Below are 286397 nucleotides of genomic sequence, written 5' to 3' on the forward strand. Positions count from 1 at the left end.
TTTTTTAAAAGAGCAGATGTATTTTGATATCCTGACCATTTTTTCTTCAGTTGACTGTGCTAATAATTAATTAATTAATTGGCCAAACTTTGTTTTGCTGGACCTTGGTGTATGAAAATTGGCTGCTGCATTCGCCAAGTGCAATCACCTTAATTTATTTTTAAACGAGTACCCCTTTGAGCAGTTGGAATTAAAAGGGTTGCTTATTAATGGTATGGCGACACTTTCCTGAGAATTCTGCAAACACGTGCCAAAGTGGAGTGTGGTCCTACCTGCATAAGCAACTCTGGTAAAGTTAAACACCAGCACCATCCTTGTTGCCTTGGATCTGACAATTTTGTTTTTAAGCTTTCAAGATTTGGTAAGTGGTATATGTCCCTATGTGTATTCAGGGAAAACAAACCCTGCAGGTGGATGTGATTTCTCTGTAACTTATTTGGAAAGGTTTGAATGTATCAGTGCAGGCCAGACACCAAAAATAATTTAAGGTATTGTTAACTGCCATTATTTACAAATCTCTGTTTTTCTAGACGATCCTCATGTGAAGTACTCTGCTGTAAGCAGCTTTGTTTTCCTTCGATTCTTCGCAGTCGCAATGGTTTCGCCTCATAGTTTCCACCTCCGGCCCCACCATCCAGTAAGTTGTGCGACATAGTTCAGAATTTTTAAATAAAGAAATTGATCACCGAGGACGACTCACAATCTGAAATACACTGGTTTGCTTTAACTCTTTATCTGGCACAGTGAATATGGATGTGACCAACTTGTAATGAGGTAACGGTACACACAGACAATAATTGTGGTGACTTCATTCTGCATTGTATAAACAGCAAATGCCCTGATAGAAATGAGACTGAGTTAATAGTGTCTTTCATGGCAAATTCTGCCTGAGCTGACTGTTCAGCATTTTCTGTTTTTCTTCCAAAGTTTGAGCATTCGCAATATTTTGCTATTTTAGTACATGGACCAAGTTAGGTGTACTTGTGTCTTGACCAGGTACTTGCAAATCATTTAAGGCAGTGGACCCTTCAGAACAATGCAATCCTACAGTATCTGAAAATCACCACTAGGAAATAAAAAAAGAAACTGAGGCAGTGGCAGAGTGGTATTGCCATTGGACGGGTAATCCAGCGACCCAGGGCAATGCTCTGTGGACCTAGGTTTGAATCCCACGTGGCAGATGGTGAAATAAGAGTTAAATAAAAATCTGGAATTAAAAGTCTAATGATGACCATGAAACATCTAATGATGACCATGAAACCATTGTCGAATATTGTAAACCAACCTGGTTCACTAATGTAATTTAGAGAAGAAACTTCCATACTTAGCTGGTCTGGCTTGCAAGTGACTCCAGATCCACAGCAATCTGGTTGACTCTTAATTGCCCTCAGGGATGCGCAATAAATGCTGGCCCAGCCAAAGACACCCGCATCTCATGAATGAATATTTTAAAAAACAAAGTAGTGAGAGAGGCAGTAAATAAGTGAACTAGGAAGTTGTGCTGAATGATGAGCAATTTGATGAAAATTTAAGCAATTTTCAAAGCATATACAATCTTGAAAATCCATGAGAAGCATGTGCCTAAGAGAAAATTATAAGATTACATAGGCCTTTGTCTCAATGGCAATCAGGCTTAAAGCCTAAACTAAAAGTGTTGCGGTGCTGCTCGAGAGATTAGTCTCTGGGTTAATAGCTTTTCGTCATCCTTTTATGTTCTGGCCTGAGAAACTGGTAGATGCTGTTAACTTTTCAGTTTAATTTTTCCATTTCTTCCCATTTCCTTGTAGGATGTTCAGACATCTCGAGTCTTGACCCTAATTTCTAAAACAATCCAAACCTTGGGAAGCTGGGGCGGTTTATCGAAAAACAAACTGGTCAGCACCAATTTTTTTCTTTTTGCGAAAAATTTACATTTTATTGCTTCATTTTGTGCACTAATTTGCAATTTCTTATGAATTACAGTCCAGCTTCAAGGAGTCCTATATGTGTGACTTTTTTAAACTGTTTGCAGAAGAAAAATGCATTGAGTCAGTTAAAAAGGTGAGCTTAAGAATGAAACTAAAGAATTCTGCAGTCATTTCAACTTCATAAAGATGTTACTATTGCTGGTGTACTGAATGACGTATACTACAAATAGAGAATTTTGGTAGTTAAAATTTATTCTATGGTTGATCATAATCTGATATTGTGTTGTCAGTATTGTCAGCATCCTATTTGATTATGATGGAATGGGAGAAGAAAAGAATTAGAATGTACCCTACTTGGATATCATTTTAGAAATGCGCATCTTGCATTTCTGGGGAAATTGAACTTAAAAGGATATATACCTATCATCTGAAAAGTCCAAAATCACTTGTTTCTCCTCATTCATAAGGTGTCCTGGCTGCAGTTAAACCCTGATCTTTGTTTCTTATGTGATACTTTCTAGATAGAGTGGACTGGTTGAGTATTAGTGATCAACACAGTTCACAGGAAGTGCAATTTATTTTAATGCAAATGCCTCCTCTCATCTTGCACAATTTGTTTTATCCATTCATGGGATGTGAATCTCCTTCACAAGACCAGCATTGATTGGTTCTTAAATATAGCTGCGGTGGCATGCTAAGCATTTCAGGGGGAAGTTAAGAGTTGGCCATATTGCCTGGGTTTGTAGTTAATATATAGGCCAGGCGAAGACTTTCTCCCCCAAAGTGTATTCATGGACTAGATGGATTTTTCATGACAATCTGATAATTTTGCATTCCCTGTTTCTGATATTTAGCTATTTTCCCCCAAGGTTTTTTAATAATGACGTTTTAATTCCCCAACCACCACAATGTAATTTGAACTCTTATCACCAACAGGACTGTTAATGCAGGCCTCACCAGTTAGTAACATAACTACGATGCTACCCTATGTATCCTAAAACTGTGCAGTGAGTCTCTGATTTCGCTAACTGTATTTTGAAAATTGTCATTTATATTTTTGCCTTTAGTTTATAGATGAAATATCTTCTGCGCAGAGTAAGGAGCCCACTGGTGTGGATGAACCAATTATTCTCAAAGAAGGGTAAGAGTAAAAATGAGCAATCATGATGTTAAATGACACATTATATAAGATATGTCATAATGTGGAACTGGTGAGGATACCCAACGGTTATGAACACGCCTGTGAGAACAACCATTTTGCCAAAACAATGAGCAACATAGCATTAAGGCCAAATATCAGAGACTGTTCAATAGAAGGAGGTAAACTTAAGTCCCTCATACTGAATACCCTGACAAATTTTGACATTGTTGAGATAGCTGAACTAGAATAATTTGGCTAGGGCTTGACTTGTTGCAATAGAAAACAAATGAAGCAAGAGTTTTTACCAAATCCTTGGACAATAGCTAATTGACGCCTTGAACACTAAAAACAAAACAAAACATTTTTTCTCCTTTGCAGTGAAGTTATTAAAAGAGCTCAGGGAAGAAATCGAATCCGTAAGGTTCATAATTTTAAGAAGCGATGGCTCCGTTTGACCAACAGAGAGATCTCTTATCACAAACAGTCAGGTATGCCTATTAGACCTGTTTCTATCATTAACCGTGTGGTTGAAGTCATGGGATAGCATGGGAGCAGTTGAGCCAATGTGGGGTTCAGTGGGCACGGGGCTGGGGTGGGACAGTGGTGCCCAGGTCCGCATGGGATTTGGCAAAGGCAATAGGGTCTGCTGAGTAGGTGGTGGAATAAGTTGGGGAGAGGGGCTGCTGAGTGAGTGAAAAGATGTGGGGTAGGAAGGGGTTTGGGAAAAGAATCCTATATTTGGATTGGGGGAGAGGGGCTTCACTGCATCTTCTGTCACCGTGGAATATGGACAGCTTGGCTGGAAACTACATGAGTGTATAATAAAAAGTTCAAAACACAGATTTTCATATTTGTATTATGCGATAAAGGAGATTTAATAATTGCTGCATGTTACTATATTGCTTTATTGCTTTCCATTTTCATTGACATCTGGAGTCATATAAATTTTTCATTAGTTTTAAAAAATATATATATTCATAGAGGACATTGTTGCCTATCCCTAATTGCCTTCTAAAATGGGGTCATATTGGAAAATAGTTTACACAGCACTTCTGTAGTCCTTTGCTTCGTGTGTACATAATCCAGCACCATCATGTTCTGTTAGTGCATGTAATGAAGGATGAAGTCTATGCAAATTGCAATGAATACTGAAAAGCTGAAGTCATTTTGGTGATTTGAAATAAGTACATTGGATTATGATGTTGATTGTAGAAAAGGTAAACAAAGGGAAATCTAATGTTTGCACCCACTTGAAGTTTAAGCATTCCGCCTGTTTGAAGTGGCCGAGAAGCTTTTGCATTTCACTGCAGATCATAAAAAGTGCTAAAATTACGCGATTTCTTGTCGCAAAAATCTTTCATACCTTTTTACCTTCTGCCACTCATCCCTGGGATCTGCACTGATCAGTAACTTTACCAATTCTTTGTACAACGGAAATGATTTCAATTGCACACTTTGAAGGAACAGATTTGAAGCAGGGTGAATTATTATTACTTGTATTGATAGATGTTGCGGTTTGCCTTTGTTGCCATGGTCAATTCTTTGGAACTCTCTCCACCCCTCATCACCCTTCCCACTTTTGAAAAAAAAAGCCCTCTCAAAAAAAAAATTCCTGGGCCAAGTTTTTTCATCACCCTCACACCAAAGCCAAGTAAGTGCCTGCTCCTTTTTGTCATGTGAGAGTACCTTTAAGAAATGGGTGTTTATAAATGGATGTGTATGTAAATATCTGTAGTGAGAGTACCTTTAAGAAATGGGTATTTACTACTGCAGTGATGTCAGAGAGTGGATGGAGCTGCGCTGTCTGTCAGCGTTTTAGTGTTGTTTTTGAGCAGGCTGCAGAGTGTGTTTTAGTTTCGTTTTCAGAGCTGGATAGCTGCAGTCACAGCCAGAAGATGTATGAATCTAACTCTGTAATATAAATATAAATATTCCCGTACCAGCCTCCCCGAACAGGCGCCGGAATGTGGCGACTAGGGGCTTTTCACAGTAACTTCATTTGAAGCCTACTTGTGACAATAAGCGATTTTCATTTCATTCATTTCATTTTCATTAAAGACTGTAAATTGATCCTGGTGATTTGAAACTAATAACAGTAGTGACCTTAACCTGATGTGCTTCTAGTAAAGGGTGTTTAAGTCGTATGGATGTTAAAAGGAAAGCTTAAAGGCTTTGGGGGTTGTATTGGAATTAATGGTTGCTAAGATGTTCACTATGTTTTAAAAAGGTTAACTTGAGTTCATAGAAAAAACATTGTTTTGTTTTAAAGAATACTTTCCCATTTCTGCTGTACCACCTGTAGAGTGGACCGTGTGCTCCCCGTACCACGATCTACTAAAAGTTGTGGGTCAGGAGAACTCCATGATACACTTTGGGGTTCTCTAAACCCTGGCCTATAACAAATTGGGGGCTCGAGGGGGATAAAAGTCTATCTATTGGATTGGCTCAGTGAACTTAAAGCCAGTGAGGGGTGAGCATATTGTGGTTGCTTTTCAGGTGTGGTATTTCAGTTAGGGAGTGTGTTGTGGACAATGGCTCTTTCAGAGACTCTGAAGATTTTGGGGGTGGAGACGGTCACACGCAGTACCTTACGGACAGAGACTAAAAGCAGACTGTTAGATTTGGCAAAAACATTGCAGTTAACATTACCTGACAAAATGCGAAAAGATGAGGTAATTATGGCAGTGGCTAAGCATTTAAAGTTGCCTGAGATACAGTCTGACTCATTAGAAATGGCAAGGATCCAGTTGCAGATTAACTTGAACATGAAAAAGAATTAAAGCAGCTTGAATATGCAATGAGAGAAAGGGAAAGGGAGATACAGATCAGTGAAAAAGAAAAGGAGAGAGAAGAAAGAAACAAAGAAAGAGATAGAGGAAAAGGAAAGAGATAGAGAGGAAAGGGAAAAGGAGAGCAAGGTGAAATTCAGAAAATGGCTATGAAACGTAGTCAGTTAAAATTGGCAGACGTAAAGGGAAACATACAGTTGGTTGATAGAGATCAGGATAGTGAGAAAGAGCGTCATAGTCGAAGGCTTGGTGGGGATCTATTTATATATGTCCAAAGTTTGACGAGAAGGAGGTGGAAGCTTTCTTCATTTCATTTGAGACAGTAGTTAAACAAATGAAATGGCCACAGGACATGTGGGTATTACTGATTCAAACAAAGCTGGTAGGTAGGGCTAGTGAAGTGTTTGCATCACTACCGGAGGAGGTATCTGGGACATATGGGGAGGTGAAAAAATCCATCTTGGGTGCATATGAACTAGTGCCTGAAGCCTACAGACAAAGGTTTAGAAATTTAAGGAAAGAATTTGGTCAAAAATATATGGAGTTTGAAAAGATCAAAAGAGTAATTTTGATAGGTGGATAAGGGCTTTGAAAATAGACCAAACGTATGAAGCTCTGAGAAATTATACTTTTGCAGGAGTTTAAAAATTCAATTCCTGATGTAGCGAGAATTCATGTAGAAGAGCAGAGGTTGAAAACAGCGAGTTTAGCAGCAGAAATGGCAGATGATTATGAATTAGTTCACAAATCAAAGCTTGGTTTCCGACATCAGTTTCAGCCTGTGAGGGATAGAAACTGGGAACATGAGAAATACTCAAGTGGTAAAAGTAAAGGTGATCTGATGGGAGATAATAAGGAGAATATACCTCAGATTAAAAAAGAAATCCAGGAGGGTGGAAGAGACATGAAAAGTTTCAAATGTTTTCACTGTAATAAACTAGGCCATGTAAAGTCGCAGTGTTGGTGGTTGAAGAAAAGCACTGGGAAGGCTGATGTGGTAAAACAGGATAAGACAGTGGGGTTTGTGAAAGTGGTAAAGGAAAGCTCAAGTGAAGCGAAGGAAGTGCACAAGATTGTACAGCCTGATCAAGAGGTGATTGATAAGAAGGTGCCAGATTTTTAAAAAGAATTTACTTGTGTGGGTAAAGTTTACTCGTGTATCAGGAGGAGCAGGTAAGGAAGTCACAATTTTACGAGATACGGGAGCTAGTCAATCTTTAATGGTAAGAGATGAGGAGTTATGAAGCTTGGGAAGAATGTTGCCAGAGAGGTGGTAATATGTGGAATTCAGGGTGAGAGGAGTAGTGTTCAATTATATAAGGTAAGGCTGGAAAGTCCAGTGAAGAGTGGAGAAGTGGCAGTAAGATTAATAGAGAAACTATCTTGTCCAGGAATACAGTTTATCTTGGGTAATGATATAGCTGGATCGCAGGTGGGAGTGATTCCTACTGTGGAGGATAAGCCAGTGGAAAATCAGACAACTGAAGTGTTGAAGGACGAATATCCTGGGATTTTTCCAGATTGTGTAGTAACAAGGTCGCAAAGTCGCAGGTCAAGACAAGAGGAGAAATCAAAGAGTGAAGTTGAAGTGCAATTATCAGAAACGATTTTTGATCAGATGGTTGAAAAAGAACAGGAACTGGTGGAGGATGAGGCGGATATTTCTGTTCAGGAAAATTGGCGGAGTTACAACAGAAAGATATAGAAATAAAACGGATGTATCAGAAAGCATACACGGAAGAAGAATCTGAGTGTATACCAGAGTGTTATTAGCGTAAAAGTAATGTCTTGATGAGAAAATGGAGACCTTTACTTATGCAGGTGGATGAAAAGTGGGCAGAAGTAGGGTTTAGAAAGGAGGTGTTGCGAGTTGCACATGAGGTACTAGTGGGAGCTCATTTGGCAATAAGGAAAACTCCAGCTAAAATCCAGAAACATTTTTATTGGCCTGGACTACATAAAGATGTAGTTAAATTTTGTCAATCATGTCACACATGTCAAGTGATAGGGAAACCTCAAGCAGTGATAAAACCAGCACCCTTAATACCCATTCCAGCATTTGAGGAACCTTTTACAAGGGTCCTAATTGATTGCGTAGGACCGCTTCCTAAAACGAAAAGTGGGAATCAATATCTTTTGACTATAATGGATGTGTCTACTAGGTTTCAAGAGGCCATTCCAGTATGTAATATTACAGCTAAAAAGATTGTGGAGGAGTTACTTAAATTCTTTACTAGATATGGACTACCACAGAAATACAATCGGATCAAGGATCAAATTTTACTTCAAGGTTATTCAAAGAAGTTATGGATAGCTTAGGAATAAAACAATTTAAATCAACTGCGTACCATCCAGAATTGCAGGGTGCGTTAGAAAGGTGGCAGCAGAAGTTAAAGACAATGTTGAGGGCTTATTGTCAAGATTATCCAGAGGTTTGGAATAAAGGAATTCCATTCGTACTGTTTGCAATTAGGGATGCACCGAATGAGTCAACCAAATTCCGTCCTTTTGAACTAATGTTTGGTCATGAGGTAAGAGGATCACTTAAATTGATGAAGGAAAAATTGGTGAGTGAGAAATTGGAAATTACATTATTGGATTATGTGTCAAATTTTAGGGAACGATTAAATAGAGCAGGTGAATTGGCTAGACAACATTTAAAAGTTGCACAAAATGTGATGAAACGGGTAGCGGACAAGAAATCCAAAGTTCCTAGTTTTGCCAATGGAGATAAAGTTTTAGTGTTGTTACCAGGGGTAGGTGAGCCTTTAAAAGCTAGGTTTTGTGGACCTTATCAGACTGAAAGGAAATTAAGTGAGGTGAATTATGTGGTAAAAACACCAGATAGAAGGAAAACTCACCGAGTGTGTCATGTGAATATGCTTAAAAGGTACTTTGAAAGGGAAGGAGAGAAAAAGGAGGAGATTTTAATGATTCTAACTCAGTGACGAACCAAATCCAAATGACTGTGAATTTGACATACCTCAAATTAAATTGGAAAATGAGGATGTTCTTAAAAATTGGGATAAATTGTTGAGTTACCTTCCAGAGGAAAAACGGACTGACCTGAAAGAGTTATTGATAACACAAGGGCAAGTTTGTGGAGATAAATTGGGAAGTATTAAAATGGCTATGTGTGTTGTAGATGTGGGAAATGCTGTTCCAATCAAACAACATCCATACAGACTTAACCCTTTAAAATTGGCACAGGTTAACAAAGAGATTGAGAGTATGCTTAAAAATGGCATAATTGAAATGGGTTGCAGCCAATGGAGCTCATCCATAGTGATGGTACCAAAACCAGACGGTACCCAACGGTTGTGTGTGGTCTATAGAAAGGTTAATGAAGTTACAAGAACGGACTCTTATCCTATCCCACGCTTGGAGGATTGCATTGAGAAAGTGAGACGGGTTCCGGGTGCGGCGATGACCAGCTGAGTCGCACGTTTCGGCAGCTCCCTGTGAAACGGACTTTTGGGCTCTTGATAGGAGCCCCAACGGCAATTTTGACGGCTAAAAACACTGTGCGGTAAACCAGAAGGGAATCCCCCCTGGATACGGATGGAAAAAGGAGAGGGAAGTGGCCAGATTGCAGTGGATCCTTCAGAACAGCGGCAAGGAAGGCAAGCAAAAATCAAGATGGCGTCGGAAGGTGGCAGTTTAACATGGGGCCCTGAACAACAAGAGTTCTTGAAATGCTGTGTGGAAGAGCTCAAAAAGGAAATGAAGAAAGAGCTGTTGGCCCCGATACTACAGGCGATCGAAGGGCTAAAGGAGGAACAAAAGACCCAGGAGCGGGAGCTTCGGGTCGTGAAGGCAAAGGCAGCCGAGAATGAGGACGATATACAGGGCCTGGTGGTGAAGACGGAGACGCAGGAGGCACATCAGAAACGATGTGTGGAAAGGTTGGAGGCACTGGAAAACAACGCAAGGAGGAACAACCTGAGGATTCTTGGTCTTCCTGAAGGTGTGGAGGGAGCGGACGTCGGGGCATATGTGAGCACGATGCTGCACTCGTTAATGGGAGCGGAGGCCCCGGCAGGTCCGTTGGAGGTGGAGGGAGCATACCGAGTGATGGCGCAAGGACCGAGAGCAGGAGAAATTCCCAGAGCCATAGTGGTGAGATTCCTCCGTTTTAAGGATAGAGAAATGGTCCTTAGATGGGCGAAGAAATCTCGGAGTAGTAAATGGGAGAACGCGGTGATCCGCGTTTATCAAGACTGGAGTGCGGAGGTGGCGAGAAGGAGGGCGACCTTTAATCGGGCCAAGGCGGTGCTTCATAAAAAGAAGATAAAATTTGGAATGCTGCAACCGGCAAGACTGTGGGTCACATATCGAGAGAGGCACCACTACTTTGAGACGGCGGATGAAGCGTGGACTTTTATTGTGGAAGAAAAACTGGAATGAGCGGGTTATTAAAAAGAACGTTCGAACAAAGTGGTGGGGCGAATGTGGGGGGCAAAGAGGGGTTTTATGTACTAATCCTGCGATGTGATAACTTTTCTCTCTCCCACCGGTGGTGATGGGGGGAGGAGGGGAGGTGGAGGAGATGGGGCGTTGGCCATTGGGGGCGGGGCCAAGGGAGAAGCGCGGGCTTGGTTCCCGCGCTATGATAATCATGGCGGGAATAGAGAAGCAGGAAGGAGGGGGCGTCGCACGGTGCGAGCCGAGGTCACGGGGGGAAGCCGAGGTCAGCCAGAGTTTGCTGACTTCTGGGAGCAACATGGGGGAGTAATTACGCTAGCGGGGGATCTAGCGGGGGGGGGTGGGAGGGGGTAATTACTGGGTTGCTGCTGCTGGGGAGAGGGGGGAGCTGGTATGGGAGAGGATGGGCGGGGGGGCACCGCCTGGGGGAGATACAGCTGCGTGGGAACCGGGTGAGGAGCTGGAAAAAGGTGATGGCTAATCGACAAGGGGGTGGGGTAGGAAGCCCCCCAACTCGGCTGATCACGTGGAACGTGAGAGGGCTGAACGGGCCGATAAAGAGGGCACGGGTACTCGCACGCCTTAAGAAACTTAAGGCAGATGTGGTTATGTTACAGGAAACGCACCTGAAACTGATAGACCAGGTTAGGCTACGCAAAGGATGGGTGGGGCAGGTGTTCCATTCGGGGCTAGATGCGAAAAACAGGGGGGTGGCTATATTAGTGGGGAAGCGGGTAATGTTCGAGGCAAAGACTATAGTGGCGGATAACGGGGGCAGATACGTGATGGTGAGTGGCAAACTACAGGGGGAGACGGTGGTTTTGGTAAACGTATATGCCCCGAACTGGGATGATGCCAATTTTATGAGACGGATGCTAGGACGCATTCCGGACCTAGAGATGGGAAAGCTGATAATGGGGGGAGATTTTAATACGGTGTTGGAACCAGGGCTGGATAGGTCGAAGTCCAGGACTGGAAGGAGGCCGGCAGCAGCCAAGGTACTTAAAGATTTTATGGAGCAGATGGGAGGTGTAGACCCGTGGAGATTTAGCAGACCTAGGAGTAAGGAGTTCTCGTTTTTCTCCTATGTCCATAAAGTCTACTCGCGAATAGACTTTTTTGTGCTGGGTAGGGCATTGATCCCGAAGATGAGGGGAACGGAGTATACGGCTATAGCCATTTCGGATCACGCTCCACACTGGGTAGACTTGGAGATAGGGGAGGAAACAGGAGGGCGCCCACCCTGGAGAATGGACATGGGACTAATGGCAGATGAGGGGGGGTGTCTAAGGGTGAGGGGGTGCATTGAAAAGTACTTGGAACTCAATGATAATGGGGAGGTCCAGGTGGGAGTGGTCTGGGAGGCGTTGAAGGCGGTGGTTAGAGGGGAGCTGATATCAATAAGGGCACATAAAGGGAAGCAGGAGAGTAAGGAACGGGAGCGGTTGCTGCAAGAACTTTTGAGGGTGGACAGACAATATGCGGAAGCACCGGAGGAGGGACTGTACAGGGAAAGGCAAAGGCTACATGTAGAATTTGACTTGCTGACTACAGGCACTGCAGAGGCACAATGGAGGAAGGCACAGGGTGTACAGTACGAATATGGGGAGAAGGCGAGCAGGTTGCTGGCACACCAATTGAGGAAAAGGGGAGCAGCGAGGGAAATAGGGGGAGTGAGGGATGAGGAAGGAGAGATGGAGCGGGGAGCGGAGAGAGTGAATGGAGTGTTCAAGACATTTTATAAAAAATTATATGAAGCTCAACCCCCGGATGGGAGGGAGAGAATGATGGGCTTCTTGGATCGGCTGGAATTTCCCAAGGTGGAAGAGCAGGAAAGGGTGGGACTGGGAGCACAAATCAAGGTAGAAGAAGTGGTGAAAGGAATTAGGAGCATGCAGGCGGGAAAGGCCCCGGGACCGGATGGATTCCCAGTCGAATTCTATAGAAAATATGTGGACTTGCTCGCCCCGGTACTGACGAGGACCTTTAATGAGGCAAAGGAAAGGGGACAACTGCCCCCGACTATGTCTGAAGCAACGATATCGCTTCTCTTAAAGAAGGAAAAGGACCCGCTACAATGCGGGTCCTATAGACCTATTTCCCTCCTAAATGTAGATGCCAAGGTCCTGGCCAAGGTAATGGCAATGAGAATAGAGGAATGTGTCCCGGGGGTAGTCCACGAGGACCAAACTGGGTTTGTGAAGGGGAGACAGCTGAACACGAATATACGGAGGTTGTTAGGGGTAATGATGATGGCCCCACCAGAGGGAGAAACAGAGATAGTAGTGGCGATGGATGCCGAGAAAGCATTTGATAGAGTGGATTGGGATTATTTGTGGGAGGTGTTGAGGAGATTTGGTTTTGGAGAGGGGTATGTTAGATGGGTGCAGCTGTTGTATAGGGCCCCAGTGGCGAGCGTGGTCACGAATGGACGGGGATCTGCATATTTTCGGCTCCATAGAGGGACAAGGCAGGGATGCCCTCTGTCCCCATTATTGTTTGCACTGCCGATTGAGCCCCTGCCGATAGCGTTGAGGGGTTCCAAGAAGTGGAGGGGAGTACTTAGGGGAGGAGAAGAGCACCGGGTATCTTTGTATGCGGACGATTTGCTACTATACGTGGCGGACCCGGCGGAGGGGATGCCAGAAATAATGCGGATACTTGGGGAGTTTGGGGATTTTTCAGGGTATAAATTGAACGTGGGGAAAAGCGAGTTGTTTGTGATGCATCCAGGGGAGCAGAGTAGAGAAATAGAGGACCTACCGTTGAGGAAGGTAACAAGGGACTTTCGTTACCTGGGGATCCAGATAGCTAAGAATTGGGGCACATTGCATAGGTTAAATTTAACGCGGTTGGTGGAACAGATGGAGGAGGATTTCAAGAGATGGGATATGGTATCCCTGTCAATGGCAGGGAGGGTGCAGGCGGTTAAGATGGTGGTCCTCCCGAGATTCCTCTTTGTGTTTCAGTGCCTCCCGGTGGTGATTACGAAGGCTTTTTTTAAAAGGATTGAAAAGAGCATCATGGGTTTTGTGTGGGCCGGGAAGACCCCGATAGTGAGGAAGGGATTCTTACAGCGTAGCAGGGATAGGGGGGGGCTGGCACTACCGAGCCTAAGTGAGTATTATTGGGCCGCTAATATTTCAATGGTGAGTAAGTGGATGGGAGAGGAGGAGGGAGCGGCGTGGAAGAGATTAGAGAGGGCGTCCTGTAGGGGGACTAGCCTACAGGCTATGGTGACAGCCCCATTGCCGTTCTCACCGAGGAACTACACCACAAGCCCGGTGGTGGTGGCTACACTGAAGATTTGGGGACAGTGGAGACGGCATAGGGGAAAGACTGGAGCCTTGGGGGGGTCCCCGATAAGAAACAACCATAGGTTTGCCCCGGGGGGAATGGATGGGGGATATGGAATGTGGCAAAGAGCAGGAATAACGCAACTGAAAGATCTGTTTGTGGATGGGAAGTTCGCGAGTCTGGGAGCGCTGACCGAGAAATATGGGTTGCCCCAAGGGAATGCATTCAGGTATATGCAACTGAGGGCTTTTGCGAGGCAACAGGTGAGGGAATTCCCGCAGCTCCCGACACAAGAGGTGCAGGACAGAGTGATCTCAAAGACATGGGTGGGGGATGGTAAGGTGTCAGATATATATAGGGAAATGAGGGACGAAGGGGAGACTATGGTAGATGAACTAAAAGGGAAATGGGAAGAAGAGCTGGGGGAGGAGATCGAGGAGGGGCTGTGGGCAGATGCCCTAAGCAGGGTAAACTCGTCGTCCTCGTGTGCCAGGCTAAGCCTGATTCAGTTTAAGGTATTACACAGGGCACATATGACTGGAGCACGGCTCAGTAAATTTTTTGGGGTGGCGGATAGGTGTGCGAGGTGCTCGAGAAGCCCAGCGAATCATACCCATATGTTTTGGTCATGCCCGGCACAGGGGTTTTGGATGGGGGTGACAAAGGTGCTTTCAAAAGTAGTAGGAGTCCGGGTCGAACCAAGCTGGGGGTTGGCTATATTTGGGGTTGCACAAGAGCCAGGAGTGCAGGAGGCAAGAGAGGCCGATGTTTTGGCCTTTGCGTCCCTAGTAGCCCGGCGCAGGATATTGCTAATGTGGAAAGAAGCCAAGCCCCCGGGGGTGGAGACCTGGATAAATGACATGGCGGGGTTTATAAAGCTAGAGCGGATTAAGTTCGCCCTAAGGGGGTCGGCTCAAGGGTTCACCAGGCGGTGGCAACCGTTCGTCGAATACCTCGCAGAAAGATAGACGGAATGGGAAAAAGAAGGCAGCAGCAGCAGCCCAGGATCGGGGGGGGGAGGGGGGGGGGGAGGAGGAACCAGAAGGACACTCAGGGTTGTTAATATATACTGTATAGTATGTATAGGTCGTTGCTACAGATAATTATATATTGGACTGTTAAATTATATTTTTGGAGAGTGTTACTTGTGACAAGGCAGTTGCCAATTAGGGCTAGTTTTCATTTTTGTTATTTATTATTTATTCATTTTTTGTTTATAAAATAGGTCATCGTTATTTGTGTTGTTATAATATTGTGTCAAGGATGCACAATGTACTGTGTTGGTTGACCAAAAATTTTCAATAAAATATTTAATAAAAAAAAAGAAGATACAGAAGTCTGAAGAACGGCACATCCAGGCATAGGGATAGCTTCTTCCCTCCAGCTACTAGACTCCTCAATGACTCTCCCTCAGACTAATCTGTTCCCTGTAAGAACACTATTCATGACGTCCTATGCTGCTCTTGAATTTGCTTTGTTTGGCCCCTTGTTCCACACTGTAACCAATCACTGTTTATCATGTACCATTTGTCAATGTACTTTGTCGATTATTCTTTTTTTGTCTACTATGTACATAATGTGTATGTTCCCTTGGTCGCAGAAAAACACTGTTCACTGTACTTCGGTACATGTGACAATAAATCAAATCAAATTTGAAAAAAAAAAAGAGAAAGTGAGACAATCAGCTTTTATTTCTAAACAGGATTTACTTAAAGGTTACTGCCAGGTACCTTTATCCGAAAGGGTGAATGAGATTTCAGCTTTTGTGACTCCAGATGGTATATACCAATTCAAAGTTATGCCATTTGGCATGAAAAATGCACCAGCCACATTTCAACAGTTAACTAACAAAGTTGTTTCAAGATTATCCAATTGAGCGGTATACATCGACGACCTGGTAATTTTCAGCCAGACATGGACAGAAGATTTAAAACATCTGATGGAGTTATTCGATCGACTTCAGGAGGCGTGTTTGGTGATAAATCTAGCCAAAAGTGAATTTGGAAAAGCCCAGGTCACTTTCCTTGAGGAGTTTCCGATACCGTCAAGACAAAGGGAAATAATACGATTTCTTGGCATGAGTGGTTTTGATCGAATATTTGTGCAAAAGTTTTGCAGCGTGGTTGCTCCACTGATGGACTTGCTGAAGAAACATCAAAAATTTCAATGGACTGCTGAGTTTCAACAGGCATTTGACTGCCTGAAAGCTGTGATAACCAATGCTCAAATGTTGGAGAATTGCAAGGGACTCTATGATCAGATTGAACTAAAGTATCTGACTTTAAAGAGAAATGCCGAGGCATAGAGAAATGGACAGATCGTGCAGAGACCTTCTTGTTCAAAGAGACTGTCAATCTGGAAGGATTTCAGTTGGAGGAAGAAGAACAAAAATGGACTATATTATTGTCCATGTTTGCGTGTGTTGTTTTTTTTGGAACAAGAAGTATATTTACTGTGTGCATTTCTTGAAGGATAGTGAAAAGGTGAAAAATGAAACTATCTTGAAGTTGATGGTTTATTTTTTTTCTTGGGGGGAGGTGTCATGTGAGAGTACCTTTAAGAAATGGTTGTTTATAAATGGGTGTGTATGTAAATATCTGTAGTGAGAGTATGTTTAAGAAATGGGTGTTTACTACTGCAATGATGCCAGAGTGGGTGGGGCTGGGCTGTCTGTCAGCTTTTTACTTTCGTTTTTGAGCAGGCTGCAGGGTGTTTTAGTTTTGTTTTCAGAGCTGGATAGCTGCAGTCACAGCCAGAAGCTGTATGACTCTCTCTCTGTAATCTAACGACTGTAAATCGATCCTGGTGATTTAAAACTACTAACAGTGGTGACTTTAACCCGATGTGCTTCTGATAAAAGGTGTTTTAAGTCGTATGGATGTTGAAAGGAAAGCTTAAAGCATTACTTAGTGTTGTATTATTTGGGGATTGTATTGGAATTAACGGTTGCTAAGATGTTCACTCTATGTTTTAAAAGGGTTAACTTGAGTTCATAGAATAAACATTGTTTTGTTTTAAAGAATACTTTTCGGACTTCCGGTGGCAGCTATGAGGAGTAAGTCGCACATTTGGTGGCTATCGCTCCGGTCGGACTTTTGGACCTTTTCCCCTGACTTTTTTGTGCTTTTGAGCGCTGGATCTGAAGGCATAGGCACTCGGGCACTGACTCCAGATATAGGTGTATGGAATTAAGAAGCAGAAAGAATCGCAAACAGCTGAAGAAGTGGGCAAACAAGGGCAGTGTGGAAGCTGCTGCTGAGGACAATATGGCCGTTGTCCGGACCCCGGTGCAGACAGCTCAGCCAACAACGGAGCATCTATTGAAGGTCATCCAAGAAGGCTTCACCGCGCTGAAACACAAAGTTTAGACCCGATCCAGAAATCAATCGAGCGCCTGGAGCATAGGCTGGATGCCCAGGATCGGACGATCCAGAAGCTGGAGAAGGCGCTGGAGGAGCAGGAGGATCACCAAACGGTGGTGGAGATGGGGAGGCTGAAAGACCAACAAAAAAAGGCTTCTGGAGAAGGTGGAGGACCTGGAAAATAGGTCCCGTCGGCAAGATTTAAGAATCGTTGGTCTCAAGGAGGGGGCTGAGGGAGTGGTTGCTGTCGCGTATGTGGCAGACATGTTTCAGAAGCTGTTTGTGGAATTACGTCTTCCCTCGTCCGTTGGAGGTGGACAGGGCGCACAGAGTGTTGGCGAGGCAGCCGTGAGCCCCCCCCCCCGAGCGATTGTGGTCAGGTTCCACAGGTTCCTGGACAAGGAGCGGGTGCTACAGTGGGCCAAGCGCACGCGGAGCTGCAATTGGAACAATAGTGTCTTGCTCATCTACCAGGACCTGAGCGTGGAGGTGGCCAGAAGGAGGACAGGCTACAGGCAAGTCAAAGAGATTTTGTTAAAGAAACAGGTGAAGTTTGGGCTGCTGTACCCGGCGCGCCTTTGTGTCACGCATGAGGGACAGCACCATTATTTTGAGGAGCCCGAGGACGTAATGGACTTTGCCAAGGGAGAAGGGCTGGTGCTGAACTGAGGACTTTTGGACTTCAGTTTAAAAAGTTATTGAGTGATGTTTATATGTTTTTTTTGTTTCTTGTTTTTCTCTTCTGTATTCGGGTTTTTGTTGGAGAAGAGGGGAGTTAAGGTATTTGGTTCTGGGGGCTTTGTGTTCTGATGGAGGTGGTTGGAAGTGCCTATTACTTACTATGTATTACTTGAATTGCACTATGTCGGGGTTTTCTTTGTTCCTTGTTTTTTTTTTCTTTCAGAGCAATTGCTTGAAGATGGCTGGTTTGGGGAGGTGGTGTCGATTGATGGGGGGATGGGTCAGAGGGAACAATAGGTGGGAGACTTGTTGGCGCCGGTGTCGAGAGTCACCAGGCTAGCTGGGTGAGCTGGTCTACGGAAGCCAGGTTGGGGGGGCGGGTGTATTGAGTTAGTTTATGGCAGGGGTTGGGTTACAGGGTGTTATTACTAGGATGGGGAAGGGGGGTAGTTGATCTGCTGATGAGGGAGGGACTTGGGTTTAGTAACATGGAGGAGGTCGGAGGTGGGGGCTGCCAGGAGGTGGGCCAGGGGAGGTGCGGCACAGGCTAGGGACGGGCCCAAGAAAGGAGATGGCTGATCGGCGAAGAGGGGGTGCACGGTGCCCCTCAACCAGGCTGATCGCCTGGAACATCAGAGGGTTAAACGGGCTGGTAAAGAGGGCACGTGTGTTCGTGCATTTGAGGGCACTGAAGGCGGATGTAATTATGCTACAGGAGACTCATCTGAAAGTAGCTGACCAGGTCAGATTGAGGAAGGGCTGGATTAGCCAGGTCTTCCACTCAGGGATGAATACTAAAACCAGCAGGGTCGTGATTTTGGTTAACAAACGGATGCAATTCGAGGCGGGTAGCACAATTTCCGATGGGGGAGGTAGGTTTGTCATAGTGGCAAGCTCGAGGGGGTGAGGGTAATTTTGGTCAATGTATATGCCCCAAATTGGGATGATGTGGATTTTATTAAGAGACTGCCGGGGAAGATACCGGACCTGGACTCGCACAGGCTGATTATGGGTGGTGATTTTAACACAGTCCTTGACCCCGGCCTGGACCGGGCGTGTTCAAAAACGGGTAGGGTGCAGGCAAGGTCAAAGGAACTGAGGAAGTTCATGGAGCAAATTGGGGGGGGGGGGGGGGGGGGGGCTGACCCATGGAGGGCTAGTTGGCCGACGGGGAAGGAGTTTTCGTTCTATTCACGTTCATAAGGTGTATTGCCGAATTGATTTTTTCATGATGAGCAGGGATTTGCTGATGGGGGTGACGGACGTAGAATATTCGGCAATCGCTATTTCAGACCATGCTCCACATTGGGTTGACCTGCAGGTCTGTAAGGAAAGCTTTCAGCTCCCTCAATCGAGGTTAGAGGTTGGGCTGTTGGCGGAAGAGGCGGTGTGTGAGAGGGTGAGGAAATGTATGCAAAACTACCTGCAGGTCAATGACACAGGAGACCTCTCAGCTGCGGTGCTCTGGGAGGCACTGAAGGCAGTGGTGAGACGGGAGCTGATCTCGATTCGAGCACACGGACAGGATGGACAGGGCAGAAACGGTCCGACTGGTAAAGGAGATCTTACAGACAGACAGGAGATATGCGAAGACCCCGAGGGCAGAGCTATTAAGGGAACGACGAAGGCTACAGGCGGAGTTTGGGGTGTTGTCCACAAGTAAGGCTGTGGAGCAACTTAGGAAGGCAAGGGGCGCGATCTAAGAGCATGGGGAGAAAGCCAGTAGAATGCTGGCACAGCAACTCTGGAAGAGGGGGACGACTAGGGAAGGTAGTCGACGGGGGGTTGGGGGGGGGGAGAAACTTGGTAGGAGATCCGGCAGTGCTGAACAAGTTGTTCAGGGACTTCTACAGTAAGCTTTATACCTCGGAACCCCCCCCCCCGCCCCGCGGGGCCGGAGAGGATGAGGTGCTTTTTGGACGGACTGACCTTCCCAAAAGTGGGTAGGAGGTTGGTAGATAGGCTGGGGGCCCCGATTAGCACCAAAGAAATATTGGAGGGCTTGAGGGCCATGCAATCGGGTAGAGCCCCGGGGCCGGATGGGTATCCGGTGAAGTTCTATAAAAAGCTCTCCGAGATAGTGGGGCCGGTGCTGGTTAGGGTTTTCAATGAGGCAAGAGACAGAGGTTTTTTACCCCCGACAATGTCACAGGCCACCATCTCCCTGATACTGAAACGGGACAAGGACCCGGTGGCGTGTGGGTCCTATAGGCCGATCTCTCTGCTCGGATTGAGGACGGTGTGCCAGACGTTATTATGGAAGACCAAACCGGGTTCGTCAAGGGCAGGTAGCTGGTGCCAACCTAAGAAGGCTGCTAAATGTGATCATGATGCCCCCGGAGAGTCGGGAGGTAGAGGTAGTCGTTGCAATGGATGCCGAGAAGGCTTTTGACCGGGTTGAGTGGGAGTATTTATGGGAGGTGTTGGGACTATTTGGGTTCGGAGAGGGCTTTATCGACAGGGTACCAGGCTGCTGTACCAGGCCCCAGAGGCTAGTGTAAGGACGAATAGGACGACGTCTGACTATTTTAGACTGTACCGAGGGACAAGGCGTGGGTGCCTCCTCTCCCTTTGCTGTTTGCGCCAGCAATAGAGCCGCTGGCAATTGCCCTGAGAGCTTCTAGGGGGTGGAAGGGGCTGGTACGGAGGGGGGGGGGATGAACACAGAGTCTCGTTATATGCCAACGACTTGCTCCTATACGTCACAAATCCAGTGGCTGAGATGGATGAAATCATGGGAATCTTGAGGGAATTCGGCCGGTTCTCGGGGTATAAACTGAACAGGGCAAAGAGTGAGTTGTTTGTAGTCCAGGCGAGGGGCCAGGAGGGTCGGCTGAGGGGGCTGCAGCTTAGGTTAGTAGGGGACAGTTTCAGATACTTAGGGATACATGTGGCGCGAGACTGGGGTCGGTTGCACAAGTTGAACTTATCCCGGTTGGTGGAGCAAATGAGGGTCGAGCTCCAGAGGTGGGATGCGCTCCCACTGACACTAGTGGGGAGAGTGCAGACGGTTAAAATGACGATCCTCCCGAGATTCCTGTTTGTATCCAGTGTCTCCCCATTTTCATTCCGCGGTCCTTTTTTAAAAAGGTCAATAAAATGATTATGGGATTTGTGTGGGTGGGAAAGTCCAGAAGAGGGTGATGCTCGAGAGGAACCGAGGGGAAGGGGGGCTGGAGCTGCCAAACTTTAGTAATTACTACTGGGCGGCCAACATAGCTAAGATAAGGAAGTGGATGGTGGGTGCGGGGTCGGTTTGGGGCGGATGGAGGCCGCTTCGTGCAGGGGCATCAGTTTGGCAGCCCTGGTTACAGCGCTCCTGCCGACACGGTACTCCACCAGCCCTATAGTGGTGGCGACTTTGCGGATCTGGAGCCAATGGAGAAGGCACGTGGGGGAATTCGGTTTGGTCCCCAATTTGCGACAATCGCAAGTTTGCTCCGGGGAATATGGACGGTGGGTTCCGAATATGGCGGAGGGCTGTGATTTAGAGGATGGGGGATCTGTTCTTAGAAGGGAGCTTCCCGAGAAGCTTCCCTGGAGGAGAAATTTGGGCTGGCGAGAGGGAATGATTTCAGGTACTTGCAGGTGTGTGACTTTCTATGCAGACAGATTCCATCCTTCCCACGCCTGCCACTTAGGGGGATCCAGGACAGGGTAGTGTCCAGTGGATGGGTGGGGAAGGGAGGGTCTCGGATATATGTAAAGAACTTATGGGGGCAGAGATGACGCTGACCGAGGAGCTGAAGCTTAAGTGGGAAGAGGAGCTCGGCGGTGAGATAGAAGAGGGCTTATGGGCGGAGGCGTTGAGTAGAGTTAACGCGACCGCAACATGTGCTCGGCTCAGCCTGATCCAATTCAAGGTGGTCCACCGGGTCCACATGACAGTGGCTCGGATGAGTAAATTCTTTGAACTGGAGGACAGGTGTGCCAGATGTGCGGAAGGACCAGCGAACCATGTCCACATGTTCTGGGCATGTCCAAAACTCAGGGGGTACTGGCAGGGATTCGCGGACGTTATGTCCCGGGTACTGAAAACAAAGGTGGTGATGAGTCCGGAGGTGACAACTTTTGGGGTTTCGGAGGACCCGGGAGTCCAGGAGGGGAGAGTGGCCGACATTCTTGCCTTTGCTTCCCTGGTAGCCCGGCGACGAATACTGCTGGCATGGAGGGACTCAAAGCCCCCGAAGCCGGAGGCCTGGCTATCGGACATGGCGAGCTTCCTCGGTCTGGAGAAAAATAAGTTCGCTCTGAGAGGGTCACTGTCAGGGTTTGCCCGGAGGTGGCAACCATTTATCGACTTCTTCGCGGAAAATTAATCGTCAGCAGGGGGGGGTTAGGGCAACGTAGATTAGGGAGTTAGTTAGGTGGGTTCTTGTGGGAGGTGGAGGAATCTTAATTGAAAGATCTTATCCTGCCGACTACGCCAAGTTGAAAGATCGAATAATATTTTTGGACTGCGCCAAGTTGTTAGATTCCTACTATGATTTGACTGTGTAAAGTTGAAGGAATCTGCAATTAGTATTCCTACTATTCGGTTACCAGCAGCATTTTGCGATTACTGGGACTCAGCAGAAATTTGCAGTTAAAACTTCTCAGGTGCCAAAAGGAATTCTTTTATTTTTCTTCTATTGATTACAATTTGAAAGTCATTTAAAAAGCAATTCGTAGACAATTTGAAGCTTTCAGAGAATCACAGACATTATCTTTTTGCTGAGGCAGACAGCTCGAAAGTAACTTTTAAAAGGATCAAAGTCTGAAAATGAAATATGAAGAGAGAGAGAGAGCTAATCTTCAGCTAAACTCAAACTCAAAGTCAAAAAACACTACATCACTACAAAGACAGACTGACAGACTCAGAGAATTAAAGACAGACTGACTGACAGACAGACTAACAGACCAACAGACTCAGAGAATTAAGGACAGACTGAAATGGCGGGCGGAAACTTTTCAGTTATACACTTTCATATCTGCCTTAAGTCATCTAATCACACCCCAATATAATCCTAATAGGTTTGGGTTAGATTCAAACACATTTGATTTGACCGCAAGCCGTCCATCTTCAATGTGCAACATTAGTTTTAAATGTTGCGTATCTGCATACTTGTCTATGTTAAGAAATGAGATATTCTGCTTAATCTTTACCAACAAAAACTGGTTTTAAGCTAGCTTGGCTAATTGTAACAATGGAGACTTCATATCGAGAAAGCTGGAATCAAATATATATTTGATTCAATGCTCTACAAACTGCACTGGACTCCTGCCACCTCGTTGCCATGGAATTCAGCACTTGTCCTTGACAGTAGCACAAGCATAGTGTCAAATTGTTTTGCAACTTGCTGTTTTAATCTATGATGGAATTATGCTGTTTCCTATTGTTTTGTGTCTCTGCATGTCCAGAGATGACCTGAGGTTATGAGTGCTGAAATCCTCATTTTAAAATGGGTATTTAAAACTGGGGCTTAAACAACTATCTTTTACCTATACTAGTTGTATCAGAAATCATAGAATTTACAATGCAGAAGGAGGCCATTTGGCCCATCGAGTCTGCACCGGCTCTTGGAAAGAGCACCCTACCCAAGCCCACATCTCCACCCTATCCCCATAACCCAGTAACCCCTCCCAACACTCAGGGAAATTTTGAACACTAAGGGCAATTTAGCATGGCCAATCCACCTAACCTGCACATCTTTGGACTGTGGGAGGAAACCGGAGCACCCGGAGGAAACCCACGCTGACACGGGGAGAAGGTGCAGACCCCGCGCACACAGTGACCCAAGCCGTGAATTGAACCTGGGACCCTGGAGCTGTGAAGCAATTGTGCTATCCACTATACTACCGTGCTGCCTACAGGAGGGGAGCTGGTTTTTGCACTATGTTGATTGTTCTTTGCACACTTATGTATTGTTGCTGTTTACTATGCCAAAATTCCTCAATAAAATTGTTTATTATAAAAGAATACTTTTCCATTTCTGCTGTGCCACACCTGTAGAGTGGGCCGTGTGCTCCCCTTACCACAATCTATTAAAAGTTGTGGGTCAGGTGAACTCCATGATACACTTTGGGGTTGTCTAAACCCTGGCCCATAATAAATTCTACCCTCATTAGTCCTGTTGCAAATTGTTTTGAAGCACAATTTATGATCATGAAGTTCAATATCATTTAATATGTTAATGAAAAAAACTGGATTTGTCAATTTACCACTTTGCACAAAGAAACCATAGAGAATCTTTGGACAATGGAGTAGTGCTTTCAGTACATATTATGTGGAGGACTTGGAGCTTTGCCAGAATCTATAGTGTATATACATTAGTGGTTCCTGACTCTTGTGGCAGAAAGTTCTATTATCTTCCACTGACGTTCCTCACGTTCAGCATAAAATTCATCCACTCAGAGTTTTGAAGTTTGTAGGTGACGTTAAATTAGGAAACCGATAATGTTTTGTGGATGGGGGCAAGAGATTTTGCCGCGTCATTGACTAAGTGATGGGCAAAGCTTTGACAGATGGAGTTCAATGCGGAAAAGTGTGAGGTCATCCACCTTGAATCTGACAAAGACAGTTTGACATGGTTAGAAACTGGAGCAGCAAAGGGATTTGGGTGTTACGTACATAAATCACGTACAGGTACAAAGAGTGATCAGGAAGGCTAATAGAATGTTGGCCCTAGCTCAAGGCGACTGGAACTCAAAAGTGGGAGCAAGTTATGCTTCAGTTGTACAGGACATTGATAAAACCCACATGGAGTATTGTGATCAATGAACCCGAGGTAAATATGTTGAAAGTTCTTGTTGGAAGAAGCCCGGCATAGATTTACCAAAGTTATACCATATCTTGAAGTGTTAAATCATCAGAATATATTTCATGAATCTGAGTTGTATTCTTGGCATAAGAAGATTGAGGGCGATCTAATGAGGTATTAAAAATAATCAGGAAATCCACTAGGCTACCTATGATTTTTTTCCTCTTGGAGGGGAATCGTGGATAAGAGGGCATAATTGTGAAATTAGTGATTTCAGAGTGAAATCAGAAAACGCTTTTTCAAAAAAGGCAATCTGGTGCCCAAAAAGGCTCTGATGCTGGGCTAATTGAAATTTTCGCAACTGAAATTTAGATTTTTGTTGGTTGAGAGATAAGGGACAAATTGAGTTGAGGTACAGAGGAACAATTATCTAAAGGGATGGCTGAATACTTGCATAAGTCCAGCACCACAACCTATAATACCCACGAGTGTCGGAAAATGTTTGACAGATCAGAAATGACCACTGTAGTAGTGGAAAAGTAAAGGAGATGACCAAAAACATGCTTGACGGTTGAAGCATTACTGAGGCAGAAAGAGTGAAGCACAGATGGTAATGTCAAGGAATCAACGGGCATGGAGCTGGAATATAAGAAAGTTACTGATGGGGATATTGTAAAAGTAGTGTCGGGAAATAATGAAAACATGGCTAAGAATTTTTTAATGCGTGTGGGAGCCATGATAAGATAAGGGAATAAATAACTAATCTTGGTGATAGATACAGTAATAATTGTAACTTAATTCAGAATTGAATAATTTTAACATGGAGTGTTTCTAATTTTAAAATAAATCCCTACCTGGACCTGAATAGCACCTATCTGATTGTGTTACTGATGAACAACAAGGAATTGTTTCTTAATTCAGAAGCCATCTACCAAGAGTTTAGTTTGCTTTAACATCAAGTAAATTCTCAGGGTTAATTTGGGGAGTTTTTTCATTTCAATATGTGCTAAATTAGCACCATATTTGTTTTGACTGGCCAAAATGTAACACAAACCCAAATTGTGATCGCACGCAGCGAAAGGATATGGATGCTCACATATGGTTCTTGAAAGCAAGAGAAATATTTTCCAAATAATTTGTAATGTTAGCTCAGTTTAATAAAAATTTGACCTTAGTCTGTTTAATGAGCGAGTAGAAGTGCCATCCCATTTTACAGTGCAGAACAAAGATATCATATCATGGGAATGGCATGGTGGCACAGTGGTTAGCACTGGTGCCACACGCCCCAGGGACCCAGGTTCAATTCTGGTCCAGGGTAACAGTGTGGACTTTGCATTTTCTCCCTGTGTCTGCGTGGGTTTCCTCCAGGTGCTCCGGTTTCCTCCCCCAGTCCAAAGATTTGCAGGTTAGGTGGATTGCCCATGCTATATTGCCCCTTAGTGTCCAAAAGTGGAGTTACGGGGGTAGGGTGGGGGCCTGACCCTAGGGAAGATGCTCTTTCAGAGGGTCGGTGGACCCGATGGGCCAAGTGGCCTCCTTCTGCAATGTCGGGATTCTATTATCTGCCAGCTTTGTGCTAGATAAATGTAACAGTAAATAGAAGTTTACAGCAGAATTTGGAGGAATTTGCAACAGAGTGCCTTCTTCTTACCTTCCTGTTCTCAGAAATTCTGACTTAATTTCACTGTTCTCCTTTTGTTTACTTTTCACTTTTGGGGCAAGCCTTTCATTCTGTTGTCACTGACATAAAAAATATCACACGGTAACTTGACCTATTTACATGTAGATTCTGCAGAAGCACAAATGTCAGTAAATTGAATAGGTGCTATAGTTACAATGGTTATCTTGCAATTGCCAGAAATTTGTCTTCCTGTCCAAATCCTATTAGGTGAAGAATTCTGCATGGGAATTTTCTAATGGCTGGACTTCAAGATTAAATCATCAGTAACCACATTTTTGGCAAATGTAGTCACTGAGCAGCTGCAGAGTACTTTGAGAGCTGAGGGTGAACAGCCAGCAGTCATGGTTCATATAAGTACTAACATGGATAGAAAGAGGGATGAGGTAGAATTTATGGAGCTGGTAAAGAAACTAGCAAGCAGGACCACAATGGTAGTAGTAATCTCCAGATTACTCTCTATGTCATGTGCTAGTGATTACAGAAATGGAAGAGAGAAGATGAATGCATGGCTGAAGAGATGGTGGAGAAGGGAGGGCTCTAGATTTCTTGGGTATCGGAACCATTTCTGAGGCAGATGTGCAGGACAGTCAACCGAAGAGTTGCACCTGAACAGAACCTAGACCAATGTCCATGCAGAGCGATTTGCTGGTGTTGTTGATGAAGGTTTAAACTGCATTAAGGTCTAAATTGGGTATAATGTGCTTGTATGTGAATACATGGAGTATGGTAAATTAAGCTGATCTGTAAGTGCAGATAACCACATGGGAATACGATGACATCTGATGAGAGAGACCAAGCTCAAAACAGAACAGGACTGGATAACAAATATTCATGGATGCAAGGTGTTCAGGAAAGAAGGGAGTGGGGGTGGCAATATTGACTAAGTGGAGTATTAGTGATGCAGAGAGAGGATGTCCTTGAGGGAGTTGATAACATTGATCTAGTTACAGTTAAGAAACATTACACTATTGTATGCATTCTATAGTCCACTATAAAGTGAGAAAGATACATAGTAGCAAATTTGCAAGGATATGAGGAATATAAACTAATAGGTAAAATGGGGGATTTTGCACTATTCTCCCAGTTTGTATTAGGATAATTAAAGTGCAGGGAGGGGGATAGAGTTTCTAAAGTGTAGTCAGGAGAATTTTCTGCATCAGTGTTTCCAGTCCAATTAGGAAGAAAACATTACTAGATCTGGTCCTGGGCAATGAGCTGCATCAAGTGTTGGGAGCATTTGCGGCGCAGTGATCATTGTATAAGGTTTAGGTTAGCAATGGAAAAGAGCGAACAGTCCAGTGAAAAACAGATTCATTGAAGATAAAGGGGATGTATTAGATAGGCTGGGTGTATTTAAAGTCAATTAGTCACCAGGAACGGATCAGATGGATTCAAGGACAGAGGGAAGTAATGGTGTGGGTTGCAGAGGCACTGCCATATGCATCTAATCCTCCTCAGACTGGTGGTACTAAAGAAGCACTAGAAAAGTGCAAATCTCACACCCTCGTTCAAAAGAAGGGTGTGTGGTTAAATCCAGAAACTACAGGTTGGTCGGTTTAACCTCGTCAGTGTGAAAGCTTTCAGAAATGATGTGGAAGATTTGTGAAGAGTAATGGAAAGGGTTGATGAAGGTAATGCTATTGATTTTGTTAACATGGGCTTCCAAAAGGCATTTGATGCAATGCTGCACAACAGACAAGTTCGAGCTCGTGAAATAAAAGAAACAGCAGCAACGTAACCAGCTTGGCTGAATGACAGGAACTCGAGTGTATTGATTAATGGATGTTTTTCAGACTGGTGGAAGGCTTATAGTGGAGTTCCACAGCGGTTGGTGTTGGGATCCTTGCTCTTCCTGATCTTTTTTTTTTTAATGTTTTATTGAAATTTTTTTCCCAAACAACAATTTTTCCCCTCTTACAAAGCAAATGCAACAATAACAATACAGAAATTTTTAACAATACACAAGTAACATAACCCCTTTATCTTTGACCTAAACTAAACTAAACCCCCCCCCCCCCCCCCCTTCCCCCTGGGTTGCTGCTGCTGGTCATCTGTCTTCCCTCTAACGTTCCCCTAGGTAGTCGAGAAATGGCTGCCACCGCCTGGTGAACCCTTGAGCCGATCCTCTCAGGGCAAACTTTATCTGCTCCAGTTTAATGAACCCCGCCATATCATTTACCCAGCCTCCAGTCCGGGGGGTTTCGCCTCCTTCCACATGAGTAGGATCCTGCGCCGGGCTACTAGGGACGCAAAGGCCACAACGTCGGCCTCTTTCGCCTCCTGCACTCCCGGCTCTTCCGCAACTCCAAATAGAGCTAACCCCCAGCCTGGTTTGACCCGGGCCTTCACCACCCGCGAAATCATTCCCGTCACTCCCTTCCAATACCCTTCCAGTGCCGGGCACGCCCAAAACATATGTGCGTGGTTTGCCGGGCTCCCGCCACACCTCCCACATTTGTCCTCCACTCCAAAGAACCTGCTCAATCTTGCTCCCGTTATGTGTGCTCTATGTAGCACCTTAAATTGAATCAGGCTAAGCCTGGCGCATGAGGAAGAGGAATTTACCCTGCTTAGGGCATCAGCCCACATAACCTCCTCTATCTCCTCCCCTAGTTCTTCTTCCCACTTTCCTTTTAGTTCGCCCACCGACTCCTCCCCCTCTTCCCTCATCTCTCGGTAAATTTCTGATACCTTGCCCTCTCCGACCCACACCCCTGAAAGCACCCTGTCCTGTATCCCCTGTGTCGGGAGCAACGGAAATTCCCTCACCTGTTGTCTAGTAAATGCCCTCACCTGCATATATCTCAAGAAATTTCCCCGGGGCAACTTATACTTTTCCTCCAATGCTCCCAAGCTCGCAAAAGTCCCATCTATAAATAAATCTCCCACCCTCCTAATTCCCAACTGGTACCAGCTCTGAAATCCTCCATCCATTCTTCCTGGGGCGAACCTATGGTTGTTCCTGATTGGGGACCCCACCAGGGCTCCCCGCACCCCTCTCTGTCGCCTCCACTGTCCCCAGATATTCAATGTTGCTGCCACCACCGAGTTTGTGGTAAACGTTTTAGGTGAGATCAGTAGCGGCGCCGTCACCAGCGCCTCTAAACTCGTCCCTTTACAGGACTTTCTCTCCAGTCTTTTCCAGGCCGCTCCCTCACCCTCCATCATCCATTTACGTATCATTGCCACATTGGCGGCCCAATAGTAATCGCCCAAGTTCGGTAGTGCCAATCCTGCTCTGTCCCTACTACGCTGAAGGAACCCCCTCCTTACTCTCGGAACTTTCCCTGCCCACACGAAGCTCGTGATGCTCCTGTCTATTTTATTAAAAAAGGTCTTGGTGATTAGTATAGGGAGACATTGAAATACAAATAAGAACCTCGGGAGGACCATCATCTTAATTGCTTGCACCCTGCCCGCCAGCGATAGAGGCTGCATGTCCCACCTCTTGAAGTCCTCCTCCATTTGTTCTACCAACCGTGTCAGATTAAGTCTGTGCAAGGTTCCCCAGCTCCTAGCGATCTGAATCCCCAGGTATCGGAAGTTTCTTTCCACTTTCCTTAGAGGCAAGCCTTCTGTCTCTCTACTCTGGTCCCCTGGATGTATCACAAATAATTCACTCTTCCCCATGTTTAACCTATACCCCGAGAAATCCCCGAACCCCCTCAAAATTCGCATAACCTCTATCATCCCCCCCCCCCGCTGGGTCCGACACGTATAACAATAGGTCATCCGCGTATAACGAGATTCGGTGTTCTTCTCCCCCTCTAATCACCCCTCTCCATTTCCTGGAGTCTCTCAACGCCATGGCCAGAGGTTCAATTGCCAACGCGAACAACAATGGAGACAGCGGGCATCCCTGTCTTGTTCCCCTATATAGTCGGAAATACTCCGATCTATGTCGACCTGTAACTACGCTTGCCGTTGGAGCCCCATAAAGAAGTCTAACCCAGCTAATAAACCCGTTCCCAAACCCAAACCTCCTTAACACTTCCCATAAATACTCCCACTCCACCCTATCAAATGCCTTCTCTGCGTCCATTGCAGCCACTATCTCTGCCTCCCCCTCCACTGGGGGCATCATTATCACCCCTAATAGTCGTCGCACGTTAACATTCAGTTGTCTCCCTTTTACGAACCCTGTCTGGTCTTCGTGCACCACCCCCGGGACACAGTCCTCTATCCTCGATGCCAGTACCTTTGCCAACAATTTGGCGTCCACGTTCAATAATGAAATGGGTCTATAGGACCCGCACTGCAACGGATCTTTATCCCTCTTCAAAATTAACGATATCGTCGCCTCCGACATCGTCGGGGGTAGAGTCCCCCCTTTCCTGGCCTCATTGAACGTCCTCACCATCAACGGGGCCAACAAGTCCACATATTTTCTGTGATACTCCACCGGGAACCCGTCTGGTCCTGGGGCCTTCCCTGCTTGCATGCTTCCCAGTCCCTTAATAATCTCGTCCACCCCAATCGCTGCCCCCAGGCCTACCACCCCCCGCTCCTCCACTTTCGGGAACCTCAATTGGTCCAGGAACTGCCGCATCCCCTCCTCTCCCTCTGGGGGTTGAGACCTATACAGTTCCTCATAGAAGGTCTTGAACACCTCATTTATCTTTCCTGCCCTTCGCACCGTGTCTCCCCTTTCGTCTCTAATTCCTCCTATCTCCCTCGCTGCTGCCCTCTTTCGCAATTGATGAGCCAACAGGCGACTAGCCTTTTCCCCATATTCATACCTCCTCCCCTGTGCCTTCCTCCACAGTACCTCCTCCTTTCTGGTGGTCAGAAGGTCAAATTCCGTCTGGAGTTGTCTCCTCTCCCTGTACAATTCCTCCTCCGGGGTCTCTGCAAATTCCCTATCCACCCTTAAAATCTCCCCCAGTAATCTTTCCCTTTCCTTGGCCTCTGTTTTCCTTTTGTGGGCCCCAATGGAAATCCGCTCTCCTCTGACCACCGCTTTTAGTGCTTCCCATACCACTCCCACAGGGACCTCGCCGTCGTCATTGACCTCCAGGTATCTCTCAATACACCCCCGCACTCTTGTGTACACTCCCTCATCCGCCATCGGTCCCACATCTAATCGCCAGAGTGTTCTCTGCTCCCTTTCCTCTCCTAATTCCAGGTCCACCCAATGTGGGGCATGATCCGAAACCGCTATGGCTGAGTACTCAGCTTCTTCCACCCTAGAGATCAACGACCTTCCCAAAACAAAAAAATCTATCCGGGAGTACACTTTATGGACATGGGAGAAGAAGGAAAACTCCCTAGCCCTAGGTCTAAGAAATCGCCACGGATCCACTCCCCCCATTTGGTCCATAAACCCCTTAAGTACCTTGGCCGCTGCCGGCCTTCTTCCGGTCCTTGAGCTGGATCTATCTAGCCCCGGGTCCAGCACCGTATTAAAGTCCCCTCCTAAAATCAAGTTTCCTACCTCCAGATCCGGTATACGCCCCAGCATCCGTCTCATAAATCCCGCATCGTCCCAGTTTGGGGCATACACATTAACCAACATGACCTCCATTCCCTCCAGCCTGCCACTCACCATTACATATCTACCTCCGCTATCTGCTACGATGTTCTTTGCTTCAAATGCTACCCGTTTCCCCACCAAAATGGCCACCCCTCTATTCTTTGTGTCCAGTCCTGAGTGGAACACCTGTCCCACCCATCCTTTCCTTAGCCTAACTTGGTCCGCCACCTTTAGGTGCGTCTCTTGGAGCATAACCACGTCTGCCCTTAGTCCTTTCAAATGCGCGAGCACTCGGGCCCTTTTTATCGGTCCGTTCAGGCCTCTCGCGTTCCACGTGATCAGCCTCACTAGGGGGCTACCTGCCCCCCTCCCGTGTCGACTAGCCATTACCTTCTCTAGGCCAGTCCCATATCCCGCCTCCGCGCTCCCGCTCGCTCCCCCAGCGTCGCACACCATCCCCGCCCACCCACTCTTTAGCCATTTCCTTTTGGATTTCCGCAGCAGCAACCCAGTTGTCCCCTCCCTCCCCCCCCCCCCCTCCCCGCTAGATCTCTTTCTAGCATGATTGCTCCCCCCATATTACTTCCGTAAGTCAGCTGACTTCAACTGACCCCGGCTACTCCTGCTCACTCCTCGACCCCCCCGTATGGGGAACTCCCATCCGCCTTGCGCCTGTCTTCCCGCCTTATTCTTTCTGGCGCGGGAACATCCCTTTACCTGACCCGCCTCTTATGGCACAGCTCCCTTTCCCCTCCCCCTCCCCTTCCCCATTCTCCAACTATGTCCCGTCTTTCCCCCCCTCACCGGCGCCCACATTTCCCCAATGTCTCCCCCCTTCCCAATTTACTTCTCAATTAACTTCAACCATAACATTAACAATAACATTTCCTGCAGCATCAGTCCCTCAGTTCCGATCCAATTTCTCTTCTTTGATGAAGGTCCATGCTTCCTCCACCGTCTCGAAATAATGGTGTCTCTCCTGATACGTGACCCATAGTCTTGCCGGCTGCAGCATCCCGAACTTCACCTTCCTTTTATGCAACACCTCTTTGGCTCGGTTGAAGCTCGCCCTCCTTCTCGCCACCTCCGCACTCCAATCCTGGTATACCCGTACCACTGCATTCTGCTCTTCCTGGTCTATATTCATGACCTAGACTTTGGCGTACAAGGCACAATTTCAAAATTTGCGGTTGACACAAAACTTGGAGTTGTTGAGAGCTGTGACGACAGTGTAGAACTTCAAAAGAAATTAGACAAGTTGGTAGAAAAGCCAGATAAGTTGGTGGAATGGGCAGGCAAGAGGCAGATGAAATTGGTGAGAGAAGTGTGAAGTGATTCACTGACCATATAAAATAAAGGGTACAATTCTGAAAGGGGTATAGGAATAGAGGGACTTGGATATACATGTGAATGAGTCATTGAAAGTGACAGGACAGTTTGAGAGACCGGTTGATAAAGCACACAGTATCGTAGTCTCTAATAATAGGGTCATCAAGTACAGTAGCAAGGAGGTTGTGTTAAAGTTGAATAAAACACTTTTTTGGCCTCAATTGGAATAGTACATCCAGTTCTGGGTGTCACAGTTTAGGAAAGGTGTGATGTGCGAGTGCAGAAAAATTCACAAGAATGGCCTCAGGAATGAGGAACTTCAGTCACATAGATTGGAGAAGTTTGGACTGTTTTCTTTGGGGAAGAGAAGGTTGCGAGGAGTTTTGATAGAGATATTTAAAATCATGCAGCGACTGAACATGGTAGATGGGGACAAACTGTTCCACTGGTGGAAAGATCGAGAACAGGGGCACAGATTTAAGATAACTTTTAGAAATTTGTTCATGGGATGTGGGCATCATTGGCTAGACCAACATTTGTTGCTCATCCCTAATTGGCAAAAGAAGCAATGAAGTCATGAGGGACAGCAATTGCACACAGTGAGTGGTTCAGACCTGGAATACGCTGCAGTGTGTGGTGGAGGCAGGTTCAATTGAGGCATTCAAAAAAGAATCAGAGAGAAGGTGGGCATGAATGGCACTAGGTGCATTACTTATTTGGAGAGCTAGCACAGACACACGAGCTGAATGGCTTCCTGTGCTGTGACAATTCCATGGTTCTGTGGGTCCAAATTAGCAGTCACTTGGACAAATGTGGACTAATTTTTAAAAAGCCAGCATGGATATGTCACGGGAAAATAGTGATGTTTACGTTTTTTGAAGAGGTAGCAAAGAGGGTCGATGAGGGTAAAGCAGTTAATGTGGTTTTAATTGGGCTTCCAAAAGGCATTTGGTAAAGTGTCACATAACAAGCTTGAAAGCAAAGTGGAAGCTCATGGAGTCAAAGGGATGGTGGCAGCATGGATATGAAGTTGGCTAAGTGACAGCAAACTGAGTACGAACATTTGAAATGGAAGCAGATATAAGCCATTCGGCCCCTCAATCCTACTCTGCCATCCAATAAGATCATGACTGATCTGTTTGTGTTTCGAGTTCAATATTGCCATCTACCCCTGATGACTTTTCACCCCCTTGTTTACATAGAACATACAGTGCAGAAGGAGGCCATTCAGCCCATCGAGTCTGCACCGACCCACTTAAGCCCTCACTTCCACCCTATCCCCGTAACCCAATAACCCTTTTAACCTTTTTGGTCACTACGGGCAATTTATCATGGCCAATCCACCTAACATGCACGTCTTTGGACTGTGGGAGGAAACCGGAGCACCCGGAGGGGAAACACGCAGACACGGGGAGAACTTGCAGACTCCGCACAGACATTGACCCAGCGTGGAATTGAACCTGGGACCCTGGCGCTGTGAAGCCACAGTGCTAGCCACTTCTGCTACCGTGCTGCCCACGGCCTTAAATGGGGTGCTCTTTCCAGGAGCAGGTGCAGACTCGATGGGCCAAATGGCCTCCTTCTGCACTGTAAATTCTATGATTCTACAATGATAGTGTTATATTTCTCCTACCAATGGTTTAGAGTTCCACATGGGTGCCTAATTTTGAGTTGCTGGAACTTAATTTATTCCAGAGTGTGGTACCAGCAGGAGTATTCATTTATTTGGCTTAGGGTGGACAGTAGGTGGCAATCAGAAAAACGTTTCTGTGGCCAAATTTGACTTAAAACTGAGACTTCATGGGGACTGAGTGTTGAGTATTCCCAAGCTCACTCACTCCAACCTGAGGACTGAAAAACGATAGCTTCAGCCTTCCCAATATTTAATTGATAGCTTCATAGGCATTTTATTTAACTAATACCAGATTTTCATTTCCAAGTTCTCTTTTTAAACTAAATTAAAATGTGCAAAGTGCCGTGGTGAAATGTGAGCATCTTTTCTCTGAATTATGAGAACTCTGGGTTGCTAGTCCAGCTCCACAACATGTACGCCATTGTCTCTGATTTTGAAGGTTTGAATTCGATCAGCATGTTGCCTCAAATGTAATATGAATATTTTTGTTCCTGACGATTGGATTGAAACATTCATTGACAAGCTTGGTTTCGTGTTTGTTGTGAATGAAAAAGGGATATCTGACGCCTTTCAATGGAATTTTCTTTGTGCTGGTCTGTCAGCTGGCTGTAGGATCAAGTGCAAAAATGTTTCTGGAATACAAAAATGAATCGACGTCCTTTTATCACTTCAAAACATGCAGCTAATCTTTAAAGGGAGGGGAAAACAATTAGCAAGTGACATATGTTAAAATTGCCATTTCTCCAGCTAGTTGTTGGCTGTTGATGTAACCTGGTTCCTTTAATCCATTTGCCTTTTGGAATTGTGTCCTAGCTTAAATATTAAGCTTTCTTGAAAGACAAGAAAAGTATAATCGTATTTAACCTAAATCATCATATGTTTTTTAGAAATATCACGATTGGGGCAGTGGGGAAATGTACAAACTCTGAATCTTTTACTTGACATCAGATTATTTAAAAAATAGAAACAGTCCAGTACTGTGTGCAACATTGCTTTAATTGTTCCTGTTAGCAAATACGATAGACAGACTGGGTATTCAATTCTCATTGAAATGTTATTTTATTAATTCCTGTTATACTACTGTCCAAAATGATGAGGTAAAACTTAACTATGTGTTGAATCTGTTTGTACAGGTAAAGAGTCCTTATGCAGTATCCTGATTAAGAACATTGTTGCAGTTGAGAAACTTGAAGAAAGATGCTTCAACAAAAAAAATGTACGTGTCAACTCCATTCAAAAGTAGCTTGTGGAAATGCATACAACTAAACAAAAGCTGTTTTTCCTCCAATCTAAGCCAAAAACACTAGGAATGTAAACCAGTAAAACAGAATTAACATTCCGGTTTGAAGACCATTGTTCAGAACTAGAAGTGGCACTACCCTTTCAAGAATAAAGCTGGTACATGTAATGAATAATTGACCTTTTTTGTGCGAGAGCTAAGTTTAACATTTCATCGAGGAAGACAGCACTTGCTTCAATATGTCACCGTTTTGGCATGGCTAATGTTCCAATGGTCAATTTATGTTGAAATTGGTTACTGGCATGTCAAAATATTGCTGCTCCAATGAGCTATACTCCTCTAAATTCACCCCATCTGCTTAAGACTCTCAGCTTGTCTCTCACCATCCAAAACTCTTGCTTGTTTAGTATATTGTTGTTACCCTCTTCATTAGTATTGAGAGCTAGAATTAAGAGCTATGCAATGATTAATGTGAGACTGGGAATCAGGACTTCAGTGACCTATCATTGTAACTGGTTTAGAATATTAGAATTTGGCAAAGTAGTCACCTACTATCTCTGATGCTCCCACATGAACCATGCTGCTGGCCTGCCTTGGTCTGCTTTCAAAGCCAGCAATTTAGCCCTGTGCTAAACCAGCCCAAGGAGTGTTACAAAGGTTGAAAGAGTGGGTGAGAAAGGCAAAGATGTTTAGGGAGGGAATTCCAGAGCTTATTGTCACCAGCAGTGGAATGATTAAAATCAGCAACCCGCAAACATCCGATGACATGAAATTGTTCATTTAAAGTGCTCTGTTCAGCCACAAGGCTTGTGAGGAAGCACTAAGAACACTATGAATGCACAATGTTCTCTCGCTCTCGCTCTCTCGCTCTCTCTCTCTCTCTCTCTCTCTCTCTCTCTCTCTCTCTCTCTCTCTCTTTCCCCCCCCCCCCCCCCCCCCCGGCATTAAATCAAAGGTCCCTGACACAATAAACAGTATAACATGAACAATCAATCAACAACAGTTAATACGTCATTCTGGAGGTTGTAGTTCTGTGTGCTTGTCAGTGTGAACCTCGGGTGTCTGCTTTTCAGTACTTGCAGCAACCTCTAGTGTCTTTAGCTTGGTGTGAGCATCGTCAGTGGTTATCTTAACCCAAGTCGACGTGATTGATTCTGTTTTCTCCAATTGGCTTGATTAGTGTCAGGTTCTCGGGGAAAGTCCAGGTCTCTTTGGACTCTGTCGGTTCTGCCTCTGGCAGATTGGCTCTTGTCACCAAACGTTGATCGATGTGCCTTCTCCATATTACATCGTCAATGGTGGCAGGTTCTTCACTTTTGCACAAGACTAACACATTTCCGCCTTCTCCATGATTTCAGTTTCTTGTCCCGGCCACCAAAAATAGCTCCTGGCTATCTCCTTCATCCTTACAAAACCACAGTGGCCTTCATATAATTGGTTTAATACCTGTTTACTTAATAATGGTCAAATTATAGATCTCATTCCCCAAAGGAGACAACCTGCCTGTATGGATAACTCCTTTGGATGGAACATGGCTTTAACTCCGGGTTAGCTGCTGACGTCTTGCCTCGAAGCACCATGTCCATAACCTCTGGTATGTTTCTTCAGCTGTCCTGCAGTTACAGGAGAGTTATCTACTTGCTTGAAGTAGAAAGTATTTCCACACAAACTGCTCATTGATGAACTATTTGGCAAGGGTTGTCGGGAGTGTCCATCTGTGTTCCCATGAAGGTTTGATACTTGATCGTGTATGTGCTGACAAGAGCAATGTCCAGCTCTGCATTCTGCTCGCTGCCAGTGATGAAATCCCAGCGTGAGGTCCAAAAAGTGTTGTTACTGGACAATGGTCCGCCATTAAAATGAATTTTCTCCCATACAGCAATTGGTAGAACTCTTTATTCAAAAAATGATTCCTAGATTCTCTATCCGCGCATAATTGTTTTCGGCTTTATTCAAGGTGGTTAGATTCTCCTTTGCTGGATATAGTCATTATCTGACACTCTTGTGACATGAAGGTTATTAGCCACTTCTCAACTTATGCCTGTATGTTATCCAGATCTTGCTGTATCTGGGAAAAGACTGCTTCATTACTGAGGAATTGAATTCCACGATCATATGTGAGCAAGCCCTACTTCTGACCTTATGAACGCAAGGCATTAATATGCTATGTCCTTTTACAATCTCAATGTTCCCTGTTTTTTTGGTCTACAAATATTCATATTCTGCCCTCATAATCCAGTCCAAATTACTGAGAAGAGCAGTGCTCCTGAACTGATCCCTGGTGTTCCAAACTTTGATCTATCCACAGACTGCTCAGCTCTTAGTTCTTATTGTTGCTTTATTAAAAATTGTACCAGAATTGAGTTTTGCTTATGGACAGAGATAGATAGGTTCTTGATTAATATGGGGATCAGGGGTTATGGGGAGAAGGCAGGAGAATGGGGATGAGAAAATATCAGCCATGATTGAATGGCGGAGCAGACCCGATGGGCTGAGTGGCCTAATTCCGCTCCTATGTCTTATGGTCTTAATTAGATGCTGGTTTTACTAACCATTGCTTACTTCTAATGGTAATTCTGGTTAACACAGGGCATTAGCTTATTGTGTTGATGAGCCTGAAGAAGCAATACAAATGCCACGTTTAACTCCTCCAACCCTGATTATTGTCCATCAAGGACTCCTAAGAAGTTGAGAGTATAATTATATTTTTGTTTCAGATGTTTCAAGTTATATGTATTGAAAGACCCGAAAGGCCACTTTATGTTCAAGCCAATAACTGTGTGGAGGCCAATGAATGGATTGAAATGATCACCAGAGTGAGTCGTTGCAATCCCAAGAGGCTGCGTGTTTACCACCCTTGTGCTTTTTTATCTGGATGCTGGATCTGCTGCAAAAAGACAGATGAGAAAGCTGCTGGCTGTATAAGTTGTACTGGGTGAGTCATTCTCAGAGTGAAAAATGTTTTCTAGGCCATGATCCTTTAAACATGCAGGCTGATTCCAAACAAAAGCAGTAAATAAAGATCAGATAGTGAAATACAACTGTCTGTAAAGATACCACCGCAAACTGCAGGCAGTAGTATAATCTAACAAACGGCGCTTTGTCAACCTGGTGTCACTTGCTGTCTGGTGTCCAGTTTGTCTGCCTCAAATCTCCAAAATAACTCTTAATGCTTGACGTCTTATTAAGTAATATACTGATTTTTGTTTTGCCATGGCTTAGCATTATTCAATTCTGATTTTTAATTGCTTTTACATAAAAGTGTATGTTTATGGATTTTTATCCAATTTATCTGAAAAAAAAGATCCTAGTAACTAATGCCAGATAGTTAGAAAACTCAAATACTAGCTCGGACGACACGTGGCAAAGGGCCCATTCCTAGCAGCTTTGATCTCTATTTACTCAGGAACTCACAGTAATGAGGTCTGGGTAGCTTTGTTCTACTTCATAAATATGATGTGATCTGTTAAACGTAGGGGATTCATAAAATTTACAGTGCAGAAGAAGGCCATTCACCCCATCGAATCTGCACCGGCTCTTGGAAAGAACACCCTACTTAAGGCCACACTTGCAACCTATCCCGTAACCCAGCAACCCCACCCAACCTTTTTGGACACCAACAGCAATTTGGCATGGCCAATCCACCTAACTTGCACATCTTTGAACTGTGGGAGGAAACCGGAGCACCCGGGAACATGGGGAAAACGTGCAGACTCCGCACAGACAGTGACCCAAGCCGAGAATCGAACCTAGGACCTGGAGCTGTGAAGCACCTGTGCTAACTACTGTGCTACCATGCTGTACATCTTTCTGCACTGTCTAATTCTAATACCATCAGCCCCATAGTGTGCTTGAGCATGTGGTTCAAACCAAATTTGGTTTTCATTTTGACAAAGCTTTGACAAAGAGTCATCGGACTCGAAACGTTAGCTCTTTTTTCTCCCTACAGATGCTGCCAGACCTGCTGAGATTTTCCAGCATTTTCTCTTTCGTTTGGTTTTCATTTGCAGTAGGGTTAGGATAGAGTATAGTTGATCCAAATCAGTAACTCAAATTGCAAGTACTCTTTTAGGTATTTTTAACACATGTAACAGTCTATTCCCTGTGTTAGTATCATTAGTACACCAATGTTTTTGTCTTTGCCTCCAGTGGTTCTCCAGCAAATATCCAACTAGCCATTGACTGTGACCGGGAAGCTGAAAGGATATTCTCGCTGTTCCATGCCAACTTGTCCAGACTGCAGAAAATGGAAGGTTAGTTTCCAAAATTCCCCAATGTTTAACGTGAGTTTCTTCTTTTCATCTCTTCAATCTTGCATTTAAATTCAAATGGTAAAACTATTTGCTGGATGTGATCTGACACATCATAGTGGACTCCGAAGTCAATAAACGAAGAATGATACCGTGCTATCTTGATGTTTAGAGAAAGTGGTGAACTAACTTACTGAGAGAGAATGTGAAGATTGCTGATCCCTTTAGCACTTCAAATATTTCACCATTATGTTTGAATTTCTCTGTAGATGCTTGTGGGAGTATAGATGTTTATCAAGGTCCTCAGCTGGAGCAAGATGAATATGCCCACTTCACTATACAAGATTCAAGAGTCACCTTCAAAACTCTTCAGCAAATAATCGTAGTTGTGGATAAGTTGGCTGAATATCACGAACAGTACCGAATTAAAAGATCAACACGTGCGATATATGGCAGCGCGTAAGTATCTGTTTAAATTCCAGTTGTTTCAGGGTTTTTTTAATCAGTTCTTGGAAAGGCCAGTATTTATTTCCTATTCCTAATTAATCTTGAGATTGAGGTGGTGAGCTGCCTTCCTAAAGCTCTGTGGTCTGTGGTTTTGTTACATACACAGTGCTTTTAGAGAGGATTTTGACCCACCATCTATGAAGGAAGGATAGAGGTCTCCAGTCAGGATGGTCTGTGATTTAGAGTGGAACGTGCAGGTTATAGCATTCCCATGCACCTGCTGCCTTTGTCATTCTAGATGTTAACAGCAGTGGGTTTGGAATGAACTGTCAGGGGAGTCTTGGCAAGTTGCTGGAATGCATCTTGTAAATGGTAGACACTACTGCCGTTGTATGCCGGCGATGGTAGGAGTGCATGTTTTAAGATGGTGGCTACGGTGGGCTGCTTTTTCTTGGATGCTGTCAAGCCCCTTAATTATTGTTTTAGAGAAACTGGTGAACCAGGCAAATGGAGAGTATTCCATCGCACTCCTAATTTGTACCATGTATATGGTGGGTAGTCTATGGGGAATCAAAACACCAACTGCTCACCACAACATTCTGGCTTATGATCTGCCCTTGTGTTCACAGTATTTATATCACTGGCTTATTTTAGTTTCTGGTCACTGGTAACCCCAGAATGTTGATGTTGAGGGATTCAGCATTGGTGAAAGTCAAGAAGAGATGATCAGATTGTTGAAGATGGTGATTAACCAGCACTGTGTGGTGTGAAATTTACTTGCAATTTCCCAAACCAAGCCTGAATGTTGTTCAGCTTTGCTGTAAGTTGTACCAATGCACCATACCATTATTGAGAATGTTGTACCAATGCACCATGCCATTATTGAGAATGTTGTACCAATGCACCATAACATTATTGAGAATGTTGTACCAATGCACCATGCCATATTTTAGAATGTTGTACCAATGCACCATGTCATTATTGAGAATGTTGTACCAATGCTCCATGCCATTATTGAGAATGTTGTACCAATGCACCATGCTATTATTGAGAACATTACTAAGAATTCAGTTGGTGATGGTCCTAAAACCAATTTCCGGAGATTAAAAGAAAAAATGTATTCTTATTAACATTGGTTCTTGGAATTCCTCAAAGTAATGAAGAATCTCAGAAAGTTTGTCATCTCAATACTTAATATTTTATTTTTTGTTACAGAGAAAATCCTATTGGAGCAAAATAATCCCAATCAAAGCGAAGCCTTGAAGCTGCTGGAGCTCCACAGGAAAAGTCTCTGGAATTGCTTGGGTTTTTTGTCAACCCTATACTGGTGTTACAAGGATGAGAGACTGGAGAGCCTGGCCTTTAGTAGATGTACAGAATGTTTTCGTGATGGTGACCATTTGTGTGAAGTCCACAAAAGATTTCAATGCACTTTAATCATCTGAACTTCTCCAGGTGATCTTAATTTATGATTTTTTTTTTAAAAACTGATACAAGTATCAATTTTATCAGATCAGTTGAATGATCAACTTGGCGATAATGTGGTTATTCATTGGTCATCCGTTCTGTGTATTCATTTTCTGTCATGTAATATGTCTAAGGATCTGCCCAAATTTCCTTAACTTGCATTAGGTATTCTTGTATAATTTAAATAGCTTCCTGTCTTTTAATGAAAAATGAACTGAATGGAAGCTGTTAAATATTTGTTTTAATACCCTAGGAAGGTCTGCAATTTCTGCTGATCGCTTGAATCATTCAGAGTATTTTCCACAGTAATTAGAACGTCCAATCCATCGCACACATGCTTTCAGTATTCATTGTGTTAAATTCAGATTGAATATTCCTTACACCGGCTGTGAGCAGTTCTAGAATTTTGGCATTCCCTGCATATGCTGCTATTCAGAGTCGAACATCATGCCTCGTGGCTTCTATCTTCTCAGACGATTGTAACTTTTAATAAATACTTGAATATTTTTGACCGTAGCGTCAAGACCATAATATTTTTTTAAATGTTAATAGCCTGGACAATATGTGGAGGGAAGTTGCCAGTATCTCATTGGACATACTGGATTTTAATTACAAATCAACTCTTCGTATTTCCAGTTGCATAAAATATATAAAGGTACTAATGATGGGAGAAAACTGGTACATTAGTGTTCATAGTCGTTTTTAAATTCGAAAATAACCACACACGCGAGATCTAAAAGAACATCCACTAACCCGAAGCAATTTGTATTTTCTTTTAATTTCTGTACTGGAGTACAGATCTGCAACCCTCCAGTACTGATACTCATCCAAGTTAGCACTTTTGCTAATCCTTCTTATTTTAAGGACTTGGCTGATAATTTACTCTTCTGAGTTCCCTGAAAAGATGCAGTTCAAAATTTAGGTTATATGCAATGAGGGACCAAAAGCATTTCCATAATCTTCCAACAGAAACAAATAGCTGAATTTGTTTTTAAAATCACAATTTCTTTGTCACGAATAAGAATGTTGACTCCCTGCACCCTACCTCCACTTCCTCTTTGTGGAAGAAAGTTTTACTTATTGATTCGGTTCATTGGCTACTGTTCATATGATTTCCCAATAATATACAAATTTCCATTTGGTTCATTGACTCACATAGAACCTGTTGGTTGACTGTTGTGATTTCATCATGTCTTTCATCTTTGTCCTTGGTTGGTGGAGGTTGTGGGGGAGAGAGATTCACAATGTTACAGACAAAATTCATAAATTCCCCTAGTGTCAGATGCTTTAACAGTGCGTGTGGGAGGATGGACCTTCAGTTGTGGATACCAGCATAACCGAGTCCAATGTTGCCTCCTGACGTGTAAAGTTGCCAATAACACCAGATGACCACAGGCTGCTTTCCCCTTTGAGGGGGAGAGCTAACTGGTGGTGATCACCACACCTCAGGCGAGGGGAAAAGCCGAGAAGGCGGAGCCTTCATTAATAACCTCAGCTGGTACAGGAATTGAACCCGTGCTGTTGGCCTCGCTCTGCATCACGAATGTCCAGCCAGCTGAGCTAAACTGGTCCCCTCCTCCCTCACCTGTACAATGAGAATCATTGGCATTAGTTAGGAACAGGAACCTTAGCTGATTTTCCTTTCACACCCACCACAACCTCTTCCCTATGCTAGTGACTAATTGTACTGTTCCGAAAGATCTGTCAACTCAACAGCATTGAAGTACACTCCTAAGACTTGTCTTGATTGTATATTTAAGCATTGGGCTGTATGGTATTTTCACCCAATATACATGATGGTGAGTCTCGGAGCATTTAACTTTATTCTGCCTAATACTTCTCATTTTGGGGGTCAGTTACAAAAATAGTGATTACTGTTTGGGGGGGATGGTCTCAACATGTCATGGCATCGTGTGGTGGAGCAGAACAGTTGAGAAACCAAAAGAGAAAATGCTGGAAAATCTCAACAGGTCTGGCAGCATCTGTAGGGAGAGAAAAGAGCTAACGTTTCATGTCCAGATGACCCTTTGTCAAAGTTCAACCATGAGAAACCTGAGGTTACTCAACCTGAATATTTGTTCGTAATTGATGCCATAGCAAAGCTTGTTTTGGGTAATTGCAGAAGGTCACTTTTTTTTTAAATAAAAAAATTAATGTAAAAAATGCAGTCCCCAAAGAACACAATTCAGTTCCTGATTGTCCGCACTAATTAAAATCTCAATGAAAGAAAGCATAAGATTGATTGCTGCCAGCTGATTAAGTTTTGTATCAACTGTTGAGCAATTGGGTACGTAAGTAGGCATTTTCCAGAAAAGGGTCTACTTTGTGTTTTGCCGTCTATAGTTTATATGTTCTCTTCAATTAATATTCTAATGTGTATATTTTGAAAAGCCAGACTGTTGTATTATGTTGTATATTAGCTTTGCTTGTCTCAAGGAGCTGTACCTTTTAAAAGCCCCAGCACTTGTTTATCTGCATGCTAGTGTTTTAGAAATGTATTTTTATTTAAATTTTATTTTCTTATCAAAATATTAAAACATGACTTTGAAATTTACTCCATACTTGTGTATTGACAAATAATTGCAAATATTTTTGAGTAAAGGTGTGCATTCATTTTCAGTCAAAATATTTGTGTATATATGAGCATTCTGCATCTAGCGAAACTGTCAGGTGAAAACCCTTCTTGTTACAACCATCGTGTACCCACCAGCCCTACAAATCTCTTGAGATTCTCCAATCCTGGCATCCTGAACTTTCCCATTTGAACTGCTCCCCAAATGGCAGCTGTCTTGGCCCTAAGCTCTGAAATCCCCCTCTAAACCTCTCTACCTACCTCCTCGTCCTTTAACATGCTCCTCAAAACGGCATGTTTGATCAAGCTTTTGTTTACCTGTCCTGATATCTTTCCTTGGTTCAGTGTTAAAAAGTTTTGATTGTGTCACAAAGTGCTTAACAGGACTGTTTTGCTATATTAAAGACTCTATATAGATGCAAGGCGTTTGTTTGCATTGTAAGAAATGCTGGTAATGTTTTTTATGTAAACTATTAATAATCTTTATCAGTGTCACAAGTAGGCTTACGTTAACACTGCAATGAAGTTACTGTGAAAATCCCCTAGTCTCCACATTCCGTCTGTTTGAGTACACCAAGGGAGAATTCAGAATGTCTAATTCACCTAACAAGCAGGTCTTTCGGGACTTGTGGAAGGAAACCGGAGCACCCGGAGGATACCCACGCAGACACGGGAAGAAGACAACCTGGCCCACCTCATTGATTAGGTCAAGTACATCTGCCTGAACAGACAGATGGGTAGATTATTGTCTTCAAGTTCCCCTCTAATTTTCACTTCATCTTGACTTTTGTTGTCACTGGATCAATATCCTGGAATTCTCTACCTCACCATCATGAGTGAATTGTCAACCCAGAGGACTGCAACAGTTTTAATAAGATTATTCAGCATCACTACTCCAGGCAGCCATAAAATGCTTGGTCTTGCCCACATGCTGAGAAATGAGAGCAGTTTTGTCTGAATGAATATGAATTGTCCTTCTGTAATTGGGGCTGTTGTGAATATTACAGTTCAGTTAGAATCTAGAACACCTCAAATGGTGGATCCACCAGTTGGACGTACAGAAGTTCAATGGATTACTTTTGCCTCAGTCATACCAGAGATAATGAATCCTGGATGTTTGAGCAATTGGTCAGATATCCTAATTTTCAGTGAATAGCTTCCAGCTGCTGTCATGCCAAGCCTCAAAGTTTTGTCATCAGCTTTATCGCAAACACATGCAGAGCAGCTTCCAATATGCAAGTCGCTCTGATGTTCTCGATGTACAAATTCATTGCCACATACCAGGCTTAATTTACCATAAATCCATGTCCTTGCCATTGGTTTTAGCAAAAATAAACGCCTGCAGTGATTCCTCCTTCCTTCCCTCCACCACTCTTCAAGGTACTGTACACCAAGCACATTACAGTGGAGGCAGGCACGTTAGCAAAAAGCCTGTTAGTCACATTTACCTCCCAGAAGGTACTTTTATGTAGAAACATTCCCTTGCATGCCTATCAGTTCCAGAAAGTGAAATAATTATTTGTATTTTCTATACTACCAGTTTAACTGTAATTGAACTCTGCTGTTATTGAAGAAAACCAAAGTGCCCTCTGCCTGGTCCTGAAGAGTGTACTGCATCTAGGTACAGACAGAACAATAGTTGGATGAGGAGATTTCACTAACAATGCAGCAACAACTGTGAAAAGAATGCTGCAATCCTTAAGTTGACATTGATGAGGACATCAAATAGGATGAATCACTGGACAATCTTGGCTTCTTTCCTCCGCCCCCCCCCCCCCCAAGCTATTGATATACATGTTATGATAAACAAAGGATCATAAGCTGGTGGTAGTAACTACAGAAAGTGGCAAGTGAATGGTTACTCAAGCCAGGTCAAGTTTGTAGTTTTAAGCAGTATTAAGGTTTTACATTAGGAGAATAATGCAACAAATTTACAAAACAATACATTGTCATAAGCAAGGAACAAAAAATGGCTCCGCATACATCAACACAGAGACAGCAGAACAATATCACAACTGGCTCTATACGATAATTAGACAAAACTAGGTACCTCTACAGCTCCACCAGAGACGAGGAGAAACCGGAATGGGGCCATGAAAAACATGGTAAATTGGTGCAACTCTCCCACACCCCATCAGTCTGCAATTATTACAAGAAGTCAGGATAAACTTTCCGCACTATGTTTAGGTGCGCACCAATGGACACCTCCGTCAACTCTAGCGTCACTAATGACTCACCACAGCCTCCTCTTCTCAAATATCAGACCCATCAGCCCCCAAGTAGGAGCCAAGCCTGGATTCTTCATACCCACCCTTACAAAAGCAAAGAAAATGCATAGAAACCCCAGTCCTAAGGGGAGTTACCCACAGGGTAACAAGCGATCAAGGCCCAATCCAGGCACTATTTCCCTGGTGCACATTGAGCAGTCATCAGTGTAGAAGAGAACGGGTAACTCACTAACCAAAAAGGCATCCCGCTCTCCTCACCCCCCCCCCCCCCCAAGGATGACCCTCATGAACACCTCGGCCCAAGACCATAAGAAATTATTTGTGAACACAAGCCCAGGCCATCTTGCGAACCCGCCTCTCATCCAAGGGAGTTACAAAAGTCTAAAAACAGCTTCTTCCCAACTGTTACCAGACTCCTGAATGACCCTCTTATGGACTGAACTGATCTCTTCATGCATCTTCTCTACTGAGTAGTACTTCTCTACTGAGTAATACTACACTCCGTTTGCTCACCCGATGCCTGTGCCTATGTATTTATATTGTGTATTTATATCTTTTTTTATGTATGGAACGATCTGTCTGGATTGTATGCAGAACAATACTTTTCCACGGTACATGTGACAAAAAAATAAAATTCAATTCAAATAATAAGTCTAAAGATGACCATGAAATCATTTTCAATTGTTGTAAAAACCCATCTGGTTCACTAATGTCCTTTAGAGAAGGAAATCTGTTGTCCTTACCTGATCTGGCCTACATGTGACTCCAGACCCACAGCTATGTGGTTCACTCTTAAATGCGTTCAGGTATGGGCAATAAATACTGTCCCGGCCAGTGACACCCACATCCCATGAACAAATAAAAAAAATTATTAATCTCCTTGTTCTTTTTTTTTAAATAATTTTTATTAGGGTTTTCACAAAATATCAACAACAGAATGAAAAAGAAACCCAATAGAATTAAATACAAAACAAAGTAAAACAACACCCGTGCCCCCCTCCCCCTATACATAAATAATAAATTAACACCCTGAGTTAACACAAAGCAAATATATACACCCCCTTCGAACCCCCAGGGTAAATAAACAAAAATAAAATAGAACCCCCGGCAACCCCTGCTGCTGCTGCTGACGATTGTCTACCATTCTGCCAGGAAGTCCAAAAACGGTTGCCACCGCCTAAAGAACCCTTGTACCGATCCCCTTAAGGCGAATTTCACCCTCTCCAATTTAATAAACCCTGCTATATCGTTGATCCAGGATTGCACGCTTGGGGGCCTCTCATCCCTCTACTGAAGAAGAATCCTTCGCCGGGCGCAAAGGCCAGAATACCGGCCTCTTTCGCCTCCTGCACTCCCGGCTCCCCTGCAACCCCAAATATTGCGAGCCTCCAGCCCGGTTTGACCCTGGAACCTACCACCCTCGACACTGTCCTTGCTACGCCCTTCCAAAATTCCTCCAGCGCTGGGCATGCCCAGAACATATGGGTGTGATTTGCTGGGCTCCCTGAGCACCTAACACACCTGTCCTCCCCCCCCCCCCCCCCACCCCTGTCCTCTCTTTCTCCCCCCCCCCCCCCCCCCCCCTCCAAAAGAACCGGCTCATCCTTATCCCAGTCATGTGTGCCCTTTTCAGCACCTTAAACTGTATAAGGCTGAGCATCGCGCACGAAGTGGAAGAGTTCACCCTCCCTAGGGCATCTGCCCACGTCCCCTCTTCGATCTCTCCCAACTCCCCCTCCCACTTACCTTTCAACTTTTCAACTCCACCACTGAGGCCGCCTCCTCCTCCTGCATCACCTGGTAAGTTTCCGAGATTTTCCCCACTCCAACACCCCCCCCCCCCCCAAAGAGCATCCTGTACTGTGCATGGCAGCAGCCGCGGGAATTCCACCACTTGCCGCCTGGCAAACGCCCTTACCTGTAAATATCTGAAGGTGTTCCCCGGGGGGAGCCCATACTTCTCCTCCAGTTCACCCAGGCTCGCGAACTCCCCGCCCACAAACAGGTCGCCCAACCTTCTTATCCGTGCCTTGTGCCACCCCGGAAACCCTCCATCTATTCTCCCTGGGACAAACCGGTGGTTCCCCCCGTATTGGGGGTCCACACCGAGGCCCCAACTTGCCCCCCTGTGCCGCCTCCACTGCCCCCAGATTTTGAGGGTAGCTGCCACTACCATCATTGGAGGGAGCGGCAGCGCCGCCGTTGCCAGCGCCTCCAGGCTCGTAACCTCACAAGATGCCGTCTCCAGCCACTTCCATGCAGCCCCCTCCATCACCCACTTGCACACCATCGCCGCATTGGTGGCCCAGTAGTACCTGCAGAGGTTGGGCAGTGCCAGCTCCCACCCATCCCTACTCCGCTCCAGGAACACCCTTCTCACCCTCAGAGTCCCTCGCGCCCACACAAACCCCGTTATGCTCCTGTTGACCCGCCTAAAGAAGGCCTTCAGGATAAACATGGGGAGGCACTGGAACAGGAATTAAAACCTCGGGAGCACCGTCATCTTAACTGACTGCACCCTTCCCGCCAGGGACAGCGACAACGCGTCCCACCTCTTGAACTCCTCCTCCATTTGCTCCACCAGCCTCGTGAAATTAAGTCTATGCAGGGCCCCCCAGCTCCTGGCCACCTGGACCCCCAAGTACCTGAAGCTTCTCTCCGCCCTTTTTAGTGGGAGCTCGCCAATCCCCCTCTCCTGGTCCCCTGGGTGAACCACGAACAACTCGCTCTTCCCCATGTTGAGCTTGTACCCTGAGAAATCCCCGAACTCCCTGAGGATCCTCATTACCTCCAGCATTTCCCCCACTGGGTCCGCCACGTATAGCAGCAAGTTGTCCGCATGGAGCGACCCCCTATGCTCCTCCCGCCCTGCACCAACCCCCTCCAGTTCCTCGACTCTCTCAGTGCCATCATCAGGGGTTCAATCGCCAGTGCGAAGAGCAGGGGACACCCCTGGCTCGTCCCTCGATGCAGCCAAAGGTACTCGGACCTCTTGTTTGTGGCCACACTCGCCATCGGGACCTCCTACAACAACCTAACCCACCTGACAAACCCCTCCCCAAACCCGAACCTCTTCAACACCTCCCACAAGTATCCCCACTCTAACCTATCGAAGGCCTTCTCGGCGTCCATCGCCACCGCTATCTCCGCCTCCCCCTCCCTCGCCGGCATCATAATAACGTTCAGGAGCCTCCGCACATTCGCGTTCAACTGCCTCCCCTTCACGAATCCCATCTGGTCTTCGTGGATCACCTGTGGCACACAATCCTCAATTCTCGTTGCTAAGACCTTCGCCAGCACCTTGGCATCTACATTTAACAATGAAATCGGCCTATAAGACCCACACTGCAGGGGATCCTTGTCCCGCTTCAGGATCAAGGAGATCAGTGCCCGGGACATAGTTGGGGGCAAAGCCCCCCCCTGCCTTGCCTCATTGAAGGTCCTAACTCGCAACGGGCCCAACAGGTCCACATATTTCTTGTAGAATTCGACCAGGAAACCGTCCGGCCCCGGTGCCTTCCCTGCCTGCATGCTCCCTATCCCTTTGACCAGCTCCTCCAGCCCAATCGGGGCCCCCAATCCCGCTACCAGTCCCTCCTCCACCTTCGGAAACCTCACTTGGTCCAGAAAGTGGCCCATCCCTCCCGTGGGGGCTCTGATCAATACAATTCCTCATTGAAGACCCCATTGATGTCAACCACACTCCGTACCACACTCCCCTATCCTTAACTCCCCCGATCTCCCTAGCTGCGTCCCGCTTCCGAAGCTGATGCGCCAGCATCCGACTTGCCTTTTCCCCATACTCATAAATCGCCCCCTGGGCCTTCCTCCACTGCACCTCCGCCTTCCTGGTGGTCAACAGGTCAAATTTGGCCTGGAGGCTATGCCTCTTCCTCAACAGTCCCTCTTCCGGCACCTCCGCATACCTCCTGTCTACCCTCACCATCTCCCCCACCAGCCTCTCCCTCTCCCTCTGCTCTCTCCTCTCCTTGTGGGCCCTAACGGAGATCAGCTTTCCCCTAATCACCACCTTCAGCGCCTCCCATACCATCCCCATTCGGACCTCCCCGTTATCGTTGGCCTCCAGGTATCTCTATGCTTCCGCGGACCCGCTCACTAACCTCCTCGTCCACCAACAGCCCCACCTCCAAGTGCCACAGCGGGCGCTGGTCCCTCTCCTCCCCCAGCTCTAGGTCTACCCAATGTGGGGCGTGATCCAAAATGGCTATCGCCGAGTACTCTGTATCCTCTACTCTCGCTATCAGCGCCCTACTCGTAATAAAGAAGTTAATCCGGGAGTAAGCTTTATGAACATGCGAGAAGAATGAAAATTCCCTTGCCCCCGGCCTTGCAAATCTCCAAGGGTCCACCCCTCCCATCTGGTCCATAAACCCCCTCAGCACCATAGCCGCCTTCGGCTTCCTACCCGTCCTAGACCTGGAGCGATCCAGTGCCGGATCCAACACCGTGTTAAAGTCTCTTTCTCTCTCTCTCCCCCCCCCCCCCCCCATTATCGGGCCCCCCATTTCCAAGTCCGGGATCCGATCCAACATGCGCCGCATAAAACCTGCATCGTCCCAGTTCGGGGCGTACACATTGACCAGCACCACCATCTCTCCCTGCGACTTACCACTTACCATCACGTAACTGCCGCCATTGTCTGTCACAATGCTCGACGCCTCAAACAACACCCTCTTTCCCACCAAGATCGCCACCCCCGATTTTTGGCATCCAACCCTGAGTGAAACACCTGACCTACCCACCCCTTCCTCAATCCTACCTGGTCTTCCACCTTCAGGTGTGTCTCCTGGAGCATGACCACATCCGCCTTTAGCCCCTTCAGGTGCGCGAACACCCGGGTCCGCTTGACCGGCCAGTTCAGTCCCACTTACATTCCAGGTTATCAGCCGGATCGGGGGGCTACCCACCCACCGACTAGCCATAACCCCTCCTTGGCCAGCCACACGCCCGGCCCGTTCCCCACGGCGGCAGACCCCCGTCCCAACCCCCTCTACTCGCTCCAGCTCCCCCTTGACCATAGCAGCAGCAACCCGGTTCTCTCCCCCCCCCCCCCCCCCAAAGCTAGGATCCCTCCTAGCTGCTTTACTTCCCCCATTGCACTCCCGCAAGTCAGCTGACTCCTGCTGACCCTGGCTACTCCCGCCTCTCCTTCGACTCCTCCCATTGTGGGACATTCCCTCCTCTTCCATTACCCATCCACAGGCTCTCCGCCTCCCCCTTCCATCCCAAGCGCGGGAAACAACCCTCGCTTCCCGGGCCCGCCCCCTCCAACCTTCAGTGCGTGAAAAAGTGCTTTCCACCTGCCCGGCCCCGCCACCTCTGTGGCCGCTCCTTTTACAGGCCCAGTTTCCTCACCCCAGACTCGGCCCCCCCCCCCCTTACCGGCCATCCACCCCTACTCCATTTACTTACCCCCCTCCAAGAGCCCACCCGACAGACCCAACCAAAACTGCCCAACCCACCCTAACCACCCTCATCGAACCAAACAGAAATACAGCAAAGAACCCCCCCCTCAAAGTGTAACACCCCAACAGCGATCCCTGACCACCCATCCCGACCCTCAGTTTGTGTCCAGTTTCTTGGCCTGAACAAAGGCCCACGCCTCCTCCGGAGACTCAAAATAATGGTGCCGGTCCTTGTAGGTGACCCACAGTCGTGCCGGCTGCAGCATGCCAAACTTCACCCCCTTTCTGTGCAGCACCACCTTCGCCCAATTTTACCCGGCCCTCTTCTTCGCCACCTCCACACTACAGTCCTGGTGTGTCGAACCTCCGCGTTCTCCCGCCTGCTGCTCCTGTCTTTCTTGGCCCACCTGAGCACGCACTCCCGATCAGCGAACCGATGGAACCACACCAGCACCACCCGCGGCGGCTCGTTAGCCTTGGACCTCCTCGCCAGCACTCTATGGGCCCCTTGCAACTCCAGGGGCCCCTGGAAGGACCCCGCTCCCATCAGCGAGTTTAGCATGATGACCACATAGGCCCCCATGTCCGACCCCTCCTCCGGGAGGCCCAGAATTCGCAAATTCTTCCGCCTCGACCGATTCTCCATCTCCTCGAACCGTTCCTGCCATTTCTTGTGGAGCGCCTCGTGCGCCTCCACCTTTACCGCAAGGCCTAAGATCTTGTCCTCGTTGTCGGAGACCTTTTGTCGGACCTTGCGGATCGCCACCCCCTGGGCCGTCTGTGTCTCCAGCAGCTTGTCGATAGAGGCCTTCATCGGCTCCAGCAGGTCCGCTTTAATCTCCCTGAAGCAGCACTGGATAACCTCCTGCTGTTCCTGCGCCCACTGCATCCACGCTGCCTGGTCCCCGCCTGCCGCCATTTTGCTCCTCTTCCCTCGCACCTTCTTTGGGTTCACCACCACTTTTATAGTCGCCCCGCTCCTGGTCCAAGCCATACACTGTCGGGGAACTATTGCAATCTCCTTCCCACGTCAGGAAACATCGAAAAAGTGCCGTTGGGGGCCCTGAAGTCCGTTTTTAGTGGGAGCTGCCGAATGTGCGACTTAGTTCCGCATAGGCGCAACCGGAAGTCTCCTTGTTCTAATAGCTCAAAAGAGGACCACAGAGAGAGAATGAAGCGAAAGAAGGCTCAACCTCAAAAAAGAGTCGGAAGGGACCCGGTCCTCTCCAAGATACAAAATCTGCCCAGTCAATCGAAGGATAAAGACACTGATTCTTAAATTCTTTTAAAAATCCAAAATAAACCCTGACATGGATTAGCTCTACCCGGGGTGGCTATCCTCAATCTCAAGACTGAACTAACCCTATCAACTCTAAGTCTCCACCATTCTCCACTTATCTTCCTTATAAACAATAATGGGGGTGATGAAAACAATAGGCTCCCCTTCCACAAACACAAGGATTATAAGACATCATGAAAAGGAGTAAAGCTGTGCGCCGATCACACTTCACATAATCGACTCAATATGATTTTGCTGGAACAGGATAATCAACAACACTCGCCCTCACTTGCAAGAGAAAGGACAACAGTAAATAATCAGCAACATAACAATTGTATAAGGTGTTAGTGAGGCCACACCTGGAGTATTGTGTTCAGTTTTGGTCTCCTTACTTGAGAAAGGACATACTGGCACTGGAGGGTGTGCAGAGGAGATTCACTAGGTTAATCCCAGAGCTGAAGGGGTTGGATTACGAGGCGAGGTTGAGTAGACTGGGACTGTACTCGTTGGAATTTAGAAGGATGAGGGGGGATCTTATAGAAACATAAAATTATGAAGGGAATAGATTGGACAGATGCGGGCAGGTTGTTTCCACTGGCTGGTGAAAGCAGAACTAGGGGGCATAGCCTCAAAATAAGGGGAAGTAGATTTAGGACTGAGTTTAGGAGGAATTTCTTCACCCAAAGGGTTGTGAATCTATGGAATTCCTTGCCCAGTGAAGCAGTAGAGGCTCTTTCATTAAGTGTTTTTAAGATAAAGGTAGATAGTTTTTTGAAGAATAAAGGGATTAAGGGTTATGGTGTTCGGGCCGGAAAGTGGAGCTGAGTCCATAAAAGATCAGCCATGATCTCATTGAATGGTGGAGCAGGCTCGAGGGGCCAGGTGGCCTGCTCCTGCTCCTAGTTCTTATGTTCTTATAATCACAACGTCCAGGATTATAAAAGAATTGCAGCACAGAGACACCCAAAAGGATAAGTCAGCAAGCACCTTTGGAGATCTATCAAAGATTCCATTGATTGAGCACCATCACTTCCACAATGCCATCTCTCTGTCGCCCAGGTGGTCCACAGTCTAGGCCCTGGCCAAGGGGGGGTGACTCGATCCGCTTGGCTACCTCCAAACCCTCATGACCAGCATCGAGACTAGGATGAAACCCTGACCTCGAAGATCGGATTCATTGTGCTCTATTGAACCTGATGCCCTCGTCCCCCGAATCAAGATTACCAAAACATGGCTGCCAATTTTCAAACCCAATTGGTAACTCACCTCTCATCAGGAACCGGATCCATGGTCACACCTTGCTCAGCCGTTACCTCCCAAACCCACCAGGATAAATGACACACCATTCAGTAGGGTCTTGATGACATGAAGACAGGTAGGTCATCACCAGGGAAAGTGCTCTTTTGAATGCAAGAACTCTCCAGTGCATCCCAGCGATCTCCTAAAATACCCACAATTCTTCAAAGTGAGCTCTAACGACTTGCACGACCAAGATCTTCAACCAAGGCAACATTTTCAATGTCGGCCATCGTCTCGATGCACACAGCACCAACGCAGCAAGAGCATGCTCAGCAGTAACTACGCCACTGCAACTCCGACCACCATGAACAAATGAGAATTTTCCGATTTATCTCTGCTCTTCTTCGCAAAACACCAATCAAGAACTTCCAGGGACATTGAGCAAGTCAGGTAACCGAAGAGAAAGCAACATGAAATGTGTACCAGGATAAAATAAAGGATTAAAAGATGAGCAGAGCCGGGCCTTGCGAAAACGCAATCTCATCACGTGACCCTCCCAATGTAAACTTGTTAAATACTAAAATAAATTAGCAACCTTGGCTGCCAAGACTATATGGTTGTTAAACCGCAAACCTACTTTATACTTCTGGGAAGGAAATGTGTAAATGTATGTTGAATAGGAAATTTCAGTTTGTGCCCTCCTAGCCTCTTCATGTTAATCCTGTTTTTGCCTGCTTTATTTAGATTAATGCTGCCCAGGCAACATTTGCTATATCAGAATTAATATAAGGTTGATATAAAAATTAAATGACATTCCAAAAGTAGTCCAAAAGATGTCACGTCACAAGTTCATTCATCAAGACTAGATCAAAATCTTAGTTTTTTTATTAATCACCAGTTTGGGAACACCAGAATGACCAGGAGAAGGTCAACCTGCACTTTCTCAGGATAAGTACAGACAGTAAGCTGACATCAACGCATCCTGAGAACATGTTTTTTTGCAGTTTCTTCCATATCCCCAAGAGGTACAGATTTTACAAGTCACCTTTGTCCGAACCCTCAAACATCTCCAGCTGGCAACTCGGGTAAAGCAAAACACTGAGTTAATCGCTTACCCGCTTGGCCAGTAAATGGTATCGGGCACATGGTAACCTAAAAGCAGGCTACTAGGTATCAGATGACAAATGCCGAATTGAGGTCTTGAATAAGCAGACTCATGGTCTGTTAAGTGTTCATTGACATCTCTGGGCCAAACATAATTTTCAAATTAAAAGTACAACGGAATTATCGTTTTATATTGCCACGTTTCACAGAAATAACACAAAAACATTGGCTGCCATCTTGGGAAGCTGCAAAAACTAATTCAATTGACATTCAATGGGCATATTGGAAGGCTGAATACAGTTTTACATTTGCTGCACATTTTGTCCCAAATAGAATTATTGACTGATGTCAAGAGATTTACATTCAAATTCCTAAGGATCCAAAGGCAAGCATGTTTCCACTATTTCAGTTTCAATAATAAATTGCAGATGTGATGCATCTCGCTGAATTTTATTTTAATTGTATCTGCTGGGGATTTTTATAGAACACTGGGAATTATAACCTGACAAGAATATTAATGAAAGGCACCAGATATGTTCTCAAACTTTCACCTTAACTCTAGCAAAAAAAACAAAAGATGTTTATAGTTGGGAAGGACAATTCATAATTAATGTATACAAAGTGTGACGACTGGAAGATTTAGGAATATTGGATTCAACGTTTAAGGCTATTTAAGGGTTAAAAGAGTGTGTTTGACTGCAATGGTCACGCTTTTTTAAAATTCTGTTTTACAGGGCCTGGGTGCGTTTAGCAGCCAGAAGATGAAATTGATGAAGAAATATATTTTTTTAGTCTGGACTAATGGACTGTAGTTTGACTGGGGAAGTCCCTGGGGAGTTAATGTGCTTTGCAGCCTACAGAGATCATGGGCGGGATTCTCTGTTTCGCCGGCTGACCAATGGGGTTTCCCATTGTGGGGCAGCCCCATACCATCGGGAAACCCCCGTGCTGCCGGCAAAATGGAGAATCCCGACGGCGGAGAATTCATCCCCATTTGTTTTTCAGCTTGAGGAGATAAACTCATTCCTGGTTGGAGCCAAGGAATGCAGAGAGACATTTTCAAAAGCTTGTAGAGAGAAACAGTTTTTTTGGAGAAGCTGTGGACAGAGGCAGTTTTTATTCAAGAAGCTGTGGAGAGAGGCAGTTGTTGGAGAAACTTTGGAGAGAGGAGTTGAATTCTGATCTGCCTATTGCTGAGTCCACAATTCTTCCACAGTAAGATAAATTGAGAGCTGTATGTTTCTTTTCTCGTTGTTTAATGGGAAATGGAGTAGTAGTGTTTAAGGCGCAAATTGTAAGCTATTCTTTTTGGGTGTGAAGTTAAAAGGGTACCATCTTGCCCTGTCCCTAGCCGGGGGTCTCCAATGGCCTGAGCGACCTTCCCTATATGGCATTACAGCTGGTTCACAGTTGAGGAAACCAGCACTAAACAGCGCCCTGGCGAGGTCTCCCAGGTGCTGCCGTTAATCCCGGGTGCCGGGAGAATCCCACGAATGGTTCATTTAAATATGTTGATCTGGATCACACCCAGTGAGGGCGAGATCCATTGCGCGTCTCGTGATACTCTGTGAAATCTCGCGAGGCATTTTGAGCGTGGCAAATCTGTCAAAGGCCTTGTCCCGACAGCAAGTCAGGCGCAACGAGGCCATTAAATCTCGCCCTTGAGCTAAATGATAAGAGGTGCAGCTTAAGAGAAACCATTGCCTTAAGGTTAAGACAAAATGTGTAATCCGGTGCTGATTGCCACTCGAGCAAGTTCAGGCACTTTGGCTCAGACTGACTAATTTGGGGTAAGTTGGTATCTGCAGTAATTTCATGTCACAATCCGCACAAGATAGTGAGTGAATGAATGGGTCCTATCTTGCCAATTATCAAGATTTAAGAAAACAATATCATGAATTTAGATGGAAACCATAATTCATGTGATTATTTTTTTCCTGGTTTATTTGACGAAATAACTTAATCGGGGAAAAAAAAAATTGGGTAATCTAAATTTTTAAAAAATAATAATTTGCAGCTGAGCTCAGTATCTGAGATCGATATAAATTGGAGATTAGGATGTAGCCCTTTAGGTAGCTGACAAGTTAATAGCATTATCATATTCTTGGAACTAAACTATTCAGGATGAAAATCTCCAGGGGTGAGAGTAAAAGGACCACTGCTGTTTTTGATATACGTAACTGATTGGCCACAGAATTATGAAGGTCAGTAAAGAGCGAAGGACGCTGACAGATTTCAAGTGGATATAGACAGGCTGGCAACAGGTACCAACACCGGGTGGATAAGATAAAATTCAAAGCAGAAAAGTGAGGTGATACATTAGGATAGGAAAAATTAGGACATGCAGGTCCAGATGAGACAAGATATCTTGCTGTTTGTTCAGTGACTCTGTCAATGGATTGTTTTCTACCCCTTGAAGAATTTTGTTTATTTAAACTTTCATGTTTTGATTAGTATTAACCCTTCTCTTTCCTATTGACATGTCAGTAAGACATGATAGAAATCAAACTTTATTCTATTTTGCTTCTTTTAAAATGAACTTTGCTAAACCAAAAGATGGCCATTGGAAGTCACCTAATGTCTGGATGTGTAAGGTGCCCACTAAAGCATTGTATGAATTACACCGGAGACATGCCTTGACATGTTGCTCATGGAATCTTGCACCGGATACTGTCAAGGTCCATTTTAAAAGCAGGTTATCCCTGCAGCAGAGTCTGAGATCTACCGGAACAGGGTAATTAATATGGATAATGACGCTTTCAGGGGCTAATGACTGGGATATTATAAGACATAAAACAAAAGCTAGGTCCAGTATCAGCAAATATTCCCTTCATAAAATCATTGTGGAGGAAGGAGCTTTCATGACTCGTGACCGTTTTGAAATTTCTTTATACAGTTTAGAACTCGGTAACATGCCAGTCTACTGATTTATCTCCAACCTGCGAACAGCCGACTGCAGGATTCCAAGCTGACCAAGAATCCTGCAACAAGCCCTCCTTGAAGTCTGGAATCCATTGGCCACCTCTCTGACCATGGGGCGTCATTCTCCGACCCCCCGCCGGGTTGGAGAATCGCCGGGGGCTGCCGTGAATCCCGCCCCCGCCGGTTGCCGAAGTCTCCGGTACCGGATATTCGGCGGGGGCGGGAATTGGGCCGCGCCAGTTGGTGGGCCCCCCCCCCCGCTGGATTCTCCGGCCCAGGTGGGCCGAAGTCCCGCCGATAAATTGCCTGTCCCGCCGGCGTGGATTAAACCACCTTTTGAACGGCGGGACAAGGCGGCGCGGGCGGGCTCCGGGGTCCTGGGGGGGGGCGCGGGGCGATCTGGCCCCGGGGGGTGCCCCCACGGTGGCCTGGCCCGCGATCAGGGCCCACCGATCCGCGGGCGGGCCTGTGCCGTGGGGGCACTCTTTCCCTTCCGCCTCCACCACGGTCTCCACCATGGCGGAGGCGGAAGAGACTCCCTCCACTGCGCATACGTGGGAAACTGTCAGCGGCCGCTGACGCTCCCGCGCATGCGCCGCCCCGAGATGTCATTTCCGCGCCAGCTGGCGGGGCAACAAAGGCCGTTTTCGCCAGCTGGCGGGGCGGAAATTCCTCCGGCGTCGGCCTAGCCCCTCAATGTTGGGGCTTGGCCCCCAAAGATGCGCAGCATTCCGCACCTTTGGGGCGGCGCGATGCCCATCTGATTGGCGCCATTTTGGGCGCCAGTCGGCAGACGTCGCGCCGTTTCGGGAGAATTTCGCCCACATGTCTCTGAATATCAACCTCATCATCTCGCCAGCATCTTAAAGAAATTCTGCCTCCAGCCAGGAACCTACCTTAATTCAAACTTCCCCATGAGAGAACCCTCCCCGGATTAATACTTTCTGGACTCCGGAAATCTCGTGAACTATCATATATTCCTCTGGTTATTTTTACTGTCAAGTTATTCATAGTTGTAAAACCCCCTCTTTTCTATCCCCCTTATTATATATGTTTGTGTAGTTCAAACATCCTCCTGGGTTTGAATGTGTGAATAAACTAAACTTCTGATTTAATCCTGAGAGTTTGCTCTGAGTTATTTTTTTTAAATTACTACACAAACCAAGGGTATTTTGGAATAAGCAGCACTGGCTATTTCAAACAGAAAACATCTCTGCTTCCAGACAGACAATGAGAGAATAAAGGAGCTCCGTTTTACACCTCGCTTTCTTCTGTCTGTAACACCAGCATCGAGCATTCAGTTTGACTAATTTAACATTTCAGACTTATTTAAAGCAATTCTTAGGGCATTTCTGTTTAAATCATTTAGATTATTTTATTATGGGTGACTCATTAAAAAGCACCATGGTTTGATTTCTCCAAAATGAATGCATTTATTAAAAATCCCATCCTGAAAGTCATAAAGCCAATGTGCAGAGTGGATAGGGCAAACCCTTAATCCATCTCATTGCTAGCTCCAAAACCCAATTCGAATTCAAATTGAACCCAATTCATGGTCTCCGCCAGAGAGACGTACAAGATCCAAGCTGACAAGAAAAGGCATCGCACCTGATCTTGTGTTTGACCTGAAGCTTGATCTGCGCCAAAAGGTCGAGAAGCGATCCGAAACAATTCTTAATATATATGGCTTTCGTAAGGGATAATCCTTTTGGCTATCTTAGCCAGGAGTCAAAAGCAGCTTGGACAAGAAACCTAATGCTGCCACTAAGATGTTGGAGTCTTTCTTGGAAGGAGCTACCATCATGTTACATCAATGTTTTAGTATCACTGCATGTTGGGATGATAGACACCCAGTGTAGTCTGACTGCCTACATCCACCAACTATTATGTCTGCAGGCCCTGGCATTTGACCTGACAATGGCCATAGGTTACTGTATTTTCTGGGTTTAGAAGACAGATGTAGAGTTGGAACATCTTTTTGGGCAATACAATTTTGGACTGCGACCTGATATGTGGCTTGGCTTCCTTACAGCCATATTGCCATTGACTATGTTATGTTACAGGGGTGTAATAAAGATGCTACTCATTTGTCTTACCGAGTTATACTTAACTTGACGATAAACAGTCAAAGTCTTCCAGTTGATGACAAACGATTTATTGAGTGACAAAATAATATACTTGAGTTCTTTACTTTAATACTTTAACTATTAGTAGAATTAACTAAGATTGAATTAAATTAACAATGAATATAATATGCTACACTCTGAGCTGGTCACACTTCTATACTCTAGCTACAACACACACAAAAAGAAGAAGTAAGTGGGAAACTTCTTGAGTTTGCTCATATAATCCCTGTTAGTGTTGCCATCGAGTGATCATCTGACTGTACTGACTGCACATTAACTAATCATGTATTTACATATACAGAGATCACTACAGACTAAATGTGAATACTTTGCATCAGAAAATTCCAAAACTCTATTAAATCATTACGTTCCGTAAAGTTCTACTTTTTCTTATATAAATGTTTTTTATTGGGTTTTTGAATAAAGTATATTTACCGTTATGTACACAAAATAGAATACATATATATATATATACACAGAAGAGAAGGGAACAAAACAAAACAAACAACAACAAAAAAATGTTAGAATAAAATAACTAGTCGGATATTATGTGCTAGCTCAACAACAGCACCTCTGTACAATTGGCAGTATTGTTTTTAGCACATAAGTAGGCATCTGTTTGTGGGGAGGGGAACTGGGGGGGTATATATACATTTGGGCGCCGGGGAAACAAATACAGAACAATTACAGAGGGCAATACACAAATGGATCTGATGCCGGTGTTGTCGCTTGCTTCTCCCGGACGGTTTTCGCTGCCGTTGTCGTCTCGCGATCACCTCCGCTTCAGCCATTCGTCCCGTCTTTTGCCCGGATTTTCCTTGTTCTCTGCTCCTGTAAATGCCAAGTTTGTTATTGTTTCCCGTGCTCTCATTCCGGCTGTCATTCCCTTACCTACCCCCCCCCCCCCCCCCGCCCCCATCTCACTGGCTCCCCTCTATTGTTCCCTGTTTCCTCCTTCTTCCACCCTCTTTCCCCCCCCCTCCCCTTCTCCTGTGTTCGCCTTTCCTTTCCCTTAGGTTTAGCTGCTACCCCCCCCCCCCCCACCCCCACCCCCCAACCATCCCCCCCGGTCTATCCCGCCCTCCCCCACCTTGGCTACTTTCCCCTGATTCTTGGCTACCTGGCTATTCTACTGCTTGTTCGTTGGCCACATACAGGTCCCAGAACAATTGGGTGAATGGCTCCCACGTTCTGTGGAAGCCGTCGTCTGACCCTCGGATGGCGAATTAGATTTTCTCCATTTGGAGAGATTCTGAGAGGTCGGACAGCCAGTCTGCAGCTTTGGGTGGTGCTGCTGACCACCAGCCGAACAGGATTCTACGGCGGGCAATCAGGGAGGCAAAGGCAAGGGCGTCCGCCCTCCTCCCCAGGAATAGATCTGGCTAATCAATAAGTAATGGGCCATAGAGACTTCCGGGTGCGGCGATGCGGAGCTAAGCCGAACGATTCGGCAGCTCCCACTACCACGGACTTTCGGGCTCGCTAGAGGAGCCCTAACGGAACTTTTTTTGACAAAAACCCGTGGGGAAGGGAAGAGAGAGGTCCCCTTCCAACGCCTATGAAACGGACCCAAAGTGCAACGGCCAGAAAAGCGGCACTGGAGCAGCGGGAGAAGCGAGGTTAAAAAAAACTAAATGGCGGCGGCCAGGGACAAAGGGGAGCTGCAGGAGTTCATCAAGCGCTGCTTCGAAGAGCAGCACGAGGAGATGCGCAAGGAGATGCTGGCGCCTATGCTTTCGGCAATTGAAGGACTCAGGATCACCCAGAAGGCCCACGAGGTTAAGATCCAGGAGGCAGAGAAAAAAGTCAGCCAGAACGAGGACGAGCTCTTGGGCCTGGTGGTGAGAGTGGAGCAGCACGAGGCGCTACACAAGAGGTGGGCGGGAAGACGCGAAGACCTGGAGAACAGGTTGAGGAGAAATAATCTGCGGATCCTGGGTCTCCCTGAAGGAGTGGAGGAGGCTGATGCCGGGGCATACGCGAGCACGATGCTTGGGGCGATGATGGGCACGGAGGCCCCTTCCAGGTCGCTGGAGTTGGACGGGGCGCACCGGGAGCTGGCGAGGAAGCCCCAGGCAAATGAGCCGCCAAGGGCGATGGTGGTGAGGTTTCACCGGTTCACGGACAGAGAGAGGGTCCTGAAATTGGCCAAGAAGCAGCGGAGCAGTAAGTGGGACAATGCAGAGATCCGAATATACCCGGACTGGAACACGGAGGTGGCAAAGCGGAGAGCGGGTTTCAACCGGGCCAAAGCGGTGTTGCACCGGAAAGGAGTGAAATTCGGAATGCTGCAGCCAGCGCGACTGTGGGTCACATACAAGGGCCAACACTACTACTTTGAAACGCCTGAAGAGGCGTGGACCTTTGTACAAGCCGAAAAGTTGGACTCTAACTGAGGGTTTGTGAGGGTGGGGGGGGATGTTTGATGTGTGATGGTTGTTGTATATAGGGGGTCAATCACGCGCAGGAAATGTTACATGGGCTGGGGGAGAGAGACAAGGCCGCGACAGGAGCTGCGCCAGAGGGGGCGGAGTGGGCTGTGGAAAGCGCGGGGTTTCTCCTGCGCGCGGGAAGAAAAGCGGGAAGGGGAACGAAGGAACGCATATTGATTGGGAGACTCCCACATGGGGAGATCAATGGGACGGCAGGGGAAGCCGGGGTCAGCAGGTGTCATCTGACTTACGGGAGTGACATGGGGGGAGCAAAAAAGCTAGACAGGGGTCTAGCGGGGGGAAGGGGGGGGGAAAAGGGTTGCTGCTGCACTGGCCGAAATAGAATGGGACACAGAGGAGGTGGTCGAGACGGGGTCCCCCAGTCTGGGGGACTGGAGGATGAGGGAGGCGTGGACACGGGACTGGCCCAGAAAAGGAGATGGCTAGTCGGCGGGGCATGGGGGGGGTGAGAGCCCCTCCAATCCGGCTGATAACGTGGAACGTGAGGGGGCTCAATGGGCCGGTGAAGAGGGCTCGAGTGTTCGCGCACTTAAAGGGACTGAAGGCGGACGTGGTCATGCTCCAAGAGACACACCTGAAGGTGGCGGACCAGGTCAGGCTAAGAAAGGGATGGGTAGGACAGGTATTCCACTCTGGACTGGACGCGAAGAATAGAGGGGTGGCAATATTAGTGGGAAAGCCGGTGTCATTTGAGGCCAAGACTATTGAGGTGGACAATGGAGGGCGATATGTAATGGTGAGCGGTAGGCTGCAAGGGACGTGGGTGGTGTTGGTAAACGTACACGCCCCGAACTGGGATGATGCAGGATTCATGAAGCGCATGTTGGGGCGCATTCCGGACCTGGAGAAAGGAGGCCTGATAATGGGAGGGGACTTCAATACAGTGTTGGATCCAGCATTAGACCGTTCCAAATCAAGGACTGGAAAGAGGCCGGCGGCAGCCAAGGTACTTAGGGGGTTTATGGATCAGATGGGGGGAGTGGACCCATGGCGATTTGCAAGGCCGCAGTCCAGGGAATTTTCTTTCTTTTCCCATGTACACAAAGCCTACTCCCGGATAGATTTTTTTGTTCTGGGCAGGGCCCTCATCCCGAGGGTGGAGGGGACGGAGTATTTGGCCATAGCCATTTCGGACCATGCCCCGCACTGGGTGGAACTGGAGCTGGGAGAGGAGAGGGACCAACGCCCGCTGTGGCGGCTGGATGTGGGACTGCTGGCGGACGAGGTGGTGTGTGGGAAGGTGAGGGGGTGTATCGAAAGGTACTTGGAGGCCAACGACAACGGGGAGGTGCGGGTAGGGGTGGTATGGGAGGCGGTGATCAGGGGAGAGCTAATCTCCATTAGGGCTCATAGGGAGAAGACAGAGGGCATGGAAAGGGAGAGGTTAGTGGGGGAGATTTTGAGAGTGGACAGGAGATACGCAGAGGCCCCGGAGGAAAGATTACTTGGGGAAAGACGACGGCTCCAGTTTGACCTGTTGACCACAGGGAAGGCGGAGACACAGTGGAGGAAAGCGCAGGGGGTGACCTACGAGTATGGGGAAAAGGCTAGTCAGATGCTGGCACACCAGCTCCGTAAAAGGATGACAGCGAGGGAAATAGGGGGAGTCAAAGATGGAAGGGGAGCCACAGTTCAGAGTGCGATGAAAATAAATGAGGTATTTAAGGCCTTCTATGAAGAGCTGTACAGATCCCAGCCCCCAGCAGGGGAAGAGGGTATGAGACGATTCCTAGACCAACTGAGATTTCCGAGGGTGGAGGAGCAAGAGGTGGCTGGTTTGGGGGCACCAATTGGGTTGGAGGAGCTGAGCAAGGGTTTGGGGAGTATGCAGGCGGGAAAGGCCCCAGGACCGGACGGGTTCCCGGTGGAGTTCTACAGGAAGTACGTAGACCTGTTGGCTCCGCTACTAGTGAGGACCTTTAATGAGGCAAGAGAGGAGGGGACCCTACCTCCGACAATGTCGGAGGCGACAATTTCTTTGAGAAAAAAAAAGGAATAGATCTGGCTGGTCTGATATCGCGAAAAGCGCCACTTTTGGGCATGGCTCCACCCTCATCCCCACCACTTTGGACATTGCCTTGAAGAAGGCTGTCCAGCACCCTGCAAGTCTGGGGCAAGACCAGAACATGTGGGCGTGGTTGGCTGGGCCTCCTTGGCACCGTTCACATCTATCCTCCACCTCCAGGAAGAACCTACTCATACGAGTTCTTGTTAAGTGGGCTCTATGTGCCACTTTTAGTTGCGTCAGGCTGAGCCCTGTGCACGTGGAAATGGAGTTGACCCTATGCAGTGCTTCGCTCCAGAGTCCCCACCCTATTTCAATTCCCAGATCCTCCTCACATTTCTTTTTTGTTGCGTCCAGTACGGTGTCGGCCGTTTCTACCAGTCGCTCATACATGTCGCTACAGTTCCCTTTATCTAGGATGCTTGCGTCCAGTAACTCTTCCAGTAATGTCTGTTGAGGTGGTTGTGGATACGTCCTTGTCTCCTTTCATAGGAAGTTTTTGAGTTGCAGGTACCTTAGCTCGTTCACCCTGGCTAGCTGGAATTTCTGTCAGTTTGTCTATTGTTGCGATCCTGCCGTCCGTGTATAGGTCCCTGACTGTCAGTGTCCCTCCGCCCTGCCCCTACTTTTTAAAGGTGGCATCAGTCAGCGCTGGTGTGAACCTATGGTTGTTGCCCGTAAAGCTCTATTAAATCATTGCCTTCCGTTTACAAGAGCAGGCCTCGCCTGCTGTCAGTGACAATTAAAAATTATGGGAACATCATGTTCAAGTTGTTTTCTGGCCAGTAGAACATAATGGAAGTTTGATTTCAGTCTCCCGTACGATTTTATTGATGTTATTTTTGGCAGCATGTGAAAGCAAATAAACCACATTAGTAATGTGGCCCAATTTTCAAAATCCTTTCTGCAAAGCCTTCTGTACGCTTTGGAACCTTTGAGCAAAGCACGTTTGTTTAAAGTGCTGAACTGTACTTTTTCATTAATGCCTTATATTTATTAAGTTCTGTAACTATTGACTGCATCGCATGTAATTGTTGTGTAACATATTTTGAAAGGTAATTGTGATAATTGGCTCTATCACTCCTAGATTCCCCACCAATTCGCACCCCATGCTGACTTGGTCATGTATTTGTTATTTCTTCATTGCTGATGGTCACAATGTGCTCAACTGTGGACATGTTAAACAATGCATACTTCAACAGCTGAATGGCCAGCAAACAACCTTAAAACTTGCCAGCTTTAAATTACTTTTCTATGAACATGTTTTTGAAGAGGTTATGGACACCGCAGATTATGTCGAAGGTAACTTTTTTGGTGAGTGCGATTCCAGTCCAACGATGAAGGAAGCAATGCTGGGTTTAGTCCTGGGGAGTGAAGTGGGTTAAATGGAATGAGCTTTAATGGAAAAGCATTTGGGAGATTTGGAATACTTATGGAAAAGGACAAGACGCAATCAAGCAAAAAATAACTGGAGAACGGCCAACTTCATTGAGTTGAAAGGGGATCTGTTGGATAGTAGGCTATCCTATTAATTTGTTAGTTTAACGTCAATAGTTGGGAAAACGTTAGACTATTATTTTTTTTAAATAAATTCACAGTACCCAATTCATTTTTTCAATTAGGGGCAATTTGGGTTGGGCTGTGACGGCGAAACCCATGCAAACACGGGGAGAATGTGCAAACTCCACATGGACAGTGAACCAGAGCCAGGATCAAACCTGGGACCGTGGCGTCATGAGGCAGCAGTGCTAACCACTGCACCACCGTGCTGCCACTAGACTCTATTATAAAGGATGTGATAACTGTTCACTTCGAAAACAATTTTAGCATTGGACAGAATCAACCTGGATTTATGAAATGGAGGTCCATGTTTGACAAACCTGTTGGAGTTTATTGAGGATGTTACTTGCAGCACATGTAAAGGAGAACCAGTGGATGTGATGTATTTGGATTTTAATGAAGGCTTTTGATAAGGCTCCAGACAGGAGGTTAGTAAACAAAATTGCATCACAACAGATTGGGTGTAATATTCTCATTTGGATTGAGAATTGGTTTAACAGTCGGAAAACAGAGTAGGAATAAATGGGTCATTCTCAGGATGGCAGACTGTTACTCATGGGGTACCACAAGGATCAGTGCTAGGATCACAGCTGTTCACAATCTATATGAACGATTTGGATGTGGGGCCAAATGTAATATTTCCACATTTTCTGAGGACACAAAACTCGATGGAATATAAGTTATGAGGAGGATGCAAGGAGGCTTCAAGTGGACCTGGACAGTCTTAAGTGAATGGGCAAGAACACAGCAGATAGAATATGATGTGAATAAGTGTGAAGTTATCCATTTTGGTAGAAAAAAACCCAAAGGCACAAGGCTGAATTCTCCGTCCCACCGCGCCAGATTTCTGGTTCAGCACACCAGCGAGATGCTCCGTTTCGCCGGCTGGTCAATGGGGGTTCCCCATTGTGGAGCAGCCCCACGCTGTCGGGAAACCCCCGGGCTGCCGGAAAAATGGAGCATCCCCACAACAGAGAATCCAGCCCACAGTATTTCTTAAATGGTGAGAAGTTGGGAAATGTTGATGTCCAGAGGGACCTGGCTGTCCTTGTTCATGAGTGACAAAAAGTAAGCAGGTAGTTCAACCAGCAATTAGGATGGTAAACGGTACGTTGGCCTTCATCGCAAGGGGATTAGTGTGGAGGAGTAAAGATGTCTAGCTGCAATGTTATAGAGCCTTGGTAAGACTGCAGTTTCGGTCTACCTTAGGAAGGACTTGCCATAGAGGGAATGAAATGGAGGATTACCTTACCAGCCCCTGGGATGATGGCATTGCCATACGAGGAGAGGTCGCGGAAACTGAGCCCGTGTTCTCTAGGTTTCGAGGAATGAGAGATGATCTCATTGAAACTTACAAAATGCTTTGCAGGGCGTAATAGGGTAGATGTTTTCCAAGGCTGGTGAATTAGAATGAGGTGTCAGCCATTTAAGACTGTGATGAAGAGGAATTTCTTCAGTCAGAGGGTGGTGAATCTTTGGAATTCTCTACCTCAGAGGGCTGTGGAAGCTGAATCGTTGAGTGTGTTCAAAGCAGAAATCGATAGATTTCTGGATACTATTGTCATCAAGGTATGTGGGAATAGCAGGAGAAGGTAATGTGGAGGTAGATGATCAGCCATGACCCAGATGAACGGCAAAGCAGGCTCAACAGGCTGAATGGCCTACTCCTACTTTCCTATGCAGACAAAAGAGCATAAAAAGTAGGAGGAGGTGTCGACCACACGACTAATCAAGACTGCTCCACCATTCAATAAGATCATCGCTGTTCTTGGACTTCAACTCCATTTTCCCACCCCTTTCCACGTTCCTTAATGTCCCAACAGGCAAAAAGACCTGTCTATCCCAGCCTTCAATATCATAGAATCCCTACAGGGCAGAATGAGGCCATTCAGCCCATCGAGTCTGCACCCAATCCTCTGAAAGAGCACCTTACCTTGGTCCACTCCCCCGCCCTATCCCATAACCCCATCTAACTTGCACATCATTGGACATTAAGGGGCAATTATATCATGGCCAATCCACCTAACCACAGCTTTGGACTGTGGGAGGTAACCGGAGCACCCGGAGGAAACCAACGCAACCACGAGGAGAAAGTGCAAACTCCACACAGTCACCCAAGGTCAGAATTGAATCCGGGTCCCTGGTGCTGTGGGGCAGCAGTGCTAACCACTGTGTCACCATTTCTTCTTGTTAAAACTAATTAGCAGTCCTGTGATTATGTTCCTCCATGTTTTGTAAAGAAGTATTTGATCCAGGGTTCCATTCTGGGGTCTTCCTTTCCAGTTATAACATCAACTGGTATCGTAACAACCTTCAGAAAGGATTTTTGAGATATACCTTTTTACTATGGAAGTCTAATTCCAAAATTTGAACCTACCTGTTGGAGGAAGTATTGTGTGATGGTCAGCAAAATTTAAAAAGCTAAGTGTTAATGTATATGAAAGCTTGATACTGAAAAACCTTGTCCTGTTTATTCAAGGCTCATAATGTAGACTTTTTCTCAGGCTTATTATTGACATTTCTTATTTACTTTATTTTGTGTTCTGAAATAAGATACCCCAGTAGAGCTTATTTGCAATGGATTCATATGAGGTGAAGTGACAGGCATTTTGTAGAGCAGCATTGAATTAGAATAACAATTTACTGGATTTAATATCTTAACTTTGTTATTTCAGTCTGTAATGCCCAAATTTTTGTTGAAGATATGCTGGCCTGTGGGAAAAAGACCTCCGATCATAGAGAAGAAACTGGTTTGAGGGCATAATTCAGTGTGGTATGTTTCTAGAATTAGGATACTGGATGTTAATAAGGGACTCAGATTAGAGACTAAAGGTTTAGGTTCCTGGTTGAGATTAGGAAGGTTCAGCAGGATCATGGGAATAAAGAATATTCTTTAACCTGGAGCCAGCCATTTTCAATATTGTTTGGGACCACAAACTCTAGCTAGACTCTGCTATATCTTGAAGTAATCGGTGAGGTCTAGTGCCTTTCAATTTTGGTGGCAAAATCATTTGCCATTACCTGGAGTTCGATGATGGTTCTAGCCAACATGCAGAAGTTGCTGTTAGATGAGCTCCCAAGGCAAAGAAAGCCTTTGTCAGTATAAATGTACCTCAAGTGGATAATTGGATGCAAACGCATAATTCAGTTGAGGCACTTTGATCTGCACACCATAAAAAAGCTTCAAGGAATTATAAAAACAGCAGAGGTCAGAAAGTAAATCACCCCGTATCTCTCAATGCTAGTAGCTTTTCATTGTGCTTAATACCCCCACACAAGAAAACAAAACTTTGACCACAATTGCATTGTAGAGATGGTGATGCTTATGTCAAAAGGCAGTAAATTTGAGTGTGCGATAGGGTCTGATGGCCTATTAAATGCCATTTTGTTGTTCATACTGTGTTAACATGTACACAAGTTTCTTTCCAATTCACAGAAAGCAGAAGGCCAATGCCTATAATGCAGGACACTAGGAGGAAGGAAACCAGGAGATATCAAAGTTTATCCATAGTGCAAAGGTCATAAGAAGAAAATTAATATACAGCAGCAGAGTAACGAAACATGCAACATCAATTCTAAATGTTGGGTTTCCATCCAATTTTTTATGCTAAGCTAGGGGTAGATTTTCTAGCTTGCCTCTCAGTCAGAGCTGTCTTTGCGTTTTGGCTGCCTGTTATTGATGTTGCTTGCAGTTCAACTGAAATGAAATTTGGGTGCTTCCTATGACAGGTGGCCAATTGACAACATCCAGTTGACACTTTGGCAGGCGGTGGTGTAGTGGTATTGTCACGGGACTGGCAATCTAGAGACTTGGGGCAATGCTCTGGGGATCCAGGTTCAAATCCCACCATGGCAGATGGTGAAATTTGAATTCAATAAAAATATGGAATTAAAAGTCTGTTGATTAGTGAACCAAAGATGTCCTTTAGGGAAAGAAATCTGCCGACCTTACCTGGTCTGTCCTAAATGTAACTCCAGATCCACAACAAATGTGGTTGACTCTTCAATGTCCTCCGACAAGCTACTCGGGTCAAGGGCAATTAGGGCACCATATACGGGCCCAGCCAGCGATGCCCACAACCCACTCAGGTGATAAAATGCTGTTTAATAACAGTGAGAGTGGTGTACTATAAGACATTATGCTCCATTAGGGAAGGAATTTCACAGCTTGGGGTCGAGGCAGCTGAAGACGTGGCAGCCAATGGTGGACTAACCGATAAAAATTGGCAAGGAACACGTTACTTCTCATGGCATCTGTACATTAGTTCTGGCAAATGATGGTTTGTGTGCTATAGGAATTGGTTTCTCAATCCCTCCGGGTGTAATAACAGGAAAAATCCAAAAGGTCCAAACATACATTTGAATATTTTAATATTCATATTATACTAATTAACATTATGATACGGTAGAGCCTTTTCACACTGAAATAAGGTTTCATGGTATAAATGCAATGAAAAATAGCGAATTCAGTATTAATTATCTGCCTGATCGTCTGGTGAAATGTAAAAGTTTGGTGTGAGCTGGTACTCGGTTGCAGAAAATTGAAATCATTGTTTTCTTAACGCAAGATCAAAGAATGAATCAGAGTTTCTTGAAGGTGTTCCATCCTCCAATTCCTCTGACTCACACGAAACTGAAGTAAAATAAAGAAATGAGTTCAACGACATCTGAAAGGGGGAGAGGTTAGTCGAGGCTGTCCAGAGCTTGGCACAGCCTGTAATAGTCAGTTGAAGGAAGTGGGAGATGGGACAAGAGGCACGCGTTGCAGGAGCATTGAGATGTTGGCGGGCTGCAGGAGGTTACGAAGATCAGGAAGTGCAAGCCAGCTGATAGATTGAACATGATGAAAATGTTGGTAGACTGAGAGCCAATGGACATTAGTGTGCGCAGGGGTGACGGGTGGACAGGACTTGCTGTGATTTACGTTACAAACAGCAGTGTTTTTGGTGCGCTCGTGTTTATTGAGGCTTAAGGGGGACAGGACAGCATTCCAGGAAATCTAGAACTATTAATCCTGAAAAAATAATCAAGTCAAGTCAGCAAGTACAATTAGGATGATTGTCCTTTGGAAACTGAGTTCTGTATGACACTTTGTACTGTTCCTTACGGGCTGGAAGTCAGAGTAGCTGCAGGTTATAATTCCGAGTGAGTGACAGGCATGTTATTCCATTCTGTCGCCTGATGAATTTAACAGGAATGATCAATACTTTATACATGAGTTCTATTAAACAGCTATTATATTGAAATTGTATGATATAAATATTTACAATGATTTAATAAAAAAACGAAAACATAACATTGTTTTATTTATCATATGTATGCATAGTAACAACACGATGACTAAGATACTATTGTAAGAGAGGTGATTGGGAGCCATTATATATCGCTATAGGGCGAAGTCAACGGGAATAAAGATGGGGAGAGCTCCGCTGACTGGCGATCATCTGCTTTACACGATCGGGCAAGGTCTTGCTCTCCCTCTTCAACGCTAATCTTTTTAAACCTCAGATCTGTAAACCGAGGTAGTTTACACGCAGGCAGACAATAAGCGTTCATATTGGATAGCCCAGTGGTTTTTCTGGCATCAAATTATATAATGGGGCAAATGGTGGAGGGTTGCTGTCCATCTTCGGGTGGCTAAGACTGCAGCAAGGCAGAGGTGCGGCCACTGGCATTGACATATAATGAACAGAGGGTATCTGAGGAGAGAGCGACAACGGTATTAATTAACACTTTGTATTTTTTTCAATGTATATTTTTCCATAATGACTACACGTGTTATGTGTGTTTTTATAACACAGGCTAATTTTTACTGACATATCCACCAGCGTATTTTCATCACTGTAGTTACAAGCACTGAGAAAACGATGTACGCGTGCTTCAAATGTCTTTGCTAATTTGTTTTGTTGATAACCAATTCCTGACAAGACCATGTTCTGTGACAGGCGACAAAATGTGAACAATTCCTGCCTCATGTTACGTTGAAACAAGAGAACCTCCCCAGTTGATTTACTCTTGCTTGTAAATTCAGAGATAGGATGAGCTTCCTAGTCCAACTGGATTTGTTTTCAGCTGATATACCACGGTCGTTCAGAAACTGCTCGCTGTCAGTTCAATTATATATTAAAGCAGCGCAACCAGGAATTGGAGAAAAAAAGGGCAACTGTTGCATCAAGCAGGTTTGCATACATTTTTATTTAACACTTTTTCAGCCCTATTCTACAATTCTACAGGTAATCTAGTTAAGCAATGGAAGATGGATTTTAATGTACACAAATACATGGTGATGTATGTTTGATCAGGGGCTGAATGCCCCGCTTCGCAACGGCGGAAGCGAGAATCGTGATTGGGCGGAGAATCGTGCGAAATGGAAAAAACCCCGGCGCTGGATTCTCTGATCCCCGACGCCGGAATCGCGGTGGGCGACGGGGCGCAGAATCCCCGATGACGACAGAATCGGGGGCGGTGCCGCTTTTGCGATGCCCCGCCCCCTGGAAAGCACCGTCCTCGAGGAGTACGCCGCGCGCGGTATCCACGGCCTCCTTACGTTGGCTGAGGTACGCCCCGCGATGCTCCATCCCCCGACCGGCCGAGTTCCCGATGGCGCGGGACTCTCATGGCTTCAAGTGTGGTGGCTGCGGACTGAGTCCAGCGCCGGGGGAGGGCCGATCCGCGGGCAGGGGGGGGGGGGCATTATTCGAGGCTGGGGGCACTGTGGTGGGGCGGTCCGGGGCGCGCGAGGCGGCCGGGGACGACGACTATTTTTTGCAGGCCGGATCCGCAGACTGCCTCCACATGGAGCACGTGGCAGGCTGTAGACCCGCCAATTTTGCAGACAGGGGGCGCGATTCTCCACACCCACGCCGGTTGGGAGAATCACCTGGGCCGCCAAAATTTCCGGAGAATCGGCGGAGACACCGAAAATGGCGATTCTCCGGCACCCCAGCTATTCTGAGGCCCGGATGGGCCGAGAGGCCAGGCCAAAATGGCGGGTTCCCCCCCGGCGCCGTCCACACCTGGTCGCTGCAGTCGTGGGCGGTGCGTGAACGCTGGGGGGGGGGGGGGGGATCCTGCACTGGGCTTCACCTGGAATGTGGGGTGGCCCGCGGTTGGTGCCCACCGATCGTCGGGACGTCCTCTCTGAAGGAGGACTTCCTTCCGCGGCCCCGCAAGGTCCGTCCCCCATCTTCTTGCGGGGCGGACTTAGAGAGGACGGTAACCACGCATGCGCGGATGACGCCCATTATGCGGCGCCGGCCGAGTCATCTATGCGGCGCCGCTTTTATGCGGGCGACAAGGCCTGGCGCGTGTAGATGACGCGGCCCCGATCCTGGCCCATTGTCAGGGCCTGAATCGGTGGGGACCGGGGCCGTTCCGCGCCATCGTGAACCTCAACGGCGTTCACGACGGCCACTTTGCCATGGGAGTGAAGAATCCCGCCCCATATGGGCAGCTAGAGCTGGGAGCTCCACGCTGCCTGGCTGCTAGCACCCCACCCCCCGTAGCAGGGAATCGGTGGCCATTTCCCGCCAGTTTTCCTGGTGTAAAACACCACTATTTTCACGCCAGTTAGTCTCCAGAACGGAGAATCCAGCCCCGTTTTGCGCCTGGCGCCCATTCCGATGCCATGCTCCAGTCCCCAGCTGACAGTGGTATCGAGGTTTGCGGCCCGCACCGGGGGATTCATGCAAAATCATAATTTGCATGTATTATAATATCATTGACGGCTTGGACTCCTCGGGCGGGATTCACCGACCCCCCACCGGGTCGGAGAATCGCCGGGGGTTAGCGTGAATCCCGCCCCCGCCATCCTCCAAATTCTCCGGCCGCCCCAAAATCACCCCGGCGTGAATCGCGCCGCCCGCCTCAGAGAATGGCGGGGACCGGTGCGACGCAATGGGCCCCGGGGCTGCCCGAATTTTCCGGGCCGTGATGGGCCGAAGTCCTGCCCATTTAACGAGGGTCCCGCCGGCGTAAATCAAGGTTGGTCCCTACCGGCAGGACCCAGCTGCATGGGCAGCCTCGGGGGGGGGGGGGGGGGGGGGGGTCGCGGGGCGATCTTGCCCCGGGGCGTGCCCGCACGGTGGCCTGGCCCACGATCGGGGCCCACCGATCCATGGGCAGGCCTGTACTGTGGGGGCACTCTATTCCTCCGCGTCAGCCTTGTACCGATCCGCAATGGCCGATGCGGCGATGAACCCCCTGCGCATGCGCGGGGATGACGCCAGCACACGCTGGCGCTCCCGCGCATGCAACATCTCGCGCCGGCCGGCGGAGGCCCTTCGGCGCCGGTTGGCGTGGCGCCAAGTCCCTTCCCCCCGGCGCGGCGCAAACCACTCCGGCGCCGTCCTAGCCCCCGAAGGTTCCCGCCAGGGTTTCCGCCATTTTTTCCCGCCCCGACGATGTGCGCAGGAACCCACCCCTCATGTTCCAACTCTCCGTGATGCTCCGCTCCTTTTAAGCAGAGGTTTCGCGGGTGCGAATTAGTGCAATTATTTACAAGTGGGGTCTGGACGCCACAGCTGCGGAGGGGAAGGGGGAGGCTAAAAAAATTGAAAAAGCTTCAAACGTTGTCAGGCTTGATGGGGGTTGGCTGCCTGGGCCGGGGGTAGTAGTGAGGAACGACTTGGTGCCATGTCCTTGGACCTCGGGTGTCTCCCCTCAGGCAGTGTGCAGGAGGGCGGCTTGAATCTGCGGCCCTCCCTGGGCAAGAGGGTGTCGTGTCCCTCCACTCCTCACTGGCATGGAGCAGGGGGCATCTTGGTGGCTGCAGTGAGTGTGTGTTAGTGGAGCGCTTAAAAACAGCTCCAGTTGTCAGGCTCTGTGGTGCTATTTCTGGCCCAGATGTTACAACGCACACTGGACCAGGAAATTCTCTCAATTCACGGCAGTAGTGCTTGCCCATTTGCTTACCGAATAGCGCACCCAACGGAGGTGCGAATCGCACACTATTCAGTTCCGTTGGCAGCATTTAGTGCGGGATTCTCTGACCAGGCCTGCCCGGCAACCAGAGAATCCCCCCCTGAGGTCAATGGCCTTTCCCATTGTCCGGTTCCCGCCCGTGGTGATCTTGCAGCGGTTGGGGCGGAAGAATCCAGCCCTTAGTCTCCCAAATGGAGAATTCCGGCCCAATTTGGAAATGATGAAATGTCATTGTAATAATGCACTTTTACAGACATTATTTGTGAACCCAAAAAGGATTTATTAATAAGAAAACAGCAGCCTCATGGCTGCACCTGATTCCATACATGTCTCTGCCTAAGAGGGGACTCCACGCGCTGGGGTGATTCCCTACTCTGGGTCCTAATTGGTCCACCAGGCCAGGTGACACTTAATCTGCTGTGTTTCCCTTAGAGGGACAATCATCACAGTCATATTTTGCAATGGGCTAGCATTGGAAGTCCAGGGAAAGGCAAGGCCTATTTCAACTGATGTTAGTATCTGAAATGAAAAGGAAAAGAGTTCTTCACTGACTTTTTGCAGGCAATGAAAAATTGTCACCAAATCCAACAAATGCAACATGAGGAGAGAATTAGAGAATTTGGTCAAAATTGTAAATTATTTCCAACTTTTTATGTATCACTGGTGGATACATACTGGAATAATGTGCAATCTTATTTTAAAAAAGCATTAAAAAAAGACAACATATCTGAAGCACTGCGTCTACCTCTTGTTCTTGTTGTAGCAAAGGAGCTGTTGGAGATACTGAGGGCTGCGTCTGTGTCTGCTCTCTGGCCTTATGTCTGGAATTTTGAATATTGAAGAGCTGGAAACTACCATCAGGTCCAATGAGAGACTCCTTAAGGAAAACACAGAAAGAATGTTTCAAAGCTTTATCGGTAAGATAAACCTCACAACAATTATTGCGCTAGCTTAAAAACACTTTATATATTCCAACTGAGTACAGTGTTGTAAATATGTTTTTGGAAATGGCAACATTTCCCGAGAAATAGGTAACAAATGAATACAAGATTTTACAAACAAGGTGCGATAATATCAATTATTTCAAAGCACATAATATTATTGCAAGTGACATGATCACATTGGCAATGATACACAAATCATCTGACTTTCAGCTCCACAAAGCACCTACATCTTCACGCCCACTTCAATAATTAAAGCTGGTTCCTGATTAAACAATTTCATCAGCAAATATTGTTATTTTCAGTGTTTTCCACCAGTACGTTCAAATTCTTTAAAATTTAACTTATTCATACATCAGCATCTTTATATATAAATTAAATTCTATTTGTAGGCATGGCTGGTATGGAATCTGATTTAAGTTATTATGTGGTCAATGGCCTTGCCTCTGCTTTGCTCCTGAAATGAGCTAAACAATTTAAAATGGCAGCAGTCGGTGGGGGGGGATAAATTACCCCAAACTGTTTTTCGCCTTCTGGAGTTGACGTATCCTATCACAGTTGTCACTTGGTAGCTTGTCAGGGATTAACGGAAGAAATTTTGGTGACAAATGCAGACTAAGTGATGATGATATCACCATTCAAGCAAGCTGAGAAAGCATAAAATGTGAGGGAGGTGCACTGACATGAACTTTAGATACCTGGGGGTGCAGGTTGCCTGAGATTGGGGAGGGCTCCGTAGCTACAACATTTCTAGTTTGGTGGGGAGAGCGAAAGCTGATCTGGCGAGGTGGGATGGTCTCCCTCTGTAATTGGCGGCTCGGATACAGGCGGTTAAAATGACTGTGCTGCCGCGATTCCTGTTTATTTTTCAATGCCTGCCGATTTTCCAGCCAAAGCATTTTGTAGAGAGATTGAAGGGATGATTACCTCGTCCATATGGGGAGGGAAGGTGGCCAGAATTTAAAAGGTGCTACTACAGAGAGAAAGGCAGGCAGGGGGTTTGGGTCTTCCGAATCTGATGTATTATTACTGGGCGGCGAATGTGGAGAAGGTATGGAACTGGGTCAGAGGGGTTGACTCTCAATGGGTCAGAATGGAGGAGAGTTTGTGTAGGGGGTCGGGATTGAAGGCGTTAGCGACAGCGCCGCTCCCGCTGGCGCCGGGGAGATACTCAGGAAGTCCGGTACTAATAGCCTTGTTGAGAATTTGGAGGCAGTTTCGACAGCACTTCTGGTTGGGGGCAGGGTGAAGGGCATTGCCAATTCGGGGAACCATAGATTTGAGCCATGGAAGTGGGATGGAAATTTTCGGAGATGGGAGGAGAAAGGAATTAGAACATTAAAAGATTTATTTCTTGGGGGTCGTTTTGCGGGATTAAAGCAGCTGGGAGCAAAGTATGGGCTGGAGCAGGGGGAAATATTTAGATACATGCAGGTTCGAGACTTTGCCAGAAAGGAGATACAGAGCTTCCCAGTAGAGCCGGCTTCCTCATTGCTGGAGGAGGTGCTGACGACAGGGGGACTGTTGAAGCGGTTTACGGGGCTATTTTGGCGGAGGAGAAGGCGCCACTACAAGGGATCAAAGCAAAGTGGGAGGAAGAGTTGGGAGAGGGTATGGAGGAGGGGGTCTGATGTGAGGTGCTCCGGCGGGTAAGCACCTCCACCTCGTGTGCGAGGTTGGGGCTGATACAGCCGAAGGTGGTATACAGAGCACACCTCACAAGGGCGAGGATGAGCCAGCTCTTTGAAGAAGTAGAAGATGTGTGTGAACGTTGTGGGGGAGGCCCCGCAAACCACATTCATATGTTTTGGTCCTGTCCAAAGCTGGAGCATTACTGGAAAGAGGTGTTTAGAGTAATCTCTAAAGTGGTGCACGTGAAACTGGACCCGGGCCCTCGGGATGCAATAATTGGGGTGTCGGACCAGCCGAGGTTGGAAACGGACGCGGAGGCAGATGTTGTAGCCTTCGCCTCGTTGATCCGGTTAGGGTGGAGATCAACCTCTCCACCCTGTGCCCTGGCATGGCGGGGGGGGCCTGCTGGAATTCTTAACGCTTGAATAGGTCAAATTTGAACTGAGGGGAAGGATGGAGGGGTTCTACAATTCATGGGTGTTATCCATTATGCACTTGCGAGAATTGGATCACATCGAACATTAAGGGGGTTGGGGGCTGGGGTCGTTGGGTGGAGGCGGACTTTATGTGTTAATGGTGACTGTGGGTGATTCCTGATTCCTTTTTGTCCTTTGTTTATGTTAACATGCAGGCCAATGTCTGGGATTTGGTGGGAGGATGGAGCGTTATTATTGATATGGGGATTGACATTACATTCGTTACTGATCATTGTTTATTGTTGGGTGTACATTTGGAAGAAAATGTGAAGAAGGAGAATAAAAAACTATTTTTTAAAAAGTTGATGCAGTGCATCTTATATATGGTACACACCGCGGCCACTGTGCAGGGGTAGTGCAAGGAATGAATGTTTAATGTGGTGGATCGGGTCCGATCAATGGGATACTTTGACCTGGATGGTGTTGAGCTTGTTCAGTGTTGTTGGAGGTGCACTGATTATGGAGAATATTCTGCCTCTTGTGTGTTATGCCACAAGACCTGTGCCTTATAGATGGTGCACAGTCTTTGGGAAGTCAGGAGGTGCGTTACATGGGCAGAATTCCGAATCTCTGTCCTGCTTTTGTAGCAGATATAGCACTTGGGGCGAAGGGGATCAAAGGGGGGGGAAGGAGGGATTAGGCTATTTAGTTGATGATCAGCCATGATCATAATGAATGGCAGAGCAGGCTCAAAGGGCCCAATGGCCTCCTCCTGCTCCTATTTTTGATATTTCTGTGGTTGGCTGGTCCAGTTTTTGATCAATTCTCAGGATGTTAATGGTGGGGTAATTCAGCAATGGTAATGTCGTTGAATATCAAGGGGAGATGGTTAAATTCTCTCTTGATGGAGATGGTCATTGTCTGCCACTTGTGTGGTGTTAATTTTACTTGTCACTTACCAACCCAAGTCTGAATGATGTCCAGGTCTTGCTGCATGTGGGAATGGACTGCTTCAATATCTGATGATTTGCAAATAGCACTCAGCTCTTTGCAATCCTCAGCGAATTTCCCCACTCTGATTTTATGATGGAGGGAAGGTCATTAATGAAGCAGCTGATGATGGGGAGGCAGTGGCGTAGTGGTATTGTCACTGGACTGGTGACCCAGAGACCCAGGGTAATAATCTGGGGACCAGGGTTCGAATCCCGCCATGGCAGATGGTGGAGATTGAATCCAATAAATATCTTGAATTAAAAGTCTAATGATGACCATAAAACCATTGTCCATTGCTGTAAAAACCCAGCTAGTTCACTAATGCCATTTAGGGAAGGAAATCTGCCAACCTTATCCAGTCTGGCCTACATGGACTCCAGATCCAATGTGGGTGACTTCTAAGCCCACTGAAATGGCCTATTCAAACTGCTACAAAGTCAATAAAAAATGAAAGGAAAGAAATTGAACGGACCACCCGGCATGACTTTGGCACTGGAAATGGCAACAGCAAACCCAGCCGACCCAGCATAGTCCTCCTTACTAACAACTGGGAACCTGTGCCAATGGAGAGCTGTCTCACAGGCTAGTCACACAACAGCCTGACATAGTCATACTATCAGAATCACACCTTACAGATAACGTCCCAGACACCAGTATCACCATCCCAGGGTATGTCCTGTCCCACTTGGAGGAAGCACTGAGGGTGGAAAGCGCACAGAATGTACTCTGGGGGACTTCAAATTTCTTCACCAAGAGTGGCTCGGTGTTTATTATTGCCACAATTAGGCTTACATTAACAATGCAATGAAGTTACTGTGAAAATCCCCTGGTCGTCACACTCCTGCCCCTGTTCAGGTATTCAGAATGTCCAATTCACCTAATAGCACTTGTTTTGGGACTTGTAGGAGGAAACAGGAGCGCCCGGAGGAAGCCCACGCCGGCACTGGGAGAACGTGCAGACTCCAACTGACCGAGCTTGCATAACTGACAGACTGCGTCTGCGAGAGGTGGTGAGGGAAAAACATACTAGACCTCATCTGCCTGCCTGCCGCAGATGCATCTGTCCACACCAGTATCGGTAGGAGTGACCACTGCACATCCTTGTGGAGACAAAGTCTCATCTTCACAGTGAGGATGCCCTCCATCGTGTTGTGTGACACTACCACCATACCAAATGGAATAGATTCAGAATAGATCTAGCAAGTCAAGATTGGGTATCCATGAGGCGCTGTGGGACATCAGCAGCAGCAGAATTGTACTCAGCCACAATCTGTAACCTCATGGCCTGGCATATCCCCCACTCCAGCATACCACCAAGCTAGGGGGTCAAACCTCGTTCACTGAAGAGTGCAGGAGAGCATGCCAGAAGCAACATCAGGCACACTGAAAAATGAGGGGTCAACCTGGTTAAGCTACAACACAGGACTACCTGCATGCCAAACAACATGAGCAGCAAGTAATAGACCGAGCTAAACGATCCCACAACCAAGGGGTCAGATCTAAGCTCTGCAGTCCTGCCACATCCAGTTGTGAATGGTGGTGGACATTTAAACAAGTCACTGGAGGAAGAGGCTCCACAAATAGCTCCATCCTCGATGAAGGAGGAGCCCAGCACAATGTGCAAAAGACGAGGCTGAGGCATTCACAACAATCTTCAGCCAGAAGTGCCGATGGATGATCTATCTCGGCCTCCTCCGGAGATCCCCAGCATCACAGATGTCAGTCTTCAGCCAATACGATTCACTCCACGTGATATTAAGAAACGGCTGAAGGCATTGGATGCAGCAAAGGCTCTGGGCCCAGGCAATATCCCGGCAATAGTACTGAAGACTTGTGCCCCAGAACTTACTGCACCCCTAGCCAAGCTGTTCCAGTACAGCTACAACACTTATCTACCCGGCAATGTGGAAAATTCCCCAGGTGTGTCCTGTACACAAGAAACAGGACAAATCCAACCCAGCCAATTACTGCCCTATCAGTCTAATCTTAATCATCAGTAAATTGCTGGAAGAGGTCATCAACTGTGCTATTAAGCGGCACTTATTTAGTAAGAACCTGTACACTGTCGGTTTGGGTTCCACCAAGGTCACTCAGCTCCTGTCCTCATTACAGCCTTGGTTCAAACATGGGCAAAAGAGCTGAATGCGAGAGGTGAGGTGAGAGCGACTGCCCTTGACATCAAGGCAGCATTTGATCGAGTATGGCATCAAGCAGCCCTAGCAAAACTGGAGTCAATGGGAATCAGGGGGAAAACTCTCCGCTGGTTGGAGTCATACCCGGCACAAAGGAAGATGGTTGTGGCAGTTGGAGGTCACTCATCTCAATCCTGGGACAACATTGCAGGAGTTCCCCAACCTAATCAATGACCTTCCTTCTCACATAAAGTCAGATGTGGGGATGTTCGCTTGCTGATTGCACATTCGTGACTCCTCAGATACTAAAGCCGTCCATACCTCAGTACAGCAAGTTCTGGGCAATATCCAAGCAGAGGCTGACAAGTGACAACTAACATTTGTCATAATATCCACTCATCTATATAATGAGATGCAGACAGGCAGTGATTGACACACTTAACCAATGAACACACACGACACAGAACAACCAATCACCAGGCAGGACACCACCACTATATAGCCCACAGGGCATTAAGACTCTCTCTCACAGGACACAGCTACTGAGATAGAGTGCACAAGCCAGTGAGCACCATCTCCATGTGGTAGAGAGCTAGTCTGGTCAAGCCAGTAGGAGGTTATGAGTTAGATTAATAGAGTGTCAACCCACAGCAGATTATGTACAGCAATCAGCAAGTTCAATGAAACAGTGTTTGACCATCTCCTGTGTCGGAAGCCTGTTTCTAGTTTTACTGCATCCAGTTGCAGTCAACGTCGAACCAACTCACTTAACACATCATGGTACCAGGGAGCTACTTCGAGTGAATCTGCAACAACCAGCAAGCAGCCACCCAGCGGCATGGAAAAGATCCAGCCTCCTCCGCAACTCAGGATCTCCGGCAACCTCGGCGCCAACTGGAAAGTCTTCAAACAAGTTCCTCCTGTATATCGAGGCCGCCGACCTCGAGGCAGCATCGGATGCCAGCAAGGTCGCGCTGTTCCTGTCGACTGCGCGGGATCAAGCCATCCACATCTATAACTCGCTCACGTTTGCTGATGGCGAAGACAAGACGAAGTTCAAGACAGTTCTGCTGAAATTCGACAGCCACTGCGAAATTGAGGTGAATGAGAGCTTTGAACGGTACATCTTCCAGCAGAGGCTTCAGGGTAAGGATGAACCTTTTCAGTCCTTCTTGACCCATCTCCGCATCCGAGCGCAGTCATGTAATTCTGACTCGACGGCTGATTCCATGATCCGTGATCAGATCGTTTTCGGGGTCCAGTCCGACTCCCTGCGGGAGCAGCTCCTCAAAATCAAACAGTTGACCCTCTCCGTCGCCACCGGAACGTGCATTGTCTATGAGCATGCCAGAAATCGCTACTCCCGCATCAGGGCGGCAGAAACTGCAAAACTGGCCTCCCACGAGGCAGAAAGGATGCAGGCCATCGCAAAAATGCAAGACCTGAGCATCGAGGAGAGTGGCCGTTTCACGCGCTTTTCCCGGGTCCCTACGCATGCGCGCCACGACCGGGTGGACGATGAGGCCGAAGACCCTAATGCGTATGTGCGAATGTCGGCCGACCACACTGCGCATGCGCGATAGCGCACAGAACGTGCTGACGTCAGCGTCATGACGTGTCCAAATTGTGGCTCCGCCCATTTAAAGCGGCAATGTCCAGCCAAAGGAAGGCGATGTCTACAGTGTGGAAAGCCTGGGCATTACGCGGCCTTCTGCAGGTCCACTCCACCGAGCAACAGCCATCGATCCCAGCTACAGCGCAGACGTGTCTGCTGCGTACAACAAGGCATGCAGGATTCTGATCCCGACAGCCCAATGGACCCCGATGCTGACTGCCTCGAGTCTCCATATCGGGTGGGCATCATCACCACACATGAACTGGGCTCCACCGCACCTGCAAACCACCTTTCAATCCTGAGTGTGGATCCTGACGACGAGTGGTGTGCTGTCATCATGGTCAACCAGTCTCGCATCCGATTTAAATTGGACACTGGCGCGTCTGCAAACCTCATATCACAGTCAGACCTCGACAGCATCCGAGACCAACCTATTATTCTTCCCCCAGCCTGCCAGCTCCTGGACTACAATGGTAATGCCATAGCTGCCAGTGGGTCGTGTCAGCTAGGTGTATCTCACAAGGCAATCAAGGCAAAGTTAAGATTCGAGATTGTCCCGCCTGACAAGGCGTCCCTGCTCGGTGCTCGCGCATGCAAACTCCTAAATCTGGTCCAGCGAGTTCATGCCATGTCCTCGACACCGGCGACGGCCTTGCCCAATGCGAATCTCCAGGCTGAGATAGACGACATTCTCACACAATACCACAATGTGTTTGATGGGATGGGCACGCTCCCATATCGCTACAAGATATTGCTCAAGCCGAATGCCACCCCAGTCATCCATTCACCACGCCGGGTGCCGGCTCCCCTCAAGTATTGTCTGAAAACGCAGCTACGAGAGCTCCAAGACCAGGGCATCATCTCAAAGGTCACGGAACCAACAGACTGGGTCAGCTCCATGATCTGCGTCACGAAACCCTCTGCTGAACTCCGCATTTGCATTGATCCCAAAGACCTGAATCGCAACATAATGCGAGAGCACTACCCGATCCCGAAGCGTGAAGAATTAACCTGTGAGATGGGTCATGCCAAATTCTTTACCAAGCTGGACGCCTCCCGCAGTTTCTGGCAGATACAGCTGGATGAGTCCAGTCGGAAGCTGTGCACGTTTAACACTCCGTTCGGCAGGTATTGCTACAACCGCCTGCCTTTTGGTATCATCTCAGCTTCCGAAGTATTTCATCGCATAATGGAGCAAATGATGGAGGGCATCGAGGGGGTGCGAGTCTATGTGGACGACGTGATCATCTGGTCCACGACGCCCGAGGATCACATCGCTCGCCTCAAACAGGTCTTCCAGAGGATGCATGAAAATAGCCTCCAGCTCAACAGGGCCAAATGCTCATTTGGTTGGTCCGCTATCAAGTTTCTGGGTGACCACATTTCACAGCAGGGTGAGCATCCTGATGCTGAAAAGGTGCTGGCAATCAATGCCATGAGGACCCCAGAGGACAAAAAGGCGGTCCTCCGTTTCCTCGGGATGGTAAATTTTCTTGGAAAATTCATTCCCAACATGGCATCCTACACCACGGCCCTCCGGCATCTCGTTAAAAAGTCGACAATGTTCCAGTGGCTTCCCGCACATCAAGCAGAGTGGCTTGAGCTCAAGGCGAAGCTCACCACAGCCCCAGTACTGGCGTTCTTTGACCCAACCAAGGATACCAAGATATCCACAGATGCAAGCCAGGACGGCATTGGGGCGGTGCTCCTCCAGCGAGACGACTCCTCGTCCTGGGCTCCAGTGGCATATGCATCCAGGGCCATGACTCCGACCGAACAACGGTATGCCCAGATCGAAAAGGAGTGCTTGGGTCTCCTGACAGGAATAGTCAAGTTTCATGACTACGTATATGGTCTGCCAACGTTCACATAATCCAGAAGGATTTAAATGACATGACACCTCGGCTGCAGTGAATTCTTTTTTCGTCTCCGCCGATATGACTTCGAAGTTGTCTACATACCGGGTAAGGAGCTGATCTTCGTGGATGCCCTATTCCGATCCATCACCATGCCGTGTGAACAGGGCGACTTCATTTGCCACATTGAGGCACAGATGCAATCGTGTGCCAGCAACCTCCCAGCCACTGACGAACGAGTTGTCCAAATACGCGAAGAAACTGCCAAAGATCCTCTACTGCAGCGCGTGATGCAACACCTCGCCCATGGCTGGCAAAAGGGGCAGTGCCCCCAGTTCTTCAACGTTAAGGACGAGTTAACAGTTGTTGGGGGGATCCTTCTTAAACTAGATAGAATCGCCAAAGCATGCAAACCATGGTGCTCAGACAGATCCATGAGGGTCACCTTGGGGTTGAGAAATGTCGATGCAGAGCTCGGCAGGCAGCTTACTGGCCTGGCATCAGCCAGGACATTGCCAACACAGTCCTCAACTGCACAACATGCCAGAAATTTCAACCAGCTCAGCCCAAGGAAACACTGCAACAGCACGAGATTGTGACTTCTCCGTGGTCCAAGGTGGGGATAGACCTCTTTCACGCAAATGGGTGTGATTACGTGCTCTTGGTCGACTACTTCTCCAGCTACCCGGAAGTGGGGAAACTGTCGGACCTCACGCCCAAGTCGGTGATTAAAGCCTGCAAAGAGACGTTTGCCAGGCACGGCATACCACTCACAGTAATGAGTGACAACGGCCCATGTTTCTACAGCCAAGAGTGGTCCGACTTTGCACGATCCTACCACTTCAGACATATCACATCCAGTCCCCATTACCGGCAATCAAACGGGAAGGCCGAAAAAGGGGTCCATATTGTCAAGCGGTTGCTGTGCAAGGCTGCAGACTCAGCCTCGGACTTCAACCTGGCGCTGTTGGCATACAGGGCATCCCCTCTGTCGACTGTTTTTTTCTCCGGCGCAGCTGCTCATGAATCCCAACCTGAGGACGACTGTTCCAGCCATCCATGTTCCAGACCTTGACCACCTCACGGTGCTGCAGAAAGTGCAGCGATCCAGGGACCAGCAGAAGATCACGTATGATGCTCATGCCATGGATCTGCCTGCGCTGGCTCCAGAAGATGTTGTTTGCGTCCAGTTGCCTGAGGGAGGTTGGTCAGCCCCAGCTTTTGTCGTCAGACAGGCTGCCCCCAGGTCTTTCATTGTTCAAATGGCTGATGGCTCCATTCTACGGCGCAACAGGAGGGCACTGCGCAAAGTTCCCTGTCACCACCTGACTGCACTTCTCCGCATGTCATCATGCCGCCTCAGGACATCTCGCCCCACGTGGCCACCCATCTGGCAGCGACCCCGCCTGTCCACGAGGCCACCGAAATGGCAGCAATCCCGCCTGTCCAGGTGCCGGCGTCCCCCCTTCCACCTCTGAGGCGATCAACAAGAATTTGTCGCCAACCACAAAGACTGAATCTATAGACTTAAATCTTGTAAATTTTGTTCAGTTTGCTCTGTATCTGCACGATAGACATCTTCCCATGTACATATGTTCATTCATTCACCACTTGTACATAGTCATGCATGTATGTTCCAAAATTAATTTTAAAAAGGGGAGATGTCATAATATCCACTCATGTATATAATGAGATGCAGACAGGCAGTGGTTGACACACAGGATAACCAATGAACACACAAGACACAGAACAACCAATCACCAGACAGGACACCACTACTATACAGCCCACAGGGCATTAAGACTCACTCTCTCTCTCTCACAGGACACAGCTACTGAGATAGTTAGAGTGCACAAGCCAGTGAGCACCATCTCCATGTGGTAGAGAGCTAGTCTGGTCAAGCCAGTAGGAGGTTATGAGTTAGATTAATAGAGTGTCAACTCACAACAGACTATGTACAGCAATCAGCAAGTTCAATAAAACAGTGTTGGACCATCTCCTGTGTCGAAAGCCTGTTTCTAGTTTCACTGCATCCAGTTGCAGTCAACGTTGAACCAACTCACTTAACACATCAACATTCATGTCGCATAAGTGTCAGTCAATGACCATCTCCAACAATCCAGAATCTGGTTGAGAATCCATTTAGGGCAGCACGGTGGCACAGTGGCTCACACTGCTGCCTCAAAGCGCCAGGGACCTGGGTTCTATTCCTGCCTTGCGTCACTGTCTGTGTGGAGTTTGCACATCCTCCTCGTGTCTACGTGGGTTTCCTCCGGGTGCTCCGGTTTCCTCCCACATTCCAAAGATGTGCAGGTGAGGTGGATTGATCATGCTAACTTGCCCCTAAGTGTTCAAAAGGTTAGGTGGGGTTATTGGGTTACAGGGATAGATAGGGTGGGTCATGGGCCTAGGTAGGGTGTTCTTTGGGATGGTGGGTGCGGGCACGATGGGCTGAATGGCCTCCTTCTGCACTGTAGTGATTCTATTCTATGACTCAATGGCATAAGATGATAAAAGGTATTGACAAAGTAGACATAAAAAGCAACGCTCCCTCTTGTGGGGAAATCTAGAACGAGAAATCATAGTTTTAGGATAAGGGGTTGCAGATTTAAAACACAGATGAGGAAAGATTACTTCTCTCAAAGAGTCGTGAATTTTGGAATTCACTACCTGAGTGCAGGGTTGCCGGGCCATTGAGTTAATTTAAGGAGGAGGTAGATAGAATTTTAATTAGTGATGGGTTGAAGGGTTATGGAGAATGGGCAGGATGGTGTTGAGGCCAAGAGGAGATCTGTCACGATCATACTGAATGGCAGAGTGGACTCGAGGGGCTGAATTGCCGACTCCTGCTCCTAGTTCGTATGTCCAGTCCTGTATTGTAGTTTCATCAGGTTCACACCTCATGTTTAGAAATGCTGTTCCTGACATGCTCTCCTGCACGCCTCGTAGAACCATTGTTGGGCCTTTGGCTTGATGGTAATGGCAGAGTGAGGGATATGCTGGGCCCATGAGGATACAGATTGATGATGAATGCAATTCGCTGCTGCTGATGGCTCACAGTCCCACATGGATGGCTAGTTTTGAGCCACTGGATAATTTCTCAGTCCACCCATTTAGCATGGCAGAGGTGCTGAACAATATGATAGAGGGAGCAAATGGGACATTATCTAAGGGAATACAAGATGCAGCATAATTGTGAGTTCTGTCCTCATACTTGCGTTATATGTTTACACAAATATTAAAGGGCGTCAAAAAATCTCAGCATGCATCCTATAAATACATTGACCACCAACTGACTGAACCTGAATGAAGATAAGCACCCATTATTGAAATTCCGACAATTCTTGGCAATTTTACATTGTCTTACCATGTTTTTAAAATTACCAAGAACGGCAGCGGTGATAATTCCCAAAATAAAGGCCGACACATTTAGCATGGTTACCAGCCAAATCATGATGTATACAGATTGAACCTCTTGGCAATTCTTCACTCCAACAAACTCGAAGTAATGGTTCAAATAATCACCACTGTAAAAAGAAAAGTACATAACTGATTAATGATTTTCTACCAAATATGAGTTGACTAATATCTGGGCGGGATTTTCTGTTGGCTGACGCCGAAATCATGAAATGAAATTGGGCGGAGAATCGGTTCCAACACTGAAATTGCGGCAGGCACTGATTTGACGCCAAATCGCAGTTCTCCGCCACCTCAACAGAGGCGTCAATGTGTCCGGAATGCATGTACAGTAAACGCCGTTTGCATGTCGTTAGAGGGCCTGACCCAGTATTCTCCGGGGCCTCCGCCTCCAATGGGCCGAGTTCCCGACAGTGTGGTTCACTAGAGTTTTTAAAAATCGTGAAACCGGCGACGTGGCTGAGAGGAGGCAGGTCACAGGCGGTGTGACCGTGGGATGCCGGACTGGACACTGGTCGGGCTGGCTGGGGTGGGGGTGAGTGACCAGGGAATGGGCTGTGTGGCCCGGGTGAACCCGAACGTCCCTGGGGCGGTGCCCAGGCATGGACCGCCATTGCCGCGGCCTGCAAGGCAGCCATTTTGCTGCGCACCCCACTGACCACCCTCCTTGGCCCCTAGTTCTGCAGAGTGACACCGACCACATGGGTGCCACTACACCCGCACCCCACCCTCCGCCAACCAGCTGCCACCCACCAGTGGGGCATAAGGTGGCCCACTCAAGGGCAGTGCCTACTGTAGCCAGGGCACCCAGCCATGGCAGCTGGTATGGGTGCCGGCAAGTGGTGCAAGTTGGGGGTTCAGCCGCCCTTCAGGTGGGGAGGGGGGGTCGGGTTACGGATGTGTGGGACACCAGTTAGTGCCAGTGGCACAGTGTTGTCTACTCACACTGGCCGCCCTGAGGAGGTTGTACAGTTTTTTACGGCATTGCTGACTGGTCCATATGGCGTTGCTCACGGCACTAACCACCTCTGCCAGCTGCGGGTATTGTGGCGGATAAAGGGGGTAGATATATTATGGTGAGTGGCAAGTTGCAGGGGGCCCGGGTGGTGCTAGTGAATGTGTATGCTCCGAACTGGGACGATGCAGGGTTCATGAAGCCGATGTTGAGTAGGATTCTGGATTTGGAGTCAAGCAGTTTGGTAATGGGGGGGGGGGGGGGGGGGGGGACTTCAATACGGTCCTGGACCTGGCACTGGACCGGTCTAGGTCGAGATCGGGTAAGAGGCCGGCAGCGGCCAAGATCCTGAGAGGGTTCATGGACCAGATGGGGGAGTGGACCCGTGGAGATTTGCCAGGCCAAGGGCGAAGGAGTTTTCTTTCTTCTCCCATGTTCACAAGGCGTACTCGCGGATTGATTTTTTTCGTGGTAAGTAGGGCGCTAATCCCAAGAATGGAGGGGTGGAGTATTCGGCCATTGCGATCTCGGACCATGCCCCGCACTGGGTGGAGTTGGGGCTGGGTTAGGAGAGAGGCCAACGCACTCTGTGTAGACTGGCCGTAGGACTATTGGCGGATGAGGAGGTCTGTGGGCGGATTCGGCAGTGTATCCAAAGCTATGTGGAGACCAATGATACTGGGGACGTTTCAGTGAGTGTGGTCTGGGAGGCGCTGAAGGCAGTTATCAGGGGGGGAGCTAATTTCAGTCAGGGCCCACAGGGAGAAGAGGGACAGGATGGAGAGGGAGAGGTTGGTGGGGGAGATACTTAGGGTGGACAGGAGGTATGCGGAATCCCCCGAGGAGGAGTTGTTAAAGGAGCGCCGGAGTCTGCAGGCGGAGTTTGACCTGCTTACCACGGGGTAGGCTGAGGCTCAGTTGAGGAAGGTACAAGGAGCGGTGTAGGAGTATGGGGAGAAGGCAAGCAAGATGCTGGCGCATCAACTGCAGAAGAGAGAGGCGGCCAGGGAGATTGGACAATTAGAGATGGGGGGTGGTGGGTAACACGGTGCTGAGCTTGGCAAGGATCAACGAGGTCTTCAAGGACTTTTATGGCAAATTGTATGAGTCAGAACCCCCGGAGGGGGGGGGGGGGGGGGGAGAGAATTAAGCAATTCCTGGACCAACTGAGGTTCCCTAATGTGGCGGAGGGGCGGGTAGAGGGATTGGAGCCCCGATTGAGATGGAGGAATTGGTTAAGAGGTTGGAGGGTATGCAGTCGGGCAAGGCCCTGGGACCGGATGGGTATCCCGTAGAATTTTACAGGAAATTCTCAGAGATGTTGGGTCCGCTATTGTTGAGAACTTTTAACGAGGCTAAGGAAAACGGAACCCTTCCCCCGACGATGTCGCAGGCTCTGATCTCGCTTATCCTTAAGCGAGATAAGGACCCGTTGCAATGTGGCTCCTATAGGCCGATTTCGATCCTTAATGTAGATGCCAAACTGTTGGCCAAGATCTTGGCCACTAGGATTGAGGACTGTGTCCCGGGAGTGATCAATGAGGCTCAGACGGGGTTTGTGAAGGGCAGGCAGTTGAACACGAATGTGCGGAGGCTCCTGAATGTGATCGTGATGCCCTCGGAAGGGGGGGATGCAGAAGTGGTGGCGGCAATGGACGCGGAGAAAGCCTTCGATCGGGTAGAGTGGGAGTACCTGTGGGAAGTGTTAGGCAGATTTGGGTTTGGAGAGGAATTTATAGGGTGGGTTAAATTGTTGTATCAGGCCCCGGTAGCGAGTGTGTCGATGAACCGGCTGCGATCGGAGTACTTTAGGTTACATCGAGGAACGAGGCAGGGGTGCCCCCTGTCCCCCCTGCTGTTTGCCCTGGCCATCGAGCCGCTGGCCATGGCGTTGAGGGAGTCCAGAAACTGGAGGGGGCTGGTTCGGGGGGGGAAGGAGCATCGGGTTTCACTGTATGCGGATGACCTGCTCCTGTACATTTCGGATCAGGTGGAGGGGATGGGGGAGGTCATGCAGATCCTTAGCGATTTCGGGGACTTTTCAGGGTATAAGCTGATTTGGGAAAATCAAGCTTTTTGTGATACATGCGAGGGGCCAGGAAAAGAGACTGGGAAAGCTACCACTTAAGATGGTGGAGAGGAGCTTTCGCTACTTAGGCATTCAGGTGGCTAAGAGTTGGGATGCCCTGCACAAGCTCGACTTAGCACGGCTGGTGGATCAGATGGAGGACTGCTTTCCCTGGCGGGCAGGGTGCAGTCTGTGAAGATGACGGTCCTCCCTAGGTTCTTGTTCGTCTTCCAGTGCCTTCCCACCCTCACCCCCAAGTCCTTTTTCAAGCGGGTAAACAGGATTATTATGGGATTTGTGTGGGCAAACAAGACCCCGCGTGTTAAGAGACTGTTCTTAGAGTGCAGTCGGGGTGGGGATGGGCTGGCGCTGCCGAACCGTTGCAGCTATTATTGGGCAGCGAATATATCCATGATTCGGAAGTGGGTAGTAGAGGAAGGGGGGGGGCAGCATGGAAGTGGTTGGAGGTGGCGTCTTGCAGGGATACTAGCCTGAGGGCATTGATAATGGCTCCGCTGCCGCTCCCGCTGACAAGGCACACCATGAGCCCGGTGGTGGCGGCGACATTGAGGATCTGGGGTCAGTGGAGACGGCACAGGGGGGAGGCAAGGACTTCAGTCTGGACCCCGATACGGAACAATCACAGGTTCGTTCCAGGTAGAATAGATGGTGGGTTCCTAAGCTGGCACAGAGCGGGTATCAAAAGGATGGGGGACTTGTTTACTGATGGGACTTTTGCTAGTCTGAGGGCGCAGGAGGAGAAATTTGGGTTGCCCCCTGGGAATACCTTGAGGTACATGCAGGTTCGGGCGTTCGTGAAAAAGCAGGTGGGGGAAATTCCATTGTTACCTCCCCGGAGGATACAGGACAGGGTGGTCTTCGGCGTGTGGGTGGGGGATGGCAAGGTATCAGACATATACCAGGAGCTGCAGGAGGCGAAGGAGGCCTCGGTGGAAGAGCTGAAGGGCAAGTGGGAGGAGGAGCTGTGTGAGGAGCTAGATGAGGGCCTGTGGGCTGACGCCCTGGGCAGGGTCAATTCCTCCTCATCTTGCACCAGGCTTAGCCTGAATCAGTTTAAGGTGATGCACCGGGCGCATATGACAGTGGCGAGAATGAGTAAGTTCTTTGGGGTGGAGGACAGGTGTGTGAGGTGTTCAAGGAGCGCAGCAAACCATGTCCATACGTTTTGGGCATGCCCAGCACTTACAGAATTTTGGAAAGGCTTTGCAAAGGCTATGTCCAAGGTCTTGGACACTCGGGTAAAACCGAGCTGGGGGATAGCGATATTTGGGGTGTCAGACGATCGGGGAGTGCAGGAGTCGAAAGAGGCCGGAGTTCTGGCCTTTGCCTCCTTGGTACCCCGGAGGCGGCTCTTGTTAATGTGGAGGGAAGTGAAACCCCCAAGTGTAGAGGCTTGGGTCAGTGACATGGCTGGATTTCTCAGGTTGGAAAGGATAAAGTTTGCCTTGCGAGGGTCCTTGCAGGGGTTCTCCAGGTGGTGGCAACCGTTCCTTGACTTTCTCGCGGAACGTTAAGTGGAGGTCAGCAGCAGCAGCAAACCAGAGGAGGAGGGGGGGGGGGGATGGGGGTATAGGTGGTGAATAGATTTCATTTGTAAAAGGCAGATACCCCACCTTGTTTTGCTAATTTGTTGAGTTGTTTTCTTAATTGTTACTATGCTTTTTGTTGTTTTCGTTTTGTAGTGGTTTTTAAAAATTGAAAAATGTTGAATAAAAACAAATTTTTTAAAAAAAGAATCTATGATACAGTAATTAATTATCTCTCTAATATATAACCTACACTCTAACTCAACTTCACACTATCCTTCTACATCAACTTCTCCAACAGCTTCGCCCAGGATGCCTAGAGACGCAGCCTTTTATACGACTACTCAGTGATGCCATCTAGTGTTGATATACATGAACATCATCTTGTTAACCCTTTACTCTCCTTAGATTATACATATCATTACATTATTATTCCATCTATTAAATGTCTACCTTTGTTTAGTGACAGGTTTTAATTTCCCTCTGTATTTCTCCACTCGACCTGGCCATGGATAACAGGCCATGACTCGTTTAAAGTGACTCTATGGTGCTTGAATTTTAACTCCTCTGGATAAAACAGGTATTATCTGCTGGATAGTTCGACAAAATAGAATGAAAAGTATTGCAACCTCAACAACTGTTACCAAGTTGGAAAACATTATGATTTGTTTTGAGGCTGAAGATCAACTTTTGTTCAGCTTACAGTCGGGCCTAAGGGGACCTGGAGCAGGGATTTTACTGGTCACCCGCAGGTTGGAAAGCAGTAGGGGGTCGATCCACAAATTAGGGCACCGTATCGTCTTTCGTGTGAAGAAGTGCTTCTTGACATCATCCTGGAATGACCTAGCTCCAATTATGCGTTATATTCTTTGGCAGAAGACCTGGAATGAAGTGTTCCGTTGTCAAAGTGGCCGATTTAAACTTCGTTCCTCTAGGCTATTGGGTGGCAAGACTCCACCACTTGCTCCTGTCCATCACAATCTCTTTTGTTGCAGTCCAGATGGTATCACACTGTGGGGAAATATTGAATCTTCAGAGTGGCACACCGGCTTTAAAAGCCAAACTATAATGTGCGCAGCTGCCAGTAAGCCAAATAAGCAGTATAAAATGCAGACACAGACAGCAAGACCGGCTCCTCAGAGACCGGGGTGCCATTTTGAAGTGTGTCCAGATCCCGTGAGGGTCCACCCCCCCCCCCCCCCCCCCCCCCACCCCCCCCCCCCCCCCCCCCCCCACCTACAGACATTGCAACCTCCTGCAGACATGATCAACACCCCCAATCATCAATGCTGGAGGGCGAACCTCCCCCCCCCCCCCCCCCCCCCCTTCCGCCCCAATCACTAAAGGTCTGCATGATTCCAACCACCACCACCAAGGCATGAGGGTGACCTGGCCCCACACCCATGCATCTTTGTGGGCATCGCATCCCCCCCCACAAGTGACCACACCCCACTATTGTAAACTGAGGTCCCCCCACACCATAAGGCCCCCCCTTTCAGTCCTCCCCCTTCGCCCCCCCCCACCTTTCATAACCCCCCACCCTTCATACCCCCCCCTTTCATGGCAATGGCCACACTCAGGCACTGCCATTTAACAGTGCCCCTGATACCCTGGAAAAGCCAACCTGCCACCCAAGCACTGCCCATGTACCCTGGAAGTTTAAACATGGCACCCCTGCAGTGACAGGTTGACATTACCAGGGTGCCAGGTTGACACTGCCAGGGTGTCATGTTGGCACTGCCAAGGCGCTGACCTACCCTGTCCCCGATCATCCGGGGGGCTCCAGTGACCTCTGAGCCCCCAGCGTGGCCATCACACCTGGTCTCCTGTTGTGGAGACCAGTACTAATTTGCGGAGGCTGAGGCTTGCTGGTGACAACTGGGAGCCAAGAGAATGTGGCATCAAACCGGTTGTGCATATTTAAATGAGCCATATGATTATGATTCGGGCAGCACGGTAGCACAAGTGGATAGCACTGTGGCGTCACAGCACCAGGATCCCAGATTCGACTCCCCGCTGGGTCACTGTCTGTGTGGAGTCTGCACGTTCTCCCCGTGTCTGCGTGGGTTTCCTCTGGGTGCTCCGGTTTCCTCCCACAGTCCAAAGACGTGCAGGTTAGGTGGATTGGCCATGATAAATTGTACTTTGTGACCAAAAAAAGGTTAGGAGGGGTTATTGGGTTATGGGGATAGGGTGGAGTGAGGGCTTAAGTGGGTCGGTGCAGACTCGATGGGCCAAATGGCCTCCTTCTGCACTGTATGTTCTATGTTTATGTTTTATGTTTATCTGGATCACGCCCTCGCTGGGCTTAGCGGATCGGGTGCATCGCACTTGGCTCAGAGCGAAACCCATTTTGGGCCTCTCCCAAATGGGAAAGGTGCTGAGAGCAATGGAGTGGGAAAATTGCACCTGTAGAATTGCCGCTTCACGGTTATATTGATGGTGTTGGATGCCCAGACCGTGTAGAGCCGCTGGAAGACTGATGTGGCTTTGCCGATTATTGTGTGGACTCCCCTCCCTGGGGGTGTTGTTTTCTAGGTGGGGAAGTGGTCAATATGTTCTGTTGCCAGTTGGTGATAGCAAGGCCTTGTTGTCATTCAGTCATCATTGCCTTGCTCTTCTCTCAGCTGTTGCCTAAATTGACCTTGGCAACACCACTCTCAAGTCTGCTGGTCAGGTCTTGGAGCGTGCACGATTCTTCAGCCAGCAGGGTGATAATGTCTGTAAAACCCATGTCTGTCGACTGTTGGTGCTGCTGAAGTTATGCACTCGTCATTACCTTCCTCGTAATGAGGTGCTGATGTAAGATTGGACCACCAACTTGTGTTCGGCAAGATCTATCTGAAGAAGGGAGCAACCACAATGTCACAACAACCATTTGCAACCGAGAACCTGAAGGTGAAGGATACTTAGGTCAGTTTGCAACTGGGCTTCTTTAACAGATTCAAAATACTAATGAGGTCGAGCAATTCACATTGAAAAACAGTGGGTACTCTTCAAAAGCGGGATTAAGGAGTGTGCAGAACTCACCATCAGATGGAGGAGAGGAACCAAAAAAGAATGATGGTTCACTGACCCAGTGTGGAAGTTGATTAATGAAAGAAACCTGGTGAAGATAAGAGGGATCAAGAAAAGAACATTGAGCATTGAGAAGAACAGAAGACTGGATAGAGCCATGAAGAAGAGATGTATGATAGACAGATGGATAAAGTTAAAAAGCAAGGAGGCAGAAAAAGCAGCAAATCAGAATGACACCAACTGGCTGTGCAGGATTGTCTGGGAACTGATTGATGCAAGAGGTAACACCACTGTACCAATCCAGGGTAAGGATGGCAAGATGCTATTGACAAGACGAGGAGCAGGAGATGAGGTGGGTGGAACACTTTCAGGAGATCCTCAACCAGCTTCATGCTCAAATTCAATGACAGCACTGCACCTCAGTAGCTGAATGGCAACCTGGGAGAAATTGATGGAGCCAAGGGCCAAAGAGCCATCAAGGGCCGGCAGAACAGCAAGACACCTGGGATTGAAGAGATACCAGGAGAGCTATTGAAGCATGGCAAGAACATTATCACAATAGATGTTCAACAAGATCTGGACTATAGAGGATGTCGTGGATGACCGGTGGCAAGGAACAATTGTCCAGCTGGCAAAGAAGGGGAACCTCAGCGGCTGCAACAACTGGTGGAGCCTAAAATTGCTCTCGGTACTTGGCGAGGTCTTCAGCTCAGCGCTCAACAGATTGAAAACAGAAGTAGACTGTACCCTTCATGAAGAACAGGCAGGTTTCCGGGGTGATAGACCTTGCTGTAAGCAAATCTTTCCACTGAACATCATAGAGCGGGTCCTTTTGACAGCATCCAGCAGAAGGGCAACACGGTAGCATTGTGGATAGCACAATTGCTTCACAGCTCCAGGGTCCCAGGTTTGATTCCGGCTTGGGTCACTGTCTGTGCGGAGTCTGCACATCCTCCCCGTGTGTGCGTGGGTTTCCTCCGGGTGCTCCGGTTTCCTCCCACAGTCCAAAGATGTGCAGGTTAGGTGGATTAGCCATGATAAATTGCCCTTAGTGTCCAAAATTGCCCTTAGTGTTGGGTGGGGTTACTGGGTTATGGGGATAGGGTGGAGGTATTAACCTTGGGTAGAGTGCTCTTTCCAAGAGCCGGTGCAGACTCGATGGGCTGAATGGCCTCCTTCTGCACTGTAAATTCTATGATTCTATTAAAGTCCCTCTAGTGCAATGCAAGCGAATACAGCATCCCAGAGCAGTATATTAACATCTTTAAAGCCTTGTACCATAACTCCAGCTGCTGCATCAAGCTAGCACGGGCACTAAGTACTCTTTCACCATCCATACAGGAGTTCGAGAAGGATGCATACTCTCATCATTCCTTCCCTCTTGGCTATTGATTTCATCATGAGAGAGGCCAAAGTTGGTGTAAAATAGTACAAGCATTTATAATTCTTCCATCATCTCAGTTTCTTTGATTTTTATTATTTGGGAGTATTTGTAGAAGGCCAAAACCACCTGTTCAACTACAAGTATCCCACGGTTATTTCCGCTCTCCTTCCTAACGGCAGATATCCTGTCCAAACTAAAGGTTCTTGCCAATAGTATTTTTAAATGACAATTTGAAATTTGAACTTCAGCAAGGTCAGTGTTTCATATCAATTTAAGTGTGAGCACTTTTGGATGATTCCTTAACAATTATTACTCGGCAATGTAATACGTAGGCAAAATTATTTAGAACTGAATCGGATTCTGTCAGACTGCTGGGAGAAGTTCCTTTACGTTTAAGTTACAGGTGTTTAAGTTTAATTAATCTATCCCTTTATTATTCAGTATTGAATTTTAATGAATGCTAAAACAGGGGTGATATGAGACGCACACATACAAGAGGAAAATAATGAAACAAAAAGGTGGATTAGTAGCATTGTATTTATTACGCTGACATATTTCGGAGGTCGCCGATGAGTGTACATCACTTTTATTGTTATTTCATAGAATCATAGAAGTTACAGTGCAATAGGAGGCCATTCAGCCCATCGGGTCCGCACCGGCCCCTGAAAATTGTGTTGACTTTTATTGTAAAGCTCACAGTTTTTTAACAATTAATAATTCTGCTGTGAGTGAAAATTCTACTTTAGTGAAGACCAGGGGCTGGTTTAGCACAGGGCTAAATAGCTGGCTTTTAAAGCAGACCAAGGCAGGCCAGCAGCCCGGGTTCAATTCCCGTACCAGCCTCCCCGGACAGGTGCCGGAATGTGGTGACTAGGGGCTTTTCACAGTAACTTCATTTGAAGTCTACTTGTGACAATAAGCGATTTTCATTTCATTTCACCTAATTGTTAGACATAGAGACTTGTAAAAGAACATTGTTAAGAGGAAGACATTAACAACATTTAGGTTGCGCATGTGCTACTATAAACAAAATCCTCATCATTTAGTCATAAATGTTCAAAGGTTTGAAAATGCTTAGTGGCTGAAATCAATTTCTCCTGTCTTTTGTTAATTCTGTGCATTTTAATCTTTGTTTTGTGTGTCCATATGTGTTCTCACGATGACAGGAAATTGTGACCGAGTGGGACTTACCTATATCTTCATCAGCTAACCAAAAACATACTGATTTGTTCAAAGAAGACCTGTTTCTTTTTTAAAAACAAGAAAATACACTGGCCAATGATGGCTGCCACCAGTCACCTGATGTCTGGTATTGTAAGTTGACCAGTTTTCTGGAAAGTTCCTATATGGATTGCATTGCAGACCTGTCCAGGCATGTTGCTTGGAATTTCTCATCTGGGGAGTGTCAAGGTCCACTTCTTTTTTTTTCAAATTTAGAGTATCCAATTATTTTTTCCAATTAAGGGGCAATTTAGCATGGCCAATCCACCTACCCTGCACATCTTTTGGGTTGTGGGGTGAGACTCACGTAGACATGGGGAGAATGTGCAAACTCCACACGGACAGTGACCCAGGGCCGTGATCTAACCTGGGACCTCAGCGCTGTGAGGCAGCAGTTCTAACCACTGCACCACTGTGCCGTCCATCAAGGTCCACTTCAAAAAGGATTCTTGAAAGGAAGGTATTAAAAATGCAAAGTGCTGGACTGTAATCAACAGTACTTTTTTCAAGACTATGTGGACTGCTAACCAGCTGGGTACAATCAATAGACATTTATAGAAGTCATCTGGAAAATCTGCTGAAGGAAGCAGTAATAAATTTATCTCTCTTGCTGAAGTCTCCAGGAAAGTGCAGTTACCTGAACTTCAATTCAACTTTACAGCATTTTAAAGGAATTGAGCTAACTTCAAACAGCCCCACCACCCAACTTGTTTGGCTCCTTATAAAAAAGTAAATACATTTGGAGTGGACAAGTCATTTACAGGAGTTTTGTTTTGAAAAATAACAACCAAGGGGGCTGAAGAAAGGGCAGCTAGTTCACTCCTCCTCACTCTGGGCATAACAGTGTGCTCGCCATTCTTTTGTGCACTTGTCTCTTTCTCAATCTTTTATGTCCCTTCTCTTTGCTCTTATATAAATAAACACAGCTATTTGTATGATACAGAAAGAAGGGATACTCACTTTGCACAATCGTACAAGTCACAGCAATAGCAAGTGTTACTGCGTACTTTCAGGCTACATGATTCTGTGAAACTCTGGCAAGGCACCTGCTCCCAACAGAAAATAGTCAATCGTAAAATGATTGCCGTACATTTGTTAACGGAAAAGCTGAAGATGTTGTTTATAACCATCTTAAGAATTATGTTAATGTGTGGGAATAAAGAATATTAAATACCACAACCAGCACAGTACTGCTATGTGCCTCTAGACAGTTGAAGCTATACAATATCCAGTTTGCAGTTTGCAATCGAACCAGCCAGCTCTCGTTGGCAGGATCCGGTTCCGCCTAGACACGGCGTGATGCTAATTGAGGCCAATTAAGGGCAATCTCCATCTCATTAACCAGACGGAAGCCCGAACTAACGCCTCCTGTGATCTAACCAGCTCCCCAGTGAGAGGTCACACTGACGCCAATTAGAACTGGTCTACACAAATGTGGACCAGGCGTCACATCACCTGTGGGGTCTCCATGGCCATCGGAGACCCCTGGGCGGTCATGGAGAGAGCAGCATGGCACCCTGGATGTCCCTCTGGCACCTTGGCACTTCTAGGCTGGCAACTTGGCACTGCCACCTGGCACTGCCATGACACCCAGGTGGCACTGCCAGGGTGCCAGTGCCATGATGGCACTGTCAGGGGGCAGTGCCAGAAGGGAGCGATGCCCATGAAAGGAGGGATGAGGGGGTTATGATGGGTAACGGTTGAAGGTGTGTATAAAAGAGATCTGGAAGATTGGGGGGGTTTGAAGGGTGGGGGTCCCGAACAGAGGGAGAGGGCGGGAGGCCTGAAAAGAGGGCCCTCAGCGACCCTATAGCGGGGTGTCCTAACTTATGCACAAATGTGGGGGGGCTGACATTGCCCATGGATTGGGTTGTGGGGGACCCTCAAGCTCAGAGATATAGAGATCGAGGCACCCTTTCAAAATATTGGTCTGATCTCGGAGGGGCTAGTTTAGCCAGCGAGCTCAGCTCCCTCGTGATGAAAATACTTCTAGGTGTGGCCTAACCTGGAGAGGAATTCCCCAGGGCCCATAAAATTGACTAAGTGGATTAGATAGTGATGGGAGACCCACCGATAGAGCCGGAGAGAAACTATCAGCCAAACCCTCCTGAAATGACATGTAGAAACCTTTCCGTTAGATCGCGCCCAACATCTTGCATATAGTTATGGAAGTGTGAATTAATTCCTCACATATGACAAAAGCTTCTCACATCTTCGTTGTGTGCAAGTACTTATATTAGTTTCAGCTTCACACTACCACCATCTGGTTACTTCAGTAATAAATTGTTGAGCGCATATCCGATGTAATTCTACACCTTCCTCCAGATGTTGGGTTAGATTTTGTCTTCCCACCTCAGTGATAATTTGGCATGGTGCATTGTTCCAGCTTTATGGAGCTAGTCTGTTTTCCATTCCATAGTTTAACAAATTCAGCAAGTGCTTCTGTTCTCAGCTGGTTTTCGCACACAGCCAGGGCAGAGCATATTGAAAAATCATGTGCTTCAAAAGAGAAAATGCAGGGTTTGTCTTTTCATTTCCTTTTACTACAACCTTCATGTGTTCTCTAACAAGCACCACACATTAAGACGGCTTTAGAGAGGGTTTAGAAGAGATTTATGAGAATTGGTCCGGAGTAAGGGACTTTGGTTACATGGACAGATTAGAGAAGCTGGACTTGCTCTCCTTAAGAGAAGTGAAGGTTTTAACCTGGTAAATAAGGTTGGTGAGGTACAGGCACAGATAGTCAAGTAGATGAGAGATGTTGTGGTGCAGGATTGAGTGCTAAATATTCTGGAATATGAGATGTTCAGGAAAGATAGAGGGGTGCCAGTGTTGATTAAGGAGATAATAACAATATTGGAGCGAGAGGATGTCCTGGAGGAGTCAAGGAGAGAATATATTTGTTTAAAGCTAAGAAACAATAGAATCCCTACAGTGCAGAAGGAGATCATTGGCCCACCAGCACAGTGGTTAACACTGTTGCTTCACAGCGCCAGAGTCCCAGGTTCGATTCTCGGCTGGGTCACTGTCTGTGCGGAGTCTGCACGTTCTCCCTGTGTCTACGTGGGTTTCCTCCCACAAGTCCTGAAAGATGTGCTGTTTGGTAATTTGGACATTCTGAATTCTCCCTCAGTGTACCCGAACAGGCGCCGGTGTGTGGCGACTGAGGGCTTTTCCCAGTAACTTCATTGCAGTGTTAATGTAGGCCTACTTGTGAGAATTATTATTATCAAATCGACACTGACCCACTGAAAGAACACTCTACTCGGGTCCACTCTCCCGTCCTATCCCCGTAACCTAACCTACACATCTTTAGACATTAAGGGACAATTTATCATGGCCAATCCATCTAGCCTGCACATCTTTGGACTGTGGGAGGAAACCGAAGCACCCGGAGGAAACTCAAGTAGACACGGGGAGAAAGTGCAAACTCCACACAGGCACCCGAGGCCGGAATTGAACCTGGCACCCTGGAGCTGTGAGGCAGCAGTGCTAACCATTGTGCCACCGCGGCGATCAGGAACATAAGTTCCAAGGACAGATTGGAGAAACTGGGGCAACCTGTTCCACTGTAGGATTGCCCTTTTGTGGATTGCAAACAAATCCTCTTTTTTAGTTTGCGTGGATGGCTAACTCATGTTTGATTCTTGCTGGAGGGCACCGGGTCTTTGTTTCTATCAATTCAGTTCATACCACATTTTATGGAACATGGTCAGTTGATTTTCCTCCATCCTTTGCATAGCGATCAAGGATGTGGCACTGGTGTATTTCCCACACTGACTTGTGCAGAACGATCTTTGAATCGCCGCTTCATTCTTATTGATATTTCTCGCCGTGTCGGGGTCTGGGATGCAATGCCTGAGGGTATTGTGGAGGCTGATTCGATGGTGGCTTTCAAAAGGGAGTTGGATAATTATCTGAAGAGGAAAAACTTTACAGGGCTACTTGGAAAAGGTGGGGGCGGTTGCAGTGGCAGAGAGGCAAGCTGAGTTGCTATTAGAGAGAGGCGGCATAGATGTGACAGGCTGAATGGCCTACTTCTGTGCTGCAAACATTCTATGGTTCTATGGTTCTTGACGGCAGGGACCCATAGCTGGGTTTGATTTGAGCTTATCACATCTGCAACTAATTTGTTTGAGTGCCCAATACTTTGCCAACCCTTGGGGATTTCTTTGAATCTATAAATGTTTAATTCAAAATCTTATGCAAGAGTCTGAACGATAACTCTCCTAGCATAATATAACACCCACAAGACAGCAAGAACCTTTGGGAAGAAGTGATCAGGATTTGGGGCAGAGGAAACAGAAAGGTGCAAGTTGAGAAATTGCATCATAAAATAGAAAGAAAAAAAAATGATCAAAACAAAATTGATTATTATTGGAACTTTTCTTCAATTCTTTGCATTACATTATCTGACCTGAAATTATAATGACTGAATTATTTTACTTTGTGTTTTTATATTTGATGTCCTCTCAATTCCGCATATCAATAGTATCCGTGCCTTTAAAACAAATCGTAATATTAGAAAACTTTGACTCCGTTTTCTAGTCAAAATTAAAGTTCCAAACAATATTTGACCATTTGAACCATTCAGTGTTCACAAATGACTTCTACTTACAGTAGCCAGATAATTTTCATAAATATAGTTCTGTCCACTTGTGTAATATTGGCATCTACCTACATGCAGTGGTCTTAGGTCCTAGGAACAAAAAACGATACATAAAAAAAAATCTTTGATAAGTGTTATCATTCAGTAAGTTTCAGAAAACAATCCAAACTAACTTCTTAACTTCAGAGACTTTAGTTTACAGATTATCTGTAATGAGTTGTTCCCATTCGCTCCTGTTTGTGGCACCTGCCTCTATTTGACACTCACCTGTCCTTCCCTCCTCCCAGACAGTTGATTTGAAAATCCATTTTTTGCCTAAGGCCTGCTGTTATGTCCCAACTCCTATTCTTTACTTCTAACCTCAATTTGAATTATTGTCCAGGTCACTGAAGAGTATAGGAACATAGGAATTAGGAGCTGAAGTAGGCAATTCAGCCCTTTGAGCCTGCTCCGCCATTCAATCAGATCATGGCTGGTGTCTTCCTGGTCTCAAATCCACTTCCCCACCTGTTGCCCATATCCCTTTAACCTGTTATTCATCAGAAATATATCTATCTCCTTCTTAAAACCAATAATGACTCAGATTCCACCGCACTATGGGGCCGCAAGTTCCACAGATTCACCACCTTCTGCGAGAGTAGTTCCTCCTCAACTCAGTTCTAAATCTATCGTCTCTCAACCTATATCTGTGACCTCTCATTCTAGCTTTCCCCACAAGGGGGAGAATTTGGTCTACGCTTACTTACCAGTCCCATTTAGTATTTTATACACCTCAATTAGATCCTCTCACAATCTTCTAAACTCCAGCGAGTAAAAGCCCAAACTGTACAATCTCTCCTCAAACGTGAAGCCTTTCAATCCTGGAATCAATCTGGTGAACCTCCTCTGAACTGCCTCCAATGCCAGCACATCCTTCCTCAAATAAGGAGACCTAAACTGGACGCAATATTCCAGAAATGGTCTCGCCAACACCGAATACAATTGCAACAACACCTTTCTACTTTTACACTCCAATCCTTTTGCAATAAACGCTAACATTCCATTTGCCTTTTTTATTACATGCTGTACCTGTATACCAACTTTCTGTGATTCATGAACAAAGACACCCAGATCCCTCTGCCCAGACGCATTTTGAATCTGCTTTCCATTTAGATAATAATTTGCCTTTCTATTTTTTTGGCCAAAATGGATAACCTCACACTCACCTCCATTAAACTTCATCTGCCAAACTTTGGCCCAATCTCCTAGCCTATCTATCTATATCCATCTGTAGAGCTCCCCCCACCCCCATCTGTTTCTGAAAAGTGCCACAGGATATTTCATATTCCTTTGAAAGATTGTATGAGGTAAAATCAGATTTAATGTCTCATTCAAAGATCAGTAATAATGCTGTATAATTCCACATAAGGGTGTCTTATTGTTGGTGAGTACTGAAAGAGGGCAACTAATCTATTCTGCTTCTTGAGGACCAGTGTACCTGTCAATTTGTTTTAAATTGAAAGAAAAATGTAACTCACAATATTTATAGCTGTGAAGACGCCATCCACAATCACACAGACGAATGCTCCTATAATTCCAAAACTGAGGAAAGTGATGGCTGCGACCAACTGTGGCATGGATAAGGAAAACAAATGCAGATTAAGAAGTCACTTCCATTTAAAATTTGCATGTTTCCTTTTACAGATAAATGCTTAATATAAAACAATGAAGACAGCTACGAATCAGGCTTTTTCAACAACGACTTGCATTTATCTTTATTTATATCGTGCACTTAATGTAGAAAATGTAGGTCAGTGAGCACAGGGGTGAAGGGTGAATGGGATTTAGTGAAAGGTGGGGCACTGGCAGCACAGATTGTTTCTAAAAGTATATTTATTAGAATTTACATTTTAGAAACAGAAGCAATAAAGTTACAAACTAATATTACACATAAGGAGAGTGGAATAAAATGGCTCAACATACATGGGCACAAAATAGGACAGGAGAACAGCATCACCACTGGCTCAGCACAGTCATCAGGCGAAGCCGAACATTCCCATTACCCCACCAGAAGCCAAAGGAAGAACAGGATGAAGTCATAAAACACGACAGGACGGTGCACACCCTCCCACATCACACGACTCGCAGCCAGATTGGGTGCACACCAACACACAAAACCCCTCGGCTCCAGCAGCACTGGAGGCATCGGTAACCCAACATGGGCCATCTCTGTCAGATATCAAACCCAACTGCACCCACGCAGAAGCAAAGAACGGGAACATCATACCCAGCACTACCAAAAAAACAAAGAAAGTCCGCAAGAAATTCAGCTCAAAGGCGAAGTTACATACGTAACCAAAAACATAATCTAACCCCCATCAGAACGAAACCAATATCGATTATATAGCCAGAAAATAATGAAGACAGGACTGGCAGCAACAAATCCAAGTTGTTCTCAGACCTCGGGTCTCCCACACAAGATTAGAGAAAAGATCAAAGCTACCGGAACTGTCCTTCACGACGATGAGAGCTCAGGACCCAGCTCAGGTCCTGGCCCGCCACAACACACATGGAGGAATCAAAGAAGTATGGACCACTCACCTGACAAGCAGGCAACATGCCGCCAAGGGGAATGACAGGGTACCCATGAAGTCCAAAACTTGAGTGAGGATAATCATTCCGGTCCCAGTCAAAGGGAAGGGGGGGGGGGGGGGGGATAGGTGCCTGGAGAGAAAAACGGACTGACCCTGCTGACCCACCTGCCCCTGGCACCAGGCACCCCAACCCCACTTTTAAGACCCAGGAAGCCGACTGGTAAGGTGAACGCTGAAGTACCTATGGTCACAAGACATCGGCCTACGGCGGTGAATATATTTACAGAGTACAGCCCCATTGGGACAACCAACGTCCTGGTCCCTGTCCGGGCCGGCCTTTATACTAAGTTCTTATGAGTCCCAGCTGGGCGGACCTCAGCCCTCTAGTGTGGAATCTCCTCATACTTCACGTGTCCCAGGGGGAGATCAATCAGGGTATCCCTGTGAGCCAGGAGGTTATTCCACCCACCAACCTGGACCGACCAGGAGAAAAGGCAACACCACCACAAAACAAACACTGAAAATGAACCCACTCCTAAACAGCTTGAACACTGCAACCCAGCCAGCCCCACCATGGCCATAATTAAACTTCACCTCCAAGTATCGCAGAATACAGTGCAGAAGAGGCCCTTCGGCCCATCGAGTCTGCACTGACGCAAGTAGTTCAGGATAAAAACACAGGCAACGTGAGAGACGCAGCTGAGGACTCAACCTCAGGCCTAGAGAAAGAAGGAAGAGCAAAACCATCAGAACTAATCACATGAATAACAGGGAAAACAACATGCAACCCAAACCTCACATCTCCCGGGCTATTGAGGAGGAGAGCCACTCACACAGTCAACAAGGGAGCATCTCACCAACCCCAGAGGAAAAAAACAGGATATCTGTTCAGTACAGCGCCCAGCTCTTCCAAGTCCCCACACACCCAGCGTGTCAAGCCCAGCCCCACCAGACACCCCACTGAAGGCAACCCAAAGGAGGGCACCCCCGATCCCCGGGGACAACACACTACCGAACACAGCACTGTGCCTGGCCTAGCCCAGCACTGTCCAAAACAGAATCACAGGAAATAATGTCGCCAAGACCTCTCACTCAAACCCCCTGCCGAGCCTGCACCTATCCAACGCAATTTACGGCAAGGCATCACTCCCACTCACACAAGGAGAGAACGGATAACACCTCAGCCCTAGCCAGGAGAGGACGTTGATCTGGAGAAGAAGTGTCAAGGCACCCATAAATTGGGCATCCTGGGAGGGAGGGCCATTCCTCCTCCCCCAACCCCCCCATTCCACCAGGCCAGACCAAAACCAGGCCCAACACCACTCTCACCCACAAGAGAGAACAAATAAGAGATCCGCAGGGAGGGGACACCCAAACCAAATTGTGGAAACCATCGCCATATAAAGACCACCCTCATCCCCTGTCCCCAACCATGGATACCGACTCCATTCAGTCTGCTCTAACAACAGACAGGACACCCTATCAGCTCCGTAGCACTGAAAACAGCTAAAGAGAGACCCATATAAGGGGAAAAGACAATCTTGACCCGAAAGAAAAGTCAGTCAGAACCCAGTCCTCTCCAGGATAACGAAAGGTTTTCCAGGCCAATGAAGAATAATTCTTAAATTCAAATCAAACAGGAAACAGAAAAAACACCCGAAACGGATTAATTCTAACTTGGGGAGGGGGAGGGAGAGGTGGGCTGTCCTCAATCATAGTGGGGATGAACTAACCCTACTAACTGCAACCTTCCACCCGCTCCCTGCTATAGCTCCACTCATTCTCCCTCTAAACGAGACAGGGTCTTGATGACAAAGGATCCTCCCCTCCCACAACCACAAGGATTATAAGACACTATAAAGCATGATTACATTTAGGAATAAAATCGCACAAATCCCATTTTCCATATTCAACTTAACATGAATTTGCTAAATCAGTGTAAAGAACGACTTAGGCCATCACACCCATAATACACACTCCCCTGTAGGAAAGAAGACAGCATCAAGCAAATAACAACATGATCAGGGAGTAGGGCGGCACGGTGGCGCAGTAGTTAGCACTGCTGCTTCACGCCGCCGAGGACCAGGGTTCGATCCCGGCCCCGGGTCACTGTCAGTATGGAGTTTGCACATTCTTCCTGTGTCTGCTTGGGTCTCACCCCCACAACCCAAAGATGTGCAGGGTAGGCGGATAGGCCGCACTAAACTGCCCCTAAATTGGAATTTTTAAAAAAAACACGATCAGGGAGTAACGTCCAGGATGACAGACAAGTTGCAGGGCAGTCCTCAGGATAAAGACATCTTCCCGGTGGCACGAAGAAAGCATAAGTCCAGGGTAAAACAGGATCAACGAGCACTCTTCAGGATCTCACAACGATTCCAACAACTGAAACACGAGCCATCATTACTTCCACCATGCTGTCCCACCAACACCCTGGTGGTCTACAGCCTAGGCCCTGGACGGGGGATGACTCAATCAGTTTGGTCACTTCCAACCCCTCACAACGAGTATCAGGAACAAGACCAGTGATTGATGGACCAGACTGACCCCTGGCCTTGAAGACAGGATACGTAATGCTCCGCCGAATCTCATAGACCCAGCCAGCCTCCAAATCGAGATCACTGAAACATCAGTTTTTGAAAAATATTTTATTGGAGGCATTTTCAAATATATACATAACAAAGAAGAAAAACGAAAACCAACTGTGGCACCAGCAAACAACCACAACATCCTTACACCCCCCCCGGGAACTTTGCCACCACGTCTTGCCAGTGAGCAGGCTCAGTGGTGTGCCCCTCTCGGCCCCCCCTCTCCTTCTCCTGAACCCGCCAGGGTGGACGACAAGCCATGAAGCAGGACTCGACAGTACAGATGCAGGGCCCCCACCAGGGAAAGTCCTCTCTCCAGTACAAGGACCTCCTCATATCATAGAATTTACAGTGCAAAAGGAGGCCATTCGGCCCATCGAGTCTGCACCGGCTCTTGGAAAGAGCACCCTACCCAAGCCCACACCTCCACCCTATCCCCACAACTCAGTTACCCCACCCAACACTAAGGGCAATTTTGGACACTAAGGGTAATTTAGCATGGCCAATCCACCTAACCTGCACATCTTTGGACTGTGGGAGGAAACCGGAGCACCCGGAGTAAACCCATGCACACACGGGGAGAACGTGCAGACTCCGCACAGACAGTGAACCAAGCCGGGAATCGAACCTGGGACCCTGGAGCTGTGAAGCAATTGTGCTAACCACCATGCTACCGTGCTACCTCCAACACCCTCATAAAAGTACCCCGCAATTCTTGGAAGTGAGCCCAGATGGCTCTGTACCTCAGAGCTAGGACTTTCAGCCAGGGCAACATCACCATTGACAGCCATCATCACAGCACCTCCAAGGCCAGAGCCCGCTCAATAGCAACTGTGCCGCTGAAAGCAGGGCCCAGTCCATCCGCCACAGACAAATGCGGATTTTAATATTTTATCTCAGCTTTTTCTTGCAAGAACACCGACCAAAAGCTTCCTGGGGCATAGCACAAGCCATGTATCCCATGAAAAGACAAATGTGAAATGTGCACCAGGATGATAATAATAATAATCTTTATTAGTGTCACATGTAGGCTTACATTAACGCTGCAATGAAGTTACTGCCAAAATCCCCTAGTCTCAATTCAGAATGTCCAATTCACTTAACAAACACGTCTTTGTGGGAGGAAACCCACGCAGACACAGGGAGAATGTGTAGCCTTCGCACAGACAGTGACCCCAGCTGGGAATTGAACCCGGGTCCCTGCCGCTGCGAAGCAATGGTGCTAACTACTGTGCTACCGTGCCACCAGACAATACTGGGCTGATAAATGTGTATTATTCCTCTGCTGGTTTTTGTGCAAGCCCTGGATTTTGTGTTGGATGGCACTGAGGGCAATAGGTGTACATGCTGCTCCATTGCTGAAACTCATATGGATAGCATATTTGTTTGGGTTCTAGAAACACATACAAATCCCACTATTAAAACTATTAGTGCAGTGTTATCTTGGTGCGCAATGCAGGGCTGGAGCACAAAGAGGCCTAACAATGTGGCAGCCATCAGTTAAAGGTATACCAAGGTTGACCCTAGATCCACCAGGGCTGGATTAACCAAACATGTGGCCAGTTGTCTACAGAGTCTGCACAGTTGTTTCATTTAAGCAGATGATATTGCGATATGATTTACTTCGTCATTAATGAGGCGTAAATGTCCTATGTCCATCTGTCTTCATGCATTTTCAACAATTTTGTGTTTTAATGGATCAACTGGATGGGGGAAGTCTCTCTGACTGGTCTTAGCAGCTAGCATCCCAAGGGTTTAGCTCTGGTTTCCAAGTTTGCTACCCTTTCTGTGAGTTCAATTTCTCCAGTTTATTTTTAGTCCACTGAGCCAGTTCATTTGACTTACTTCTGTTTAATTTGGAGTGTTACATCGGATTGGTAAGTGTTTGTTTTGGACTTAACTCCTCCACCGTGAAACATTGCCTCGTCTAGACAAATTTTCCCATGCCTTTCTTATCCAAAGCTAATACTTCCCTATTATGGAGATGAAACAAAAGTTTAAAAAAACAGGAAAAAGAAGCTTATGACATTTGTTAGTTAATATCCAGGGTGATTATGGGAAGTACCAGGAATGGATTGAAAAAGTTAATATGAGAGGAAAAGAGAGTTTATGAGAGAAGATCAGCAGGCAACGTTGAATCGAACCCTGAAACCCTCAATTTAAAAATTCTCATCTTTATTTTCAATTGCTCCATGGTCCTGCTCCTCCCTGACTCTGTAGCTGCCTCCAGCGCTACAACCTTCTGAAACGTCCTGCATTCCTCTCATTCCAGCAAGTTACAAATTCCCATTGGCTGCCATACATTCAGCTGCCTGGGCTCTCAGCTCTCTGCCTCTCTACCCCACTCTCCTCCTTGAACCAATCTCTTTGATTAATGTTAGTCTCCCGAACGAGAGCCCAGCTATTTTCAATTTGTAAAACTGTGAGGAATTGCTATTCTGCCACAGGAGCGATAACGCTGACCCATAGATACCTTTTATGCTAAAACAAGCTTTAATTTAAACACAGAACTAACCACATTGGCAACGAAGAAATAGACTTGCACCTTGGCACTGCCACCTTGGCACTGTCCCATCAGCCAGGCAGGCAGTGCCAAAATGCCTGGGTGCCAGAGGGAGAGCCCTGTCCTCAACCACCCAGTTGGAATGGCCTTGGAATGGCCTTGGAAACCCCCCAGGTGCTGTTACACTTGGTTCACATTTGTGTGGATCAGTACAAAACGGTGACCGGTCCAGGCCCCGCTGGGGAGGCTATTGGTTCCCGGGCCCCGGGAGAATCAGGCACAAGCTTATTTAAATGAGCTTAATGGCTCATTTAAATATGTACATCTGGATCTCGCCCAGCGAGTGCGAGGTCCAAATCCTGAGTCTCTGTTGCTCTCCTCATGTGCTTTAACGAGTGTGATAGACTGGGTAGACTAAAATAACAAGTATATATAGACTGGGTACAAGAAGTTGCAGCTGACTAAGGATTGCACGAACAAAGATGGATAACTTGAACCTTTTTGTTCGTTTCTGTCAAGCCAACTTGTTTGTTTTAATGCAAGCAGTTGGCATTCTGGGACTGCATCTGCACATGTGCAAGACGTGCTCCACCTAATTTTTTGACACAGCCTAAATTCATATGTTAAATTGAAATTCCATGTTTGATAAGATATTTTACTTGTTCGGTGTACTCTGCATTGTTTCGTGCTGTCAGATTCCTGTCAGATAATAAAATTGAAGCCAATGGGAATGAAGGGGATAACTCCTCATTGATTGGAGGCATATCCAACACAGAGGAAGATGGTTGTGGTTGTCGGAAGCACACCAGCTCAGTCCTGGGACATTACTGCCAAAGTTCCTCAGAGTAGTATCCTAGGCCCGACCATCTTCAGCTGCTTCATCAATGATCTTCCCTCTGCCATAAGGTCAGAAGACTGTGTGTTCCCAGATGATTGCGTAGTGTTCAGGATTATTTAAAGGACAGATACTGAAGCAATCTGTGGCCTTATGCAGCAAGACCTGGGTAACATTTACACTGGGGCTAAGTGGGAAGCATTTTTTAACATTAAATTTAGAGTACCCAATTTTATTTTTTCCAATTAAGGGACAATTTAGCGTGGCCAATCCACCTACCCTGCACATCTTTCGGCTGTGGGGGTGAGACAGACGCAGACACAGGGAGAGTGCGCAAACTCCAAATAGACAGTGACCCAGGGCTGGGATTAAACCTGGGTTCTCAGTTCTGTGATACAGCAGTGTTAACCACTGTGCCACCATGCCGACCCCCAAATGGCAGACATTGAAACATAGAAAATAGGAGAAGGAGGAGGCCATTCAGCCCTTCAAGCCTGCTCTGTCATTCGTTATGATCCTGGGCTGATCATCCAATTCAATAGCCTGTTCCCGCCTTCCACTATATTCTTTGATCCCTTTTGCTGCAAGAGCTATATCTAACTCCTTCTTGAAAAAAGTACAATGTTTGGCCTCAGCTACTTTCTGTGGTAGAGAATTCCACAGGCTCACCACTGTCCAGCTGAAGAAATTTCTTCTCATCTGAATCTTAAATGGTCTACCCCATATCTTCAGACGGTGACCCTTGGGTTTGGACTCTCCACCATCGGGAACATCCTTCCTGCATCTTCCCTGTCCAGCCCCATTAGAATTTTATAGGTTTCTATGAGATCCCCCATCATTCTTCTGAACTCCAACAAATACAATCCTAATCGACTCAATCTCTCCTCAAATGTCAGCCCCACCATCCCAGGAATCAGTCTGGTAAATCTTGACTGCACTCCCTCTATAGCAAGAACATCCTTCCTCAGATAAAGAGACTAAAAATGCACACACTATAATCATAATCTCTATTCGTGTCACAAGTAGGCGTACATTAGCACTGCAATGAAGTTACTGTGAAAATCCCCAAGTCCCCACACTCCGGCGCCTGTTCGGGTACACAGAGGGAGATTTCAGAATGCCCAATTCACCTAACAAGCACGTCATTCGGGACTTGTGGGAAGAAACCGGAGCACCCGGAGGAAACCCCCGCAGAGGAAACCTACACAGACACGGGGAGAACGTGCAGACAGTGGCCTAAGCGGGAATTGAACCCGGGACCCTGGCGCTGTGAAGCAACAGTGCTAACCACTATGCTACCATGCCGCCCATATTCCAGCTGTGGTCTCACCAAGGCTCTATAATTGCAGCAAGACACCCTGCAACTGTACTCGAATCCTCTCGCTATGAAGGCCAACATACCATTTGCCTTCTTTACCACCTGCTGTACCTGCATGCTTACCTTCAGCGACTAGTATAAGAGGACATCCAGGGCTCGTTTTACATTCCCGTCTCTCAATTCATAGCCATTCAGATAATAATCTGCCTTCCTGTTGTTGCTACCATATGGATAACCTCACATTTATCCACATTATACTGCACCTGCCATGCATTTTCTCATTCATTCAGCTTGTCCAAATTACACTGAAGCATCTCTGCATCCTCCTCAAAGCTCACCCTCCCACCCAACTTTGTGTCATCTGCAAATTTGGAGATATTACATTTAGTTCCCTCATCTAAACCCTCATATATGTTGTGAATATCTGGGGTCCCAGCAGCGATCCCTGTGGTACCCCACTAGTCACTGCCTGCCATTCGGAAAAAGACCAGTTTATTCCTACTCTTTGTTTCCTGTCTGCCAACCAGTTTTCTATCCATCTCAATGCACTTGCCCCAATCTCATGCACTTTAATTTTACATGTTAATCTCTTATGTGGGACTTTGTCGAAAGCCTTCTGAAAGTCATCAAATCTACCAGTTACATCCTTGAAGAATGCCAGTAGATTTGTCAAGCATGATTTCCCTTTTGTAAATCCATGCTGACTCTGTCCAATTCTGCCACTGTTTTCCAAGTGTCTCCGCTATGAAAACTTTTATAATGAACTCTAGAATTTACCCACTACCGATGTCAGGCTGACTGGTTTATAATTCCCTTTTTTCTCTCTACCTCCCTTTTTAAATAGTGGGATTACATTAGCCACCCTTCAATCTGTGGGAACTGTTCCAGAGTCTATAGGGTCTTGGAAGATGACCGCCAATACATCCATTATTTCTAGGGCCACTTTTTAAGGTATTCTTGGATGTAGATTATCAGGCCCTGGGAATTTATTGGCTTTCAATTCCATCAATATTCCCAACACTATTTCCCTACTAATACTGATTTCCTTCAGTTCCTCCCTCTTAAACCCTGTGTTCCCCAACATTTCTGATATGTTATTTGTGTCCTCCTTTGATGGTCAACAATTTCTTCTAAATTCCCCTGTTTCTAGGGGCTGGTTTAGCACAGGGCTAAATCGCTGGCTTTGAAAGGAGATCAAGGCAGGCCAGCAGCACGGTTCAATTCCCGTACCAGCCTCCCCGAACAGATGCCGGAATGTGGCGACTAGGGGCTTTTCACAGTAACTTCATTTGAAGCCTAACAAAGAACAAAGAAATGTACAGCACAGGAACCGGCCCTCCAAGCCCGTGCCGACCATACTGCCCGACTAAACTACAATCTTCTACACTTCCTGGGTCCGTATCCTTCTATTCCCATCCTATTCATATATTTGTCAAGATGTCCCTTAAATGTCCCTATCGTCCCTGCTTCCACTACCTCCTCCGGTAGCGAGTTCCAGGTACCCACTACCCTCTGCGTAAAAAACTTGCCTCGTACATCTACTCTAAACCTTGCCCCTCTCACCTTAAACCTATGCCCCCTAGTAATTGACCCCTCTACCCTGGGGAAAAGCCTCTGACTATCCACTCTGTCTATGCCCCTCATAATTTTGTATACCTCTATCAGGTCGCCCCTCAACCTCCTTCGTTCCAGTGAGAACAAACCGAGTTTATTCAATCGCTCCTCATAGCTTATGCCCTCCATACCAGGCAACATTCTGGTAAATCTCTTCTGCACCCTCTCTAAAGCCTCCACATCCTTCTGGTAGTGTGGCGACCAGAATTGAACACTATACTCCAAGTGTGGCCTAACTAAGGTTCTATACAGCTGCAACATGACTTGCCAATTCTTATACTCAATGCCCCGGCCAATGAAGGCAAGCATGCCGTATGCCTTCTTGACTACCTTCTCCACCTGTGTTGCCCCTTTCAATGACCTGTGGACCTGTACTCCTAGATCTCTTTGACTTTCAATACTCTTGAGGGTTCTACCATTCACTGTATATTCCCTACCTGCATTAGACCTTCCAAAATGCATTACCTCACATTTGTCCGGATTAAACTCCATCTGCCATCTCTCCGCCCAAGTCTCCAGACAATCTAAATCCTGCTGTATCCTCAGACAGTCCTCATCGCTATCCGCAATTCCACCAACCTTTGTGTCATCTGCAAACTTACTAATCAGACCAGTTACATTTTCCTCCAAATCATTTATATATACTACAAAGAGCAAAGGTCCCAGCACTGATCCCTGTGGAACACCACTGGTCACAGCCCTCCAATTAGAAAAGCATCCCTCCATTGCTACCCTCTGCCTTCTATGGCCTAGCCAGTTCTGTATCCACCTTGCCAGTTCACCCCTGATCCCGTGTGACTTCACCTTTTGTACTAGTCTACCATGAGGGACCTTGTCAAAGGCCTTACTGAAGTCCATATAGACAACATCTACTGCCCTACCTGCATCAATCATCTTAGTGACCTCCTCGGAAAACTCTATCAAGTTAGTGAGACACGACCTCCCCTTCACAAAACCGTGCTGCCTCTCACTAATACGTCCATTTGCTTCCAAATGGGAGTAGATCCTGTCTCGAAGAATTCTCTCCAGTAATTTCCCTACCACTGAAGTAAGGCTCACCGGCCTGTAGTTCCCGGGATTATCCTTGCTACCCTTCTTAAACAGAGGAACAACATTGGCTATTCTCCAGTCCTCCGGGACATCCCCTGAAGACAGCGAGGATCCAAAGATTTCTGTCAAGGCCTCAGCAATTTCCTCTCCAGCCTCCTTCAGTATTCTGGGGTAGATCCCATCAGGCCCTGGGGACTTATCTACCTTAATATTTTTTAAGACACCCAACACCTCGTCTTTTTGGATCACAATGTGACCCAGGCTATCTACACCCCCTTCTCCAGACTCAACATCTACCAATTCCTTCTCTTTGGTGAATACTGATGCAAAGTATTCATTTAGTACCTCGCCCATTTCCTCTGGCTCCACACATAGATTCCCTTGCCTGTCCTTCAGTGGGCCAACCCTTTCCCTGGCTACCCTCTTGCTTTTTATGTACGTGTAAAAAGCCTTGGGATTTTCCTTAACCCTATTTGCTAATGACTTTTCGTGACCCCTTCTAGCCCTCCTGACTCCTTGCTTAAGTTCCTTCCTACTTTCCTTATATGCCACACAGGCTTCGTCTGTTCCCAGCCTCTTAGCCCTGACAAATGCCTCCTTTTTCTTTTTGACGAGGCCTACAATATCACTCGTCATCCAAGGTTCCCGAAAATTGCCGTATTTATCTTTCTTCCTCACAGGAACATGCCGGTCCTGTATCCCTTTCAACTGACACTTGAAAGCCTCCCACATGTCAGATGTTGATTTGCCCTCAAACATCCGCCCCCAATCTATGTTCTTCAGTTCCCGCCTAATATTGTTATAATTAGCCTTCCCCCAATTTAGCACATTCATCCTCGGACCACTCTTATCCTTGTCCACCAGTACTTTAAAACTTACTGAATTGTGGTCACTGTTACTGAAATGCTCCCCTACTGAAACATCTACCACCTGGCCGGGCTCATTCCCCAATACCAGGTCCAGTACCGCCCCTTCCCTAGTTGGACTGTTTACATATTGTTTTAAGAAGCCCTCCTGGATGCTCCTTACAAACTCCGCCCCGTCTAAGCCCCTGGCACTAAGTGAGTCCCAGTCAATATTGGGGAAGTTGAAGTCTCCCATCACCACAACCCTGTTGTTTTTACTCTTTTCCAAAATCTGTCTACCTATCTGCTCCTCTATCTCCCGCTGGCTGTTGGGAGGCCTGTAGTATACCCCCAACATTGTGACTGCACCCTTCTTATTTCTGATCTCTACCCATATAGCCTCACTGCCCTCTGAGGTGTCCTCTCGCAGTACAGCTGTGATATTCTCCCGAACAAGTAGCGCAACTCCACCTCCCCTTTTACATCCCCCTCTATCCCGCCTGAAACATCTAAATCCTGGAACGTTTAGCTGCCAATCCTGCCCTTCCCTCAACCAGGTCTCTGTAATGGCAACAACATCATAGTTCCAAGTAGTAATCCAAGCTCAAGTTCATCTGCCTTACCCGTAATGCTCCTTGCATTAAAACATATGCACTTCAGGCCACCAGACCCGCTGTGTTCAGCAACTTCTCCCCGTCTGCTCTGCCTCAGAGCCACACTGTCCCTATTCCCTAGTTCTCCCTCAATGCTCTCACCTTCTGACCTATTGCTCCCGTGCCCACCCCCCTGCCATACTAGTTTAAACCCTCCCGTGTGACACTAGCAAACCTCGCGGCCAGGATATTTATGCCTCTCCGGTTTAGATGCAACCCGTCCTTCTTATACAGGTCACACCTGCCCCGGAAGAGCTCCCAGTGGTCCAGATAATGGAAACCCTCCCTCCTACACCAGCTGTTTAGCCACGTGTTTATCTGCTCTATCTTCCTATTTCTAGCCTCACTGGCACGTGGCACAGGGAGTAATCCCGAGATTACAACCCTCGAGGTCCTGTCTTTTAACTTTCTGCCTAGCTCCCTGAACTCCTGCTGCAGGACCTCATGCCCCTTCCTGCCTATGTCGTTAGTACCAATATGTACAACAACCTCTGCCTGTTTGCCCTCCCCCTTCAGGATTCCCTCTACCCGTTCGGAGACATCCTGGACCCTGGCACCAGGGAGGCAACATACCATCCTGGAGTCTCTTTCACGTCCACAGAAGCGCCTATCTGTGCCCCTGACTATAGTGTCCCCTATTACTATTACTCTTCTGCGCTTTGACCCTCCCTTCTGAACATCAGAGCCAGCCGTGGTGCCACTGCTCTGGCTGCTGCTGTTTTCCCCTGATAGGCTATCCCCCCCGACAGTATCCAAAGGGGTATATCTGTTCGAGAGGGGGACAACCACAGGGGATTCCTGCACTGACTGCCTGCCCTTTCTGGTGGTCACCCATTTCTCTGCCTGCACCTTGGGTGTGACCACATTTACATAACTGCGATCTATGACGCTTTCCGCCACCTGCATGCTCCTAAGTGCATCCAATTGCTGCTCCAACCGAACCATACGGTCTGTGAGGAGCTCCAGTTGGGTGCACTTTCTGCAGATGAAGCCATCCGGGACGCTGGAAGCCTCCCGAACCTGCCACATCTCACAGTCAGAGCACAGCACCCCTCTAACTGACATTGCGTCAATTAATTAAAATTTGTCTTTTTTTTTTAATACTTTTTTTTTAAATTTCAAAGTTACTGTCAACTATCTGTTTCCTAGCACTAGATTTCTAATAGAAATGCGATAGCTAACTATAATACTCTCTGCCTACTTGTGACAATAAGCAATTTTCATTTCATTTCACTTTCATTTCTGATTGTAAGGGACCTACATTTGTTTTCACCAATCTTTTTCTCTTCCCGTACCTTTAGAAACCTTTACAATGAGTTTTATGTTCCCGCAAGCTTACTCTCGTATTCTAATTTCCCCTTCTTAATCAATCTCTTGGTCCTCCTTTGCTGAATTCTAAATTTCTCCCAATCCTCAGGTCTGTTGTTTTTTCTGGCCAATTTGTATACTTTTTCCTTGGATCGAATACCATCCATAGTTTCTCTTGTAAGCCATGGTTTGGTCACCTTTCCTGTTTGATTTTTGTGCCAGTCATGAATAAACAATTGTTGCAGTTCACCCATGCCCTCAATGAATGTTTTCCATTGTCTATTCACCGCCATCCCTTTAAGCAACGTTTCCCCATCCATCATAGCCAATTCTTACCTCATACCTTCATAGTTTTATTTATTAAGATTCAGGAAAATAGTCTCAGAATCAACAACGTCACTCTCCATCTTGATGAAGAATTCTATCATATTTTGGTCACAGATCCACCAAGGGGTCTCGAGCAACTACAATACCAATTATTCCTTTCTCATTACACAATACCCAGTCTAAGATGCCCTGCCCTCTAGTTGGTTCCTCAATGTATTGGTCCAGAAAACCATTTTGTAAACACTCAAGGAATTCCTCCTCTACGGTATTGTGACTAATTTGATTTGTACAATCTATATGAAAGTCACTCATAATTACAGATGTTCCTTTATTGAACACATCTCTAATTTCCTGTTTAATGTCATTCCCAACATGACCACTGCAGTTTGGGGGTCTATATACAACCCCCACTAACTTTTTTTTGCCCCTGAATGTTTCTCAGCTCCACCCATAAAGATTCCTCATTATCGGAGCTAATGGGCGCAATTTAACGGAAACATTTTAAAATGTCATTTTGGGCGGGTTTGGCAAGGAGTTTCTTGTTGTTTTTTTCGGTGAGATCCACAGCGGTATTTGCCCACACTTAAGTCATTTGTTGAGCCTTGGGGAGTTTCCCCCGGTCTCGACCACACTTCAAAATTTTTCAGGAGTTGGACTCGCTGATGAGATTGGCTCCAAAGAAATCGGATCGCCATTTTGAAAGGGTGTCCCGATATCTAAATGAGCTTGAGGGTCCCCACACCCTCCACCCACAGGCAATGTCACCCCCCCCCCCCCCCCCCCCCACCGAATATGTGTACATTGTCCCACACTCCCCCCAAGCGAGGACACCCTGCTATGGGGTTGCTGAAGGCGCTTACCTTTCAGGAACATCCCTTAATCTCACCACCCCTCTTTCATGGGCATAGCCCCCTCAGGCCCCACCTCTTGGCAGTGCCACCCTCTCACTCCTAGCAGTGCCATCCAGGCACCTTTGCAGTGCCACCCGAAGACCTTGGCAGTGCCAGGGTGGCAGTGCCAAGGTGCCCAGGTGCCAGTGGGAGAGCCAGGGTGCCACCCTGCCTTGTCGTTGGCCACCCAGGGTTCTACAGTGACCTGGAAGACCCACCCAGGTTCCGTTGTGCCTGGTCCAAGTTTGTGTGGACCAGTTCAAAACAGCGCCATGGCGAGGTCTCCCAGGTGTGGGCGGTAGTTCCCGGGTGCTGGGATAATCCGGCACAGACATATTTAAACAAACCATTTAAATATGTTCATCTGGATCTCGCCCTCGCTGGGGCGGGATGCAGATTGTGATGTCTTGCGAGATCCCATTAAATCTCATGAGGTGTTCCAATCATTGCAAATTTCGCGAGAGGCCTTTCACGAAATTAAACAGCCTTGTCAGGTGCAACGAGGCTGTTCGATCAAGCCCAATATCTTTTCTCAACATTGCATTAAGTTCCTCTTTAACCAGCAATGCAACTCCACTGCCTTTTTCTTTTTGGCAAATAACATTCTCACCACACAAATGCTAGGCAACAACCATCTCCAACAAATAATAATCCAGCCATCTCCTCTTGGCATTCAATGACATTACCATCACTGAATCCACCACCATCAACATCCTGGGGTTTAACAATTGATCCAAAACTTAACTGGACAGCCTTCCTGCCCAGAAGCTAATTGAGATCCTTGAGTGCCTCACCTTGCTGCCCCTAGTATTCAACCGGCAGCAGGCAGCGTAGTCGCCACACAGTGACTCAAGGGCAGCGATACAGGATTAAAGCACCTGGAATGAACAGAAGCTCATGGACGGTGATCCTTTATTCATAAGAACATAAGAACTAGGAGCAGGAGTAGGCAATTCAGCCGCTCGAGCCCACTCCGCCATTCAATACAATCATGGCTGATCTCATCTCAGGTGCAACGACAATAATCTCTCCCTCAATGTCAGCAAAACGAAGGAGATTGTCATCGACTTCAGGAAGCGTAGTGGAGGACATGCCCCTCTCTACATCAATGGGAACGAAGTAGAAAAGGTCGAAAGTTTCAAGTTTTTAGATGTACAGATCACCAACAACCTGTCCTGGTCCTCCCATGCCAACACTATAGTTAAGAAAGCCCAACAGCGACTCTACTTTCTCAGAAGACTACTGCCTCACAGCTCCAGGGTCTCGGGTTCAATTCCGGCCTCGGATGACTGTCTGTGTGGAGTTTGCACTTTCTCCCCGTGTCTGCGTGGGTTTCCTCCGGGTGCTCTGGTTTCCTCCCACAGTCCAAAGAAGTGCAGGTTAGGTGGATTGGCCATGCTAAATTGTCGCTAAGTGTCCAAAAGGTTGGGTTGGGTTACCGGGATTGAGTGGAGGTATGGTGCTCTTTCCAAGGACCGGTGCAGACTCGATGGGTTGAATGGCCTCCTTCTGCATTGTATGTTCCATGACGCTCAGGTTCAGAGGGATTCGATGTCATTCGATGTCCCAACCATGGCTTCTGCCACCCTCCACAGATGCGTTCAAGGCTTCTGGCTCTGCCCCCAGAGTATGTTGCTCTGCTGACTACTGGCAAAGGCCCAGCAGTCAGAACTGCTTGGGCATCCCTTGAAATCCCTGTAGAGAATGCCCCGCAGAGGACAAGCTCTTGCATCCAGTCCCCTGCTGAAATCTGGGGCGAAATTCTCCCCCAACGGCGGGATGTCCGCCGACTGGCGCCAAAGACGGCGCCAATCAGACGGGCATCGCGCCGGCCCAAAGGTGCGGAATGCTCCGCATCTTTGGCGGCCTAGCCCCAACATTGAGGGGATAGGCCGACGCCGGAGGGATTTCCGCCCCGCCAGCTGGCGGAAATGGCGTTTGTTGCCCCGCCAGCTGGCGCGGAAATGCGGCGCATGCGCGGGAGCGTCAGCGGCCGCTGTCAGTTTCCCGGCGTATGCGCGGGAGCGTCAGCGGCCGCTGTCAGTTTCCCGCGCATGCGCAGTGGGGAGAGTCTCTTCCGCCTCCGCCATGGTGGAGGCCGTGGCGGAGGCGGAAGGGAAAGAGCGCCCCCACGGCACAGGCCCGCCCGCGGATCGGTGGGCCCCGATCGCGGGCCAGGCCACCGTGGGGGCACCCCCCGGGGTCAGATCGCCCCGCGCCCCCCCCCAGGACCCCGGAGTCCGCCCATGCCGCCTGGTCCCGCCGGTAAATACCAGGTTTGATTTACGCCGCCGGGACAGGCAATTCCTGGGCGGGACTTCGGCCCATCCGGGCCGGAGAATTGAACGGGGGGCCCCGCCAACCGGCGCGGCCCGTTTCCCGCCCCCGACCAATCTCCGGTACCGGAGACTTCGGCGGGGGCGGGATTCACGGCGGCCAACGGCCATTCTCCGACCTGGCGGGGGGTCGGAGAATGACGCCCCAGGAGTCTGACTTTAGGGCTCATGAAGTGGGAAATGGTTCAAAAGGGCACTTGGCACAGAAGATGGCTGCCTGACACACAAGATGGAGACACAGAGAATAAAGCAGACATTACTGATGCCTGGAGTCCAGCGGGGTGCCAGTAGGACAGATAGGAACAGATCCAGGACAAAGGAAGCCAGAAAGGAAGATTAAGAAATACATAAACGCGGGACATCACTTGAATAAAGCTGACTTCAGCCAAGGTGTACACAAGGATATGCTAATACGAATGTCTTGGGCCATTTCCTAAAACAAAGGGACAATCGATACTACCTTCCTGCCGCTGCCTGTAACCTGTTAAACCTCTTTGACTGTGGCCATGTGTAAATGGCAAAATGCTTACAAATAACGATGTACAATCTATAAAATGTTTAAAGATAATAAGGTGATAATTGATTTGTATCTGGGCTCATTGTGAACCCGAAGTGGCTGTTTAAGATAACAAGGTGATAACTGTTTTGTATCTGGGCTCATTGTGAACCCAAAGTATAAAATGAATGACTGCCATTCAAACCGAGAGAAAGGCTGGCTACTGTACCGCGGGGTACATACGCTTTCTCCCGAAGCTTCATGTCACAATAAAACTGCATTTATCTGATCACAGCAAGTCTGACACTGGAAGTGGTTGATCTTTCCCACAACAGCTCAGTTCGACTCTCCCGTTACAGAAAGCTGGGCAACAAACACTGGCGTTGCCAACATTCTCTACCCATTTTTAAAATAATTTAAAAAAAAAAATCTTTTCTCCTTTTCTTGGGCCAACTATTGTTTACGCGTCTTCACAATTAATTTCCCAGCAAATAAAAAACTTCAATGGACATCACATCACCACTCTATTCTCAAAAAGACTTTTTGAAATCTTGCCCTTTACCACAATTCATCGTGGAGCAACTGATGCCAATTAAAAAGCAAGTGCTGGATCTGCACTTTGCTGCGAGTCAAAAAATAAACAGCCCTCAGTACTGACACAAGCACGCTAGAATTTTGGAAAGGGATCTGTCCCTCAGAATTTATAAGCATGTTTTCTTAACTTGTCAGACAATCGCTATTTGTGGCGGAGAAGTGAATTAACTTTTAATCAACTGTGATAAATTGAAAGAAATCCAAAGCCTTTCCAATGCTAGCGAACAGCGTCATCTCTTCCACGGTTCAGGTTTTGCCAGAGCAACCCTGGAATTGGTTTGTCGGGAGCTTCCAAATTAATTGCTCAACTTTACCCAGGCCAAAACCTGGCTACGTCGGCATGTCAGCTCCTCTTCAGCAGGCCACAGGGCATATTTTCAGGAGCTGAGGTGGTAGAAGTCTTCAGGTGCACAGGCTGCACCCATGTGTCTATCCACAAAATTATCAGCATAGTGTACATAAGGTTTCATGCCACAACTGCAGGTGCCGCTTGATGCCCGGATGACATGACGGGTGAACATGCCAACTACATTGGCGATGCCAGTGACTTATTTATCCTTGCTAACTACCAATTCTAGATAATTACATTGAATTTACATCATGGAAAGAGACCATTCAGCCCCGACTAGCAGGTGCCCTTCCGCCCTTCTTCATCTAACGCTGCCAGCATCTGATAGGACATTGATTGGTGGTGGCTGTTGTTAAAATAACTTTACACAGCACGGCGGCGCAGTGGTTAGCACTGCTGTATCACGGCGCTGAGGTCGCAGGTTCGATCCCGGCCCCAGGTCACTGTCCGTGTGGAGTTTGCACCTTCTCCCCGTGTTTGCGTGGGTTTCGCCCCCACAGCCCAAATCTGTGCAGGGTAGGTGGATTGTCCACGCTAAATTGCCCCTTAATTGGTAAAAATTAATTGGGAACTCTGAATTTAAAAAAAACATAACTTTACACATTTGTTGATGTGACGCCTGTCGGTGTTACATAATGAGATGTTCTCTTTTTCAGATGACGGAGGGCACAGTGGCAGATTCTGGTTTATAATTCACTACCGTTTAAATTAGATGCGCAAAAGAGGCTAAAACTTTTGACTTGCAAACATAACATACAAGTGAGCTATTTATTTCAAACAGTCAAACACCTGAATGAATAATGCACATGGAAGCTTCTATACCAAGAAATATAACAGGCCAGCATACAAAATAGACACATATGGCACTTCAAAAGAAAATTGAATCACTGAAGTTTCTTCCCTGCGTCCATTCACATGACAACATTGGCTGACATTCAAATGGAAATACTCCACTGTCTGACTCCCCCAAGTCTGTTCACTCTGTTCCTCCCTAACTACCTCCAATTTACTTTACACGTCTCATCATCCCACCTTTTTAAAAAAATATATATTTTATTGAAGTTTTTCAAACAAAGATTTTCCGTTTTTACAACTTAATAAAGGAATATACATTAAACGTTATTTAAATAATATATTAAACTAACAACAGATGGAAAAAGAAATAAACAAAAAGCAAATATCAACAACTAACTAAGAAAAAACAAGAACACGGAATAATCCTCCCCCCCCCCCCACCCCCCTGGGTTGCTGCTGCTGTCTTTTCTGTTTTTCCATTATCGTTCCGCGAGATAGTCAAGGAACGGTTGCCACCGCCTGGTGAACCCCTGAGCCGATCCTCTTAACGCATATTTTATTTGTTCCAGTCTTATGAACCCTGCCATGTCGTTTATCCAGGCCTCCACGCCCGGGGGCTTCGCTTCTTTCCACATAAGTAGAATCCTTCGGCAGGCTACTAGGGACGCAAAGGCCAAGACGTCGGCCTCTTTCGCCTCCTGCACTCCCGGTTCTTCTGCAACCCCAAATATAGCCAACCCCCAGCTTGGTTTGACCCGGACCCCCACCACCTTTGAGATCACTCTTGTCACACCCTCCCAGAACTCATGCAGTGCCGGACACGACCAGAACATGTGAGTGTGGTTCGCCGAGCTTCCCGAGCACCTCTCACACCTGTCCTCCACCCCAAAAAACCTGCTCAGTCTTGCTCCCGTCATATGCACTCTGTGTAGAACCTTAAATTGAATCAGGCTAAGCCTGGCACACGAGGATGAGGAATTTACCCTACTTAGGGCATCTGCCCACAGCCCCTCCTCAATCTCTTCCCCAGCTCCTCTTCCCATTTTCCCTTCAGCTCCTCTACCATCGCCTCCCCCTCGTCTCTCATCTCCCTGTATATTTCGGACACTTTACCATCTCCAACCCATGCCCCCGAAATCACTCTATCCTGGACCCCTTGTGTCGGGAGCCGTGGAAATTCCCTCACCTGTTGCCTCGTAAATGCCCTCACTTGTATGTATCGGAAAGCATTCCCTGGTGGCAACTTATATTTTTCTTCCAATGCTCCCAAACTCGCAAACGTCCCGTCCACAAACAGGTCCTTCAGCTTCCTAATTCCTGCTCGCTGCCAACATTGAAATCCCCCATCTATCCTCCCCGGGACGAACCTGTGGTTATTCCTTATCGGGGACCACACCGAGGCACTCGTCACTCCCCTATGCCGTCTCCACTGCCCCCAGATCTTCAAGGTCTCCACCACCACTGGGTTTGTGGTGTACCTTTTCGGGGAGAACGGTAGCGGCGCCGTCGCCAGCGCATTTAGGCTCGTTCCCTTACAGGATGCCATCTCCAACCTTTTCCACGCCGCACCTTCTTCTTCCCTCATCCACTTACAGACCATCGACACATTGGCGGCCCAATAGTAGTCACTCAGACTCGGCAGTGCCAATCCCCCTCTGTCCCTACTGCGCTGCAGGAACCCCCTCTTTACCCTCGGGGTCTTTCCCACCCACACAAAGCTCATAAAGGGGTAGCACGGTAGCATTGTGGATAGCACAATTGCTTCACAGCTCCAGGGTCCCAGGTTCGATTCCCCGCTGGGTCACTGTCTGTGCGGAGTCTGCACATCCTCCCCGTGTGTGCGTGGGTTTCCTCCGGGTGCTCCGGTTTCCTCCCACAGTCCAAAGATGTGCAGGTTAGGTGGATTGGCCGTGATAAATTGCCCTTAGTGTCCAAAATTGCCCTTAGTGTTGGGTGGGGTTACTGGGTTATGGGGATAGGGTAGAGGTGTGGGCTTGGGTAGGGTGCTCTTTCCAAGAGCCGGTGCAGACTCGACGGGCCAAATGGCCTCCTTCTGCACTGTAAATTCTATAATGCTCCTGTCTATTTTTTTGAAGAAGGCCTTTGTAATCAGGATGGGGAGGCACTGAAACACGAAAAGAAACCTCGGGAGGACCACCATTTTAACCACCTGTACTCTGCCCGCCAATGACAGGGGCACCATATCCCATCTCTTAAAGTCCTCCTCCGTCTGCTCTACCAATCGCATCAGGTTAAGTTTATGTAGAGTTCCCCAGTTCCTGGCCACCTGAATTCCCAGGTATCGAAAATTCCTTGCTACTCTCCTCAGCGGCAGAGCATCTATCCCCCTGCCCTGTTCCCCGAGGTGCATCACAAAAAGTTCGCTCTTTCCCACATTTAATTTGTATCCCGAGAACTCTCCAAACTCCCTGAGTATCTGCATTACCTCTGGCATCCCCTCTACCGGGTCCGCCACAATATAGCAGCAAATCGTCTGCATATAGTGACACTCGATGTTCCTCTCCCCCTCTAAGCACCCCCCTCCACTTCTTAGAGTCCCTCAGCGCTATGGCCAATGGTTCAATTGCCAACGCGAACAGTAACAGGGACAGGGGGCACCCTTGTCTTGTACCCCGATGTAATCGAAAGTATCCCGATCTTTGCCTGTTTGTAACGACGCTTGCCACCGGGGCCGCGTACAGGAGTCTAACCCATCTAATGAACCCCTCCCCGAACCCATATCTCTTCAGCACCTCCCACAAATAGTCCCACTCCACCCTATCGAATGCCTTCTCTGCATCCATCGCCACCACTATCTCTGCTTCCCCCTCCGGTGGGGGCATCATCATCACCCCCAGCAACCTTCATACATTGGCATTCAATTGTTTCCCCTTAACAAACCCTGTCTGGTCATCATGTACCACCCCTGGGACACAATCCTCTATCCTTGTCGCCATCACTTTGGCCAGCAGTTTGGCGTCTACGTTTAGGAGGGAGATGGGCCTGTATGACCCGCACTGCAGCAGGTCCTTGTCTCGTTTCAGAATTAGCGATATCGTCGCCTCCGACATTGTCGGGGGTAATGTCCCCCTTTCCTTAGCCTCATTAAAGGTTCTCGTCAAAAGTGGGGCCAACAGGTCCATATACTTCCTATAAAATTCCACCGGGAACCCGTCTGGTTCCGGGGCCTTCCCTGCTTGCATGTTCCCAATTCCTTTGATCACCTCATCCACCTCAATCTGTGCCCCCAGACCTGCCACCTCCTGCCCCTCCACTATCGGGAACTCTAGCTGGTCCAAAAAGTGTATCATTCCCTCTTTCCCCTCCGGGGGTTGGGACTTGTACAGCCTCTCATAGAATGTCTTGAACACTTCGTTCACTTTCCCTGCTCTCTGCTCCATCTTTCCCGTTTCATCCCTAACTCCTCCAATCTCTCTCGCCACCCCCCTCTTCCGAAGTTGTTGGGCCAGCAGCCGGCTCGCCTTTTCCCCATATTCATATTGTATCCCCTGTGCCTTCCTCCACTGTGTCTCTGCCTTTCCCGTGGTCAGCAGGTCAAACTCCGTCTGTAATCTTCGTCTTTCCCTGTATAGCCCTTCGTCTGGGGCCTCCGCATACTTCCTATCCACCCTCAAAATTTCCCCTACTAATCTCTCTCTTTCTTTACCCTCTTGTTTCCCCTTGTGGGCTCTGATGGAAATCAGCTCTCCTCTAACCACCGCCTTCAGCGCTTCCCATACTACTCCCACCTGGACCTCCCCATCATCATTGACCTCCAGGTATCTTTCGATACATCCCCTCACCCTTCCGCATACCCCCTCGTCCGCCAGTAGTCCCATGTCTAATCGCCAGAGTGGGCGCTGGTCCCTTTCCTCTCCTAGTTCCAGCTCCACCAAATGTGGGGCGTGATCTGAAACAGCTATGGCCGAGTACTCCGTTCCTGCTACTTTCGGGATCAGTGCCCTTCCCAAAACAAAAAAGTCTGTCCGGGAATGTACCTTGTGGACGTGGGAGAAAAAGGAAAACTCTTTACCCATCGGTCTGGCGCATCTCCACGGATCCACTCCCCCCATTTGCTCCATGAATCCCTTAAGCACCTTGGCCGCTGCCGGCCTTCTCCCGGTCCTGGATCTGGACCGGTCCAGCCCTGGGTAAAGCACTCTGTTAAAGTCCCCCCCCATTAACAAGTTTCCCACCTCCAGGTCCGGGATACGTCCCAGCATTCGCTTCATGAATCCCACATCATCCCAGTTCGGGGCATATACGTTCACCAGCACAACCACCTCACCCTGCAATCTGCCACTCACCATCACATACCTGCCCCCACTATCCACCACTATGGTCTTAGCCTCGAACGATACACGTTTCCCCACCAGTATTGCCACCCCTCTGTTTATCGCGTCCAACCCTGAGTGGAATACCTGTCCCACCCATCCTTTCCTTAGTCTAACCTGATCCGCCAACTTCAGGTGCGTCTCCTGGAGCATAACTACGTCCGCCTTCAGTCTCTTTAAGTGCGCTAACACCCTTGCCCTCTTAATCGGCCCATTTAAACCTCTCACATTCCATGTGATCAGCTGGGTTGGGGGGCCATTTACCCCCCCCCTCGTCGACTAGCCATCCCCTTTTTTAAACCATCTCCTCACCCAGGTCTCACGCACCCATCTGTCCCCCAGACGGTGCCCTCCCGTCCCGATCACCTCGTCTTGTATCAGCTCCCCCTTACTCTCAGCAGCAGCAACCCGGTTAATCCACCCCCCCTCTCCCCTGCCCCCCCCCAGATCCCCCTCTAGCTAGATTACTCCCCCATATTGCTTCCGGAAATCAGCTAACTCTGGCTGACCTCGGCTTCCCCCGTTCACCCTTTGACCTCCCTGCGTGTGAGGCTCCCTTCCTGCTTGCGCCCTTTTTCCCGCCATGGTTTCCATAGCGCAGGAAAATACCCGCAGCCTTCCTCTCGGCCCCGCCTCTAATGGCTCAGTTCCCTCATTCCCCTTCCCTGTCCCCTTTTCCACCGGCGCCCACATTTCTTTATGTCCCCCACATCGGGGGGAGAAAAATTCCCCGTCCAACATTATTATACATTAGCCCTCCCCTCTCCCCACTTTACATTTCTGTGCCACCACCTCGCTACCCCTCTCCGGGCATCAATTTCTCAAGTCTAGTCCAATTTCTCTTCCTGAATGAATGTCCATGCCTCCTCCGCCGTCTCGAAGTAGTGGTGTTTGCCCTGATGTGTGACCCACAATCTCGCCGGCTGCAGCATCCCAAATTTGACTTTCTTCCTATGGAGCACCGCCTTGGCCCGGTTGAAACTCGCCCTCCTTCTCGCCACCTCCGCACTCCAGTCTTGATACACGGGTATCACCGCGTTCTCCCACTTGCTACTCCGTGTCTTCTTAGCCCAGCTCAGGACCATCTCCCTGTCCCTGTAGCGATGGAACTTCACCACTATTGCTCTTGGTGTTTCCCCTGCCTTTGGTCTTCTCACGAGGACCCGGTACGCTCCCTCCACTTCCAGGGGTCCCGTTGGGGCCTCAGCTCCCATTAGAGTATGGAGCATCATACTCACCTACGCCCCAGCATCAGCTCCCTCTGTTCCTTCGGGGAGACCTAAAATCCGTAGGTTCTTCCTCCTCGAGCTGTTCTCCAGGGCTTCCAGCCTTTCTATGCACCTCTTGTGTAGTGCCTCGTGCGTCTCCGTTTTTACCACCAGGCCCTGTATCTGGACCTTTTGTGTTTCCTTTAGTCCCTCGATTGCCAGTAACATCGGCGCCAGCACCTCTTTCTTGAGCTCCTCCACACATCGTCGGAGGAACTCCTGCTGTTCCGGGCCCCATACCATCTGGGCTCCCTCGGCCGCCATCTTGCTTCTCCCTTCTCTTCTCTGCCGCTGCTCCAAAGGATCCTCCGCAATCTGGCCACTACTGTCGCTCCTTTCCATCCACACCCGGGGGGACTCCTCCCTTTGTCACCTCACACTGGGTTTGGCCGCAAAAATTTCCGTTGGGGCTCCCGATAGGAGCCCAAAAGTCAGTTGAAACGGGAGGTGCCGAAACGTGCGGCTTAGCTGGTCATCGCCGCAACCGGAAGTCATCCCACCTTTTTTTAACGAACATGGACAGACCCCCCATCTCATCGGATCTCTAATTTCCCCCAAGAAGGTCGATGTAGTACTCAATTCTGCCGTCCTGTTAGTTAGGGAGCTGCAGGATTTGTACCCAGCGGTGATAAAGGAACGGTTGATTGTCACTTCTGCTGTCGGGAGCGGTTTTGAGCCCGCACTCACCGTCAGCAGGATCGGTGGCACAGGCGGAAAATCCTGCGAGAATCAGGAAACGCAATTCTCACCGGAGAGATCGTGTTTCCTGATGTTCCCCGCCCCTTGCTGGCGACGTCACGGGATTCACACCCACAAATGGTGCGAACGTTATTTTAATAAATTTGCATGTATTTCAATATCATTAGCAGCACCACCCTCCCCCTCCTACCTCCCCCGACCGCATGATCCCACCCCTGACGTCACCTTGGCAAGGTTTACAACAGGTAAACTGGTCAGACAGGAGGCAGTTGAGGTGATCCCTCCAGGGACGCAGGGGTGAGTATAGCTTCTGGAGGGTCGGGGGACATACCGGGGCTGTGCCAGGAGTGCGCCCTAGTGGAAGCCCCATGGTGGGGGTGTGCATTGATGTGTGGTGAGTGGGAATGCTGGCTATACCTCCATGGTGTTTGTGAAGGAGTTCAGTGCCAGTGGTGGATTTGGGGCGGGGAGCAGGAAGTCAGAGAACATTGTCGGGGGGTGGGGTGGGGAATACCTCTGCGATATGGGCTGGGGGCCATTAGGCATCAGTGCTAATAGGGGCACATTTTCTCTTTGGAGCTGACGGTTGGCTCTATGAGACCCTGCCAGAGTGATGGCGTAAACCACACCAACTCAGTTTTCTTTATCTAAGAGGCTCAGCATTTGGTGAGAAAACTGTTCCGTGCAACTGGAGATTTCAATGCCAGTTTCTGTCTGAGCCTGACACTTTGCCAAATTGTGGTAAGATTCCACCCATTAACGAAGTTTCAGATTTCATCTTGACAATCTTCCGTCCACCCATGGCGTTCTCAATGCAGCACCGACCATTGGCTCTCTCACTGTTACAACCTAAAATGCTTCTCATTCTCTGCTGCCAGCATTCATTCCGGGAACTATAGGCTGGATTCTCCGATTTTGACGCTATGTCCGGAGGAAGTGTCTAGTTTTACGATGTAAAAGTAGGCGCCGCCCCTGTACCGATGCTCCGCCCAGTGGGGGGCGAGCAGCCCCGGCACCTAAAACCCCCAGCATTCCCGACATAAACAGCCAGAGAATTGCCAGGTCCGTGCACGGCGATGACCTGCAGTGGTCGTGCCGTACAACATGGCGCCGGCCACGCGCGGACCCAGCCTGCCAGATAGTGCCCCCCTCGCAACCCCTGGACCGCCCCCTACCAGTCCCGAGCCGAAGCCCCCACGGCCAGCGAACGGCTCCCCCTCCCACCCCGACTGTGGCAGCGCTGGACACAGACTGCAATAGCCACAGAGCACTGTCCCGCGCTGTCGGGAAGTCGGCCCATCGGGGGCAGAGCCTTCAGGTGACATCCTGAGACCGACCCAACGGCGTGCGGCATACTCACCGTTTAAGCTATTTTGGAGGGGGCGGAGCATCTGATTTTGGCATCAAAAGGGAATCTCCGCCCAATCGCCCAATATGATTTTGGCAACGGGCAATGGAGAATCCCGCACTATGTCTCTCTAACCCAAGCCCATTTACCTCCCACTGCTTCCCAAGCAAGCTATCCAATTCCAATTCTCTTCCCACACCTGATGGTGCACTAAGGCTGACTTTCATCTCTTTCCACAGCTAGTAATTCCTGGAACAGGTCAATTGCCTGTCGTCAGAGACTTATACCATGAGGGGTCGCCCTCCACATCAATGTGGCTGACCAGGGGTCTCTACTGCTCTTACCATCAGCCATTGCCATGTTTGTAAGAATTTGCAAGTTGACACTCAAGGGCCGGGATTCTCCAATCCCGCGGCCACGTTCTGACGGCGGAGTGAAAAGCGGCACGAACCACTCCGGCGTCAACGGTCCTCAATTATCAGGTATTCACCTCTTCCTAGAGAGCTAGGTCGTCACCGGAGTGGTCTCCGCTACGCCAGCCAGCGAGGCACGGCTGGCGCGGGTTCGCGCATGCGCGCCGCGGCCGGTGTGACTTCGCGCATGCGCGTGGGTTCCTGTCTCCGCGCCGGTCCCCGGGCAATATGGCGGAGCCCTACAGGGGCCCGGTGCGGAGGAACATAAGCACCCACGGAACCAGCACGCCCGCCGATCGGTAGACCACGATCGCGGGCCAGGCCACCGTTGAGTCCCCCCCGGGGTCGGATCCACCCCCCCCCCCCCCCCCCCCCTCCAGGATGGCTCTCCGCAGACAGAACTTCCAGGTCCCACTGGGTGGGACCAGAGTAACCCACACCGATGGGATTCGGCCGAATTCGGCGGGCACTCGGCCCGAAGAATCGCCCGGGGGGGGGGAGGGGGGGGCGCTTTCAACAGCCCCCATGGGCGCCCGGGAATCGGTGTCGGAGAATCGGCGAGCCGGTGTGGCGAGATTCCCGCGACCACCTGGGAATTCTCCGACCCGGCGCGGTGTCGGAGAATCCCAGCCAACCTGTTTGGCCACGTTATGAATGGTCCTTCCTTGGCCACAAGTCTTGGGGTGGGACTCGGATCCGGAGCTTCTGGCTCAGAGGCAGGGACTCCACTCACTGGGCCACTAGACCTCCAGTGCGAGCTATGGTGTTGGGTTTCTAACTGTCAATGCATTCCATGTTGCCTTCAGATCTTTCACCCTCATCATCCCAATCTCAATCGATAACCTGGAGAAAGGTGACCTGCATGATTTAAAGACTATGGGCGAGAGCTACCGATGCATTATGCCCGAAAGGCAGCATGGCGCAGCATAACATGACCGGTAGATGCTGGGTAATCCCTCTTCTGGGATCTAACCGGCTCGCTATGCTTCGTGAGATCTAATGCGATCTCACGAGATGTCACAATGTGAATCCCACCCATTATGAAAGGCATCGCTTTTTGGCAAATCTGCATATTAGATTGAGACAACTGATGCGTACTCCCACAATCTACCCAAGGCGTGAGTCGAACTCTCTCGCCTTTGAGATCTCGGACGAGCGTCATTCAGTGCTGGTCCCCACAAATGAGGACCAGATGGAACGGCACTCGTGGGGGCACCCTGGCACTGCAAGTGCCACCTGGACACCGCCAGCCTAGCACCCTGGCAGTGCCAACCTGACATCCTGGATAGTGCCACCTGGGTGACAGCTGAGCACTGCCAAGGTGCCCAAGTGGCACTGCCAGCTGGCAGGGGCACTGTCAGGTTGGCACTGCCAGGGGCCCAGGCTTGCATTTCCCCCAAGCTGTGTAATGGGCCCGGGTGTGCCCTGTGTGGGTGCAGGAGAGGGCCTGAGGACCCCCTTATCGGTGAGTTGGAGCTTGGTGGGGTTTGGGGGTCATGTCGTGGGATCGGGAGATCGGGACACTAGTTACAAATGGTTTCCCAATCTCCATCTGCACTGAGGAGTTCTGCGTGTGGATCACTTCAGTGCAGAACATGGGACTAAGTGCATCCTTGGCCGCACATTCCCTGCTAAAGCCCCCGATCTACCCAAATAGCCATTTAATAACGTGTCTCTCAGCGCTCCAGGCGTCGGGAAACACCTGGCTAACCTATGGGACTCTGTTCCCATTCGGGTAAATTGTGCCCTATGTGTGCAAAGCATATGAAAAAACTGGCCCGTAGAACAAATAGTGTTAATGCATGAGAACAATGGGTATATAATGGGTAACTTGGGTAACTCAATCAGGCTGGATCGTGCATGCAAGTGTGTCTTTTGTTCGCTAGGGAAAAGGGAATGTTCAATATTAAAGGGAGGATGTTTGGGTTTTGTCATAGAATCATAGAATTTACAGTGCAGAAGGAGGACATTTGGCCCATCGAGTCTACACCGGCCCTTACAAAGAGCACCCACTGAAGCCCACCTATCCCCGTAACCCAGTAACCCCCACTTAACATTTTTTGGACACTAAGGGCAATTTAGTATGGCCAATCCACCTAACCTGCACATCTTTGGACTGTGGGAGGAAACCGGAGCACCCGGAGCAAACCCACGCAGACACGGAGAGAACGTGCAGACTCCACATAGACAGTGACTCAGCCAGGAATCGAACCTGGGACCCTGGAGCTGTGAAGCAACTGTGCTAACCACTGTGGTACCGTGCTGCCCTGTTTTGAAATGTAACCAGTTGGATAGACACTCAAGCTTTTTGTAGTCATCTGAAAATGCCATGAGGTTACCTCTGGGGGCAGACATCTTATGATCAGTTCAATAAAAACCTCTCACTGAGTACACACAAATGAAGACCGCTGACTTGAAACTACAACACAGGACTACTTGTGTGCCAATCAGCATAAGCAGTAAGAAATAGACAGAGATAAGTGATTCCACAACAAATAGATCAGATCTAAGCTCTGCAGTCCTGCCACATCCAACTGTGAATGGTGGTGGACAACTAAACAACTCATTGTAGGAGGCTCCACAAATATCCCCATCCTCAATGATGGAGGAGACCAGCATAGCAGCGCTGAAACATTCGCAACAATCTTTAATCAGAAGTGCCGAGTGGATGATCCACCTAGGCCTCCTCCGGAGGTCCCCAGAATCACAGATTTCAGTCTTCAGCCAATAAGATTCACTCCACGCAATATCAAGAAATGGCTGAAGGCACTGAATACTGCAAAAGCTATGGGCTCTGACAATATCCCCGCAATAGTACTGAAGACTTATGTCTTACCACACACCGAGCCAAGCTTTCCAGTACAGCTACAACACTGGCATCTACCCGGCAATGTGGTAAATTTCCCAGGTATGTCCTGTACACAAGAAACAGGACAAACCCAACCCAGCCAATTATTAGCCCAACAGTCTACCAATGACCATCAGTAAAGTGATGGAAGGGGTCATCAACAATATTATAAAGCGGCACTTACTCAGCAATAATCTGCTCACGGACGCTCAGTTTGGGTTCCGCTAGGGTCTCTCAGCTCCTAACCTCATTACAGCCTTGGTTCAAACATGAACGAATGAGCTCAACTCCAGAGGTGATATCAAGGCAGCATTTGAATAAGTATGACATCAAGAAGCCCAGTAAAACTGGAGTCAATGGGAATCAGGGGGGAACTCTCTGCTGGTTGGAATGATACCTGGCACAAGGGAAGATGCTTGTGATGGTTGACGGTCAAACATCTTAGCTCCAGGATATCACTGCAGGAGTCCCTAAGGATCATTTACTAGACCCAACAGTCTTCATGAATGACTTTCCTTCCATCATAAAGTTAGAAGAGTGGATGTTTGCAAATGACTGCACTATGTTCAGTACCATGTGTGATTCCTCAGATACTGAAGCAATCCATGACCAAATGCAATAAGACCTGGACAATATCGAGACTTGGGCTGACAAGTGGAAAATAGTACTCTTGCCGTACTACCTTGTAATGGCCATCTCCTACAAGAGAGGATCTAACCATTGCCCCTTCACATTCAATGGCATTACCATCGCTGAATCTTCCACTAACAGCAACCTGGGGGTTACCATTGACCAGGAAATGAACTGGACTAATCATATAAATACTGTGGCTACTAGAGCTGGTCAAAGGCTAGGCCTGTGGTGAGTAATTCATCCCCTGACTCCCGAAAGCCTGTCCACCACTTGCAAGGCACAAATCAGGAGTGCGATAGAATACTCTCCACTTGCCTGGATGAGTGCAGTTCCAACAATACTCAAGAAGCTCAGCACTATCCAGGAAAAGCAGCCGGCTCGGTTTTATGACTTCCACAAACATTCAAACCCTCCACCACCAAGTGGCAGCCGTGCATACCATCTACAAGATGCACTGCAGTAACTCACCAGGTTGCCTCAACAGCGCCTTTCAAAACCACGACCACTACCATCTAGAAAGACAAGAGCAGCAGATACCTGGGAACACCGCCGTTGCTTCACTGTCACGGGCTCAAAATCCTGGAACTCCCTCCCAACAGCACGGTGGGTGTACCTACACCTCATGGACTGCAGCGGTTCAAGAAGGCAACTTACCACCCTCTTTTGAAGGGCAATTAGAGATGGGCATTAAATATTGATCTGGCCAGTGGTGCCCATGTCCCAGGAAAGATTTTTTTTTGAAGTTTGCTATAATTCCCTTTACTCCAAGTTGCTCTACCTCTTTATCCACGTCTAAAAGGTTTTTCCAAACATATATTGACAGAGCAGCTGGTCATGTCCTGTAAAGCTTTTCACCAAATCGATTACTGCTCTGTGAAGTGTCATAAGCATTTTAACTACTTTAAAGGATTGTATTGCAGCAACTTGTAGGGTGGAGACAGCATTACAGTACAATCCTAAGAAAATGTACAGAATTTCCTGTTGCATCTTGTGCAACGTGGCAATATGTTTTGGTATTTATTAAGACCAACAAATGAATAAGGAAGCCAGATGTTCAGGGAAATAGAACACTTTCACCCACAATCCAGCTTTCCATGACTGCTGATTGAGTTTGGAGGATTCAGATTTTTATTTCACACTGACAGGAGAGCAGAGCCACCTCGGAATTGCGTCAGAAATGGAACAAAAAAGCCTCCTCCAAAGCACGTGTCGCCTTTAATTATTGATTTTACAAGTTCATATCATGTCATGCCGAATGCTGAATAGGGGATTTGTGCGCAGTCTTTATTCTTTATCCTCAATGTATTTGGGTCTTATATTGTCCGACTAATCCTTGTGGTGGAGGGTGGAGGCTGCTCTATGTTGTCGTCCCCCCCCCCCCCCCAGGTCTCACTGAGGAAGATGAGCGGAACCGGAGCGGGGTGGAGGGTGGGATTTGGAGGGTTAGTTTGTCCTTGCTGAAATCGAGGCAGGTCCCTGCAGTTAGAGCTAATTTTTGTTTTTTTGGGGGGGGGGGGGCAATGTCATGATATTCACATAAACATATCATGGTGCAAACACACATACACACTGATGGACAGATCAACGGACCAATCAACACACACGCAACATCACAGCCAATCACCAGTGAGAGCTCACAGCATGCCACTCAGACATACACCATGTGCTGAGTGCCTCTCTAAGATAGTGTTAGGGCTAGGTCCACAGGTTAACGGGTAGATTACGAACCACAGTCATAAGTTTACAGATGTTGTTATCAAGAGTAATAAAACAGAGTAGTACCATCTACAACTGTGTTGGTTCGTCTGTATAGCGGAACACCCAACACGACATGGTACCAGGATTGGGGTCCAGCAACTGTGAGACCTACCTGCACATCTTCAGGGATCCGCCATCCTGCGCCATGGACGCCATGGCCGCAGCCGCTCCAATGCGCTGGAAACCTCAGAGTCAACTGGAAGCTGTTTAAACAGCGCTTCCAGTTCTTCATAGAAGCCACAGAAAGGGAGAATGCATCGGACACCAGAAAAATCGCCCTCCTCTTCTCCACGGCAGGGCAACACGCCATCCACATCTACAACTCCCTGGTGTTCGCGGAAGGTGAGGACAAGACAAAGTACAAGACGGTCCTTCTAAAACTTGAGCAACACTTCAGCGTCGAGGTGAACGAGAGCTTCGAGAGGTACCTCTTCCAGCAGCGCCTGCAGGGTAAGGATGAGTCTTTTCAATCTTTCCAGACACACCTCCGTATCCTCACGCAGTCCTGCAGCTATGAGGCCACCTCCGATTCCATGATTCGGGACCAGATAGTTTTTGGGGTCACCTCAGGCACCCTACGACAACTGCTCCTCAAAATCAAGAGCCTCACCCTAGCCACCGCCATCGAAACCTGCGTTCTCCATGAAAATGCGACCAGCCGGTACTCCCAATTCCAGTCGGCCGAATCGGCACGGCAGGGGTCCTACGAGGCCAAGCGGGTCCAGTCGATCGAGTTCCTCCCGGCCCGCGGCCCGGATGAGGGCGGCCATTTTGCGCGCTTTCCGCGGCCTCCCGCGCTTGTACGCGCCAAAAGTGACGTCGACGTAGAGGGACGTGACGCGCAGGCGCGCTCTACGCAGGACCGAACTGCGCATGCGCGATGGCGCAACGAACGCCATGACATCACGACGTGCGGCAACTGTGGATCTTCACATTTAAAGCGGCAATGTCCAGCAAAGAATCGACAATGCCTCCACTGTGGCAAGATGGGACACTACGCTGCCCGCTGTCGAGCAGCTCAACCTGCCAACGCTCCCCAATTCCGCCAACCTCGCAGGGAGGTGCGGGCCATTCAGCCTCCATACACCGAGTCATATCCTGAGAATGTACAGACCGGTGATACCGATGACCGGGAAGCCTTCCGCGTTGCGGTCATTGACAGGAATCGGGTGTCCCCAAGTAGGACCCACCGGCCGATGCCAGTGAACAGCGTTAATCTGGCTGATGAATGGTGTGCCACCCTAACGGTCAACCCAAATTCGTCGCCCACCTGCTAGGCTGGACTTATGAGCCTGTTTGCACATTGGACTCACTAAAGTGTTATGCCACAATGCTAATGTGTTTCTCTTTTTGTCGTTTCAGGAGTTCGTTTTCGATGTTTGATGATTGCACTTGTTTTGTTTATGGTACAACCTCGTTGCTATGTTGCACCTGACACCTTCCTATGTATATAGTTTAGCCTCATGTACATGTTGTAGATATTGCACACACATATTCAGCTGCACTCAGTACACACCAATATTTATTACCACATAGGCACATATTCTTGTAAAAAGGGGATGTCATGGTATTCAGATAAACATATCATGGTGCAAACACACATACACACTGATGGACAGATCAACAGACCAATCAACACACACGCAACATCACAGCCAATCACCAGTGAGAGCACACGCACCACAGTTCCCGCTGATTCCAGCAGGAGACAGCTCAAGGCACAGAGCTCACAGCGTGCCACTCAGACATACACCATGTGCTGAGTGTCTTTCTAAGATAGTGTTAGGGCTAGGTCCACAGGTTAACGGGTAGATTACGAACCACAGTCATAAGTTTACAGATGTTGTTATCAAGAGTAATAAAACAGAGTTGTACCATCTACAACCGTGTTGGTTCGTCTGTATAGCGGAACACCCAACACGACAGGCAGGAGTTATACTTTCCCTTTAAACTGGATTCAGAACATCTGTGCCATTTTTCTTTTTAGGGGCAAACAGACTGAATATAATACTGATGAGGACTGGGTTATATTTGACTTGGGTCATATCAATCTTTTCTGCTGTTTTGTGTCTGCCTCTATGGCTGTTTCCGTTGATGTTGGAGCTTCATTGAGGATGAGGGGGGCTTTGAGTATCCTTCATACGACGGTAGTTTCCGTGATCCGGTCGGATGACCTTCCCCTTCAACGCCCCCCCCCACCTCCCGGGGTCTTCTTCTCTCCCCCTTGAGCTAGGCCAGGCCAACCATGGGACCGGCAGAACCGGCAGCCCACGGTCAACCTCTGGGAATAGCTCCTACCTCTGCTCCCTCCCTCAGCAGCCACTGCGCCTGTTCCCCAGTTCTTAAAATCACAAGTTGAAATTGGCAGAGGTGGAGCATGCTGAGAGCCCCGGGGAACAGCGGGACAGACCCGTTAATGGTATGCCAGCGCCGTTTAGTGTCCGTGCGGCATGGAATGCAATCACGCCGCCGTTGAGGCACCAGATGGTGGCATTCCGTCGGGCGCCTGGCGCCAGCCTCGTTTCTCCGCCCAATCGTGTTTCCTAGAATCCTGCCCTATGTGTTGACACAACAAGCAGCACGATTTTACTTTTTCACTGATAAAACCACAAATAAAAGATTTGAATTGAACCTGTTTTCCTGGTCTAGTCTGGTCTTGTTTTATACATCACTACAGTTTATATGTGAAGGGAATTCAGAAAAATCGGAAATCTAACCAATTCAATTTCTCCACCACAGCGACATACACCGCAAAATACGATACTTTCACTTCAAACAGTTCAGAGAAGGTTCATCAGGCTGATTCGGAAGGGGTTGTCTTATGAGGAATGTTTGAGCAGGTTCACCCGATACTCATTGGGGTTTAGAAAAATGAGAGGTGATCTCGTTGAAACATATTGAATTCTGAGGGGGCTTGACAGGGTAAATGCTGAGAGGATGTTTTCCCCTTATGGGGCAATCTGGAACTGCAGCCATAGTTTAAAAATGGATTGTCCAAAAATGGGGCTATGTCCCCACGCCAGCGTAAAAATGCTGGTGTTTCACTCTTGACTTTCCTTCAGAAAGTCCTGAGTGATTCTCCTACCTGCAGGGGGCTAGCAGGGCCCCGGAGTGCTTCTTGCAACTCTGGCTGCGGATACGGGCCCCTGCACGTCCGGTCGGGAGTCCGCGCATGCACACGGCAGCGGCCTGCAGCGGGTGCGCTGTGCGTAATGGCGGACTCTGACCGCGGACCTACATCGATAATGTAGGCCCCCCCCCCCCCCAAGATCGCGCGCGCCCGCGGATCCGTGCCGCCTGATCGCTCCCCTGGCCGTCCATGAGGCCACCCACAGTGATCAATCGCCCCGCCCCCCCCCCCCACCAGAGCGGCCGCGGGCTGAGTCCGCAGCCACCACCCGAGGTTCCCGACGGCTAATAGGTGGTCAGAACCACGCCGTCGGGAACTCGGCAAGTTTTCCACGGAGAATCACGGGGGGGGGGGCGCCTCCGTCAATGGCCCCCTAGCGCGCGAGCGATTACCGAATCGCTCCAGCGGCGCCGGTCCCGATTTCCTCGTAAACGGCCATTCTCCGCCCTCACGGCGAACGCGATTTTGGCGCAAGGCTGCCGAGAATCTAGCCCAAGAGATCTCCTAGTTAAGCAGAGATTGGGAAGAATTTCCTCTCTCAGGGGGTTGTTGATCTTTGAAGTTCTCTTCCCCAGTGCAGGCTGGGTCTTTGAATATATTCAAGGCGGAGTTAGACAGAATTTTGATCGACAATGGAGTCGGGGGTACAGGCAGGAAGGCGGACTTAGGCCACAATCAGGTCAGCTATGATCTTATTGAAAGGGGAAGCCTGTTCAAGGGGCCGACCCCTGCTCCTATTTCTGTGATTATGAACGACACTGTTCCCCATGATAAGTGCTTAGTAAGAACAGCTTCTCTTCATGATTTCCCATTTACAAGGTTAGAACTGAATTAAGGACAAAACTCTCCTTGAAGTTGAATTCAGTCCCTGTTATTACAACAACAACAGCACTTTGGATTTTATTTTGCCGTTAGCCTGGTAAAACATTCCCAAGGTAGCTCACAGAAGTATTATCTGGCAAGTTTGACGTTGAACATATTTTTAAATTCATTCAAGGGATGTGGGCATCAAATTGCCCTCGAGATGGTGGTAGTGGTGAGCTGCCTTCTTGAATCACTGAGGTCCTTGTGTTGTCGGAATACTAACAGTGCTGTTTGGGAGGGAGTTCCATGATTTTGACCCAGCAACAGTGAAGAACGGTGATATAAGTCAGGATGGTGAGTGACCTGGAGGGGAACTTCCAGGTGGTGGTGTTCTCAGGTATTTGCTGTTCTTGTCCTTCTAGGTGGGAGATCACGCGTTTGGAAGGTGGTGCTGAAGGAGTCTTGGTGAGTTTCTGCAGTGCATCTTGTAGATGGTACACATTGCTGATATTGTGCGTCAGTACTGGAGGAAGTGAATGTTTAAGGTGGTGGATGGGGTGTCAATCAACTAGATTGCTTTGTCCTGGATGGTGTTGAGCTTCTTGATTGACCTCCAACAACCACAACTATCTTTCTTTGTATTAGGTGTGATTCTAACCGGTGGAGAGTTTTCCCCCTGATTCCCATTGATTACAGTTTTGCTAGGGTTCATTGATGCCTTACTTAGTCAAATGACGCCATGATGTTAAGGATATTCACTCCAATAATAATAATCTTTATTGTCACAAGTAGGCTTACATCAACACTGCAATGAAGTTACTGTGAAAAGCTCCTCGTCACCACATTCTGGCGCCTCTTCGGGAACACAGAAGAAGAATTCAGAATATCCAAATTACCTAACAGCACATCTTTCGGGATATGTGGGAGGAAACTGGAGCAAACCCATTCAGACACAGGGAGAACGTGCAGACTCTGCACAGACAGTGACACAAGCCGGGAATCGAACCTGGGACCCTGGCGCTGTGAAGCCATAGTGCTAACCGCTATGCTATTATCTACCTCTGGAGTTCAGCTCTGTTGTTCATGTTTAAACCAAGGCTGTAATGAGGTCAAGAGCTCAGTGGCCCTGGCCAAACCCAAACTGAGTATGCTACCGCTGAATAAGTGCTGTTTGATAGTACTGTTGATGAAATGTTCCTTCATAGAATCATAGAATTTACAGTGCAGAAGGAGGCCATTCGGCCCATTGAGTCTGCACCGGACCTTGGAAAGAACACCCCACCCAAGCCCATACCTCCACCCTATCCCCGCAACCCAACCCAACCTTTTTGGACACTAAGGGCAATTTAGCATGGCCAATCCACCTAACCTGCACACCTTTGGACTGTGGGAGGAAACCGGAGCACCCGGAGGATACCCACGCAGACAGGGGGAGAACGTTCAGACTCCGAGACAGTAACCCAAGCCGAGAATCGAACCTGGGACCCTGCAGCTGTGAAGCAACTGTGCTAACCACTGTGCTACTGTGCCGCCCATAAATCACTCTAGTTATTGAGTGTAGACTGGTGGAGTTGTAATCATCTGGGTTGGATTTGCCCTTATTTTTGTCTCCAGGACATACCTGGGCAATGTTCCACATTGCTGGGTAGATTGAAGCTGTACTGGTAGAGCTTGGCTATGGATTGGCAGGTTCTAGAGCACAAGTCCTATTGCCAGAATGCTATCAGCACCTATAGCCTTTGCAGTATCCAGTGTCTGCAGCTGTTTCTTGCTATCTCGTGGAGTGAATCAAATTGGCTGAAGCCTGGCACCTGTGATGTTTGGCACCTCCAGAGTAGGCCAAGATGCTTCATCCACTTGGCACTTCTGGCTGAAGATGTTTGCAAATGTTTCAGCCTAGCCTTTTGCACTGATGTGCTGGCCACCCCACCATTAACGATGGCGATATTTGTGGAGTCTCCTCTTCCGGTCAGTTGTTTAATTGTCCACTACCATTCATGGTTGGATGTGGCAGAACTGCAGAGCTTACATCTCATCTGTTGGCTGTGTGTTTGCTTAGCTCTTTCCATATTTGGGCAGCACGGTAGCATTGTGGATAGCACAATTGCTTCACAGCTCCAGGGTCCCAGGTTCGATTCCGGCTTGGGTCACTGTCTGTGCGGAGTCTGCACATCCTCCCCGTGTGTGCGTGGGTTTCCTCCGGGTGCTCCGGTTTCCTCCCACAGTCCAAAGATGTGCAGGTTAGGTGGATTGGCCATGCTAAATTGCCCTTAGTGTCCAAAATTGCTCTTAGTGTTGGGTGGGGTTACTGGGTTATGGGGATAGGGTGGAGGTGTTGACCTTGGGTAGGGCGCTCCTTCCAAGAGCCGGTGCAGACTCGATGGGCTGAATGGCCTCCTTCTGCACTGTGAATTCTATGAGGAAAAAAATAAAATATCTGTCTATATATCGAGACCAACGACAAAACGTTTGGTCAAAGAGGCATGTCTTTCAGGACAAGAGAGAGGTAGACAGGCACAGAGGTGTAAGGAGGGAATTCCAGAGCTTAAGACCCAGGTATCTGAAGACGTGGCCACCAATGGTGGAGCAATTAAAATTGGAGGTGGCAAGAGGCCACAATTAGAGGAGTACAGGTATCCCAAAGGAGGATACAGGAGAAACAGGCAAGGCCGGGTGGGAGGGGTGGGTTTTAAAGGATGAAAATTTTAAAATCAAGGCCGAGCTTAATCAGGACCTACTGTAAGATAGCACGATGGGCTACATGAGACCTGGTGTGAGTTGACGCTCTCAAGTCTCCGAAGAGTAGGTAATTGAAGACCATTTAGGACAGAGGAATAGTTAATTGAAGCAATAAAGACATTAACAAGGGTTTCAGCAGCAGGTGAGCTAAGTTAGGTAGAGTCAAATGATGTTATCAACAAGGGGCAGCACTGAGACTTCCGGGTGCGGCGATGACCAGCTGAGTCGCACGTTTCGGCAGCTCCCTGTGAAACGGACTTTTGGGCTCTTGATAGGAGCCCCAACGGCAATTTTAACGGCTGAAAACACCGTGCGGTAAACCAGAAGGGTGTTCCCCCTGGACACGGATGGAAAAAGGAGAGGATAGTGGCCGGATTGCAGCGGATCCTTTGGAGCAGCGGCAAGGAAGGCAAGCAGAAACCAAGATGGCGTCGGAAGGTGGCAGTTTCACATGGGGCCCTGAACAACAAGAGTTTTTGAAACGCTGCGTGGAGGAGATAAAAAAGGAAATGAAGAAAGAGTTGTTGGCCCCGATATTACAGGCGATTGAAGGGCTGAAAGAGGAACAAAAGACCCAGGAGCAGGAGCTTCGGGTCGTGAAGGCGAAAGCAGCAGAGAATGAAAACGATATACAGGGCCTGGTGGTGAAGTCGGAGATACAGGAGGCACACCAGAAACGATCTGTGGAGAGGTTGGAGGCACTGGAAAATAACGCAAGGAGGAACAACTTGAGGATTCTTGGCCTTCCTGAAGGTGTGGAGGGGGCGGACGTCGGGGCATATGTGAGCACGATGCTGCACTCGTTAATGGGAGTGGAGGCCCCGACGGGTCCGTTGGAGGTGGAGGGAGCATACCGAGTTATGGTGCGAGGATCGAGAGCAGGAGAAGCTCCCAGAGCCATAGTGGTGAGATTTCTCCGTTTTAAGGATAGAGAAATGGTCCTTAGATGGGCGAAGAAAACTCGGTGTAGTAAATGGGAGAACGCGGTGATCCGCGTCTATCAAGATTGGAGTGCGGAGGTGGCGAGAAGGAGGGCGAGCTTTAATCGGGCCAAAGCGGTACTTCACAAAAAAAAGATAAAGTTTGGAATGCTGCAACCGGCAAGACTGTGGGTCACATATCAAGCGAGGCACCACTACTTTGAGACGGCGGATGAAGCGTGGACTTTTATTGTAGAAGAAAAATTGGAATGATTGGACTACGAAAATGAACGTTTGGACAAAGTGGTGGGACGAGTGGGGGGGGGCGAAGAGGGATTGTATGATTAATCCTGCGGTATGGTAACTTTTCTTTCTCCCACAGGTGGTGATGGGGGGAGGTGGGGAGGGAGAGGAGATGGGGCGTTGGCCATGGGAGGCGGGGCCGAGGGAGAGGCGCGGGCTTGGTTCCCGCGCTATGGTAATTATGGCGGGAATAGAGAAGCAGGAAGGAGGGGGCGCCGCACGGGGCGAGCCGTGATCACGGGGGGAAGCCGAGGTCAGCCAGAGTTTGCTGACTTCTGGGAGCAACATGGGGGGAGTAATTACGCTAGCGGGGGGTCTAGCGGGGGGGGGGGGGGGGGGGGGGAGGGGGGAATTACTGGGTTGCTGCTGCTGGGGAAAGGGGGGAGTGGGTACGGGAAAGGATGGGCGGGGGGGCACCGTCTGGGAGAAATACAGCTGCGTGGGAACTGGGCGAGAAGCTGGAAAAAGATGATGGCTAACCGGCAAGGGGCGGGGTGGGAAGCCCCCCAACTCGGCTGATCACATGGAACGTGAGGGGGCTTAACGGGCCGATAAAGAGGGCACGAGTACTCGCACACCTTAAGAAACTTAAAGCAGATGTGGTCATGTTACAGGAAACGCACCTGAAACTGATAGATCAGGTTAGGTTGCGCAAAGGATGGGTAGGGCAGGTGTTCCATTCGGGGCTGGATGCGAAAAACAGGGGGGTGGCTATATTAGTGGGGAAGCGGGTAATGTTCGAGGCAAAGACTATAGTGGCGGATAACGGGGGCAGATACGTGATGGTGAGTGGCAAATTACAGGGAGAGATGGTGGTGTTGGTAAACGTGTATGCCCCGAATTGGGACGATGCCAATTTTATGAGGCGAATGCTAGGACGCATCCCAGACCTAGAGACCGGAAAGCTGATAATGGGGGGAGACTTTAACACGGTGTTGGAACCAAGGCTGGATAGGTCGAAGTCCAGGACTGGTAGGAGGCCGGCAACAGCCAAGGTGCTTAAGGATTTTATGGAGCAGATGGGAGGGGTGGACCCGTGGAGATTCAGTAGACCTAGGAGTAAGGAGTTCTCGTTTTTCTCCTATGTCCATAAAGTCTATTCACGCATAGACTTTTTTGTGTTGGGTAGGGCATTGATCCCGAGGGTGAGGGGAACGGAATATACGGCTATAGCCATTTCGGATCATGCCCCACACTGGGTAGACTTGGAGATAGGGGAGGAAACAAGAGGGCGTCCACCCTGGAGAATGGACATGGGACTAATGGCGGATGAGGGGGTGTGCTTAAGGGTGAGGGGATGCATTGAAAAGTACTTGGAACTCAATGACAATGGGGAGGTTCAGGTGGGAGTGGTCTGGGAGGCGTTGAAGGCGGTGGTTAGGGGGGAGCTGATATCAATAAGGACACATAAAGGGAAGCAGGAGAGTAAGGAACGGGAGCGGTTGTTGCAAGAACTTTTGAGGGTGGACAGACAGTATGCGGAAGCACCGGAGGAGGGACTGTATAGGGAAAGGCAAAGGCTGCATGTGGAATTTGACTTGCTGACCACAGGCACTGCAGAGGCACAATGGAGGAAGGCGCAGGGTGTACAGTATGAATATGGAGAGAAGGCGAGCAGATTGCTGGCACACCAATTGAGGAAAAGGGGAGCAGCGAGGGAAATAGGGGGGGTGAGAGACGAAGATGGAGAGACGGAGCGGGGAGCGGAGAGAGTGAATGAAGTGTTTAAGACATTTTATAAAAAATTGTATGAAGCTCAACCCCCGGATGGGAGGGAGAGAATGATGGAGTTTTTGGATCGGCTGGAAATTCCCAAGGTGGAAGAGCAGGAAAGGATGGGATTGGGAGCACAGATCACGGTAGAAGAAGTGGTGAAAGGAATTAGGAACATGAAGACGGGAAAGGCCCCGGGACCGGACGGATTCCCAGTTGAATTTTACAGAAAATATTTGGACTTGCTCGCCCCGCTACTGACGAGGACCTTTAACGAGGCAAAGGAAAGGGGACAACTGCCCCCGACTATGTCAGAAGCAACGATATCGCTTCTTTTAAAGAAGGAAAAGGATCCGCTACAATGCGGGTCCTACAGACCAATCTCCCTCCTCAATGTAGATGCCAAGGTCTTGGCCAAGGTAATGGCAATGAGAATAGAGGAATGTGTCCCGGGGGTGGTTCATGAGGACCAAACTGGGTTTGTGAAGGGGAGACAGCTGAACACGAACATACGGAGGTTGTTAGGGGTAATGATGATGGCCCCACCAGAGGGTGAAACGGAGATAGTAGTGGCGATGGATGCCGAGAAAGCATTTGATAGAGTGGAGTGGGATTATCTGTGGGAGGTGTTGAGGAGATTTGGGTTCGGAGAGGGGTATGTTAGATGGGTGCAGCTGTTGTATAGGGCCCCAGTGGCGAGTGTGGTCACGAATGGACGGGGATCGGCATATTTTCGGCTCCATAGAGGGACAAGGCAGGGATGTCCTCTGTCCCCATTACTGTTTGCACTGGCGATTGAGCCCCTGGCGATAGCGCTGAGAGGTTCCAAGGGATGGAGGGGAATACTTAGGGGAGGAGAAGAACACCGGGTATCTTTATATGCGGATGATCTGCTACTATATGTGGCGGATCCAGCGGAGGGGATGCCAGAAATAATGCGGATACTTGGGGAGTTTGGGGATTTTTCAGGGTATAAATTGAACATGGGGAAGAGTGAGCTGTTTGTGGTTCATCCAGGGGAGCAGAGTAGAGAAATAGAAGACCTACCGTTGAGGAAGGTAACAAGAGACTTTCGTTACCTGGGGATCCAGATAGCTAAGAATTGGGGCACATTGCACAGGCTAAATTTGACGCGGTTGGTGGAACAGATGGAGGAAGATTTCAAGAGATGGGATATGGTAGCATTGTCAATGGCAGGGAGGGTGCAGGCGGTTAAGATGGTGGTCCTCCCGAGATTCCTCTTTGTGTTTCAGTGTCTCCCGGTGGTGATCACGAAGGCTTTTTTCAAAAGGATAGAAAAGAGTATCATGGGTTTTGTTTGGGCCGGGAAGACTCCGAGAGTGAGGAAGGGATTCTTACAGCGTAGCAGGGATAGGGGGGGGCTGGCACTACCGAGCCTAAGTGAGTATTATTGGGCCGCTAATATTTCAATGGTGAGTAAGTGGATGGGAGAGGAGGAAGGAGCGGCGTGGAAGAGATTAGAGAGGGCGTCCTGTAGGGGGACCAGCCTGCAGGCTATGGTGACAGCCCCATTGCCGTTCTCACCAAGGAACTATACCACGAGTCCGGTGGTGGTAGCTACACTGAAGATTTGGGGACAGTGGAGACGACATAGGGGAAAGACCGGAGCACTGGGGGGGTCCCCGATAAGAAACAACCATAGGTTTGCCCCGGGGGGAATGGATGGGGGATATGGAATGTGGCAAAGAGCAGGTATAACGCAATTGAAAGATCTATTTGTGGATGGGAAGTTTGCGAGTCTGGGAGCGCTGACCGAGAAATATGGGTTGCCCCAAGGGAATGCATTCAGGTACATGCAATTGAGGGCTTTTGCGAGGCAACAGGTGAGGGAATTCCCGCAGCTCCCGACACAAGAGGTGCAGGACAGAGTCATCTCAAAGAAATGGGTGGGGGGCGGTAAGGTGTCGGATATATTTCGGGAAATGAGAGACGAAGGGGAGACTATGATGGACGAACTAAAAGGGAAATGGGAAGAAGAGCTAGGGGAGGAGATTGAGGAGGGGATGTGGGCAGATGCCCTAAACAGGGTAAACTCGTCGTCCTCGTGCGCCAGGCTAAGCCTGATTCAGTTTAAGGTATTACACAGGGCACATATGACTGGAACACAGCTCAGTAAATTTTTTGGGGTGGAGGATAGGTTTGCGAGGTGCTCGAGAAGCCCAGCGAATCATACCCATATGTTTTGGTCATGCCCGGCACTACAGGGGTTTTGGATGGGGGTGACAAAGGTGCTTTCGAAAGTAGTAGGAGTCCGGGTCGAACCAAGCTGGGGGTTGGCTATATTTGGGGTTGCACAAGAGCCGGGAGTGCAGGAGGCGAAAGAGGCCGATGTTTTGGCCTTTGCGTCCCTAGTAGCCCGGCGCAGAATATTGCTAATGTGGAAAGAAGCCAAGCCCCCGGGGGTGGAGACCTGGATAAATGATATGGCGGGGTTCATAAAGTTAGAGCGGATTAAGTTCGTCCTAAGGGGGTCGGCTCAAGGGTTTACTAGGCGGTGGCAACAGTTCGTCGAATATCTTGCGGAAAGATAGATAGGGGAGAACAAAGAAGGCAGCAGCAGCGGCCCAGGACTTTGGGGGGGGGGGGGGGGGTGGGGGGGGATGGGGGGGGGGGTGTGGCCTGAGACAAGGCAGTTGCCAATTAGGGCTAGTTTTTATTTTTTGTTATTTAATATTTATTTATTTGTTGTTGTTTTTGTTTAAATTTAAAAAGGTCATTATTATCTGTATTGTTACAATGTTGTGTAAAGGATGCACAATGTACTGTGTTGGTTGACCAAAAATTTTCAATAAAATATTATTTAAAAAAAAAACCAAGGGGCAGCACTGTAGCACCAGTGGCTAGCACTGTGGCTTCACAGCGCCAGGGTCCCAGGTTCGATTCCCCGCTGGGTCACTGTCTGTGCGGAGCCTGCACGTTCTCCCTGTATCTGCGTGGGTTTCCTCCGGGTGCCCCGGTTTCCTCCCACAGTCCAAAGATGGTTAGCTGGATTGGCCATGCTAAATTGCCCTTAGTGTTCAAAAAGGTTAGATGGGGTTATTGGATTACGGGGCTAGGGTGTAAGTGAGGGCTTAAGTGGGTCGGTGCAGACTCGATGGGCCGAATGGCCTCCTTCTGCACTGTATGTTCTATGTTATGGAGGTGGAAACTGATGGTCTTCGTGAGGCACTAAGCCATTTAGCTAAAAGCAAATTATTGCGGATGCTGGAATCTGAAACAAAAGCAGAAAATGCTGGACAATCTCAGCAGGTCTGATGACATATGTGGGGAGAGAAGGGAGCTAACGTTTCGAGCCTAGATGACTCTTTGTCAAAGCCATTTGACATTGTATTTAAACAGGCACTGCAGACTGTCGTGTGAAATAGTATCTGGGAAAAGTATGCCTTTGTCTATGGAGGGACACGAGTCAGATTTGTGAATCATTCTTATCATGTAGACTTCACAAATTCACCCAATGATGCAATTTAAAGTTCCTTGTGTTCCTCTGCTTTGTGTTCTTCCATAAAGCACAAAATGAATTGCCCACTGTGTTTTCAAAAAAGACGAGCTTCTTTCAGAGGTGTTTTTAAAAAAGGTCACAAGGGCTTTAGAAATTCCATGTTCTATGCAAATTAGAAGTTGATCTCTGTCTTGACAGTACAAAGTGATTGCTTGAGAATAATATAGGGCGGCGTTCTCCATTTCTGAGACTAAGTGATGATGCCGACTCGTGGAGTTCCACAACAGCAAAACTGGCGCTACGACTGGACCGATTCCGCTACTGTTAAGGGACTCGCACCAGCGCCACGTTGAACACATCGATTCTAATGAGAAACGGTGCCGGATTTGCCATTTTCGCGATTAACACTCAGGAGGCTGACAAGCTGCAGCCGCACATACACACTTCACTCCCCCCACACACCATCCCAGCCAACACGATGGCAGTGAGGAGAGTGGCACCAATGTTCCCAAATGCCGAGCTAGAGACCCTCCTGGGCGGGGTAGAGGATGTACCCCGGCCCGGGAAGGAGGCTCTCAGCCGCCACTGTTCGCCGTAACTGGGCGCAGGTGGCAGAGGAGGTTAGCGCTGTTGGCAACGTCACCCAGACCGGACAGCAGTGCCGTATAAAAACATGACTTCCTCAGGGCAGCCAACCCCCGTCCCCCCCACCGGTAACCACCCCCCTCCCACCACAGCACAAGGGGCAGCCGAACCCACACCCTGCAACACATGCCGGCCACTGAAGCCACCAGTCACCCACCCCCTGCGCGGCATGCGTCAGGTTCTCTAATGCTGTAGTTTTCTCCCCCACCCCCCAACTCACGAGGAGAAGGCCGTGCACAACCACCGGGAGCGGGAGAGAGGTGGGGGACTGCCGGACCTGCGGCGCCTCACTTTGGCAGAGCACAGGGCCCTGGACGTGGTCAGTGGGCCGGAGGAAAGGGAGGTCGCTGAGGTGGAGTTCGGCCGCGGGTGAGGAGATGAGACCCCGCTTAGTTGCGGTTCCCTGTGACACGTGTGTCAACCCCCACCAGCACCACTCGCACCCCTCACCCCACCCTACCCCCCACACCACCCTCAACCCCACACCACCCTACATCACACCCACCACCCTCCTGGTTCGCGGTCAAATCATGCGTCTTGTCTTGTGTCTTGTAGGACCTGCTGGTGATGGGGCGGCGACGTCTGGCATCCCCCGTCCCCAGCCAGTGTCACAGCTGGAGCCCCCCCCCAGTGAGCCGAGCAGCGATGAGAGCAGCTCGGATGGCAGCCCTCCGCCCGAGACTCAGGTCACCCCGGAGCTCGAGTCTGAGGATGCTGAGGATGACACAGGTTTTCCATCACAGCTGTCTCCAACACCCTCCACCATCCCAGAGACACTCACCTCGGTTGGGCACTTTAGGGAACAGGCTCCTGGGACACTATCAGGTATGCACCTCACAGCTGACCCAGTACAGCAGGTGGAAGTAGGAACTCCCGAGGGGGCAGACGGTCAGAGGGCAGGCCAGCCCCGGGAACTAGCTGTCCAGACGGATTTCGGGCTTCTGGAAAGGACAGTCCCATTGATCGTCAGAGCCAGGGACTACATGAAGGGTGGTCAGCGAGCATCCAGAATGTGCAGATGGTTGTCCAACCGCGTGCAGCAGCAGGAGGTGGTGCCAACCATCCGTGCCACCCAGGTCAACACCGCATTGGTGGTGTCTGTGGTGGTGGCATTGGGAGGAGTGTCCCTGGCCAGATCCCCCCCCCCCCTACAAGTCGGTGAAACTGGAGGCGATCAGAGCATCCCGAGCGCGTTGGCCCTGGCACACACGTCGTCCGGCCTTCCATGCCTGGCTGGGCCCCATGTCCTGCCAACCCTTCCTCAGCCCTTCCTCGTCGGATGAGGACCGGCATTCCTCCTCATCCTCCAGCACATCACCCCTTTGCTGCACGATGTTGTGGAGGACTCAGCAGGCCGCCACAATACGGGCATCATACTGGCGGGCCCCTCCAGAGTGGTCCAGGCACCTGAACCGCACTGTCAAGAGGCTCGATCATGCTCCATGTTGCTGGATGGGCGTTGTTGTAGCAGGTTTCCGCATGGGTCTATGACCTCCGGATTGGTGTCACCAGCGCAGACCGCAGTGGATAACCCCTGACACCCAGGATCCAAACTCCAGCCGGTGGGGGGGGGGGGGTCAATAATGTCAGGAATCGTCGTGCACACTGCCCGGATATCGGGCACAGAGGTGAATGATGTGCAGCTGATGGTCATATATCAGCTGCACGTTCATTGAGTGGAGCTCTTTTGGTTGGTGTAGAGCGGCCTGTCATCTGCAGGTGCTCGTAGGGAGACATGCATCCCGTCGGCCTGCCCCTGGACCTGATTCATCCCTTTGATGGCGACGAACCCTGGTGCCCGCGCACCCTGGTAGGCTCGGTCCACATTGAAATGGATGCAGTGGAGCTTCCTCTGCTGGAAGCTCAACGCTCCGCTGCTGCACGCTCCGCTGCTGCATGCTCCGCTGCTGCACTCTCCGCTGCTGCACGCTCCGCTGCTGCACTCTCCGCTGCTGCACGCTCCGCTGCTGCATGCTCCGCTGCTGCACTCTCCGCTGTTGCATGCTCCGCTGCTGCACGCTCCGCTGCTGCACTCTCCGCTGCTGCACGCTCCGCTGCTGCACGCTCCGCTGCTGCACTCTCCGCTGCTGCATGCTCCTCTGCTGCACTCTCCACGCTCCGCTGCTGCACGCTCCACTGCTGCACACTCCACACTCCGCTGCTGCACACTCCACTGCTGCACGCTCCACGCTCCGCTGCTGCACACTCCACTGCTGCACGCTCCTCTGCTGCACGCTCCTCTGCTACATGCTCCACGCTCCGCTGTTGCACGCTCCGCTGCTGCACGCTCCGCTGCTGCACGCTCCACTGCTGCATGCTCCTCTGTTGCACGCTCCACGCTCCACTGCTGCACGCTCCGCTGCTGCACGCTCCGCTGTTGCACGCTCCGCTGTTGCACGCTCCGCTGCTGCACGCTCCACTGCTGCATGCTCCTCTGTTGCACGCTCCACGCTCCACTGCTGCACGCTCCGCTGCTGCACGCTCCGCTGCTGCACGCTCCACTGCTGCACGCTCCGCTGCTGCACGCTCCGCTGCTGCACGCTCCGCTGCTGCACGCTCCACTGCTGCACACTCCACACTCCGCTGCTGCACACTCCACTGCTGCACGCTCCACGCTCCGCTGTTGCACACTCCACTGCTGCACGCTCCGCTGCTGCACGCTCCGCTGCTGCACGCTCCGCTGCTGCACGCTCCGCTGCTGCACGCTCCACTGCTGCACACTCCACACTCCGCTGCTGCACACTCCACTGCTGCACGCTCCACACTCCGCTGTTGCACACTCCACTGCTGCACGCTCCACTGCTGCACGCTCCACTGTTGCACGCTCCACTGCTGCACACTCCGCTGCTGCACGCTCCGCTGCTGCACGCTCCGCTGCTGCACGCTCTGCTGCTGCACACTCCACTGCTGCACACTCCACTGCTGCACACTCCACTGCTGCACACTCCACTGCTGCACACTCCACTGCTGCACACTCCACTGCTGCACACTCCACTGCTGCACACTCCACTGCTGCACACTCCACTGCTGCACACTCCACTGCTGCACGCTCCACTGCTGCACGCTCCGCTGCTGCACGCTCCGCTGCTGCACGCTCCGCTGCTGCACGCTCCACTGCTGCACGCTCCGCTGCTGCACGCTCCACTGCTGCACGCTCCGCTGCTGCACGCTCCGCTGCTGCACGCTCCACTGCTGCAAGCTCCGCTGCTGCAGCTTCTTCCTCCTTCTCGAGCAGCGACAGCTTGTACAACCGCAGGGAATCCCCTAGGGCTGTGCCGACTAGCAGGAAGACCACCATTGCTGGTTGAATTCCAACATCCATTATCTGCAGGGGGTGAATGGCCGACATGTCAGCATGCCCTCATGTCCAACCAGGTCCACCTATCTACATGGTGACCCCGATTGGCACTGCGGGCTCTGCCCCCGCATGTTCACCCCCCCCATCTCTGCACCCCTGGCCCCATCATTGCCCATCGCCATGGGGACCTCTGGCCCTGGCCCCTGTCCCTGATGCCAGAGGTACCTTCGGCTGGCATTGCCCTTGCCAGGGGTACGCTCCGCAGCCCCCGCCCCACGCTCCCGTAGAGGCTATTGTGGACCACTGGCGGTCAGATTGGGAGTGGGGTGGCGGAGGGTGGGGTGGGCACCCATACGGCCAGTGTCACTCTGCAGCACCAGGGGGCAAGGTGGGTGGTCAGTGGGGTGCGCAGCAAGATGGGCACCCCCCCCCCCCCTCCCCAAATCCAGCCAACCCGGCCAGTTTACAGCCCAGCAGCCCACAGCCAAGCCTTTGTGTCCTACCTCCTCTCTCTCTCCCTCAGCGGCCATGACGCTGGTTTCATGATTTTTAAAAGCACAAGTGAACCGCGCCGTTGGGCCCGCTAATGATCTGGAAACAGTGTTTACTGTACGTGCCTTCCAGGCCGCATTGACGCCGCTGTCGGGTGACGGAGAATTGCAATTTTGCATCAAATCGGTGCCAGCCACGATTTTGGCATCGGAACCTATTCTCTGCCCAATCGTGTTTCACGATTTCGGCGTCGGCCAACGGAGAATCCCGCCCATTGTTTTTCAAATTCTCTAATGTCATTTTTCTAATTAGCTGTAACTTGACAAAATGGCAACAAAGACACATGTTTCATGACTTTAACACCAGTGGTCACTGAAAGCACAGGAAGTCATCATAGAATCATAGAATTTACAGTGCAGAAGGACGCCGTTTGGCCAATCGAGTCTGCACCGGCCCTTGGAAAGAGCACCCTACCTAAGCCCACTTCACCACCCTATCCCCGTAATCCCCACCTAATCTTTAGGACACTAAGGGCCAATTTGGCACGGCAAATCCACCCGGAGAAAACCAGAGAACCTGGGTCCCTGGAGCTGTGAGGCAGCAGTGATAACCACTGTGCCATGTGGGAAAATGGCACCGGTATCCATTTGGCCCAAAGAGTAGCAGTTTTGCGTCTTAAGGCCAAAAAAAAGCATTCAAGTGCCACTTCAAAGAACTAAATATGCAAACCAGGCTGAGAATACATTGATGCATGGTGAAGGTGCCAACCCTTCAAAGGAGTTGTTAAACCAAGGCCTTATCAGCTTCCTCTAGCAGTAGTTAACAATATCAGATATGCTTCCAGTTCTTAATAATAATAATCATATCACTGCTGCCTTTTTAGTCCTCTTAGAGTGTGTACATTGTTCATACAATTGTCCAAATATTTCATTCACAAAACACTAGGGTACATTTTTGTCTTTGCTACCAGAATGTAATGTGGCAGATCAACCTAATCTTCCCCTTATAGTTGTCAAGGTCATTAATATCGAGTGGATCGTCCAGTGTGTGGGGAATCTGCTCTACCAGTCTACCGTCAAGACTGTGAAGACACTCCATTATAGTATTTCTGCAACGACTTCCGGTGACGGCGAGCGGGAGGTAGCCGCACAATGGAGGGCTCCCGTTCGGGAACGGCATTTTCGGGGCTTTAAGCCCGGTCCCAGGGTCCACGGAGGCAGCAAAAGCAGGAAGAAGGCACGGAGGAGGCACAGTGAAGGCGCAGTAAAGGAAAATGTCGAGGGTGAGCAAAAAAACGGGCGTAAAAAAATCAGCTGAAGGTCTGTCGGGGAGTGGAAAGGTCACCGCGGGGTCATCAAGGAAAATGGAGGCTGGAGGCTGAACCCTAGTGTTTTGTGAGTGAAATATTCTGGACAGTTGTATGAACACTGTACCAGGAGAGGCCGCATTGCTTACGGCTGAAGAAATAACTACGGTGATGGCTGCGGAATTCGAAAGGCAGTTTACAAAATACATGGAGACAATGAGGAAGGAGATGAGGGAGGTTTTGAGTGCGCTGGTGGAGGAGGCGATTTCCCCGGTGACGATGGCGGTGGCGAGCGCAGTGGCGGAGGTGCGGGAGCAAGGGGAGGCGCTGAAGGAAGTGGAGGAGACGTTATTGCAGCACGGTGATCAACTTGCCTCGATGGGTAAGGAAATGCGGAAAGTGATGGAAATTAACAAGGATCTGCGAGGAAAAATGGAAGACCTGGAAAACAGATCCAGGTGACAGAATTTGAGGATTGTGGGGCTGCCCGAAGGAGTTGAAGGACCGAGGCCGACTGAGTATTTTGCCGCGATGCTGGCGAAATATTGGGGGAGAGGGAGGATTGGAAAGTAGCAAACGTGACACCACTGTTTAAAAAAGGAGGTCGGCAGAAAGCGGGAAATTATAGGACGGTAAGCTTAACTTTGGTTGTATGGAAAATGCTGGAATCTATCATTAAGGAGGAAATAGCGGGGCACCTGGAGGGAAATTGTCCCATTGGGCTGACGCAGCATGGGTTCATAAAGGGTAGGTCGTGTCTGACTAATTTGGTAGAATTTTTTGAGGACGTTACCAGTGCAGTAGATAACGGGGAGCCAATGGATGTGGTATATCTGGATTTCCAGAAAGCTTTTGACAAGGTGCCACACAAAAGGTTGCTGCATAAACTAAAGATGCATGGCATTGAGGGTAAAGTGGTAGCATGGGTAGAGGATTGGTTAACTAACAGAAAGCAGAGAGTGGGGAATAAATGGATGTTTCTCTGGTTGGCAACCTGTAACTAGTGGGGTCCCTCAAGGATCAGTGTTGGGCCCGCAGTTGTTCACAATTTACATAGATGATTTGGAGTTAGGGACCAAGTGCAATGTGTCAAAGTTTGCAGACGACACTAAGGTGAGTGGTAAAGCAAAAAGGGCAGAGGATACCGGAAGTCTGCAGAAGGATTTGGATAGGTTAGGTGAATGGGCTAGGGTCTGGCAGATGGAATTCAATGTTGCCAAGTGTGAGGCTATCCATTTTGGGAGGAATAACAGCAGAATGGATTATTATTTAAACGGTAAGATGTTAAAACATGCTGCTGTGCAGAGGGACCTGCGTGTGCTGGTGCACAAGTCACAAAAAGTTGGTGTGCAGGTGCAACAGGTGATTAAGAAGGCTAATCGAGTTTTGTCTTTCATTGCTAGAGGGATGGAGTTCAAGACTAGGGAGGTTATGCTGCAATTGTATAAGGTGTTGGTGAGGCCACATCTGGAGCATTGTGTTCAGTTTTGGTCTCCTTACCTGAGAAAGGACATATTGGCACTGGAGGGAGTGCAGAGGAAATTCACTAGGTTGATCCCAGAGTTGAGGGGATTAGATTATGACGAGAGGTTGAGTAGACTGGGACTGTACTCATTGGAGTTTAGAAGGATGCGGGGGGGATCTTATTGAAACATATAAAATTATGAAGGGAATAGATAGGATAGATGCGGGCAGGTTGTTGCCACTGGTCGGGGAAAGCAGAACTAGGGGGCATAGCCTCAAAATAAGGGGAAGTAGATTTAGGACCGAGTTTAGGAGGAACTTCTTCACCCAAAGGGTTGTGAATTTCTGGAATTCCTTGCCCAGTGAAGCAGTTGAGGCTCCTTCTTTAAACGTTTTTAAGAAAAAGATAGATACCTTTCTAAAGAATAAAGGGATTCGGGGATATAGTGTACGGGCCGGAGAGTGGAGCTGAGTCCACAAAGATCAGCCATGATCTCATTAAATGGCGGAGCAGGCTCGAGGGGCCAGATGCCTACTCCTGTTCCTAGTTCTTATGTTCTTATGATATGAACTGGATCTGGCTCATCGGTCGTTGTGGCCTGTACCAAAGGCGAGTGAGCCGCCAAGGGTAGGGACTCTGTGCTTCTGTAGGTACAGTGTGAAGGAGAAGGTCCTGTGCTGGGCCAAGCAGAAGCGGGTGGTGCAGTGGGCTGGAGCTGGTATACGTGTATACCAGGACTTTAGGGTGGAGCTGGCGAGGAGGCGGGCTGCCTTCAACCGGGTGAAGAGGGCACTGTACATTAGCAAGGTGCAGTGCGGCATTGTATATCCAGCGAAGCTGAGGGTGACTTACAAGCTCAAGGACTTTTATTTTGGAACGGCGGAAGCAGCGGAGGAGTTTGCGAAGGCAGAAGGACTGTGGCAGGACTGACAAATTGAGAAATGGCCCATGTGCCGATGTAACCTCATGACTATATTTTCTTCTTTTTTGTTTGACTGCGTGCGGGTGCATGGGCTAAAGGAGCCAATGTTGTATATATTTGAACAAGGGAAGTTATGGGACTTTCACTTGAAATGAGGGCTCTTTGGAGTGTAGGTGGATATGCGGGGTTTGTGTGCTAAAAGGGGGATTTCTGGGCTTTCCTCGGGGGAAAGGGACCCGGTGGGGGCCTCCAAGCTGGCCGGTTTAAGCCGGCCAGTGAACGGGAGTGAGGTGGGGGGAGGGGCTGCGGCCATCGGAGCCTGGCAGAACAGGGTCCGAGTGGTCTAGCCGGGGTGGAAAATTGGGGGAAGGAACCGAGGTTAGGGGAGGAGTTTTACAAGAGGCAGTGGACGGGAGGAGTTGGAGGGGGGGGGGGATTTTTACAACTCTTGGGTATCATGTATGGTCTTTCAGAGGTTGGATGGTATTGAGTGTGGGGGGGGGGGGGGGGGGGTGGGGGGTGGACTCTATGGGTTAATGGTGACCATGGTCGGTCCCAGACTCCTTTTTCTTTTTCTCCTTTGTGTTCTGTTTCCACCATGGGAGGGTTTGTTTTATTGGATGCATATATTGACTGGTGGGCCGTTATTTGGGTTGGTGGGAGGATGGGATCGTTGTTATTGTTAAGGGGATTGATTTTGTATTTGTTACCGTTACAGTCTGTGGGTGGGGTGTAAACTTTGAAGGAAAATGTGAAAATGGAGAATAAAAACATCTTTGTTTAAAAGTAGAATTTCTGCAACATCAACAATCTGTTCAGTCAAGTGAAAAAGACGAGGTTCTGACAAAGTCTTAACGTTTCATGGTGTAGACATGTAGTTCCAACCAAGCAGACTTAAAAGTATGACACATTAGGCAATGTCCAAATACTTGGAAAGCCACATGTACATATGTTTTATATTAATACATACATATCTATTACAGATGTATTATTTATATACACATAAATATATCCATATATATTTGAGATTGGGGAGTGCAACAAATGATACTGCCATTCTTAATTAAAGTAAGTCTGGCCGTGCCCGTCCGGCGACAGGAGAATCCCACGCAAGGTCAATGGACTTTTCCACTGTCCGCAGCTCGCCAGTGCCGATCTTGCGGCGGGCGGAAGAATCCAGACCTATAATATTTGATTATTATTTAATAGATTATTAATTAATTGTTCATTTTACGAAGAATACAGAGAAATTTATATCCTGCATTTATATAGTGCCTTTCACAACCTCAGTGTGTCCCAAAGTGCATTTCCTGCCAATAATATGTCTCAATATTCTCTCTCCACAGATGCTGCCAGGCCTGCTGAATCTACATAATATTTTTTTAATCACCAGATTATTAAAACACCTCACCAGTTGTTTCCGGTTTACATCCAGAGATAGACCCAGCAATCCAAGAAATGATCCAAAGGCAAGCTATGGAGGTAATGGAACATGATTCAGTAAGTTATGGACCTAATGGATTCTAACAGTTACTATTGCAATAGACATTGTAATAGGAGGCTAGATAATATAACGTTCCCAACAGCATATTCAGCCATTCGGGCAAGTTGTCGAGTTTTGAGTTCTATTTACCTCATCCTGTTGTTGGACTTGAAAAATAAATACTTCAAAATGAGAACCGAGGAGAAATCAGTGGCATTTCTTGCCAAAGTCACAAATTAAATACAGAAAAAAGCAACTCATCAGTACAATTGCCTAACTTTTGGCTGCGATTTTCCCTCTACCCTGTATAGCTGTGCACCCCTCTGATCCTAAAGTAATATTTCTTCCTCGTTTCCTCGCCTGCACCTTTCAGCAGAATGTCCCAACCTTCAAAATACTACATTTTCATGTTAATTCTCTTCCTGCCTTTAAATTCCCTTTGAAACACAAATCACTCCACCTTCCATGTTCGATCAACCTTCAACATATTGTTCCCTAAATTATTCTCTTCATTCTTTTGTGACAACTGAGAAACCTCCACATAGGGCTGCACTCACTATAATCCACACCATGTCTGGAGGAGCTACGGGAGAGGGTAGAGCTGCCGAGGGGGAGTGAGTTCAGATATCTACAGGTTAGGGACTTTGCACGAAAGGTCTGGAGGGGGTTCCCTAGGTTGCCGGGATACACCCTGCTGGAGCGACTGCTGCTTCCGGCTGTGGAAGGGGAGGGAAGAATTGGGAATATATATAAGTGGCCGGGGGAGCAGGGAGGCGAGCGGGTGGTGAAGATCAAGGAGAAATGGGAAGCGGAGTTGGGAGGGGAGATCAATTGGGGAGTGTGGAGTGAGGCACTGCGAAGGGTAAACGGGACCTCCTCTTGTGTAAGGATGAGCCTGATACAGTTTAAGGTGGTGGACAAGGTGCATATGACTCGGGCTAGAATGAGTGGGTTCTTTCAGGGGCTAGCAGATGAGTGTTAGAGGTGTGGGCTGGGCCAGCAAATCACGTGCACATGTTTTGGGGTTGCGAAAAACTGGGAAGATTCTGGGCAGGAGTGTTCGTGGTCTTAGCCAGGATGGTGGAGAAGGGAGTGGACCCTGACCCTTTGGTGGTGATATTTGGGGTTTCAGAGAAGCCGGAGCTCAAGGAGAAGAGGAAGGCATGATGTCGTGGCCTTCGCCTCGCTGATTGCACGGCGGCAAATTTTGCTGGAGTGGCGGTCGGCAACGCCACCGGACGTAGCAGGATGGTTGGGTGACCTGTATGACTTCCCTGCGGTTGGAGAAGATAAAGTATGAGTTAAGGGCCTCAGCAGGGAGTTTTCAAAAAATGGTGGGGGACGTTTGTGACCGTGTTTGAGGAGCTGTTCGCCGCAGGGAGTTGGGGTTGGGGAGGGAGGGGGGCGGGGGGGGGAGGTGAAAAAGGGGGAAATCTGTACAGACTGTACAGTTGATTGTAGGGAAGTATGTTTCCCGGGGTGGTTATTTGCTGTAACCTGCTTTGATTCATGTTTGTAATAAAATACATTTAAAAAAATATATAATCCACACCATGTAATAGTCAGTCCCACTATAACATCAACTGCCCTTTGGTGAAGACTGCCTCAGCAATAGGACTATATAAGCTTGGATGCAGCATGTTGTGAGGAGTCCAGAATGAAAGGCCATCAACTGAACCTATTTTGTGGCCAAGATGACCATAGTCTTGTGCCAGGGCAACTGGTATTAGTCTTGTGACACTGCTGTAACCTAGAAACTCAGTCCACTGAAAGGTTGATTGGTAACATAGGCTCGAATGGTCAAGCTCCTCAAGTCAGGTTTTATTCCCAGATTGAGAAGCGAGTGTTAGGATTAGGATTCTTCACTTGATTGCGGGGGGGGGGACCTCACTTCCTCAAAATACAGGTGCAACCCCCCTCCCCCACCACCACCGTTATTCATAGCTAGGCATTTAGGGCCTATACCCTCTGATGCGACCATCAATTCACTGAGAGACACGTTGAGAAGTAAACCGTGGTTTTAATCAGCTTACAACTGAGCCTGCCTGTGACCGGTACAACAATGAATGCGGCCCCGCAGGTCAGCTGCCTTTACACTTCCTGTAAGGGCTGGAGCCATGGGCGAGCCCGTACGTGCCCCGACATATCCCCCTGTGGGTGAAGCCGTACAATGGCCCATAGGTGGAGCCCACAGGGTTAAACACATAACGTAACACGATACAGCAGTAACATAATATTACAGTGCACTGGTGAATTAACAGTAGTTCCATTCACCACATTCACCCCCTGTTTAAAAAATGAAGTCCGGCGGGGGTGATGGGCTTACAGATTCAGTCGGTCTGGTACCCGGATCGTACGTTGCGACCGCCGAAGTACTGGTGTTGCAGCCGTTTCGGGTGGCTGTGGAGCTGGGCCCGGAGCAGGCACAGGCGTGGACTCCTGGAGCGGCTCTACCGGAGCTTCATTCCTGTGGACCGGTGCGGCGGGTGGGAGGGAGCGTGAGTACCATATCGGGGTAGGGGCGCTTAACATGGGAGGTTGGATAGGGGTATGGGCGCTGAACATGGGAGGTTGGACGGGACCTAGTGTGGGGGATGCAGTAGCGGTCGTGGTGTCGGAGCCTGCGGGTGCCAGGTCCTGGAGGGAAACGGTATCCTGCCGGCCATCGGGGTGTCTGATATACGCATAGTGTGGGTTGGAGTGCAGGAGCTGGACCCTCTCTACCAGGGGGTCAGTCTTATGGCTCCGAACATGTTTTCGGAGGAGGACTGGACCCGGTGTCATCAGCCAGGGCGGAAGCGAGGCCCCTGAGGTAGCTCCCCTAGGGAAAACAAGCAAACGGTCATGAGGGGTCTGGTTTGTGGACGTGCAAAGGAGGGATCTAATAGAGTGGAGCGCATCGGGGAGGATCTCCTGCCAGTGAGAATCCGGGAGATTCCTGGACCGTAGAGTCAGTAGGATGGTCTTCCAGACCATCGCGTTCTCCCTCTCCACCTGCCCGTTTCCCCTGGGGTTATACCTGGTAGTCCTGCTCGAGGCGATGCACTTACTGAGCAGGTACTGACGCAGTTCGTCGCTCATGAACGATGAGCCCCTGTCGCTGTGGACATAGCTGGGGAAACCGAACAGGGTGAAGACACTATGCAGGGCTTTGATGACTGTGGGAGTGGTCATATCGGGGCAGGGAATGGCGAACGGAAAACGGGAGAACTCGTCTATGATGTTCAGGAAGTACGTGTTGCGATTATTGGTGGGGAGGGGCCCTTTGAAATCGATACTAAGGCGTTCAAAGGGCTGGGACGCCTTTACCAGGTGGGCCTTATCTGGTTGATAAAAGTGCGGTTTACACTCCGCACAGATTTGGCAGTATCTGGTTACAGCTTTGACCTCCTCGATGGAGTAGGGCAGGTTGCGGGCCTTGATGTAGTAGGCGAGCCGGGTGACTCCCGCGTGGCAGAGGTCATCGTGGATAGCATGTAATCGGTCATCTTGTGCGCTGGCGCACCTGCCGTGGGACAGGGCATTTGGGGGCTCGTTGAGCTTCCCAGGACGATATACTATATCGTAGTTATAGGTGGAGAGTTCGATCCTCCACCTCAAGATCTTGTCATTCTTGATCTTGCCCCGCTGCGTTTTGTCAAACATAAAGGCAACCGATCGTTGGTCGGTGATGAGGGTAAACCTCCTACCAGCGAGGTAGTGCCTCCAGTGCAGTACGGCTTGCACAATGGCTTGGGCTTCTTTTTCGACCAAGAAGTGTCGAATTTCAGAGATGGTGAGGGTGCGGGAAAAGAACGCTACCGGTCTGCCTGCTTGGTTGAGAGTGGCGGCGAGAGCGACATCTGAGGCATCGCTCTCCACCTGGAAGGGGGCGGACTCGTCCACCGCGTGCATTGCAGCTTTGGCGATGTCCGCCTTGATGCAGTTGAAGGCCTGGCGAGCCTCGGCTGCCAGTGGAAAAATGGTGGCCTTAAATAGTGGGCGGGCTTTGTCCGCATACTGGGGGATCCACTGGGCGTAATAGGAGAAAAATCCAAGGCACCTCTTCAGGGCCTTGGGGCAGTGAGGGAGAGGGAATTGGAGGAGGGGGCGCATACGGTCAGGGTCGGGCTCTAGGACCCCGTTTTCCACGACATAGCCGAGGATGGCTAGCCTGGCTGTGCGGAAAACGCATTTCTCCTTGTTGTAGGTGAGGTCGAGTTTTTGGGCGATTTGGAGAAATCATATAATTTATCATATCATATAATTTACAGTGCAGAAGGAGGCCATTCGGCCCATCGAGTCTGCACCGGCTCTTGGAAAGAGCACTCACACCCCCACCCTATCCCCATAACCTATCCCCATAACCTAGTAACCCCACTAAGGACAATTTTGGACACTAAGGGCAATTTAGCATGGCCAATCGACCTAACCTGCACATCTTTGGACTGTGGGAGGAAACCGGAGCACCCGGAGGAAACCCACGCACACACAGGGAGAACGTGCAGACTCCACACAGACAGTGACCCAAGCCGGGAATCAAACCTGGGACCCTGGAGCTGTGAAGCAATTGTGCTAACCACTATACTAAATCGGTGGAGGTTGGCGTCGTGGTCCTGCTGATCATGGCCGCAGATGGTTACATTGTCCAAGTACGGAAACGTGGCCCGCAGCCCGTACTGGTCCACCATTCAGTCCATTGCTCGTTGGAACACCGAAACCCTGTTTGTGACGCCAAAAGGGACCCAGAGGAAATGGAAAAGGCGGCCATCTGCCTCAAACGCCGTGTAGTGGCGGCCGTCTGCCTCAAACGCCGTGTAGTGGCGGCCGTCTGCCTCAAACGCCGTGTAGTGGCGGTTCTCCGGGTGGATTGGGAGATGGTGATATGCAGACTTCCTATCTACCGTAGAGAACACGCGGTAGTGCGCGATCTGATTTACCATGTCTGCAATCCGGGGAAGGGGGTACGCATCGAGTTGCGTAAAGCGGTTAATGGTCTGGCTGTAATCAACCACCATTCGGAACTTTTCCCCAGTCTTTTCCAGTTAGGTGACACGTTTTTATCAATTCCTTCTCCCACCCATAAACCGTTTCTGCATAATTGTAAACATTCTTCTTAATTCTGTCAGCAATAATCAAAAACTGGAAAAGCACAAGATGGCCCAAGGTCGGTTTCTAAATGGACTAATTCCACTGCTATGCTTGACAAAGGTTGGACTTGCTTGCAAAGGAATAGTTAATCTTCGATCACCCAGCACCTTCCTGAATAATGTGGTTGAATTTATGGGATGTAAAAGCCAGTGAGACCCCCAGACATTGTCTCAAATCCCGATCCACAACCACACACCCTGCCCCAAAGTGCTGGAGAGCTGCTGGCTTCTGTTTGGCAGGAAGCTCTCTTAGGTCGGATTTCCTATTCCTGTGAGAGGCAGAAATCCCACCTCCAGCCTATTTCAGTGGCTTTAGGGCAGCTTGTGCTCCTGTATGCAGCCCCCCCCCCCCCCACTTTAGCTGGGAGGGGGTGCGGGGCCAGGCTCAGCTCAATGACTATGGAGAATCGGCCCAACATGCCACCATTTAATGGTGCCTCGGAATGTTGATCCAAATCATTGTACTGGCAAGAGTTCATACAATATCAGTTTCCCAGAAGACCCATTAATGATTTTGCTGATCTATCAAACAGTCCAAGGTCAATCTTAAGAAATATTTGGAAAATTAAATAAAACATTATTTCAGATCAGCTTGTTTGCAATCAGAGAATATCATGGGCTGGATTCTCAGTTCTGCAGACTAAGTGCTCACGCCAGAGTAGAATCACTCCTGGTCTCCGCTGGGTGCTAGGAGCGGCGCCCAGGATTGATTCCATCTCCTTTTCCATGCAAATTTATGCATGGAGGAGAGCTCCCGGGATTCTTTTTTTTTTTATAAAACCATTTTATTAAGGTATTTATAATTTTATAATAATTACAGTAAACAGCACAAATACAAATCTAAACAGTGCAAAGGCTGCCTCCCTCTCTCATAAGTCCCACCTCCTCTAAACGATAATCTAACTCCCTCCCCCACCTCTGCTGACAGTTAGTTTTTTCCAAAGAAGTCGACAAACGGCTGCTACCGGACGAACACTGGCATTGACCTTCTTAGGTCGAACATTTTTTCTCAGTCTGAGAAACCAAGCCATGTTACTAATCCAGATCTCTGAATTCGGGGGCTTCCAGTCCCTCCACGCTAACAATATCCATCTCCGGGCTACCAAGGAGGAAAAGGCCAAGACGTCAGCCTCTTTCACCCACTGGACTCCCGGATCTTCTGACACTCCGAAAATCGCCACCTCTGGACTCGGCACCACCCTTGTTTTTAACACCGTGGACATGACGTCTGTAAAACCCTGCCAACATGTAAGCTTTGGACATGCCCAAAACATATGGACATGGGTTGCTGGCCCTCCCGCACACCTCGCACACCTGTCCTCTATCCCAAAAAACTTTCTCAACTGGGCCACCGTCATGTGTGCCCGGTGCACAACCTTAAACTGCATCACGCTGAGCCTGGCACATGGTGAGGAATTGTTGACTCTGCTTAATGCATCTGCCCAAAGACCTGCCTCTATCTCCCCCCCTAGATCACCTTCCCAATCGCGCTTTAGCTCCTCTGTCTGCGTTTCCTCCGACTCCATGAGTTCTTTATAAATATCAAAAACCTTCCCCTCTCCCACCCCCATTCTAGAAACTACCCTGTCCTGTATCCCCCGTGGCGGTTGGAGCGGAAAGGTCGAAACCTGCCTTCGCAAAAAATCCCATGTCTGCAGATATCTGAATCCATTTCCTGCTGGCAGTTCAAACTTCTCCTCTAAATCCTTCAAACAGGGGAAGCTCCCCTCGATAAATAGATCTCCCATCCTCTCAATCCCTGCTCTCTGCCATCTCAGAAACCCCCCATCCAGCCTTCCCGGTACAAACCGATGGTTACTGCAAATTGGGGCCCAGACCGATGCTCCCTCCACTCTCATATGCTACCTCCACTGCCCCCAAACTCTCAGGGCCACCGCTACCACCGGGCTTGTGGAGTACCGGGCTTGTGGAGTACCGGGCCGGCGAGAATGGCAGAGGTGCCGTTACCAATGCCCCCAAACTTGAGTCTTTGCATGATGCCGCCTCTACTCGCTCCCAGACCGACTGACCCCCCACTACCCACTTCCTAATCATGGCTATATTTTCAGCCCAGTAACCGTTGCTAAAGTTCGGCAGCGCCAACCCACCCACCCCTTGGCCACACTCCTGCCAAACTTTCTTCACTCGCGGGGTTTTACCCGCCCACACAAAACCCCAAATCACCTTGTTTACTTGTTTAAAAATGGCCCTTGGGATAAAGACGGGGAGGCATTGATAAACAAACAGAAACCTCGGGAGGACCGTCATTTTCACAGTCTGTACTCTCCCTGCCAGTGACAGCGCGAGCATGTCCCACCTTCGAAGGTCAGCTCCCTGGATTCTGTCGGAATCCAGTATCGGGCCGCCGCTCAAAATGGCGGCCCGTTACCAAGGTCTGGCGGCCAGCGCCTCTCACCCTCACAACAAAAATCCTGCCCCTCCCCCTGCACTGACATGTAGGGGCATCCTCCAACCCCACCACGTGAATATTGGGTCACCCTCCCCCCCACAGCACACAATGATGAGGGTGATCCTACCCTTCCTCCACCACCCTCCATCAGACCCCCTCATCAGACCCCCATCAGAGACCACCCCCATCAGCGACGCCCCATCAATGCAAATCTTCCATTCAATGTCACACAGCAAAACGTTGTATTAGCCAGTGATTAACAATTTTATTACTCCAGAGGCAGCTGCTTGGTGGATTGGTAACCTATCTTTCCCTTCACGCTGAATGCATCTTCATTGACCTGCTTTAATGCTAACCACAATGTTTATAAACACACTTGTGCTTGACAGCCTCTCGCCACATCAAAAGTAGCTAAGTGTTTTGGCTTCCTCTTTTCACAGCAGAAAGCATTTGAGGAAGCCTCTGACACTGTAACAGCTGCTACTTTAAACACTTTTTCTGAGGCAGCAGATGTTAGGAAAGGGTAAGTGGAAATGCTGTGATATTTTCTCCTATTGCCTGGACTGCTCTTCAGCTTTTAGGCAGGGCTCTCTGAGGGAGTCTGTGATGGGGGGTCTCTGTTGAGGGAGCCAATCTGTTTGGGGTCTGATGGGGAGGCCTCTTTTGATGGTCTCTGATGGTTGGATTTGGTAGGGGGAATCCTATGGGGGGGCAATCTGCTGGGAGAGCTAATGAGGCACTGGGGGGCCTAATGTGGTGGTCACTGTTGGAGGGTCTTATTGAGGGCTGGCGGGGGGGCAGTCAGTCATAGAAGCAGGATTTGCCTTGTCGAGGGGAGGGGGTCCTTCCAATCAACTTTGGAGGGCACCTCCATTATGTATTGACCCCAGACTGACTCCCTCAACAGAGGGCAGCATGGTAGCACAGTGGTTAGCATAGTTGCTTCACAGCTCCAGGGTCCCAGGTTCGATTCCCGGCTTGGGTCATTGTCTGTGCGGAGTCTGCACGTTCTCCCCGTGTCTGCGTGGGTTTTCTCCTGGTGCTCCGGTTTCCTCCCACAGTCCAAAGATGTGCAGGTTAGATGGACTGGCTATGCTAAATTGCCCTTATACAACAACAAAAATTAGGTGGGTTTACTGGGTTACTGGGTGGCGATGTGAGCTTGGATAGGGTGCTCTTTCCCAGTGCTGGTGCAGACTCGATGGGCCGAATGGCCACCTGCTGCACTGTAAATTCTATGATTCTATACACCCTCCCATCACAGAGACCCCTGCCTAAACGATGAAGAGCAGTCCAGGCAATAGGAAGAAAAATCACAGCATTTCTACTTACCCTTGGACTTCATCAAATTAGGGCCATGCTTGAAAATTCCAGTACCAATTCACACCCACGTGAATCCCAGCTGAGGTGTCGGACTGCAAATGGGTGCAAATGACTTATTTGCATAGTGCTGCTGTCGCGAGGTGTGCAGCTCGCTGCCGCCGCTGGTGGGAGACCGGAGCATTGAAATGGCTCGGCGCCAATCCAATTTGTCGGCCGATGCTCAATTATCCACCGAATCGGAAAACCCGCTACCCTCGGCAGGCAATGGTGAATCCACCCATATAACCATTTCACTTTCTAGGATTATGTATCCTGTTACTCATTTGCATATCACACTGTTGGAATTGACCCTTATACTATAAATAAACAATTGTAGAGGCCATCGAACTGAATAGCATTTACATTTATAATGAGCTAGCTTTTGGTTAAAACAAATATAACAGGTAAATTATCCTAGTGCACTCTAATTCATTTAATGTGGAAGATACTGCTAAACCCAAAACTGCTCCACGAAATGATATTTTAAAACATTTGGATGTCACCCATAGTTAGGTCCAACTTCCCAATAAAGAACATCTGAAGGGAAAAAAATTCAGAAATCCTCATGTAAATGCTTGAGAATCTGGTCCCCTGTTTGCTGCAACTCTCGGACATTGTACTCACCTTGAAACACAACTTTAAAGTGTGGCCTTGACTAGATTTCTCACTATCAAGTATCTTCTTGCGCACACAGTATGTAGCAGAATGAGAAAGAACGGAGTATAAAGTTTATAGCCAACCCCTTATAAAATGCATCAACTGCTAGATTTTTGATGTCAGTGGTGATCATCATCGCCATTGGATGGATATCATCATCTTCCTAACTGACAGGCAAAATTTAAACTGAGGAGTGGCGAAGTAACTTAGGGGAGGAATAGCGACACAGTACAGAAAATGTATTGCCATAAATGCATAATACTACATTTGATGTTATCACGTAGAGAGTGTGCATGTCTGTAGGTATTTATGGGGGGATAGAGAATGTTGAATTTTCTCATTTGGAGGGGTTTATTGTTTGCACTTACAATTATTCCAGATGCATAGCCGATGATGCTGATGTTCTCTGTTCTTGTTTCAATGAAAATGCCAACAGCAGTGATCAGAAGTGAGAGAAGTAACAGACTGCTCGAAAGCCACACTGCCCTTTTCTTTCGTTTCATCAGTAACTCTGTAAAAAGGAAAATCCCAGTGATATTATGCCAATAGGTTGTTTTCCAATCTTAAACCTAATATATTAATTTTCTGTGTCAAGTCGGGTTACTGTATTTTTCAGTGCATAAATCGATGTGGTGTTTCAGTTGAACTAATTCGATTTCCAATTTTTCCGGAACTTAATTCATCTATACGTTGATGTAGTGTATAACAGACCAAATCGTAAAAACAAATTCAATTCGAACAAAGAACAATACAGCACAGGAACAGGCCCTTCGGCCCTCCAAGCCTGTACCGGTCATGATACCACCCTTGGCCAAAACCCTCAGCATTTCCTAGTGCCGTATCCCTCTATACCCATCATATCCATGTATTTGTCGAGATGCCTTTTGAACGCCGTTAATGTATCTGCTTCCACAACCTCCCCCAGCAATGCGTTCCAGACACTCAACACCCTCTGTGTAACAATCCTGCTTTACACATCTCTTCTAAACGTTGCCCCACGGACCTTAAACCTGTGCCCCCTGGTGGCCCCTCCACCCTGGAGAAGAGTGCCTGCCCTTCCACGCAATCCATGCTCTCATAATCGTGTAGACCTCTATCAGATTACCCCTCAACTTTTGTCGTTCTAATGAAAACAGTCTGAGGCTATTCAGCCACTCCGCAAAGCTAACATCCTCCAGACCTGACAACATCCTGGTAAACCTCCTCTGCACCCTCTCCAAAGCCTCCATATCCTTCTGGTACTGTGGCGACCAGAATTGTGCGCAGTATTCCAAGTGCATATGTACCAAAATCTCTTTTATTAGTCTTCAGAACAGTGACCACGACACCACACAACCCTGCCATGGCAATCTCTGCAAGACGTGCCAGATCATCGACATGGATACCACTATTACACGTGAGAACACCACCCACCAGGTACGCGGTACATACTCGTGCGACTCGGCCAACGTTGTCTACCTCATACGCTGCAGGAAAGGATGTCCCGAAGCGTGGTACATTGGCGAGACCATGCAGACGCTGCGACAACGAATGAACGGACATCGCGCAACAATCACCAGGCAGGAATGTTCCCTTCCAGTCGGGGAACACTTCAGCAGTCAAGGGCATTCAGCCTCTGATCTCCGGGTAAGCGTTCTCCAAGGCGGCCTTCAGGACGCGCGGCAACGCAGAATCGCCGAGCAGAAAATTATAGCCAAGTTCCGCACACATGAGTGCGGCCTCAACCGGGACCTGGGATTCATGTCGCATTACATTCATCCCCCACCATCTGGCCTGCAAAATCCTACCAACTGTCCTGGCTTGATGCAATTCACACCTCTTTAACCTGGGGTTACCCCATCTCTGGATCTGTAGAGATTTAATCACCTGCTAATGGTCGCATTCCTAGCATTGTTTGGCATCTTTGAATTTGTCTATATATGTGTTTCTGGAACATACCTCTTCATTCACCTGAGGAAGGAGCAGCGCTCCGAAAGCTAGTGACATCGAAACAAACCTGTTGGACTTTAACCTGGTGCTGTAAGACTTCGTACTGTGCTCACCCCAGTCCAACGCCGGCATCTCCACATCATGGCTCTTTTATTAGTACATTTGTCAATGAAAAAGAATAATCATACAACACATTTTATTTGCAAATCCAAATTTGGTTCACAAACCTGCAACAGTCATTTACTTGGATTTATTTGTAAGGAGTCGGCATCTAAAATCCACTTAAATGATAGATAGGTTGACGCGGTGTGCAAGACGAGGCCTGGTCTCCAGGAGAATAAAGTCTTATCTTTTACACTGAAAAATATGATACATCCTAACGCCCTTTAGGGAATGCAATCCTGTTCTTACCTGCGTGTAACTCCACACCCACGGTATTATGGTTGACTCTGAAATGGCCTGGCAAGATACTCAGTCGTATTAAATCACTATGAAGTCCAAAAGAAATGAAACCAGCTGGACCACTTGGCACTGACTGAAGCACTGGAAATGACAATGACACATCAAGTCCTGTCGGCCCTGAGATTCCTCCTTAGTAATATGTGGGGGCTTGTGCCAAAATTGGGAGAGCTGTTCCACAGACTAGTCAAGCAACAACCTGGTGTAATCATATTCACAGAATCATACCTTACAAAGGAATTACTGAGTAATTTGTTGGAGCTCTAGGCTGACATGTGCCCGGGTCCTGATTGTATTCATCCTAGGGTCTCAAAAGAAGTGTATAATGAGATAGTTGATGCATTGGTTTTAATTTTCCAAAACCTCCTAGGTTTGGGGAAGGTCCCATTAGATTGGAGGTTAGCAAATATAACTCTATTATTCAAAGTAGGAGGGAGACAGAAAGCGGGAAACTACAGGCCAGTTAGCTTAACATCTGTCATAGGGAAATTGTCAGAAGCTATTACTAAAGAAATTATATAACTTGGATAAGTTCAAGGTAATCAGGCAGAATAGACATGCCGGGTTCTGTTGGGGTGGAAGTCAGCTTCTCCACTCTGTGCCTCGGTGTGGCTGGGAGATCGAATGGAGTTCCTGCATTTAGAGACGGTGAAGTTTGCCCTAAGAGGAGCAAATAAGAGGTTCCATAAGATATTGGGTTTGTTTATTCTGCATTTCGGAGAGGTAGTTACCGTCAACTGTTAGAGGGGTGGAGGGGAGATTGATTGGGGGAGACGGGGGAGCAGGGGTGAGGTTTTGTGCTGGGTTAATTTTATTTTGTATTGTAATGTTTTGTAAATGTTGAAATTTTAAAAACTTGAATAAAAATACATTATTTTTAAAAATACACATGGGGCGAAATTCTCCCCCAACGGCGCGATGTCCGCCGGCTGGCGCCAAAAACGGCGGCAATCAGACGGGCATCGCGCCGGCCCAAAGGTGCGGAATGCTCCGCATCTTTGGCGGCCTAGCCCCAACATTGAGGGGCTAGGCCGATGCCGGAGGGATTTCCGCCCCGCCAGCTGGCGGAAATGGCGTTTGTTGCCCCGCCAGCTGGCGCGGGAATGCGGCGCATGCGCGGGAGCGTCAGAGGCCGCTGAGTTTCCCGGCGCATGCGCGGGAGCGTCAGCGGGCGCGGAAAGTTTCCCGCGCATGCGCAGTGAGGAGAGTCTCTTCCGCCTCCGCCATGGTGGAGGCCGTAGCGGAGGCGGAAGGGAAAGAGTGCCCCCACGGCACAGGCCCGCCCGTGGATCGGAGGGCCCCGATCGCGGGCCAGGCCACCGTGGGGGCACCCCCCGGGGTCAGATCGCCCCGCGCCCCCCCCAGGACCCCGGAGCCCGCCCAAGCCGCCTGGTCCCGCCGGTAAATACCAGTAAATACCGGTAAATACGCCGATTGGACAGGCAATTTCTGGGCGGGACTTCGGCCCATCCGGGCTGGAGAATTGAACGGGGGGTCCCGCCAACCGGCGCGGCCCGATTCCCGCCCCCGCCCAATCTCCATTACCGGAGACTTCGGCGGGGGCAGGATTCACGGCGGCCAACGGCCATTCTCCGACCCGGCGGGGGGTCGGAGAATGACGCCCATGATTTTTGTGAATGAAAATCAGGCTTAACCAACTTATCGGAGTTGGTTGAGGAAGTAACCTGAGCTGTGGGTAAAGGGGAATCGGTGGATGTGCTGTATCTAGATTTCCAGTAGGCATTTGATAATTAAGGTATCACATCAAAGGTTATTGTGGAAAATCAAAGCTCATGTTATGGGGGTAACATATTGGCATGGAAAGAAGATTGGCTAGCTAACAGGAAGTAGAAAGTGGGAATAAATGGGTCTTTTTCAGGTTGGCAAGATTTGATGAGTGGTGTGCCATGCTAAGACCTCAACTGTTTACATCTTATATGAATGACTTGGATGCGGGGATTGAAGGCTTGGTTGTCAAATTTACTGATGACACAAAGATTGGTAGGAAAGTAAGTTGTAAAGAGGACATAAGGAGGCTACAAAAATATATAGCTAGGTTAAGTAAGTTGTAAGTTGGCAAAGATCTCTAGCAAATGGAGTATAATGTGGGAAAATGTTTATTTTGGCAAGATGAATAAAAAAGAAGCATCTTATCTAAATATTGAAAGATTGCAGAGATCGGAGATGCAGAGAGATCTTGGTGATTTTGTGCATTAATCACAAAAGGTTAGTAAGGAGGTACAATGAGCAATTAGGAAAGCGAATAGAATGTTACAATTTATTGTAAGGGGAACTGAACACAAAAGTATGCTTCAGTGTACAGGGCACTAGTGAGACCACATCTGGAGTACTGTGCAAGTATTAACCATCTTATTTAATGAAGGATGTAAATGCATTGGAAGTTCAGAGAAGGTTTACCAGACTAATACCTGGAATGGGTGGGTTATCTTATGAGGAAAGATTGGACAGGCTAGATTTGTATCCGCTGGAGTTTAGAAGAGTAAGAGAAGAGTTGATTGAAACATATCCGGGCTCAGAGAATCGGTGGTGACGCGGGAAATTCCCGCCACGCCGCTCCGACGCTGGGACGCGAATCTCCGACGACCGTAGAATCGGCAGCAATCAGGCCCGCGCGGTCGACGCAGCGCCAGTTGGGGGCCGCTGAAAGAGACCCCTGCGGCAAATCTCCGCGGTCCACCGGCCAAATTCCCGGCGGTAGCTTGGACCCACGGCGGCCGTCCTGGTTGGGGGGGGTGGGAGGATCAGACTCCGGGAGGGACCTCTACAGCATCCAGGCCCGCGATCGGGGGCAACCGATCGGCGGGCGCCCGCGATCTGGAGGGGGCCTACCTCCTTCCGCGTGGGCCCGCTGTATTGCTCCGCCATGTTGCGCAGCGCCATCGCGGAGACGGCCACCACGTGCATGCGCCAGCGCAGAGACGGCCGTCGTGTGCATGCGCGGACCCGCGCCGGCTGTGCAGGGCCACGTATCGGCGCCGGAGCTGCATGCAGCACTCCGCCGCTGTGCTGGTCCCCTGCGGGCTGCTGAATCGCTGGGCCAGGAGGCCCGTTGATGCCGGCGTCAACATTTGGCCGGAATTTCGGAGAATCCCATTTTGAGGGGTCTGACAGGGTGAATGTGAGAGGGTGTTTCCTCTTGGGAGAATCTAAAACTAGGGGTCACTGTTTAAAAATAAGGGACTGTCCATTTAAAACGGAGAACAAAATTCTTCCTCTCAAACAGCTGTGAGCTCAGCAGGTCTGGCAAAATCTGTGGAGATCGAAACGGAATTAACGTTTTGAGTCTGTATGACTCTTCTTCAGAGTCAAAAAGAGGGAGAAATGTGATGGGTTTTATATTATTGAAGAGGCTGGGTGGAGCAGGTGGAACAAAGTAGAAGGTCAGGGATAGGTATGAGCTCAGGAGAGATTTGACAAACATGTCTCAGGCACAAGACAAAGTGAGTGTTAATGATAGTGTTAAAGATTAAATGTGTGAATAGTGACTTAAAGGTCAGATAGCAGAATGTGTTAATAGCAGAGCAAGGGTCAGTGATCTCTGAAAGCACAACATAAGAACAAGTTATGGGCTGGCCCTATCGTGGAGGGGGAGGAGAAAAATATAAATATCAAAATGGAGGAAAGAGTTCATCGTCTGAAGTTGTTGAACTCAGTGTTAAGTCCAGAAGGCTGTAAAGTGCCTAATCGCAAGATGGGTTGCTGTTCCTCCAGTTTGAGTTGAGATAGAAAATTGTAGCAGGCCAAGGACAAAAATATGGGCATGAGAGCAAGATGGTGAATTCAAATGACAAGTGACAGGAAGGTCGGGGCAATGCCTGCAGACTGAGCGGAGGTGTTCAGCAAGGCAGTTACCCAGTCTGCATTTAGTCTCCCCAGTGTAGAGGAGACCGTATTGTGAGCAGCAAATGCAGTCGACCAAATTGATCAACGTGCAAGTAAATCGGTGCTTCACCTAGAAGGAGTGTTTGAGATCTTAGACGGTGAGGAGGGAGTAGGTAAAAGGGCAGGTGTTATACCATCTGTGAGTGCATGACAAAGTGAAGTGGGATGGGGAAGATGTGTTAGAATGGTAGAGGAACGGACCAGGGGGTCACGGAGGCAACTTTCCCGGGAGAATGCTGACTGGGGAGGTGAGGAGAAGATGTGTTTGATGGTGGCATCATCCTGGAGTTGGTAGAAATAGCAGAGTGTGATCTTTTGAACCCGGAGCCTGGTGTGAAAAGTGAGGACATGGGCAACCCTATCATGATTCTGGGAGGGAGGGAGGGTAAGGGGTGAGGACAGAGGTGGAGGAGATGGGCTGGATATGGTTGAGGGTCCTGTCAACCATAGTGGGGGTGGGGGGGGGGGGACCTTGGCTCAGGAAAAAGGAAGACATGTCAGAAGCCCCATTTTAGAAGATAGCACAATCGGAAGAGATGCAACGAAGGCGGAGAAACTGAGAAAAAGGATGGAGTTCTTACCGTAATCAGGGCGTCAATCATCAGAAATGGAGACATATGTTTTGCATTCAGAGAGCATTGACCTTTCTTCTACTATTAACACATTCAACTATCTGACCGTTACCTATTAGCACCTTCCTAAGTCTTTAACATTATCATCACTACTCCCTTTATGTTGTGTCTGTGTCAAATCTCCTGAGTTCCCACCTATCACTAGCCTTCTATTTTGCTCCATCACTTCTCATCCACATGTTCGGCTCCCGAACGAGAGCCCAGCTATTTTCAATTTATAAAACTGTGAGGAATTGTTACTGCACCACATGAGTGATGACACTGACCCATAGATATCTTTTATGTTAAAACAAACTTTAATTTAAACACATAATTAATCACAATGGTAACAAAGAAATAGCTTTACATTTAACAGTTACAACAGTTCTTAAGAAAAGTGAAAATCATAACTTACTTCCTAAACCTGTTATATTCCAATTAAGCAAGCCAATATATTTCAAACACCACTCACAAATAAAGTTAACAACCAGATTTCTACTTGCTTTTCTCTGTGCAGATTATTTTGAGAGAGAACCTTTCAGGACCAAATTGAATCACTTCTGTTCAGGTGAAAGTTCTAGGATCAACTGACTTTTCACACAGACATGGCTCCTCCCATTAACTATATAATCTGTACCCAAAGCATAAGGCATTCTTTTGTCTCTTCCTACAAGATGTCCCTTGACTTGTTTAGCCAGGACCAAACAATATCTCTCATTTATTATCTACACCCCAGGGGTCCTTGAAACGCAAACAATATTCCATTAGCTAGCTATCTGTAAATAAGTAAATGGTTCCCAAGAGCTATTAGCAGAACACTCCACCTGCAAATCACTGATTCCCTCAGTTTTACAACACCTTAATCTGCTCTAGCAGTCATACTATCTGTATGCATTTTAATCCAAGTTTTAATAACATTATTGCAAAAAATATAAAACATGACCATTCGTTGCATTCATCACACCCACTATAAAATCCATCACATTTCTACCTCAAGCTCTGAAGAAGAATCATATGGACTCAAAACATTAACTCTAATTCTCATTCCACAGATGCTTCCAGACCTGGTGGGTTTTTGCAGCATTTTCTATTTTTATTCTATGTTAATTCTGCAGCCTATTCTCTAGGTCTGCAGTAGCCCCCATTCTAATCTCCACACGTAACCCCCACCTCCCACCTTACACCTGGATCCGCCAGGGTTTACATTAGGACCATTGCTGACAAAATAAGCATTCCAAATTTGCCTCACAGAGTGAGCTATCTCTAAACACATGACGAGCATTGGCAGCTCAGGCCAAATCTGACAGTGAAAACCAATTTCTGTAAAGTTTAATTGCATGCTGGTAATGCAATCAGTGATGTGCTTGCAAAATAGTGAGTTTCACTCCATTGTACCCTTTTTTTTTACAAACATTTTCTTCTGGCATTTATGGTTTTATAACAATAAAAGATACAAATACAAATGTAAACATAGTTCAGTGCGTAACACATATACCCTTACTGTTTTTAAGTAACTTTTAGTGCTTTACATGAATCATAGTGATTATAGTTACAATTAAATCTGTAAATAAATCTTATTAGCCCAGCCCGTAAGTGTTGCAATAACAGCTAGAATTAATGCCATTTCAAACCAGTCACAGGAAATGTAATGGACATCACATATGATCTTCATGGGGTACTGCAGCATATCAGCTATGTTACAGGATCATTAATCTAAATGCCTGGATGAGTGATCTAGAGATATGAGCTCAAATCCCACTGCAGTAGCTGGAAAATTATAAAAAGTCAGAACCAGCAATGGGAACAATGGAATTCTTGGATTATCATGAACACTCATCTGGTCCATTAATGTCCTTCAGGGAAAGACATCACCACTCTTACCCAGTGTTGTCTATATGTGACTGGTTCCAGAACCATACCTTTTAATTTCCCTCTGAAATTACCAAGCAAGCTGCTCAATGGTATACATGAAGTTGGTTGAAATTGAAACTACTTTTTGAAGTCATTCTAAATTTAAGTCCATAAATCAGTGTAATGATATTCTCCAGAATGTGTGCAACATGGCAGTGAAGGTGGTGATGAGCGCCTTCTTGTACCTTTGCTACTCCAAACGTTGTGGGTGCACCCACAGTACTGTTAGGGAGGGTGTTCCAGGATTTGACCCAATGATAGTGAAGGATTGACACCAGCTCCAAGTCAGGACAGTGTGTGGCTTGACTTAAATGGGAACTTACAGGTGGTGGGTGCTCCCATGTATCCGCTGTCCTTCTAGGCAGTAGAGGTTTCGGGATTGGAAGGTGATGGTGAAGGAGCATAGGTTCGATGGAGATGGTACACACTGTTGCCACTGTTCGTCAGTGGTGGAGGGAGTGAATGCTGAAGGTGGTGGATGGGGTGTCAATTAAGTGGGCTGCTTTGTATTGGATGGTATTGAGCTTCTTGAGTGTTGTTGGAGCTGCACTCATCCAGTTAAGTGGAGAATATTCCATCACACTCCTGACTTGTGCCTTGTAGATGGTGGGAAGATCTGGGGAGTCAGAAGGTGAATTAATTGTCACAGCATACCTAGTCGCTGACCTGCTCTTGTAGCCATAGTACTTATACGACTAGTCAACTTTAGTTTCTGATTAATGGTAATCCAAGGATGCTGATAGTGGGGGATTCAACAATAGTAATGCCATTGAATGTCATGTGGAGATGCTTAAATCATCTCTTGAAAGAGATGTTGCCTGCCACATGTGTGGCATGAATAATATGTGCTACTTATCAGTCCAAACCTGGATATTGTCCAAATTTTGCTGCATATGGAACCAGACTGCTTCAGTATCTGAGGAGTCACGAATGGTGCTGAACATTGTGTAATCATCTGTGGATATCTCCACTTCTGACCTTATTACCAAGGGAAGGTAATTGATGAGGCAGCTGAAGATGGTTGGGGTTAGGACACTACCCTGAGGATCTCCTGCAGGACTTAGATGATTGACCTCCAATAACCACATTCATTTTCCTTTGTGCCAGGTATGACTCCAACCAGTGGAGATTTTACCCCTTGATTTCCAATGGCTCCAGTTTTGCTAGGGCCCCTTGATGCCACACTCAGTCAAATGCTGACTTGATTTCAAGGGCAGTCACTCTCACCTCATCTCTTCAATTCAGCTCTCATGATAATGTTTGGACCAAGGCTGTTATGAGGTCAGGAGCTGAATGATCCTGGCAGATCAAACTGAGCATCAGTGAGCAGTTTATTGCCAAGTAAGTACCACTTGATAACGCTGTTGATAACACTTTCCATCACTTTGCTGATGTTCCAAGATAGCCTGAAGGTAATTGGCTGGGTTGGATTTGCCCTGCTTTATGGTCAGTACATACCTGGGCAATTGTTGACATTGTCAGGTAGATGCCAGTGTTGTAGCTGTACTGGAACAGCTTGACTAGGGGTTTGGCCAGTTCTGGTGCAGAAATCGCCGATTGTTGCTGGAATGTTGTCAGGGTTCATAGCCTTTGCAGTATCCAGTGCCTTCAAACATTTCACGATATCACATGGGGTGAATTGAAGTGGCTGAAGATTGACATCTGTGGGGCTGAGAACCTCAGGAGGAGACCGAGATGGATCATCCACTTGTCACTTCTGGTTGAAGTTGGCTGCCAATGCTGCGGGGCCTTTTTCAGTGGCCCCCAACCAGCGCCTGGCCCAATTCCGGCGCAGGGGGTCGGAGAATCCCGCCCATGATTTCGAAGTTTGCAGATCATCCGAACATATCAAATAGGAGAAGTAGCCATTCGGCCCCTCAAATCTACCCTGCCATTCGATAATTTCATGGCTGATCTGTGTGTTTCGAAGTCCACCTCCCCATCTACCCCCCCACCCCAGTAACCTTCGATTCCCTTACCGAACAATAATCAATCTACCTTAAAAGATATTCAGTAACCCGCCTCCACCACCTTCTGAGGCAGAGTTCGAAAGTCGCACAGCCCTCTGAGAGAAAATAATTCTCCTCATCTGTGTCCTAAAAGGGCAACCCCTAATTTTAAAGCAGTGCCCCCTAGTTCTGGACCCACCCACAAGAGGAAACATCCTTTCCACATTCACCTTGCTTAGACCATTCAGGATCTTGTTTCTTTCAATCACGTCATCTCTCATTCTTCTAACCCCCAGTGGAAACAAGCCCAGTCTGTCCAACCTTTCCTTAGACAACCCGCTCATTCAAGTTATCAATCTAGTCAACCTCCACTTCACCGCCTCCAACACATGTGCATCCTTAAATAAGGAGACTCTCCTAGGGCAGCACGGTGGCGCAGTGGTTAGCATTGCTGCCTTACGGCGCTGAGGTCCCAGGTCAATCCTGGCTCTGGGACACTGTCCGTGTGGAGTTTGCACATTCTCCCCATGTTTGTGTGGGTTTCGGCCCCACAACCCAAAGCTGTGCAGGGTAGGTGGATTGGCCACGCTAAATTGTCCCTTAATTGGAAAAAAATGAATTGGGTACTCTAAATTTTTTTTTTAAATAAAGAGACTCCTTATTAGGGTGAAACAGGCAAAGGGCAGCACGGTGGCGCAGTGGGTTAGTCTGCTGCCTCACGCGCCGAGGTCCCAGGTTCGATCACGGCTCTGGGTCACTGTCCATGTGGAGTTTGCACATTCTCCCCGTGCTTGCGTGGGTTTCGCCCCCACAACCCAAAAGATGTGCAGTTTAGGTGGATTGGCCTTGCTAAATTGCCCTTTATTTGGAAAAAAAAATAATTGGACACTCTAAATTTATTTTAAAAAAGATGAAACGGGCAGACACACAGTAGATGACAGCTACACACAGAGAGGCGTGAAGCGATTAATTATGGTCGGAAGAAGGGGGAGGAGTGGAAATATAAACAAAACGGTACAATTTTAAATGGGGTGCAAGAACAGAGAAAAATGCGGATGTACCTACATATATCATTGAAGGTGGCAGGGTAAGTTGAGAAAATGGTGAAAAAGGCATATGGAATTCTGGGCTTTATCAACAGAAGCACACACAGCATGCAACCACAAGGAAATGTCGCAAAAGCGTGCAACAGAATCTAAGGGAACTGAGGTTTTGTGATGGAAAACTGGCATAAATGGTTTCTGCTCTATTTTCCTACCACTAAAAAGTTTATTGCCCCGATCACGCACAGATATTACACCAAAAACATCATGGATAGCCTACCCCTCCTCAGTGGGCACTGCAACAGTATATCGCTCATGACTTCAGGGTGCGGCTATGCAGAGCTAGGTCGCATATTCGGCAGCTCCCGCTTGGAACGGACTTTTGGGCTCTTTTACAGGGCCCCCACGGCATTTGTTTGACATTTCCCGGTGTGGGAAGAAGGCTGCAGCATTCCCCTGACAGTGTCCCCCAGGAGTGTTGTGTCTTTTGGCTACCAGACCCGGCAGAAACAGTGAAAGATTTGGCTTGAGCTGCAGCAGTAGACGAGGGTCTCTTCCAGCATGCAGGCGGGGGAAGGGCAAGCTTAAAGCTGCAATCTGGCTTGACTCTATCAAAGGTGAATTCTAGCAGCAGAGGGAACAACTGTGAAAAGATCTACCAGGGTCATTGAAGAAGCAGGGACGAGGCTTCTGGTGGCGGCCATGGAGGAGTAGGTCGCGCATTCGGCAGCACCCGTCTGGAGTCGACTCTCAGACCTTTTTCAGGAATTTCCATAGACTTTTTGGGGCAGACTGGTGAAGCAAACACTGCCAGCTTCTATGAAACGGACCAGAAGTGTAACGGCCAAAGGAGCGGCACTGGAGCAACGGGAGAAGCGAGGGAAAGAAAACAAAATGGCGGCGGCCAGGGACAAAGGGGAGCTGCAGGAGTTCATCAAGCGCTGCTTCGAGGAGCAGCGCGAGGAGATGCGCAAAGAGATGTTGGCGCCTATGCTTTCGGCAATTGAAGAACTCGGGATCACGCAGAAGGCCCACGAAGCTAAGATCCAGGAGGTACAGAAAAGAGTCAGTCAGAACGAGGACGAGCTCGTGGGCCTGGCGGTGAGAGTGGAGCAGAACGAGGCGCTACACAAGAGGTGGGCGGGAAGACTCGAAGACCTGGAGAACAGGTCGAGGAGAAAGAATCTGCGAATCCTGGGTCTCCCTGAGGGAGTGGAGGGGGCTGATGCCGGGGCATACGCAAGCACGATGCTCGAGGCGATGAAGGGCACGAAGGCCCCTTCGAGGCCACTGGAGTTGGACGGGGCACATCGGGTGCTGCCGAAGAAGCCCCAGGCAAATGAGCCGCCAAGGGCGATGGTGGTGAGGTTCCACCGGTTCACAGACAGAGAGTGGGTCCTGAGATGGGCCAAGAAGGAGCGGAGCAGTAAGTGGGACAATGCAGAGATCCGAATATACCCGGACTGGAGCACGGAGGTTGCAAAGCGGAGAGCGGGTTTCAACTGGGCCAAAGTGGCGTTGTACCGGAAAGAAGTGAAATTCGGAATGCTGCAGCCAGCGCGACTGTGGGTCACATACAAGGGCCAACACTATTACTTCGAAACGCCTGAAGAGGCGTGGACCTTTGTACAAGCCGAAAAGTTGGACTCTAACTGAGGGTTTGTGAGGGTGGGGGGGATGTTTTGGGGTTTGATGTGTGATGGTTGTTGTATATAGGGGGTCAATCACGCGCAGGAAATGTTACATGGGCTGGGGGAGAGAGACAAGGAAAAAGACAGGAGCTGCGCCAGAGGGGGCGGAGCGGCCTTTGGAAAGCGCAGGGTTTTTTCCCGCGCGCGGGAAGGAAGGGGAACGAAGGAATGCATATGGATTGGGAGACTCCCACGCGGGGAGGTCAATGGGACGGCGGGGGAAGTCGGGGTCAGCAGGCGTCAGCTGACTTACGGGAGTGACATGGGGGGAGCAAAAAAGCTAGACAGGGGTCTAACGGGGGGGAGGGGAGGAGGGAAGGGGGGGGAAAGGGTTGCTGCTGCACTGGCCGAAAGGGAATGGGACACAGCAGAGGTGGTCGGGACGGGGGTCCCCCCTCTGGGGAACTGGAGGGTGAGGGAGGCGTGGACACGGGACTGGCCCAGAAAAGGAGATGGCTAGTCGGCGGGGCATGGGGGGGGTGAGAGCCCCTCCAATCCGGCTGATAACGTGGAATGTGAGGGGCCTGAATGGGCCAGTGAAGAGGGCTCGAGTGTTCGCGCACTTAAAGGGACTGAAGGCGGACGTGGCCATACTCCAAGAGACACATCTGAAGGTGGCGGACCAGGTCAGGTTAAGAAAGGGATGGGTAGGACAGGTATTCCACTCGGGACTGTACGCGAAGAATAGAGGGGTGGCAATATTGGTGGGAAAGCGGGTGTCATTTGAGGCCAAGACTATTGTAACGGACAATGGAGGGTGATATGTAATGGTGAGCGGTAGGCTGCAAGGGACGTGGGTGGTGTTGGTAAACGTATACGCCCCGAACTGGGATGATGCAGGATTCATGAAGCGCATGTTGGGGCGCATTCCGGACCTGGAGAGACACTGGAGGGGTTCTGGAGAGGAGTGGCGGGAGCAATATCTCAGGTGGTGAAAGTCCGGGTCAAGCCAAGCTGGGGTCTAGCAATATTTGGAGTAGTGGACGAACCGGGAGTGCAGGAGGCGAAAGAGGCCGGCATTCTGGCCTTTGCGTCCCTAGTAGCCCGGCGAAGGATCTTGCTAATGTGGAAGGAGGCGAAGCCCCCAGCCTGGAGGCCTGGATAAATGATATGGCTGGGTTCATAAAGTTGGAGAGGATTAAGTTCGCCTTGAGAGGGTCTGCGCAGGGGTTCTACAGGCGGTGGCAACCGTTCCTAGACTATCTCGCGGAGCGTTAGAGGAAGGTCGGTCAGCAGCAGCAGCAACCTTGGGGGGGGGGGGGGTGGAGGGGATGTCCTGGGAGGGGGGGGGGGGGAAGGGGGGACTGCTTGGGAGGGTGGATGAGCAAGAGATAACATGAAGGGTTGGGGAAACTGGCACGTACGGGTGAGGGCCAGTGTACAAAGCTGTGTAAATATATCATTTTGCCATGTATATATCTTGCTCTGCGCGATTTCTCGGTTTTTTTTGTTACGGGGGGTGGGGTTATTGTTTGTAAGGGAGAAAAATGGTGTTAAAAAACTTTAATAAATATATATATTTTTTAAAACAGTATATCGCTCATGCACGACCTTATTGAGAAAACACATTTTAGTGCTGCTGTTATAATTTCATCGATGATTTGGCTTACACACAACTTTAAATATTCTGAGAGGTCTTGTGACACAGTTGGTAACATTCATGCCTCTGAACCAGAAACTCTGGCTTAAAATCCCACTCCAGGCACTTGAAGACCACCAAAGATGCATTCATAATCTGCCCAAACAGGTTGATTATCAACTGATAAATCCTTTCATTATACCTGTGACAGGTGGGAAGAGTGAGAAAGTCTCCTGCTCAGCCATGATTGTTGCAGAGTGGTGGTTCCCAAGCTTTATCTGTTCCAGTAAAAACTAGCTATGGGAAGAGACATGAGCAGATGCTTTGTCTGTCTCATGTGCCACTAGGCATGGGAAAGCAATAAAGATAAATGTTCCACATTCCTACAACATGTTACATTTGAGAAATAGATCCTTGCATTGCTTAAATTTTAAGAACTGTTTAATTTCAATTAGCTTGCTCTATGCTTAGAAATCTTTATATTTTTTATGCCTTTATATTTAATCACAGAACATTTTCAGGTCTATATTAAACAATGTTGAGAAATTGGAGTAATTGCCAGTTACATAGAAAGGCTAATATACAAACCTCTGTGGAGAGAGTAACAAAGTAATGTTTCAAGTTTCAGCTTAAGGACTTATTGTTAGAACATAGAATTCCTGCAGTGCAGATGGAGGTCATTCAGCCCATCGAGTGTGTGCTGACCCTCTGAAAGAGTACCCTACCTCGGCCCACTTCCCCACCCTATCCCAGTAACCCCACCTAACCTGTACATCTTTGGAAACTAAGGGGCAATTTAGCATGATATGTATGGTTTTGGTCTGTGGGAGGAAACCGGAGCACCCGGGGGAAACTCACGTGGACAAATTCTAACAAATTGAAGTCCTTAAAAAAAATCAGCTCCAGTGAAATGGAGGAGAGAATAGATTGACCAAAATTGAACAAAACAATAAACTGGTACCAATGGCTCTCATGATGTGGAGATGCCAGCGTTGGACTGGGATGAGAACAGTAAGAAGTCTTACAACACCAGGTTAACGTCCAACAGGTTTGTTTCAAACATTCGCTTTCCGAGCACTGCTCCTTCCTCAGGTGAATGAAGAGGTATGTTCCAGAAACATATATATAGACAAAGTCAAAGATGCAAGACAATGCTTTGAATGCGAGCATTTGCAGGTAATTAAGTATTTACAGATCCAGAGATAGGGGTAACCCCAGGTTAATGGCTCTCATGGAAGTCTTACATCAAATTAACTTGCATCTTGCAATTATACATCTGCTGCATATTTCCGGCATTTCCCTATTTCAGTTCCCACATTTCCATTTTAAAAAAATACGTCCATGAATTTGGCGACTGCATTAATAGGACGGGGTTAGATTTCCTTTTCGACATTTTAATATTTTACCAGCTGGCGGACTAAATGTTGTTAATCGCTTCGAAGTAGTTGTGCCGTGAAATGCAAACCACGTGTCCTTACAATTTAAAATCATTTGCAAATTTTACTCGTCGCGTTTTCCAAAAACTTGTCCTTTTTTTAACCAACCTTGTAGAGGATCAATTCGCAATGCACTCTCGGATAGCCTGGCCCAGCATCGGAATATTCCAGCGTTAAGAATTGTACACGGTCGTTAACATAACCATGATGTGGAGATGCCGGCGTTGGACTGGGCCGAAGCGTGGTATATTGGCGAGACCATGCAGACGCTGCGACAACGAATGAACGGACATCGCGCAACAATCACCAGGCAGGAATGTTCCCTTCCAGTCGGGGAACACTTCAGCAGTCAAGGGCATTCAGCCTCTGATCTCCGGGTAAGCGTTCTCCAAGGCGGCCTTCAGGACGCGCGACAACGCAGAATCGCCGAGCAGAAACTTATAGCCAAGTTCCGCACACATGAGTGCGGCCTCAACCGGGACCTGGGATTCATGTTGCATTACATTCATCCCCCACCACCTGGCCTGCGAAATCGTACCAACTGTCCTGGCTTGACACAATTCACACCTCTTTAACCTGGGGTTACCCCATCTCTGGATCTGTAAAGATTTAATCACCTGCTAATGGTCGCATTCCAAGCATTGTCTGGCATCTTTGAATTTGTCTATGTATATGTTTCTGGAACATACCTCTTCATTCACCTGAGGAAGGAACAGCGCTCCAAAAGCTAGTGACATCGAAACAAACCTGTTGACTTTAACCTGGTGTTGTAAGACTTCTTACTGTTAACATAACTGTGAGGGCTGCTGAGCAACGCAACGAATTCGTATGGACATCGCGCGAATTTACAGGACACAGCGCAATGTGGATGAATTTTAACGCCTTTCGCTAAATGCTGCCCTTCCAAATGCGCAAGTAAGTGAACGTACATCGAATTAAACGGCGATGAAAAAGGCAAATGCAACCGGAGTTAAATGTAAACATGCATAAAATATTCCTTTAAAAAAAAAATCAGAATTACAGGAATTTGTTTGTGTGTGTGTGTGTGTGTGTGGGGGGGGGGGGGGGGGGGGGAGAGATTTCTGTGAGGAAAAACTAATGGATAATTACAGAGGGACAGCGGATACGGGAATGGGGGTTGAGTTTTGGGGTCTTTGATGAAGAAAACTGACTGGATTTAGGATTGAGCACATTGGGAAACTCGGGCTGGAATACTTGGACACGTCCTCGCTGCGGACGCCAAATCAGGCGCGTTTCCATCCAGCAGTGGGCTTCTTGGGCGTTCACCGCGGTTACTCGAGGGTATCATCTTGTTCTAAGATTTTGTTTTTAAAGTATCACTTCTCCTCGGTTCAGGTTCCACGTTATTGAACGGCCGGATCAGACAGATGGCTCCTTGAGGAAAAAAGAACCTGCTTTTCACAATTGGAAGAGAATGAAAGTATGACAAATTAACTTTAGGGATATTGGTATTTACGAATTCAGCAACTCACCGAATTGTTCAAAACGAAGGTGGGATTGATTTTGTTCCGGAGTCTGTTGCATCTCTCCCCCCCCCCCCCCCCCCAACTCTAGATTAAATGATACAGAGTAGCAGCCTCGAGGGCGCAGAAAAGATGGGATGAGGCAAGGTTATTCTGTAACTCCTTGTGGACGATGATGGACTAGGCGGCGGCTTCACACGGGCTGAATCCCCCTCAGCTGTCCACATACTCCACTCTCTCGGCTCTCGGGGATGGCGAGAGAGATGGGCTCAGAGCCACCGCGCCTCCCAGTGTAGCCTCTCGCCCCCCTCCCCCGAGTTGCCTTCACCGCCCGCACATTCCAGCCACACATCGCAAGTTGTGATATCGCAGGAATTATATAGGCATCCGTCTTTGACGGAAGTGAAAATTCCACTGGAGCGTTACAAAGTAAAGATTGACACCGAGCCGCGGGTAGGTCAAAATTTGGGCAGATGGCCAAATGTTTGGCCCGGGGTGGGGGGGGGGGGGGGTGTTTTAAGCATCACCTCAAAAGAGTTGGGGTATGGGTATAGGCATCTTTTCATGAATAAGATTAAATGCATTTAATACACGTGAATATTTCATAACAAGTTACAAAATGCTTAATCATTCATAGATAGATAGTACTTTTGTGTTTTTTAAAGAAGTTTGCAATAAAATACATTTTTAAAAAATAGATCAATAGAGCTTTCCTCAACTTCAAATTGTAAAAACGAAATAAACATTTACACTTTGGGCGCAGAGGGAGCGCACAGCTCCCACAGTCAATGTTGTGAGCAATTAGTACACACTTTGCTTTCTGTATATATCCCTTGGCCTGTATTCCCCATCTAGACTTTTGAAGAATGAGGGGCAACCTCATTGAAACGTGCATAATTCTTACAGGTTGCGACAGGATGGATGTAGATAAGATGTTTCCCCTGACTGGCGAGTCTAAACCCAGGTGACATAATCTCAGAATGAGGGACAGACCATTTAAGACTGAGTACGAAGTCTTACAACACCAGGTTAAAGTCCAACAGGTTGGTTTCAAATCACTAGCTTTCGGAGCACAGCTCCTTCCTCAGGTGAATGAAGAGGTAATTTCCAGAAACATATATATAGACAAGGAGAAAGGTCATAAGTAGACAGTATATATTTGAAGTAATTGGGAGAAGTTGAGGAGAGTGTATTTTACCAGAGGGTAGTGGGGACCTGGAACTCATCACCTGAAAAGGTGGGAGAATCTGAAACCCTCACTGCATTAAAAAATAACTGGGATACGTACTTGAAGTGCTGTAACCAACAAGGTTTTGATTAAATGAGAATAGGCCCGATTGCTCTTTTGACTGGCCTTCTTTAGTACTGTAAATTTATTTGATTCTACAAACACCTTGTCAGGGAGCCACCTGGGTTTATTATCAATTTATGCCTTGGAAGTAATGATGCCAGGATCTAGCTTGCCAACCGATTTGGAGTTCAGATTATATGAGCATTTAAAATGGACAACCTCCCATCAGGATCCACACAAGCTGTCAGTTATCAAAGAAGTCAGATAACAAAGTGATGCTGTCTTTCAGAGAAGTTAATCTACAGACCTGACTGCCTCCTCAGGTGGATGTGAACGATTAATTTTGAAGAGGAGAAGAGGAGTCACCCCTTGGCTCCTGATCAGTATTAATACTTCATTCTAATCCTTCATAAAAAAATGATTATCTGGTAATTATCAGGCAGCTGTTTGTGGGAGCTTGCTGTGCCCCCTACATTAGAATATTGACTACACTTCAAAAAGGTAGGTCATTAGCTGCAAAATGCTTTGATAGGCCGGGTGGTCGTGAAAGACGCTCTTTAAAAGCAAGTATTTATTTTTCAAGATTTGCCGCAGGCCATGCAGTTAAAAGGTCAAAATGTTACAGGCAGCCCCTCGCGATAGCATTGAGGGCCTCTGGTCAGTGGTAGGGCATTTGTCGGAATGGAGTGGAGCATCGAGTATCACTTTATGCAGACTACTTCTGTACAGTACGGACCCGACTCCCTCCATAGATAGTATAATGAGGATGCTCACTACACTTTTAACTTTTCCGGCTATAAGCTAAACGTAGGTAAAAGTGAGTGTTTTCCAGTGAATCCACCTGCTAAAGGAACTCAAGTTAATTAATTGCCGTTTTGCTTCTTTGACATTAGTTTCCATTATTTGGGGGTCCGTGTAGCCCATAGATGGGACACACTTCACAAACTAAATTATTCAAAGCTCATCAACAATGTCAGGGCTGATCTGCAGAAGTGGAAAGCCTCCCTCTGTCCCTGGCAGGTAGGATCCAAATGATCAAAATGAATGTGCTTCCCAGGTTCCTATTTTTCTTTCAATGCATCCCTATTTTTCTGCCCAGATCATTTTTTACTACGGTCAACAAATTTATTTCTGCTTGTATTTGGACAGGTAGGGGTCCCAGCGTCTGCAGTGCTCTGCTCCAGGGAAACAGAGGATCGGGAGACTTGGCCGTCTCAAATGTTTTGTTTTACCATTGAGCTTCAAACATTCAAAAAATCCTGCAGTGGCTTTGGGACCCTGACTCGGTTTCGGGCAAAATGGAGGTCTGCTCTTGCAACACCTCCTCTCTCCATGCTATAATTACCCATACCACTGCCTTTCTCCCCTGAGGGATTTTCATCTAATCCTGTGGTGATTTCTTCCCTCAGGATTTGAAAAAGTTTTGGCAGCATTTCAAACTTCTCTCCCTGTCTTCTTTAGCCGCTATTTGTAATAGTCATCCCTTTGCCTCCGGGCCTGGGCTCTTCGCTCAGGTCATGGAACGCAAGGGCACTTGTGCACTTTGGGGATCTATTTGTAAAGGGGAGAATCGTCAGTTTTGAGGAGCTGGCTGACAAATTCCAGTTCTAACCTATTTTGTTACTTTCAAATTCATGATTTTTCTCATAAGACTTTTCCTTCTTTTCCCTTGGCAGCAACCCCCCCCCCCCCCCCCCCCCCCCCTCCTTGCTGAGGAGGGTATTGTCCTTGGCGTAGCCTGATAAGGGGTCCATTTCGGTTCCGAATGGCATTATCCTTTCATCAGATCCCGCCTCTTTGGATGGGGTGAGGGAGCTGTGGGAGAGTGATCCTCTACTTATAGACTTGGAGGGAAGCCCTTTAACAGGGTGAACTCCACTTCTTCCTGCTCTTGACTGAGTCTAATTCAATTTATAGTACACATAACTCATTGGACCAAGGCGAAGATGAGTGGGTTTTTCCAGGATGTGAAGAACAAGTGTGATTGTTGCTCGCTTGTGCCAGCGAACCACATTCACATGTTTTGGTCTTGTCCCAAATTTGCGCGCTTTTGGGTTTCCTTTTTTAAGACTATATTGGGGCTATTCACAGTAACTTCATACTTGTGACAATAAAAGATTATTATTATTATATCGGGGATTCTTTGGGCGGTTTTAGACCCATGTCCATTTATAGCCATAGTTTGGTTTCAGACTGACCAGGATTTCACTCGGGTTGGGGCAGACGTTCTCGCCTTTGCCTCTTTGGTGGTTAGTAGGCGAATATTGCTTGTTTAGAGGTCATATGGCACCATGGGGCTGAGAGGACAACCATTTATCTCCTTTTAAAAAAGATTTGCTCAGCTTCTGTGGAGAGAGAAGCAGAGTTAAGGGCCATGTGGAGTCGAAGGGAGGAATTCTCTGGCCTCCCAGCCACGTGTTTCTCAGCAACGAGACGGCACGTCGTTCGCTGGCGGCGGGATTGTCAATTCTCGCCGCTGTCAATGGCAATTCCCATCGAAGCCACCCCAGGTCACCAGGAAACCCGCAAGGGGGGGGGGGGGGTTGCTGCCGGCGGGACGAGAGAATTCCAGCCAGAACCTTGGGCTGAATTTTATGCCCAGTCACGGAGGAGATGGGGCTGGAAAATGCCATGAGACATTCAAAAGTCCATTGACTTTGGCAGGAACGGGAAAAATCGGCCGTTGAATATTCCATCCAACATTAACTCTGTATTCTCTCTCCACAGATGCTGCCAGACCTGCTGGGTTTATCCAGCATTTTCTGTTTTTATTTCGGATTCCCAGCGTCTGCAGTATTTTGCTTCTATGTGGCCAAGTTAAAAACATGTGCTTATCTGCGAAACATAACAGACAATGTCAGATTAGCAAGTTATATGAAAGCTACCAACACACAATTGTTCATGTCAAAGCTCCCCGGTGTTGCCCCCGCTTTGTTCCATTTGTTATCTTTGCGAGCTTTCCCAATTCTCTGTCGAAATGGACGATCCCCATTGCTGCTGCTGCTCATTGGATCCTCCTGTGCGACGCTGCCACAGCACCGGGGCCAACGAGAGGCACCCGAGTCCCCTTGGAGCACCAGGGAGAGGGATAAACACAGAGGGAGGGAGGAATGCAAAGGGGGGGGGGGGGGGGTGGGGGGAGGAAGACCCTCTGCGACCACACCAGCCAGGCTGAGAGCTCTCAGCTCAGGGCCGCCCCCTGACGCGGCGGCTCAAAGGAATTTCAGTGAATGGAGCTCAACTCAAGTCCCTGTTACCCGCCGCTGGTTAACACCATGTTCCGCCCGTGGCGGCCAGCGGTCGAAATCAGCAACTTGACATTAAAATCCGACATTAAACTATTCCTAAAAGCTCGGTTCCGCTAAAGTCAGGACTGGCCCCGCCCCGGTAGCTGTACAGCTGGTTGCTACCCTCCCAACACACTGTAAACATCAGGCATCACCAACAACAAATAAATCTTTTCCAAATCACAGGTAAGCCGGGCATTTAAAAAAAACAAATGTTCACAACTGGGTTAAAAATATAAGACGAAGCAGAAATTGAAAATTTATCAGTCCCCCCCCCCCGCCTTTCCACACACACACACATTGGAGTGTCAACACAGCCAGAACCTGATCATAACTATAGCAACCAGCCGTTAAGTGAGCTGAAGGTTTAGTGGGTGCCTCCCGTCTCAACAACAGGAGGCTGGGGTCGGGAAGGATCGCAAGCTGCTGACTGCGGACCTGAAGGTACGATGCACTAATTAACAATGGGTTCAAGGAAGGTTTGCATAAACATGAAATAGATGTTGATCACTATAGCAGGAAGTTACACGGGGTGAGGGGGGGGGGGGGTGAATAACAAGGGCTCTATATAAGAAAGGGATTTTTAAAAAACGCATGGTCAACGAGAGGTCAGTGAGCGACCCTTCACCAGAGTGAAACCGAGACTGGAGATTTCACCAGAGTGAAACAGCGACTGGAGACTTCACCAGAGTGAAACAGCGACTGGACCCTTCACCAGAATAAAACAGCGACTGGACACTTCACCAGAATAAAACAGCGACTGGACACTTCACCAGAGTGAAACGGAGACTGGAGACTTCACCAGAGTGAAACAGCGACTGGAGACTTCACCAGATCGAAACAGCAACTGGAGACTTCACCAGCGTGAAACCGAGACTGGAGACTTCACCAGAGTGAAACAGAGATTGGACCCTTCACCAGAGTGAAACAGCGACTGGAGACTTCACCAGAGTAAAACAGCGACTGGACACTTCACCAGAGTGAAACAAAGACTGGACCCTTCACCAGAGTGAAACAAAGACTGGACCCTTCACCAGAGTGAAACAAAGACTGGACCCTTCACCAGAGTGAAACAGCGTCTGGACCCTTCACCAGAGTGAAACAGCGACTGGAACCTTCACCAGAGTGAAACAGTGACTGGACCCTTCACCAGAGCGAAACAGAGAATGGACCCTTTACCAGAGGGAAATGTGGACTGGAGACTTCACCAGAGTGAAACAGCGACTGGACCCTTCACCAGAGTGAAACAGTGACTGGACCCTTCACCAGAGTGAAACAGCGACTGGAACCTTCACCAGAGTGAAACAGCGTCTGGACCCTTCACCAGAGTGAAACAGCGACTGGAACCTTCACCAGAGTGAAACAGCGACTGGAACCTTCACCAGAGTGAAACAGTGACTGGACCCTTCACCAGAGCGAAACAGAGAATGGACCCTTTACCAGAGGGAAATGTGGACTGGAGACTTCACCAGAGTGAAACAGCGACTGGACCCTTCACCAGAGTGAAACAGTGACTGGACCCTTCACCAGAGTGAAACAGCGACTGGAACCTTCACCAGAGTGAAACAGCGACTGGAACCTTCACCAGAGTGAAACAGTGACTGGACCCTTCACCAGATTGAAACAGTGACTGGACCCTTCACCAGAGTGAAACAGCGACTGGAACCTTCACCAGAGTGAAACAGTGACTGGACCCTTCACCAGATTGAAACAGTGACTGGACCCTTCACCAGAGTGAAACAGCGACGCGACCCTTCACCAGAGTGAAACAGCGACTGGAACCTTCACCAGATTGAAACAGTGACTGGACACTTCACCAGATTGAAACAGTGACTGGACCCTTCACCAGGGTGAAACAGCGACGCGACCCTTCACCAGAGTGAAACAGTGACTGGACCCTTCACCAGAGTGAAACAGCGACGCGACCCTTCACCAGAGTGAAACAGAGACTGGACCCTTCACCAGAGTGAAACAGCGACTGGAACCGTTGTGCTGCCCGCTGGCTCTGATTTGCTGTCCCTGGCTCTGTTGTGCTGCCCACTGGCTCTGTTGTGCTGTCCACTGGCTCTGTTGTGCTGCCCAGTGGCTCTGTTGTGCTGCCCCCGGCTCCGTTGTGCTGCCCACTGGCTCTGTTGTGCTGCCCACTGGCTCTGTTGTGCTGCCACTGGCTCTGTTGTGCTGCCACTGGCTATGTTGTGCTGCCACTGGCTCTGTTGTGCTGCCCACTGGCTCTGTTGTGCTGCCACTGGCTCTGTTGTGCTGCCACTGGCTCTGTTGTGCTGCCCACTGGGTCTGTTGTGCTGCCACTGGCTCTGTTGTGCTGCCACTGGCTCTGTTGTGCTGCCACTGGCTCTGTTGTGCTGCCCACTGGCTCTGTTGTGCTGCCACTGGCTCTGTTGTGCTGCCACTGGCTCTGTTGTGCTGCCCACTGGCTCTGTTGTGCTGCCACTGGCTCTGTTGTGCTGCCCACTGGCTCTGTTGTGCTGCCCGCTGGCTCTGTTGTGCTGCCCACTGGCTCTGTTGTGCTGCCCGCTGGCTCTGTTGTGCTGCCACTGGCTCTGTTGTGCTGCCCACTGGCTCTGTTGTGCTGCCACTGGCTCTGTTGTGCTGCCACTGGCTCTGTTGTGCTGCCACTGGCTCTGTTGTGCTGCCCACTGGCTCTGTTGTGCTGCCCACTGGCTCTGTTGTGCTGCCCACTGGCTCCGTTGTGCTGCCACTGGCTCCATTATGTTGAAACTGGCTCCGTTGCTAGCTTTTCTCACTTAATTTTTTGACACTTGGTTAAAAGCAATCCTGCCGGCGGGTCCCACAATGTCACACTAACTCCGAATGAGCCCGCCTCACCTTCAAGAGATTGGGGCACTCCAATGTAGCATAAATAAAAATAAGGAAAAGTCCCCCCCCCCCCCAACCCACCATGGACACAGCGATGCCCTCCCACGAGCATTGGGAACTCCCAGGAGCACAGGGAACTTCCACCAATCCCATCCCCAGTGCTGCCCACCCAGCACTAACCCCTGGCAATGCCCAGGGTTTGCCCCATGTCTGCTCCCTAGGAGGCAGTGCCTGTGCACTGCTAGAGTACTGCCCAGGCATGACCCTCTCCCCCTGAGGGCACTATTTTCTTGTGCGCCCCCGAACAGGGACCATTTGCCAAGTATCCATTTTAGAAAACCTGTTGTATAACCTGCGACGTGTTGTCACACCAGCTTTGGTTGGGGGGGGGGGGGGCAAAATCCCTATGTGGGGGGACACTACAGCGGAGCATCCAAGTTGAGTATATGTTAATGTATGATAATAGGGTTCCCACTTCCGGTGGCGGCCATGAAGGAGTAGGTCGCACATTTTATAGCTCCCACCTGTGACGGACTTTTGGACCTTTTTCTCCCCTTTTTTTCCTGGATTTTATTTGAATGTATCGGTGGAGAGTGAGACAGTGAGGAGAAGTTCCCCTCCAGTGCATGGAGAATTGGACCAGAAGTGGCCATGTAAGAAGACAGAGTTTTACAAGAAAGCCGCGAGCAGAGCCGGCAACGTGGGAAGACATGACGGAGCAGCACGGCCGCGGGGAGATGACACAGTGGTTGACGGAGCAGCTGGTGCAGTTTTTTGAAGAATGCTTCGCCAAGCTTAAGAAGGCCACACTGGACCCAATCAAGGCTTCGATTGACCAGGTGGTGCAGAATCAAGAAATCCACGGACGTGCGATCCAGGATGTGAAGAAAAAGGTGTCCGAGCATGAGGAATACATAACCGTGTTGGAGACCAAGGTGGAAATGATGAATGATCGCCAGAAAAGAATGCAGGAGAAGCTGGAGAACTTGGAAAACAGGTCCAGGAGGCAGAACCTGAGAATCATCGGCCTCCCAGAGAGCAGTGAGGGATCGGATGCGAGGCCTATGTGTCGAACATGTTGGAGAAGTTGATGGGGACTGAGGTGTTCCCTCAGCCCCTGGAAGTGGATAGAGCGCACAGAGCCCTCGCGAAGAAGCCCCGAGCGAACGAGCCGCCGAGGGCGGCGGTGGTATGTATGCACCGGTTCCTGGACACGGAACACATTCTGTGGTGGGCCAAGAAAGAGCGGAGCAGCAGGCGGGAGAACATAAGAACATAAGAACTAGGAGCAGGAGTTGGCCATCTGGCCCCTCGAGCCTGTTCCACCATCAATGAGATCATGGCTGATCTTTTGTGGACCCTTTATTCTTCAAAAAACTATCTATCTTTATCTTAAAAACATTTAATGAAGGAGTCTCTACTGCTTCACTGGGCAAGGAATTCCATAGATTCACAACCCTTTGGGTGAAGAAGTTCCTCCTAAGCTCAGTCCTAAATCTACTTCCCCTTATTTTGAGCTATGCCCCCTAGTTCTGCTTTCACCCGCCAGTAGAAACAACTTGCCCGCATCTATCCTATCTATTCCCTTCATAATTTTATATGTTTCTATAAGATCCCCCCTCATCCTTCTAAATTCCAACGAGTACAGTCCCAGTCTACTCAACCTCTCCTCGTAATCCAACCCCTTCAGATCTGGGATTAACCTAGTGAATCTCCTCAGCACACCCTCCAGTGCCAATACGTCCTTTCTCAAGCAAGGAGACCAAAACTGAACACAATACTCCAGGTGTGGCCTCACTAACGCCGTATACAATTGCAGCATAACCTCCGTAGTCTTAAACTCCATCCCTCTAGCAATGAAGGACAAAATTCCATTTGCCTTCTTAATCACCTGTTGCACCTGTAAACCAACTTTTTGCGACTCATGCACTAGCACACCCAGGTCTCTCTGCACAGCAGCATGTTTTAATATTTTATCATTTAAATAATAATCCCTTTTGCTGTTATTCCTACCAAAATGGATAACCTCACATTTGTCAACATTGTATTCCATCTGCCAGACCCTAGCCCATTCACTTAGCCTATCCAAATCCCTCTGCAGACTTCCAGTATCCTCTGCACTTTTTGCTTTACCACTCATCTTAGTGTCGTCTGCAACTTGGACACATTGCCCTTGGTCCCCAACTCCAAATCATCTATGTAAATTGTGAACAATTGTGGGCCCAACACTGATCCCTGAGGGACACCACTAGCTACTGATTGCCAACCAGAGAAACACCCATTAATCCCCACTCTTTGCTTTCTATTAATTAACCAATCCTCTATCCATACTACTACTTTACCCTTAATGCCATGCATCTTTATCTTATGCAGCAACCTTTTGTGTGGCACCTTGTCAAAGACTTTCTGAAAATCCAGACATACCACATCCATTGGCTCCCCGTTATCTACCGCACTGGTAATGTCCTCAAAAAATCCCACTAAATTAGTTAGGCACGACCTGCCCTTTATGAACCCATGCTGCGTCTGCCCAATGGGACAATTTCCATCCAGATGCCTCGCTATTTCTTCCTTGATGATAGATTCCAGCATCTTCCCTACTACTGAAGTTAAGCTCACTGGCCTATAATTACCCGCTTTCTGCCTACCTCCTTTTTTAAACAGTGGTGTCGCGTTTGCTAATTTCCAATCCGCCGGGACTATCCCAGAGTCTAGTGAATTTTGGTAAATTATCACTAGTGCATTTGCAATTTCCCTAGCCATCTCTTTTAGCCCTCTGGGATGCATTCCATACGGGCCAGGAGACTTGTCTACCTTTAGCCCCATTAGCTTGCCCATCACTACCTCCTTAGTGATAACAATCCTCTCAAGGTCCTCACCTGTCATAGCCTCATTTCCATCAGTCACTGGCATGTTATTTGTGTCTTCCACTGTGAAGACCGACCCAAAAAACCTGTTCAGTTCCTCAGCCATTTCCTCATCTCCCATTATTAAATCTCCCTTCTCATCCTCTAAAGGACCAATATTTACCTTAGCCACTCTTTTTTGTTTTATATATTTGTAGAAACTTTTACTATCTGTTTTTATATTCTGAGCAAGTTTACTCTCATAATCTATATTACTCTTCTTTATAGCTTTTTTAGTAGCTTTCTGTTGCCCCCTAAAGATTTCCCAGTCCTCTAGTCTCCCACTATACTTTGTATACTTTTTCCTTCAATTTGATACTCTCCCTTATTTCCTTAGATATCCACGGTCGATTTTCCCTCCTTCTACCGTCCTTCCTTTTTGTTGGTATAAACCTTTGCTGAGCACTGTGAAAAATCGCTTGGAAGGTTCTCCACTGTTCCACCATAAAGTCTTTGCTCCCAGCCTACCTTAGCTAGCTCTTCCCTCATCCCATTGTAATCTCCTTTGTTTAAGCACAAAACACTGGTGTTTGATTTTACCTTCTCACCCTCCATCTGTATTTTAAATTCCACCATATTGTGATCACTCCTTCCGAGAGGATCCCTAACTATGAGATCCTGAATCAATCCTGTCTCATTACACAGGACCAGATCTAGGACCGCTTGTTCCCTCGTAGGTTCCATTACATACTGTTCTAGGAAACTATCGCGGATACATTCTATAAACTCCTCCTCAAGGCTGCCTTGACCGACCTGGTTAAACCAATCGACATGTATATTAAAATCCCCCATGATAACTGCTGTACCATTTCTACATGCATCAGTTATTTCTTTGTTTATTGCCTGCCCCACCATAATGTTACTATTTGGTGGCCTATAGACTACGCCTATCAGTGACTTTTTCACCTTACTATTCCTGATTTCCACCCAAATGGATTCAACCTTATCCTCCATAGCACCGATGTCATCCCTTGAGCTACACCACCTCCCTTACCATCCACTCTGTCCTTCCGAATAGTTTGATAGCCTTGGATATTTAACTCCCAGTCGTGACCATCCTTTAACCATGTTTCAGTAATGGCCACTAAATCATAGTCATTCACGATGATTTGCGCCATCAACTCATTTACCTTATTACGAATACTACGAGCATTCAGGTAAAGTACACTTATGTTGTTTTTTTTTACCTCTGTTCTGAATCTTAACACGTCGATCAGTAACCTCTCCTAAGTTATATGTCCTCTTAACTTTTCTCCTAATTTTCCTTGTCGTTGAACCCATATCTTCATGTAACAACCTGCCGCGTCGCTTACCATTAATGTTTTCACTTCCCGTTTTATTCCTTTTAGTATTCCTGGTCCTATTCACTGAGCTCCCCTCAGTCACTGTACCTTGTACTGTCGCCCTTTTTGATTTTTGACTATGGCGTCTCTGCCTTACACTTTCCCCCTTACTGCCTTTTGTTTCTGTCCCTGTTTTACTACCTTCCAACTTCCTGCATCGGTTCCCATCCCCCTGCCACATTTGTTTAAACTCTCCCCAACAGTTCTAGCAAACACCCCCCCTAGGACATTGGTTCCAGTCCTGCCCAGGTGCAGACCGTCCGGTTTGTACTGGTCCCACCTCCCCCAGAACCAGTTCCAATGCCCCAGGAATTTGAATCCCTCCCTCTTGCACCATCTCTCAAGCCACGCATTAATCCTATCTATCCTGACATTCCTACTCTGACTAGCTCGTGGCACTGGTAGCAATCCTGAGATTACTACCTTTGAGGTCCTACTTTTTAGTTTAACTCCTGACTCCCTGAATTCAGCTTGTAGGACCTTGTCCCGTTTTTTACCTATATCGTTGGTGCCTATGTGCACCACGACACCTGGCTGTTCACCCTCTCCCCCCCCCTCAGAATGTCCTGCAGCCGCTCCGAGATATCCTTGACCCTTGCACCAGGGAGGCAACATACCATCATGGAGTCTCGATTGCATCCGCAGAACTGCCTGTCTGTTCCCCTTACGATTGAGTCCCCTATCACTATAGCCCTGCCATTCTTTTTCCTGCCCAGCTGCGCAGCAGACCCAGCCATGGGTCCATGAACCTGGCTGTTGCTGCCTTCCCCTGGTGAGCCATCTCCTTCAACAGTATCCAAAGCGGTATATCTGTTTTGCAGGGAGATGACTGCAGGGGACACCTGCACTGCCTTCCTACTCTTGCTCTGTCTTTTGGTCACCCATTTTCTATCTCCCCCAGTACCTTTCACCTGCGGTGTGACCAGCTCGCTAAACGTGCTATCCACGACATCCTCAGCATCGCGGACGCTCCAAAGTGAGTCCATCCGCAGCTCCAGAGCCGTCAAGCGGTCTAACAGGAGCTGCAACTGGACACCCCTCTTCCACGTGAAGGAGCCAGGGACAGTGGATGTGTCCCTGAGCTTCCACATCGCACACGAGGAGCATGACACAGGTCTGAGATCTCCTGCCATCTCTTAAACCTTCGGTTAACTTCAACAACTACAATTTCCAAAAAAACCAAACAAACAATGAAGAAAAAATAAATAAATATACCAATGAAAATAAAAAGAAAAACTACTTACCAGTGACTTACCAGGGATAAAAAGCACTTCCTCCCCACCCATCTTCGAATTCCCACCTAGATTCAAATTCCCAAACTCACTCTTTGCTGTCTCACTCTGGCTGTGTCTTCTCTGGCTCACTGGGAGAACTCAGTGGGAGTGAGTTACAAGTTGCTCTTTTTAAATTGGCCTGAGCTGACTCCCCTCCCCCACCTGCTTTTACATCAAGGTAGATTTAACGTGACTGACACTTAACTGCCAACCAGTTATGTGAGTGGGTGGGGCAGCCCTTGTTAACCTACACTGAGAATTGTGAGCTGCACACTTATCAAGACCTGGGCGCGGAGTTGGCCAAGAGGCGAGCCGGGTTTAATCGGGCAAAATCAGCCCTCTTTAAGAAGGGGGTGAAGTTCGGGATGATGTACCCAGCGAGTCTGTGGGTCACATATGAGGACCGGAAATTCTACTTTGAAACACCGGACGATGCTTTGACTTCCATCAGGGAAAAAAGACTGGATGTGAACTAAAGACACTGGAGGTTTGGGGAGAGTATTGCAATGGCGATTTGTTGGTAATCACTTTTGTGCTGGTTTGAATAAGTAGTGTTTTGTGCAACATGGGGCTGTTTCGGGGTCTAAAGTTAACTTTGTTTTACTGGGAGCTGGATGGAGGTGGTGGTTGTTTTTTCTATGAAAAATTCTCCACTATTTTGAGAACATTTATTAGTTACCCCATCCACCTTCTCTGTGTCAGTATTTTGAGAAAAAATACTTCTGTAACTGATTTCTCATTCCTTGTATTACTGTAATTAATCTTTCGAACTTTTCCATAATACAATGCCCACCCAGCTCATGTAACATAATCCAACATCAATGTTCATTTTGCCCAACTTTGGCATTTGTGCAATTTATCCACACTGATGAAATGAAAATCGCTTATTGCCACAAGTAGGCTTCAAACAAAGTTACTGTGAAAAGCCCCTAGTCGCCACATTCCGGCACCTATTCGGGGAGGCTGTTACGGGAATCGAACCTTGCTGCTGGTCTGCCTTGGTCTGCTGTCAAAGCCAGTGATTTAGCCCTGTGCTAAACAGCCCCATGTTGATGACACCAAATTAGGAAATTAACATACTGCAAGGAAGAACTGGGGCTTTTCACAGTAACTTGATTGCAGTGTTAATGTAAGCCTACTTGTGACAATGAAGATTATTATTATTAACTGAGGAACTGGATGAATGCATTGCCAGATCAGTAGAGTGGACAAATTAATGGCATGGTGATCTGTGTATGCACGCTGTTAAGCATCTTCTTGTTCAGAATATATGTCCATTCACCTTTTCACAAAGTGTACTGTTTCACCTTTCTTGGCATTCTCTGCCATTAATTTGTCCACTCTACTGATCTGGCAATGCATTCATCCAGTTCCTCAGTTAATAATAATAATCTTCATTGTCACAAGTAGGCTTACATTAACACTGCAATGAAGTTACTGTGAAAAGCCCCAGTTCTTCCTTGCAGTATGTAAATTTCCTAATTTGGTGTCATCAACACACATCAATGGCATTCCTCTGCAGCTTATCATTTACCCTAATGCAAATGGAAAACAAAATAGATGCCAGCATAGATTCATGGACCATACCACTAACCACATCCTGCTTATTTTTTGAAGTTGGAAATACAAAGGGTGAAAAATTAGAACTTTACATCTGTTTCAAATTCCAAATATTCTTCTTTGTTTCACAAGTCAAGACATTACAATAATTAATATTATATAATATTCAGTGGAAGGGATGCATATTCACAGTAATTCTAACTTTATGCTTGAAAGTTTCTTTTTAAAAAATAAATTTAGACTACACAATTATTTTTTTCCAATTAAGGGGCAACTTAGCGTGTCCAATCCACCTACCCTGCACATCTTTGGGTTGTGGGAGTGAAACCCACGGAGAATGTGCAAACTCCACACAGACAGTGACCCGGGGCTGGGATCGATCCCGGTCCTCAGCGCCATAGGCAGCAGTGCTAACCACTGTGCCACTGTGCCGCCAGGCTTGAAAATTTCCACAGTCAGATTGCTTCTTTGAAATTCAGATTGACAGCTCCTTTTAAAATGACTGAGAGGCGGTGGTGTAGTGGTATTGTCACCGGACTAGTAAACCAAAGACCCAGAGCGATGCTCTGGGGACCCAGGTTCAAATCCCACCACTGCAGATGGTGAAATTTGAATTCACAAAAATCTGGAATTAAAATTCTAATGATGACCATGAAACCATTGTCGACTGTTCGAAAAACACATCTGGTTAGCTAATGTCCCTTTAGGAGAAGGAAATCTGCTGTCCTTACCTGGTCTGGCCAGAATGTGACTCCAGATCCACAGCAATGTGGTTGAACAAAGAAAATTACAACACAGGAACAGGCCCTTCGGCCCTCCCAGCCTGCGCCGATCCAGATCCTTTATCTAAACCTGTCATCTATTTTCCAACTTGTCTCTTAACTGTCTTTTCAAGGGGTAATTAGGGATGGACAATAAATGTGTCCAGCCAGCGTTGCTCACGTTCCATGAACAAAAAAAATATATATAAATATACTTTGAAAACCTATAACTCCCATTCTGCAAACTCCAAGCCCAGGGTGTAGTGTGAATGTATATAATAAAATTGAGCTTTTTGTGCAGAACCTTGTTAGGTCATATACAAATGATACCCTTTCAATCTATAATTCTTTAACATATGACCAATTTCACAGCTTTGGCTCCTAAATTATATTGAGATTGACTATTAGGATTAACTGTATTGCTCATTGTTAGTGGAAGTGATGCCATTGTTTGAAGCTGACTGGGTCTGTGCCAAAATGAAAACAAACAGACCTTTTTTCCTTTGATGGGATGCAGACAATTCCAGCATTTGTTACTTATTCCTAATTGCCCTTAAATCAAGTGACTTGCCAGACCATTTAAGAGGGCAATTAAAAGTTAACCACTTTGCTATGGGCCTGGAGTCACATGTAGGCCAGGCCAGGTAAGGATGGCAGATTTCCTTCCAGATATGTTTGAAAAGCAATTGATGATAGTTTCATGATCACCATGACTGAAACTTTACAATATGTACCTTCAACTAAATTCAGATACCATAAGCTGCTAGGGTGGGATTTGAACCTGCAGCGCCAGACCATTAACCTGGACTCTGGGATTGCTCATCTAGCGACATTACTGCTATGCCACCATCTCCTCCTGACTAATTTGGAATTTTAAAATTGACAATACTTTCAACTCCGCTGACTGCTGCTTTTACATCTGTTTGAATAGAATATTTTGGAATGCAGCAAGCAATCTCTTTGGAATTTTGTCTTCTGTGAATTTGAGTTCTCAGTATCAGTGCAGATTTTGTACCGAATGACTGTCGTGCTTGTAGTGGGAAGTATTTTAACAACAATATGAAGTCCAAATTAAGAGAGATTATTTGAGTTTATGTTAATGTGGAGCTTTCCTTTGCTCAGAAGCACTGCTGACAGGGCTAGCTAAGTCCAGAACAACATGTAATTAGACTGGGGTGGGGTCTCCCAGCCCTCCCCACTGGTGAGATCTTCAGATTTCACTGAAGATGACCCCCCCCCCACCCCCACCCCCACCCCCCCACCCACCCCCCCACCCACCCCCCCACCCACCCCCCCACCCACCCCCCCCACCCCCACCCCCCCACCCCCCCCACCCCCACCCCCCCCACCCCCACCCCCCCCACCCACCCCCCCCCCACCCCCCCACCCCCCCCCCCCACCCCCCCCCACCCCCCCCCACCCCCCCACACCCCCACCCCCCCCCCACCCCCCCACCCCCCCCCACCCCCCCACCCCCCCCCACCACCCCCCCACCCCCCCCCCACCCCCCCACCCACCCCACCCACCCCCCCCACCCCCCCCCCACCCCACCCCACCCCACCCCACCCCACCCCACCCCACCCCACCCACCCCCCCCCCCCCACCCACCCCCCCCCCCACCCCCCTCCCCCCACCCACCCCCCCCCCCCCCCACCCCCGTCACCACGGCGGGTTCCCTGGCGGCAAGATGGGCGAGCCACGCCGGCCAATGGGGAGCCGCCTCCGCTGCTGGAAAACATGCCATGTGGGGGGAAGGGGGGACAGAAAATCCCACCCTGGGTCTTCAGCAGATGGTGAGAGAACCAAAACGAGGGAAAATTCAATCTGGTATTTGATCTCATCTTTATCGACCTACCTGTCGCAGATGCATCTGTCCACAACAGTGTTAGTTGGAGTGGCCACTGCACAGTCCTTGTGTGATGATGAAAGTGTAGCACCAGGTAGACCTAAAAATAAGGTGCCAGGCTGATGAGGTTACAACACAGGACTAATGCATGCCAACCAGAGGAAAAAAACATGATATATTCTAAGCTAAGCAATCGCACAACCAATGGTTCAGATAACATTTGTGAAATTCTGCCACATGTTGTGTTTGATGATGGACAATTAAACAACTAACCAGCGAGGGAGGATCAGGGAGCACCTTCGTCCTCAATGACGGCAGAGTCCAGCGCCTCTGATTGCAGCCTCTTCTTGAGTACCCCGGCATCACAGATGTTAGTCTTCAGCAATTCAGTTCACTGCACATGGCATAAGGAAACGGCTGAGCACACTGGAAACAGCAAAGGCTATGGGATTCGACAATATCCCGGCTGTAGTGCTGAGGTCTGTGCTCGAGAACCAGCATTGTTCCAATGCAACTACAACAAGCATCTACAAGATGACGAGAAAAATTGCCTAGATATGCCCTGACCACAAAAAGCAGGACAAATTCAATCCAACCAAATACTGCCCCTTCAGTCTACTGGCAGTCAACAGCAAGTATTTAGATTAAGGTTTTTAGAATTTTTAAATGAATTGATATGGTAGAAGAGTCAAAATAGCAAAAACAGTGGATGGTATCTCAATAATCTTAAATATGAGACTGATGGATTTTTGCTAGACAAGGGTAAAGGATATGGAGCCAAGGCAAATGGATGGAGTTAAGATGCAGGTCAGCCATGATTTCAGTGAATGACGAACAGGCTCAAGGGACCTTATGACCCACTCCTGTACCCTATGAAAGACGAAAATATCATGTAGATTTTGTCCTAATTTCAATGAAGAATAGGACAAAGATTGTGTTGCCTGTAAAATATATAAACATTGCTTTGCTTCAGGATAATAAAATAATTTCTTTATTGCAATGCTTCTGGCAATCATATGATCTGATATTGTGTCATGATACTCTTAATGTGGCTGCAGGAGAATAATGTGAGAATTTCCAAACTAGGAATCGTTTTATTGAAGGTGATATATGTGATATATCAGATATGATAAGAATGATTATAAAGCTGAGGTGAATTTCTGGATTTAAATCACCTGAATAAATGAACAAATACTGGATTTTTTAAAAACAGTATGTCGTCGACAAACTTAAATGTTAGTAAATTAGAACCTTGTTACTTACTCCCAACCGTTAATAATGCTACAAACTATATGCAGCATTACAACATGTTTGTATTATTTCAACAGTAGTGAAGAGAAACATACAGTCGTTCACAGCACAGAGGGAGGGATTTGCTCATTGGCCTGCCGTGGAGCAAACCAATGAGTCCCATTTCCACTTTCACTCCCCATAACCCCATACTTTAAGGGCCCATGCAATTCCTTTTGATATCATTAACCGTCTCTGTTAGCGCCACCCTCCAGATCCAGGTCATTATCTTAAAAAAACATTTTTTTTTACAGTACCCAATTATTTTTTCCAATTAAGGGACAATTTAACAAGGCCAATCCACCTATCCTGCACATCTTTGGGTTGTGGGGGTGAAACCCACTCAAACACTGGGAGAATGTACAAACTCCACACGGACAGTGACCCAGGGCTGGGATTTGGACCCGGTTCCTCAGCGCCGTAGGCAGCAATACTATCCACTGTGCCACCATGCTGCCCCCAGGTCATTGTCACTTGCCGCAGAATGCAAGTTCCTCTTCACATACACAAGAAAGGGTAGCACGGTGGTTAGCACTGCTGCCTCACAGCACCAAGAGCCCAGGTTTGTTTCCGACCTCGGGTGACTGTGTGGAGTTTTCACGTTCTCCCAGTGTCTGAAGGGTTTCCTCCGGGTGTTCCAGTTTCCTCTAGAGGTGTGGGCCTAGGTGGGGTCCTCTTTCGGAGGATCTGTGTCGACTTGATGGGCCAAATGGCTTCCTTCTGCACTGTAGGGATTCCCCCTCCATCTCTTGCGCAAAACTTTAAAACTGTGTCCCTTAGTCCCCGTATCATCAGCTAATGGGAGCTGTTTTTCTTTGTCTTCTTTATCCAAATTATCATAATAGAAACATACAAAATAGGAGCAAGGTTAGCCCATTCGGCCCTTCGAGCCTGCTCCATCATCTAATATGACCATGGCTGATCCTTTGTCTGAACTCTCCCATGCTCGTCCCAGATCCTTTGACACCCCCATGCTCTCCCCAGGCCCCTTGACATCATATGCCTCTGTGAAATCTCCCCTCAACCCCTTGTGCTCCAAGGAGAAAAACTCCAGCTTCAACAACCTAAAATTGTAGCTAAAATATGCCATCCCGGGAAGCATTCTGGAAAAACTCCTCTCCACTCTCCTGAGAACCCTTATTCTGCCTAAAGGGGGGTGACCAGAACAGGCGCAAAATGTTGCATGTGCAAAGCCTAAAATGTTTTAAAATAAATTAAAAGAATGTTGCTGGTAGGAGAACCAATATGAATGAACATTTTAAATATGTGAACGTGATGTATAAATGCCAGATTGTAAATTCCAGTAGGAAAGTATTTTGTATTACATTAATTTTGCAAGGATTGAATTGGTATTAAATTAAAAGAGAATATCCCATGGATTGGGCTGACAGTCTCTACCTGAAGGGATGGGAACAATGCAACTTTTCTGCAGCATGAATTCTGAAACAACGAGTTTTGAGCTAAGATTTTTAATGCATGCGGTTTGAATGAAGGAAGAAAATTAAATCTAAGGTGGTGCATCATCTATACAGTAATCTGCACAGATACTCTACACCAATGGTGGGAAACCTACCACCCATGGACCACATGTGCCCATCAGGGTATGGAGTGCGGCCCACGAGACATTTTGCTCACCCGCTGCCCATGTGCAGGGTTACCAGATACCGTTCGTTTACATCCGCATAGTGTTTCTCCCATCAGTATGACTAAAGTGCGACATATGTAAAGCAAGGGCTAGTGAAGTGAGGTGTGTGTCAACTGCACAACATTGACTATGGAGCTCTGCATGCTATCAAATCGTAATTGGTCTTTTATTTTTACCATTTGAAGTTGATGAATAGTCGCATATGAATGATTAAACATTTTCTGTAACCTGTTGTGGAACATTTGGTGTGTATTAAATGTATTTGATCTTATTCGTGGGGGTCATGGTTAATGAGCATGCCATATTGCAATCTGAGATGAAAGAGGGTCACTCATGTGGCCCAGTCACTAGCCTAGGTTTACCATCGCTGCTCTACACTGCTTAGCACTAGTTACTCCTCATTTGCTGCACTCTGCGCTCCGCTATTTGGAGGCCATTCCATTAGCCACCATAGCAGGATTCCCTCAAAGAGATGGCTTTTCCAGCAGAACACAAAATTGGTTACTTGTGGTTTACTTTCCAAGAGGTCAAATATCGGTTCCCGTGCGCTCTGAACAGGAAGATGTAGCAGTCTTAAGTTTGTAAAAAAGCATGCATGTTACTGCCTGTTTTACAACGTCTGTTTCTTGCTGTGTTCTTTGTGGAATGGCTAATTTATCTCTGTTTTTTGGGATAAAAGAACTTGTGAGCTGAATACAGTTTTAATCACTGATGAACTAGTATTGTCCATCCAAAATGGTTTAAAGTTGGAAGTCATTGCTATGCAATTGGGGGGTGCAGGGACTGTTCACACCCACTTATGATGAACTGGTTTCTGCAGCTTTCTTCGATCAGCTTCAAACTTGAAGTCATGGGCCGGGATTCTCCGAGCCTGCACCAGGCCGGAGAATCGGCGTTGATGCGGAAAATTCCCGCCACGCCGGGGCGTGATTCTCCGGCGACGTGGCGGTCGGCGGGGGCCATTGAAAGAGGCTCCCGCGCCGATTCCCCGCGGTCAACCGGCCACGTTTCGTCGGCATGGTTCCAACCTGGTATCATCCGGTGAGAGCTCAGACCCGTGGCCGCGGTGGCTGTCCTGGTGGGGGGGCGGATTCAGACTCCGGGGGTGGGGCTGCACGACGGCCAGGCCTGCGATCGGGGGCTACTGTTCGGCGGGTGGGCGCAATCTGGAGGGGGCCTAAGTCCTGCCGTGTGGGCTCGCTGTTACGCTACGCTATATGGCATGGCGCTGACGTGGAAACGGCCACCACATGCATGCGCCGGACGGAAACGGCCACCACGCGCATGCGCCAGCGCGGAAACAGCCACCGCGCACATGCATGGACCCGCGCCGGCAGTGCATGGCCGCGAATCGCTGCCAGAGCTGCGTGGAGCACTCCGCCGCCGTGTTGGACCCCTGTGGGCCACTGAATCCTTGGGCCGAGAGACCCATTGCCGCCGGCGTGAAACACTCCGGTGTTTACGCCGGCGTCAACACTTAGCCGGGATTTTGGAGAATCCCAGCCATGAAGTCTAGAAGTCCATTGACCACACATAGTGGCAGGTGTAAAATCCGCAGATGGATTCTGTAGGCTGGGTGGTCATGTGAATGATGTGGTACAAAAGGGGGTCACTTGTCGGGAGCACTTGAGTTCTCCTGGAGCGCGGGCACAGACACCGCACCTGAGATCTGTTCCGTTACTGTTAATAAACATCTACTGTTGTTAGTCCGTGGTCGCCAGTTATTGGAACCCGGCACTTCTACATGGTGTCAGGACTCGGCAGAATGGCACAGGGTCTTCGCTGCAGCGGCCCGTTCATGTTTGATGAAAACATTGCAGACAATTGAACATAATGCAAAAAAGACTGGAGTACCTACTACTGTGCCAGCCTGCGGACAAATCAAAGGAGGTACAGGCCTACACTCTACTAAATTTATTGGGTCCTGAGCCGGTTGACAAATACGACTCCTTTGTTTTTCAAATGGAGGAAAAGAAGGAGGATCCCGACATTTTGCTGAAAAAAGCTGAGCACATATTTATGCCAGTAAAGAACATCGTACTGGTTAGGCTCGCATTCAATTAAACCAACCAAAAGTTCAATGAGTCTATTCACGCCGTTAAAAATTCCAGCGAGGAAATGCGGGTTTGGCACGCGCCCAATGAGTCGGTGGGACATCACATTGCGTGTGGGTCCACAGTGACCTTGTCTGCAGGCAGCTTCTTCGTGTGAAAGGTTTAGCTTTGGAATCTGCCATCAGCATTTGTACACTGAACAAGCAGTCAGAAAGAAGCAGCAAAGAGCTAAGGTGGCAAACAGAGATTTCCTTGGTACAGGGCAGGACCTGCTCCAACTGCAGCAGCCATCCCTCACAAAACAGCATTTGGCAAAGACTAACAAGTGTAACAAGTGTGGCAGATGGAACTATTTTGTGAAATGCTGCAGATCTAAGCCACCAGCTGCATCGCAGGCGGTCAGTTCTCCAGGTTCCAGAGCATGAACAGCGTAAATGAACAGTGTAATCAGAGTAACCAAGACAAAGAGCCTCCAAAAACACCTTACTGGCCCCTGACCAGTTTTCCCCTGCTGCCGATTTTGATGAGTGGAATACCATCCCACTAGCGTCACTAATAACTGTTGCCAATTCTGCACTGGAGGCGCCAATAATGTTGCCCTTCTTAATATCGAATAATATTGCTTTGCAGAGTCGCCAGGTATCAGATGATACCACCACAAGGTTCAACCGGATATTGATGAAAGACTCAACAACCAGTCAGTTAGTTCAAGTTCAATAATGGTTTATTTACACACAAGATTAACTCACACATGCAACATAAAAACACTACAAGCTAAACTACACCTAACACTACAACAACCTGTACTTAACTTTCAGGCACCCGGCTTTGGCAGAGGAAGAAGGCCTTTGTTCGGACCTGGAGTGGCTGGGTCTGGAGAAGTAACTTCGGTTTTGCTGGGCTCATTCGTCTGGTAGCGATCGTTGATCTTGAACTTGCTCCTGGTCATGGTGCTGCAGTTGGCTTCAGGTATAGGCCGGGCCTAGGAGTGCCGGTATGCCAGGGCCAAAAGAGATCGAACACATGGCAGTGTCTCTCTTTACCCTTTGGGGTGTCGCGCTCTTTTGGGCGGTCCTTCATTTGGGACCCAATAACTCGCAGGCTTCGATCACTGCCTTCGATTTGAGCCAATAAAGGGATGGGTGCCTTGATGGCTGGGCATGGCCTGAGCGGTCATTGACCTTGGCTGTTTGGGCTTCCTGAGTAAAGGGAGTGGCGCCGATGTGTCTGGAATTGTATCTGATACCTGAGTACCAGTCCTTGGTCCTGGGGAAATGGGTCATTAGAATGCAAATCGGCTGGGGGTTTCGATATTGTCTAGTTCTCTGCCAGCAAATATACATTCAGGCTCTGAGTTTGCCTGAATCCTGTATTCGCCATATTTCCCTTGAGTCTTTGCAAGTATCCATGTTTACTTTGTAAGTGGCCATCCCAGATGGCTACAGTCCTCTTGATCCTAAACGCGAAGCGTGGTAGATCACAATACTGGTCCTTCATCTGTTCTTTGGGGTGCCAGATACCCTTGGTCAAGGACAGGTTCTATACTACTCTGTCCTATGTATTGGAGCATTTACCTAAGTTTTTACTACATCACACATTCATAAATTCTAAAGGGGCACTATAAAACATTTAATCATTCCACATTTAACTTACTTACTCAAAGGGGAACCTCTAACTGTCCTTACCTAAACTACACTTATGCTGCTAGCTAATAACCAAAAACAACTTATATTACATTACAAAAGTTCTAAACGATAGCAGCATCACATTCCTACTTAACTTATAACATTTACCGAAACGAAAACTTTATTCATCAGAAAGTGTTCAAAAAGAATGTGGGGGTCTGTTGAAGCCCAACAAAGGGGGCTCGGCGAGTATATATCGGGGAGCGGGAGGCTCTCCTTCGCTATTTTTGAAGTCTCAGTGTTTGAACGACACTGCAGAGTTTTGCAATAACTAATAGGGCTTCTACCGTGTATGAGAGGGAATACCATTTTATGATGTTATTGCACCATGTGGGAGTATCAGTGTTTATTTCAGTGTGAGGTGTGGTGTCCGGGCTAGGGGTATAATGAGGTATGGTTGTGTTTGGAGCCAGTGTGGTGTGAGTTACAGGGGTCGTCGACGTGCGCAACTGCAGTGATCCAACGATGACCATGATGGAGGTCATCAGTTCTGTCTTCATCTTGTCTTTTGTGAAATGAATGAAATGAAATGAAAATCGCTTATTGTCACAATATTGTTCTTTGAATTCTCGTATATTCCTGGGGGTGCAAGTATAATATCTGTTATTACCTTTGTTTAATATCTCATTTATCTGTCCGTTTCTCCTTAATATCAATTCCCCATTCGAATTGTCACCATGTGTGACTCCCTCATTTTCTTTTTAAACCAACCATTTTGGAGACAAGATATCCGAAAAGAACATTCTGTTAAAGTGCAGCTTGTGGTCGATGCGTTGTGTAATACCAGCAAATTTTGTTTCAACCAAGTGTGTTGAACATGTAAATGGCAGTTGGGGTTAGCGACCGAAGTTGAGTGCAGAGGCTGTGGCAAAGGGCATTCTTTAAACCACATGCAAAAATAACAGATCAGGGGAAACAAAAACCTGCCAGAGACAGTAAAGAGTTTTTTTTTAAATTGCCAAATCAGTGATGGAAACATGGGTGCGTATGAGCAGTGGCAGGGCAAGAATGGGTGAGATCCCTGGGTAGGGTGGTGATCAGTGCCGTTGCTCCACTGCCCGAGCTTGGCTGACCGAATACATATGGGGTCCTCAGGCAGGGCAGGGATTAATGCCGCTACTCCACTGCCTGGGTGACCTTACACGAGCGGAAAGAGTTTGTAACATATGGACTCCGAGAATGTGCAGACGAGTAATCATGACTGCATCAAGAAATTTAGCAGGAGGGCGACATTAAGTAAAACATCTGAGACCGAAAGAAGAAACTGCATCAAGAAATTCAAGAAATAAAAGTGGGCAGGCTCCATCAAACAATAGGACACGGTAAATCGGTTCCTTTTTCTCATCATCTGGACACCTCAGGGTTCCATTTCAAAAAGCGCCGTACAGGGATTACCATGGAGGGAGTCAGACTCTGAGTCATCATCATCTCCCAGTTGCCAAACTCGCGTCTGGCGTTTTCGTGCCGTGGCCGCGTGGGCCGTCGTGGGTTCCAAATCATCATTCCTTGTCAACCGACAAGAGTTATCACGGTGCCATTGTTTCTTGTCCTGTGGGGCGGTGGCAGCAAAGGGCAAATTCTTGTTGTCGGGTGGTAGCTCTGGTTGTGGCAATGGACGGGGGTATGAGGAGCCAAACATATCTTGGTCGGGCTTCCTGGGGCTGGAGCGACTGGGGCCTTGGCGGTTGTGCCATTGGTCATTGATTTCAAACAGGTCTGGAGCGCTGTCGCTATCATCCGGATCAAGTTTAAGATGGAACGTTGTTCCTGGGGGCGAGGACAAGGTCGGGACTGTGGACGTGCTGTCCTAGCTGGAGGAGGGTCGGGCTAGGTTGTCAGTGGGCGGGTGGAGTCGTCTGCTATTGCCAGGGAGACGTGGTGTGAGTGGCTGCACTGGGTTCCATAAACCTTAAGCTGGTTTGTATGAAACCATCCTGACTTTCCATTTGGATACTTAATTTTATACACCGAGGGGCTTACTTTATCTGAAATCGAGTAGGGTCCTGCAAATTTAGGGTAGAGGAATGAACTGGGGTTATATAGGGAAATTATCACCTGCTGACTGACTGTATACTCTACTGGGTGTACTGTTGTATCAAAGCAGACCTTACTCTGCTTTTTTCTAGCGCCAAGTCGGACAGCTGCAGCCTGCTGGGCTGCTTTAACATTTTTCATTAGCTGTTGGACTGCTTTTTCGTCGGTGAGGGCGGTGACTGTGGGGCTGGCCAAATCAAGTCCTAATAAATATTCAGTTCCTTTCATGGGTCATCCGGTCATAAGGATGTGGGGGGTGAAGCCTGTGGAACTTGATACCATGTTCCTAATAACATAAGTGCAAATGGGCGAACTGTGTCCCATGTAGTGCGGTAGTCGCCACTAACTGTATATTAGACGTAGTAACTGTATATTAGATGTAATACGGTAAGGCTCGTGTACTAAAGGTACAGGGTTAAATCCCTGCTTGCTGGCTCCGCCCAGTAGGCGGCGTATAAATGTGTGTGCACACCGGAGCTGCTCCCATTCTAGGAGCAGCTGCAGGAGGCCACACATCTCTGCTCAATAAAGCCTCGATTATTCTCTACTCTCGTCTTTGTAATAATTGATAGTGCATCATAGTGTTGTGCTGTTGCACTATTTTCCCGTGTAGCCATCTGGGATGGCCACGTCCCGATTACAAAATGGACACCCGCAAAGAATGCAGGGAAAATTGGACAATGCTAAGAAACAAGCATGTGCAAGCTCTGTCTGTTGATTAGAACCTTAAACGCTCAGACAGGACAGAAACTACCAAACGATTTACATACTAATGAGCCATCTCCGGGGACAAAAGGGAAACATTTAGATACACAATGTTAGGACAGACTCCCCGGCGCCAGAAGAAGCTAAGACAAAGCAGACTGACAGTCACCAGGACACGCCCAGCGATCAGGGAACCACCCCTCTATTGGAGGAAAATCGATACAGATGATTGGGAAAGACCCAATTAGTTGAGGCCAAGTTCAAGGCCTGCCCAAAAGAGCGCGAAGCCCTTTGCAGTATATGAGGTATCACCCAAGGGAGAATCTTCTTCCTTTGGCTTTGGCTCTCACTGAAGAGAGAGACCTGCCTAGCAGCTGCATCAGACCAAGTAAGTCCCAAGTCAACGCACGCTACGAGATAGACGCTCCTAGTTGCTACTCTGTAAACAGCTCAACCCAGCAGCCTCAGAACCGAGCAACGGCCATTGTTCCTCTGACTGAGTGGGCGCCCAAAGCTAAGTATAGGCTTTAGTAATAGTGATAGTTTAGTTCGTAGAGGTTATGCATGAGTAGATTTGACTGTGTGTAAATAAATGAGCATTGCTTTTGAACTTACTAACTGGTGTATCGAGTCATTGATCAGTATTCGGTTCTGAACCTTGTGGCGGTGTCGAAAGATACCTGTCGACTCTTGAGCAAACGTGATTAAATAGAGCCAAATTAAGAACCAACCAAAAGTTAGCAACACCTGATAGTCGTTTTTAGGGTTCTGTTCATACGTTCCACAATGCTGCTGGATTGTGGGTGATAGGCAGTGTGGAATTTTTGTTTTATCCCAAAAATCATCAAAACATTCTGCATTACTCTTCCTGTAGAATGCGAACCTTGGTCCGATTCAATGCTGCGGAGGAGTCCCCAGCGTGTAAATATTTGCTGTGTTAAAATCTTGGCTGTTGCCTTAGCCGTGTTTGTCCTGGAGGGAAATGCTTCCACCCATTTTGTGAAGGTGTTGAGCACCACCAACACATATTTAAAACCATTTCTGCGGGGGGGGGGGGGGGGGGGGGTGCGGGGGTGAGGGGACCAATATAATCTAGCTGTACGTTTGTCCATGGGCCATTAACAGGGCGGGTGTGTCTTAACTGACCTTTCCTGGCATATCTGGGTCGTTCTGAGCACAAATTAAACAATTTTCAATGTAATGTGTGACGTCTGCTTTTAAATTGGGCCACCAACACAAAGGTCTGAAGTGGGCAATGGTGGTTTCTATCCCCTGATGTCTGTGTCCGTCATGAAATTGACAAATAATCTGGTCCCTGTCCTGGGTGGTGACCACATAAATTCCATTCTTTAATACAATTCCGTCCTGTACCGTCAGTGTGTCCTTGAATTTGTCGTTGGTGGCTGGGAATTTACCTTTTAAAATTCGCTGAAGAGTGTCGTCTGCCTTTTGGGCCTGTGCTAAATCTTGAATATTCGCCTGTGAGACCTGGACTGCGTGTACTGGGGCACTCTCGGGGGGTTGCCAAAAGTGACCGTGTCGTGATCCTGCCTTTGCTAGGGCGTCTGCTTTTACGTTACCGGGTGAGGACAAACGATGATGGCTTCTAACTTTTATTATGCCATATTTGCGGTCTGTAGCTGTTTCCAGAATGTGCTTCAGTAATGGCGCTGAGGGTAGGGGTTTACTGTCGGCGGATATGAATTCTCTAGATTCCCACAGGGGCAGGAATTTTGTCAAACTGTTACAGACATATAAACTGTCCGAATATATATCTGCGGGGGTCAGGAAAGAATCTGGGTGCTGCACTATATATGCGATGGCTGCCAACTCGGTTGCCTGTGATCCTAAATGTCCTGGTAATTTTAGTGATATCTCCTCTAATGCGCGTCCCTGCGCGTCTTCCACATATATACCACATCCTGTCATCCTTTTTCCATTATGAATGGTGGAGGAACCATCTACGTAAATTTTTAAAGATTTATCTGTGGGCTGGGTTCTCTGCGGTCTGATGCCTACTTTTGTGGGTAGCGATTTAGGAATAAAGGGTCCTGTGTTGTGCCTGGCTGTGATGATTTCACACTCATGTGTGGTTCCTGCATACTGCAAATAATCTGCTAAAAATGTGTGTGTCTTTGACCATTTTACAGTGATGTCCCTTCCTTGTAAGAGTAGGGTCCAACACGCTGCTCTAATCTGGCTAACTGAACCATCCTTTAACTTACCATCTAACAGTAGTTGCGTTGGGGTGTGCTCGGTTAGAATGTTATGGGGTTGAGGCCTGTGATGTATGCAAAGTACTAAACAGCGCAAAAAGCTGCGAGCAAGTGCCTTTTGCAGGCTGAAAATCCTTGCTCCACAGGGTCCAAAGCTTGTGAGGCATAGGCTACATGTCCTAAACGATCGTGCCTTTCTTGGAGTGTACGGCCGATAGGGTTCGGTCGGTGGCCGCTACTTCTCTGGCGTATGGTGAGTGTGGGTCTGGTACCTGTAAAGCGGGGGCTGTACCTAGGGCACATTTTAATGCATCAATGGCATCCGTATGCTATGGAAGCCATTCCCAAGGGGCGTTCATTTTTAGGAGCTCGGAAAGTGGGGTTATCTTGGTGGCGAAACCATTTATATGGTTCCTACAGTAACCAACCAGTCCTACAAATGACCATAGTGCAGTGACATTATGGCGCAAGGGCAATTTAACAATCGAATCAATCCATTTTTGCTCTACCCCTCTCTTTCCATGCGTGATGACTGTGCCTAAATAAGACCTTTTCTTTTAGGATTTGGGTCTTTTTCGGGTTCACTTTACATCCAATTGAGCGTAGGAGACCTAAGAGTTCAGAAACAAGCGAAATGTGCTCTTCCTTGGTATCAGTTTGTAGGAGCAAGTCGTCCACATACTGAATGAGGCATTTGGGTTGGGAAAATTTGGATAATCCATTTGCCAATTGTCAGTGAAAAATGGAGGGGGAGTTGTGGAAACCTTGTGGAAGGCATGTCCACGTATATTGCTGTCCTTGGAACGTGAAGGCGAATTTATATTGGCAATTCTTTTCTAATGGAATGGACCAGAAGCCATTGATGGCCAGTACTGTAAAATACCTTGACTGTAGTCCCTGCTTTAGCATTGTCTCGGGACTCGTGGCAACGGTGGGGGCTGCTAATGGAGTTACGTTTCTGATTTGGATATCTACGGGGACCGTAATATATCCTTGCTGGATATGTCGTGTAAATCCGCTAAGAGTGATAGTGTCTGCAGTGGGCCATTTGTCTCGGTGAAACATTGTTCCCAAAGGAATTCTATGGGGTGTCCCTGGACTGTGCCTGTGACTACTGGTCTACCTGACTTGTCCCAGAGTGTGTCGGAGACCCAAGTTGGGGAGTCCGAACTCTGTCAATCTGTGCTATTTTTATGGCCGAATTGTCTGGGCGGGCACTAATACTGTGTAGAGGCCTGGCATTGTTCCTATGTGGGCCGTTCGCTTGCTGATTCCGTTGCTGGTTCGGGGGGGCATTGCATTCACGGGCGTAATGTCCCTTTTGTCCACAATTAGAGCATCCCTGTACTCTCTGGTGCGGTCCGTCATGTCTGCCTTCGTTTACCTATGCAGGGTCCTGATGCGTCCTTACTGGATTCATGTTTGCTTCTGCTCTTTCCTGCTCTGCCTTTTTATGTAGGGATTGTTCCCAAGCTCTAGAGAGTCTCTTCAGAACCCACACTTCGTTATGTGTGGCGTCTGAGGGGTCATAATTCGCACAGGCTTTTTTACCTGCTTCTGTGGCGTGGGAGACTAAAATACGGGTCCATTTGATTGTGTTTTTGACCTTTAAGTGTGCGCGGACTAAATCTCCAAATACTGCTTTGAAATGGATCCAAAGGCGACCTGCATATGCAGTCGGATGCTCTCCCTTCTTTTGTATGCAGCGATTTAGACCTTCTATAGGATCTCCTCTATTATAACCAATTGCATCTAACATAGCTGCCTTCAAGTCCTGGAGGCTTCCTCCTCCTACATTCTGTGGATCGGGTAGTGCTCATCACTATAAGTTTCACTTCCTCCGGTTCGTCCAGACCGTACATGACTGTCTGTAATCTTAGTTGCTCAAAGAAATGGTGTGGATCTGCTGTGGGTTGGAATGGTTCAATTTTGGCGCAGGCATCTCTCAATTGTGTGATGGGTAATGGGGTAGTGTACACAAAATCGGGTTCGTCGTCAATCAGTGACTTGTGCTGCGTGGTGACTGGATTCATGGGGTTGTGTGCTGCCTGTGCAGTCGGTGGTGCGGGTGTTTTCCTTTTCGGGGCCTGGGGGGCTCTATTGTGATTTTCAGTATCTTCTACATACCTATAGGCAGTTTCATTGAGTTCCTGCCAATCGGGGCCATCTTCCTGGTCTAAATTTGGTCCCAAGGTGTCTCTGAAACCATTTTGCAATGAGAGCAGTGACTGTAACCGTGAAATTTGCTGCCTGCATTTGGCGTGGTCTACCAAACTCTGCCTTTGTTCCGTTGTGGAACTGTGCAGTGCTCGTAAAGCTGCCTTTAAGTCTGCGCATTGCTTCTTTAACTGTTCTACTTGTTGTTCCTTCTCTTTTACCAAGACTGCGCGCTGTGTATCTTGGTAGGCCTTATCATATTGTGTCTGAAAGCTACTTTGGTGAACTAGACAAGATTGGTGTGCCCGTTTGACATCAGCCATCTCCTTGTCTTTTATTGCTAGCTGCTCTCGAAGTTGCTCATTAACTTTTTCATACTTGCTAACGTTTCCCTCACTCCTCTCCTCTTTGTCTACAAGCTGTCTGCGGAGCGTCCTCACAACCTCCTCTGTGCCTCACAACTGTGCCAGACAGGACACGATTGACATCGGCTTACGAACTTTCCCTAAATTCTTCTTGTGTATCTCGGTTAGGTTGTCCCACCAAGTTTGTCCTATACTACCAGGACTTGACTCTTCATTCGCACAAATCTCAGACCAAAGGGGCCATCCTTTCCCCTTTAAGCATTTCCTCAACTCTTCTTCCCATATGGGACAATGCTCTGCTCTGTTGGTCGCTGCGACCTCAGGTTCCAGTGTCTACCTGAAGGGATGAGAACAATGCAACTTTCCTGCAGCATGAATTCTGAAACAACGAGTTTTGAGCTAAGATTTTTAATACATGCGGTTTGAACGAAGGAAGAAAATTAAATCTAAGGTGGTGCATCATCTAAACAGTAATCCGCACAGATACTCTACACCAATGGTGGGAAACCTACCACCCATGGACCACATGTGCCCATCATTGTATGGAGTGCGGCCCACGAGACATTTTGCTCACCTGGTGCCCATGTGCAGGGTTACCAGATACCGTTTGTTTCCATCCGCGTAGTGTTTCTCCCATCAGTATGACTAAAGTGCTACATATGTAAAGCAAGGGCTAGTGAAGTGAGGTGTGTGTCAACTGCACAACATTGACTATGGAGCTCTGCATGCTATCAAATCGTAATTGGTCTTTTATTTTTACCATTTGAAGTTGATGAATAGTCGCATATGAATGATTAAACATTTTCTGTAACCTGTTGTGGAACATTTGGTGTGTATTAAATGTATTTGATCTTATTCGTGGGGGTCATGGTTAATGAGCATGCCATATTGCAATCTGAGATGAAAGAGGGTCACTCATGTGGCCCAGTCACTAGCCTAGGTTTACCATCGCTGCTCTACACTGCTTAGCACTAGTTACTCCTCATTTGCTGCACTCTACCCTCCACCATTTGGTGGCCATTCCATTAGCCACCATAGCAGGATTCCCTCAAAGAGATGGCTTTTTCAGCAGAACACAAAATTGGTTACTTGTGGTTTACTTTCCAGGAGGTCAAATATCGGTTCCCGTGCGCTCTGAACAGGAAGATGTAGCAGTCTTAAGTTTGTAAAAAAGCATGCATGTTACTGCCTGTTTTACAACGTCTGTTTCTTGCTGTGTTCTTTGTGGAATGACTAACTTATCTCTGTTTTTTGGGATAAAAGAACTTGTGAGCTGAATACAGTTTTAATCACTGATGAACTAGTATTGTCCATCCAAAATGGTTTAAAGTTGGAAGTCATTCCTATGCAATGGGGGTGCAGGGTCTGTTCACACCCACTTATGATAAACTGGTTTCTGCAGCTTTCTTTGTTAAGCTTCAAACTTGAAGTCATGGACTGGGATTCTCCGAGCCTGCACCGGGTCGGAGAATCGGCTTTGATGCCAAAAGTTCCCATCACGCCGGGCCGTGATTCTCCGGCAACCGGAGAATCGGCGCCAGTTGCGCGTGCGAGGTCGACACGGCAGCGGCCGGGGGCCATTGAAAGAGGCCCCCGCGGAGATTCTCCGCGGTCGACCGGCTGGGTTCCCGCCGAGTTCAGCCGCTGTGGTTCCAACCTGGTACCACCCGGTGAGAGCTCAGACCCTCCTGCCGTGCGGGCCCGCTGTGACGCTACGCCATACAGGATTATGCCTGCCGCCCAGGAGCCAATCCCTCAGCTGGAAGGGGCGTCTCAAACATGTCAGCAATCGTCAAGTGTGCCGGGTTGAAGACGTCGTGCACACTGCCTGGGTATCAGGCACAGAGGTGAAGGACGCGCAACTGATGGTCACATATCAGATGCACGTTCATGAGTGAAACCCCTTTTGATTTGTCTGGAGCGGCCTGTCATCTGCAGGTGTCCGTAAGGGGACATGCATGCCATCGGTCACCCCTGGACCCGGGGCATCCCGGAGATGGCGGCAAACCCCACTGCCTGGGCATCCTGGTGGGCTCGGTCTACATTGAAGTGGATGTATTGAGGCGCCTGGGCAAATAGGGCTTCTGTGAATGCATGGATGCACCTGTGCGTGGAAACGGCCACCACACGCATGTGCCGGCCGGAAACGGCCGCCGCGCAAATGCACGGACCCGCGCCGGCAGTGCAGGGTCGCGTATCGCTACCGGAGCTGCGTGGAGCACTCCGCCGCCGTGTTGGACCCCTGTGGGCCACTGAATCCTTGGGCCAAGGGACCCATTGCCGCCGGCGTGAAACACTCAGGTGTTTACGCCAGCGTCAACACTTAGCCGGGATTTTGGAGAATCCCAGCCATGAAGTCTAGAAGTACATTGACCACACATAGTGGCAGGTGTAAATTCCGCCGATGGATTCTGTAGGCTGGGTGGTCACGTGAATGATGTGGTACGAAAGGGGGTCACTTGTCGGGAGCACTTGAGTTCTCCTGGAGCGCGGGCACAGACACCGCACCTGAGACCTGTTCCGTTACTGTTAATAAACATCTACTGTTGTTAGTCCGTGGTCGCCAGTTATTGGAACCCGGCACTTCTACATGGTGTCAGGACTCGGCAGAATGGCACAGGGTCTTCGCCGCAGCGACCCGTTCATGTTTGATGAAAACATTGCAGACAATTGAACATAATGCAAAAAAGACTGGAGTACCTACTACTGTGCCAGCCTGCGGACAAATCAAAGGAGGTACAGGCCTACACTCTACTAAATTTATTGGGTCCTGAGCCGGTTGACAAATACGACTCCTTTGTTTTTCAAATGGAGGAAGAGAAGGAGGATCCCGACATATTGCTGAAAAAAGCTGAGCACATATTTATGCCAGTAAAGAACATCGTACTGGTTAGGCTTGCATTCAATTAAACCAACCAAAAGTTCAATGAGTCTATTCACGCCGTTAAAAATTCCAGCGAGGAAATGCGGGTTTGGCACACGCCCAACGAGTCGGTGGGACATCACATTGCGTGTGGGTCCACAGTGACCTTGTCTGCAGGCAGCTTTTCGTGTGAAAGGTTTAGCCTTGGAATCTGCCAACAGCATTTGTACACTGAACAAGCAGTCAGAAAGAAGCAGCAAAGAGCTAAGGTGGGAAACAGGGATTTCCTTGGTACAGGGCAGGACCTGCTCCAACTGCAGCAGCCATCCCTCACAAAACAACATTTGGCAAAGACTAACAAGTGTAACAAATGTGGCAGATGGAACTATTTTGTGAATTGCTGCAGATGTGCATCGCAGGCGGCCAGTTCTCCAGGTTCCCGAGTATGAACAGTGTAAATGAACAGTGTAATCAGAGTAGCCAAGACAAAGAGCCTCCAAAAACACCTTACTGGCCCCTGACCAGTTTTCCCCCTCCCCTAGTTGGTGAACCTGGAGGCGATCAGAGCGTATTGTGCTCAATGCGGGCGCCCTCTCAGCATCATACTGGGAGGCCCCTCCAGAGTGGTGCAGGCACCTGGACCGCATCTTCAGGAGGCTGAAGCACTACTCGATCACTCCCCTGGTTGCTGTAAGGGCTTCGTTGTAGCTGGTCTCTGTGTCGGTCTGTGGCCTCCGGATTGGCGTCATCAGCCACGACTGCACTGGATTATGCCTGCCGCCCAGGAGCCAATCCCTCAGCTGGAAGGGGCGTCTCAAACATGTCAGCAATCGTCAAGTGTGCCGGGTTGAAGACGTCGTGCACACTGCCTGGGTATCAGGCACAGAGGTGAAGGACGCGCAACTGATGGTCACATATCAGATGCACGTTCATGAGTGAAACCCCTTTTGATTTGTCTGGAGCGGCCTGTCATCTGCAGGTGTCCGTAAGGGGACATGCATCCCATCGGTCACCCCTGGACCCGGGGCATCCCGGAGATGGCGGCAAACCCCACTGCCTGGGCATCCTGGTGGGCTCGGTCTACATTGAAGTGGATGTATTGAGGCGCCTGGGCAAATAGGGCTTCTGTGAATGCATGGATGCACCTGTGCACCGAGGTCTGTGAGATCCCAGACAGGTCCGCACTCTGTGTCTGGAAGGACCCTATCGCATAAAATTTCAGGGCGACCATCACCTTGACGGCAATCGGGAGCGGGTGTCCTCCCCTATTCCCTCGATAGGCCAGGTGCACCATGATTTGGCAGATATGTCGTTCTGTCGCCCTGCACAGCCAGAGTCTTCGGTGGCCTGCCCAATCCGGCAAGTCCTCGAATGACAGGCGGTGCCGGTACACACGAGACCTCATCCGGCGCCAGCTTGGCAGCTCCTCCATCTCGGCCTGCTGGGAGGCTCACTCTCCGTCCTGGGTGGCTGCCTCCTGTCCCTCCGTGGCACGCTCCACTCCTTCTCCTCGAGCAGATCCAGCTCGTAAAGCCAGAGAGCATTCCCCAGGGCTGCAGCGAACATCAGGAAGGCCATCATTGCTGGTTGAATTCTAATATACATTGTCTGCAGGGGGTGAAAAGCCGACATGTTAGCATGGTGCATACCCCCATAGGGCTGGTATCACTCAGCAGTACCAGGGGCCAAGGTGGGTGATCAGTGGGTGCGCAGCAAGATGGCAGCCTTGCATGCCGTGTAATGGCAGTCTTCGCCTGGGCATCGCCCCAGCTCTGTAGGGGGAATCGCCCCGGCCAAGTGGCCTGTTTCCCCTTCGCCCCCCCCCCCCCCCCCATGCCCTCCTCAGCCCTGGCAGGCTCCCCCTCCCCTAACCTCACCCAGCCTGGCCAGTGACTGGCCCGGCAGTCCACCATCGCACCTCTCCATGTCTTACCTCCTCGCTCTCCCTGAATACCAGGACGGGCCTGCTAATGATATGCAAACGCTAACTACTGTACGTGCATTCCTGTACGCATTAACCCCGCTGTTGAGGTGATGGAGAATTGCGATTTGGCGTCAAATTGCAGCCCGCCCCGATTTTTGCATCGGAACCTATATCCGCCGAATTGCGTTTCCCGATTCCAGCATCTGCCAGTGGTGAATCCCGCCCAAGGTCATAATTAATTGTTTTTGGGTCTACCTATTATTTATGAAGAGCAGTGGGAGGAACGTGTGGCCTGCAGGCCAAATGCAGCCCATTAGGACTTTGACTGCAGTCCATGGACATTTTGTTGGGAGGACACGAGGAGGGTTTGCGAGAGTTAGGGAGGTGAAAGAACATGGGAAAAGGCGGGACTGAGAATAGATAAAAGGGCGCAGAAAGAGCAAGACAGCGAACGGAGCTGGAAGGATAAAGGAGCGCCCGCAAGAAAGAGCGAGAGTGAGAGCAGAACTGGAAGGATAAAGGAGCGCAAGAAAAAGCGAGAGTGAGAGCAGAGCTGGATGGATAAAGGAGCGCAAGAAAGAGCGAGAGTGAGAGCAGAACGAGAAGGATAAAGGAGCACAAGAAAGAGCGAGAGCGAGAGCGGAGCTGGAGGATAAAGGAGCGCAAGAAAGAGCGAGAGTGAGAGCAGAACTGGAGGATAAAGGAGCGCAAGAAAGAGCGAGAGTGAGAGCGGAGCTGGAGGATAAAGGAGCGCAAGAAAGAGCGAGAGTGAGAGCAGAACTGGAGGTAAAGAAGCGCAAGAAAGAGCGAGACTGACAGCAGAACTGGAAGGATAAAGGAGCGCAAGAAAGCGAGAGTGGGGGCAAAGCTGGAAGGATAAAGGAGCGCAAGAACGAGTGAGAGTGACTGCAGAACTAGAAGGATAAAGGAGCGCAAATAAGAGCGAGAGTGAGAGCAGAACTGGAAGGATAAAGGAGCGCAAGAAAGAGCGATAGTGACAGCAGAGCTGGAAGGATAAAGGAGCACAAGAAAGAGCCAGAGTGAGAGCGGAGCTGGAGGATAAAGGAGCGCAAGAAAGAGCGAGAGTGAGAGCAGAACTGGAAGGATAAAGGAGCACAAGAAAGAGTGAGACTGACAGCAGAACTGGAAGGATAAAGGAGCGCAAGAGAGAGCGAGAGTGACAGCAGAACGAGAAGGATAAAGGAGCACAAGAAAGAGCGAGAGCGAGAGCGGAGCTGGAGGATAAAGGAGCACAAGAAAGAGCGAGAGTGAGAGCAGAACTAGAGGATAAAGGAGCGCAAGAAAGAGCCAGAGTGAGAGCGGAGCTGGAGGATAAAGGAGCGCAAGAAAGAGCGAGAGTGAGAGCAGAACTGGAAGGATAAAGGAGCGCAAGAAAAAGCGAGAGTGAGAGCAGAGCTGGATGGATAAAGGAGCGCAAGAAAGAGCGAGAGTGACTGCAGAACTAGAAGGATAAAGGAGCGCAAATAAGAGCGAGAGTGAGAGCAGAACTGGAAGGATAAAGGAGCGCAAGAAAGAGCGATAGTGACAGCAGAGCTGGAAGGATAAAGGAGCACAAGAAAGAGCCAGAGTGAGAGCGGAGCTGGAGGATAAAGGAGCGCAAGAAAGAGCGAGAGTGAGAGCAGAACTGGAAGGATAAAGGAGCACAAGAAAGAGTGAGACTGACAGCAGAACTGGAAGGATAAAGGAGCGCAAGAGAGAGCGAGAGTGACAGCAGAACTGAAAGGATATTGGAGCGCAAGAAAGAGCGAGAGTGAGAGTGGAGCTGGAATGATCAAGGAGCAGACGAAAGAGTGAGAGTGAGAGCGGAGCTGGAAGGTTAAAGGAACCCAAGAAAGAGTGAGAGTGAGAGTTGAGCTGGAATGATAAAGGAGCAGAAGAAAGAGTGAGAGTGAGAGCGGAGCTGGAAGGTTAAAGGAACACAAGAAAGAGTGAGAGTGAGAGCGGAGCTGGAAGGATAAAGGAGCACAAGAAAGAGTGAGAGTGAGAGCGGAGCTGGAAGGATAAAGGAGCGCAAAAAAGAGTGATAGTGACAGCAGAGCTGGAAGGATAAAGGAGCGCAAGAAAGAGCGAGAGTGAGAGCAGAACTGGAAGGATAAAGGAGCACAAGAAAGAGCGAGAGTGAGAGCAGAGCTGGAGGATAAAGGAGCACAAGAAAGAGCGAGACTGAGAGCAGAGCTGGAGAATAAAGGAGCGCAATTTAGAGCGAGAGTGAGAGCAGAGCTGGAAGGATAAAGGAGCACAAGAAAGAGCGAGACTGAGAGCAGAGCTGGAAGGATAAAGGAGCGCAAGAAAGAGCGAGAGTGGGAGCAGAACTGGAGGATAAAGGAGCGCAAGAAAGAGCGAGAGTGAGAGCAGAGCTGGAAGGATAAAGGAGCGCAAGAAAGAGCGAGAGTGAGAGCAGAACTTGAAGGATAAAGGAGCACAAGAAAGAGCGAGTGTGAGAGCAGAGCTGGAAGGTTAAAGGAGCGCAAGAAAGAGCGAGTGTGAGAGCAGAACTGGAAGGATAAAGGAGCACAAGAAAGAGCGAGAGTGAGAGCAGAGCTGGAGGATAAAGGAGCGCAAGAAAGAGCGAGAGTGAGAGCAGAGCTGGAGGATAAAGGAGCGCAAGAAAGAGCGAGAGTGAGAGCAGAACTGGAAGGATAAAGGAGCACAAGAAAGAGCGAGAGTAAGAGCAGAGCTGGAGGATAAAGGAGCGCAAGAAAGAGCGAGACTGAGAGCAGAACTGGAAGGATAAAGGAGCACAAGAAAGAGCGAGAGTGAGAACAGAACTGGAAGGATAAAGGAGCACAAGAAAGAGCGAGAGTGAGAGCAGAGCTGGAGGATAAAGGAGCACAAGAAAGAGCGAGAGTGAGAGCAGAACTGGAAGGATAAAGGAGCACAAGAAAGAGTGAGAGTGAGAGCAGAGCTAGAGGATAAAGGAGCGCAAGAAAGAGCGAGACTGAGAGCAGTGCTGGAGGATAAAGGAGCGCAAGAAAGAGCGAGATTGGGAGCGGAGCAGGAGGATAAAGGAGCGCAAGAAAGAGCGAGAGCGAGAGCAGAACTGGAGGATAAAGGAGCGCAAGAAAGAGCGAGACTGACAGCAAAACTGGAAGGATAAAGGAGCGCAAGAAAGAGCGAGACTGACAGCAGAACTAGAAGGATAAAGGAGCGCAAGAAAGAGTGAGAATGAGAACGGAGCTGGAAGGTTAAAGGAACACAAGAAAGAGCGAGAGTGAGAGCAAAGCTGAAAGGATAAAGGAGCGCAAGAAAGAGTGAGAGTGACAGCAGAACTAGAAGGATAAAGGAGAGCAAGTAAGAGCGAGCGTGAGAGTGGAGTTGGAATGATAGAGGAGCAGAGGAAAGAGTGAGAGTGAGAGCGGAGCTGGAAGGTTAAAGGAGTACAAGAAAGAGTGAGAGTGAGAGCGGAGCTGGAAGGTAAAAGGAGCACAAGAAAGAGTGAGAGTGAGAGCGGAGCCGGAAGGTTAAAGGAGGAGGAGAAAGAGTGAGAGTGGAGCTGGAATGATAAAGGAGCAGACGAAAGAGTGAGAGTGAGAGCGGAGCTGGAAGGATAAAGGAGCGCAAGAAAGAGCGAGAGTGAGAGCAGAACTGGAAGGATAAAGGAGCACAAGAAAGAGCGAGAGTGAGAGCAGAGCTGGAGGATAAAGGAGCGCAAGAAAGAGCGAGACTGAGAGCAGAACAGTAAGGATAAAGGAGCGCAAGAAAGAGCGAGAGTGAGAGCAGAGCTGGAAGGTTAAAGGAGCGCAAGAAAGAGCGAGAGTGAGAGCAGAACTGGAATGATAAAGGAGCACAAGAAAGAGCGAGAGTGAGAGCAGAGCTGGAGGATAAAGGAGCGCAAGAAAGAGCGAGACTGAGAGCAGTGCGGAGGATAAAGGAGCGCAAGAAAGAGCGAGAGTGAGAGCGGAGCAGGAGGATAAAGGAGCGCAAGAAAGAGCGAGAGGGAGAGCAGAACTGGAGGATAAAGGAGCGCAAGAAAGAGCGAGACTGACAGCAAAACTGGAAGGATAAAGGAGCCCAAGAAAAAGCGAGAGTGAGAGCAAAGCTGGAAGGATAAAGGAGCACAAGAAAGAGTGAGAGTGACAGCAAAGCTAGAAGGATAAAGGAGCGCAAGTAAGAGCGAGCGTGAAAGTGGAGTTGGAATGATAAAGGAGCAGAGGAAAGAGTGAGAGTGAGAGCGGAGCTGGAAGGTTAAAGGAGCACAAGAAAGAGTGAGAGTGAGAGCGGAGCTGGAAGGTTAAAGGAGCACAAGAAAGAGTGAGAGTGAGAGCGGAGCTGGAAGGTTAAAGGAGCACAAGAAAGAGTGAGAGTGAGAGCGGAGCCGGAAGGTTAAAGGAACAGAAGAAAGAGTGAGAGTGAGAGTGGAGCTGGAATGATAAAGGAGCAGACGAAAGAGTGAGAGTGAGAGCGGAGCTGGAAGGATAAAGGAGCGCAAGAAAGAGCGAGAGTGAGAGCAGAACTGGAGGATAAAGGAGCGCAAGAAAGAGCGAGACTGAGAGCAGAGCTGGAGTATAAAGGAGCGCAAGAAAGAGCGAGAGTGAGAGCAGAGCTGGAGGATAAAGGAGTGCAAGAAAGAGCGAGAGTGGGAGCCGAACTGGAGGATAAAGGAGCGCATGAAAGAGCGAGAATGAGAGCAGAGCTGGAAGGATAAAGAAGCGCAAGAAAGAGTGAGAGTGAGAGCAGAACTGGAAGGATAAAGGAGCACAAGAAAGAGCGAGAGTGAGAGCAGAGCTGGAGGAAAAAGGAGCGCAAGAAAGAGCGAGAGTGAGAGCAGAGCTGGAGTATAAAGGAGCGCAAGAAAGAGTGAGACTGAGAGCAGAACTGTAAGGATAAAGGAGCGCAAGAAAGAGCGAGAGTGAGAGCAGAACTGGAAGGATAAAGGAGCACAAGAAAGAGCAAGAGTGAGAGCAGAGCTGGAGGAAAAAGGAGCGCAAGAAAGAGCGAGAGTGAGAGCAGAGCTGGAGTATAAAGGAGCGCAAGAAAGAGTGAGACTGAGAGCAGAACTGTAAGGATAAAGGAGCGCAAGAAAGAGCGAGAGTGAGAGCAGAGCTGGAAGGATAAAGCAGCGCAAGAAAGAGCGAGAGTGAGAGCAGAACTGGAAGGATAAAGGAGCCCAAGAAAGAGCGAGAGTGAGAGCAGAGCTGGAGGATAAAGGAGCGCAAGAAAGAGCGAGACTGAGAGCAGTGCTGGAGGATAAAGGAGCGCAAGAAAGAGCGAGAGTGAGAGCAGAACTGGAGGTAAAGAAGCGCAAGAAAGAGCGAGACTGACAGCAGAACTGGAAGGATAAAGGAGCGCAAGAAAGCGAGAGTGGGGGCAAAGCTGGAAGGATAAAGGAGCGCAAGAACGAGTGAGAGTGACTGCAGAACTAGAAGGATAAAGGAGCGCAAATAAGAGCGAGAGTGAGAGCAGAACTGGAAGGATAAAGGAGCGCAAGAAAGAGCGATAGTGACAGCAGAGCTGGAAGGATAAAGGAGCACAAGAAAGAGCCAGAGTGAGAGCGGAGCTGGAGGATAAAGGAGCGCAAGAAAGAGCGAGAGTGAGAGCAGAACTGGAAGGATAAAGGAGCACAAGAAAGAGCGAGAGTGAGAGCAGAGCTGGAGGATAAAGGAGCACAAGAAAGAGCGAGACTGAGAGCAGAGCTGGAGAATAAAGGAGCGCAATTTAGAGCGAGAGTGAGAGCAGAGCTGGAAGGATAAAGGAGCACAAGAAAGAGCGAGACTGAGAGCAGAGCTGGAAGGATAAAGGAGCGCAAGAAAGAGCGAGAGTGGGAGCAGAACTGGAGGATAAAGGAGCGCAAGAAAGAGCGAGAGTGAGAGCAGAGCTGGAAGGATAAAGGAGCGCAAGAAAGAGCGAGAGTGAGAGCAGAACTTGAAGGATAAAGGAGCACAAGAAAGAGCGAGTGTGAGAGCAGAGCTGGAAGGTTAAAGGAGCGCAAGAAAGAGCGAGTGTGAGAGCAGAACTGGAAGGATAAAGGAGCACAAGAAAGAGCGAGAGTGAGAGCAGAGCTGGAGGATAAAGGAGCGCAAGAAAGAGCGAGAGTGAGAGCAGAGCTGGAGGATAAACGAGCGCAAGAAAGAGCGAGAGTGAGAGCAGAACTGGAAGGATAAAGGAGCACAAGAAAGAGCGAGAGTAAGAGCAGAGCTGGAGGATAAAGGAGCGCAAGAAAGAGCGAGACTGAGAGCAGAACTGGAAGGATAAAGGAGCACAAGAAAGAGCGAGAGTGAGAACAGAACTGGAAGGATAAAGGAGCACAAGAAAGAGCGAGAGTGAGAGCAGAGCTGGAGGATAAAGGAGCACAAGAAAGAGCGAGAGTGAGAGCAGAACTGGAAGGATAAAGGAGCACAAGAAAGAGTGAGAGTGAGAGCAGAGCTAGAGGATAAAGGAGCGCAAGAAAGAGCGAGACTGAGAGCAGTGCTGGAGGATAAAGGAGCGCAAGAAAGAGCGAGATTGGGAGCGGAGCAGGAGGATAAAGGAGCGCAAGAAAGAGCGAGAGCGAGAGCAGAACTGGAGGATAAAGGAGCGCAAGAAAGAGCGAGACTGACAGCAAAACTGGAAGGATAAAGGAGCGCAAGAAAGAGCGAGACTGACAGCAGAACTAGAAGGATAAAGGAGCGCAAGAAAGAGTGAGAATGAGAACGGAGCTGGAAGGTTAAAGGAGCACAAGAAAGAGCGAGAGTGAGAGCAAAGCTGGAAGGATAAAGGAGCGCAAGAAAGAGTGAGAGTGACAGCAGAACTAGAAGGATAAAGGAGAGCAAGTAAGAGCGAGCGTGAGAGTGGAGTTGGAATGATAGAGGAGCAGAGGAAAGAGTGAGAGTGAGAGCGGAGCTGGAAGGTTAAAGGAGTACAAGAAAGAGTGAGAGTGAGAGCGGAGCTGGAAGGTAAAAGGAGCACAAGAAAGAGTGAGAGTGAGAGCGGAGCCGGAAGGTTAAAGGAGGAGGAGAAAGAGTGAGAGTGGAGCTGGAATGATAAAGGAGCAGACGAAAGAGTGAGAGTGAGAGCGGAGCTGGAAGGATAAAGGAGCGCAAGAAAGAGCGAGAGTGAGAGCAGAACTGGAAGGATAAAGGAGCACAAGAAAGAGCGAGAGTGAGAGCAGAGCTGGAGGATAAAGGAGCGCAAGAAAGAGCGAGACTGAGAGCAGAACAGTAAGGATAAAGGAGCGCAAGAAAGAGCGAGAGTGAGAGCAGAGCTGGAAGGTTAAAGGAGCGCAAGAAAGAGCGAGAGTGAGAGCAGAACTGGAAGGATAAAGGAGCACAAGAAAGAGCGAGAGTGAGAGCAGAGCTGGAGGATAAAGGAGCGCAAGAAAGAGCGAGACTGAGAGCAGTGCGGAGGATAAAGGAGCGCAAGAAAGAGCGAGAGTGAGAGCGGAGCAGGAGGATAAAGGAGCGCAAGAAAGAGCGAGAGGGAGAGCAGAACTGGAGGATAAAGGAGCGCAAGAAAGAGCGAGACTGACAGCAAAACTGGAAGGATAAAGGAGCGCAAGAAAAAGCGAGAGTGAGAGCAAAGCTGGAAGGATAAAGGAGCACAAGAAAGAGTGAGAGTGACAGCAAAGCTAGAAGGATAAAGGAGCGCAAGTAAGAGCGAGCGTGAAAGTGGAGTTGGAATGATAAAGGAGCAGAGGAAAGAGTGAGAGTGAGAGCGGAGCTGGAAGGTTAAAGGAGCACAAGAAAGAGTGAGAGTGAGAGCGGAGCTGGAAGGTTAAAGGAGCACAAGAAAGAGTGAGAGTGAGAGCGGAGCTGGAAGGTTAAAGGAGCACAAGAAAGAGTGAGAGTGAGAGCGGAGCCGGAAGGTTAAAGGAACAGAAGAAAGAGTGAGAGTGAGAGTGGAGCTGGAATGATAAAGGAGCAGACGAAAGAGTGAGAGTGAGAGCGGAGCTGGAAGGATAAAGGAGCGCAAGAAAGAGCGAGAGTGAGAGCAGAACTGGAGGATAAAGGAGCGCAAGAAAGAGCGAGACTGAGAGCAGAGCTGGAGTATAAAGGAGAGCAAGAAAGAGCGAGAGTGAGAGCAGAGCTGGAGGATAAAGGAGTGCAAGAAAGAGCGAGAGTGGGAGCCGAACTGGAGGATAAAGGAGCGCATGAAAGAGCGAGACTGAGAGCAGAACTGTAAGGATAAAGGAGCGCAAGAAAGAGTGAGAGTGAGAGCAGAACTGGAAGGATAAAGGAGCACAAGAAAGAGCGAGAGTGAGAGCAGAGCTGGAGGAAAAAGGAGCGCAAGAAAGAGCGAGAGTGAGAGCAGAGCTGGAGTATAAAGGAGCGCAAGAAAGAGTGAGACTGAGAGCAGAACTGTAAGGATAAAGGAGCGCAAGAAAGAGCGAGAGTGAGAGCAGAACTGGAAGGATAAAGGAGCACAAGAAAGAGCAAGAGTGAGAGCAGAGCTGGAGGAAAAAGGAGCGCAAGAAAGAGCGAGAGTGAGAGCAGAGCTGGAGTATAAAGGAGCGCAAGAAAGAGTGAGACTGAGAGCAGAACTGTAAGGATAAAGGAGCGCAAGAAAGAGCGAGAGTGAGAGCAGAGCTGGAAGGATAAAGCAGCGCAAGAAAGAGCGAGAGTGAGAGCAGAACTGGAAGGATAAAGGAGCCCAAGAAAGAGCGAGAGTGAGAGCAGAGCTGGAGGATAAAGGAGCGCAAGAAAGAGCGAGACTGAGAGCAGTGCTGGAGGATAAAGGAGCGCAAGAAAGAGCGAGAGTGAGAGCAGAACTGGAGGTAAAGAAGCGCAAGAAAGAGCGAGACTGACAGCAGAACTGGAAGGATAAAGGAGCGCAAGAAAGCGAGAGTGTTGGCAAAGCTGGAAGGATAAAGGAGCGCAAGAACGAGTGAGAGTGACTGCAGAACTAGAAGGATAAAGGAGCGCAAATAAGAGCGAGAGTGAGAGCAGAACTGGAAGGATAAAGGAGCGCAAGAAAGAGCGATAGTGACAGCAGAGCTGGAAGGATAAAGGAGCACAAGAAAGAGCCAGAGTGAGAGCGGAGCTGGAGGATAAAGGAGCGCAAGAAAGAGCGAGAGTGAGAGCAGAACTGGAAGGATAAAGGAGCACAAGAAAGAGTGAGACTGACAGCAGAACTGGAAGGATAAAGGAGCGCAAGAGAGAGCGAGAGTGACAGCAGAACGAGAAGGATAAAGGAGCACAAGAAAGAGCGAGAGCGAGAGCGGAGCTGGAGGATAAAGGAGCACAAGAAAGAGCGAGAGTGAGAGCAGAACTAGAGGATAAAGGAGCGCAAGAAAGAGCCAGAGTGAGAGCGGAGCTGGAGAATAAAGGAGCGCAAGAAAGAGCGAGAGTGAGAGCAGAACTGGAAGGATAAAGGAGCGCAAGAAAAAGCGAGAGTGAGAGCAGAGCTGGATGGATAAAGGAGCGCAAGAAAGAGCGAGAGTGAGAGCAGAACGAGAAGGATAAAGGAGCACAAGAAAGAGCGAGAGCGAGAGCGGAGCTGGAGGATAAAGGAGCGCAAGAAAGAGCGAGAGTGAGAGCAGAACTGGAGGATAAAGGAGCGCAAGAAAGAGCGAGAGTGAGAGCGGAGCTGGAGGATAAAGGAGCGCAAGAAAGAGCGAGAGTGAGAGCAGAACTGGAGGTAAAGGAGCGCAAGAAAGAGCGAGACTGACAGCAGAACTGGTAGGATAAAGGAGCGCAAGAAAGCGAGAGTGGGGGCAAAGCTGGAAGGATAAAGGAGCACAAGAACGAGTGAGAGTGACTGCAGAACTAGAAGGATAAAGGAGCGCAAATAAGAGCGAGAGTGAGAGCAGAACTGGAAGGATAAAGGAGCGCAAGAAAGAGCGATAGTGACAGCAGAGCTGGAAGGATAAAGGAGCACAAGAAAGAGCCAGAGTGAGAGCGGAGCTGGAGGATAAAGGAGCGCAAGAAAGAGCGAGAGTGAGAGCAGAACTGGAAGGATAAAGGAGCACAAGAAAGAGTGAGACTGACAGCAGAACTGGAAGGATAAAGGAGCGCAAGAGAGAGCGAGAGTGACAGCAGAACTGAAAGGATATTGGAGCGCAAGAAAGAGCGAGAGTGAGAGTGGAGCTGGAATGATCAAGGAGCAGACGAAAGAGTGAGAGTGAGAGCGGAGCTGGAAGGTTAAAGGAACCCAAGAAAGAGTGAGAGTGAGAGTTGAGCTGGAATGATAAAGGAGCAGAAGAAAGAGTGAGAGTGAGAGCGGAGCTGGAAGGTTAAAGGAACACAAGAAAGAGTGAGAGTGAGAGCGGAGCTGGAAGGATAAAGGAGCACAAGAAAGAGTGAGAGTGAGAGCGGAGCTGGAAGGATAAAGGAGCGCAAAAAAGAGTGATAGTGACAGCAGAGCTGGAAGGATAAAGGAGCGCAAGAAAGAGCGAGAGTGAGAGCAGAACTGGAAGGATAAAGGAGCACAAGAAAGAGCGAGAGTGAGAGCAGAGCTGGAGGATAAAGGAGCACAAGAAAGAGCGAGACTGAGAGCAGAGCTGGAGAATAAAGGAGCGCAATTTAGAGCGAGAGTGAGAGCAGAGCTGGAAGGATAAAGGAGCACAAGAAAGAGCGAGACTGAGAGCAGAGCTGGAAGGATAAAGGAGCGCAAGAAAGAGCGAGAGTGGGAGCAGAACTGGAGGATAAAGGAGCGCAAGAAAGAGCGAGAGTGAGAGCAGAGCTGGAAGGATAAAGGAGCGCAAGAAAGAGCGAGAGTGAGAGCAGAACTTGAAGGATAAAGGAGCACAAGAAAGAGCGAGTGTGAGAGCAGAGCTGGAAGGTTAAAGGAGCGCAAGAAAGAGCGAGTGTGAGAGCAGAACTGGAAGGATAAAGGAGCACAAGAAAGAGCGAGAGTGAGAGCAGAGCTGGAGGATAAAGGAGCGCAAGAAAGAGCGAGAGTGAGAGCAGAGCTGGAGGATAAAGGAGCGCAAGAAAGAGCGAGAGTGAGAGCAGAACTGGAAGGATAAAGGAGCACAAGAAAGAGCGAGAGTAAGAGCAGAGCTGGAGGATAAAGGAGCGCAAGAAAGAGCGAGACTGAGAGCAGAACTGGAAGGATAAAGGAGCACAAGAAAGAGCGAGAGTGAGAGCAGAGCTGGAAGGTTAAAGGAGCGCAAGAAAGAGCGAGAGTGAGAACAGAACTGGAAGGATAAAGGAGCACAAGAAAGAGCGAGAGTGAGAGCAGAGCTGGAGGATAAAGGAGCACAAGAAAGAGCGAGAGTGAGAGCAGAACTGGAAGGATAAAGGAGTACAAGAAAGAGTGAGAGTGAGAGCAGAGCTAGAGGATAAAGGAGCGCAAGAAAGAGCGAGACTGAGAGCAGTGCTGGAGGATAAAGGAGCGCAAGAAAGAGCGAGAGTGAGAGCAGAACTGGAGGTAAAGAAGCGCAAGAAAGAGCGAGACTGACAGCAGAACTGGAAGGATAAAGGAGCGCAAGAAAGCGAGAGTGGGGGCAAAGCTGGAAGGATAAAGGAGCGCAAGAACGAGTGAGAGTGACTGCAGAACTAGAAGGATAAAGGAGCGCAAATAAGAGCGAGAGTGAGAGCAGAACTGGAAGGATAAAGGAGCGCAAGAAAGAGCGATAGTGACAGCAGAGCTGGAAGGATAAAGGAGCACAAGAAAGAGCCAGAGTGAGAGCGGAGCTGGAGGATAAAGGAGCGCAAGAAAGAGCGAGAGTGAGAGCAGAACTGGAAGGATAAAGGAGCACAAGAAAGAGTGAGACTGACAGCAGAACTGGAAGGATAAAGGAGCGCAAGAGAGAGCGAGAGTGACAGCAGAACGAGAAGGATAAAGGAGCACAAGAAAGAGCGAGAGCGAGAGCGGAGCTGGAGGATAAAGGAGCACAAGAAAGAGCGAGAGTGAGAGCAGAACTAGAGGATAAAGGAGCGCAAGAAAGAGCCAGAGTGAGAGCGGAGCTGGAGGATAAAGGAGCGCAAGAAAGAGCGAGAGTGAGAGCAGAACTGGAAGGATAAAGGAGCGCAAGAAAAAGCGAGAGTGAGAGCAGAGCTGGATGGATAAAGGAGCGCAAGAAAGAGCGAGAGTGAGAGCAGAACGAGAAGGATAAAGGAGCACAAGAAAGAGCGAGAGCGAGAGCGGAGCTGGAGGATAAAGGAGCGCAAGAAAGAGCGAGAGTGAGAGCAGAACTGGAGGATAAAGGAGCGCAAGAAAGAGCGAGAGTGAGAGCGGAGCTGGAGGATAAAGGAGCGCAAGAAAGAGCGAGAGTGAGAGCAGAACTGGAGGTAAAGGAGCGCAAGAAAGAGCGAGACTGACAGCAGAACTGGAAGGATAAAGGAGCGCAAGAAAGCGAGAGTGGGGGCAAAGCTGGAAGGATAAAGGAGCACAAGAACGAGTGAGAGTGACTGCAGAACTAGAAGGATAAAGGAGCGCAAATAAGAGCGAGAGTGAGAGCAGAACTGGAAGGATAAAGGAGCGCAAGAAAGAGCGATAGTGACAGCAGAGCTGGAAGGATAAAGGAGCACAAGAAAGAGCCAGAGTGAGAGCGGAGCTGGAGGATAAAGGAGCGCAAGAAAGAGCGAGAGTGAGAGCAGAACTGGAAGGATAAAGGAGCACAAGAAAGAGTGAGACTGACAGCAGAACTGGAAGGATAAAGGAGCGCAAGAGAGAGCGAGAGTGACAGCAGAACTGAAAGGATATTGGAGCGCAAGAAAGAGCGAGAGTGAGAGTGGAGCTGGAATGATCAAGGAGCAGACGAAAGAGTGAGAGTGAGAGCGGAGCTGGAAGGTTAAAGGAACCCAAGAAAGAGTGAGAGTGAGAGTTGAGCTGGAATGATAAAGGAGCAGAAGAAAGAGTGAGAGTGAGAGCGGAGCTGGAAGGTTAAAGGAACACAAGAAAGAGTGAGAGTGAGAGCGGAGCTGGAAGGATAAAGGAGCACAAGAAAGAGTGAGAGTGAGAGCGGAGCTGGAAGGATAAAGGAGCGCAAAAAAGAGTGATAGTGACAGCAGAGCTGGAAGGATAAAGGAGCGCAAGAAAGAGCGAGAGTGAGAGCAGAACTGGAAGGATAAAGGAGCACAAGAAAGAGCGAGAGTGAGAGCAGAGCTGGAGGATAAAGGAGCACAAGAAAGAGCGAGACTGAGAGCAGAGCTGGAGAATAAAGGAGCGCAATTTAGAGCGAGAGTGAGAGCAGAGCTGGAAGGATAAAGGAGCACAAGAAAGAGCGAGACTGAGAGCAGAGCTGGAAGGATAAAGGAGCGCAAGAAAGAGCGAGAGTGGGAGCAGAACTGGAGGATAAAGGAGCGCAAGAAAGAGCGAGAGTGAGAGCAGAGCTGGAAGGATAAAGGAGCGCAAGAAAGAGCGAGAGTGAGAGCAGAACTTGAAGGATAAAGGAGCACAAGAAAGAGCGAGTGTGAGAGCAGAGCTGGAAGGTTAAAGGAGCGCAAGAAAGAGCGAGTGTGAGAGCAGAACTGGAAGGATAAAGGAGCACAAGAAAGAGCGAGAGTGAGAGCAGAGCTGGAGGATAAAGGAGCGCAAGAAAGAGCGAGAGTGAGAGCAGAGCTGGAGGATAAAGGAGCGCAAGAAAGAGCGAGAGTGAGAGCAGAACTGGAAGGATAAAGGAGCACAAGAAAGAGCGAGAGTAAGAGCAGAGCTGGAGGATAAAGGAGCGCAAGAAAGAGCGAGACTGAGAGCAGAACTGGAAGGATAAAGGAGCACAAGAAAGAGCGAGAGTGAGAGCAGAGCTGGAAGGTTAAAGGAGCGCAAGAAAGAGCGAGAGTGAGAACAGAACTGGAAGGATAAAGGAGCACAAGAAAGAGCGAGAGTGAGAGCAGAGCTGGAGGATAAAGGAGCACAAGAAAGAGCGAGAGTGAGAGCAGAACTGGAAGGATAAAGGAGTACAAGAAAGAGTGAGAGTGAGAGCAGAGCTAAAGGATAAAGGAGCGCAAGAAAGAGCGAGACTGAGAGCAGTGCTGGAGGATAAAGGAGCGCAAGAAAGAGCGAGATTGGGAGCGGAGCAGGAGGATAAAGGAGCGCAAGAAAGAGCGAGAGCGAGAGCAGAACTGGAGGATAAAGGAGCGCAAGAAAGAGCGAGACTGACAGCAAAACTGGAAGGATAAAGGAGCGCAAGAAAGAGCGAGACTGACAGCAGAACTAGAAGGATAAAGGAGCGCAAGAAAGAGTGAGAATGAGAACGGAGCTGGAAGGTTAAAGGAACACAAGAAAGAGCGAGAGTGAGAGCAAAGCTGGAAGGATAAAGGAGCGCAAGAAAGAGTGAGAGTGACAGCAGAACTAGAAGGATAAAGGAGAGCAAGTAAGAGCGAGCGTGAGAGTGGAGTTGGAATGATAGAGGAGCAGAGGAAAGAGTGAGAGTGAGAGCGGAGCTGGAAGGTTAAAGGAGTACAAGAAAGAGTGAGAGTGAGAGCGGAGCTGGAAGGTAAAAGGAGCACAAGAAAGAGTGAGAGTGAGAGCGGAGCCGGAAGGTTAAAGGAGGAGGAGAAAGAGTGAGAGTGGAGCTGGAATGATAAAGGAGCAGACGAAAGAGTGAGAGTGAGAGCGGAGCTGGAAGGATAAAGGAGCGCAAGAAAGAGCGAGAGTGAGAGCAGAACTGGAAGGATAAAGGAGCACAAGAAAGAGCGAGAGTGAGAGCAGAGCTGGAGGATAAAGGAGCGCAAGAAAGAGCGAGACTGAGAGCAGAACAGTAAGGATAAAGGAGCGCAAGAAAGAGCGAGAGTGAGAGCAGAGCTGGAAGGTTAAAGGAGCGCAAGAAAGAGCGAGAGTGAGAGCAGAACTGGAAGGATAAAGGAGCACAAGAAAGAGCGAGAGTGAGAGCAGAGCTGGAGGATAAAGGAGCGCAAGAAAGAGCGAGACTGAGAGCAGTGCGGAGGATAAAGGAGCGCAAGAAAGAGCGAGAGTGAGAGCGGAGCAGGAGGATAAAGGAGCGCAAGAAAGAGCGAGAGGGAGAGCAGAACTGGAGGATAAAGGAGCGCAAGAAAGAGCGAGACTGACAGCAAAACTGGAAGGATAAAGGAGCGCAAGAAAAAGCGAGAGTGAGAGCAAAGCTGGAAGGATAAAGGAGCACAAGAAAGAGTGAGAGTGACAGCAAAGCTAGAAGGATAAAGGAGCGCAAGTAAGAGCGAGCGTGAAAGTGGAGTTGGAATGATAAAGGAGCAGAGGAAAGAGTGAGAGTGAGAGCGGAGCTGGAAGGTTAAAGGAGCACAAGAAAGAGTGAGAGTGAGAGCGGAGCTGGAAGGTTAAAGGAGCACAAGAAAGAGTGAGAGTGAGAGCGGAGCTGGAAGGTTAAAGGAGCACAAGAAAGAGTGAGAGTGAGAGCGGAGCCGGAAGGTTAAAGGAACAGAAGAAAGAGTGAGAGTGAGAGTGGAGCTGGAATGATAAAGGAGCAGACGAAAGAGTGAGAGTGAGAGCGGAGCTGGAAGGATAAAGGAGCGCAAGAAAGAGCGAGAGTGAGAGCAGAACTGGAGGATAAAGGAGCGCAAGAAAGAGCGAGACTGAGAGCAGAGCTGGAGTATAAAGGAGCGCAAGAAAGAGCGAGAGTGAGAGCAGAGCTGGAGGATAAAGGAGCGCAAGAAAGAGCGAGAGTGAGAGCAGAGCTGGAGGATAAAGGAGTGCAAGAAAGAGCGAGAGTGAGAGCAGAACTGGAGGATAAAGGAGCGCAAGAAAGAGCGAGACTGAGAGCAGAGCTGGAGTATAAAGGAGCGCAAGAAAGAGCGAGAGTGAGAGCAGAGCTGGAGGATAAAGGAGTGCAAGAAAGAGCGAGAGTGGGAGCCGAACTGGAGGATAAAGGAGCGCATGAAAGAGCGAGAATGAGAGCAGAGCTGGAAGGATAAAGAAGCGCAAGAAAGAGTGAGAGTGAGAGCAGAACTGGAAGGATAAAGGAGCACAAGAAAGAGCGAGAGTGAGAGCAGAGCTGGAGGAAAAAGGAGCGCAAGAAAGAGCGAGAGTGAGAGCAGAGCTGGAGTATAAAGGAGCGCAAGAAAGAGTGAGACTGAGAGCAGAACTGTAAGGATAAAGGAGCGCAAGAAAGAGCGAGAGTGAGAGCAGAACTGGAAGGATAAAGGAGCACAAGAAAGAGCAAGAGTGAGAGCAGAGCTGGAGCAAAAAGGAGCGCAAGAAAGAGCGAGAGTGAGAGCAGAGCTGGAGTATAAAGGAGCGCAAGAAAGAGCGAGACTGACAGCAAAACTGGAAGGATAAAGGAGCGCAAGAAAGAGCGAGAGTGAGAGCAGAACTGGAAGGATAAAGGAGCACAAGAAAGAGCGAGAGTAAGAGCAGAGCTGGAGGATAAAGGAGCGCAAGAAAGAGCGAGACTGAGAGCAGAACTGGAAGGATAAAGGAGCACAAGAAAGAGCGAGAGTGAGAGCAGAGCTGGAAGGTTAAAGGAGCGCAAGAAAGAGCGAGAGTGAGAGCAGAACTGGAGGTAAAGAAGCGCAAGAAAGAGCGAGACTGACAGCAGAACTGGAAGGATAAAGGAGCGCAAGAAAGCGAGAGTGGGGGCAAAGCTGGAAGGATAAATGAGCGCAAGAACGAGTGAGAGTGACTGCAGAACTAGAAGGATAAAGGAGCGCAAATAAGAGCGAGAGTGAGAGCAGAACTGGAAGGATAAAGGAGCGCAAGAAAGAGCGATAGTGACAGCAGAGCTGGAAGGATAAAGGAGCACAAGAAAGAGCCAGAGTGAGAGCGGAGCTGGAGGATAAAGGAGCGCAAGAAAGAGCGAGAGTGAGAGCAGAACTGGAAGGATAAAGGAGCACAAGAAAGAGTGAGACTGACAGCAGAACTGGAAGGATAAAGGAGCGCAAGAGAGAGCGAGAGTGACAGCAGAACGAGAAGGATAAAGGAGCACAAGAAAGAGCGAGAGCGAGAGCGGAGCTGGAGGATAAAGGAGCACAAGAAAGAGCGAGAGTGAGAGCAGAACTAGAGGATAAAGGAGCGCAAGAAAGAGCCAGAGTGAGAGCGGAGCTGGAGGATAAAGGAGCGCAAGAAAGAGCGAGAGTGAGAGCAGAACTGGAAGGATAAAGGAGCGCAAGAAAAAGCGAGAGTGAGAGCAGAGCTGGATGGATGAAGGAGCGCAAGAAAGAGCGAGAGTGAGAGCAGAACGAGAAGGATAAAGGAGCACAAGAAAGAGCGAGAGCGAGAGCGGAGCTGGAGGATAAAGGAGCGCAAGAAAGAGCGAGAGTGAGAGCAGAACTGGAGGATAAAGGAGCGCAAGAAAGAGCGAGAGTGAGAGCGGAGCTGGAGGATAAAGGAGCGCAAGAAAGAGCGAGAGTGAGAGCAGAACTGGAGGTAAAGGAGCGCAAGAAAGAGCGAGACTGACAGCAGAACTGGAAGGATAAAGGAGCGCAAGAAAGCGAGAGTGGGGGCAAAGCTGGAAGGATAAAGGAGCACAAGAACGAGTGAGAGTGACTGCAGAACTAGAAGGATAAAGGAGCGCAAATAAGAGCGAGAGTGAGAGCAGAACTGGAAGGATAAAGGAGCGCAAGAAAGAGCGATAGTGACAGCAGAGCTGGAAGGATAAAGGAGCACAAGAAAGAGCCAGAGTGAGAGCGGAGCTGGAGGATAAAGGAGCGCAAGAAAGAGCGAGAGTGAGAGCAGAACTGGAAGGATAAAGGAGCACAAGAAAGAGTGAGACTGACAGCAGAACTGGAAGGATAAAGGAGCGCAAGAGAGAGCGAGAGTGACAGCAGAACTGAAAGGATATTGGAGCGCAAGAAAGAGCGAGAGTGAGAGTGGAGCTGGAATGATCAAGGAGCAGACGAAAGAGTGAGAGTGAGAGCGGAGCTGGAAGGTTAAAGGAACCCAAGAAAGAGTGAGAGTGAGAGTTGAGCTGGAATGATAAAGGAGCAGAAGAAAGAGTGAGAGTGAGAGCGGAGCTGGAAGGTTAAAGGAACACAAGAAAGAGTGAGAGTGAGAGCGGAGCTGGAAGGATAAAGGAGCACAAGAAAGAGTGAGAGTGAGAGCGGAGCTGGAAGGATAAAGGAGCGCAAAAAAGAGTGATAGTGACAGCAGAGCTGGAAGGATAAAGGAGCGCAAGAAAGAGCGAGAGTGAGAGCAGAACTGGAAGGATAAAGGAGCACAAGAAAGAGCGAGAGTGAGAGCAGAGCTGGAGGATAAAGGAGCACAAGAAAGAGCGAGACTGAGAGCAGAGCTGGAGAATAAAGGAGCGCAATTTAGAGCGAGAGTGAGAGCAGAGCTGGAAGGATAAAGGAGCACAAGAAAGAGCGAGACTGAGAGCAGAGCTGGAAGGATAAAGGAGCGCAAGAAAGAGCGAGAGTGGGAGCAGAACTGGAGGATAAAGGAGCGCAAGAAAGAGCGAGAGTGAGAGCAGAGCTGGAAGGATAAAGGAGCGCAAGAAAGAGCGAGAGTGAGAGCAGAACTTGAAGGATAAAGGAGCACAAGAAAGAGCGAGTGTGAGAGCAGAGCTGGAAGGTTAAAGGAGCGCAAGAAAGAGCGAGTGTGAGAGCAGAACTGGAAGGATAAAGGAGCACAAGAAAGAGCGAGAGTGAGAGCAGAGCTGGAGGATAAAGGAGCGCAAGAAAGAGCGAGAGTGAGAGCAGAGCTGGAGGATAAAGGAGCGCAAGAAAGAGCGAGAGTGAGAGCAGAACTGGAAGGATAAAGGAGCACAAGAAAGAGCGAGAGTAAGAGCAGAGCTGGAGGATAAAGGAGCGCAAGAAAGAGCGAGACTGAGAGCAGAACTGGAAGGATAAAGGAGCACAAGAAAGAGCGAGAGTGAGAGCAGAGCTGGAAGGTTAAAGGAGCGCAAGAAAGAGCGAGAGTGAGAACAGAACTGGAAGGATAAAGGAGCACAAGAAAGAGCGAGAGTGAGAGCAGAGCTGGAGGATAAAGGAGCACAAGAAAGAGCGAGAGTGAGAGCAGAACTGGAAGGATAAAGGAGTACAAGAAAGAGTGAGAGTGAGAGCAGAGCTAAAGGATAAAGGAGCGCAAGAAAGAGCGAGACTGAGAGCAGTGCTGGAGGATAAAGGAGCGCAAGAAAGAGCGAGATTGGGAGCGGAGCAGGAGGATAAAGGAGCGCAAGAAAGAGCGAGAGCGAGAGCAGAACTGGAGGATAAAGGAGCGCAAGAAAGAGCGAGACTGACAGCAAAACTGGAAGGATAAAGGAGCGCAAGAAAGAGCGAGACTGACAGCAGAACTAGAAGGATAAAGGAGCGCAAGAAAGAGTGAGAATGAGAACGGAGCTGGAAGGTTAAAGGAACACAAGAAAGAGCGAGAGTGAGAGCAAAGCTGGAAGGATAAAGGAGCGCAAGAAAGAGTGAGAGTGACAGCAGAACTAGAAGGATAAAGGAGAGCAAGTAAGAGCGAGCGTGAGAGTGGAGTTGGAATGATAGAGGAGCAGAGGAAAGAGTGAGAGTGAGAGCGGAGCTGGAAGGTTAAAGGAGTACAAGAAAGAGTGAGAGTGAGAGCGGAGCTGGAAGGTAAAAGGAGCACAAGAAAGAGTGAGAGTGAGAGCGGAGCCGGAAGGTTAAAGGAGGAGGAGAAAGAGTGAGAGTGGAGCTGGAATGATAAAGGAGCAGACGAAAGAGTGAGAGTGAGAGCGGAGCTGGAAGGATAAAGGAGCGCAAGAAAGAGCGAGAGTGAGAGCAGAACTGGAAGGATAAAGGAGCACAAGAAAGAGCGAGAGTGAGAGCAGAGCTGGAGGATAAAGGAGCGCAAGAAAGAGCGAGACTGAGAGCAGAACAGTAAGGATAAAGGAGCGCAAGAAAGAGCGAGAGTGAGAGCAGAGCTGGAAGGTTAAAGGAGCGCAAGAAAGAGCGAGAGTGAGAGCAGAACTGGAAGGATAAAGGAGCACAAGAAAGAGCGAGAGTGAGAGCAGAGCTGGAGGATAAAGGAGCGCAAGAAAGAGCGAGACTGAGAGCAGTGCGGAGGATAAAGGAGCGCAAGAAAGAGCGAGAGTGAGAGCGGAGCAGGAGGATAAAGGAGCGCAAGAAAGAGCGAGAGGGAGAGCAGAACTGGAGGATAAAGGAGCGCAAGAAAGAGCGAGACTGACAGCAAAACTGGAAGGATAAAGGAGCGCAAGAAAAAGCGAGAGTGAGAGCAAAGCTGGAAGGATAAAGGAGCACAAGAAAGAGTGAGAGTGACAGCAAAGCTAGAAGGATAAAGGAGCGCAAGTAAGAGCGAGCGTGAAAGTGGAGTTGGAATGATAAAGGAGCAGAGGAAAGAGTGAGAGTGAGAGCGGAGCTGGAAGGTTAAAGGAGCACAAGAAAGAGTGAGAGCGGAGCTGGAAGGTTAAAGGAGCACAAGAAAGAGTGAGAGTGAGAGCGGAGCTGGAAGGTTAAAGGAGCACAAGAAAGAGTGAGAGTGAGAGCGGAGCCGGAAGGTTAAAGGAACAGAAGAAAGAGTGAGAGTGAGAGTGGAGCTGGAATGATAAAGGAGCAGACGAAAGAGTGAGAGTGAGAGCGGAGCTGGAAGGATAAAGGAGCGCAAGAAAGAGCGAGAGTGAGAGCAGAACTGGAGGATAAAGGAGCGCAAGAAAGAGCGAGACTGAGAGCAGAGCTGGAGTATAAAGGAGCGCAAGAAAGAGCGAGAGTGAGAGCAGAGCTGGAGGATAAAGGAGCGCAAGAAAGAGCGAGAGTGAGAGCAGAGCTGGAGGATAAAGGAGTGCAAGAAAGAGCGAGAGTGAGAGCAGAACTGGAGGATAAAGGAGCGCAAGAAAGAGCGAGACTGAGAGCAGAGCTGGAGTATAAAGGAGCGCAAGAAAGAGCGAGAGTGAGAGCAGAGCTGGAGGATAAAGGAGTGCAAGAAAGAGCGAGAGTGGGAGCCGAACTGGAGGATAAAGGAGCGCATGAAAGAGCGAGAATGAGAGCAGAGCTGGAAGGATAAAGAAGCGCAAGAAAGAGTGAGAGTGAGAGCAGAACTGGAAGGATAAAGGAGCACAAGAAAGAGCGAGAGTGAGAGCAGAGCTGGAGGAAAAAGGAGCGCAAGAAAGAGCGAGAGTGAGAGCAGAGCTGGAGTATAAAGGAGCGCAAGAAAGAGTGAGACTGAGAGCAGAACTGTAAGGATAAAGGAGCGCAAGAAAGAGCGAGAGTGAGAGCAGAACTGGAAGGATAAAGGAGCACAAGAAAGAGCAAGAGTGAGAGCAGAGCTGGAGCAAAAAGGAGCGCAAGAAAGAGCGAGAGTGAGAGCAGAGCTGGAGTATAAAGGAGCGCAAGAAAGAGCGAGACTGACAGCAAAACTGGAAGGATAAAGGAGCGCAAGAAAGAGCGAGAGTGAGAGCAGAACTGGAAGGATAAAGGAGCACAAGAAAGAGCGAGAGTGAGAGCAGAGCTGGAGGATAAAGGAGCGCAAGAAAGAGCGAGAGTGAGAGCAGAGCTGGAGGATAAAGGAGCGCAAGAAAGAGCGAGAGTGAGAGCAGAACTGGAAGGATAAAGGAGCACAAGAAAGAGCGAGAGTAAGAGCAGAGCTGGAGGATAAAGGAGCGCAAGAAAGAGCGAGACTGAGAGCAGAACTGGAAGGATAAAGGAGCACAAGAAAGAGCGAGAGTGAGAGCAGAGCTGGAAGGTTAAAGGAGCGCAAGAAGGAGCGAGAGTGAGAGCAGAACTGGAAGGATAAAGGAGCACAAGAAAGAGCGAGAGTGAGAGCAGAACTGGAAGGATAAAGGAGCACAAGAAAGAATGAGAGTGAGAGCAGAGCTAGAGGATAAAGGAGCGCAAGAAAGAGCGAGACTGAGAGCAGTGCTGGAGGATAAAGGAGCGCAAGAAAGAGCGAGATTGAGAGCGGAGCAGGAGGATAAAGGAGCGCAAGAAAGAGTGAGAGCGAGAGCAGAACTGGAGGATAAAGGAGCGCAAGAAAGACCGAGACTGACAGCAAAACTGGAAGGATAAAGGAGCGCAAGAAAGAGCGAGACTGACAGCAGAACTAGAAGGATAAAGGAGCGCAAGAAAGAGTGAGAATGAGAACGGAGCTGGAAGGTTAAAGGAACACAAGAAAGAGCGAGAGTGAGAGCAAAGCTGGAAGGATAAAGGAGCGCAAGAAAGAGTGAGAGTGACAGCAGAACTAGAAGGATAAAGGAGAGCAAGTAAGAGCGAGCGTGAGAGTGGAGTTGGAATGATAGAGGAGCAGAGGAAAGAGTGAGAGTGAGAGCGGAGCTGGAAGGTTAAAGGAGTACAAGAAAGAGTGAGAGTGAGAGCGGAGCTGGAAGGTAAAAGGAGCACAAGAAAGAGTGAGAGTGAGAGCGGAGCCGGAAGGTTAAAGGAGGAGGAGAAAGAGTGAGAGTGGAGCTGGAATGATAAAGGAGCAGACGAAAGAGTGAGAGTGAGAGCGGAGCTGGAAGGATAAAGGAGCGCAAGAAAGAGCGAGAGTGAGAGCAGAACTGGAAGGATAAAGGAGCACAAGAAAGAGCGAGAGTGAGAGCAGAGCTGGAGGATAAAGGAGCGCAAGAAAGAGCGAGACTGAGAGCAGAACACTAAGGATAAAGGAGCGCAAGAAAGAGCGAGAGTGAGAGCAGAGCTGGAAGGTTAAAGGAGCGCAAGAAAGAGCGAGAGTGAGAGCAGAACTGGAAGGATAAAGGAGCACAAGAAAGAGCGAGAGTGAGAGCAGAGCTGGAGGATAAAGGAGCGCAAGAAAGAGCGAGACTGAGAGCAGTGCGGAGGATAAAGGAGCGCAAGAAAGAGCGAGAGTGAGAGCGGAGCAGGAGGATAAAGGAGCGCAAGAAAGAGCGAGAGGGAGAGCAGAACTGGAGGATAAAGGAGCGCGAGAAAGAGCGAGACTGACAGCAAAACTGGAAGGATAAAGGAGCGCAAGAAAGAGCGAGAGTGAGAGCAAAGCTGGAAGGATAAAGGAGCACAAGAAAGAGTGAGAGTGACAGCAAAGCTAGAAGGATAAAGGAGCGCAAGTAAGAGCGAGCGTGAAAGTGAAGTTGGAATGATAAAGGAGCAGAGGAAAGAGTGAGAGTGAGAGCGGAACTGGAAGGTTAAAGGAGCACAAGAAAGAGTGAGAGTGAGAGCGGAGCTGGAAGGTTAAAGGAGCACAAGAAAGAGTGAGAGTGAGAGCGGAGCTGGAAGATTAAAGGAGCACAAGAAAGAGTGAGAGTGAGAGCGGAGCCGGAAGGTTAAAGGAGCAGAAGAAAGAGTGAGAGTGAGAGTGGAGCTGGAATGATAAAGGAGCAGACGAAAGAGTGAGAGTGAGAGCGGAGCTGGAAGGATAAAGGAGCGCAAGAAAGAGCGAGAGTGAGAGCAGAACTGGAGGATAAAGGAGCGCAAGAAAGAGCGATACTGAGTGCAGAGCTGGAGTATAAAGGAGCGCAAGAAAGAGCGAGAGTGAGAGCAGAGCTGGAGGATAAAGGAGTGCAAGAAAGAGCGAGAGTGGGAGCCGAACTGGAGGATAAAGGAGCGCATGAAAGAGCGAGAATGAGAGCAGAGCTGGAAGGATAAAGAAGCGCAAGAAAAAGTGAGAGTAAGAGCAGAGCTGGAGGATAAAGGAGCGCAAGAAAGAGCGAGACTGAGAGCAGAACTGGAAGGATAAAGGAGCACACGAAAGGGCGAGAGTGAGAGCAGAGCTGGAAGGTTAAAGGAGCGCAAGAAAGAGCGGGAGTGAGAGCAGAACTGGAAGGATAAAGGAGCACAAGAAAGAGCGAGAGTGAGAGCAGAGCTGGAGGATAAAGGAGCGCAAGAAAGAGCGAGAGTGAGAGCAGAACTGGAAGGATAAAGGAGCACAAGAAAGAGTGAGAGTGAGAGCAGAGCTAGAGGATAAAGGAGCGCAAGAAAGAGCGAGACTGAGAGCAGTGCTGGAGGATAAAGGAGCGCAAGAAAGAGCGAGATTGAGAGCGGAGCAGGAGGATAAAGGAGCGCAAGAAAGAGCGAGAGCGAGAGCAGAACTGGAGGATAAAGGAGCGCAAGAAAGAGCGAGACTGACAGCAAAACTGGAAGGATAAAGGAGCGCAAGAAAGAGCGAGACTGACAGCAGAACTAGAAGGATAAAGGAGCGCAAGAAAGAGTGAGAATGAGAACGGAGCTGGAAGGTTAAAGGAACACAAGAAAGATCGAGAGTGAGAGCAAAGCTGGAAGGATAAAGGAGCGCAAGAAAGAGTGAGAGTGACAGCAGAACTAGAAGGATAAAGGAGAGCAAGTAAGAGCGAGCGTGAGAGTGGAGTTGGAATGATAGAGGAGCAGAGGAAAGAGTGAGAGTGAGAGCGGAGCTGGAAGGTTAAAGGAGTACAAGAAAGAGTGAGAGTGAGAGCGGAGCCGGAAGGTTAAAGGAGGAGGAGAAAGAGTGAGAGTGGAGCTGGAATGATAAAGGAGCAGACGAAAGAGTGAGAGTGAGAGCGGAGCTGGAAGGATAAAGGAGCGCAAGAAAGAGCGAGAGTGAGAGCAGAACTGGAAGGATAAAGGAGCACAAGAAAGAGCGAGAGTGAGAGCAGAGCTGGAGGATAAAGGAGCGCAAGAAAGAGCGAGACTGAGAGCAGAACAGTAAGGATAAAGGAGCGCAAGAAAGAGCGAGAGTGAGAGCAGAGCTGGAAGGTTAAAGGAGCGCAAGAAAGAGCGAGAGTGAGAGCAGAACTGGAAGGATAAAGGAGCACAAGAAAGAGCGAGAGTGAGAGCAGAGCTGGAGGATAAAGGAGCGCAAGAAAGAGCGAGACTGAGAGCAGTGCGGAGGATAAAGGAGCGCAAGAAAGAGCGAGAGTGAGAGCGGAGCAGGAGGATAAAGGAGCGCATGAAAGAGCGAGAATGAGAGCAGAGCTGGAAGGATAAAGAAGCGCAAGAAAGAGTGAGAGTAAGAGCAGAGCTGGAGGATAAAGGAGCGCAAGAAAGAGCGAGACTGAGAGCAGAACTGGAAGGATAAAGGAGCACAAGAAAGAGCGAGAGTGAGAGCAGAGCTGGAAGGTTAAAGGAGCGCAAGAAAGAGCGGGAGTGAGAGCAGAACTGGAAGGATAAAGGAGCACAAGAAAGAGCGAGAGTGAGAGCAGAGCTGGAGGATAAAGGAGCGCAAGAAAGAGCGAGAGTGAGAGCAGAACTGGAAGGATAAAGGAGCACAAGAAAGAGTGAGAGTGAGAGCAGAGCTAGAGGATAAAGGAGCGCAAGAAAGAGCGAGACTGAGAGCAGTGCTGGAGGATAAAGGAGCGCAAGAAAGAGCGCGATTGAGAGCGGAGCAGGAGGATAAAGGAGCGCAAGAAAGAGCGAGAGCGAGAGCAGAACTGGAGGATAAAGGAGCGCAAGAAAGAGCGAGACTGACAGCAAAACTGGAAGGATAAAGGAGCGCAAGAAAGAGCGAGACTGACAGCAGAACTAGAAGGATAAAGGAGCGCAAGAAAGAGTGAGAATGAGAACGGAGCTGGAAGGTTAAAGGAACACAAGAAAGATCGAGAGTGAGAGCAAAGCTGGAAGGATAAAGGAGCGCAAGAAAGAGTGAGAGTGACAGCAGAACTAGAAGGATAAAGGAGAGCAAGTAAGAGCGAGCGTGAGAGTGGAGTTGGAATGATAGAGGAGCAGAGGAAAGAGTGAGAGTGAGAGCGGAGCTGGAAGGTTAAAGGAGTACAAGAAAGAGTGAGAGTGAGAGCGGAGCCGGAAGGTTAAAGGAGGAGGAGAAAGAGTGAGAGTGGAGCTGGAATGATAAAGGAGCAGACGAAAGAGTGAGAGTGAGAGCGGAGCTGGAAGGATAAAGGAGCGCAAGAAAGAGCGAGAGTGAGAGCAGAACTGGAAGGATAAAGGAGCACAAGAAAGAGCGAGAGTGAGAGCAGAGCTGGAGGATAAAGGAGCGAAAGAAAGAGCGAGACTGAGAGCAGAACAGTAAGGATAAAGGAGCGCAAGAAAGAGCGAGAGTGAGAGCAGAGCTGGAAGGTTAAAGGAGCGCAAGAAAGAGCGAGAGTGAGAGCAGAACTGGAAGGATAAAGGAGCACAAGAAAGAGCGAGAGTGAGAGCAGAGCTGGAGGATAAAGGAGCGCAAGAAAGAGCGAGACTGAGAGCAGTGCGGAGGATAAAGGAGCGCAAGAAAGAGCGAGAGTGAGAGCGGAGCAGGAGGATAAAGGAGCGCAAGAAAGAGCGAGAGGGAGAGCAGAACTGGAGGATAAAGGAGCGCAAGAAAGAGCGAGACTGACAGCAAAACTGGAAGGATAAAGGAGCGCAAGAAAGAGCGAGAGTGAGAGCAAAGCTGGAAGGATAAAGGAGCACAAGAAAGAGTGAGAGTGACAGCAAAGCTAGAAGGATAAAGGAGCGCAAGTAAGAGCGAGCGTGAAAGTGGAGTTGGAATGATAAAGGAGCAGAGGAAAGAGTGAGAGTGAGAGCGGAGCTGGAAGGTTAAAGGAGCACAAGAAAGAGTGAGAGTGAGAGCGGAGCTGGAAGGTTAAAGGAGCACAAGAAAGAGTGAGAGTGACAGCGGAGCTGGAAGGTTAAAGGAGCACAAGAAAGAGTGAGAGTGAGAGCGGAGCCGGAAGGTTAAAGGAGCAGAAGAAAGAGTGAGAGTGAGAGTGGAGCTGGAATGATAAAGGAGCAGACGAAAGAGTGAGAGTGAGAGCGGAGCTGGAAGGATAAAGGAGTGCAAGAAAGAGCGAGAGTGAGAGCAGAACTGGAGGATAAAGGAGCGCAAGAAAGAGCGAGACTGAGAGCAGAGCTGGAGTATAAAGGAGCGCAAGAAAGAGCGAGAGTGAGAGCAGAGCTGGAGGATAAAGGAGTGCAAGAAAGAGCGAGAGTGGGAGCCGAACTGGAGGATAAAGGAGCGCATGAAAGAGCGAGAATGAGAGCAGAGCTGGAAGGATAAAGAAGCGCAAGAAAGAGTGAGAGTGAGAGCAGAACTGGAAGGATAAAGGAGCACAAGAAAGAGCGAGAGTGAGAGCAGAGCTGGAGTATAAAGGAGCGCAAGAAAGAGTGAGACTGAGAGCAGAACTGTAAGGATAAAGGAGCGCAAGAAAGAGCGAGAGTGAGAGCAGAACTGGAAGGATAAAGGAGCACAAGAAAGAGCAAGAGTGAGAGCAGAGCTGGAGGAAAAAGGAGCACAAGAAAGAGCGAGAGTGAGAGCAGAGCTGGAGTATAAAGGAGCGCAAGAAAGAGTGAGACTGAGAGCAGAACTGTAAGGATAAAGGAGCGCAAGAAAGAGCGAGAGTGAGAGCAGAGCTGGAAGGATAAAGCAGCGCAAGAAAGAGCGAGAGTGAGAGCAGAACTGGAAGGATAAAGGAGCCCAAGAAAGAGCGAGAGTGAGAGCAGAGCTGGAGGATAAAGGAGCGCAAGAAAGAGCAAGACTGAGAGCAGTGCTGGAGGATAAAGGAGCGCAAGAAAGAGCGAGAGTGAGAGCAGAGCAGGAGGATAAAGGAGCTCAAGAAAGAGCGAGAGTGAGAGCAGAACTGGAGGATAAAGGAGCGCAAGAAAGAGCGAGACTGACAGCAAAACTGGAAGGATAAAGGAGCGCAAGAAAGAGCGAGAGTGAGAGCAAAGCTGGAAGGATAAAGGAGCGCAAGAAAGAGTGAGAGTGACAGCAGAACTAGAAGGATAAAGGAGCGCAAGTAAGAGCAAGCGTGAGAGTGGAGTTGGAATGATAGAGGAGCAGAGGAAAGAGTGTGAGTAAGAGCGGAGCTGGAAGGTTAAAGGAGCACAAGAAAGAGTGAGAGTGAGAGCGGAGCTGGAAGGTTAAAGGAGCACAAGAAATAGCGAGACTGAGAGCAGAGCTGGAGTATAAAGGAGCGCAAGAAAGAGCGAGAGTGAGAGCGGAGTTGGAAGGATAAAGGAGCGCAAGAAAGAGGGAGAGTGGGAGCAGAACTGGAGGATAAAGGAGCGCAAGAAAGAGCGCGAGTGAGAGCAGAGCTGGAAGGATAAAGGAGCGCAAGAAAGAGCGAGAGTGAGAGCAGAACTTGAAGGATAAAGGAGCACACGAAACAGCGAGAGTGAGAGCAGAGCTGGAAGGTTAAAGGAGCGCAAGAAAGAGCGAGAGTCAGAGCAGAACTGGAAGGAAAAAGGAGCACAAGAAAGAGCGAGAGTGAGAGCAGAGCTGGAGGATAAAGGAGCGCAAGAAAGAGCGAGAGTGAGAGTAGAGCTGGAGGATAAAGGAGCGCAAGAAAGAGCGAGAGTGTGAGCAGAACTGGAAGGATAAAGGAGCACAAGAAAGAGCGAGAGTGAGAACAGAGCTGGAGGATAAAGGAGCGCAAGAAAGAGCGAGACTGAGAGCAGAACTGGAAGGATAAAGGAGCGCAAGAAAGAGCGAGAGTGAGAGCAGAGCTGGAAGGTTAAAGGAGCGCAAGAAAGAGCGAGAGTGGGAGCAGAACTGGAAGGATAAAGGAGCACAAGAAAGAGTGAGAGTGAGAGCAGAGCTGGAGGACAAAGGAGCGCAAGAAAGAGCGAGAGTGTGAGCAGAACTGGAAGGATAAAGGAGCACAAGAAAGAGTGAGAGTGAGAGCAGAGCTCGATGATAAAGGAGCGCAAGAAAGAGCGAGACTGACAGCAAAACTGGAAGGATAAAGGAGCGCAAGAAAGAGCGAGACTGACAGCAAAACTGGAAGGATAAAGGAGCGCAAGAAAGAGCGAGACTGACAGCAGAACTAGAAGGATAAAGGAGCGCAAGAAAGAGTGAGAGTGAGAGCGGAGCTGGAAGGTTAAAGGAACACAAGAAACAGCGAGAGTGAGAGCAAAGCTGGAAGGATAAAGGAGCGCAAGAAAGAGTGAGAGTGACAGCAGAACTAGAAGGATAAAGGAGCGCAAGTAAGAGCGAGCGTGAGAGTGGAGTTGGAATGATAGAGGAGCAGAGGAAAGAGTGAGAGTGAGAGCGGAGCTGGAAGGTTAAAGGAGCACAAGAAAGAGTGAGAGTGAGAGCGGAGCCGGAAGGTTAAAGGAGCAGAAGAAAGAGTGAGAGTGAGAGTGGAGCTGGAATGATAAAGGAGCAGACGAAAGAGTGAGAGTGAGAGCGGAGCTGGAAGGATAAAGGAGCGCAAGAAAGAGCGAGAGTGAGAGCAGAACTGGAAGGATAAAGGAGCACAAGAAAGAGCGAGAGTGAGAGCAGAGCTGGAGGATAAAGGAGCGCAAGAAAGAGCGAAACTGAGAGCAGAACTGTAAGGATAAAGGAGCGCAAGAAAGAGCGAGAGTGAGAGCAGAGCTGGAAGGTTAAAGGAGCGCAAGAAAGAGCGAGAATGAGAGCAGAATTGGAAGGATAAAGGAGCACAAGAAAGAGCGAGAGTGAGAGCAGAGCTGGAGGATAAAGGAGCGCAAGAAAGAGCTAGACTGAGAGCAGTGCTGGAGGATAAAGGAGCGCAAGAAAGAGCGAGAGTGAGAGCGGAGCAGGAGGATAAAGGAGCGCAAGAAAGAGCGAGTGGGAGAGCAGAACTGGAGGACAAAGGAGCGCAAGAAAGAGCGAGACTGACAGCAAAACTGGAAGGATAAAGGAGCGCAAGAAACAGCGAGAGTGAGAGCAAAGCTGGAAGGATAAAGGAGCACAAGAAAGAGTGAGAGTGACAGCAGAACTAGAAGGATAAAGGAGCGCAAGTAAGAGCGAGCGTGAGAGTGGAGTTGGAATGATAAAGGAGCAGAGGAAAGAGTGAGAGTGAGTGCGGAGCTGGAAGGTTAAAGGAGCACAAGAAAGAGTGAGAGTGAGAGCGGAGCTGGAAGGTTAAAGGAGCACAAGAAAGAGTGAGAGTGAGAGCGGAGCTGGAAGGTTAAAGGAGCACAAGAAAGAGTGAGAGAGAGAGCGGAGCCGGAAGTTTAAAGGAGCAGAAGAAAGAGTGAGAGTGAGAGTGGAGCTGGAATGATAAAGGAGCAGATGAAAGAGTGAGAGCGGAGCTGGAAGGATAAAGGAGCGCAAGAAAGAGCGAGAGTGAGAGCAGAACTGGAGGATAAAGGAGCGCAAGAAAGAGCGAGACTGAGAGCAGAGCTGGAGTATAAAGGAGCGCAAGAAAGAGCGAGAGTGAGAGCAGAGCTGGAGTATAAAGGAGCGCAAGAAAGAGTGAGACTGAGAGCAGAACTGTAAGGATAAAGGAGCGCAAGAAAGAGCGAGAGTGAGAGCAGAACTGGAAGGATAAAGGAGCACAAGAAAGAGCGAGAGTGAGAGCAGAGCTGGAGGAAAAAGGAGCGCAAGAAAGAGCGAGAGTGAGAGCAGAGCTGGAGTATAAAGGAGCGCAAGAAAGAGTGAGACTGAGAGTAGAACTGTAAGTATAATGGAGCGCAAGAAAGAGCGAGAGTGAGAGAAGAGCTGGAAGGTTAAAGGAGCGCAAGAAAGAGCGAGAGTGAGAGCAGAACTGGACGGATAAAGGAGCACAAGAAAGAGCGAGAGTGAGAGCAGAGCTGGAGGATAAAGGAGCGCAAGAAAGAGCGAGACTGAGAGCAGTGCTGGAGGATAAAGGAGCGCAAGAAAGAGCGAGAGTGAGAGCAGAGCAGGAGGATAAAGGAGCGCATAAAGAGCGAGAGTGAGAGCAGAACTGGAGGATAAAGGAGCGCAAGAAAGAGCGAGACTGACAGGAAAACTGGAAGGATAAAGGAGCGCAAGAAAGAGCGAGAGTGAGAGCAAAGCTGGAAGGATAAAGGAGCGCAAGAAAGAGTGAGAGTGACAGCAGAACTAGAGGGATAAAGGAGCGCAAGTAAGAGCGAGCTTGAGAGTGGAGTTGGAATGATAGAGGAGCAGAGGAAAGAGTGAGAGTGAGAGCGGAGCAGGAAGGTTAAAGGAGCACAAGAAAGAGTGAGAGTGAGAGCGGAGCTGGAAGGTTAAAGGAGCACAAGAAAGAGCGAGAGTGAGAGCAGAACTGGAGGATAAAGGAGCGCAAGAAAGAGCGAGACTGAGAGCAGAGCTGGAGTATAAAGGAGCGCAAGATAGAGCGAGAGTGAGAGCGGAGCTGGAAGGATAAAGGAGTGCAAGAAAGAGCGAGAGTGGGAGCAGAACTTGAAGGATAAAGGAGCACAAGAAACAGTGAGAGTGAGAGCAGAGCTGGAAGGATAAAGGAGCGCAAGAAAGAGCGAGAGTGAGAGCAGAACTGGAAGGATAAAGGAGCGCAAGAAAGAGGGAGACTGACAGCAAAACTGGAAGGATAAAGGAGCGCAAGAAAGAGCGAGAGTGAGAGCAAAGCTGGAAGGATAAAGGAGCGCAAGAAAGAGTGAGAGTGACAGCAGAACTAGAAGGATAAAGGAGCGCAAGTAAGAGCAAGCGTGAGAGTGGAGTTGGAATGATAGAGGAGCAGAGGAAAGAGTGTGAGTAAGAGCGGAGCTGGAAGGTTAAAGGAGCACAAGAAAGAGTGAGAGTGAGAGCGGAGCTGGAAGGTTAAAGGAGCACAAGAAAGAGCGAGAGTGAGAGCAGAGCTGGAGGATAAAGGAGCGCAAGAAAGAGCGAGACTGAGAGCAGAGCTGGAGTATAAAGGAGCGCAAGAAAGAGCGAGAGTGAGAGCGGAGTTGGAAGGATAAAGGAGCGCAAGAAAGAGGGAGAGTGGGAGCAGAACTGGAGGATAAAGGAGCGCAAGTAAGAGCGAGAGTGAGAGCAGAGCTGGAAGGATAAAGGAGCGCAAGAAAGAGCGAGAGTGAGAGCAGAACTTGAAGGATAAAGGAGCACACGAAACAGCGAGAGTGAGAACAGAGCTGGAGGATAAAGGAGCGCAAGAAAGAGCGAGACTGAGAGCAGAACTGGAAGGATAAAGGAGCGCAAGAAAGAGCGAGAGTGAGAGCAGTGCTGGAAGGTTAAAGGAGCGCAAGAAAGAGCGAGAGTGGGAGCAGAACTGGAAGGATAAAGGAGCACAAGAAAGAGTGAGAGTGAGAGCAGAGCTGGAGAACAAAGGAGCGCAAGAAAGAGCGAGAGTGAGAGCAGAACTGGAAGGATAAAGGAGCACAAGAAAGAGTGAGAGTGAGAGCAGAGCTCGATGATAAAGGAGCGCAAGAAAGAGCGAGACTGACAGCAAAACTGGAAGGATAAAGGAGCGCAAGAAAGAGCGAGACTGACAGCAGAACTAGATGGATAAAGGAGCGCAAGAAAGAGTGAGAGTGAGAGCGGAGCTGGAAGGTTAAAGGAACACAAGAAACAGCGAGAGTGAGAGCAAAGCTGGAAGGATAAAGGAGCGCAAGAAAGAGCGAGCGTGAGAGTGGAGTTGGAATGATAGAGGAGCAGAGGAAAGAGTGAGAGTGAGAGCAGAGCTGGAAGGTTAAAGGAGCGCAAGAAAGAGCGAGAATGAGAGCAGAACTGGAAGGATAAAGGAGCACAAGAAAGAGCGAGAGTGAGAGCAGAGCTGGAGGATAAAGGAGCGCAAGAAAGAGCTAGACTGAGAGCAGTGCTGGAGGATAAAGGAGCGCAAGAAAGAGCGAGAGTGAGAGCGGAGCAGGAGGATAAAGGAGCGCAAGAAAGAGCGAGTGGGGGAGCAGAACTGGAGGACAAAGGAGCGCAAGAAAGAGCGAGACTGACAGCAAAACTGGAAGGATAAAGGAGCGCAAGAAACAGCGAGAGTGAGAGCAAAGCTGGAAGGATAAAGGAGCACAAGAAAGAGTGAGAGTGACAGCAGAACTAGAAGGATAAAGGAGCGCAAGTAAGAGCGAGCGTGAGAGTGGAGTTGGAATGATAAAGGAGCAGAGGAAAGAGTGAGAGTGAGTGCGGAGCTGGAAGGTTAAAGGAGCACAAGAAAGAGTGAGAGTGAGAGCGGAGCTGGAAGGTTAAAGGAGCACAAGAAAGAGTGAGAGTGAGAGCGGAGCTGGAAGGTTAAAGGAGCACAAGAAAGAGTGAGAGAGAGAGCGGAGCCGGAAGTTTAAAGGAGCAGAAGAAAGAGTGAGAGTGAGAGTGGAGCTGGAATGATAAAGGAGCAGATGAAAGAGTGAGAGCGGAGCTGGAAGGATAAAGGAGCGCAAGAAAGAGCGAGAGTGAGAGCAGAACTGGAGGATAAAGGAGCGCAAGAAAGAGCGAGACTGAGAGCAGAGCTGGAGTATAAAGGAGCGCAAGAAAGAGCGAGAGTGAGAGCAGAGCTGGAGTATAAAGGAGCGCAAGAAAGAGTGAGACTGAGAGCAGAACTGTAAGGATAAAGGAGCGCAAGAAAGAGCGAGAGTGAGAGCAGAACTGGAAGGATAAAGGAGCACAAGAAAGAGCGAGAGTGAGAGCAGAGCTGGAGGAAAAAGGAGCGCAAGAAAGAGCGAGAGTGAGAGCAGAGCTGGAGTATAAAGGAGCGCAAGAAAGAGTGAGACTGAGAGTAGAACTGTAAGTATAATGGAGCGCAAGAAAGAGCGAGAGTGAGAGAAGAGCTGGAAGGTTAAAGGAGCGCAAGAAAGAGCGAGAGTGAGAGCAGAACTGGACGGATAAAGGAGCACAAGAAAGAGCGAGAGTGAGAGCAGAGCTGGAGGATAAAGGAGCGCAAGAAAGAGCGAGACTGAGAGCAGTGCTGGAGGATAAAGGAGCGCAAGAAAGAGCGAGAGTGAGAGCAGAGCAGGAGGATAAAGGAGCGCATAAAGAGCGAGAGTGAGAGCAGAACTGGAGGATAAAGGAGCGCAAGAAAGAGCGAGACTGACAGGAAAACTGGAAGGATAAAGGAGCGCAAGAAAGAGCGAGAGTGAGAGCAAAGCTGGAAGGATAAAGGAGCGCAAGAAAGAGTGAGAGTGACAGCAGAACTAGAGGGATAAAGGAGCGCAAGTAAGAGCGAGCTTGAGAGTGGAGTTGGAATGATAGAGGAGCAGAGGAAAGAGTGATAGTGAGAGCGGAGCTGGAAGGTTAAAGGAGCACAAGAAAGAGTGAGAGTGAGAGCGGAGCTGGAAGGTTAAAGGAGCACAAGAAAGAGCGAGAGTGAGAGCAGAACTGGAGGATAAAGGAGCGCAAGAAAGAGCGAGACTGAGAGCAGAGCTGGAGTATAAAGGAGCGCAAGATAGAGCGAGAGTGAGAGCGGAGCTGGAAGGATAAAGGAGTGCAAGAAAGAGCGAGAGTGGGAGCAGAACTGGAGGATAAAGGAGTGCAAGAAAGAGCGAGAGTGAGAGCAGAGCTGGAAGGATAAAGGAGCGCAAGAAAGAGCGAGAGTGAGAGCAGAACTTGAAGGATAAAGGAGCACAAGAAACAGTGAGAGTGAGAGCAGAGCTGGAAGGATAAAGGAGCGCAAGAAAGAGCGAGAGTGAGAGCAGAACTGGAAGGAAAAGGAGCGCAAGAAAGAGCGAGACTGAGAGCAGAACTGGAAGGATAAAGGAGCGCAAGAAAGAGCGAGAGTGAGAGCAGAGCTGGAAGGTTAAAGGAGCGCAAGAAAGAGCGAGAGTGAGAGCAGAACTGGAAGGATAAAGGAGCACAAGAAAGAGCGAGAGTGAGAGCAGAGCTGGAGGATAAAGGAGCGCAAGAAAGAGTGAGAGTGAGAGCTGAGCTGGAAGGTTAAAGGAGCACAAGAAAGAGTGAGAGTGAGAGCGGAGCTGGAAGGTTAAAGGAGCACAAGAAACAGTGAGAGTGAGAGCAGAGCTGGAAGGATAAAGGAGCGCAAGAAAGAGCGAGAGTGAGAGCAGAACTGGAAGGATAAAGGAGCGCAAGAAAGAGGGAGACTGACAGCAAAACTGGAAGGATAAAGGAGCGCAAGAAAGAGCGAGAGTGAGAGCAAAGCTGGAAGGATAAAGGAGCGCAAGAAAGAGTGAGAGTGACAGCAGAACTAGAAGGATAAAGGAGCGCAAGTAAGAGCAAGCGTGAGAGTGGAGTTGGAATGATAGAGGAGCAGAGGAAAGAGTGTGAGTAAGAGCGGAGCTGGAAGGTTAAAGGAGCACAAGAAAGAGTGAGAGTGAGAGCGGAGCTGGAAGGTTAAAGGAGCACAAGAAAGAGCGAGAGTGAGAGCAGAGCTGGAGGATAAAGGAGCGCAAGAAAGAGCGAGACTGAGAGCAGAGCTGGAGTATAAAGGAGCGCAAGAAAGAGCGAGAGTGAGAGCGGAGTTGGAAGGATAAAGGAGCGCAAGAAAGAGGGAGAGTGGGAGCAGAACTGGAGGATAAAGGAGCGCAAGTAAGAGCGAGAGTGAGAGCAGAGCTGGAAGGATAAAGGAGCGCAAGAAAGAGCGAGAGTGAGAGCAGAACTTGAAGGATAAAGGAGCACACGAAACAGCGAGAGTGAGAACAGAGCTGGAGGATAAAGGAGCGCAAGAAAGAGCGAGACTGAGAGCAGAACTGGAAGGATAAAGGAGCGCAAGAAAGAGCGAGAGTGAGAGCAGTGCTGGAAGGTTAAAGGAGCGCAAGAAAGAGCGAGAGTGGGAGCAGAACTGGAAGGATAAAGGAGCACAAGAAAGAGTGAGAGTGAGAGCAGAGCTGGAGAACAAAGGAGCGCAAGAAAGAGCGAGAGTGAGAGCAGAACTGGAAGGATAAAGGAGCACAAGAAAGAGTGAGAGTGAGAGCAGAGCTCGATGATAAAGGAGCGCAAGAAAGAGCGAGACTGACAGCAAAACTGGAAGGATAAAGGAGCGCAAGAAAGAGCGAGACTGACAGCAGAACTAGATGGATAAAGGAGCGCAAGAAAGAGTGAGAGTGAGAGCGGAGCTGGAAGGTTAAAGGAACACAAGAAACAGCGAGAGTGAGAGCAAAGCTGGAAGGATAAAGGAGCGCAAGAAAGAGCGAGCGTGAGAGTGGAGTTGGAATGATAGAGGAGCAGAGGAAAGAGTGAGAGTGAGAGCAGAGCTGGAAGGTTAAAGGAGCGCAAGAAAGAGCGAGAATGAGAGCAGAACTGGAAGGATAAAGGAGCACAAGAAAGAGCGAGAGTGAGAGCAGAGCTGGAGGATAAAGGAGCGCAAGAAAGAGCTAGACTGAGAGCAGTGCTGGAGGATAAAGGAGCGCAAGAAAGAGCGAGAGTGAGAGCGGAGCAGGAGGATAAAGGAGCGCAAGAAAGAGCGAGTGGGGGAGCAGAACTGGAGGACAAAGGAGCGCAAGAAAGAGCGAGACTGACAGCAAAACTGGAAGGATAAAGGAGCGCAAGAAACAGCGAGAGTGAGAGCAAAGCTGGAAGGATAAAGGAGCACAAGAAAGAGTGAGAGTGACAGCAGAACTAGAAGGATAAAGGAGCGCAAGTAAGAGCGAGCGTGAGAGTGGAGTTGGAATGATAAAGGAGCAGAGGAAAGAGTGAGAGTGAGTGCGGAGCTGGAAGGTTAAAGGAGCACAAGAAAGAGTGAGAGTGAGAGCGGAGCTGGAAGGTTAAAGGAGCACAAGAAAGAGTGAGAGTGAGAGCGGAGCTGGAAGGTTAAAGGAGCACAAGAAAGAGTGAGAGAGAGAGCGGAGCCGGAAGTTTAAAGGAGCAGAAGAAAGAGTGAGAGTGAGAGTGGAGCTGGAATGATAAAGGAGCAGATGAAAGAGTGAGAGCGGAGCTGGAAGGATAAAGGAGCGCAAGAAAGAGCGAGAGTGAGAGCAGAACTGGAGGATAAAGGAGCGCAAGAAAGAGCGAGACTGAGAGCAGAGCTGGAGTATAAAGGAGCGCAAGAAAGAGCGAGAGTGAGAGCAGAACTGGAAGGATAAAGGAGCACAAGAAAGAGCGAGAGTGAGAGCAGAGCTGGAGGAAAAAGGAGCGCAAGAAAGAGCGAGAGTGAGAGCAGAGCTGGAGTATAAAGGAGCGCAAGAAAGAGTGAGACTGAGAGTAGAACTGTAAGTATAATGGAGCGCAAGAAAGAGCGAGAGTGAGAGAAGAGCTGGAAGGTTAAAGGAGCACAAGAAAGAGCGAGAGTGAGAGCAGAACTGGACGGATAAAGGAGCACAAGAAAGAGCGAGAGTGAGAGCAGAGCTGGAGGATAAAGGAGCGCAAGAAAGAGCGAGACTGAGAGCAGTGCTGGAGGATAAAGGAGCGCAAGAAAGAGCGAGAGTGAGAGCAGAGCAGGAGGATAAAGGAGCGCATAAAGAGCGAGAGTGAGAGCAGAACTGGAGGATAAAGGAGCGCAAGAAAGAGCGAGACTGACAGGAAAACTGGAAGGATAAAGGAGCGCAAGAAAGAGCGAGAGTGAGAGCAAAGCTGGAAGGATAAAGGAGCGCAAGAAAGAGTGAGAGTGACAGCAGAACTAGAGGGATAAAGGAGCGCAAGTAAGAGCGAGCTTGAGAGTGGAGTTGGAATGATAGAGGAGCAGAGGAAAGAGTGATAGTGAGAGCGGAGCTGGAAGGTTAAAGGAGCACAAGAAAGAGTGAGAGTGAGAGCGGAGCTGGAAGGTTAAAGGAGCACAAGAAAGAGCGAGAGTGAGAGCAGAACTGGAGGATAAAGGAGCGCAAGAAAGAGCGAGACTGAGAGCAGAGCTGGAGTATAAAGGAGCGCAAGATAGAGCGAGAGTGAGAGCGGAGCTGGAAGGATAAAGGAGTGCAAGAAAGAGCGAGAGTGGGAGCAGAACTGGAGGATAAAGGAGTGCAAGAAAGAGCGAGAGTGAGAGCAGAGCTGGAAGGATAAAGGAGCGCAAGAAAGAGCGAGAGTGAGAGCAGAACTTGAAGGATAAAGGAGCACAAGAAACAGTGAGAGTGAGAGCAGAGCTGGAAGGATAAAGGAGCGCAAGAAAGAGCGAGAGTGAGAGCAGAACTGGAAGGAAAAGGAGCGCAAGAAAGAGCGAGACTGAGAGCAGAACTGGAAGGATAAAGGAGCGCAAGAAAGAGCGAGAGTGAGAGCAGAGCTGGAAGGTTAAAGGAGCGCAAGAAAGAGCGAGAGTGAGAGCAGAACTGGAAGGATAAAGGAGCACAAGAAAGAGCGAGAGTGAGAGCAGAGCTGGAGGATAAAGGAGCGCAAGAAAGAGTGAGAGTGAGAGCTGAGCTGGAAGGTTAAAGGAGCACAAGAAAGAGTGAGAGTGAGAGCGGAGCTGGAAGGTTAAAGGAGCACAAGAAAGAGCGAGAGTGAGAGCAGAGCTGGAGGATAAAGGAGCGCAAGAAAGAGCGAGACTGAGAGCAGAGCTGGAGTATAAAGGAGCGCAAGAAAGAGCGAGAGTGAGAGCGGAGCTGGAAGGATAAAGGAGTGCAAGAAAGAGCGAGAGTGGGAGCAGAACTGGAGGATAAAGGAGCGCAAGAAAGAGCGAGAGTGAGAGCAGAGCTGGAAGGATAAAGGAGCGCAAGAAAGAGCGAGAGTGAGAGCAGAACTTGAAGGATAAAGGAGCACAAGAAACAGTGAGAGTGAGAGCAGAGCTGGAAGGTTAAAGGAGGGCAAGAAAGAGCGAGAGTGAGAGCAGAACTGGAAGGAAAAGGAGCGCAAGAAAGAGCGAGACTGAGAGCAGAACTGGAAGGATAAAGGAGCGCAAGAAAGAGCGAGAGTGAGAGCAGAGCTGGAAGGTTAAAGGAGCGCAAGAAAGAGCGAGAGTGAGAGCAGAACTGGAAGGATAAAGGAGCACAAGAAAGAGCGAGAGTGAGAGCAGAGCTGGAGGATAAAGGAGCGCAAGAAAGAGCGAGAGTGAGAGCAGAACTGGAAGGATAAAGGAGCACAAGAAAGAGTGAGAGTGAGAGCAGAGCTAGAGGATAAAGGAGCGCAAGAAAGAGCGAGACTGAGAGCAGTGCTGGAGGATAAAGGAGCGCAAGAAAGAGCGAGATTGAGAGCGGAGCAGGAGGATAAAGGAGCGCAAGAAAAAGCGAGAGTGAGAGCAGAACTGGAGGATAAAGGAGCGCAAGAAACTGCGAGACTGACAGCAAAACTGGAAGGATAAAGGAGCGCAAGAAACAGCGAGACTGACAGCAGAACGAGAAGGATAAAGGAGCGCAAGAAAGAGTGAGAGTGAGAGCGGAGCTGGAAGGTTAAAGGAACACAAGAAAGAGCGAGAGTGAGAGCAAAGCTGGAAGGATAAAGGAGCGCAAGAAAGAGTGAGAGTGACAGCAGAACTAGAAGGATAAAGGAGCGCAAGTAAGAGCGAGCGTGAGAGTGGAGCTGGAATGATAAAGGAGCAGACGAAAGAGTGTGAGTGAGAGCGGAGCTGGAAGGATAAATGAGCGCAAGAAAGAGCGAGAACGAGAGCAGAACTGGAAGGATAAAGGAGCACAACAAAGAGCGAGAGTGAGAGCAGAGCTGGAGGATAAAGGAGCGCAAGAAAGAGCGAGACTGAGAGCAGAACTGGAAGGATAAAGGAGTGCAAGAAAGAGCGAGAGTGAGAGCAGAGCTGGAAGGTTAAAGGAGCGCAAGAAAGAGCGAGAGTGAGAGCAGAACTGGAAGGATTAAGGAGCACAAGAAAGAGCGAGAGTGAGAGCAGAGCTGGAGGATAAAGGAGCGCAAGAAAGAGCGAGAGTGAGAGCAGAACTGGAAGGATAAAGGAGCACAAGTGAGAGTGAGAGCAGAGCTAGAGGATAAAGGAGCGCAAGAAAGAGCGAGACTGAGAGCAGTGCTGGAGGATAAAGGAGCGCTAGAAAGAGCGGGATTGAGAGCGGAGCAGGAGGATAAAGGAGCGCAAGAAAAAGCCAGAGTGAGAGCAGAACTGGAGGATAAAGGAGCGCAAGAAAGAGCGAGACTGACAGCAAAACTGGAAGGATAAAGGAGCGCAAGAAAGAGCGAGACTGACAGCAGAACTAGAAGGATAAAGGAGCGCAAGAAAGAGTGAGAGTGAGAGCGGAGCTGGAAGGTTAAAGGAACACAAGAAAGAGCGAGAGTGAGAGCAAAGCTGGAAGGAGAAAGGAGCGCAAGAAAGAGTGAGAGTGAGAGTGGAGTTGGAATGATAGAGGAGCAGAGGAAAGAGTGAGAGTGAGAGCGGAGCTGGAAGGTTAAAGGAGCACAAGAAAGAGTGAGAGTGAGAGCGGAGCTGGAAGGTTAAAGGAGCACAAGAAAGAGTGAGAGTGAGAGCGGAGCCGGAAGGTTAAAGGAGCAGAAGAAAGAGTGAGAGTGAGAGCGGAGCTGGAAGGATAAAGGAGCGCAAGAAAGAGCGAGAGTGAGAGCAGAACTGGAAGGATAAAGGAGCACAGGAAAGAGCGAGAGTGAGAGCAGAGCTGGAGGATAAAGGAGCGCAAGAAAGAGCGAGACTGACAGCAAAACTGGAAGGATAAAGGAGCGCAAGAAAGAGCGAGAGTGAGAGCAAAGCTGGAAGGATAAAGGAGCGCAAGAAAGAGTGAGAGTGACAGCAGAACTAGAAGGATAAAGGGGCGCAAGTAAGAGCGAGCGTGAGAGTGGAGTTGGAATGATAAAGGAGCAGAGGAAAGAGTGAGAGTGAGAGCGGAGCTGGAAGGTTAAAGGAGCACAAGAAAGAGTGAGAGTGAGAGCGGAGCTGGAAGGTTAAAGGAGCACAAGAAAGAGTGAGAGTGAGAGCGGAGCTGGAAGGTTAAAGGAGCACAAGAAAGAGCGAGAGTGAGAGCGGAGCCGGAAGGTTAAAGGAGCAGAAGAAAGAGTGAGAGTGAGAGTGGAGCTGGAATGATAAAGGAGCAGATGAAAGAGTGAGAGTGAGAGCGGAGCTGGAAGGATAAAGGAGCGCAAGAAAGAGCGAGAGTGAGAGCAGAACTGGAGGATAAAGGAGCGCAAGAAAGAGCGAGACTGAGAGCAGAGCTGGAGTATAAAGGAGCGCAAGAAAGAGCGAGAGTGGGAGCCGAACTGGAGGATAAAGGAGCGCAAGAAAGAGCGAGAGTGAGAGCAGAGCTGGAAGGATAAAGAAGCGCCAGAAAGAGTGAGAGTGAGAGCAGAACTGGAAGGATAAAGGAGCACAAGAAAGAGCGAGAGTGAGAGCAGAGCAGGAGGATAAAGGAGCGCAAGAAAGAGCGAGAGTGAGAGCAGAACTGGAGGATAAAGGAGCGCAAGAAAGAGCGAGACTGACAGGAAAACTGGAAGGATAAAGGAGCGCAAGAAAGAGCGAGAGTGAGAGCAAAGCTGGAAGGATAAAGGAGCGCAAGAAAGAGTGAGAGTGACAGCAGAACTAGAAGGATAAAGGAGCGCAAGTAAGAGCGAGCGTGAGAGTGGAGCTGGAATGATAGAGGAGCAGAGGAAAGAGTGAGAGTGAGAGCGGAGCTGGAAGGTTAAAGGAGCACAAGAAAGAGTGAGAGTGAGAGCGGAGCTGGAAGGTTAAAGGAGCACAAGAAAGAGCGAGAGTGAGAGCAGAACTGGAAGGAAAAAGGAGCACAAGAAAGAGCGAGAGTGAGAGCAGAGCTGGAGGATAAAGGAGCGCAAGAAAGAGCGAGAGTGAGAGCAGAGCTGGAGGATAAAGGAGCGCAAGAAAGAGCGAGAGTGTGAGCAGAACTGGAAGGATAAAGGAGCGCAAGAAAGAGCGAGAGTGAGAGCAGAGCTGGAGGATAAAGGAGCGCAAGAAAGAGCGAGACTGAGAGCAGAACTGGAAGGATAAAGGAGCGCAAGAAAGAGCGAGAGTGTGAGCAGAGCTGGAAGGTTAAAGGAGCGCAAGAAAGAGCGAGAGTGGGAGCAGAACTGGAAGGATAAAGGAGCACAAGAAAGAGTGAGAGTGAGAGCAGAGCTGGAGGACAAAGGAGCGCAAGAAAGAGCGAGAGTGAGAGCAGAACTGGAAGGATAAAGGAGCACAAGAAAGAGTGAGAGTGAGAGCAGAGCTCGAGGATAAAGGAGCGCAAGAAAGAGCGAGACTGACAGCAAAACTGGAAGGATAAAGGAGCGCAAGAAAGAGCGAGACTGACAGCAGAACTAGAAGGATAAAGGAGCGCAAGAAAGAGTGAGAGTGAGAGCGGAGCTGGAAGGTTAAAGGAACACAAGAAACAGCGAGAGTGAGAGCAAAGCTGGAAGGATAAAGGAGCGCAAGAAAGAGTGAGAGTGACAGCAGAACTAGAAGGATAAAGGAGCGCAAGTAAGAGCGAGCGTGAGAGTGGAGTTGGAATGATAGAGGAGCAGAGGAAAGAGTGAGAGTGAGAGCGGAGCTGGAAGGTTAAAGGAGCACAAGAAAGAGTGAGAGTGAGAGCGGAGCCGGAAGGTTAAAGGAGCAGAAGAAAGAGTGAGAGTGAGAGTGGAGCTGGAATGATAAAGGAGCAGACGAAAGAGTGAGAGTGAGAGCGGAGCTGGAAGGATAAAGGAGCGCAAGAAAGAGCGAGAGTGAGAGCAGAACTGGAAGGATAAAGGAGCACAAGAAAGAGCGAGAGTGAGAGCAGAGCTGGAGGATAAAGGAGCGCAAGAAAGAGCGAAACTGAGAGCAGAACTGTAAGGATAAAGGAGCGCAAGAAAGAGCGAGAGTGAGAGCAGAGCTGGAAGGTTAAAGGAGCGCAAGAAAGAGCGAGAGTGAGAGCAGAACTGGAAGGATAAAGGAGCACAAGAAAGAGCGAGAGTGAGAGCAGAGCTGGAGGATAAAGGAGCGCAAGAAAGAGCTAGACTGAGAGCAGTGCTGGAGGATAAAGGAGCGCAAGAAAGAGCGAGAGTGAGAGCGGAGCAGGAGGATAAAGGAGCGCAAGAAAGAGCGAGTGGGAGAGCAGAACTGGAGGACAAAGGAGCGCAAGAAAGAGCGAGACTGACAGCAAAACTGGAAGGATAAAGGAGCGCAAGAAACAGCGAGAGTGAGAGCAAAGCTGGAAGGATAAAGGAGCACAAGAAAGAGTGAGAGTGACAGCAGAACTAGAAGGATAAAGGAGCGCAAGTAAGAGCGAGCGTGAGAGTGGAGTTGGAATGATAAAGGAGCAGAGGAAAGAGTGAGAGTGAGTGCGGAGCTGGAAGGTTAAAGGAGCACAAGAAAGAGTGAGAGTGAGAGCGGAGCTGGAAGGTTAAAGGAGCACAAGAAAGAGTGAGAGTGAGAGCGGAGCTGGAAGGTTAAAGGAGCACAAGAAAGAGTGAGAGAGAGAGCGGAGCCGGAAGTTTAAAGGAGCAGAAGAAAGAGTGAGAGTGAGAGTGGAGCTGGAATGATAAAGGAGCAGATGAAAGAGTGAGAGCGGAGCTGGAAGGATAAAGGAGCGCAAGAAAGAGCGAGAGTGAGAGCAGAACTGGAGGATAAAGGAGCGCAAGAAAGAGCGAGACTGAGAGCAGAGCTGGAGTATAAAGGAGCGCAAGAAAGAGCGAGAGTGAGAGCAGAGCTGGAGTATAAAGGAGCGCAAGAAAGAGTGAGACTGAGAGCAGAACTGTAAGGATAAAGGAGCGCAAGAAAGAGCGAGAGTGAGAGCAGAACTGGAAGGATAAAGGAGCACAAGAAAGAGCGAGAGTGAGAGCAGAGCTGGAGGAAAAAGGAGCGCAAGAAAGAGCGAGAGTGAGAGCAGAGCTGGAGTATAAAGGAGCGCAAGAAAGAGTGAGACTGAGAGCAGAACTGTAAGTATAATGGAGCGCAAGAAAGAGCGAGAGTGAGAGAAGAGCTGGAAGGTTAAAGGAGCGCAAGAAAGAGCGAGAGTGAGAGCAGAACTGGAAGGATAAAGGAGCACAAGAAAGAGCGAGAGTGAGAGCAGAGCTGGAGGATAAAGGAGCGCAAGAAAGAGCGAGACTGAGAGCAGTGCTGGAGGATAAAGGAGCGCAAGAAAGAGCGAGAGTGAGAGCAGAGCAGGAGGATAAAGGAGCGCATAAAGAGCGAGAGTGAGAGCAGAACTGGAGGATAAAGGAGCGCAAGAAAGAGCGAGACTGACAGGAAAACTGGAAGGATAAAGGAGCGCAAGAAAGAGCGAGAGTGAGAGCAAAGCTGGAAGGATAAAGGAGCGCAAGAAAGAGTGAGAGTGACAGCAGAACTAGAGGGATAAAGGAGCGCAAGTAAGAGCGAGCGTGAGAGTGGAGTTGGAATGATAGAGGAGCAGAGGAAAGAGTGAGAGTGAGAGCGGAGCTGGAAGGTTAAAGGAGCACAAGAAAGAGTGAGAGTGAGAGCGGAGCTGGAAGGTTAAAGGAGCACAAGGAAGAGCGAGAGTGAGAGCAGAACTGGAGGATAAAGGAGCGCAAGAAAGAGCGAGACTGAGAGCAGAGCTGGAGTATAAAGGAGCGCAAGATAGAGCGAGAGTGAGAGAGGAGCTGGAAGGATAAAGGAGTGCAAGAAAGAGCGAGAGTGAGAGCAGAACTGGAGGATAAAGGAGCGCAAGAAAGAGCGAGAGTGAGAGCAGAGCTGGAAGGATAAAGGAGCGCAAGAAAGAGCGAGAGTGAGAGCAGACCTTGAAGGATAAAGGAGCACAAGAAACAGTGAGAGTGAGAGCAGAGCTGGAAGGATAAAGGAGCGCAAGAAAGAGCGAGAGTGAGAGCAGAACTGGAAGGAAAAGGAGCGCAAGAAAGAGCGAGACTGAGAGCAGAACTGGAAGGATAAAGGAGCGCAAGAAAGAGCGAGAGTGAGAGCAGAGCTGGAAGGTTAAAGGAGCGCAAGAAAGAGCGAGAGTGAGAGCAGAACTGGAAGGATAAAGGAGCACAAGAAAGAGCGAGAGTGAGAGCAGTGCTGGAGGATAAAGGAGCGCAAGAAAGAGTGAGAGTGAGAGCTGAGCTGGAAGGTTAAAGGAGCACAAGAAAGAGTGAGAGTGAGAGCGGAGCTGGAAGGTTAAAGGTGCACAAGAAAGAGCGAGAGTGAGAGCAGAGCTGGAGGATAAAGGAGCGCAAGAAAGAGCGAGACTGAGAGCAGAGCTGGAGTATAAAGGAGCGCAAGAAAGAGCGAGAGTGAGAGCGGAGGTGGAAGGATAAAGGAGTGCAAGAAAGAGCTAGAGTGAGAGCAGAGCTGGAAGGATAAAGGAGCGCAAGAAAGAGCGAGAGTGAGAGCAGAACTTGAAGGATAAAGGAGCACAAGAAACAGTGAGAGTGAGAGCAGAGCTGGAAGGTTAAAGGAGGGCAAGAAAGAGCAAGAGTGAGAGCAGAACTGGAAGGAAAAGGAGCGCAAGAAAGAGCGAGACTGAGAGCAGAACTGGAAGGATAAAGGAGCGCAAGAAAGAGCGAGAGTGAGAGCAGAGCTGGAAGGTTAAAGGAGCGCAAGAAAGAGCGAGAGTGAGAGCAGAACTTGAAGGATAAAGGAGCACAAGAAACAGTGAGAGTGAGAGCAGAGCTGGAAGGTTAAAGGAGGGCAAGAAAGAGCAAGAGTGAGAGCAGAACTGGAAGGAAAAGGAGCGCAAGAAAGAGCGAGACTGAGAGCAGAACTGGAAGGATAAAGGAGCGCAAGAAAGAGCGAGAGTGAGAGCAGAGCTGGAAGGTTAAAGGAGCGCAAGAAAGAGCGAGAGTGAGAGCAGAACTGGAAGGATAAAGGAGCACAAGAAAGAGCGAGAGTGAGAGCAGAGCTGGAGGATAAAGGAGCGCAAGAAAGAGCGAGAGTGAGAGCAGAACTGGAAGGATAAAGGAGCACAAGAAAGAGCGAGAGTGAGAGCAGAGCTAGAGGATAAAGGAGCGCAAGAAAGAGCGAGACTGAGAGCAGTGCTGGAGGATAAAGGAGCGCAAGAAAGAGCGAGATTGAGAGCGGAGCAGGAGGATAAAGGAGCGCAAGAAGGAGTGAGAGTGACAGCAGAACTAGAAGGATAAAGGGGCGCAAGTAAGAGCGAGCGTGAGAGTGGAGTTGGAATGATAAAGGAGCAGAGGAAAGAGTGAGAGTGAGAGCGGAGCTGGAAGGTTAAAGGAGCACAAGAAAGAGTGAGAGTGAGAGCGGAGCTGGAAGGTTAAAGGAGCACAAGAAAGAGTGAGAGTGAGAGCGGAGCTGGAAGGTTAAAGGAGCACAAGAAAGAGTGAGAGTGAGAGCGGAGCCGGAAGGTTAAAGGAGCAGAAGAAAGAGTGAGAGTGAGAGTGGAGCTGGAATGATAAAGGAGCAGATGAAAGAGTGAGAGTGAGAGCGGAGCTGGAAGGATAAAGGAGCGCAAGAAAGAGCGAGAGTGAGAGCAGAACTGGAGGATAAAGGAGCGCAAGAAAGAGCGAGACTGAGAGCAGAGCTGGAGTATAAAGGAGCGCAAGAAAGAGCGAGAGTGGGAGCCGAACTGGAGGATAAATGAGCGCAAGAAAGAGCGAGAGTGAGAGCAGAGCTGGAAGGATAAAGAAGCGCCAGAAAGAGTGAGAGTGAGAGCAGAACTGGAAGGATAAAGGAGCACAAGAAAGATCGAGAGTGAGAGCAGAGCAGGAGGATAAAGGAGCGCAAGAAAGAGCGAGAGTGAGAGCAGAACTGGAGGATAAAGGAGCGCAAGAAAGAGCGAGACTGACAGGAAAACTGGAAGGATAAAGGAGCGCAAGAAAGAGCGAGAGTGAGAGCAAAGCTGCAAGGATAAAGGAGCGCAAGAAAGAGTGAGAGTGACAGCAGAACTAGAAGGATAAAGGAGCGCAAGTAAGAGCGAGCGTGAGAGTGGAGCAGGAATGATAGAGGAGCAGAGGAAAGAGTGAGAGTGAGAGCGGAGCTGGAAGGTTAAAGGAGCACAAGAAAGAGTGAGAGTGAGAGCGGAGCTGGAAGGTTAAAGGAGCACAAGAAAGAGCGAGAGTGAGAGCAGAGCTGGAGGATAAAGGAGCGCAAGAAAGAGCGAGACTGAGAGCAGAGCTGGAGTATAAAGGAGCGCAAGATAGAGCGAGAGTGAGAGCGGAGCTGGAAGGATAAAGGAGTGCAAGAAAGAGCGAGAGTGGGAGCAGAACTGGAGGATAAAGGAGCGCAAGAAAGAGCGAGAGTGAGAGCAGAGCTGGAAGGATAAAGGAGCGCAAGAAAGAGCGAGAGTGAGAGCAGAACTTGAAGGATAAAGGAGCACAAGAAACAGTGAGAGTGAGAGCAGAGCTGGAAGGATAAAGGAGCGCAAGAAAGAGCGAGAGTGAGAGCAGAACTGGAAGGAAAAGGAGCGCAAGAAAGAGCGAGACTGAGAGCAGAACTGGAAGGATAAAGGAGCGCAAGAAAGAGCGAGAGTGAGAGCAGAGCTGGAAGGTTAAAGGAGCGCAAGAAAGAGCGAGAGTGAGAGCAGAACTGGAAGGATAAAGGAGCACAAGAAAGAGCGAGAGTGAGAGCAGAGCTGGAGGATAAAGGAGCGCAAGAAAGAGTGAGAGTGAGAGCTGAGCTGGAAGGTTAAAGGAGCACAAGAAAGAGTGAGAGTGAGAGCGGAGCTGGAAGGTTAAAGGAGCACAAGAAAGAGCGAGAGTGAGAGCAGAGCTGGAGGATAAAGGAGCGCAAGAAAGAGCGAGACTGAGAGCAGAGCTGGAGTATAAAGGAGCGCAAGAAAGAGCGAGAGTGAGAGCGGAGCTGGAAGGATAAAGGAGTGCAAGAAAGAGCGAGAGTGGGAGCAGAACTGGAGGATAAAGGAGCGCAAGAAAGAGCGAGAGTGAGAGCAGAGCTGGAAGGATAAAGGAGCGCAAGAAAGAGCGAGAGTGAGAGCAGAACTTGAAGGATAAAGGAGCACAAGAAACAGTGAGAGTGAGAGCAGAGCTGGAAGGTTAAAGGAGGGCAAGAAAGAGCGAGAGTGAGAGCAGAACTGGAAGGTTAAAGGAGGGCAAGAAAGAGCGAGAGTGAGAGCAGAACTGGAAGGATAAAGGAGCGCAAGAAAGAGCGAGAGTGAGAGCAGAGCTGGAAGGTTAAAGGAGCGCAAGAAAAAGCGAGAGTGAGAGCAGAACTGGAAGGATAAAGGAGCACAAGAAAGAGCGAGAGTGAGAGCAGAGCTGGAGGATAAAGGAGCGCAAGAAAGAGCGAGAGTGAGAGCAGAACTGGAAGGATAAAGGAGCACAAGAAAGAGTGAGAGTGAGAGCAGAGCTAGAGGATAAAGGAGCGCAAGAAAGAGCGAGACTGAGAGCAGTGCTGGAGGATAAAGGAGCGCAAGAAAGAGCGAGATTGAGAGCGGAGCAGGAGGATAAAGGAGCGCAAGAAAAAGCGAGAGTGAGAGCAGAACTGGAGGATAAAGGAGCGCAAGAAAGAGCGAGAGTGAGAGCAGAGCTGGAAGGATAAAGGAGCGCAAGAAAGAGCGAGAGTGAGAGCAGAACTTGAAGGATAAAGGAGCACAAGAAACAGTGAGAGTGAGAGCAGAGCTGGAAGGTTAAAGGAGGGCAAGAAAGAGCGAGAGTGAGAGCAGAACTGGAAGGAAAAGGAGCGCAAGAAAGAGCGAGACTGAGAGCAGAACTGGAAGGATAAAGGAGCGCAAGAAAGAGCGAGAGTGAGAGCAGAGCTGGAAGGTTAAAGGAGCGCAAGAAAAAGCGAGAGTGAGAGCAGAACTGGAAGGATAAAGGAGCACAAGAAAGAGCGAGAGTGAGAGCAGAGCTGGAGGATAAAGGAGCGCAAGAAAGAGCGAGAGTGAGAGCAGAACTGGAAGGATAAAGGAGCACAAGAAAGAGTGAGAGTGAGAGCAGAGCTAGAGGATAAAGGAGCGCAAGAAAGAGCGAGACTGAGAGCAGTGCTGGAGGATAAAGGAGCGCAAGAAAGAGCGAGATTGAGAGCGGAGCAGGAGGATAAAGGAGCGCAAGAAAAAGCGAGAGTGAGAGCAGAACTGGAGGATAAAGGAGCGCAAGAAACAGCGAGACTGACAGCAAAACTGGAAGGATAAAGGAGCGCAAGAAAGAGCGAGACTGACAGCAGAACGAGAAGGATAAAGGAGCGCAAGAAAGAGTGAGAGTGAGAGCGGAGCTGGAAGGTTAAAGGAACACAAGAAAGAGCGAGAGTGAGAGCAAAGCTGGAAGGATAAAGGAGTGCAAGAAAGAGTGAGAGTGACAGCAGAACTAGAAGGATAAAGGAGCGCAAGTAAGAGCGAGCGTGAGAGTGGAGCTGGAATGATAAAGGAGCAGACGAAAGAGTGAGAGTGAGAGCGGAGCTGGGAGGATAAAGGAGCGCAAGAAAGAGCGAGAACGAGAGCAGAACTGGAAGGATAAAGGAGCACAACAAAGAGCGAGAGTGAGAGCAGAGCAGGAGGATAAAGGAGCGCAAGAAAGAGCGAGACTGAGAGCAGAACTGGAAGGATAAAGGAGTGCAAGAAAGAGCGAGAGTGAGAGCAGAGCTGGAAGGTTAAAGGAGCGCAAGAAAGAGCGAGAGTGAGAGCAGAACTGGAAGGATTAAGGAGCACAAGAAAGAGCGAGAGTGCGAGCAGAGCTGGAGGATAAAGGAGCGCAAGAAAGAGCGAGAGTGAGAGCAGAACTGGAAGGATAAAGGAGCACAAGAAAGAGTGAGAGTGAGAGCAGAGCTAGAGGATAAAGGAGCGCAAGAAAGAGCGAGACTGAGAGCAGTGCTGGAGGATAAAGGAGCGCAAGAAAGAGCGAGATTGAGAGCGGAGCAGGAGGATAAAGGAGCGCAAGAAAAAGCGAGAGTGAGAGCAGAACTGGAGGATAAAGGAGCGCAAGAAAGAGCGAGACTGACAGCAAAACTGGAAGGATAAAGGAGCGCAAGAAAGAGCGAGACTGACAGCAGAACTAGAAGGATAAAGGAGCGCAAGAAAGAGTGAGAGTGAGAGCGGAGCTAGAAGGTTAAAGGAACACAAGAAAGAGCGAGAGTGAGAGCAAAGCTGGAAGGAGAAAGGAGCGCAAGAAAGAGTGAGAGTGACAGCAGAACTAGAAGGATAAAGGAGCGCAAGTAAGAGCGAGCGTGAGTGTGGAGTTGGAATGATAGAGGAGCAGAGGAAAGAGTGAGAGTGAGAGCGGAGCTGGAAGGTTAAAGGAGCACAAGAAAGAGTGAGAGTGAGAGCGGAGCTGGAAGGTTAAAGGAGCACAAGAAAGAGTGAGAGTGAGAGCGGAGCCGGAAGGTTAAAGGAGCAGAAGAAAGAGTGAGAGTGAGAGCGGAGCTGGAAGGATAAAGGAGCGCAAGAAAGAGCGAGACTGAGAGTAGAACTGGAAGGATAAAGGAGCACAGGAAAGAGCGAGAGTGAGAGCAGAGCTGGAGGATAAAGGAGCGCAAGAAAGAGCGAGACTGAGAGCAGAACTGGAAGGATAAAGGAGCGCAAGAAAGAGCGAGAGTGAGAGCAGAGCTGGAAGGTTAAAGGAGTGCTAGAAAGAGTGAGAGTGAGAGCGGAGCTGGAAGGTTCAAGGAGCACAAGAAAGAGTGAGAGTGAGAGCAGAACTGGAAGGATTAAGGAGCACAAGAAAGAGCGAGAGTGAGAGCAGAGCTGGAGGATAAAGGAGCGCAAGAAAGAGCGAGAGTGAGAGCAGAGCTAGAGGATAAAGGAGCGCAAGAAAGAGCGAGACTGAGAGCAGTGCTGGAGGATAAAGGAGCGCAAGAAAGAGCGAGATTGAGAGCGGAGCAGGAGGATAAAGGAGCGCAAGAAAAAGCGAGAGTGAGAGCAGAACTGGAGGATAAAGGAGCGCAAGAAAGAGCGAGACTGACAGCAAAACTGGAAGGATAAAGGAGCGCAAGAAAGAGCGAGACTGACAGCAGAACTAGAAGGATAAAGGAGCGCAAGAAAGAGTGAGAGTGAGAGCGGAGCTGGAAGGTTAAAGGAACACAAGAAAGAGCGAGAGTGAGAGCAAAGCTGGAAGGAGAAAGGAGCGCAAGAAAGAGTGAGAGTGACAGCAGAACTAGAAGGATAAAGGAGCGCAAGTAAGAGCGAGCGTGAGAGTGGAGTTGGAATGATAGAGGAGCAGAGGAAAGAGTGAGAGTGAGAGCGGAGCTGGAAGGTTAAAGGAGCACAAGAAAGAGTGAGAGTGAGAGCGGAGCCGGAAGGTTAAAGGAGCAGAAGAAAGAGTGAGAGTGAGAGCGGAGCTGGAAGGATAAAGGAGCGCAAGAAAGAGCTAGACTGAGAGCAGTGCTGGAGGATAAAGGAGCGCAAGAAAGAGCGAGAGCGAGAGCGGAGCAGGAGGATAAAGGAGCGCAAGAAAGAGCGAGAGGGAGAGCAGAACTGGAGGAAAAAGGAACGCAAGAAAGAGCGAGACTGACAGCAAAACTGGAAGGATAAAGGAGCGCAAGAAAGAGCGAGAGTGAGAGCAAAGCTGGAAGGATAAAGGAGCGCAAGAAAGAGTGAGAGTGACAGCAGAACTAGAAGGATAAAGGAGCGCAAGTAAGAGCGAGCGTGAGAGCGGAGCTGGAAGGTTAAAGGAGCACAAGAAAGGGTGAGACTGAGAGTAGAACTGGAAGGATAAAGGAGCACAGGAAAGAGCGAGAGTGAGAGCAGAGCTGGAGGATAAAGGAGCGCAAGAAAGAGCGAGACTGAGAGCAGAACTGTAAGGATAAAGGAGCGCAAGAAAGAGCGAGAGTGAGAGCAGAGCTGGAAGGTTAAAGGAGCGCTAGAAAGAGCGAGAGTGAGAGCAGAACTGGAAGGATAAAGGAGCACAAGACAGAGCGAGAGTGAGAGCAGAACTGGAAGGATTAAGGAGCACAAGAAAGAGCGAGAGTGCGAGCAGAGCTGGAGGATAAAGGAGCGCAAGAAAGAGCGAGAGTGAGAGCAGAACTGGAAGGATAAAGGAGCACAAGAAAGAGTGAGAGTGAGAGCAGAGCTAGAGGATAAAGGAGCGCAAGAAAGAGCGAGACTGAGAGCAGTGCTGGAGGATAAAGGAGCGCAAGAAAGAGCGAGATTGAGAGCGGAGCAGGAGGATAAAGGAGCGCAAGAAAAAGCGAGAGTGAGAGCAGAACTGGAGGATAAAGGAGCGCAAGAAAGAGCGAGACTGACAGCAAAACTGGAAGGATAAAGGAGCGCAAGAAAGAGCGAGACTGACAGCAGAACTAGAAGGATAAAGGAGCGCAAGAAAGAGTGAGAGTGAGAGCGGAGCTAGAAGGTTAAAGGAACACAAGAAAGAGCGAGAGTGAGAGCAAAGCTGGAAGGAGAAAGGAGCGCAAGAAAGAGTGAGAGTGACAGCAGAACTAGAAGGATAAAGGAGCGCAAGTAAGAGCGAGCGTGAGTGTGGAGTTGGAATGATAGAGGAGCAGAGGAAAGAGTGAGAGTGAGAGCGGAGCTGGAAGGTTAAAGGAGCACAAGAAAGAGTGAGAGTGAGAGCGGAGCTGGAAGGTTAAAGGAGCACAAGAAAGAGTGAGAGTGAGAGCGGAGCCGGAAGGTTAAAGGAGCAGAAGAAAGAGTGAGAGTGAGAGCGGAGCTGGAAGGATAAAGGAGCGCAAGAAAGAGCGAGACTGAGAGTAGAACTGGAAGGATAAAGGAGCACAGGAAAGAGCGAGAGTGAGAGCAGAGCTGGAGGATAAAGGAGCGCAAGAAAGAGCGAGACTGAGAGCAGAACTGGAAGGATAAAGGAGCGCAAGAAAGAGCGAGAGTGAGAGCAGAGCTGGAAGGTTAAAGGAGTGCTAGAAAGAGTGAGAGTGAGAGCGGAGCTGGAAGGTTCAAGGAGCACAAGAAAGAGTGAGAGTGAGAGCAGAACTGGAAGGATTAAGGAGCACAAGAAAGAGCGAGAGTGAGAGCAGAGCTGGAGGATAAAGGAGCGCAAGAAAGAGCGAGAGTGAGAGCAGAGCTAGAGGATAAAGGAGCGCAAGAAAGAGCGAGACTGAGAGCAGTGCTGGAGGATAAAGGAGCGCAAGAAAGAGCGAGATTGAGAGCGGAGCAGGAGGATAAAGGAGCGCAAGAAAAAGCGAGAGTGAGAGCAGAACTGGAGGATAAAGGAGCGCAAGAAAGAGCGAGACTGACAGCAAAACTGGAAGGATAAAGGAGCGCAAGAAAGAGCGAGACTGACAGCAGAACTAGAAGGATAAAGGAGCGCAAGAAAGAGTGAGAGTGAGAGCGGAGCTGGAAGGTTAAAGGAACACAAGAAAGAGCGAGAGTGAGAGCAAAGCTGGAAGGAGAAAGGAGCGCAAGAAAGAGTGAGAGTGACAGCAGAACTAGAAGGATAAAGGAGCGCAAGTAAGAGCGAGCGTGAGAGTGGAGTTGGAATGATAGAGGAGCAGAGGAAAGAGTGAGAGTGAGAGCGGAGCTGGAAGGTTAAAGGAGCACAAGAAAGAGTGAGAGTGAGAGCGGAGCCGGAAGGTTAAAGGAGCAGAAGAAAGAGTGAGAGTGAGAGCGGAGCTGGAAGGATAAAGGAGCGCAAGAAAGAGCTAGACTGAGAGCAGTGCTGGAGGATAAAGGAGCGCAAGAAAGAGCGAGAGCGAGAGCGGAGCAGGAGGATAAAGGAGCGCAAGAAAGAGCGAGAGGGAGAGCAGAACTGGAGGAAAAAGGAACGCAAGAAAGAGCGAGACTGACAGCAAAACTGGAAGGATAAAGGAGCGCAAGAAAGAGCGAGAGTGAGAGCAAAGCTGGAAGGATAAAGGAGCGCAAGAAAGAGTGAGAGTGACAGCAGAACTAGAAGGATAAAGGAGCGCAAGTAAGAGCGAGCGTGAGAGCGGAGCTGGAAGGTTAAAGGAGCACAAGAAAGGGTGAGACTGAGAGTAGAACTGGAAGGATAAAGGAGCACAGGAAAGAGCGAGAGTGAGAGCAGAGCTGGAGGATAAAGGAGCGCAAGAAAGAGCGAGACTGAGAGCAGAACTGTAAGGATAAAGGAGCGCAAGAAAGAGCGAGAGTGAGAGCAGAGCTGGAAGGTTAAAGGAGCGCTAGAAAGAGCGAGAGTGAGAGCAGAACTGGAAGGATAAAGGAGCACAAGACAGAGCGAGAGTGAGAGCAGAGCTGGAGGATAAAGAAGCGCAAGAAAGAGCTAGACTGAGAGCAGTGCTGGAGGATAAAGGAGCGCAAGAAAGAGCGAGAGCGAGAGCGGAGCAGGAGGATAAAGGAGCGCAAGAAAGAGCGAGAGGGAGAGCAGAACTGGAGGATAAAGGAACGCAAGAAAGAGCGAGACTGACAGCAAAACTGGAAGGATAAAGGAGCGCAAGAAAGAGCGAGAGTGAGAGCAAAGCTGGAAGGATAAAGGAGCGCAAGAAAGAGTGAGAGTGACAGCAGAACTAGAAGGATAAAGGAGCGCAAGTAAGAGCGAGCGTGAGAGCGGAGCTGGAAGGTTAAAGGAGCACAAGAAAGAGTGAGAGTGAGAGCGGAGCTGGAAGGTTAAAGGAGCACAAGAAAGAGTGAGAGTGAGAGCGGAGCTGGAAGGTTAAAGGAGCACAAGAAAGAGTGAGAGTGAGAGCGGAGCCGGAAGGTTAAAGGAGCAGAAGAAAGAGTGAGAGTGAGAGTGGAGCTGGAATGATAAAGGAGCAGATGAAAGCGTGAGAGTGAGAGCGGAGCTGGAAGGATAAAGGAGCGCAAGAAAGAGCGAGAGTGAGAGCAGAACTGGAGGATAAAGGAGCGCAAGAAAGAGCGAGACTGAGAGCAGAGCTGGAGTATAAAGGAGCGCAAGAAAGAGCGAGAGTGGGAGCCGAACTGGAGGATAAAGGAGCGCAAGAAAGAGCGAGAGTGAGAGCAGAGCTGGAAGGATAAAGAAGCGCCAGACAGAGTGAGAGTGAGAGCAGAACTGGAAGGATAAAGGAGCACAAGAAAGAGCGAGAGTGAGAGCAGAGCTGGAGGAAAAAGGAGCGCAAGAAAGAGCGAGAGTGAGAGCAGAGCTGGAGTATAAAGGAGCGCAAGAAAGAGTGAGACTGAGAGCAGAACTGTAAGGATAAAGGAGCGCAAGAAAGAGCGAGAGTGAGAGCAGAACTGGAAGGATAAAGGAGCACAAGAAAGAGCGAGAGTGAGAGCAGAGCTGGAGGAAAAAGGAGCGCAAGAAAGAGCGAGAGTGAGAGCAGAGCTGGAGAATAAAGGAGCGCAAGAAAGAGTGAGACTGAGAGCAGAACTGTAAGGATAAAGGAGCGCAAGAAAGAGCGAGAGTCAGAGCAGAGCTGGAAGAATAAAGGAGCACAAGAAAGAGCGAGACTGAGAGCAGTGCTGGAGGATAAAGGAGCGCAAGAAAGAGCGAGAGTGAGAGCGCAGCAGGAAGATAAAGGAGCGCAAGAAAGAGCGAGAGTGAGAGCAGAACTGGAGGATAAAGGAGCGCAAGAAAGAGCGAGACTGACAGCAAAACTGGAAGGATAAAGGAGCGCAAGAAAGATCGAGAGTGAGAGCAAAGCTGGAAGGATAAAGGAGCGCAAGAAAGAGTGAGAGTGACAGCAGAACTAGAAGGATAAAGGAGCGCATGTAAGAGCGAGCGTGAGAGTGGAGTTGGAATGATAGAGGAGCAGAGGAAAGAGTGAGAGTGAGAGCGGAGCTGGAAGGTTAAAGGAGCACAAGAAAGAGTGAGAGTGAGAGCGGAGCTGGAAGGCTAAAGGAGCACAAGAAAGAGCGAGAGTGAGAGCAGAGCTGGAAGGTTAAAGGAGCGCAAGAAAGAGCAAGAGTGGCAGCAGAACTGGAAGGATAAAGGAGCACAAGAAAGAGCGAGAGTGAGAGCAGAGCTGGAGGATAAAGGAGCGCAAGAAAGAGCGAGTGTGAGAGCGGAGCAGGAGGATAAAGGAGCGCAAGAAAGAGCGAGAGTGAGAGCAGAACTGGAGGATAAAGGAGCGCAAGAAAGAGCGAGAGTGAGAGCAAAGCTGGAAGGATAAAGGAGCGCAAGAAAGAGTGAGAGTGATTGCAGAACTAGAAGGATAGAGGAGTGCAAGTAAGAGCGAGCGTGATAGTGGAGTTGGAATGATAAAGGAGCAGAGGAAAGAGTGAGAGTGAGAGTCGAGCCGGAATGATAAAGGAGCAGAAGAAAGAGTGAGAGTGAGAGTGGAGCTCGAATGATAAAGGTGCAGACGAAAGAGTGAGAGTGATGGTGGAGCTGGAAGGATAAAGGAGCGCCAGAAAGAGCGATAGTGACAGCAGAGCTGGAAGGATAAAGGAGCACAAAAAAGAGCGAGAGTGAGAGCATAGCTGGAGGATAAAGGAGCACAAGAAAGAGTGAGAGCGGAGCTGGAAGGTTAAAGGAGCACAAGAAAGAGTAAGAGTGAGAGCGGAGCTGGAAGGTTAAAGGAGTACAAGAAAGAGCGAGAGTGAGAGCGGAGCTGGAAGGATAAAGGAGCGCCAGAAAGAGCGATAGTGACAGCAGAGCTGGAGGATAAAGGAGCGCAAGAAAGAGCGAGAGTGAGAGCAGAACTGGAAGGATGAAGGAGCACAAGAAAGAGCGATAGTGAGAGCAGAGCTGGAATGATAAAGGAGCAGAAGAACGAGTGAGAGTGAGAGCGGAGCTGGAAGGTTAAAGGAGCACAAGAAAGAGCGAGTGTGAGAGCGGAGCAGGAGGATAAAGGAGCGCAAGAAAGAGCGAGAGTGAGAGCAGAGCTGGAGGATAAAGGAGCGCAAGAAAGAGTGAGAGTGACAGCAGAACTAGAAGGATAAAGGAGCGCATGTAAGAGCGAGCGTGAGAGTGGAGTTGGAATGATAGAGGAGCAGAGGAAAGAGTGAGAGTGAGAGCGGAGCTGGGAGGTTAAAGGAGCACAAGAAAGAGTGAGAGTGAGAGCGGAGCTGGAAGGCTAAAGGAGCACAAGAAAGAGCGAGAGTGAGAGCAGAGCTGGAAGGTTAAAGGAGCGCAAGAAAGAGCAAGAGTGGCAGCAGAACTGGAAGGATAAAGGAGCACAAGAAAGAGCGAGAGTGAGAGCAGAGCTGGAGGATAAAGGAGCGCAAGAAAGAGCGAGAGTGAGAGCAGAGCTGGAGGATAAAGGAGCGCAAGAAAGAGCGAGTGTGAGAGCGGAGCAGGAGGATAAAGGAGCGCAAGAAAGAGCGAGAGTGAGAGCAGAACTGGAGGATAAAGGAGCGCAAGAAAGAGCGAGAAAGAGCAAAGCTGGAAGGATAAAGGAGCGCAAGAAAGAGTGAGAGTGACTGCAGAACTAGAAGGATAGAGGAGTGCAAGTAAGAGCGAGCGTGATAGTGGAGTTGGAATGATAAAGGAGCAGAGGAAAGAGTGAGAGTGAGAGTCGAGCCGGAATGATAAAGGAGCAGAAGAAAGAGTGAGAGTGAGAGTGGAGCTCGAATGATAAAGGTGCAGACGAAAGAGTGAGAGTGAGGGCGGAGCTGGAAGGATAAAGGAGCGCCAGAAAGAGCGATAGTGACAGCAGAGCTGGAAGGATAAAGGAGCACAAAAAAGAGCGAGAGTGAGAGCATAGCTGGAGGATAAAGGAGCACAAGAAAGAGTGAGAGCGGAGCTGGAAGGTTAAAGGAGCACAAGAAAGAGTAAGAGTGAGAGCGGAGCTGGAAGGTTAAAGGAGTACAAAAAAGAGCGAGAGTGAGAGCGGAGCTGGAAGGATAAAGGAGCGCTAGAAAGAGCGATAGTGACAGCAGAGCTGGAGGATAAAGGAGCGCAAGAAAGAGCGAGAGTGAGAGCAGAACTGGAAGGATGAAGGAGCACAAGAAAGAGCGATAGTGAGAGCAGAGCTAGAATGATAAAGGAGCAGAAGAACGAGTGAGAGTGAGAGCGGAGCTGGAAGGTTAAAGGAGCACAAGAAAGAGCAAGAGTGAGAGCAGAGCTGGAGGATAAAGGAGCGCAAGACAGAGCGAGAGTGAGAGCAGAGCTGGAGGATAAAGGAGCGCAAGAAAGAGCGAGTGTGAGAGCGGAGCAGGAGGATAAAGGAGCGCAAGAAATTGCGAGACTGACCGCAAAACTGGAAGGATAAAGGAGCGCAAGAAAGAGCGAGACTGACAGCAGAACTAGAAGGATAAAGGAGCGCAAGAAAGAGTGAGAGTGAGAGCGGAGCTGGAAGGTTAAAGGAACACAAGAAAGAGCGAGAGTGAGAGCAATGCTGGAAGGATAAAGGAGCGCAAGAAAGAGTGAGAGTGACAGCAGAACTAGAAGGATAAAGGAGCGCAAGTAAGAGCGAGCGTGAGAGTGGAGTTGGAATGATAGAGGAGCAGAGGAAAGAGTGAGAGTGAGAGCGGAGCTGGAAGGTTAAAGGAGCACAAGAAAGAGTGAGAGTGAGAGCGGAGCTGGAAGGTTAAAGGAGCACAAGAAAGAGTGAGAGTGAGAGCGGAGCCGGAAGGTTAAAGGAGCAGAAAAAAGAGTGAGAGTGAGAGTGGAGCTGGAATGATAAAGGAGCAGACGAAAGAGTGAGAGTGAGAGCGGAGCTCGAAGGATAAAGGAGCGCAAGAAAGAGCGAGAGTGAGAGCAGAACTGGAAGGATAAAGGAGCACAGGAAAGAGCGAGAGTGAGAGCAGAGCTGGAGGATAAGGAGCGCAAGAAAGAGCGAGACTGAGAGCAGAACTGTAAGGATAAAGGAGCGCAAGAAAGAGCGAGAGTGAGAGCAGAGCTGGAAGGTTAAAGGAGCGAATGAAAGAGCGAGAGTGAGAGCAGAACTGGAAGGATAAAGGAGCACAAGAAAGAGCGAGAGTGAGAGCAGAGCTGGAGGACATAGGAGCGCAAGAAAGAGCGAGACTGAGAGCAGTGCTGGGGGATAAAGGAGCGCAAGAAAGAGCGAGAGTGAGAGCGGAGCAGGAGGATAAAGGAGCGCAAGAAAGAGCGAGAGGGAGAGCAGAGCTGGAGTATAAAGGAGCGCAAGAAAGAGTGAGACTGAAAGCAGAACTGTAAGGATAAAGGAGCGCAAGAAAGAGCGAGAGTGAGAGCAGAACTGGAAGGATAAAGGAGCACAAGAAAGAGCGAGAGTGAGAGCAGAGCTGGAGGAAAAAGGAGCGCAAGAAAGAGCGAGAGTGAGAGCAGAGCTGGAGTATAAGGAGCGCAAGAAAGAGTGAGACTGAGAGCAGAACTGTAAGGATAAAGGAGCGCAAGTAAGAGCGAGAGAGAGCAGAGCTGGAAGGTTAAAGGAGCGCAAGAAAGAACGAGAGTGAGAGCAGAACTGGAAGGATAAAGGAGCACAAGAAAGAGCGAGACTGAGAGCAGTGCTGGAGGATAAAGGAGCGCAAGAAAGAGCGAGAGTGAGAGCGGAGCAGGAGGATAAAGGAGCGCAAGAAAGAGCGAGAGTGACAGCAAAACTGGAAGGATAAAGGAGCGCAAGAAAGGGCGAGAGTGAGAGCAAAGCTGGAAGGATAAAGGAGCGCAAGAAAGAGTGAGAGTGACAGCAGAACTAGAAGGATAAAGGAGCGCAAGTAAGAGCGAGCGTGAGAGTGGAGTTGGAATGATAGAGGAGCAGAGGAAAGAGTGAGAGTGAGAGCAGAGCTGGAAGGTTAAAGGAGCACAAGAAAGAGTGAGAGTGAGAGCGGAGCTGGAAGGTTAAAGGAGCACAAGAAAGAGCGAGAGTGAGAGCAGAGCTGGAAGGTTAAAGGAGCGCAAGAAAGAGCAAGAGTGAGAGCAGAGCTGGAAGGATAAAGGAGCACAAGAAAGAGCGAGAGTGAGAGCAGAGCTGGAGGATAAAGGAGCACAAGAAAGAGCGAGAGCGAGAGCAGAGCTGGAGGATAAAGGAGCGCAAGAAAGAGCGAGTGTGAGAGCGGAGCAGGAGGATAAAGGAGCGCAAGAAAGAGCGAAAGTGAGAGCAGAACTGGAGGATAAAGGAGCGCAAGAAAGAGCGAGACTGACAGCAAAACTGGAAGGATAAAGGAGCGCAAGAAAGAGCGAGAGTGAGAGCAAAGCTGGAAGGATAAAGGAGCGCAAGAAAGAGTGAGAGTGACTGCAGAACTAGAAGGATAGAGGAGTGCAAGAAAGAGCGAGAGTGATAGCAGAGCTGGAGGATAAAGGAGCGCAAGAAAGAGCGAGACTGAGAGCAGAACTGGAAGGATAAAGGAGCGCAAGAAAGAGCGAGAGTGAGAGCAGAGCTGGTAGGTTAAAGGAGCACAAGAAAGAGTAAGAGTGAGAGCGGAGCTGGAAGGTTAAAGGAGTACAAGAAAGAGCGAGAGTGAGAGCGGAGCTGGAAGGATAAAGGAGCGCCAGAAAGAGCGATAGTGACAGCAGAGCTGGAAGGATAAAGGAGCACAAAAAAGAGCGACAGTGAGAGCATAGCTGGAGGATAAAGGAGCACAAGAAAGAGTGAGAGCGGAGTTGGAAGGTTAAAGGAGCACAAGAAAGAGTAAGAGTGAGAGCGGAGCTGGAAGGTTAAAGGAGTACAAGAAAGAGCGAGAGTGAGAGCGGAGCTGGAAGGATAAAGGAGCACCAGAAAGAGCGATAGTGACAGCAGAGCTGGAGGATAAAGGAGCGCAAGAAAGAGCGAGAGTGAGAGCAGAACTGGAAGGATGAAGGAGCACAAGAAAGAGCGATAGTGAGAGCAGAGCTGGAATGATAAAGGAGCAGAAGAACGAGTGAGAGTGAGAGCGGAGCTGGAAGGTTAAAGGAGCACAAGAAAGAGCAAGAGTGAGAGCAGAACTGGAAGGATAAAGGAGCACAAGAAAGAGCGAGAGTGAGAGCAGAGCTGGAGGATAAAGGAGCGCAAGAAAGAGCGAGTGTGAGAGCGGAGCAGGAGGATAAAGGAGCGCAAGAAATAGCGAGACTGACCGCAAAACTGGAAGGATAAAGGAGCGCAAGAAAGAGCGAGACTGACAGCAGAACTAGAAGGATAAAGGAGCGCAAGAAAGAGTGAGAGTGAGAGCAGAACTAGAAGGATAAAGGAGCGCAAGTAAAAGCGAGCGTGAGAGTGGAGTTTGAATGATAGAGGAGCAGAGGAAAGAGTGAGAGTGAGAGCGGAGCTGGAAGGTTAAAGGAGCACAAGAAAGAGTGAGAGTGAGAGCGGAGCTGGAAGGTTAAAGGAGCACAAGAAAGAGTGAGAGTGAGAGCGGAGCCGGAAGGTTAAAGGAGCGGAAGAAAGAGTGAGAGTGAGAGTGGAGCTGGAATGATAAAGGAGCAGACGAAAGAGTGAGAGTGAGAGTGGAGCTCGAAGGATAAAGGAGCGCAAGAAAGAGCGAGAGTGAGAGCAGAACTGGAAGGATAAAGGAGCACAGGAAAGAGCGAGAGTGAGAGCAGAGCTGGAGGATACGGAGCGCAAGAAAGAGCGAGACTGAGAGCAGAACTGTAAGGATAAAGGAGCGCAAGAAAGAGCGAGAGTGAGAGCAGAGCTGGAAGGTTAAAGGAGCGCATGAAAGAGCGAGAGTGAGAGCAGAACTGGAAGGATAATGGAGCACAAGAAAGAGCGAGAGTGAGAGCAGAGCTGGAGGATAAAGGAGCGCAAGAAAGAGCGAGACTGAGAGCAGTGCTGGAGGATAAAGGAGCGCAAGAAAGAGCGAGAGTGAGAGCGGAGCAGGAGGATAAAGGAGCGCAAGAAAGAGCGAGAGGGAGAGCAGAGCTGGAGTATAAAGGAGCGCAAGAAAGAGTGAGACTGAGAGCAGAACTGTAAGGATAAAGGAGCGCAAGAAAGAGCGAGAGTGAGAGCAGAACTGGAAGGATAAAGGAGCACAAGAAAGAGCGAGAGTGAGAGCAGAGCTGGAGGAAAAAGGAGCGCAAGAAAGAGCGAGAGTGAGAGCAGAGCTGGAGTATAAAGGAGCGCAAGAAAGAGTGAGACTGAGAGCAGAACTGTAAGGATAAAGGAGCGCAAGAAAGAGCGAGAGAGAGCAGAGCTGGAAGTTTAAAGGACCGCAAGAAAGAGCGAGAGTGAGAGCAGAACTGGAAGGATAAAGGAGCACAAGAAAGAGCGAGACTGAGAGCAGTGCTGGAGGATAAAGGAGCGCAAGAACGAGCGAGAGTGAGAGCGGAGCAGGAGGATAAAGGAGCGCAAGAAAGATCGAGAGTGAGAGCAGAACTGGAGGATAAAGGAGCGCAAGAAAGAGCGAGACTGACAGCAAAACTGGAAGGATAAAGGAGCGCAAGAAAGAGCGAGAGTGAGAGCAAAGCTGGAAGGATAAAGGAGCGCAAGAAAGAGTGAGAGTGACAGCAGAACTAGAAGGATAAAGGAGCGCAAGTAAGAGCGAGCGTGAGAGTGGAGTTGGAATGATAGAGGAGCAGAGGAAAGAGTGAGAGTGAGAGCAGAACTGGAAGGTTAAAGGAGCACAAGAAAGAGTGAGAGTGAGAGCGGAGCTGGAAGGTTAAAGGAGCACAAGAAAGAGCGAGAGTGAGAGCAGAGCTGGAAGGTTAAAGGAGCGCAAGAAAGAGCAAGAGTGAGAGCAGAACTGGAAGGATAAAGGAGCACAAGAAAGAGCGAGAGTGAGAGCAGAGCTGGAGGATAAAGGAGCACAAGAAAGAGCGAGAGTGAGAGCAGAGCTGGAGGATAAAGGAGCGCAAGAAAGAGCGAGTGTGAGAGCGGAGCAGGAGGATAAAGGAGCGCAAGAAAGAGCGAGAGTGAGAGCAGAACTGGAGGATAAAGGAGCGCAAGAAAGAGCGAGACTGACAGCAAAACTGGAAGGATAAAGGAGCGCAAGAAAGAGCGAGAGTGAGAGCAAAGCTGGAAGGATAAAGGAGCGCAAGAAACAGTGAGAGTGACTGCAGAACTAGAAGGATAGAGGAGTGCAAGAAAGAGCGAGAGTGATAGCAGAGCTGGAGGATAAAGGAGCGCAAGAAAGAGCGAGACTGAGAGCAGAACTGGAAGGATAAAGGAGCGCAAGAAAGAGCGAGAGTGAGAGCAGAGCTGGTAGGTTAAAGGAGCGCAAGAAAGAGCGAGAGTGAGAGCAGAACTGGAAGGATAAAGGAGCACAAGAAAGAGCGAGAGTGAGAGCAGAGCTGGAAGATAAAGGAGCGCAAGAAAGAGCAAGACTGAGAGCAGTGCTGGAGGATAAAGGAGCGCAAGAAAGTGCGAGAGTGAGAGCGGAGCAGGAGGATAAAGTAGCGTAAGAAAGAGTGAGAGTGAGAGCAGAACTGGAGGATAAAGGAGCGCAAGATTTTGGATTTTTTGGATTTCGGCGGCAGCGGTGTGCAGGGGCCTTCTGGGAGGTGAGTAGCGACTTTAAAGCCACTTACCTTTACAGGAGCAACCCTTTGGATTTCGGCGGCAGCGGTGCGCAGGGGCCTTCTGGGAGGTGCGTAGCGACTTTAAAACCACTCACCTTTACAGGAGCAGCCCTTTTGATTTCGGTGGCAGCGGTGCGCAGGGGCCTTCTGGGAGGTGAGTAGCGACTTTAAAACCACTTACCTTTACAGGAGCAGCCCTTTGGATTTCGGCGGCAGCGGTGCGCAGGGGCCTTCTGTGAGGTGAGTAGCGACTTAAAACCACTTACCTTTACAGG

The 286397-nt window shown here is 48.6% G+C and overlaps 3 protein-coding genes and 1 long non-coding RNA gene across 5 annotated transcripts in view; 3 read left to right on the forward strand and 1 right to left on the reverse strand.

The window, feature by feature from the left end:
- rasa2 (RAS p21 protein activator 2) overlaps positions 1-44416 on the forward strand; it is a 244361-nt gene extending 199945 nt beyond the window's left edge. The window contains exons 15-24 of the mRNA XM_072473964.1: positions 531-637; positions 1788-1874; positions 1963-2040; positions 2975-3048; positions 3427-3536; positions 35592-35674; positions 38416-38633; positions 39848-39951; positions 40218-40407; positions 41611-44416. Coding sequence (XP_072330065.1) covers positions 531-637; positions 1788-1874; positions 1963-2040; positions 2975-3048; positions 3427-3536; positions 35592-35674; positions 38416-38633; positions 39848-39951; positions 40218-40407; positions 41611-41635 — 1076 coding nt within the window. The 3' untranslated portion in view covers positions 41636-44416. The remainder of the gene's footprint in view (positions 1-530; positions 638-1787; positions 1875-1962; positions 2041-2974; positions 3049-3426; positions 3537-35591; positions 35675-38415; positions 38634-39847; positions 39952-40217; positions 40408-41610) is intronic.
- A 26714-nt stretch (positions 44417-71130) lies between these two features.
- Positions 71131-188187, reverse strand: LOC140389646 (transmembrane protein 255B). 2 transcript variants are annotated; one of them, XM_072473965.1, is made up of 9 exons: positions 188120-188187; positions 170484-170626; positions 160486-160548; positions 105020-105109; positions 103512-103592; positions 99854-99939; positions 88651-88810; positions 76444-76575; positions 71131-72475 (listed from the first exon to the last, which is right to left on the reverse strand). In XM_072473965.1, the coding sequence occupies exons 1-9, from the start codon at positions 188169-188171 to the stop codon at positions 72329-72331; spliced, it is 954 nt and encodes a 317-aa protein (XP_072330066.1). In that variant the 5' UTR covers positions 188172-188187; the 3' UTR covers positions 71131-72328. The 2 variants fall into 2 exon arrangements, with proteins under 2 accessions (XP_072330066.1, XP_072330067.1); XM_072473966.1 differs by lacking the exon at positions 160486-160548.
- LOC140389647 (uncharacterized) lies at positions 187260-189292 on the forward strand. Its single transcript, XR_011934436.1, has 3 exons — positions 187260-187541; positions 187983-188067; positions 189017-189292. It is a non-coding gene; the product is annotated as an uncharacterized lncRNA (long non-coding RNA).
- A 3666-nt stretch (positions 189293-192958) lies between these two features.
- The window catches only part of LOC140389480 (uncharacterized), a 147138-nt gene continuing 53699 nt past the window's right edge, over positions 192959-286397 (forward strand). The window contains exon 1 of the mRNA XM_072473611.1: positions 192959-193132. The gene's annotated coding sequence lies outside the window, so the exon portion shown is untranslated. The remainder of the gene's footprint in view (positions 193133-286397) is intronic.

Source organism: Scyliorhinus torazame, chromosome 14, assembly GCF_047496885.1.
Source record: "Scyliorhinus torazame isolate Kashiwa2021f chromosome 14, sScyTor2.1, whole genome shotgun sequence".
Lineage (NCBI taxonomy): Eukaryota > Metazoa > Chordata > Chondrichthyes > Carcharhiniformes > Scyliorhinidae > Scyliorhinus > Scyliorhinus torazame.

Excerpts from the sequence above, each read along its gene's own strand:
- LOC140389646 (XM_072473965.1), bottom strand. The coding sequence starts at position 188,171 with ATGCAACAGACTCCGGAACAAAATCAATCCCACCTTCGTTTTGAACAA. Across the intron at positions 160,549-170,483 it reads GCTATGCATCTGGAATAATT|CTTGCCTTTGGATCATTTCT; the intron begins GTAAGTGCAAAC and ends TTACCTCCATAG. Across the intron at positions 88,811-99,853 it reads GACTTGTACGATTGTGCAAA|TGGTGATTATTTGAACCATT; the intron begins GTGAGTATCCCT and ends TTCTTTTTACAG.